At 38.0% G+C, this 288,358-nt stretch overlaps 5 protein-coding genes and 1 pseudogene across 5 annotated transcripts; 4 read left to right on the forward strand and 2 right to left on the reverse strand.

Moving 5' to 3' along the window:
- Positions 1–14,464: 14,464 nt before the first annotated feature.
- Positions 14,465–35,357, forward strand: LOC139732814 (uncharacterized). The gene is made up of 4 exons (XM_071643655.1): positions 14,465–14,629; positions 30,356–30,823; positions 32,825–32,987; positions 35,050–35,357. The coding sequence occupies exons 1-4, from the start codon at positions 14,465–14,467 to the stop codon at positions 35,355–35,357; spliced, it is 1,104 nt and encodes a 367-aa protein (XP_071499756.1).
- Positions 35,358–45,565: 10,208 nt separating this feature from the next.
- On the forward strand, positions 45,566–104,917 carry LOC139732815 (uncharacterized; annotated as a pseudogene).
- Positions 104,918–113,546: 8,629 nt separating this feature from the next.
- On the reverse strand, positions 113,547–132,702 carry LOC139732810 (tumor susceptibility gene 101 protein-like). The gene is made up of 12 exons (XM_071643652.1): positions 132,596–132,702; positions 129,603–129,704; positions 126,386–126,470; positions 124,951–125,016; positions 123,199–123,362; positions 121,977–122,133; positions 120,913–121,173; positions 119,857–119,978; positions 118,929–119,021; positions 117,689–117,822; positions 116,364–116,466; positions 113,547–114,532 (listed from the first exon to the last, which is right to left on the reverse strand). The coding sequence occupies exons 2-12, from the start codon at positions 129,651–129,653 to the stop codon at positions 114,437–114,439; spliced, it is 1,332 nt and encodes a 443-aa protein (XP_071499753.1). The 5' UTR covers positions 129,654–129,704; positions 132,596–132,702; the 3' UTR covers positions 113,547–114,436.
- A 250-nt stretch (positions 132,703–132,952) lies between these two features.
- Positions 132,953–152,864, forward strand: LOC139732819 (ras-related protein Rab-21-like). Its single transcript, XM_071643660.1, has 7 exons — positions 132,953–133,229; positions 142,303–142,362; positions 143,441–143,548; positions 144,859–144,922; positions 145,939–145,993; positions 147,715–147,803; positions 149,499–152,864. The coding sequence occupies exons 1-7, from the start codon at positions 133,095–133,097 to the stop codon at positions 149,624–149,626; spliced, it is 639 nt and encodes a 212-aa protein (XP_071499761.1). The 5' UTR covers positions 132,953–133,094; the 3' UTR covers positions 149,627–152,864.
- Positions 152,865–159,064: 6,200 nt separating this feature from the next.
- On the forward strand, positions 159,065–174,502 carry LOC139732811 (TBC1 domain family member 15-like). The gene is made up of 15 exons (XM_071643653.1): positions 159,065–159,168; positions 161,466–161,561; positions 162,275–162,419; positions 162,719–162,956; positions 164,523–164,634; positions 164,888–165,082; positions 165,804–165,932; positions 167,237–167,340; positions 167,881–167,975; positions 168,961–169,077; positions 170,119–170,225; positions 171,200–171,299; positions 172,164–172,261; positions 172,860–172,976; positions 174,284–174,502. Exons 1-15 carry the CDS (start codon positions 159,133–159,135, stop codon positions 174,500–174,502), a joined length of 1,908 nt encoding a protein of 635 aa, XP_071499754.1. The 5' UTR covers positions 159,065–159,132.
- Positions 174,503–186,970: 12,468 nt separating this feature from the next.
- On the reverse strand, positions 186,971–210,434 carry LOC139732816 (thymidine phosphorylase-like). The gene is made up of 7 exons (XM_071643657.1): positions 210,005–210,434; positions 198,035–198,246; positions 196,546–196,774; positions 194,666–194,784; positions 193,291–193,453; positions 187,718–187,966; positions 186,971–186,996 (listed from the first exon to the last, which is right to left on the reverse strand). Exons 1-7 carry the CDS (start codon positions 210,321–210,323, stop codon positions 186,971–186,973), a joined length of 1,317 nt encoding a protein of 438 aa, XP_071499758.1. The 5' UTR covers positions 210,324–210,434.
- Positions 210,435–288,358: the final 77,924 nt, after the last annotated feature.

Genomic DNA, 288,358 nt, shown 5'->3' on the forward strand with positions numbered 1-288,358 from the left:
AGAGAACTGTATTAACCATATGATATTTGTTATTTATTATATAATGTCAGTAGCGGGTTTGAAAAGTACTATTGAATTCTCATACTTGATAATTTGTTTTCATATGTGTTTGTAGATATGGCAAAATAATTGAACAACTTAATGACAGGTATAGATTGAAATGGTGAATCAAAGAGTTTCCAAAAGTACTAGATATTACAGCCTTTTTCTGCGTTTTCCCTGTGGAATATGCTGGATATTGTTTGAGTGTGCGTAAACCTGAACACTTAAAAGAGACTGTATGTAATCAGAATGTATTCATAATTATATATTCAGAATTGAACAGGAATGAATCGTCACACGAATGTAGGATGATGTGTAAAAAAAGAAGAAAAACAAGCACAAAATTGTACTATTATTTTATTTGTGCTTGAGGACAAGGTGGAAAACGACCCTGAATTATCGGCCCATTTCATTGCAGTGGGCCATAACTCATAACTTGTAAGCTGTAATAATTGATACGACATTGCAAAGACCTCAAAGTTGTTAGGCAGCGGTGAAACAATGTTAAACTATGACATGAACATGATTTTTTTTTGCACCAGGATGGTTTCTGTTGCCATGGCAATAGCAACTAATGTCAGTTTATATGATTCTCATTAGTCTGCGTGGGGCCCTGGATATTTAGACGATGTACTTCATCCAAGTCTTTGCCTGTGATGTACAGAGTTGAAAGAAGCTGTTATAGATAAAAGTTGTCTTGTTTATTGAAACTGTTTTCAGTTTCACTGAATGTTTGTTGCAGGAGGGAGGCATTGAAAAAAGGAAAAAAAAAAAACCCAAAGCAAAAATATGTAATTACATGACACTTGTGCCACTATACACCCAAAATTTTCTGTGTTTTGCTGAAACTGAGTGAGCTGAGTAAATCAAAGGTTGGAGGTGTTCATGTGTGAGCAGAGGCACCCTCTTGTTCCAGAATATTACTAAGGCACATTGATATCTTCATGAATTCATTCATGTAAAGAGGGACCAATTTTTCTTCGTAGAGGATGTCAATGTTGTGTCTGTAGCAAAACACACATGCTTTTTTTTTTTTTTCGCCTTGTCCACAGAAATGTCTTCTAGGTGTAGTACTTCTGTAAAGAGTAGTGAAAAGACAGTGGAATATTTTTCTTTCTTTGGGTTTATCGTATCAAGCCACACTGAGGCACACGTAAAGTGAGCATTTATGCATGGCTCTGTGAAATTAGTACAAGGTTGATGCTGTTACCCACTGCTTCGAGACGTGTAAGTGGTATTGTTCTTCAAGACAGGTGGCTGTAAAAAAAATGCCGGGAGTACATGGTGTTGGCTTGACTGTGATACCAGACAAAGCAGCATGGAGGGATAGCATTGTCTGGAAAACGGTAGTAAGAGCAGGGTCTGGTAATCTTATCATATGTCTCGCTTGAGTCATTTTAGCGTTAATATTCCATGCATGGCAGCCAGTGGTATATAGGGTGCTCTTTCGACATGTGGCCGAAACGTTGTCAAGAGCAACTATCGCATAAACTTTTGCCAGGGTAGAGACTGGTGGTCTATGGCCCCTTTAGAAACATGTGATATGTGTCTTGATGTCAGACTGTCTAGGGATTGTGCTGAAGAAGAAAAAAAAATGAAAAAGCAAAAATCTTCCATGTAACCAAGTATTTCTTTCAGACCACATTTATTGTTGAGTTCAATGTTGTTGTTCTGTGGCTCCCATCTTGATTTGTACCCGTGAATAGCATGAATTTCTTTTTTCGTCCTGAGGACGGAATATCTCCAGACATGTGTCCGGTCATCCTGATTGTCATAAGCCATTTTGTTTGTGTGGGTGTATTTTATTCACGCGTTCTTTTGGTGTAGCAGGTACAGGGTCATTCGTGGATGTTTGTTTGTTTGATTGTCTGTTAAGTCTCTATGATTTCAGCATGGTTATGACACAGTTGGGTACCTGCGATAATTGTTACGTTGTCATCAGATGTGCTTATATTTTTTTTTTTTTCTTTTTGAGCGAACATAAGACATAGTATAATACCAAGATCACAGGACCATTTTGCTTCAATCCACTTCTTCTTTTTCACCATTTATTCATGAAATCTCACAAAATGAGATAATTAAATATAGATGCAGCACCAGAAATGGGTCTTTGTCCCACCGTCAACTTTTCCCCCAATATACATGTGTGCAAACTGTCTGAGATATGGTGTACAAATTTTCTAATTTTTCTGGTTTTTCAATCTCCACTTTCATTTCTACACAGACACATGGAGACACACAACTTTACTATGTACATGTATATTTATGCATATGTATTCGGAAGAACTGTACATAATCACCGTAAAATGGACAAATTGACATTGCAAGGCAGTCCAGTGACGTTAATCTTGGTTTAAAGTAGTTATATCCAGACACCAAATGAAACCCACACAGGAATACAAACGTACGCATATCCAAAACTGTTGAAAGTCTTGGGTTGAAATATCGAGCACCATCGAGATAAGAGATGTTACACCAAATCATATACTCTGGAAGTGAACAACAAAGATTAATTTATCAAGTTTGATGAACTTGATATCGAAGAGTCCTTGCATCGAGCTTGCCACAAACCAAGAAGTTTGTTATAAAAATAAACACTCTGCAGTTGGTACTCCATCATTTTGCACAGAATACTGACAGCCTGCCTTACTGCATTTTGGATGGGAATAATTTATGTTTTCAAATAGAATTGCTGGTATTCAGTTTTTCTTTGTGTGTGTGTGTTTTGCTTTTCATTTTCTTACGGCTAGAGATACTGTTCTGGGACTATAATTGCTCACTACTTGTCAATATTAATCTTGTCAAGTTTGTCTTTACATAACAAGGTATAGTGATCTCTGAAAAACACAAAAATCATTTAAAGCCATTGTTTCATCACTTGGAAGTATTTCGTTTTGTTTGTTTTTCATGAATTATCATGGGGTATGCATATTGTGGAGGGAAATGTAAGATATTGTACATTTTGAACACAAAGCTATTATGATATGACATGTACAGAACTTTAATAGTGTCAGTGCACAACAGGATTGTAGATTTTGATGATATCCAGAACAATATAACATCTTTTGTTCCTTCATTAGAAGATCTATATTGATGCAAAAAGTGTAGACAACTAATCCGTTTCAAAGCTCTCTCTATCCTTTTCAAAATTAACTATTACCTAGTATCCAGTGTGTGTTGGGCAGTATGACACCACTATTAATTTGCCCATTTCTGTTTTTGTTTTGATAATTTTCGAGTATGGATCAATGTCGTTACCTTTGATGGGGTACCTAAGTTGTAAGAAACATACATCGTATTGTACTACATACATTTTTGCAATCTTGGGTATGTTAAAAGGGCAGACATGTATCACATTTTAAATGTATATGGATCAGTGTGATTGGCTTCCCATTGTTTTGTTAAATAATTTGCTCTTGTTGGTGTTTTTTGTGTGTATGTGTGTATTTGTGTGTATGCATGTTCTGTGCCAATATGCATCCTCATTGCTCTGCGTATACCTACCTGATTGTTTGTCTACATCAAGCATGCCATGCCATTGCAATGCACATACTCATATGTGTATTTGAGCCGCGTCTGTATATAGTTTCTATTCACAGGCTTCTTGTATAATTATGTTACAAGTGTCTTTTTTTTTCAGTGTTAGATGTGTAGTGTGTGCGTGTTTGTGTGTATACCTACATTTGTACTGTCAGGCTTTCTGTGAAACTGTTATGGGGCGCACAGGGGATGGAGGGGTTGCTGGGTGAATCGATTCGTTACCATTGCAACCTTTCAGGAGGATTAGCTACAACTGTATATGGTAGAAATAGTGCAAGTATTACTTTTCTCACCTGAGGATTTACCAGTAGGTGTAATTTGAAGAGGTTCATGAGAATTCTCCCTAGATTTTGTATGATAAACAAGAAAATGGTCGTGAAATTGATGAACTTCAGCTGAAATCAGTAGCTCGTCCAACGAGCCCTCATTAGAGGAGAGTATGTATAAACGTGGTTTATAGGTAGGTTCTTGTTTGTCCATTTGAGCCGAGACTTTATCCAAGAGTGAAATGCATTAGTTTGACTACTCGCAAGTAAGAATTTCTATTGTACAGCATTGATATTTCTTGGCATTTCAAATGCTCGGGGTCAAAAGTTTGCATCATCGAAGTTTTTGTCACACCATTTCATGGAAGTTTCCACTTATGGGTAATTTCTTTTGTCGTCGTTCTTTAGATACACAGATTCAGGCTTTAAGCGAACATTTTGGTTAAAAACCAAAGATTTATACTTAGAATACATGTATGGAGAATACCGGTATACAGAATTGTATCGTACAACATTATTCAGTACAACTGCTTTCATTTGTCGGTATGATCAACAATCAAGAAAGCTTTCGTCAAGAGTTCGTTATAAGATATTCCTTCTTATACAGGTAATCACCTGTACATTTTCTCATCCCCTTCAGTCTAGTTAGATCGGAACTGGCACGAATGTCGGAACGATGATTTTTCGTGTCCACGAGATGACAGGCAGCCATCTGTGAATAAATACTGAATGATGGAAGATGACTTTAGAGGTTGATCATAAGCCTCCAAACTGGACTTAAATTTTGTGTGAAAGAGCCAATAGCGTGGGGAGACATGGGGCCCCTATTGGATTGATCTTCATTTGATGCCCACAAGGGTAGGTTCGAACGCCACGATTAGCGCCCATCAGTGAATTTGTGCATGGAAGCATACGTGTGTGCTTATTGGTGACGGTCGACTCCAGTCTCGATTCTGGCGCTGTGTGTGCACTTTCAATACACAGATATCAGTCATAAAGATGTACACAATTTATCCCATGATTCTTGAATACTGTATATCCGAGCTGGGCCAGCTTTCCCACCCCACACCAGGGGGGCATTTCATGAAGGAACTTGTTGGATAAAATGTCCGACAAGTCATTTATATCCGACAAGTTTTGAGATATCAGCCAATCAGACTAAAGAATTTCTCAAAACTTGTCGGATATAAATGACTTGTCAGATATTTTATCCGACAAGTTCCTTCATGAAATGCCCCCCCTGTCTTTGATACTAAACTATGATCAACCTGGAAGGGCAATTGTTTGATTCTGTGTACTTCTTGCATTAACACAACAGCGTTTCTTTGATTTGATCCAAGATTGAAATGGTTTCTTCAATCTGGGAGTCTCATTTTGTTTTGGGTTTTTTTTTTTCATTGTCTAAATACAGATACACTCTCAGTCCATTTCCTTTGTTCAGTGTTTGTGCATATTCCTCGCCAAACCAGTTTGTGATGAAGATGACGAGAATGATGCAAGCTTTTGGTACTTAATGATGGAGATGTCATGCATGTCTTGCATTGTTCATTTACAAGGTCAAGGTGGTTATCCCCCATAGCGCAGAATGTTCACCTCAACTCATATCTGAGACTTTTTTTTATTGTACATAATATATCTATATATATGTGGTGTTTACTTTCTATTACTCAGCCTGAGTTTAAGTTATTGCCTATGTGTTACTTAAATGTTGCCAGAATGTTTCATTGTTGCTTTTTAGGTTCTGTGCTTTGTTTTCTGTTGATCACTGTAGTATTCCTTCAGCATTGATTTATTTCACTGTAGGCCCTCACTATAGAAGGTGCGTTTGTATGTTATGTGTTTGAGCGGTACTAAATGTTCGGCCAAAAATTGGCTCACATGCACCGGATATTCATACAATTTGCAATTCTGACTCCAAAAATTGGCGGGAGATACCAAAAAATCAAACTGAGTGTGTGTCTCAATTGTATCACAAATTCATGTGGAATAGCTTTAATGCGAGGAGCAACTTCAAATTCCATGCCCTTTCTTCGCCTCCCCCCCCCCCCCCCCCCCACCAAAAAATGAAAAAAATGACTACAAACAAACAAAACCATCTCTTTATGATCAAGGCGAGTGCTCAAGCATGATTCTAGCTTCATCATTTGACAGGGTTTTTTCTTCATGTGCAAGGAACTTACCATTGTATCATGTTTGCTAGAAATGTTTGCATGTTTTGATGTCATGTCAGGTGTGTGCATGTCCTTTATACTTATCACAATCCCTTGTATAGTAGCAGTGTCAAGGTATGTCTGTTTGTTTGTTTGTTTGTTTTTACAATACTGCTACTCAATGACAAATTCAGTGTACTTGTCATTTCATCAGAACCCACGCTACAGCAGTTTTCATTTGTGATGTCTAGTCTATACCAAAAAAAAAAGGAGAAATGTGCATACTAGAAGCCCATAAGAGGCAGTATTCAACTTAGTTCTCAGCATTGATTACCTGTGGAGTTAACAAGCCACGTCTATGTTCGTGCAGGTGTACATGAAAATACATAAAGAGGTCAGCCATGTTTCTCAGTTCAGACTTTAAAGTTAGATACATTGTACATGGACCCTTTGTAGATCAGACTACACACACAAAAAAGAAGAAGAAGAGTATATTGTTGGATTTGAAAAGCTTTTGTATCTTTTGAAGACAATGATGTGTTTGATAATGAAAATGGTCTGAAAGACCAGATAATGTTTAAGGAAGAATTCCTTTTGTGAAAAAATTCACCTATATTTTTGTTCTACTTTTTATGAAGGCCTGTATGGTATGCAATTTCATACAAGCCTGACACCCGCATGGATGAGATAACTACAGCTAAAATGTTATAACTTGATGAAGACTATGCGTACCGATACAGATGGAGCTACCATATGCGGGAATGGTGTATCTATTTAACATTTATGTTTAATTGTGGCAATGAGGTGATATTCATATGCAAACCTCATTGGTATACTCATTCCTTTTGTGTCATTTTATTCTATTTTTGTCACGGTACTGGGCTCAGCCAATGGCCGTTTTTCGGCCTGTTGGTGAATACTAAAAATGAAGTACCTCCTTTCATTAAAGATCTCGTAGGGAACAAAGGCTAGGTTTCGTGATATATCTGAAATATGAGGGTTTCTTAACTGAATACGTTGTCACAGTGAGTTGACAGCTTAAAGAGGCATTCCACATGATTTTCATAATATCACATCATGTAGTACATAAATCGACAGCTCCATATATAGATTTATTGTGGTCTTTGAGCAGAGAAACCAATACTCTGAAAAATCTTGAACAAATTACACTGAACAGTGTTGATGACATAGGAGCCTCACATTTTTCAGAAATGTAGTAGTGTGATTCCATTACAATACCGCTGCTTAACAAGTTCACCTGTGTGAAATCTATGCATGCTTTCTTCTTTTGTTCTGCTACCTTGAGCCCCAACTCATGCATTCTTACAGTGAGGCTGCCATGTCATCATCCTTGTTCATTGCGATTTGTTATACATTTTGAAAACATTCTTATTCCTTACCGCAATCACTATAAATTCTGGAACTCTGTACTCATTCTAACTAATTTATAGTTGTTCAAATGTGAAAGTCTGAAAATCATCCGGATGTTTCCTTTAAGTGTGTTGACTACTGTATTGTTGAGGAAGTGTATGCAGCGGTCCCATACCTGTGTTTTCAGCGACAGAAGCCAGTTTCAGTTCTGAAGAGATGTCTGTAAATGTCCCATGTTGTATCTGTGTATCCTCTTCTTGTCTCGATCATTTTTTCAAGGCTCTAATTTCTTTTTGAGGCACAAGCTACATTTCCCAAGGTTGAGTGTGATATTTACACAGTGTTATTCCACTGGCCCTTCAGTAATCTTTTTTTTTTTAAGTGCATTAAGTATGAAACAAAAATATATATATGTGTATATGGTAGGTTTACTATCAACCTAATATGAATGATTGTATCATAGTATAATAGCTATTTATATAGTCCTTCAGTGCAAATATGATTTTGTAGTCATACATGCCCCGCAGTGTTGTCGTTAAGTTTGGTAAACATGACAATTAAAAAGTATCAATGCATATTGAATATAGAAAAACATTTGATGGTTGCCTGCTGTTGTCTTCTTTGTGTCTATTTCTTTCTCATTCAAATAGCTTACAAAGAGTTAGTAGGTCAGAATACATGAATGTATATATGTTACAGTATATATGAATATATACTTATATATATTTTATATATATATATATATATATATATATATATATATATATTCATATGTTCTATATAATCTTATATTCCTCTAGATCACAGCTTTCAGGAGAAACACAACTATATAATACTATGTTCTAGAGTCTCCTTAATGTATTCATTATAACCATATGTGTCCCTTAGGTGGCGTCCATAGAAATATGATGTATTGATATATAATACATATTGTTCTTAAATCAAATGATCAGATGGGTTGACATCCTTTTGTAATATCTTGGTCACACTTATGTGTTGAACCGATGCGTTTCTTTTCTATATGAAAATCAAAGAAAGGGTGGACACCACGATCTGGGTGACTACATTAGGGATAGAGTGAAGAAAAAAAATAAAAGGGGGAGAGAATTTCTAAACAGTCCAAACATCTGACCATGCATGTTACATTGGAGAGGCGGAATGGCACCCCTTGGCAGTACCATTTGTATCATTCACACTTAATGAAAGAAATGTAGTAAACATGGGGCACATTTCTGTTTTCAACGGTGTTATTCCTATTAATATGGGTTTTCCCCGACCAATTTTGTAAATGTGTCCTCCATTTTCATTTTATGTGCATTCAAATTCGTATGTCTAAAGCTGTGGTCTGACTTTGGCCAAACAATTATTTCATAATTATTTAGAACTTTCAGATTCGTTTTTAGGCAACCAAATCAATGAACACATAGTTCAAAGTCGGATGTAAGCATTCGATTTCGTGTTTAGGCATGAATTTCCAAATGTGTGCATTCCAAATTAGTGCAATGGGCTGGGGAAACACTTCAAAGCATTTTCAATTTCGGTTTGTTGGGGGGTTTTTTCCAATCGATTTTTCCAAACTGAGCCTTCAATTTCGTAATACGCATACATGTAAGCAAGAATGATTTTGTCCATTAAATCATTGAAATATAAACTTTTACATTATTATGTTTAACTTCTTATCTAAACATCTTTCTTTAGTTCAACGTTTTCTGTGAACACCGATATGAATCCTTCTTTACTTCATGATCATCACATTGTTTTTTTTTATTGTGATCTTTAATTTACATCTTTAGACCCTATCTTAATAATGGGTTCACCATATTGTGTTCATGATTTTCATCATAATATTTGTGATTTTCATTTTACATATTTATTTTCATCATCATGTGTTATCCACATAGAGATTCAATTCCAAATATTGTACCAGTATATAACCTATACGTTTTAAGTGGGCACCTTATAGATATGATTTGAATGCTCCCACACTGTTTTGTGAACTAGCTTGCCTATATTCTACTTGGAATATTGGAAATAAACTGGCGACAGGTGGAGACGAAGTTGAATAACCATTGCCGAAAATTAACGTCCGTTCAATGAAGTAGAATGCGCAAATGTGAAATCGGTCGCCACATTAATTAATTTGAACGGCTAAAACCAATTTTTAATTATATTTGGATGAATGAACGTATGTATTTGACGAAAATGAATGCTCCTAATTTGAAACTTAATGACAAAAAAATGAAATTATCCCGGGAAACCTACCATTTTACGAATTGTTAATGTAAATCTTGCCATTTAGACAGTTTGAAGAATCAGTCTGTTTGCGGCAGACGTAAGATTAAAAATAATGATAATCACTTGCAAAGGAATTCGAAATTAGATACCAAAATAATGTGTCGGAAATAAGTCTCTGCAATACTGCAATCACCAACACTCTTCACATGACCTTTTGAACCATAAAGTGCAGTTCTATTGCATGACCTCACAAAGTGCGCAGTATGTATTCAATATGTGAAGAGTTTAAGCTAAAAAGACATATCTATATTCATTAATTTGATATATTTGAAATTCAGTTTGGTGACAAAATAGAATATGATTGACGTCTTCCAAAATCTTTCTTGAAATCTAACGTGTGAAGTAGCCTACTCTGTATTGCTGAAAAAGATTTTATTTTTCTCTATTTGGTGATGACCTTAAAACAAATTGAAAATGATGTTTTTCTCATTGAATTCAAACTCAGTATATGCAACAAATAGCATACTGCTAAAATCTTTTCCGAAACCATCACAAGTATCTCAAATAACTAAACAAAACAAAACAAAACAAAACCACGGCAAATAAGAACTCCTATCTTTATTATTTTACGCGAGTTTGCCCTTTTCTGGATGGTGGTACTTAAATTCCTCTCTTCAGTTCATTGTTCTTCTGAATCAAATCGTCAACTTTTCATGCTGACCGTGATCCAGGGTTGAACTGCTTCCATCCCTTTTTATCACCCAGGTTCCCCTTTCGTAATCGGAAAACTGAGTCCCAACTATCTATTCTGTTCTTCCGTTCTTGTTGCAGTGGCGGATCCAGAGGGGACACACCGGGCGCGCCCCCCTCTTTATTTGTTGTTAAAACCAAAGAAATAAAAAGGAAAAAAGAGAGATGAAACCCGGAAGTAGCACCAGAAATATTGTTTGCGCCCCCCCTTTTTTTTTTACGGAATTCCTGGATCCGCCCCTGTTGTTGAATACGGTGTTTACCACTCCAGTTAATATGGGCAAGAAAACGAGTAAGGGCGGAGTGTATGTATGACTCTGCAGTGAGGTGTATTCAAATTTTGACTCACTACCCGCAACACCGCGTTGTTATTTGATGTCGAACATGTGTAATAACTTATCTCCATTGTTTAGTGATTATTAGGAACATAATACAAAGAGAAAAAAAACATGAGAAATTCTAATTCAATAGTACACCAGTTTATTCAATTAACCTCCTTTTTATGAGAAAAACAGAACGGAACCGAGCAGTAAATACTAATAAGTGCCAGCAAAGAACCGGAAAAACAAAATAGTGGTATCTTGAACCTGTGTAGTGACCTTCTTCTTCTTCTTCTTCTTCTTCTTCTTCATCATCATCATCATCTTCTTCTTCTTCTTCTTCTTGGCTTCTTCTTCTTCTTCTTCTTCTTCTTCTAAATTCTTCTTCTTCTTCTCCTTCTTTTCCTTCTTCTTCTTTCCTTTTTCTTTTTCTTCTTCTCCCCTGTTTTTCCTTCTTCTTTGGATCAAGTGATTCAATTCTGTTGAGCAATTATTCTCAACTTTTGTTCTCATTTTTTTTTCTCAGTGTTGGTGTGTGTTTGTTCTTTTTTTTTCATTTTTACAATTGAAAAAAAAATGTTTATTAAAGCTGTCGTTTGAAGATTGTAGAGAGCATACACCTAATGTTACAATAATTAAACAACACTCAAGGAGAGTGTGGAAATCAACGCTACCCACACCGCATTACAGTGATCCGCCTTGTAGGACGTTGAATTTGCATCTTTCGATGGTGCTGCGTATTACTATACTTGTATGTGCTTAAACCTAATTATCATCTCAAATGTTTTAATGTGCAAAACAAACAAACAAACAGACAAGCAGACGAACAAATTTCTCCTCTTCCGTCTTCTTCAAACTGGGGAAAAATGAAACAGGGAGATCGATGCACGGCCATGTCCGGAGAGATAGTGGGGCGGGGGGGGGGGGGGAAGGAATAATATTGAGTATGTGCCGAATCATTCTATTTGTGCGTGTATGTGTGCGCGTGTGTGTGTAAATGTGTTTGAGTTCACCTTGAGAACTTTTAGACAATATCAGAGGCTGTCGCCAAAGTTAGCTGAAACGCTACTTCTCTGCCAAACAACATAGAGCGGCTGCGTGTTTCCCAACGTACAGCAAACTCTACTCTTAACTCAACCCGCATGAAAAAAAAGAAGAAATAGAATAACCACAGCAACTGACGGGTAAACACTTGGAATGCTTCCCAGTTATTTTGAAAGTTCTGAATACAACACACACTAAAAGCAGAGCCCTCTCTAATTCCATGTATACACGCAACTGAAAATGAATACTCACAAACGGCTGCTAAAATTTACGTTTAAGTATTATACCACTCCAATACTAGATATTGCTTCATCGTGGAGTGTTCATAAGAATCAATCCCCACGGGAAATGTGCAAGGTTTTAAACAAAATAACGATAACCAAAAAAAAAAAGAAAAAAAAAGAGAGATATCATAACGGTGTGGAGAAGGTGGTGCACAATTACTAGTATGACATCGAATGCATACAGAAACGATTAATTCTATCTGTACATTTATATAATTATGATTGTTAGTCATAAATTCGCTTCTTGACCGAAGAGTTAGGCCTATTATATCTCCTTCCGTGATCTTACATTCAAAGTGTTGCATATGCATCGACCAACATTACATAAGGCTTGCCACTATTTTTTTTTTCTCTGTTGCCCGTTCGGGCCACTAAAATCTTTAAAACTAAAAAAAAAAAAAAAAAAAATAACTGCTCAAAAAGCAAATTTATAGTGATAAAATAAATAAAAGGAAACATTTTTAAATCCATTTTGTGTTTTGAGTGCCCGATCAGGCCACTAAAAAATATAGCATTTTCGGAAATCTCGGTGGTCCGCGACATCGATTTTTAGTGGCCCCTGGCCACCGGGCCACCGCCACCAGCATGATATGCATACACACAAAGATACATAGGGCTTACATGCATACATACATACATACATACATACATGAATTACATATATACATATACATACATTACATAATGATACATGCATATAAGGAACATATCAATATACAGCACCTTATAGCATAGCCATACTGGTGCACTTGTGCGTTTGTGTGTGTGTGTGTGTGTGTGTGTGTGTGTGTGTGTGTTTGCAAATAAGATATATTCTTTTAATCATTCATGAATCCCTTAAACACTACACCACACAATGCTCCCGCTTTTTCTTTCTTTCTTTCTCTCTTTCTTTCTTTTTTTTATCTTTCTTTCTTTCGATTTAAGTAGGATTAATGAGAAGGCAATGCAGGTGATAGTGACATATAGCAACATGTATCTTGCATTATGTGCATGGCGAGCATGTAAAAGTCCCGAAAGCGCGCTTAAAGTACTGGTAGTAGTTTAGCATTGTGTCACTTCTGCGTCGGCAGTGTATGCGTACTCATTTTGTTAGGACACTGATAAACGGTGGTCCGTTGCCAGCGCACAAAAACGCAAATGCTTTGAGAAAAAAAAGGGGGTCGAATGGAAAGTGGGGCGAACATAAACAGAAAGTGAGACAGCAGTTGGAGTTAGATCTCTGTCATGTAAAAACAGCGGATCAGAGGTTTACCAGACGTGATTCTGGCTTCAGCCAATGATGTAGGAAAATGTTGTGCATTGCGCTCTGTTAACAACGCCCCAGCACTTTAATGGTGAGGATGCGGTCATTACATGTTCGACATCGAATTAACAACATAGCGTTGCGGGTAGTGAGTCAAAATTTGAATACTGTTCATTGCCGAGTCAGCTTCTTTCCCATGTACATGTACTAGTTTGTACCCGCTCCACTTTGGATTTGTCTCGCCCAGACCAGCGCACAAGGTGACGGCTATTACAGGTCATCGACGAGATGTTAAGTTGTCCGGGTACTTTTTTTATTATTCCACGTCTTGTTGACATCGGTTCTCCTGGCTTCTATCGGGTCTCTTCTTTGTGCTATCGTTCTTTATTGGACCTCATGTGTGGTGCTTTCTTGTAAACTTCCATCTGGAATTACAGGAAGTTCGTACACACATTTTCAAAGTTTCGTTCTTTTTGACTGACAGATAGAGTTGGAATAACGTCACCAGGGAAACCGGAAGGTCATTTGCCTTGTGTTATCAGAGACAAGGACGCACATTAGCGACAGTTAACACAACTCGGAAAAGCGCGTTCTGTCAATGTGTGATTAGCTGCTTCCCTGCGCGTTTGGTGCTCCTGTTTACGTACATGATAATACCGTGTACCGGTGTACCTATTTATCGTAGCAGACGACAGTCTCAAACAGCTGTGCGTTCCCTGCCAGAAATCTGTACTTCTAGAACCGACAACCGAATAATTCTGCCACTTATCCCATGCCGTTAACCAGGGGGTATCATTATGAATGTCACATCGGAATAGTTAGAGTAACCGTCGTTCAGGTTGCTTCGCAGGTATCCCGACACAAACACGAAAGAAGTGAAGTCTACATCTTTTGGCAGATTACACGGGACCAACAGGTGTGCAACTCCCGCGTCGATGCTTCTTGCCGTGGTATTTCGTACCAGCGGAAAAACACACCTCGTTGGCCTTTAAACATGCGGAGATCATGCCACCATCAAAAGTTAAAAACGTCAACAATGAGACCTTCTGGTGGAATATAATGTTGTAGATTTTAGCATACAACGATTTATAGAGTACTGCACTAGTTTGACAGAAGCTTACTCTCGAAACGGAACGACCGTCAAAACAGATATCGACCCTCTTTGAACGGGCAGTATCGTAAGTGTCGTCGTTAGAGACATCGACTTCCTGAAACAATGTCGACTAAGGGAGCGACAACGGTACAGTTCTCGATGTTGACGAGCCAGCACGACAACAACGAGACGAACGATGAGAAGCAGTATGACGAGCTCAAGACGTCGTCTGACGGATCCTTCGATGTCGTCGAGGAAACAAAAATGCGAGCAGACAGTAATGATACGGTACGTATATACGGATGCCGTTGGTATTAGGGCCTACATCATTCTGTGTTTAGTCCTTGTAGCAAGATGTCGTAGAAGTGGGGAAAAGACAAACAAACAATGATCATGATCACAAACATGATCTTTGCTTGGGATCTGTAGCAGAGCTTGCTGAGCTTATGCGAATATACAACACGAGAAGACAACAATGCAACTGACTTCAAAGTGATTTTATATACTATGACGAGAATAGTGATGATTAACTAGAATTACTAACTAATTTTACTAATAACTAATTTTACTTAGACGTACACTTTATCTCATTGTTTTCACATTAGTGTCAATTCTGCTTCAAGATCCACTGAAGATGACAGCGTAAGTGGTGGTGTGGTGGTGATGGTGGAATTAGGGGAGGGGGTACTCTGCGTCCCGCTCATATTCCACACTAGCATCTTTTGTACAACGACAGGACTGTGTATAGTTAATTTCACACCAAAGCCTCACATAATGATAACTTTGACTCTTGTTATTGTACGTCGTCATACGACTTTCGCATGTTAATACCGCTTCTGATACACGCGCACGCAGGATTAACCCTGATGGGATGAACACCAATCCATACAGTGTCTTATTGATGTCATTTTGTACAATTGCTGGTTGGCCCATATGTATCTTCGTAAGATTACGGGATAGTCCTTTCATTTTGTAGGTTCTTTCTTGTTCGCTGGTATTATCGCTTTGTTTCGGGGTGGAGTCGGGAAGAGGAGAAAACAGACGTGAAAGGAAGTTTTTCATTTTTATATTTCAATTTTTCAATTTTTCAATTTCAATTTATTTTCGTATTTCTCGATGGAAAATACATGGTATATAACAGAATATAATACAGAATGTTCAGCTTGGATATATACATGAAGAAATAGGAATACAAAAGTAATACATAACGGTCGATGTGTCATTTTCAATCAAAGTAAAGGATGCGAAGAGAAATACGATGGAACCTACTAAAAAGCAAAGCTTGTTGAGTGTAGGTCCCAACAAAAACCTAGTGAGGGGAACAGGATGAGGAGAACGGGTACAATAGTCACTGCATGCAGGCTGCTCTGAACTTCAGAGAACAGCATCACGTATACAGTACCCTTTGCATTTACAGGCGGCACACACTTCGGAGCTCCAAAGCATATCAAAAGAAAAATGATTATTCAAATTGAACACAGCCATGCTATCACAGGGTGACTTCGATAAAAAAAAGGGGGGGCAGGGGCAGGAAGTACTATACCAAGTCCGTTATAACACCCTCATACTTAAGTACTTGAGTGAATTTGAATCATGCACTGAATCACTGGGACAGGTAGGCCTACTGGTATAACTGTTATTGTGCAGGCTTTGTTTTTTGTTTTGTTTTGTTTTGTTTTGTTTTGTTTTGTTTTTGTTTTGTTTTGTTTTTTGTTTTGTTTTGTTTTGTTTTGTTTTGTTTTGTTTTGTTTTAACTGAGTGGTCAGGTCTCTATATTTGAGAAAGAGAAGCGGCTCTAAAACTCGGTCTTCATAAAACCCACGCACTATGTGTCATAAGTTTCTCTCACGGGTAAAGATAATGTGAATTTTAAACGTTTATATGAATCAATTCAGTTCATTTCTAAGTAATGATAAACGCAATACTCTTAAATCAAGCAAACATTCTGAACAATTCATTGATGTGCACTGTGACTTAAATATTCTGCCGTAACGTATATGCATAATTATGAACCAATAACGTGACCGTTGTCTCCAACTTCCACAAGAGAAAAAGCGAAATTCCGACATACTCCATGGAAACATTTGTCATTGCTTACGTTTTGGTTGAATCACTTCTACTTTCTTTTATGGTCTGCTCAAATAAACGTTATAAGCACCCTTTCGTCTCGTACATTATTGTGTCATGGATATTTTTGGTGTACCTTTTTTACGCATCGCTCTTCCTTTATGTGATTATCAAAACAAAAGAGTTTCATCTGGCAATAAATATATAGTGCCCCTAATATATTAATAAATGAGCGTTTTTAACAACTTGGACAAAGTCCAGAGCTCATACATTGCCCGTGCATGAATCGTATTTTAGTTCGTTACTCCTGAGGCAAGTAAAATAATCTTTAGTCCCTTATATATTATTAGAAACGTGTTGGCCTATTTTGAAGAAGTTAAATGCCCTATAGAGGCGAATCTGTTTTTTATTCTCCTCATATTCATTAAGTTCCAACACCGTATGCATAGCATAGAGGTAATATCCACTTCTAGCATTATTGTTGACTTAATCAGTAATGTGCCTGTACGAAATCTTATCGGACCTTTATTATGTCTCATGTTTGTTTGTCTACTTGTCCGTTTGTTTTGCCGCTTATCGTTATTCTCAACAGCTGCCCGATATCTATGATTATTTAAGTGACTGATGACATTCCTCTGTGATATTTCTATGGGAACAGCGATCTGCGAGCACCGATACATTGTGTATTAATGATTAATTCAGCCGTATATAGCTTTACGTTAAAAAGATAGGATGATGATGATGATGATGAAGATTAGTTGACAAAAGACTTCCTGTGAATAGTATAGCTATCAAAATGTTCAAGTGCTACTCAATGATTTTGTTCTTTTAACTTTGTGTTACATTCTTTTCTTGCAGAAACATAATCAAATCAAACCAAATATCAAATCAAATCAAATCAGTCGATCATTCAAAGGGGAAATATGTTTTTTGTGACCTTTAGATGATAAAGCTTGCCTTAGTATTGGCATAGGGCCTTAAGTATGCTGTAGCGTGAACGGGCTGTCAAGTTAGTTAAACATACCTCCACTTTACCCCCACATGAGTCATGAGATGAATTTCTTTTTTTAATGAACTTTAATGAAAAAAGAGGAAATATACTTCGTTTTACGTTGTCACAGAATTTTGATAACTTTGCAATAATTCCTTTAACTGGGATCTATTGCAGTTTTCTACATTATCGTCCAAAATATACTTATATGTGAATAGTGTATTTATATGCATGAATTTATGACAGACTTCGTATGATTACGAGGGCACTACACGTTTCTCCTACTTAGTTTAGTGGTTACAACTGATGTCCCTGTTCCCTTCGTGGTAACGTTTATGAATATAAATATATATATATATATATATATATATATATATATATATACATATATATATATATATGCATATATATATATATATATATAATTGTATATATGTATACATATATATATGCATATATATATATACATATATATATATATATATATATATATATATATATATATATATATATATATATACATATATATAGTTTCATTTGTCGCTGTCTACCCAAGTCAACTTGAACATGAATGGAGTGGGCTTTCACTTGCGCATAATGTTTTGCCAACTTATCTGATTGCACGTATGTGTAAAAGGCAACTGACATTGTTGTGATGATTTTATACCTGCATAATGTTGACGGCCAAATGATTTACGACAGGAACATTAATTTACCCAAGTCATATTTACTTCAGTATCGCATCAACCATCATTTATATTTCAACCAATGTGGAGATTAAACGGCGATTTGGCCATGATTTCCCCTTCCCTGGTACACACCTCCAAAGTGATCCTATTCATTTTTTTCCACCTTTTCCATCTAAACCTTTATTTCATACCACGCTGTCCTCATTATTTTTTTTATTATCATTATCATTCTTAGAAAGTGGTTGATGAGCCTTGTCATGCCTGTAATATCCTTGCCCGTGTTTAGTAGGCCTCGGGTATACTGCGGAGGCACCGTAACACTTATGGAGTGATAAACATCTTTTTTTCCTTTTCCGAGTTCAATTTAATTCAATTTATTCAATTCCAAGTCACTTTATGTTGATGCTTTAGATACAACATTCACACTTTGTAACGTGTGTTTCTGATTATTCTCACCATCATTAATTGCGTTAAAAGGTGACCCATCGTTTTGCAGATGTTTTTGCGAATACCAACTGCATTTACCCTTTTGACTATAAGCAAACGTTAAGCTAAAATTGTTACATCGGAGTATTTTTGCTTTTCTTTTGGAACGTTTTAAAGGACCATTGACATCTAAGTAGGTGGATTCTTGTTAAATCCTCATTATCATTATTACAAGTTTAATGTGCCCAAACTATGGGCTTATGATAACCCTGAAGGACATACAAAGTCTTGCTGTATATAAGGGAAAATGCAGAATCAAAAGTAACTTTGATTTCTCCTTGCTGAACCGCGAGAAGTCGTCATCTTTTTCTCTTCGTATAAGAGTATGCTTTTATACAGATTCTTCAGCCAGTTGCCAGGTAGGCCTACAATAAACGCTCTTCTTGGAGGAGCGCTTGAAGAAGGAGGTTACCATACTTACTCAACTTATTATCACATTCATCCTTAAGGGGCTCTAACAAGGAAACAATCGATGACAAACGGGTAATATCTTGAATTAGTGAAAACTCAGTGGACTATAGATGCTGACTTAGTGTTTGTAATTTGCTTTGTTTGACCCTCCTCGAGGCGTTCAGTGCTGTATGGAAAACTAAGTTTGAGCAATTTCCTGTTGTTTGAGTTTCCTATGCAGCTCGGGGAGTCCCCTCTTTTGTGTCCAACCACAAACAGCTGACTACTCGAAAGACTTATCTAACGACACACAGAATTGCGAATGAGTGTTTCCATTCGTGGACTTTGCTTCTAGCAGGGAGGTGTGGTCTCACCTCCCTGCTTCGTATAGAAAGTAAGATGATACATTACTGTATCATAATGATAATGCAATTTAGAATATGTTTCAATATCGTTACTGGTCACTTGCTACAGTAATTATGACGACATTATCATGAAGGCATTATAATCCCATGCATGTAACGAAACTTGAAGAGTACAATGAGCAATTACCGCGAAATGATAAAACAAAATTCCTCGTCTTTTTGATTACACAGATTCTAGAGGTCATTGTTTTGTATCGCTGTATATACGTGAAATTGAATAAGAGAAGAATGTCGGGATGAGAGCCGTAAATTTAAGCTCAAGTGGAAGTTCCTTCAGAACGGGTGCACGTTACGAGACCGACACCCACGAGCCATACAGCCCACGAGTACAGCTCACAAGTCATACAGCCCATGAGTTATACAGCTTACGAGTCATACAGCCCATGAGTAAGCCAACAAGGCCCACGAGACCGACAAACTAAGACCCATGTTGTATCTGTCGAACTCGTGGGCTGTTTATACTTAGTGTCGACCTCATGGGCTTTATTTGCCTAGCGTCGTACTCATGGGCTGTATGATATGCGTAGAATGATGGTTCGACCATTGCTTATAGTACAATATTTTACTTCTATTACCAGCCGTACATTAAAGTAGTAATAACCTGCCCAACATAAAGTAATAACATGGGTATCGCTGTATTTTAATTTAGAAGTAATATGGCTGCAACATTTAGAGTTAATTATGTTTTTACTTAGTGTCGACCTCATGGGCTTTATTTGCCTAGTGTCGAACTCATGGGCTGTATGATATGCGTAGAATGATGGTTCGACCATTGCTTATAGTACAATATTTTACTTCTATTACCAGCCGTACATTAAAGTAGTAATAACCTGCCCAACATAAAGTAATAACACGGGTATCGCAGTATTTTAATTTAGAAGTAATATGGCTGCAACATTTAGAGTTAATTATGTAATAAAGTGCTGCTAATATAGGATTTATCTGTTATGGTTTTATACGTGATGGATAGCAGTAACAAAGCGTCATGCTCTTCATTTGAGTTGAGTTTTTTTAACGGTTTATTAGACCAAGCAAATGCATGGCCGGAATTCAAAACAATGCTGGAATATGGATAACTTATTTCTGACAAAAGAATTGAATTGTCATCTAGCAGTATTTCGCTGATATTTGACAAAATATGATTCGAATGTTACGTCGGTGTGTTGTGCATGCATAATGAGAGGTCGTGATTATTGATAATTCTTTTCATCTGTGCAAGGCAATTAGCTGGCAGGATTTCGATGGATTCGATTCTGTCGCGGTATGCCGTACATCTATGCCTGGTAATCCCCCTGTCGGGTCGTAGACATTCTGTATCACTAGAGGCTCCTAAACTCGAACGCGATGACTGTGGATTAGCAGGATTGAGGACTAATCCACGAAAAGGGGGCTTTATCCCCTACCGACGTCGCGCACCACTCTTAAAGGCCCTGATCTCGATATTTCTTAGTCATATATATATTCTGCGCTCTTTTCTACATTTTCTACAGGGTAGTCTCTTTAATACTTTACAAGAGAGCCATGTACAGTATTACATTTAAAAAAGAAACACCGATTAGCAGTTTATATAACCAGTTTACAATTTGAAGCAACTTTTGAACATTGCAATGTTACATCCATAAAAATACAATACAATACAATATATATACAACACAATGCAAAATACGAATGGGTTAAAACAGTAGTCGAAGTATAAAATTGAATACGATATTAAATATAGATAATATATAACAATGTAAAATTAGATTACATCTTGCATACAAAATACATGTTTATTATAACCAGTAAAATATATCAAATAGATGAAGGATCTATGATTTGTGATCCATCCATTATCCCCTACTTCTTGACCCTGTTTATAAGACAGCTAATGATTGCAACATCCATAATAAGAAATCATCATTGATCAATTATATTCCCTGTATATGGCATTGCTTTGCACTTACATAAATTTGCAGAAATTTCATTAATATTGTTTGTGCAAAATATGGCATAACACAGTATGGTTATTGTGTACAATTTCAACAATTTTCGTGACATGTTATAGTTGATAACAATGATAACAATATACTGTAATAATAATAATAAGAAATATAATAGTATAGTAATGATGCTCTCACTCTCAGCAGGACTCAAACTTGGGACCAGGAGAAAGTAGACACTCACACACACACACACACACACACACACACACACACACACACACACACACACACACACACACACACACACACACACACACACACACACACACACACACATACAAAATATGTCTACAGAACGCAGGCATTGTGGTTCTCATCAATTCTGAATACTCATTTACAAAACAACGAAAAGAGTTACCGCATAAAATACGGGGGGGGGTTCAGACTGAACGACTGTTTTCCCTTAAATGAAACCAAAAAAAATCATGTTGTGAGGCTACTCATGAATGATCATCATTATTGTTTCATTCTATATGTCCGATATTCTCTTTAATAGTATCTATATAGATAGCACATCCCCTATATCCCTTCAGCACCTTCCGTGCGTCCAGCCGCATGATCACACTGATAAGTTCCTGAACAGCTATATGATAATCATCAATGAAAATTCCCGTCATAAACAGAGAATCCCATCAACATTAACAACGAGCAGATTTTGATTTGATTTGATTTGATTCATTCACCGTAAATTCATGCAAAAAGAGTATACAGTAAAATTATGACAGGCAATATACAAACATATAATCAACAGAAAAATATAGTCCTTAAAATGGATATACATTAAAAGGAAAAAGGAAGAAAGAAAGAAAGAAAGAAAAACAAGCAATGAATAATATTATTTACGAAAGGATCGCCCATTCAGCTCTGTCTATACGACGACATGGCTGTTCTTCCATGGGGCCCTAACTTGAAATTGATATTGGGATAAAAAGATTCAAACTGTAAAATTATATCGTTGATAACAGAAAAAGTGTATATTGGCTGAACTACAAAGATAATGAATTTATACTATGGAGGGATTATAAAAAATCTGGAACAAATGACGTTAACGTACTAGAAAATGAGGCAGGACTACAAACAACTTTAAAATTAGGAGGGAGATTATTATATTGCACGACACCCCTATAATAAAATGTCCTTTTACAATATTCTGTCCTAGATAATCGATTTTGGTAATGCTAAGTTAGTTGAATGCGCCTGGTGGAACAGAAGCCACTCTTTAAGTTCCACTGAAGATGATGATTCAAGACCATTGGATGACATTGAGTAAAAAGTAGTTTAACTATGATAATAATAATAATTATATAGAATCCACCCTTCCCCCATTCTCCATCATGGAATTCATCATCGATTTAGAAAAACAGCAGTGATTTCAATAACATCGGAAGAGAAGTGGGAGTGTAATGAATTGCAGCTTTGTCAGTTATATCGATCTGCCAAAAATCTTCACAGAACACTGAAGAAAGGCCAAAATATGTTTGCATAACATTTACTTCCCCCTCCACCGGTTTCTTTTTTTTTAAATAAGAACCCACACATTTTCCCCAATTTCTATTTTGTGCCAATTAATTCTTCTATTCATTCTGTCGCCATTGATGATGTCATCACCATCCTGTCCCATTGAACCTTTCCCCCCTCAGTTCTGGCATCATGATTGAATTATGATAGTCGAGTGTCGTATTGTGTTGATGTCCCGCAAGTCAATTCATTTCAGACCGTGTGCCATGACCGTTTAACTATGATTTTGTTTGTGCCAAAATTCCCATATTATCATCATTGTTTCTGTGCGTGTGCGTGGCTTACAAGTTGGCTAAACCGCAGCCAGCTCGCGTGTCGCAGGGGGTGGGGGATATGTTCTTCGTGCAAAAGGTTGTCGGGAATGCTTAAAGGTGTCATCTCTTTGACAAATCATCTTTATTCACAAAAAAAGGGAGAAAACCCTTCATAAGATAATAACATTCAGAGCAAGACCATTTTCAGCTTCTTAATCTTTTTTTTCACGAGCTGTACAGTTGGAGATACATGCTTGTCGCAAAATATTTTGAAACAGGTCAGCATTGGTTTTCATTATCAAAAAATCTCGGAAATTAAGCTATCCATGGCTTTGTAACAAATAAACATGTGAAAATCAGTGAAAACCACGTGATGTTCTTTATTCCGAAGATTCGTAAATCCGAAATTGAAATAAGGTTCGTTAATCTGATCATTTGTGGCGTTATTCCGCAGGTTTGCTATTCCGAAAGTTCGTTGGTCCGAAAAATGATATCATGGTTCGTTATTCTGAAGGTTTGTTGTAAATCCACAAATTAAATAAGTTTTGTTAATCCGAAAATGGAAAAAAGTACATACTATAATGAACCTTCGGCATTACAAAACTTCAGAATAACAAACTTTTTTTTTCCATTTCCGGATCAATGAACCTCCGGAATATGAATTCAATTCTTCATTCAATTCAGAGTTGATTGTCGTTGATATCATCTTCTCTGGAAGGAGAGTGGTTTTTCATTTTTTTTTTTGGCCTTTGTTTTGTCTTGTTTGTTTACCTCAAGAAATGCCTAGGACATTTGCCTTCCTGGAGTATGTGATAAGTTTGCCTAGGTGGACCTTTAAACGGAACTGTGAGTTTGATGGAAGGAGTGGGGAGGAGGGAAAGGGGAGCGGAGGGAAGGGCGAGGGGTGCAACACAGTTCATTGTCATCGCACTTAATATGATGAGAAACACATTAATTATCATGGTAATAACCAATCAAAAAGACTTAGCACGTAATCAAGCTTTTTAGCAAGAGATCATGTGATTTGAAAACACAAAGGTTAAAGGGGACTTTTATAGGCAGCAATATCTGAAAGACAGAGCTAGGCATCATAGCATAATTACTGTAACACGGTTGTTCTGTCATGCAGCAAAAAAAAAAAAAAAAAAAAAACACAAAAAAAAAACCAAGCAAACAAACAAACAAATGTTACATTTACCGGGAGATTTTCTCATCGACTTTGTGATCGGTTGATTTTGAGGACACGTGTCATACATGTGTGTTCTCTCATTATGTCAGTGATGGCATGCAAGATAAACCGACAGGATTCTGCGATTTCTGTGACCTATCCGATACGCTGATTAAGCCGAGAGTTCGGGTAATATTGTAAGCCATGCCAATTGACACAACATTCATTGCTTTGCCGTTTTCAGAAATTCATATAGCAAAAGTATAACATCGAGTATTTGGTTTCACTCCTCTTGTTAAGGTATTTATTTCGCTTCTAAGTTTCCACTATCTTATTAATGCACTTTCACTTTGAGTACGATAATGCGACAGTAGGCATGATTTATCTGCAATTAATCACAGCGATGGAACGTAATCATCCTGTATGCTATGTAGCTTAATTCTTGCTGGGATGGCACAAACCTTCCCATGATTGATAATCATGTGTGACTATACGTAATGATGTGCACTTCGTTGTATGCCTGCTGCAACTTTGACATGCCGACACCACAGTAAATTTGCAAGGAAAGAAATGATCGCAGATGATTACATTGCTACAGACGTCCACAATATATGTGGAATACCTTCAGTGTTCATTTTGCTGCATTGGAAGGGATAGACTGCTATACCGAACCGAAATCTAACAGGCAAGTGACAGGGCTGACAAAATAGCTACTTCGCATTACCAAATCAATCAATCAACTGACCAATCAGTCAGTCAGTCAGTCAATCAATCAATCAATCAATCAATCAATCAATCAATCAATCAATCAATCAATTAATTAATTAATTAATTAATCAATATAGAAATAAATAGATAATGAATAAATACATTTATAAAATAAATGGTAAAAAATGGCACACTGACAGTCACTTTGACACTCCAACAAACCAACGGCGGACCTCATTCCCATTGGTCGTCATCCAAGTTTTGTTTCCTGTCAGCCAAAATTAATCTGCTGACAGTACAAACTTTTCGGAATCATCTTAATAGGAAGTTACTCTGGTAAGGCTAATCATTTCTAATGAAAGAAGCAAAATCAAATCAACTAAGCAGCGAAGGTTTCGAGAAAAACAAAACTATCCGTACCTTAAAGATACAATGCATTTTCTGCAGTTGCTTCTGTACAACACATGTAGTGGCCTGATAAACAGAGCTACATGACTTTCACTTGACCCTAGTGTCACGTGAACATTATTTTTTCTATGTGTCGAGTTTAAAAACCTAGCCTAGACCATGGAGTAGCTCCATGTGTATATTTAGTAGACCAAACGTGCAAGTACCTAGTTTCGTTCTAATTTGGTCCAGTTCTTGCTGTTTTTACGACGATGGGATCATTTTTTTTACATAAGTTTACATGCAATTTAACAAAATAATGTTCAGCAATATAGGCCTATGTCATCACTCTTTGTTGTGTTTCAACCCCCCCCCCCAAAAAAAAAAGAAAAAGAAGAAGATGCAATGATAACGACACATATATCAATGGAAGGAGTTATTGACTAACAGCAATTTTGATATTCTCTGTACTTGTTAATCGGAGAATTGTGAGTTGATTAATATCATCACCGCAACTAGTTTGTATATGCTTCGCTGATCAATGACTATACTCGAACATAGATTCTAAGTCCCAGTTCGAAGGATTATTTATTTTGATGGACACTGCGATGATCTCGATTGCGTGTAAGGGCGAACCTTTACAAAATACCGTTCATATAATTTCGCATCTTTCATCTGAGATTTGTCCGCGTTCTCTGCCAGACCATATAAATATTTAGCACGCAATATATCCTTTCAGCGAGTACATCCTGGGGTGCTGGATTTAGATTTTACAAGATTTCACAGCAGGTCATGCCATTTTCAACAGTACAGTCACCTGTAACTGCGTGCACAATACCACAATATATACACGAACGAAGTGACCCAGCTGGTTCAAAACTTTGTCAGGAAATTGCAAGGCGACTGCCTACTGGTAAAATGTTTTCATTGGAAAGTACAATTGACCAATGTATAAGTAATAGTTTGTGTTCCTTTACATAGGCCTACATCGTGAGTGAATGTATACGTTGTTGAGAGCAAAACATTACAGAGGTAATACGTGGATTGTAGTCGCAACTTAGAATGTCACGTTGTCTTCAATTATTGCATCCCATCCCTTCTCCAAAAACAAAAATAAATGAATAGATAAATAGATAAATAAAAGACATAATAATAGGCCAAGTAGGCAAAGTATACAGATGACTGCAACAGAGGATTTGTTTCATTTAGAAATATCTTCCGTTAGTCATCTTTCCGTTAGTCATATAGATACAATCATATTCTCCAAACTAATCAAGATAACAAATATCTATGTTAAATTATTGTCATTTTTTTTTTGTCAATCTCTATTTTCGATGGTGGTCTCCTGCATTCAATGATCTCTGTTGTTTACTGAAAAATACTGTATATTTTATTTTATGTTTCTGTGTATCTACATTGCTCAATGTAATCACCTATGTGCATCTATTTGTGTACTGTTATCGATTTATTTCACTGCACTTGCTATTCTTTGTCTTTGTACTTTTTGAAATTTGTATTCAAATTGTATCTGATTGAATGCAGAAATAAAAACAAACAAACAAACAATACGGAATACAGCACGGCTCTGAGAACGGACGGAAAAAAATTGGTAAAATAACTGTTAAGAGGAGATGCTTTTTGTTTTGTTTTGTTTTTGTTTTTGTTTTTGTTTTTGTTTTTGTTTTTGTTTTTGTTTTTTGTTTTTTGTTTTTGTTTCATCGGGGAGGGGATGAATATAGGACCTAGGGTAATCCAGGATCAAAGGAGACACGTAAATACATTATTTATTATCATGAGTAGATGATGTCACGATTTCCAGTAAAGGCTTCAACCACTTTGACAGTCATTATTGCCATATACTGTAGGTTATTTTAAAACAACGCCGATTTGGTCAGAAAGACTTCTTTTTTCTCTCTCTCTCTCTCTCTCTCTCTCTCTCTCTCTCTCTCTGTTTGATTTCAGTGAAAACAGGATATTTAGCGGACAGATGTTTATATTGGCGGGTTGTTTTCAACACATTATTTTCATACTAAACACACACAATAAGTAAACATAAGTGCTAATCAACCAGTGCGAAAAAGAAAAAATACGTGCACTTGTCATAATATCATTGGTAACATGACGCACAAACACTCACACTGGCACAGAACAAAAACACACAGCAAACAGAACGTCACAAGCACACGTAGTGTGCGATCACCCAGTATAAAGAACAGTAAAAGATGAGGGAAAGGAAGCGAATAGAGAGAGAAAAGGAGGGGATAGAATGAATGGAAAGCATGTCCGTATGTTCTCGGTGTAGGGCGAAACAGGAACAATTCCGAGTCAAATAAACTAGTCATGCGGGGTACATAGTTGATAACAATCAAATTCATTTAGATTTATACGAAATGATTTAAAACTGGGAGAACCTTGTATATTCATCAGGGGAATTCCATGATTTAGGGCAACTGTTAATGCTAGCGAGACTAAAATTATTTTCTCCCGTGGGAAGGTTTTAGAAGAATTCCTGAATCTGTTTATGCTGGTGATCCAATTGAGGTTGTAGATGACTTTGTGTACCTTGGAGTTAAATTTAATTATAGTGGTAGTTTAAAAAAGGCAATTTCTAAACAAATCACACAAGCTGAAAAAGTACTTTATAGCATGTTGGTCAAGGCTAAAAAGTTACAGCTCTCTGTGGACACACAGTGCCATCTATTGATCATCTTGTTTTACCTGTTTTACTCTATGGTTGTGAAGTCTGGGGTTATGAGTGCATAGACCAAATTGAAGATTTCCATAGGAAATTCTTAAGAAAAGTTTTGCTTGTGAATAAATGTACTCCTGATTGTATGGTTTATGGTGAAACTGGACATGGAGTAATTTTGAACCATATTAAATGTCGAATGATTGGATTCTGGTTGAGATTAGTTAAGGGAAAAGAAACCAAACACTCATGTACAATTTTCAAATGTCTTCTGCATTTACAAGGAGACATACACTCCCCGTCAAAATCACAATGGTTATTATTTATCGCAAATATTTTTGATTATGCTGGGCTAGGGAATTTGTGGTTAGCACAAGGGGATGGATTTAGTGCTGCATGGATTTCACACACTTCAAAAGTTAGACTTTTTGATAATATGTTTAGTCAAGAGTGAAGAGCAACCAAATGGTCAAATAGAATTTGTACAAATTATAGAATGTTTAAGGATAATGTTTGAGAAGTATTTACAGGTCTTGTGTAAGAAAGATTATATTACATTTAGTAAATTCAGATGTCGATCTAATGGATTACCCATTAATAAGGGCAGGTTTGATGCAAGCCTGACAGATGAATTGCATTGTACTATATGTTCATCTGCAGATATAGGGGATGAATTTCATTATATTTTTGTTTGTCCCTTTTTCCACAAAGGGATTTACCAAGCTTGACGGCCAGTAGACCAAGTGCATTACATGGTTATGGCCAAACTATTCAATTCAGCTAATGCTTGCCATTTGAAAAAACTAGCCAAATTTGTCAGAATAATTATGTTTCAGTTTTCTTCAAAACTAAAGAAGAAAGACAGTAGTTTTGTAGAAAGTAAAGTAGATGTGAATGTGTGTACACGTAGTGGTAGAGTAGTTAAACGTCCTTTACGCCTTGTTTTGCAAACATGTTTATTTATACCTGTTATTTTTACATGTACGTATACATTATCACTTATATTTTTGTATTCATGTATTGTAATATGTTTTTACTCTCATACCCCGAGAGGGGGTCGATAGAGCCAATAAAATCTTACAAATCTTACATTAATACACGTTGATTTAGTGAAGACAGTTCGAGTATATAAAACATAGGGGCAAGTGGTATTCATCGCTGTGTTTGACAATGCTATTTTGGTTTATCATATCATCAAAGGAACGACCCCCGTGTGTAATAAGCTTTTGTTAATGTCATTACCAACCCATGCGGGTGTTACGATATCCTTCACTTCCAGTCTTGGTTGAATGTTCCGCTCTCCAGATCCTGGGGGAACGGGTGCTCATGCCTGACTGGCGCCGATGTGGAACTCATTACCTCAATGTTCGACAATCTGTTCGAAGAACAAAAACTGTTCACCTTCCTGTCAAGACAACCTACATTTAACTGTGTTGTGCTGAATGACAAACACACTATCTTAAAACATTGTAAATATAATGTTCTTGCTATTCTTGTTTCCACCTTTATCATTTTCTTATAAACATGTCATGAAGAACACTGAGCAATGGCTTTTATGTATCTTTATTCGCTGTATCTATTATTATTATTATTATTATTATTATTATTATTATTATTATTATTATTATTACTATAACTATTATTATCATTAGTATTATCATCATCACTGTTATTGTTATCAATATCATTATCACTATAATAATAATTGTTGTTATTGTTGTTGTTGTTGTTGTTATTATTATTATTATTATTATCATCATCATAAGCAGTTTTGATCAGAATATCTGAATGACTGGTGCCTCCCGTTTGAAATAGCTGCCAAGTATCCGAAGGACATTGAGGATGATAGTGGTTGTTTTCTTTTATGAATCAAAAATATGATACTGAAGCGAAGGCACTGCATTGGAGCACTGAAGTATTGTTGTTATTATCATTATTCACTCATGAGAAATTTGTGCATCTCATTTTTCTTTTCATCCTATTCAAATTTGCGGAGATGTAAATGCATTATTATCATTATTATTATTATTATTATTATTATTATTATTATCATCATTATTATTATTATTATTATTATTATTATTATTATTATTATTATTATTATTATTGGAGTTTTTTGTGAATGATATCCTTTCATGATGATATTGGTGTCATACTTTGTCGTGATACACAAATCGATATCACGGCAATTACCACGATTTTGACAGGTGTTTGGACGACACTCAATCAATATCTTTCTTTATTTTTCTTTGTGCAGAAGGAGAAACATACATCAACGTCATCTGTAGGGCTGCAAACAAGTATCACGGACGGACAATGCGTACTGGACGCTCCCTTCGAGATACCGCTCGACACGCCATCGGAACAGGAGTCGTCACTTCGGAAACCTTCATCTCCTTTCGATGCCGATCGGAAACATTCGCATGATGGCTGCAACATTAGCGACTCGTGTATCAACAAAAATCATTCCACGTCGTCCGACAGCAATCGGAAGTGTTCGTTCGTCGACAGCAGCGTCGGGTCTGTCACGTGCCGGATCTGCCTGGAGGGCGACGCCATCGGTGACCCCCTCATCAACCCGTGCCTGTGCACCGGCAGTGCCAGTCACGTGCACATTACCTGTCTGAAGAAGTGGCTGATGACGTCGGGAAGTACTGTCTGCGAACTCTGTCTCTACGAGCTCGATGTCGGATGGAAGGCGACGTCGCTGCTGAAGGCGCTGAAGGTATACGAGATTTCGCATCAAATGTTTTGCTTGCCATGCAATAATCATTAACAGCCAAGTCAAGATCTGATCACGTGATCATCTACTTCTACATTTTAAAGAAAAGTTTTGACAAGTTTTCTTTTTAGTTATTTTAAACTATGTAACCTACGAGGAATTATCAATGCACTTCTCAGCATCATCATCATCGTCATATTCGTATGTCACAGTTAGTCTCATTTGCTTATGGGCCCCATGTCATTAGAGATGTGAGAATAACATCTGGCAACTTCTAATAGCAACAGCCAATCAGGAAGCTGGATTTGCTATCATACAACTTCTTAAAATGGGGCCCTGATGAAGCACAGCTTGCGTATACATTTGTATATACTCAATCTCCAGAGTGCTCACACAGGCTTATTTCTAGTCTCCTATTTGTAGCTGTGGCAGGCAGGGGAACCGTACTCCAAAAGGATCCAGCTTGACAGAATTCTGAAGTCATGCGAGCTACAGATTAATATCATTTTTCTTTAATCGCAATGCGTCTCATCAAGATAGTAGCTTTCGGCTGAAGAGTGAAATGTTTTATAAAATTTGTCTTTTAGAAGGAACTATAACTTTTGGTAATAAGCTTGATAAAAAATATTTAAAAAATGGCAGAATTTTCAAAGCGGGCTTTCACGTCTGTCCATGCAATGCATGCAAAAATCTGTGTTAGATGCCGGCTGCACTCTGTCTCTTTCAATTGAATTGAATTGAATTGAATTGAATTGAATTGAATTGAATTGAATTGAATTGAATTGAATTGAATTGAATTGAATTGAATTGAATTGAATTGAATTGAATTTGATTTGATTTGATTTTATTGGTTCCTGCATTATATCATTGCTCATGCAGATACATAAACATATATCATATACATTAATGGTACCATACATAATAAAATATTATAAATAGGTATACATGAACATTAGTTGCTAACAAAATGAGTTTTTTCATTACCTTTAGAATATACAGCGATACATTTCTTCCTTGCCTGTACAATGTCCAACAGAACAGTGATGCAATGAATAACGCAGAAGGGCTGCAGCTTTGCTTGATTTGCATGCAGCCCTCGTACATGATAATTCAATTCAATTCATTTCAATTCAATTCAATTCAATTCAATTTAATAAAAAAAATATTTCCATATAAAGTAATACAAGATAATATACATAACGCTTACGTTGAGTAAAGAATTTCGAATCACACAAATTCAAATAACACATGATACAATCATATAGCAATCGTTATCTTTGAGCTGAGAAAGCAATTAAAGTCATATTGTTTAACTGTCTATGGAGAAGAGAAGTCCACAAGAAAACCAAAGCTTGTATATTTTGTGAATTACTCTGGAAGATATGGGCATCTCAAGATCAGTCAAGGATCAACTCCATGTATTATATGAAAATCTTGATCGACATCATGACGTGAGACGAAACTGACAGAGAGGAAAGACTCTAACAAGCAAAAGACTTTAGCAAATCTTTTTCACCTCCATGGTCTTTGCGATGCTGATTATGCTTCTTCATGGCTACTTTATTCCCAAACATTTTCATTGGGTACAGCAAACGCAGGAATATCAATAGAACACATAAAAAAGTACATTCTACGTGTACCGAGCATAATATAATATCAAGGTCAACATCATTCCGCCTGGTTTCTGAAGGAGGCAAGTAAAATGCACTTTCGTCATTGTAGAAAAATAAAATGTAGACTTCTCAATTTTACTTTCTTTACAGCTTTCCATTGCTGTGACAACACGAACTTTTGAAGCCTTCTTATCCAGCGATGACGATACATGAATTTCTTGACCAAAACTTCTAAAAATTCGTAACTTTTGAACGGATTGTCCAGTTTTCCTTAAACCGAACTCTTACTAATAATTAGTTTGCATCACTATCTCCATGGTGGATAAATTCCCCTTTAATAATCTCAGACATTTTTCTATAACTTTGCCCTTCATTTGCCGTCACCTCGTAGAACATATCCCGGGCGAGGCTGACGAATAGGAAAATCTGCTGGGCCCTCCTAGTCTCCATCGCAGCCCTCACTCTACCTCTCTTCTGCATATGCATCTTCGTTCTAGACGATGAGAACCTGAGACTACAGATGAGCCGCCCGGCGAGTATGGCCTTGTCTTACGGTGAGAATTAAGGAAGATGCCTATTAAAAGGACACTATTAATACTGTCACTATCGCTTTTACATTGTTTTCGGCTCATAATGAATGGCAGTTAGCCTATACGATCAAAGTTCAAGTTTGATTTGTCATGTCGCGTTGGGGCCTTAGGGTTCTCCGAAGACAGAAACCTTTGAGCATAATCATTAGGAAGTTTAATGAATCGAACAAATAAAGAAATAAATCTATCAATAAAGAAAGACAGAGATATAGATAGGCGAATAAACAAATCAATCAATACATACATACAGTATTTACATGTATTTGAACATACATACATGCATACATACATACATACATACATACATAGGCCTACATACATACAGGCATGTACGTGCATACTATATGATGAGTATATCCCATGCATGGATGAATACATCATATACATGTCAATAATGTGGATTTGGACATAGTCCCTGACACTTAACTTTGTTCTCTTTCGGTGACATTTCACGAACAGCGATCACTCAGCAAGTGTGGCTTACTGTGTGCGGCTGACTATGCACCTGTTATTGAGTCTATGCCAATTGAGTGATCTGCTTCCAAAAGTTTTAATCAAGCCAGCAAACAATATTTTTCAGTTTGTGTTTATGTCAATAAGCCAATTGGTTCATCAGCGGTAATCATGTCGCGATAGAATTTATATCGCTATCGATAGAGTAGATTGTTGATGTTGTTTCTGCTGAGAGAGCCAATCACAATATCATCTGATGTAATGAATGAACACTTATGCGGGCAAAAGTTTACGTAAACGAGTATATCTTAAAGAATGACTTATCAAGGAATTGGTGCAATGATGAATTCGGCCAAGGAATACAAAACCTTTCACAAATAAAAGTACGAGGGAAATTTTGACCACATCTCCCATTATTGTCTTCTGTTTTATTTCATTTTTAAAAATATTTGTTAAAAGTCATAATTCTGCGTCTTTGGTCATAGATTTGGTCATGACGTATTTTAGTTTGCCCTGACTCATCTTCGAACGATGTCGTAAATTAATGACAATTTAAGAGCCCTTAACTGTGCATTAGAGTTGCACTTTTCCCAAAAGTTTCAATGAGCTTTCGCTCACAAAGAGGTGACGCACTTTGGCTGAAAGGACAAATTACCATATCGGTTCATTGGATCTATATGTCACGTCTGTGTAGAAGAAAGTCAACAGTGGCTTTGGCACGTTTAAAGGACAAGCGAGTTGATGCCAAGTATTTACCAATCTCAGCCATCATCCAACGAGGTTGAATGGTGACCTTACACCTTGAAAACAGGTGTCCTATTTTTTATTTCATTCTGTCGTTTTTCTCTATACGCAACCCACAACCTATATTCCGACATCCAGCTCGCTGTTGCTTCTACTGCCACTGCGTCTTGAGAAACTGAAGAAAAAAAAAACACGAAGAAATAGATATAGCGCATATATAAAATACCATTCAAATTCAAAAGTTAATTTCATTTTTTCGACAAAACATGTTTCACTTCCTTTGATAACAGAGAATAAGGTAGACAGAACATTGTGTAATGAAAAGACTGTACAATAATCAAGGACCTTATAGTTATGCATTGTAGTAAAAAAGAAACAGAAGTGGTCGAAATGAAGTACATGTATAACCTTGCTTAAAGTGCGAAAAAAATGGAGAGACCCACTAAAAGACAGAGCTTGTAGAATGTGGGCCCCTCTGGAAAAAAAGAATAAACGGGAAGATTATTTGAAGCATCATCATCACTATAAATGGCAACGTTTGTTTTGTTTCAGAGTCTGTGTGCCTGCACCAGGAATGAAAAGCTGGTGACGTGCTTCAAATTCATAGTAGACGACAGGACAAATTCCATGACGTCGAGATATAAGAAATACAAGTGTACAGGAAAGACAGGTTTAGTTTCTTTCCTCTTACTTAGCTCTGTATAAAACAAACAAACAAACACTAGTTCAGGAACAGACAACAGTTACTGCTGATGATTGGTACGCATCATTTTATTGTTTGTTCGGTCATCTCATTTATTTCCATGTCGTCTTTGCCCGTCTTCCGTAGGAGTGATTCTGATATCGTGCACGGCCTATCTTGCCTTGCTCTTCATGGTCGCCTACCTGACGTGGAAGTGGAACTTCTGCCCGAACACGGCCCGCTGCCACTTCCCCACCGAGATCGAAATCCGCGTCGAAAGCCTTGAGGAGCGCATCAAGCGCGGACGAGCCCGACGAGGCCGTTACTATAGGAACGCGACGCCGATTTTGAGCGGGACGGACGCGGGTGCCGACTACCCCCTTGACACCAGGGTGGCGGATAGGACTACTGAAATGATGGATTCCTATTGGATGACGGGAGGGGCGTATGTGTAATGTGCAGAACACACGTTCAGAGACATCCGTCTTTCTTCCTCCAAGTCTTCCCAGTATCTCTTCCTCATGCCTCATAAATATTTGGACTTCCTTCCAAAGAGCGCAATCCAACACGAGTAATTTTGTCCTCTATCATTATGTATCTTGATTCTCACATGTATAGATTCTCTCCACTCGTACCCGATATCAGTGGCGTTTCGCATATCTGTCTATAAAGTGAACGCAAACTTGATAACGGATTTCATTAGTCACTCGACCAGGGAGATATGCTACCTTGTTACGGCACATTTTGGTAAATTACCAAAATGTGCAAGTTACCAAAATGTGCCGATATTGCACCTATACCTGACGGGATCAACTGTTACCAAAATGTGCAGTTAAAAGTCGATTTGCTTGCACATTTTGGACAATCTGCACATTTTGGTAACTGAACTAAAAACCCATGGGCTTGAGATTTATAATACGGTCAAGGAGTTAAGGTGATATGGTCCTGCAGTAAAGACAGGCAAGACACTTATTTAGCTCACCCGAGCTGAAGGCTCGAGTGAGCTATTGCGATTGCTTTTCGTGCTGGTGTGCTGGGTGACCTGCGTGCCAGGTGCGTGGGGCCGACAACTCAGTGAAGGAATTCCTCTGAAGGAATGGCACCACAGAAGTACCACAGAATGTCATTAATTTGGCCGCATACGGGGACTGCGAAATACCTGCGTGGGAGTTGCCTGCGAGGTGCTGCCTCTAAGGGCCTCCTACTGGCGTTCTGCGTGTACCTCTGCAGGCAATTCCCACGACTCACCCGGAAAAAGTTTTGGTCATGCTGTAAACTTAGCTGCGGGTAAATCGGACTTGCGTGCGCACCTCCGGGCAAATACGGGAGAGATACGCTCTAGGTACTGTCAGGTGCGGACCAACTGCGGAGAGCTCCGGGTAGCAAATTTGCTTCCCCCGCAAGTCAAACTTCCCCAGATACGGTATGACAAGGCCTTGAGCATGTTCAAAGTATGTTCCGAGTGAGTTGCGTGGGTACACGCACAACACCAGTATGAGACCCTTACCGGCAGCACCTTGCAGACAACTCCAAAGCAGGTACTTCTCAGTACCCGTAAGTCGCTCGTAACAGAACGGATCGGTTTCGAAGTTCTCACGCAGGTCAAACGGAATACACGCAAGTAGAAGGTAAGTAGCACGCGTCTGGCAAATAAGACACAAGTGCGAAACTCGTATATTCTTGTCCGCCCGCAGACAATTTTCCTGCGTGCTGAAAAATCCCTAGCAAATCCTTTTTACCCGTAACCATGTTTAGGCCTTGTCACACCTTTCCGGGCAAGCTACGCGGGCTTGTTGCGTGTGAGGATTTTCCAGCATACCGGACAATTTCTGAGGGCGGACAAGGATTTAGGCGAGTTGTGCATGTGTCTTACTTGCTGAATGCGTGCTACTTATGTTCTTCTTGCGGGTATTCTGTGTGACCTGCGTGCCAGGCGCGTGGGGGCTGACAACTCAGAAATTCATCTGAAGGAATGGCAGAAGTTCAACAGAAATGACAGAATGTCATTATCTTGAACGCGCTGGCCGCATACGGGGACTGCGAAGTAGGGCCTACCTGCGTGGGAGTTGCCTGCGAGGTGCTGCTCAAAACTTGGCTGCGGGTAAATCGGGCTTGCGTGCGCAGCTCCGGGCAACTACGGGCGAGATAATTTTCCTGCGTGCTGGAAAAACCTTACTCGCAACAAGCCATCGTAGCTTGCCCGGTGTGACACGGCCTTTAGGCTACCGAACTCATTCGGTGGGGACAAAAACCAACTGCACATACAATTTGTTTTTGTGATGATTGTGGAGGAGCAGAAAGTTACCATAATGTGCCGTCAATGTCCTGCACATTTTGGTAAATTTACCAAAATGTGCCGTAACATACCTTCCCGATTCGACAAAATGCGTCCATCATCACTATACGGCTCACCATGATCCATACTGAACTTACTTTAACTTAATTTTCTTCATACTAGTCTATTTATCGATGCTTCTACTGTCCATTCTCTTTGCAACCAGCTCAGAACCGCAATATCAGAGTATTGGTCGTTTTATCCCCTCCGTAAAGTTCGTACAACTTACAGCGAGCGGAACAGTGGTATACAATACGTCAGTGAACCCCCTCCCCCATCTGTAACCAGATGGTTCACTCACCCCCTCCCACCACAACCCCCTCTATCTCACACACACACACACACACGCATGCACACACATGCACACCCCATACACACATTGCACACACAATTCCCTGATTATGTTATTTAATAATTATCGTGATACAGAATGCTAATCTGAAAATTCTCTCAAGGTATAATGTGTTTGTCATTATTGTTGTGTACACCGTAAAAATCGTACTCATCACTATTGACTGAGTAGAATGATGTCGTACTGCTGTCTTCAGCCTTTAATCTGCAATCAGCGATGTCTTGTCTGTAGTATCAGGTATAAATTTTATGTGCAATAAAACAATTTCGAATCGTTATTTTGTTGTCATCTCTCATAATCAAAACACAACTTGGGATTTTTATCCAACAAAATAATGTGCATGTGGAAAGCTCATTAAAGGTAAGAGTAAATGAACACCCATGGCAGAGTTTAAGAATTGTATGTCTACTCTTATAGTACTATTATTAAGAAGTGACATTCTAATTAACATGATTAACCAGGAGATCCAACCAGAGCACCGACAGAAATTTACACACAACAAAGTGGGCTGCAACATCTATTGGCACATGATACAGTATATTTTAGTATTGAAGGCTAGGGAAAAGAAAAAGAAAGAAGAACATTTTCCCCTGTAACGACAATGCTTGTCCGTTTGCGATGTCATCGTTAGCTGGTTGGGCCACAATTATGTATGTGTCTGTGTGTGTGTTTGTGTGTGTGTGTGTGTGTGTGTGTGTGTGTGTTTGCTGTTGTTGTTGTCGTTGGTGTGTTTAGTTTGACTGATATTATCCTTATTCGTGTTTTTTTATGATATATAGTCAGTTTATCTTTTAGCATTAAATGTATTATGTTTCATATCACTAAGTCGAAATTATGATTTGTTTATTTCAGTCGATAGACGAACAATATATACTTAGTATGCTCTGATCGTACGGTTATTGAATATGCTTCGAATGTTTTGAAGGCGATACTATAATGTTCTGTTTTCGTTTTTTGAATGTTTCTCTCTAATCTTAAGGCAGTAATATTGCACTGTTTTCTGCGGAGAGCTTTATAGCTGATATTGTGTGCTGAAGATTCCCTCAAAACGTAACTAAACTATATTTACCTTAACGACTGGCGTTAATAAAAACCGCATTATTGTTGTACACGTCATGATGGTAATTATAGTGTTTTTCCTGGTGTGAATTAAAAGTGAAACCTATATCTTTTGTGTGTTCTCTTCCTGTGAACGCGCGTTACAAGTTGTTTTCTTATGACTGGACGGCAGGATGGAGCATGGATGAGATGAATTACCCACAATGAAAGACAGAATCCATCATAATAACTATGGAGTAAGTTAGAATGATATAAACGAAAAAGATAGATATAACAGATAGATAGATAGATCATATATAGATAGATAGCATAGAGAGATAATAGGTGGTTAGATGGATATCGATAGATAGATAGATAGATAGATAGGTAAATGGACGGTTATAAATACGCAATACATATATACATACATACATACACATGCATACATAAACACACTAGCTTACACATACACACGTACATACATACATAGGATCCTACATACATACATACATTTGTACATACATACATACATACAGGCCCTACATACATTGATACATTGGTAAATAGATTGATATACACCGTGTAGTCAAAGAGATGGAGAACATTGGGGAGGTTGGGGTGAGAGACACTATGTCAGCTCATAAATGGATGCAAGTGGACTGAACGCGAGATAACGCGGTTAACTAAAACAAAATAGAATCCTGTCCAACTGAGTACCTAGAGAGAGAGAGACAGAGAAAGAAAGAAACAGACAGAGACATGCAGACAGACAGTCAGAAACACAAATAAACGCTGAGAAAGAAACAGACAGAGTCAAAATACTAAGATGTGTATAGGGCCTACACATTAGAGAACTGAGGAAAAGGTGGTTGGTTGGGAGAGAAAAGTCAAGATTGGTGTGACGAGAATGAAAAACATAAATCTTAAAGACGAATATAATAGTATTAATAAACAAGCGAGAACGGATTCCCTTCCCGGGCACACTAGAGAATTCAGAATCTTTTACTCTGTTCATGAGTTCGGTATTATCAGTGCACAGAATTGCACAAGAAAGTAAGTTTTGAATAGAAAAAAAAAAGTAAAGCAAAAAAAAAAAAAGACAAGACAAAACAAAAACAAAAACAAAAACAAAACAACAAAAAACACACACAAAATAGGTTGTCGAACTTTGAGCCGTTTCTTGAAGCGGTTCCATGACATTTGCTCCTGCGACAATTGCGTCCATGAACTTTCTGCAGGCTAAGCCAGTCACAAATTCTACTCACGAACATAACCCTAACCCTAATCATAATCCTCATTAAATAAGCTAAACCTAAAACCCTTTCACAACCCTGTATAGCCTAACCCGAAGTCCGTGAAGAAAGTAAGACAGGAGCAATGTTGTCGCAGGAGCATAAAGATCCTGTTTTATACCTTTGGGAGCAGTGATTTAAAAATGTTCTCAAGATATCATTGATGCATATGTGTAGGTCAGTCAATTGTATCACAAAACATCATACCATATAAAATTTTCGCAATAAAACCTAAAATATAAAGAGATATCACTGCTTTTCTCAATCAACCACAACTGTAGACGGTTAACTCTGGAAACATTTTTATTATAACTATTGTTCACATTTTGTATATTTAACAATACTTAACATCGATTATACTGATTCAAATTTTACATTGGTTGTTTCTATCTCTAACTCACATTTTAGAACTATTTTGTAGCAGAAATGCTGGGTTTTTGTTTCATCTGCAAATGGTTATTAATCATGCCTAGATGTCGTGTCACCCCTTGTAGCACATCCCTCCCCTCCCCCTTTGAGTATAATTAATAATGTTTACAATCTAAACGTAACGTGATATCGAAACTACTAGGGGTTCATAATTCGACACTACATGTTTAAAGGGGTAACACACCAACTAATGAATTCATACGGCAGCAAGAGTGGGGATGTTTTCGCATATAGATGTGATCCAGTGGTGAAACAATAAACACCGCACCTCCCTTTCGCTGTGGACAATAGAACTAAAGCCCTTTTTACACTTGTGTTTCTTAACCCCGGACTTTCTCTGACCCAGGACTATCGTTAGTCCCGTACCAATTTTTTCAGCTTTTTACACTCGCCAATTAGTCCCGTAGTAAGCTCTTGTCCGGGGCTAAGGAGAAAATTGACCTTTTTAAAGCCCTTTTTACACTTGTGTTTCTTAACCCCGGACTTTCTCTGACCCAGGACTATCGTTAGTCCCGTACCAATTTTTTCAGCTTTTTACATTCGCCAATTAGTCCCGTATTATCTCTTGTCCGGGGCTAAGGAGAAAACTGACCATTTTACACTCGTGTTTCTTAGCCCCGGACTTTCCAAACCACATGAATATTCATGATTACGCTGTGTACTGTACACGTACACGCACGCACCGGCAGCACTTGATTACCTCGTTTCTGATTGGTCAGTGAGCCCCCCCCCCCCCCCCCCCCCCCCTTAGCCTCACCGTTGGTACGGGACTAAGCAAAAATTTACAATTGTAAAAAGCCCTTACGTATAAGGGGCATTTCTAGATTTTGTAGGACAAAGATAACATATTTTTGTTGTTTGGAGGATATTTTTGTTGTTGAAAATGGCATATCTGGTATGTAATCTTTTAAAAGCAGAGTGTGCCATTGATACATGTACGTTTGTTCCGACTGTAAATATATCATGAGAAAAAAAAAAGCAGTGCATATTTTTTTTTCTCGATTCAGATCAGTTTATTTCACTCCTTTTGAGAGCAACAACAAAACCGACAAGGTTAACTGACTCTCAGATCAACATATCAATCATGTTATTGTATTATTAATATCATTACGAAATATAAACAGACGAGATAATCACATTGATTCAATAAATTCAGTGTTACAGTAATAAAATTACACAGTGCACGTAAGTCGCCAGTTACCGTCAGGCGCCTGCAAAAGAAATGACACGCCCTCATCCGTTGTCTTTCTGAATATGATTTCATGAGGAACCACTTTTCTTTTTTTTTTACTTTTGATTTTGATCACGAAAAGATTATAAAGACGCAAGTGGTATATCTTTTCAAAGACAAATGCCTGACACCAGGGCCCCGTTTCATAAAAGATGTTAGGATATCAACTCTTGCTGGAATGGCAATTTCCCATAACAACAGCCAATCCGTAAGCTGGATTCTTGCCGTTGCTATGGAATTGTCAGCAAGAGTTGCCATCATATCAAGTTTTTGTGAAAATACTAATGAAATCCAGTAGCGACAAAGAGGGCGGTGTTGCGACCGTGTCATCAGAGCCTTCAAGGCTCTGCGTGTCATGGCACCATGTACTGAGTCAGACCGATGAGTTGAGTGGATGACATAGGACGGGGTGGTGTGACCAAGAGATTTAATTAAGTTGCTAATAGTGTTTAATGGAGAATGCACTCCTAGAGGAATCTTTATTTGCTAAAGAGTTAAAACAAAACTTAAACAAGACTATTCAAAATGGTTTGATTACATTATTTTTGTGTGAGTGCGTGCGAGTATAATGTATACATCGATAGATATAGTTGTTGTGTATAAAGACATAATTATGTCATAATAATGATAATGATAATAATAAAAAATGATAATAATAATAATGATAATAATAATAATAATAATAACAATTATTATTATTATTATTATTATTATTATTATTGTTATTATTGTTGTTATCGTTATTATCATTATTATAACAATAATGTATGTACACGAGAGAGAAAGAAGGAGAGGAAGAGAGATACAGGGCTATGTCTTGTGCTGTTTTTGTGTTAGTTTTAATGTTCAATTAGTCACAAAAATTACTAGTAGTCTATTCACATTACTCTCTAAAAAAATCGAGTGAAAATATTCACTCTTAAAGGAGTGAATACAAAAAAGAGTAAATTTAGAGTGAAATTGGAGTGAATTTTGAGTGAAAATGTTCATTTTCACTCATTTTGGAGTGACCTCAGGGATCACTCGAAGATTTTGGAGTGATCCCTGAGGTCACTCTAAAACGAGTGAAAATAAACATTTTCACTCCAAATTCACTCCAGTTTCACTCTAAATTCACTCTTTTTTGTATTTACTCCTTTAAGAGTGAATATTTTCACTCGATTTTTTTAGAGAGTACATTAATACACTTTCAATCATATTTTATACCTGTAAGAATAAATATTAATTGGCATATGTTATTTTCCTTTATATTTTCTTTGCACTAAATAATTATACCACTGCGTTGCAATGCGGCCTTCTTATACGAGACATTTTGCAATCTTTGTATAATAGAAATCTTTGCAAAAAAAAAATAAAAGCTGTGCTTTTCATATATATATATATATATATGTATATATATACGCCGTTTTCACTTTAAAAAAAGAAAGAAAAGAAACTAAGCCCTGACATGGTGAAGTAGCTGTCTGATAGCTTCGTAACTCCAACCAACAATCTCTTATTGCCTCAAACCCGTCGCAGCCACTGATCAGAGTGGTCGCTATCCGAAAATGCATTGCGCCATCTATTGTTGCAGGTGTACGCAATCGGCCACTCGACAGCTGCAAGCGTGTGCCGAGGAAGTAAAGTGCATTCATTATTGTTGTTTCGTTAATTGTATTTGTCTGTTTTGTTCGTGGACCCCCCCCCCTTTCTTCAAGCGAGCATGCCGTGACATGATGCAAGCGGAGCAATTTGTTTGTTACTCTAAAACTATACGGGACTGTAGGCCTACATTTTTTATTATAACACAATGATAAAGTATTACCTATATATAACACAACGATTAAGTATTACCTATACATTTCGAAATGAAGGCCTTTGTTATAAAAGTTTTAATGATTCATGGATGTCATTTTCGTTGGAACCACTACACATTTAAGATTTACTGAAAATCAATGCGTCAATATAATCTTACGGTGCCCAAACATGAATGAAACCCGTGTAGACAAGGATCGAAACACATATCCCACAAAAATCCAAACAAAAAACAATAACAAACAAACAAACAAACAAACAAACAAACAAACAAACAAACAAACAAACAAACAAACAAACAAACAAACAAAAAACAAACAAACAAAACAATTAAAATGTTCATATCTAAACAATAAAAACAAGAAAACAAAACCAATACAAAAAATAATAAAGAATGTGAAAAGGAAGACAGAAAAGTGAGATATGAAGGAACCAATACCTGTGATATAAAAACATCTGCGTTTGAATATAATTAGTAAAAAAGTGAAATCGTCATCATTCACTTTCTCTTTTTTATAGTCGATGTGTTGGGGTCTGAAAGCCCTTTCCAGCATCCTCTGATGTTCCTCTATAGAGACGAGGTATATATAGGAAAGCAGAGATGTCTGTTCAAATTAACATAGTAACAATGATTTAGATATAATAGAACAAAAAGACAGAAAAAGAGGGGCAAGAAAAGCGGGAGGGAGAGAGAGATTGAGGGTGAGGGAGAGGGGTGAGCGCTGAAACCATTTTTTTTTCCCTTTCTTTCGATGCTGTGGATTGAATGTAGGCCGGATGCTGTGAGTTTAACCCTGGAAATTTAAAGGGGATGGTATAGTTTGGGCTCAGACGAGGGTTCAGGTTTTTAACTTTTAATAAGAAACCACTTAGGGCCTATATGAAATATCAAAGAGCATACAATTCAAAGATGAAGTGTATTTGATGATTTTTTTTTCATCAGATACGTTTTTAAAAACGTATCTGTTCAAAAAGTAACATATAGTGATTATAGATGATGATTTATGCAGCATTTTATTGTTTCTGTAATTACACTTTCCTGTTTATCTCTTTGTTTCCCACTCTAAAGCGCATAGAGACCTTGTCAAATGTATTACGCACTGTATAAGAACGGTTTTGACTCCTCTTAGAATATGTTGTATTTATATTTATGATGATAAATATAATTAGAAATAATTAATGAATAGGCCCTACAAGAATGTTAATTATAAGAAAGATCCCTTGTCATAGCAATGATGCAATACCGACATGCATGTCATGAAAAAGGATGAATTTAGAATGATGCTAGGTGGATATTAAACGCGATTCGCAGTACTGCCTGGCTTTTATGATAGTTGGGTATACCGTATATTATGTTTGTGTTTGTGTTTGTCGGGTGAGGGTGGGGAGTCAGCCGTAACCATCCTTTCTATTACCCCATGAACACCTGCTTTGTGTTTGTTCATGACATGACGTAATATATCTGTGCTCGAGTAACCATCCAACCGTAACCTAAATACGATGTAATGCAAAAGAGTTATTTCACTATAGGACTATTGTGTTGTTTCATATCATACAATGTATATAGTAATTATGTTACATGTACTGTATATTGCAATATGGCCAAATAAATAATGATAATAATAATAACGGCTGCAGGTATTTAGGCCTATACGAGGTCAATAGGACCTATTCATTAGTCGGGATGGTAATGTAGTTGCATGGTAATTAGTAAACGATACAATAATCCCCAAAATTTTCAAAACAGCATTCATTTTGAGAAATAACCTATGCCTGTCATTACAACGTATTTCCGAATCTATAAAGATAGCACGTGGGTCAATGGGTGGTCTGTGTTCACGAAAAATCAAGACGTCTGGGAAACAGCCTAAGCCACAATATCGGCGAACGAAACCCGCAAAAAGCTTGACTGTCTGTCGTCTGAATGCTCACGGAGCTCTGTGCATAGGTCATCCTACGTAGAGTGCTGGGAATCTTGCGTAGAGCTCGCTGTGTTGCATGCATGCAGGAACCGGATCCGCGAGCATGTTTGAACATGTCCAACCGGTACTGCAGAGAGGCCGAGAAAAGTACCATGTGAGTGAATGAACATCAGAAACAAGTGCATTCATGCCCGCTTCAAATTAGAATGCCGGACTGAAATCAAAAGATAAGGTAAATGGAAGAGTTTAGTCATATTGTTGTCGATCAGTGAGGTGGTAAGGTTAGTCGTAAGCTGCTCTCGAGGCGGATTTTCGGGGTCTTTTTTGTTTGGAGCAGATAGCAGCTCGCAGGGGAGACACATTTATTGTATCGGGGAACTTCGGCGAGGGGAGCTGCCGAGGGAACGCTGTGCCCGTTGTTCTTCGGGCGTGCACTGTAGCAGATGGATAAACCCGTTTCACTTTCAGAATTTTGATGGCGAATGTTGAATACACAATGGGTCAAATGCTGGTGGAACATGTGATGGTAATGTAAACATTTAATTGTTCTACTAGTAAGGCCTACTTCTATTTTTATTTTTATTTTTTAAAGAACTCGATTAGGGATTTAATTCCTCTAACTAAGACGGTCTAACGTTAATAACCTTGGGCTTTATTTTCACACTCAATAAAATATGACTTGGCTTATTAGCGAGATGAAAAAACAAATTCAAATGCCATGCTAATGACACTAAAAATAAAACACAAAGACCCATGAATATTGTGTGAAAGTCCTAAGAAAGTGGAAGTAAATTTTTTGAATGTGCATAGGCCCTACACACACTTGTTACAGGGAAGTCAACTTCAGTCTGACACTGTACTGAACTGGTAACGTAATAGTATTAGTTACTTGTACTGTCTGTGGTAGTGACAGGATAAATTACTTAATGTTAATCTTATTACTAGATAGTGACTAATGTTACCTATTTAACTGTTAACTATTACCGTACTAGATACGTATCTTGCCCTCATATCGAGTTCTATAATTGTAATTGGCTATGTTGGACCTGGTAGTTCAGGTAAAAGTAAAAAAACTACCTTTTAGTTTAATTGCCGTTAAAAACAAAAACAAGAACAACGAAAGAAGTGAAAGTCGACTCATTCTTGTCATTCACTGGAATCGCACTAAGAACTGTGTGACTCCTGTGGCATATCTCACCAGGGAAGTGGAAGAGAGCCACCTCCCTGGTCTCACTGTGTCTTCCCCTTCCCCTCTCTTGTTTTATTGTTTTCATCATTCATTGTTTTGTGTCACAGTATAAACACTAGCAATACACCATCATGGCATTTGCTTCCGGCAAGGCTCCACTCTACTGGGCAGCATATGTTATGATCCCCAATGATCCAAGTTTTCAAGGTGCAGTTTTGGACTGTAATCAATGAAACAAATAAGGCCAACAATAAATGCCTCCTCTACACCGCCACCGTGCACTGAGCTGCATGGGCTGCAATTGCATGGAGAACGTTCATCTCTATACTTGTATGGGTTTAGACTCTAGACGTATTAGTTCTGTATTTTACCTTGATTTACCTTGAGGCTTGATGTTGGGCATATTATGCAGAACTTACTTGCCCCTCTGCATCCTCTTCTTGCTGCAAATATCTTTTGCACTACTATTCGCTTGTGTAGGGCAAGACTTCGCATGTGTAGGGCAAGAGCATCATGGGAATTTGGTATCTGGATCATAACGGTTGAATTCATGTTTCCATACCTTCTCTAAATTTAATTTGAAGGAGTTTATACTGTTGCTATTGGTGGCTTAAAGTGGTAGGCTGTTCCAGAGGTTGACTACACGTTGAGAAATTCCTTTGTCGTATTCTCTGTCATCTACAACACCCTTACCTTACCTTGATGCAGTAATCCCGAAGCTACAATGTATACTATATGCCCATCTGAAAATATGTTATCATATAAAAATCCCTTGAACAGATGAAATGAGATGACTGTGGAACATTGTCTCATTTTTGTTTGTTTCATTTTTATTTATCTTTTATTTATTTGTGTGTGTGTGGGGGGGGGGGGGGACTGGTATCTCCAAGCATTATAGAGGCATTGATCGACAGCTACAATGTAGAGATTTAGCTGTTTATATTTTACATTGTACATGTGGGTCTGTGTGTATTCATGGATGTTACAGTACACACTATGACCTGAAATGCCCGTTTCCCTGAGTATGGTCATTTCAATGATTAGATGGTAGCAAGATGGCAGTGCACACTCTATTCAAGTGTCTTGGATCTACATTACAAAATTCTTGTATTTGATGTTTTATATCCTAGTTGCACTGGAATCAAACCAAAGTTGGAGAACAAACTGCATGTACAATTGTATCTGCTGTCAACTTTAAAAAAAAAATTTCAATATTCTAATAGGTCCATTTTGCAGGACTTTGTTGTACACCAAGTCCCAGACAAAGTGCTGATGTACATTCTTCTCGTAATATTTGCAGGTCCTAGTGATTTCTTGGGGTGCAGATTTTGAGAAGTTTTTGTTGTTAGCACAATGTTGGCGAAGAGGTTAAGAGTTAGAAGAATTTGCTTGAATGATGTGTTGAGTGGACATTATGTTATCACAAGAAGCAATTTATCTTTGATTCCCCCCTTGATATATATATTTTTTTCATCGTTCAGATGCCAAAGTCCAGAAAGCGCAAAAGGAAACAGTCTTCTAGCAGCACACAGCAACCGAACAGGAGACGACGTCAGTCATCGAGTTCACAAAGCTCGTCTGAACGCCACGGTCTGGGCGTGCATCGGACGGTCATCGCAGTCTCTCGCAAGGTCACCCCACAGCTGGGGAGTAGTGCGGAGGAGATGGCGAGTGTGCTCGGAAGCGAGCTGAGACCAGAGCATAAACTGCCCAAGAAAGAGATCTGGGTAAGTTGTGCTCTACGATAGCTAAGCATTGACAAAAAAAAAGGTACTTTCCAATTATTATATAAGTCAATTTAGCTTTTTCTTGTCGGTATTTACAGGTCCGGTAAATTTTCCATAAATTTTGCAAGTCAACCTCCCTTAGAGACTATCTATTTATTTCAAGATATCATTCATCTACTTATTTTGTTGTTATCTTAAACTATAGCTCTGAGAAGAGCACTCAAGTATTTAAGTTGAGCTAGAATTTGTTTTTCCTGCTGTTGAGGTTTAGACTGTTTGACCATCTGTTGGAACATTACTTTTGCCAAATTATCTTGTATAAATGTAGCATTTGCATTTTGTTCATTGTCAGCAATAAACCCATTAGGCCTACATTTATCCTGCATGTTGGTCTCATAGCCTTTTATCTTATCAATTTAATACAATATTTACAGTAATTTCTCTTTGATACAGATGATAGTTTAATATCCAAGAGATCCTCCTTGAGCACGGAAGGTGTTATGAGAAGTTGCAGTCGCATGTGTTTGTGTATATGTGTGCCTACCTAAATATGCTTGACTGGGACTGTGTAGCTGAATGCCGTCAACAAGCTGCCCATATTCTTGTACATTCTGAGTTCGCAAGAAAATAGGTGGTCATAATTCATCTCAGAAAGAATGTGTATGTGGAGGCCCTACATTACCCAGTATGTTTGTACTAAGTGATGTGAGTGCTGTTATGATGACTCTCTTACATTTTCCCTGATCACAGGCAAGTTGACATCAAAAAGAGATTTTCCCTTTTCCCTAATCAGCCTTTCAACAAGCAGTTTGGATGTTTCAAATGCATCAGTAAAGTTTTTGGACTTTTGCATTTCTAGTTGACTGTTTAACACCATTCAATAAATTAAATGTTGGGGCTCATTGAAATTTCCTGTAATATGGAGAGAGGTAGAGTAGGTGATTTGAATTGCTTTCCACCTACCTTTTTATTGGGGAACAACATTTTATGTTTGTTGTGCGATAGCAAAGTTGTGAAGTCCAGTAAATGTAAGGTAGAGCATATCTCTTTCAAGTCCAGTCCTTCAAATTCAGAAGAGTGACAAAGGTCCATTTGATCTCCTGAAGCTATTATACTATGGTTGCTTTAGGGACAGCTTTTATTTTACTGCATTTACAAGTACAGTACGTGAGGGACCCTGGTGCGAGTAAACTGCGAATGTACACACAGTGGAAAGCTTGGCCAAAAGCCAATCACCCTGCATTGTTAATCATTGGACAAAGTGTTCGTTTTGGCGGGAAAAGAAGTCATTGTGTTTGAACTTGTAAAAAAATGTCAAGCGCGGGAACTGAACGAGATATGACTGTGGGTGCACATGGGGGCTGCTAAGTGCTGTAACTTGAACTCATCAAATGCTTGACATTGTCAGGTTGTCCAAAAGTCTCCTATCAGCTGTTGTTTGTTTAAATAGGTTTACACAGTGATACCAGTAGAGGTTTTGATACTCTGCTGATGTGAGCAGCGTATCATTCAATGTGGCATAAACTTCTGTTTGCCGTGGGGTATAATTGCTATAAATGTAACAATAAATTGATGTCCTACCAATTGGGTCAACATGTATGCTCAAACTGCCCTGGATAGCACTTGTTAGCAGTATTCTTATCCTGACACAGGATGAATGCGTATTATCACTACTGTGGTAGATACTGAACATGCCACTTTGTTCAAATTTGTAATCAACATTTGTCCCTGGGTGCTTTTAGTTCTGTTTGCTGTAACAAAGGAGAACTTTGACATACATCTGTACTGCTAGTTTGAGTTTCATCCCTTTTGCAGGAGTTGGAGTGGACTGGGTCCAAAGGGGGGGGGGGGGCGGTGGGAGATGAGGAGGATGGGATAGAATTAATGAATTCCAGTCTCCAATGTAAAGGGGGGAAAAATCCCCAAGAAGTAGAATGGTGCCTGCAGCTGGTTGACTGCTCATGCATGCACTCGCTGCGCTATTTCTGCATTCATGAACCAACATGTGCATAGATGAAGCTGGAATTGACAATAATAGGATAATGTAATGGGGCATAGTGTGCTAGACATTGGTGGGGAAAAAAAAAAGTCAACTACTGTTTGCTGTCTAGCTGATCAGCATGCTGGCATAATCTTGAGTTACAAGCAAGTTCGTACATGATCAAGCATGTTCCCTTGATTCTCCATGAAAATTTGTGACATTTCTGGCATCCTTCCAGCTCAGATTGTTTACCACATTGTTTGTGGCATCGCTCAGCTCATTTCAATTAAAGCCACAAATGTGACATTTTGAATTCTAATAACTTGTCTGTAGTATTGAACTGTGCGCTGAACTGTGTGACAAGTACAACTGGAGGATAAAATATAAAATATTCTTCATATACTGGATGCTTTTTTTATGTTACAACTAGTTCCTGAACAACCAGTTTTTATGGTTCCTGATCTTGGGCAAGATTTTTCCAATTTGCTATTCAGGGAATAATATTCCTGGTATCACATCTCAATTTGCTGTCCATTTTGACACCACTGCTACACAAACTAACTTATGTGTAGCACTTTTCTTCCATAGAAGTGTACAGGATACCATTTGAAATTATTGTTCATCTGCTGAAATTGCTAATCAAATTTGAATTTGAAAATTACACCCTGCTATTAAATGATGTGGCGTCACTGTCACTGTCAATAGTTGCATACGAACGAGAGAGCATATTAAAAATTCCTTTTATTAACTTATAACACACAATCCTGATGTTGCTTTTGTGTGTTACTCATAACCCTGTTTAGAGTCCTCTGGAACATGGCACAACCTTAACCCGTTGAGGACGAGTCCCGAGTATACTCGGGCAGGTGTCTATGGGAAACGTGTGTTGTAGCAAAATCAAACCGTCCTCAATGGGTTAAGAGGTTGTGCCATGTTCATGCCAGACGATGAGGCTCTAAATGGTCATGGCATAAAGCATCGAGCATGAGTCTGGAGTGAGTCCGGTGTGAGTCTGGCGTGAATGTCGTGCTCGACAGCCTAGCACGAGTCTAGCGCAACCTCTAAGAGGTTGTGCCATCTTCACACCAGATGAGGGGACTCTTTAAAACAGTCTCAGCATGAATACAGCATGAACACGGCATGAACATGGCATGAACACGGCACACACTTCCCGTGACCTGCACTGTTTGTGGGAGAGTGCTATTCATGATGTACGTAGGCCTACCCGGTACGAGAAACTGCCACCTCTATGGAGGAGAGACGCCAGCCTACTGGTTTCCATAGAAACATATGCCGACTTCGCACTAAATAACCAGTGGAATCTAAATGGGGGTCTCTCTCTCACCCCCCCCCCCCCTACTGAGTTTGTGTTAAAAAAAAATGCTTGTTTTCTTCTGGCATGTCCTCCGGAGGTCCTCCTGATGTCCTCCTCCTAGACAGGGGGACTCAAAACTGGCTATCGGTCACTTCCCTGCAGATAAAGAAATGATGTGAAGTGAATTTTATATGCAGTTCCACAGAGCATTAGAAAAAAAAAATCTGGCTAGGATAAATTTCAGACATGTATATTCATATGAAGTATTAGACTGTACCTTGCATTTAATTAACTTTTGCAATTCATGTTGGAAAGTATGTCCCTCAGATTCCAAATGAATGAAGGGGGTGCACTTTTGCAGCAGGGTACCTACAAAGCTGTACAATTTGTGTGTTCACTTGCTCAGGGCATGCAGAACGATCTCAGTTACCCAGATTTTCTGCCCTGTTGATATGTAAAAATGTTGTGTGATGAGAACTTTTAACTGTACAGTGTACACTGCACTTCTTCTTCTTCTAGCATATGTATGGCACAATGTGCCTGGTTGATACCGTTTGCTGACTATTGCTAGTCACCAGGGGTGAACCACGAGGGGTCGGCATCATTCGTCCGTTTTCTTGTGTGGGTGGATGGGGGACCACTTCACTGGGTTGGCACCCTGCTCTTTGCAATGAATGAATGAAGTGGGATCTTTTACGTGCGTGAGTCGTGGGTAGCTCACACATGGACCTCCTTTTAAGGTCCTGTTTGAGGAACAGAGTGTTTTGCCTCAATTACCACATGAGACGATATGATTAAACACACAACATTGCTCAGTGAGACTCGGAATCGAATCTGGTATCCTTAATTCTGAAGGCAGACGCACTACTGACTGAGCCATAATATCACTGCCCCTGCCTCCAAAGAAGCTGGATTCAGGCGCATGCCAAAACTCTTGGCCTACACTGTACTTGGTATGGTATTACCATGTCTCATGCATTTACAAGACATACCGTGCCATGCTAAATTGTGACTTTGAATGCCGTAAAAGAGTATGTACAAATCTTATTAGAGTTATTGACATTCATAGACATCCTGCTTAGAAAAGGAATTATCTAGGTATATATATTGTTTCATTTCATTGGAAAAGATGATTGAGGCTTTAAGTTTTAGGAATAAGATGAAAGAAGTGATTCTGGCCTCTGAGGCCCATCACAGGCACTGGCAAAGATGATATTTGCCAGGTTTCTTCTGACAAATGAGTCATGTGTAACTTGATATAAGTAAAGTCTGTCTCCTTTTAACATGCCCCCCCCCCAAAAAAAAAAAAAAAAAAGGAGAGAAAAAAACAAACAAGAATATGACAGAAAGACCAAAATCCTATTACCTCTAACTGCAGAGATTAGAGAGCTCAAGTTGGAGACTTTTATTAGCTGAGTGGTGATGTAGCCTCGAGGGTTACCAGGAGGAAGGCATCTTGAGTCACCGATAAGAGCTCTAGTATTTCATTATATGGAGAGGGCGTTAGAGGGCGTCCCAGTTAGCACTCTTCCTAATAGGGATCCCCACTCTGAAAACCTGACTTTAATGATAAAAAGGGCGTTTTTGTTAGAATCACATTAAATGTGTTGGACTGCGTATTTGTACCTGTTCTGACCAAGAAATGGTGATGAGTGATCACTCCAGTCAAGAGATAATAAGATTTGATATTATTTGACATGCAGTGCCTTTAAATTGTACGTTTATAACCATGTGGTGCTTCTTTATACAGCATGAACGTCACGAGAGAATTCACTGTGTATTAGTGCAGCAGTTACAAAAAATAAAAGAAGAAGCTGGCATGCTGCAGTGTTTCACTTTCAACATATCTTGAAACTTTGTTGAAGTGTCAGTAATTAGAAGAAAGACAGGCTTGTCAGAAATAGGAAGGAAATCAACACTTTTATTTCAAAATAAAGTATGCAGAACTTTTGAATTTCTTCACATTTTACAAATTCAGAGGTAATTTCTGCACCTTATTTCTTGCACTATATTCTCCATAAATTCAGTGATCAGATGAAACAAACTGTGTAATGTATAATCATCAATTAACGGTCATTAAAGTTTTGATAGCGAGTATGCAGTGAAAAATTGAACAGCTTGCTTGAAGAAAGCTACATGGGTTGCTGAAAAGACCATCCATAAACAAGAGATGAAATTGTTAAAATTTTGATAGAAATTAGACAAAATTTGTGACTGACGTGATGACAGTACATTTGGAAATTAATTAGGCCTATAATATTCTCACCCTGAGTTTTGATTCCTTAATAAAACTCACACAGAGAGATTTTTGATGAATTCTTGCTCATGGGCCTTCAGGGTTGCGTTGATAATACTAGAGTCAGTCTCTGCACAAATCAATTTTTATATGATTTCTCTTCAGTGATATCCAAACCAATCACATTTTTAGATCATACTGCTCTTGATACAGTTTTATAGAGCTATGTTTGTCTCATTTCTGTGCAGTGTTGCATCACGTCTATCATACAATATGTCAGGATTCGTGTCATGCCAGTGGAGGCCTTTCTCCTTGCAGATGCAATTTCGATACATGGAGTTGAACATTAGGTCATTGATCTCACATGATCTTTCTTCATTGCGATGACCATGCCTCTTGCAAAAGTAGACTATCCTTTTAAATAAAGAAGCACTTGCTCGCATTTGTAATTTGCATATCTGTATGAACACACCCATGGCACGAAGCACTGGCAAGTCTGGAGATGCACACACTGAGATTTAAATTATTTATATTTACTTGAAGTAAAAAAAGAAAAGAAAAGAAACAGAAAAAGAGAAGGGAAAATGAGAAGCATGTACAGACTTGTCACTTGAGTGTATGTCCCTGAGTTTGTGGGCAGTCCTGACTCATTATTTAGTCTGTCTGACTGACTAGTCTCAGCCTCAGACTTTGCTTCAGCTTTCTGTGGCTAACTGTGCTGAATCTTTTCAACAGTTGACAGCTGTTTTCAGACATACAGCGTACCATGGACCTACTAGGTCCGTGAGTGTACTAAGGAGTGTCACACACGGCACATCAATTTGGTTTGGTTCGCTTTGGTTCGAACTTCCAAGCCACGGTGTAAATACTGTAAACATGTAAATTTTCACGCATTTTGCACAACCAGAAACTAGTGTGAAAATATTAAAAGCATGCAAATATTTTTTGCTCGTTAGATGTACCACTATGTAATGTTATGATTCCACAGAATTGACAACATGTGAACTCTGTAGACATGAAAAACAACTCATGCGAAAATATCAATTTTTACAGTATGTTCTTGGTGACAAGAATCACTTGACCTCAGAACACCAGGCATACAATTTTAGCTATAAAATTGCAATGAGAACTGAATGCAGACCTCCCAACCATTCTGAATTTGGAGGAAAAGAATATGAATTTTGACCATTCCCAGCTCATGTTTTGAAAGAAGTTTTGCTATTTTCTTGACAATCTTACTGCACACTCCTATGGGAACTGCTCTTTCTTTCCTACTTTTGAGCCACATTGTCCCTATTTTTCAATCAGAACGGTTGGGAGGTCTGTGAATGGTTCCTCAGATTTACTGTTAAAAACCACAGAACGGTTCATAATGAGTGCTCGAAGGTGTCTAGTGCAGCAAAAGGTTGAACCTCTTTGGACTTTACAATGTGTGTGGCCAGTATTTTGATTTGTTTTAGGATTCAAGTAGTGTTTTACAGTATCTTACAGACCACTCAACCCCAGTGCCTTGCAAATGAGGGAAGTTACACTGTGTATACAAACAAGTCCTAGGATAAGAAATGGTAATTTGTCATCTAGGAAATAATGCCTAAAAGTTGTTTTTAGTAAGTGATTGCATTTAGGCCTACCTGTAGGTGGTTTGAATGAGGATATCAGACACATTGAAGAACTTTGGTGTAAGCTCAAGTCCATTTTCAAATGATACGATGATGCTGTATGGATAATCTCTTGTAGCTCATATTGAGTCATATGAACTGTTGTAAGATTTCACTTTTAGGTCTAGGGGTAGGGCCTACATTGTTGCAGAGGTACCGGGTACTGTATACGCTATATATTTCGCGTGGGTTTTATTTTCGCGAATTTCGCGAGTCGGGAGCTATTCGCGAAATTAACAACACACGAAAATATTACCTTCCAAAATGAATCCCTTGCCTTGATGATACGAACATGTCACGGCTTACCGAACAGACCATACTGGCTAAGCTTGTTTACGCACGTCCACGTCTACTTACAAATACTGTAGAGAGCCAATCGCAAGGGGATCACTCGTCAGAAATCTAGCGCGATGGACTAACCACTTCAAAAATGTTGAATTCTAACTTACTACAGTGTAGTTCGCAGAGTTTGGTAAGTTTTTTTCATGCAGTGTATAACTAGTATCATTCTTATTTGCTAGTAAGTTGAAAATTCACACTTTCTTTGCCACTTCATATTTTCTCTGGTCCCCCAATCGCGAATTTAACCACTCGCGAAAATGTGTGACAGCGGCAATTCGCGAAAATTTATGTACGCGAAAATTATAGCGTATACAGTGTACAATGTAGTTGTCTGGACCAAATTGGCCAGACCAAGTCTTTTCCCAATTAGCAGTACAACCAGGTCTTCTAATACACTTCTTCGATACTCACAGAATTATAGATGTACTGTTCATGTCAGTTTCAGTAGTGGCCTGGTGGTAAACGCCCAAAAGGGGTTGGGTGGGAGTGAGTTAACAATTTTGGATGGGATCAGGGTTCAGGGACAAGGTACAGTATACAAAGTTGTTCAAATTGTGCAGGGCCAGGGGGCCCCATTAGTAGGCCAGGGGCTGGGCTCCAAGGACAGAACCCCAGGAGGCAAATATCTGTGAATTTCAAACCTTTCACGCCTTATTGGGCACAACGAAATCTTGGTATTGGAGCATGATTGACATCCCAATATTTTGTCTGTGTGAATGACACTCATGTCATTATTTCCACCAAGATGTATTCTGATCAGATTTGAGCGGACTCATCAGTTGGGGGATTAGGGGATGCAGAGTTATTCATGAGGTGCATTTGGTCTCCTGTGGGGACCTTCAGGCAGGGCCACATAGGGTCCATGCACTGTCAATATCAGTCATCATCTCTCTATCTGGTACAACACTAACAGGTATCTATCATTAGTGAGTAGACATCTGTATATCCTTGCAGGTAGAGAATTGTGTGTTCGGCCCGTGAGGATTGTAAATGTTTGAGAATTTCTATACCTTTAAATTTCAAAAATTCTTCTTGTTAGAAACACACATATAAGTACAATGTACAAACTGTACCTCAAGAATAAAATTGTAGATTCAGGCAGTGCAATCCAAGCAGGACTGCTACTTTTGTTAAGATATATTATTATTATGTCGATGATCTTCATAGCATACTCTTTGTGTAAATCTAAAGTTATTACAGGACCAGATCTGGTTTTTTTTTTTACATCTAGGTAATTTTGCAACATTTTTGATGTTCATTTTACCCAATTTAAACCCACTTTAGAGAGAGATACCCTGTGTATACAAAGCAAAGCAAGGGTTCTTTAAGCCTCCTCTAGCAGCCTCAAGCTGCTTTTCAGCACAGAAAAAGCAGACATAATTCAGAAAAAGAGATCTGATCAAATAAGGTTATGAAATTACCTACAGGGGGTGATTTCAGAGTCTCCTACAAGAGCCTTGGTGTAGGCCTAGATACTTCAGGGTTCTATAAAGCAGCTTTGTTTTGCCGACCTGGATGTCATTATACTGAAAGTCATTGCCAGCTGTGGTGACCAACCACCGGTGATAAACTCAGCACAAATTGTACACTTTCACCGTGCTCAATCACATTTGTGGTTATGTAAGAAATTCAAAATCCCTCGCTTTGTATAGGAGGGGAACTCAGTTACCATGGGAATGAAACCAGTGGGGCTTGCTTGGGCGAAACCAGCTCGAGCGGTTTAAACAGTCAAGAGACCACTTTTTTGAGCAGGCTTTTGAACCTCCTTGAAGAGGCTCTGAAACTCACCCGCAGTATAAACGGGATAAGAGAGCATCAGTGACTTTTATGGAATCTTGTTTAATGAAAGGACTTCATCACCTCAATTCTTTCCCAAAGCACACTTGACTATAAAAAGTCAATGGATTTTTTTTTTTTTTAAATAATGTTGGTGCCTTCTCAGGAGATGTCATGCTTATTGCTGAGGCAGAATCCCTGTGTACCTTTGTAGGATACATATACAATTAGCCATGTGTATCTCTGGATTTTCGGCAGATGTGATGATACTAGAGAGAGTCTTGGAGGGAGAATAGCAGATTGTATGTTCCGTTTGAAGGATTCCTGACCAAAATCCACAGCAGCCCCGTATATGCTCTTTTTTTTTTTTTTTCAAATCCTGGTTCGCACTCTGATGGCTTCAAAACCAATATCTGTGAAAATAATATACTCCCATCTTTCTGCTTCCAGATGCATCCAGTGGAATGTCAAAATATCAGATGCTTTATAGTAATAAAAAAAAAGCCATCTTGTGAAATATTGAAAAAAATGTGGCTTATGTGTGTGAGTAGACTTGACATGAGTCATGTTTGTTATTACATTTGCCCTTTTCTAGTAGAAAGTCGGGTCTTCTGAGAGCTGCTTGTATACTTGTACACCACCAATCAGAACCCTCTCTCTCTCAGTTTAAATTGAGAATATACAGTGTAAAAAACTTTTCACAGAGAGAAAAAAAATGGTAATGTGCAAAGGATACAACTAGCAGTTGCACATAATACACTTGTTGACTCACCAGTAAGGTACATTGTATCTGAGTAGTTAGCAAAAATTAGGTAGGCTTGATTTCTTCCATGGAAAGTTTTTTTTTCTTTTTTTTTTCTCTTTCGTTTTTATGACAACAAAAGCAATGTCCATATGGACAGTGACTTTTGATGTGACATTTAAAAAAAGAATGAAGAGGAAGGCTATTCCTTCTAATGATTGTTTGTGACATGATCACAATTGAACTGTCATTTGACATTAAAAATATTGCAGTGCATACTGACTTAGTTTACAGAGTTTATAGCCTGTTAGACAGCCAATAAAGATCAAAAGCAAAATGAAAGGTACCTGCAAGGCCACATTGAATGCATAGTGTGTGCTGAGCAGTTGCTGTTTATACAATGAAGTATTTCTATGCGATCAATTGTTGGAGTTTCTCCAGTCCTCAGTTCCTCCCCCCTGAATTTTTCTGTACATTTCATAGAGCTTTATAGGTCAGAAATGATGATGAAATGTGAATATGCTTTAGTGTTGTACATCCTGCCTTTATAAAAAATGTGAAAAACAATGAATTGCTTGAATACCACATAAACATCATACATGTATGCCCAGATCTCAGTCCACTGAGGCTGTGTAAACAGCCAGTGGCAGCCAGTTTCCTATAGAATTCCTCAGCATTTTTCCCCATGTTCGAATGAGTAGAAAATCCTCTGGAGGATAATGTTGTATGATTGATGATGCAGTTGCCAAGGCAACCACTGGATCCTGATTTTATTGATCAGTCACAGTTTTACTGTCCCCTCTTGATAAATTGGATTTGACTCTGTCCTGTTCACCCAGCTGTTGTGAAAAGGCATTTATTGGTATGAATCTTTGCCAACTGGCTTATTGTTGTTGGTTTGATTTAAAATTGAACTTCACATGAAAGTGTTTAGACGATGCTTGAATCGATGAAGAAAGTGTAATGAAAGTAAAAAAGAAAACAAAACTTGCAGAAGTTAAATGATTTCTCTGTTTTAAATGTGCCTCCATTTTCAGTAGTAGAGAAACACATCTAACTTGAGACTTTTTGAATGCAAAGCTACTTGAACCACTTGCCAGTAGTTGTGAATTGTATTTTTAGAAGCGAGACAGAAAAATGACAGGCAGCTTTGTAGAACAAACAACAACAACAACAACAAAATGAATAGACATTGACAAACATTTCAAGATGAAATGACCACCTTGTTTCATATCATCATATCAGCAACTTCCTTTGGTGTCTGTAACGATTTCATTTTAAACATTTGTATACTGTACTTTCTTTCTGCATTGTGGCCAGTGATTAGCAGCTTTTTGCTCCTCTTATCTTTGCTGTTACATTTGCTTCTTGGATGCTCTTACTGTGGCGAGGTAACCAGACTAGTAGGTGGTTCCATGACCACAGTGAGATGGCTGTTATGTGGGCTAATTCTGGCATGGTGAATGACAGAACTGGCAACTGGGGTCTTTTCTGGAAGTCATGTAAGGACATGTATGCATGGATATTTGTTTACTCTACTGGGTTGTCAACAAAGTAGGCATGATAGGACATCTTTTGACAGAAAAGGAGGAAAAAAACAAACACCCCACCAACCTTATCAGCCTTGATCTGGCTTCTTGACTGTAGTGGCTACATTGTCTGTTCTTCTGTTGAACATCAAAATAAATCCACATGTAATTTGATATGTTTATAATGTACCAAAATGGGTAATAGAATTTTGATAAGCTATTTACACAGAACAGCAGTACAAACAAACTTCCATGTGCAATTCAAGAGTGAATACCCAGACCTAGTGATCAAATAGCATGAGGAGAGGGATAGAAAAACAAAGCAGACATGCTACTGCAGCAGAGCGGTCTGTCGTGACCTTTCAGATAGCTAGGAATTTTTGATCACCTTTTGGTAACCCAACAGGCAAAGAGAAAGTCTCCAAGTTTGAGACTACACACTATGTGGGGGCGTGGCAAAGTGATATTTGCTTGGTAGCCTCTCTCATCTCAGAACAGGATTAAATGTAATGATGCACTTTAGCGTGCACCAGAAATCCTTGTTGGACTTTTGCCATTCTACATCTCTGCCATGTCAGAGAATGGACCAGAAACAGATTCACATCTCGGGTGAAATGAAATTGCCTTTGAATCCCGTAATGTCAGTCGAAATATCAAACAACATCCGGCATACTTTATTGTCAATATTGAACTTTTGTATTTTTAGCTCTTATTTTCTTTGTCACATGCATTTTGAATTGGTCTGTTTTTTACGGACGGAAAAGAGTAAAATGGAAGAATAAGACTCTTTAATATGTTGAAGAGAGCACATGACAGTTGTCATGGTTACAGGCACAGTGATTCAGAACCATTTCATGCATGGCTGTCAGCGTGAAAATGACAAAGTGCCTACGAAGGATTTGTGCTCTTTTAGGTGCAGTTCCAGGGAGATGTGATGCATGTATATGTTCAAGAGAAGTGGGAATGTGATAACATGACACATCAGAGATGGCTAGATATCCTGTCAAAAAATCCGTAGGAATCCCAACAGGGAAAACCAGTGTATTAATTTTGCTTGTCTAGACATGCACCCGTCGGCCTCCTCATTGCCTCTGAGCAATGATAATGAGCTACATGAAGTTGCTGTTAGTCTACACATACACAGACAGCCTTTTTTTTTCTCAATATGCTGAAGGTACAATGTTCTGGGACCTTAGCCATTATTTACTGTTAGAATTAAAAAGAAGATGCAAGGAGAATTTGTATCCCATAATTCCTGCTGGATTTCCTCCCCCCCCCCCCCCCCCCCCCCCCCCCAGCCAGCATAGCTTCTTGCAAGTAGCTATTTAAGCCAATGTTTCTTGTATGGTATAGCAAAGTGTTATTTTTTTCTACCTCTTCTCTGATCAGACTGTGAAACCAGTTTGAGTTGGACATGTAAGATCTCTGTGACTCGTTAGGCTCGCGGTGAACTCCTGTATTGAGTGTGAATTAAGAGCTGTAGTCATGTGACGTGTCTTCCATCTGGGTCAGGTGACCTTCCACAGCCAACAAGCACAGACTTGTCACTATCCCTCATCAATTGTGACTGATAATACTGATTGGCAGCATATGTTTCTCTCGCAAGCATGTGTGCATAAAGGGTATGGATTATCGACTGTATCGGGTTGTGTCTTCTTCCGTCTACCAGAGATCACTTGTGTGACAGTTTTTTTTTTCCTTTTTTGTTGTTGATAGGTGTAAGAATTTCATGTAGTTGTAGTGGGTGGAGTACCCCATCTGCAAACCAGCTGATAATTCTAAAGATATGACATATTTAAGATACACTAACTCAGAAACATATCTTTTAAAATATATATAATAAACTGTAAAACAGAGATACATGTCCTCTCTTTGACCACCGAATTCATATTCATGCGGTAATATAATGTGCTGATTGAAGGAAGAAAGTTTGAAAACAATCATTGTTGGTAATCTTTGTTTGATATTCAGCTTTATTTTGAGTGGCAATGATCTAAATAGGCATATAATATGTATAATTTGCAATTCAATGTTTTGATACCAATGAAAAAAAAAGTGTGACTGCATGGTGTGAGGGGGCTGCCACTTACAATGTGTATATTGACCAACAAATTCACTCAACATTACTTTATCTAATTTCGTATTCAAATAGCCTGGCTATAACTTTAAAATGCTTGCCAAGTGCAGCATTAACTCAGATGAAAAAGCTGAAAATAGCAAGTACTATATGACCTGTTGTTTATAACTGAGAAATACAGCAAAATCTGCACTACGCTTAGCCACAATCTAAAACGCAATGCCATCCATACAGATTTGAACTAATGTGTGAAAATCCTTTTGCAGTGTTGACTTTTGTTATCCCAAGCATCTTGGTATTGTTTCCACCCAATAGCCCCCATAGGGTGGTTTGTCAACTGGGAGTGTGTCATTGTGCCATTTATTGACAGGCTTTGGACAAGAATGGGCAAGTCTGGAAAATCTTCAAACGACTTCTCCAAGGCCCCAGCCTTGATTATCGTTTGATGTCAGTTGATAAAGGGCTATAAGATAAAGAAGAAAACTACTTATGCTGCACAAAAATCAATTTCCCCCCTTTGAAGCCTTTGTACAAAGCGAACAGTAAATAGCACCATATTTTAAAGAAGCATTAAAACCAATCTTTAGATATTAGTCTCTGTTTCAGACTTTCACATCTGGATTTTGCTTCTACAACATTAGAAAAGTTGTTTTTTTTTTTCTTTTCGTTTACGTTGGTTTAATAGCTTAGGAGACCTGCTGATACAATCCCATGCACAGAGTATTTTTTTTTTCATAGATGTAGATGCAATATAATATTATGATATAAATATGGAGTTTGGGAACATATCTTTATCAAGTATGTTTTCTTCAAACATGAAATTTCTGTGACAGAAAGATTGCAGATATGGTAAAATGTGAAAGATTGTATTTTTGTTTTCATTCAGTGAAAAGATAAAAGTACTTGTATCTATTCTCTGTCTACATATGAAGACAAAGATAATTGAAATGCTTACTGAAAATGATAAGAATCTAATTGGCACAGAGTGATCTATTTTAGAACACAGCCAAGGAATTCATAAATAACCTGCTTTTAGAAACACTGTTTATGATGGTCAGTATAGAAGGTTCATACAATTGAAAAAAAAAATGACAAAATTGATAAAGGGCCCAGGCCATTTTTTTGTTTTGTTTTTTGTAACAAATGTTCCTTAAAGGTGATGTTTTGGTCAGTTACTTTCCCCCCTAATATTCATTATTTTTTTAATGCCCGGTTATTGCTTTGTAACAAAAATTTATTTGATGCATAGAAGTTTCTCTCTCTTTAATCTAGCGTAAAAAAAAGAAAAGAAAAGGTAGTAAAGATGATTTGTGTGCAGGTCAACAGAGAACTTGTGAGGTGGTTACATTATCATCTTAATTTATACATACAGCTGTATGTATGGTAAATTATTTGATCCCACTTTCAGGAAAAGATTTGAAAGCTTGAACAATTTATAAGTTTATTACCGCCATCAAGGATGGTATGTGTTTTTTTTTTCAGCATTGGTTTGTTTTGTGTGTTTGTCTGTCTGTCTGTCTGTTTGCAGATCAAAAAGTTATGAGTATGAATGGATTTGGGAGGAAATTTTTAGGAAAAGTTGATGACAGTAGGAACTGGGGGGGGGGGTGTTTAATAATAATAATAACTTACGAACGACTGGCGATCAGTTCTTGTGCTGAATTATTGAATTTTGATAAGTATAGCACATCAGAACTAATCACCAGTCGCTCGTAAGTCGTTCGTAACTTTACGAACAGGAAAACAGGGCCCTGATGATTAAATTTTCACAGTGATCTGGATCACCATATGGATCCAGGGATTTTTTTTTTTAGTTTTTAAATTTTATCTATTTTTTTGAAGGAGTCTTTATCATTGGTAGGGGCCCATCATTAATGCTAGTTTGTGCAATCCTCAGAACTGTTGGCCAGAAAAGCACAGTGGAAGCAACCACGGCTGGTCGGCAGTGAGGGTACACACTTGTATGTTTGATGGTCAAGGAATCTAATAATGCAGATGATATGAATGTAGTTCTGCCCATATAATGGGAAATCACAATATGGGTGGAAACGAGCTGCTCACCAGAGGTCTGTGCTCTTGGAGCGCTTTTCTAGTCTTTGATATGTAACTGCTACCAATCTCTTTGTTTGATTTTGATATCTGTTAGAGCCAACTTGAACACAGGACAAAATATCACTTTAATCTGATGAGAAATGAGGGTTTGTCACACTTCAACAAATAAACTTGTCTGGTATTCATGTTTCTGAAACACATTCCTGATCCTGATAGTCTCCCCAAATCCTGACTGATATTACAACTGCAAACAGCACAACAGCTGTGTTACCAACTCCTTGTCGATCAAACACACAACTCTCTATAAAGCTTTGAAAGAAATATCTGCAATGAATATCTGCAATGGAAAGAACTTGTTTATGTGCATGTTCCATGGTCAAAGTGAATACATTTTTTTTTGAATTTTTTCCCCCATCATGAATGTTCAAGAGGTCAAACCATTCAGATTACGCTACCAACATGCTCCCTAAATTCAAAACTCAGTTGAAAAAACAACCTCCACTACTATGATTGGTCAAATGTGATATGACAAATGTGTATACGAGGAAAGTTGCTAAATTTGCTAATGGAATTATTATATATAAATAAACAGGTAAATAGATCACTAAATGAATAAATAGATTATATTCAGATAGATACATTGATATAGATGGAGAGCGATGTATTGTTTGTGTGTGTATGTGTGTCTACAAATTAATTATTTGCCATTGTGAATGGAATCAATGTTCCTTGGGTGTTACACGTTTATTTTGTACACTATATTTGAGGTATAAAGCCAGAGGGTACCTTGAGACTGTAATAAGCAAAGTCTAAGATATTGCTACTTTTGAGCTATGACTCTTCAAAAATAATTATGGTGCAATGACTCCATCATCAAACTTCCAGTGCCAGAGGATTTTGTTACATTTTGAAATTGACTGGGCAAGTCTTGGCAAGTTAGAATAGGTCATGAAATAAATATAAATTATCATGCATGTATTTTGATACATGTATCCAGGTCTTGTGTTTTTCTTGTTTTTGCTATGAATCATTATCCGTGTGTTGTTAACGTGGTCTTGGTGTACATCTACGTAATGTAGAAATATATTAAAGAGATAAAGAGATCGATAGATAGAGAGAGAGAGCAGGAGAAATATTGAGCACATGTTTTAAGGTTTGAACGTTTACAATGGCTGTGGGCAACCAAAGGTGGTGAGTTGATGATAACAAAAAAGAAAGGTCCATTTTATATGTTATTTCAACCAACTGTTTGGGAAACAAAGAATTTTAATCTTAAGGTTTGGGGTTATTTCTGAATTTTGTATGATGTATGGATATTCTGCAGTATACAATTGTATGTAAAAGATTCTGAGTGCATAATTGTGATACTGATATTACAAAGAATGATGCATTAATCTTTGGTTATCTGTGATATCTAGACAGCTTTCCAATAGCATTTATCACTTTTGCCTCAGGAGGGCAAAGTGTGTGGGCCCTGTAAAATGACACTCAAAAATAGAAAAGGCTTTCGCTTTGTATATTTTGGTGTGGAGAACTCGTGCCTGGAAACGAGGTTGGCTGTGTATGGATATCAATTTGTTTCCTCTTGGTACGGAGAGCAAAGTTATGCAGGACATGTTACTGCTTGCCTAACGCATGGCTCAATTGTTGTTAGTCTAGCGTGACTGTTTTCACGCTACACAATGGAAAGGCCCCGCCCCCTTTGTGCTTTAATACTCCATGCTTTTCTTTTCTCTGACATTTGGCATGTGTTGTCCTGTACTCTAACTCTTTACCTTTGGCCACAGGTTTGGACCAATCGATAGATGGTGCTTGCGGTCAAAGTACTTTGTCGGTGGCAATTGGGCCAATTGCAGCACTAAAATTGCAGTCTTGTGTTGTGACAGTGCCAGTCAAACATGGTTGCCAAGTCAACCTTTGCTGTTTGGACTACATGATGCCTCTGTCTCAGCTACTAATAAAAGAAGCGTGAAATAAAGTTAAAGCCTCTCAATGTTTGAATGAATTTTCAAGAATTGTAGTCATTGTCAGCTCATTTTTCGTAAGGTCTTGAATCAAAGACTAGCTTGTGTTCCATAAAATGAAAGAAGCCAGTCAGCGCTGCATACACTGCTGTATGTACCGTCTTGAAAATTCTGTAAATGAATTAAATCATTAATAGCAGTACTACCTGTATCTTCACACTAAGACAGGGGAGGGGTTCTGTAGCCTTTAAAGCATTGTATTCAAAGAATAAACTGCTAAGCGTAGAAGCTTGTGTGTACATTATATATATGTTACATACATTATATGAAAATTGCTCAAGTCAAGAAAAATTTAGCTAACATTAATGTGTCAGTTGACAAATTAAGAAACAAAATAAAAGGATTTTTTTCAATATCAGTATATCATGAGTCGGATATATTATGATCATATGACTGTCACTTTTGAGTTTGAGTTTTCTCCACATAATACCGGTAAGTACCGATTAGTCAGGTACCCTTATGGTTGCAGTTCGTTATTTCAAAGGCTCATTATTCTGAAGGTTTGTTAATCCGAAAATGGAAGTATTAAAGGTTTGTTGTTCAGAAGGTTCATTCCGAAGTGTGCACGGACTTAACATTTTCGGATCATTGTGAATGAACCTTACCTCATTTTTGGATTAACAAACCTTCAGAATAATTCCACAAATGTTTGGATTAACAAACCCCTTTTCAATTTGGGATTGACTAACCTCTAGGTATTGGGGAATTCATGTGTCTCAGAATGACATACTTTGGGTATAACGAGCATCACCCACCCCTATTAATAGACCAATTCACTAGCGTATTAAAATTGTATGCATGCCATTTGATCAAAGATCGGTTCCAACAACCAGAAAGCTTGCCTGAGGCTTACCCAAGCTTGCCTTACATAGTGACAGCTAGTTTATGCAAACTGGATTCCAAATATATAAATATATTCATCAGAAACAAATAAGGGGAATAGCCTGTCACTACTTGTATGTCCCCGTGAAATGAACATCCATTATATATTTGAATGCTTATTATAAGAATCGTGAAGCCGTCTGTTGGGTAAGATTGGTAAAAACATCTCCCACGAAAGTGATTGAATTTTTCACCTAGAGCTGATTACTTAGGTACTGTGGTTAATTGGGAAAGTCAGCTCTCACTGACCTGCAATGTTATAGGAAATTACTGTAGATCCAGAGCTTAGATTGCCCCGTCGTCTGGATGTAGAGTACCCTTCTTGCAATGCCCATTGAATTTGATTAGCTTTTACCAAAGCATTGCAAAGTTCTGTACTTTGAGTTTAATAATATAGATGTCTGGTAGGCACTTATTTTGCTGACAACTGTCTTTGGTCTCTGCTTGATTGTGTGAAACCCCACCTGTCAAATGTGTGACAGTCTAAGAGAATTTTTTTCATTATTATTCAAAGAGAATTTTAGAATAAGTGTTAATTCGCGCTGTCTATTATTACCATGCAGAGCAAGGAGTTATCATGTCATAATCCAGCAAGTTAACAACTTGAGTCTACTGTCAGCATCTGATGTAAAGCTGTTGAGTCGGCGTAGGAGGCATTTGTACATGAATTGCATTTTGGGCCTGAAGTTTCCTCCAAGATGGAAAAAAAGTTGGTGCTTTGATACAAAATCATGAAAGGATGGCATTTTTGGCCAAAGTGTAACCGCAAGTTCTATGCTTGTGAAATGTACTGACCTTTTCCAAGTTGGCTTTGGAAAGGTTCCCTTAAATTGACATATGATGAGATGTTGGTGTCCATACATTGAAATGGTCAGAATCTTTTTATCTTCTGATTTGAGTCAAATGTCACACCAGTCCCTTCCTTTTATTCTTTGCTTTCAGTCATAAATTTCTGATAATATTCTTTATTGCCTACTTTTCCTTATAGTCAGTGAGGGTGTGTCATATAAATTGATGAAGAATCAGAGGCAATAGGCATTGATGTATCATTCTTTATGTGACTGCTCTGTCTTGGCTGTGAGACAAAGTTTTCACACTGGCTGTAGGCAAAGTTGACTAATTCACAATGTTTTAAAGGGATCGTATAGTTTTGGTTGAGACCTAATTTCAGGTTTCTAACAATTTTTTGTTTTGTTTTGTGGGATAATGAGAAACCTCTTAAGAAATATGAAAGAGAATGTAATTCCATTTTATTTGATGAAAATTGGTTTTGAAATGGCTGAGATATCCAAAACAGAGCGATTCTAATAAAGTGTGGGACCCTCCTTTTATTACAATCGCTTTGTTTTACTTTGTTTTTGGATGTTTCAGTCATTCCAAACCCGATTTTCATCAAATAAACTTTGGATTCCTCTTAAAATGGTATGCTCTGTACTATTTCATAAGTTTTTTTCTTGGTATCTCACAAAAAGTTAAAAGCCCAATTCTCATCTCCACCAATACTGTACCATCCCTTTAATAGAGCAGTGCAAAAGTACATTTCCATACGAGTGATGTTTGATTCCTGTAGTTGGAAAGAGAAATGTCCAGGCTCCTCTTTGAAATATGTCATAAGTTCTGCCTTTTTATTGTTGCATGTGGACTCAAATAAAGTTAAAACTTGATTGTAGCACATGCAGAGGAACTATTTCTTGGAGATGGCTAAAATTGTTCAAGAAATCACCTTCAAAACTAATGACCAAAGGCCTAAGATGAGTTCTTATCAATGCCATGAATAAGTGTCCCACGCCTGTATTAAATTGACCCGTTGAGGACAAACTGATTTTGCTATTTAACACACATTTCCCACAGACACCTGCCTGAGTTTACTCAGGATGAGTATTCAGCAGTGTTTATAATTAAATGATTTAGTTTAATGTAGTTGATATTATATAATATTCATTTGTTTATCTGTTTGTTATTTATTTGTTTATCTGTTTGTTATTTATTTATTGACTTATTCATAGTGTATTAATTTATTCGTTCTAAAAATACACTGCAGCATGTGCTGTGGAGAACGTTTTATATTTCATATTTAATCCTGCCATATAGTGTTTGATGAACATTTTATTTTCTTTTTATGTGATCTCTATGTACCTGTATGTTTTGACATTACTAGAGAATGTAGTAAGTTTTTAAGACTCTCTCAACTGTTTTTTTTTTCTCTAGAACTCTGCTAAGTTTGTGATACATCAGAAGAATCAGTGGCAGTTTGAATTGATAATGATATCATCTTGATATTTAAATGCATATATCTTTATTAATTTGTTTATTGGTTTTGTTATAATCTACATTTTCATTCATTCTCAAAAATTGCATGACTTGGAATGGTTAAGGAATACAGAAGCTAGTTAATGTGTGTTACTTGTGCAGTGTACAAATAAATGGAATTTCTGCATGAAGCTCATGTGAATAACATAAAATTCATTAATGTGCTGGTACAGAGCATATGTTTCATGTCTAATCCTCTCATTGTGTGTGATAAATATATAGTTTTTCTGACATTTATATGTTTTGATGGTATCAGACAACCTAGTTAGATTGTAAGACTGCAAGTCTATCTACTCTTCTTGTTTTGTCTCCAGCAACCTGCTAAGTTTGTGATGCATGTAGGCCCTGCTTCCTCCACACACACTTGAAGAGGTCGTAGCTAGGACCCCTTGACCGTAGGAAAGGTCCATGTGTAGGAAGGTCTATCATACGGGCTAGCTGTGCTTGTAACGGAGAGGTTACACTTACAGTAGGTCTAGCACACCACCATAGCTACAGTAGGAATGGTGAAGGGTGAGGGTTCACGCCCCAGTGTGCAGTAAGTCCTCCAACAACAGGCTGTATCCTCGCTCACTCCTCGTCCAGGTATGCCTCCAGCACTGCATGTCGACATTAATTCCTGTACTAACTTCTTAAAGAGCTCCATCTGTGGAACGCCAACAGCAAAAATATCATGTTGTAGCCACCCACCATTACTTCAGTGCCAGACCCATCGAGACTAAACATTGCCGTCATACAAATTTTACATACATGTATCTGATATCATTCCACTTCCTCAATATTGCTTGGAGGACAGCAATTTTAGAAATAGATTGTTGTAATTATGGTACATGTATTTCTTGGTTTTCAAATAAAACAATATTATACACAAAAGTTGTCTATTGCAAGGAGACACATGAAAAATCATCTTTTTAAAATCATTGTCTTCCTAAAGGCAAAGACATTGTGCAGTAACAGTGCAGAAACAAAGCAAAATCACTTTATTGTAAAAGGGATGAGATAGATACACATGTATATGCACACATAGAAACATCTGACAGTATGAATATTCAATCAACAGAGTAGTGACCACCCAATATGGTGATCTTTGATCTACATTATATTTTCCCTCAGTTTATTAAAAGGTTATGATGTCTCTTGTGTACAAATTAGTTTGCTTTGTTCTTGCAGTATGTAATCAATGTCTTTTCCTGAAGAGACAATAATTCTTGCCATGTCTTTGCTGAAGATCTCAAATTATCTTCCCTGGAAAAAATGAATCTGGTTTCTATCTTTTTTTCTTTCTTTTTTGTATATACTGGTCAAGAAATGGAATTTATTCTTTTTTTAGCTGATTTAAAAAAAATAGATAAATCCCAAAAGGAATGCTAGGTACAAAATTGTAAGTTTGCTGGTTTTGAAGTCCCTTCATATAGAAATAGTCTTGGTGAAATGTTGTACCTCATCACTTTCTCTTTATTGACTTTTAATGCTCAATTCATACATTTATAAGTGGTTTGCTGTGTTAGTGTCTGTGGCTGTAGTCAAGGAAATTTCTATTTATAGCAATGCTCCCTTTATAGTAATGTTTCCTTTATATTGCAATTTTCGAATATTGTCAGAGCTGCAGCAGGGTCGAAACTAAAGCTGTTTTTCCTGCCTAATAGTTTAGTCATGTGTCAATATGAACCTAACGTGCCATATTTGGCATGACAATCAAGCAATATGGGAAAAAAATCCCTCTCAACTGACTTGAATACAAACATAGTTAGAGGTCAAGTGTTGATACTACGGATGGAGCTTTCGATACTGTTCAACTCCAGCATATCAGATCATAGCTCTTAGATACTCCCATATATACTAACATTTGCATGTATCCCATTGTATCATGTATCATCCGATGTTGTATATGGCCTCGAAGCTAATTTCAGATTTAATACATGTAGTTATAATAAAGGTAAGAATAAAAAAACAAACAAACAGCAGAAGTGTCAGGAAAATGAAAAGCAAAGTGTACACAATTGTATCAAGTCTGAACAACAGCTTTTTAGCTTATGACAAAATTACGATAAATACTGATATAGTCAGGTATGTTAGCTTTTTTTTTCATTATTTCTACTGCAGATCCCTGATGGGTAATCCCAATTCCTATTTTTTGTCTCAGGTTACTCATTTCGTGTTAAAATCCAACCCTAATAGCATGTGCACCATTTTGTAAAACTTTCTGTTGTTACATCATTAACAATCAGATTTTTTTTTTTCTATTCCTGTGCTGCTAATGTCCTGTGAATGAAAGTTTTCACAGAGTCATTATTCTCCATGGAATATTTTGTATTTTAGTTTGGCATGCACTCCGATAGACTTTACTGATTATCATAGTTTTGCATGATTTATTTTGTTCTTGTAGTCAATTTTATAGAGCTACCTTGGTTCAGGTGCATTCCATCATATGTTTTGGAATAGACTAAACATCAAGTGAAAACTGCAATCCTTGCTGTTTAGTCAGTGCAGTTCTTAACTTTTACGGCTGTTTTGCCTATCTTCAAGATTGTATTCATTGTAAGAATTATTGTGAAATTAGGTGTCAATGGTTCATTTCCTGGGAAAGAACACAGAAGAATTAGTTTGAATATATCATATACATTGTATGTAAAATTTCAGATTGTAAGATATTAGGTAATTTCACACTCTCATCACTTTGTTTATAATATTTTTTTTCTTGAGCGATAATTTTTGTTGTTGTTGATAAGATAGGGTTGTAGAATTATGATTCTGAATGCCTGTTAAGGAGTTATTAGGAAATCTGAATAAATGTTACATACATTTACATGCAATTATTCAAAGTTTAACTGGTAGTTCTAGATTTACAATACCCTATCTCTGTCTGCATAATTGTATTTCATCATTGTAAAAATATGGCAGAGGTCATTGATCAATGAAGAGAGTATAGCTAAACAGAACCAGTGAGATGCCTGCAAAGCATCAATGTAATGGATCATGTTCGTTCGTCACCTGACAGAACAATAGGTAACATTCAATTGTACAATAGATTGATGAAGGAACAAATTTCAATAGAGCATTGGTCATGGAAGTACTTTTTCAGTTCTTTTTTGTAATGCAGAAATATTGTTGCAACTTTATTCGTGATTATCATTTTATTTGCTTTTGTTTTTATCAACATGTGTATGTATTATGTACAAATTCATTTATAGATTTCATGCTTTTTTTTTTGTACCAAACAGAGCAAAAATTTCAAGTGTAGAATTTTCTAGTACTTCTTCTACCAATCTGGTAGTGCTCACAAGTCAACAGGAAATGAAATGAAGTCAACACACTATGTTGGCATTATATGATATACATATCATTATGATGGGATATTATATTATGTCGAGCACCAGTCATGCGTATTCCCTGAATATCTCAGAGAAATTTGAAACCTCTGATGCTTGCATGTCAGAAGGACAGATTAATGTGGTCCTGACTTTAAATGAGTGATGATACCTGTGTTTGTGTTGTTGTTTATTACATACGCTGTACATGGTATCTTTGAAAGATCAAAGCTTACTTTCTTTCTCTTTCTCTCTCTGTTTCTTTCTTTTTTGTGCATTCTTTTTAATACACCCTGTGGATCTATAGATTTTCTTTATATGTATTTGATATTATAATACCAATGCTACAGTAATCTTTCATTCTGTTGAACATACATTCCCGACCCTTCCCCCCCCCCAAAAAAAAGTGCACAATTAGTTACTCATCTTCTTGTATCACCAAAATATATCATACTCTATACTGTAACAAATACATGTTGTGACTTCAAAAAACAAAACAAAACAAAAACAAAACCATTAAATACTAGTTGACTGTGCAGATGTGTAGGCAGGTCACAATGATAAAAAAAAATTCCTCAAAAGTAAGAAAAAAGAAAATTATTCCAAGTGAACAGTGCTCCCCAAGCAGCAGGCAGGTGAAAATCGAGGAGAAATCAGACAATAAGACAAGGCTGTTTGAGTGTCAGAATCATTCAATATCTGTCCTTTAGGCTGTTAAAACCTGCCCTTCTGATCACATGTCTTTGTTGACATCTATTTTTGAAATAGTCTTTATTTGCCTATTACATTTCAAGCATACGGAATTCCTTTTGTATCCACTTTACCGGAAGATGATGGCTTTTCTGTCAAGTGATGTACTATTAAAGCACATTAGCTCTTCAACATGCAATGAACAGATTTTAAGTGGAAAAGGTCTCTCTTAAGAAATTATCAAGCTGTTGACATTCAAAACCAAAATGAGAGAGAAGTGAAATGTAGTTACGACCCAGGTGAGTAACATCACAGCCATATATCTGCCAAGCTTGATTGGTGTATCCAAAGGGCACCATTGTTCATTGACTGGCACCTATTCAGCTAAGGTATACTCCTCCTGATACTTTTCCAATTGTGATAAAGTTTTAAAATTGATGTGTTTCCATCATTATTCTCTGCTTTGATTCAAGATGACCTTTCCATTATGGTGAATTTCATTGATTCTTCCAGGAAATGTGATTTTTCCTTGAGTTCATTGTCTGATCAGTCAAAGTAGGTCCGTATGTCTGTTGAGTTTATTCTTTCATGGTATGTTTATTAAGTCTTTGTATGAATTATCCATCAATCAAATCTGTGATTATTCTTCTTCCCATAATGTTTTTCACTCTAGGTACGACCAAAGCCCAAGTTTCTTGACCTACTCCTGTCTGTTGGAGCAAGAGGGAATACCTTTACTGCCAAAGAAGTAAGTAGAAAAGGTGGTAGAGAATGAGTGAAGTAAATAAAAAAGAATAGAAAAGGAATTAGAAACAGCAGTGCTTTTTTTTCTTTTTCCTCTTGTGAAACATGGACAAATCTCTCAGATTGATCTTTTCTGAAGTCTTTTACCTTGGTCTGCTGATTTTTGCCTATATCTCTAAGGCATATTTCTAAGACTGCATCAATCTGTGAATCCACTCTTGCTCTGTTTCCATGGTGACAATTGCAGTGGCCTGGGTAAGTTTATTGCTCGTGCTCATACACGCCAGACATGAAAAGATGAAACGCACAATGCCAGTGTATCCCCCCCCCTCCTTTTTAGCTTATAGCACACGAGAATCTCTGCTTGGAATTCTGGGTAGTGGTAGGTGTACAATAGAAACCGGAGAAAGATACCTCAAAATTGCTTCCATTTAGACTTCAAAAGCATTTGTCACCATGCTCTCTGCTTGCATACAGCAAAGAGTTACTAATATTTATGAATACATAGCTTCAGCACTCGAGCCAGGAATTGGTCATGAAAGGGATTGACAACTACTGATAGATAAACTTCATGGTATATTGCCCTCAGATGTACTCTGCAGGGTATTCATCTATCCATCGGTGGCCTTCCTTTCCCATAATCTATCTCTCTCCTACAAAGCAATCTATTCTTTCTCCCGGCACTTCATTTCTTCTCCTGCCCAGCCTCACAGTACCGTTTTCTCCCATCTTCCATTTACACCTTCCGTAAATTGCCTTAATATGCTTTTATTATACCACCTCCTCCCCCCCCCCCCCAAATTCCACTGATATGTATTTTTGTAAAAACCCCGCTATAACACCCTCCTGTATTTTGAACTCTCTTGCGGTTTCACTCCCAAAGAAACACAAATGCATGTTATGGAAATTTATGCATGCATGTTGTCATTTCCCACAGTGAGTCTCATCCCGTCTGCAACATCCCATTTGTCATATATCGGTTGTGTCATCTATCTTGCCTTCATTTACACACCCCTGCACCCCACCCCAATCCAACCCCCCCAAACAGCCATGATGTTTCCTGTTCTTTTGTCATCCTTGGCCCACCTCTATGTCCTCAGATTGTGATGCTGATAGTGTCATCTTGTGCGGTATCAATCTTAACGGGCTCACTCCTTCTTTGCCTTCTGCACTCCATTCAGTGCTCTCTCATCGCCCTCCTCCTCCTCCTGCCGTCCCTGTCGACACCTGCACACAAGTACCTCCCTTCCAAGTACCTATCTCCCCCCTCCCCACCATTGTCTCTTTGTCTTCCTGTACCAACCTCCAGGCGACATGCCAAAGTATGAGCATATTTACCTCCAGCCATGTCCCTCTTTTATGTCTCTCACTTCCCGTTTAATAAGTCATCTAGGCATTACCCATGTTTTAACCCCCATCCTTCCGCAACCAGCCACCCTCCTCCCCCCTTACACACACAGCCCCAGCTCCTTTGTCCGAGCGTTCTCTCTCCCTTTGTTTCTCCTTCTCATCTTGTCTCCCTCTCTCCCTTTCTCTCTCTCTCCCTTTTGCAATCAAGGCAAATTAGTCAGTGTGATGGAGTTGCCATTGTTGAGATTCCAGGTAAGATGATGATTCAGGATTCTCAACCAGGATATGGAGACCAGGATGCGTTTTTTTTTTTCTCTCCCAGGCACGCGCTGCACGAGCACATTTTGTTTTGACTGACATGATGCGGAGTACTACTCCCCATCCTGGAGTTTGCCCGACGCAAGACGTGCAGTTATTACCATCTAGACGCTTTCTGCGAAAGATTCTCGAATCAGAAACGAGACAGAATGCAAAGTCATAAATCATAGAAAAAAACTCTAATAAGATTACCCGGTGACAGTGATAGTGATGATAACCCCACCCCCCCCAAAAAAAAAAAAAACAAAACAAAACAAAACAAAACAAAACACACACACAAAAAAAAAACTAGCATTGATGTTTACAAATTCCTTCCATTTGTGATACATTGTAGAAGTAGTTTGTAAGATGTTCTATTCAGCAGATAAAGAAAGAGAAGTTATTTTGAGTGAAAGCAAAGAATCAGAAACTATTTATAGCCCAGTTAAAACATCAGAAATTTGGACAAATTTTGGCACAATGACAACAGGATTGTCACCAAGCCAATTAGCACAGGGTCCCACGGGCATTTCAAATCAGTTCTAATGACCTCACTCTCTATCAAGTCTCATTGTTTATATATAATGTCACCAGTATCTCATTTCTTAGGAGATTCTTTTTCTCTCTCTCTCTCTCTTTCTCTCTGTCACCCATGGTGAGATATGTGGAGGGCATATTTTCTCGCATATTTTCCAAGACCAGTGAGTCAGTGGGTCACCTGAACTTTTCTGCTTTCTCTCAGATTTTCATAAACAGCCTCTTGCAGGTGTGTACATTGCTCTCACTCAAAGCAGTCTTTTCTTTGCAATAAAGTGTAGTAATGTTGTGTAACTTGATGAATAAAGATGTAGATAAAAACACAGAAATGACAAAGATATGGAGGAGGAATATTGCAGATGTAGATTAGAACATCATATTGTCGCATCATCTTCATTGTTCGACTTTTGACGAGTATATGTTTGAAGTTCCTATCTCTTTCTCCTTCTTGGCTGTTGCATGAAACACCAGGTCCTGTCATATCTTATCAAGTACATCAGTTCCCGACAGCTTTATGACCCCCTGGACCCCAAGAAGGTGTTTTGCAAGTCGGACCCGCTTGGTGATGTCTTCAATGTCCCCTACTTCACCATCAAGGATGCCAAGTGAGTGCTTCGAATAGCTGCTGATTGCAGTTCTGATATCCAGGTTTAACTTCACCCCCCCCCCCCCCCCCAAAAAAAAAAAAAACCAACAACAACAACAACAACAACAACAACAACAACTACAAACAAACAAACAAACAAAACAAGCTAGCAAGCAAACAAACAAAACAAGCTAGCAAGCAAACAAACAAACAAACAGCGACACAAACATAAAGGAGACAAAATAAACAAACCTCAAACCAACATCAAGAGAAAAGAAATCAGAGCCACACATATATGTATTTCATAAAAGTGGCATTGTTTCTGTTTCTCTGGCATTGACAACATGTCCAAGATAACCCCCTCCATGTTTTGGTTTGATTCGTTTACTTTAATAGCAATTTATCTTTTGTAGTCGTGTAGTTGTTGCATTTTGAAAATTAGTGTAGGGTGAACTGCTGTGGGCTCATTGGGGTTATGGATGCGTATTAAACATTTCATATTCCGGTAATTTCATATTTTCAAACTTTGTAGAAGTCAGATGCAACTTGTACAAACTAAACTATAGATGTGTTTGATTGCAAAGGTTCAGTTAAAATTTGATGGCATGCATCCAAAACAGAGTCGTTATCAAGTGCAGGCAGACATTAAAGGTGGTAGCACATATATGCAAAACATCGCGAGCAGTCTTGAAAAGAAGTGAACGTTATGTTGTTTCAGATAATTGCTCAAGTGATGAACATGATCACAACAATCTCTTCATTGTCACAAGAGGACGTTTCTTGACATAATGCGGCAGGCCCTCTCATTGCATGGCAAAATGGGAAACATGTCAAGCATGTGAAACGGAAGGAAAATAGAAAAAGTCTGTAGAGATTATCTCCTTGGTATATTGAGTGCAGGTGAGGTCAAGCTGAAAATTGACACCTGACATGCTGACAGTATCAGATCCCATCTTGTGACAAAATGTGGCGGATATTGGTTTGGGCGGGCAGGCGAGAGGTGTCCGCAGCACTGCACCTTTGAGACAGGCACGCGATGACCTCTCTCTGGCACCGAACATGAACCCCAGGGGTTTGCAAATATAGAAATGGCCCAAGACACATTGGCTATTGGCAAGGAAACCAACAATATTTTGGGAAAGTTTGCGCAATCGAGAGCTGTGGCCAGGTGTCGAGTTTTGCTTACTTTGGAACGTGGGCAGGGCAGTGACTATCACTGGCCACTCACATTTCGCTGCAGTCGACTCAAAGAGTTGTCTCCACAAAAATTTTGCTTGCCAGTTAAAGTTCTGTAGAAAATGGAAAGGATGTGAGATCATAAATTTCTTGTGCTTTTTTGTATTTATGAGGGGGAGGGATGGAAATGTGACCTTTGAATCCCAGAAAGAACAAAACAACAACAACAGAACCAAGCAACAAAGTTTCAAGACCAAAATACATTTGTTTACCATGAGCACTGACACTGTTTTTCACAGTGCTCTCTTACAAGAATTTGGTTTTGATTTCATTTGTAAACAAGAGATGTGCTTCAAAAAAAGGGCTTGTGGATGATTGATCTTCATGCAATTTTTAGAAGAGCTGTATTTGTGATGTTATTTTTAGGTTTCAGTGTTATCAGTGCAGCATAGTATTTGTTTTCTTGCTTGGCCAAATCACGTTTTATGGTGTTTGGGTGATACTATGCTCAAATTAAAACAAACACTATTCAATCATTGTATCAAATACCTACATTGCAATGCTGCTTGATGAACCTTGTTTGTGACATCATCACCTGTGAAAGGGGAAGTATAACAACATGAATATATCAGGCAGCCTCTGTCGCAAATGCTGTCTGTTGCAAAAAAAGAGGAAAAAGAAGAAGAAAAAGAAAGCATCTGAATTGGTAAAGATTATCAAAGGGAAATTAGATTACTACCTAGGTATCCTATCCTTGTTATTTGAGTGGCATAGGGCTACACGTATTGTACTTTATAATTTTTTATGCAAAAGACTAATTGTCTGCAAATTGTATAACTTTCATGTTTTATGCTTTTAAAAAGGTCCTCACCAAAAAATGATACTCCACACAACAGATGAATACATCTCATCTTATGAGTCATTTTCACCTATTCATTGTTTTGTTACGACTGATAAACTACAACTGATAAACTGAAATGACTTATTTTTCCCCCGCATTGCTTCTTTGTTGTGGCGTGCTCCTGTGCCTCCGCGGACAGGCGGCTATTGTTTGAGAACATGACGGTGCTGCACAAACCACCCGAGGTGGCCAGCATACAGCGAAGCCACACCCTGCCCGAGCCCATCAAGGACTGCTACATCACCTTCCGCAACAACAGGGAGGCAAGCCAACCACCAACTATGTCATATTTTAAATTTTATCATCCATAAATCACCTTCTCTGGACTGTTAACAAGAAATGGAGGGAGGGGGACAGCTAGTATATTGTGGGATAGACCATTTCTTTCTGACACCATTTTTGAAGTATGTACAAAAGAAATATACTTTTCATTAGATGGCCATACAGAAAGATTTGTTAACATTTTATACACATGAGTTTTTGACAACAAGGTGTGATGAACCCCCCCCCCAAAAAAAAAAAATGATAATAAAAAGACTACTCTATTGTTTTCTATGGTGTAGACAAAGGCATTAAGGTCATTACTGAAAAGAAGAAGAAGATATTTGGTTTTGAGTTACATTGTTACCTGCAATAGATATAATTACTTTGAGGCAGTATGAATTTATCAGAAATAAAACTGATGCTAATTTGAGACACATTATCTTTGCTGCAGTGCTCTTCATTTCACAATTATGATGATGTAATTATTGTTAGCAATGAAGTTCTTTGCTTGCACATGGCAAAAGTGTGTGTATGTGTGTGTGTTTTTTAAAGCCATGATTGAATTATGTTTTCCTGTTGTTTTCCTGTGTCCCGTTTAGCACACACAGGAATGTGCCCCGCCCACCTCATTCTCCCTGTCCCAGCCCTACATCCTCCCACCACCCAGAAACACCGGCTGCCTCACCGCCTCCGTCAACGTCACAGGCTCCCTCCTCAGTGGCAAGGTTCTCATGTCGACCGGCGCGGACGAGCCAGACTGTGTGAGCAAGTCGGCTGCAGACTTCAAGCCGGTTGGAATCACGTTGGATACATTAGTGGAGACCAGGGAAGGTATGGATCTAGTCTTTGTTGGGTTGGCTTGTTCCTTTGATTATCTTTTTGTTTATGTTCCCACACACATAGAACACATTTGGAAAGTTGAGAAATATGTGAACATTGACTTCATCGGTTTTTACACATTTGTCTTTAGACACCTTATTGATAGTTCTTTATTTTTTATCTGATCAAGAACGTAAGAAGCACACTCATGGAGGTTACGTACAAGACAAGTCCAACAATTTTTTTTTTTTTGGGGGGGGGGGGGGTCAGTTCTGTTTTTCTATGCGTGTTCCATTGATTACAAATCTCATCTCTGAATATGGTGAAGGATAACGCACAGGACCTTCACCATTGTAAATGAATGTCTCTTTCTCTCATTGCGAGTGTGGTTTCACTACTCTGATGCCTGCCAAGGTCTAAATCAGCAAAGTGCGTTCCTTTGCATCAATAAAAAGAGCGAAACTGCCACTGAACATGCCTGCCATAAAATGGTACCATAAAGATGGGGTGGGGGGGGGGGGATGAGAGGCTGTGAGAGTAAAACATACACAGTTTCACAGGTACCAAATATGGAGTAATGGCTAAAGGCTTGATAGATACGTTTGATTGTGACATTACATTGTTGCAGCTTGTGCAGAGCTGCAAACTCTCCATAATTCCACAGGAGACTCTGTGGAAACTTATTTCTTAATGTCCTGACAAAAGAATTATAAACCTTTGCAGCATGAAATTTTTGTGAATTTGAGCCTATGGCCTTTCGCATGTTGCCGACCATGACAAATTATGATTTTACTATACGTACTGATAATACAGTGATGTTTTCAACACATTATGCTGGGCGACATAAAACATATGCAACTGAATGCACATCACTAGACACGCTAGCACAGCAGTGGTACAAATGTACAAGTTGTCTATACTTATACGGTGTACAACATTGTTCTACCATTCAGTGCGTTGTGGAGACAAAAACTTCTGCATGCATTTTACTTTTATAAATCTTGGCTCCTCGTGAAATTAGCTGAAAGTTTCATGCACATGAAAATTTCTTATTTACAATACCTTCTCCCCCACCCTGCTTGATATTTTTGCATATTGCAATTTGAGATGCATGTAATGTAAAAGTATCTCCCACATTGCTCTTTGGATCTCCCTAATTTTGAATAGTAAATGTAGCAATATTTCCACTTGTTGCCGGGGTAAGGCATAGCTACAGTTTCTGTCAAAGCAAGCAGTGGTGCTGAGGTACCAAAATCCATCCCGAAAAAACCGATGTTCGTGTAAGAGTATGATCCAATAACAGTGCATAACATATAAGTATATATTTAAGTAATTTCTTATATAGTCGATATCTAGTCATGAACTACTCAGAGCGCTCGCTGCTCTCTCCAGCATAATGTTAAAGAAAATATAGGAAATGGATAAAGTACAAAAATAAAACAATACATTACAGAGCAACGCACTACAATACAATATAGTACATTAGCAGTAACTAAGAAGAAAAGAAGAAAAATATTATATTAAAAAAAAACCTGATTATATGATTGAGGAAAAAGATATGCCTCAACATGTCTGTGAAAAGTATCTAGGCTGTGCATGTTGCGAACATTATAAGCTATAGAAATGCATTTTTGATATCTAGGGGTAAATTCTTTTGATGATGATTCAGAACGCACAAAGACATGTGACTCTGTACATAGGCCTCATGAATCATTTTGCTGGCTGCAATGTCTTTTTAATGACCAGACCAATGTAAACACCATTAATCTCAAATAATTGAGATTGATTGGACGGGAAGAGAAAAAAAAAGGACTTTCGCCAGCACAATATTTGGAACACACATGAGTTTGGTCTGCTTTCACAGCAGTGGAGGGATCTACGTGTGTAAATGGCACGAAGACTTTTAAGATTGTTTGACCAGGGCGAGGTTGAATAGACTTGCAGTACCAAAAACAAGTAACATTCCCACTAGTGATGTTGTATCCAAGTATTACACATTGGATTGGCTAGCGCTGCTGTGACGTCTCCAGAGAAGAAGTTTCTTCATTGCTGTTATGGCAGTAAGATGCTACATGTTTGTGCATGCCCACATTGGCACCAGCTCTGTACTACTGTGCTCGAGTTGACCAGCTGAAATGTGCCCCAGAAGTTTTGCATTGAAGTTTGCTACTGATACAGTAGTCGGTGACAAGTACGGACTTGCTTCTGATCCTTATGACTCTTTGAACTTCACGAAGTAGAAATGTACTTGTGAGATAACTTCCTTGCTTTTAAAACCATTACGGAAGAATGGCCTCATATGTATGGTTTGGTTGTTGGATTCTTCAATGAAAGTCAAACAGTTGATTTAGATAATTTGAAGAGAAGAATGTAAATTACTCCTTCATTTGCAATCTTGTTTGGACCTGTACTCTGTGACATCAAAACGTAGTCATTACAACTCGAGGGAATCCTTACATTAGCAAGATTTTCCACAAAGTTGCCAACTTGATATGGCAAAACAGTGATTGAAGTTGCTCATCAGTGATTCATGTCGAGAATGAGTCTGAAACCAAATCACAACTTTGTGCATCTTCAGGAGGTGTGGATGAGCAGACGCTGGCATCTCGGTGACTCCGCCCGCATCCAGGCCGTGCTCGGAGGACAACGCCCCCAGCTTGGCTCCCTGTCGGAGAGCAATCAGAGCACCGCCCTCGCGGGCAGCGCTGGGCGAGTGCGGAGGAGGAAGAAGTACCCCAAGCGGAGGCTGAACAATAGGCTTAATGGTGAGTTTGTCATGGGCTTGTCATATAAACGTTGAAAAGTACCAACAGTGGAGAAATGCAGTGCCTTACAGACAGGTTTGTTTATGACAACTGTAGATCATTCATATAGTATATTTTAACAGGATATTTTTTTTTTTAGGGGGGGGAGGGGGAGGTCATGTTATTTCATGGGTGATATGTGCTTTGCTGATGTTTTAACTACTCCCTAAATATAAAGAACAAAGATGACTGATCTCCTTTTCAGACTTATGTCAAGATTCAAGAAAATTTGTGATAATAAATGCAGTACATGTAACTTGGACCTATTGCAAGTGTCTGGATGAAAGAGGCCCTATATAAAGGAACAGAGGAGATTTTACAAGGCTGCTGTCGAGATAGTACTGAATCCGGGTCTAGCAAGTTGAAAGACAGGCAACCAACAAAGATTACATTGTGTGGTGCTGTAGGAAAATTAGTGTAAATTGATCTTCAGATGAGCATAATTTTGTTTGGGCAACAAAACATATCTTAAAAATGTAAAATGTTCGTGAAAGAAAAAAAAATTGAAAAAAAAACACAAAACAAAAAACACCAAACCCTTGCAACCTAAGACTCTCCTTTTGCATGCTGTGGTGGCTTCAGTTTGGGAGGTAAGACAACTTGGATTTGGATAGGACATCACTTAACTGATTATCTGACTGTCACCAAAAAATTTTTCTGCCAAATGTTTATGTAGAAGCCCTTGTCACCCCAGTGATGATAACAATGATTTTTATCATGGGTCTTTGCAGTCATGAAATACATGAGCTGCAAGTTAAGTGCTCCTTATCCAAACATTTGTTTGCAGTGGTGTAAACCCCTTGTGTGCCACATTATTCTGAGACCACAGAACGTGAGCCCTTTCGAAAAAAGATTCTGTGTCAAATCCATGTACATCTTTATAAAAATGTTTATGCTATGTAGTAATAATGCAGTTCAGCAAAAGTTTGAGAGAAAATTGCAAGCTTTGCTGTGATGTGACTTTTAGGATAAAGCTGTGACTAGTTTTCTTACAAATGGCCAGTCTTCAAGACAAAGCCCACGAACAGGCTGCAAAATTATATTCTAGGTTGTGATTTCATGTACTTTCTTAAATAGGTCTGAGAGGCATGACTTTTTGAAGACACAATTTCTACAGAAAATCTGAATTTACTTGAAAAATCCGCATGAACCCTGCTTTTTAGTCACCATGCCCTGCAAGCTATGTGAGGAGTGGAATTGTGCGTGACGCTTTCATCGTACTTTGGATGTTTGTGAATTATTGATTGGTTTGTGCGTGATGGTGCATTTGAGCAAAATAGCGAAGTTGGCAAGCCGTTAAGTGAGTATGCAAAGATGGCACACAAAGTTTTAAAGCTCTCATCTATTTATGAACATTTTGGATGTGTCCTAGAAGACTAAAGTCCTTTTAGCTTTAAAAGACATTTCAAAAAGTAAAGATATCACATCTGTAATTATGTTGCAATGTATTGTCATTTTGTAAAATTTTATGAACATATAGACATTGAACTGTGCAGGAACTGTGCAGGAGTGGGAAGATACCTTGTAGTAATTGTAGAATTTACAAAAGAAATATAGAGCTATCCATGTAAGGTGATTTATATGCTGAAGTGCATAAAGCATGAACTATACTAGTAATCCACATCTATGTCAGAATTTTAGATTTGTGATTACAGATAACCAATAAGAGTTGTGTATTGCAGTCACACCTGGGGGGCTAAAATTATTTGATACATTACAGGAATCAGTATAAAAAACATTTTTATTATAACAGAAGGTGTAGACCCCCCCCAAAAAAAAAAACCAAAAAAAAAAAAACCAAAACAAAAACAAAACAAAACAAAACAAAACAAAACAAGAAACAACAACAAAAAACAGCTACACACAGGGACTTTTGCAGCCAGAAAAAACAACAACAACAACCATAGGAAGCATCAATATGTTAATTATGTACATCAGTGTTCATTTTGTAAGAGGTTGTAGGTATCCTCATGTAAAAAGTTTATACTTGTAATGGCTCATGAGGGAACAGACACATATAAGGGGAGGGATATGCATGCACACAGTTTAGCATCTCATTTCTACTTTCTTTTCCTGCTTCCTCTGCATGTAATATGTTTGTTTTTGTTTTTATTTCATTTTCTTTTTTTTCTTTTTTTTTTTTGGGGGGGGGGTTGTCTCTGAATATTTCCCCCATGGTTATAGTGACATCATTTGGGTTAAGTGCGCACCCAGAGGGTCGATCTTGAGATGGTGGAATGTAATGTGATGTAGGCAGAATGAAGACATTCAATCTGGGGGATGTAGAAGTGCCAGAAACAGGCTTCTGTGGACATTATGGAATGTGTTGGTCATATCAAGTATTGGTGTCGGACTATTCCACACAGTGCCTTTTGCTAATCTTGCATGATGAAAAAGGCACATGAGTCACTCTGAGTTCACTTAAAGTGAGAATTCATTCAATATCCGATTAGGAAATAATGGAGTGCATAGGTGAGTACAAGTACTGTTGCTTGTTTGCCTGCAATAGCATGAAATTGATGGGTTTGTTTATTTGTGTCTTTCCTGTATGGTTCATGTTTTGAAGCCAACCCCCCCCCCCCCCCCCAAGTTTTTAATTTCTAGTTTCAGGAGACCACAAATATGTTGTTGTTGTTACTCTGGAAGGTAGCTCTGAAATGCATATTCGACGTAGGTGACAAATGGCGGACACTGCTTCATAACCTGGTAGCTGTGTGTTGTGAAGGTTGGCCTGACTCGGACATATGGGGAATCCCGGTAACAAATTGTTTACAGCTTTATACATAGCCTACACGCAACCGAAGAATCTTGACTGTTGTCGACTAGCGAATGTTTTGATGCATGCATTTGCTAACGGGTAATTTTGTTCCTCTGCAGGCCTGCGCAGATTGTGGTTTTCAAATGTACAGTGGTGGCCAGCAAATAGATATAGACTCAATCAGGCCAACTTTTCTATTGCACAATCTCTCCACTCTGCCAGGTCTTTAAAACAGTGTCATTACTCTACTCAGCACGTTTTGTTTGTATTTTCCATCGTTTCCCGCCATGACTTTCTGTTCTCAAACTCTCAGATTCGTTACAACCGACGATAAGCACACAAGGTGTTTTTTTTTCTCTTTTTTGTTCAAAAAGCAAACAGGATTTCATGCAGCCATGTTTGTCATCTAAAGTTGCAACATCATAAGTGTTTTGTTTTTCACAGAGTGATCTGAACATATATCATAAAGGCTGACTATTTAGAGCCGTGTGTTGAACTTTAATGTAATATTGTATCTACAGGGATACATATTAATCGCTCAGCATCTCCTAAACCAATGTGTACTGTGCAAACATCCTGAAGTACTCAAAGTAAGTGATAAGGGGAAGATAGTTTATGAGACAATATTAAGCCAGCTTCAGAATAAACAACTCAAGTGTAGACCCAAAATACCTAGGTGTGTACAGTAAGACCTGTGCAATTGCAAATTGGGAAGAATGTATTGCGGAGAAATGGCGGAGACTGGATAGAAAAGCATGTCATTCACAAATCATTAGCTGTGTCTTACAATTGCATTTTTTTTGTGTTTTGTTTTTTCATGTTAAGAAGAAGCAAAAAACAACAACAAACAAACAAACAAGCAAACAAACAAATCTAGACTTCACTCCAAACTACAAAGGGAAAAAGTTCATATTATCAGTAATATCATTCTTGTTGTTGTTGATTGATACATCATAGACTTAAAGGGAAGGTAAACCCAAAGAACAATGTGGATTGAGTAAAAGCAGCAACATTAGTAGAACACATCAGTGAAAGTTTGAGGAAAATCGGACAATCGATGCAAAAGTTATGAATTTTTAAAGTTTTGGAGTTGGAACCGCTGGGTGAGGAGACTACTAGAGGATATGACGTATGAGTGGACAACAATACAAAGAAAATATAAAGGAAATTCAACAAAAATTCACTTTTCTAGAATCATGAAAGAGCAATGGACCAACCGCTAATAATTGCTACCTTACATATGTCAATATCAAGTTGATGGAATTTGTAATTTCATGAAAAATGGATTTTTGCAGAATTTTCTTGTATTGTTGTCCACTCATACGTCATAACCTCTAGTAGTCTCCTCACCCAGCGCTTCCAACATCAAAACTTAAAATTCATAACTTTTGCATCGATTGTCCGATTTTCTTCAAACTTTCACTGATGTGTTCTACTTATGTTGCTGCTTCACTCAATCCACATTGCTCTTGGGGTTTATCTTCCCTTTAACAACCAAAGCATTTTAATGGGGAAAAAAAATGAAAAATGGGATAACACTAGATGCTTCATTGTGATGGTTTGTGAAAAAGGTCAGCCAGCATACATGTAGCTGCCAATAAAGACTTTTTTTTTTACATTTACGATTTTATTGATTCAGTTACCAAGATTTTCTTTTCAATGACAGGCAAGTAGAAGATGTCCACAGCGCTCAGAGGATTTGTGATAGGAAATTGAAGCAATTCTCGATCCTTTTCTGACTACGAAACCTGTAAAAGTTAGTGTTTCCTTTTTTTTTTTTTTTTTGGGGGGGGGGGGGGTAAAAGTGTTACAAACAAGTAAGGGCACAATGCGTCATTTCCGATAATATGGGTTTTCCCTTTTCAAAAGAGACCTTTGCCCTGTCCACATGAGCTGCAAAGTTTTGAATGTGATATGAAACCCCCCCCCCCCCCCACTTCACCTTCATGGCTCATTTGATGTACATGTATGATAAGAAGGCAAATTATCCGTGGCTGAAGGCAGCTGCTTTTCTTACCCTGTATCTGAGCATTTTGTGAGACATGGAAAAGATGTTGCAAGTGTTCATCCATTGTCAGGCATGGACAGACTTGATACTGCCTGGTTTTAGGCTTTTGTAGGATTTGTGAGCAGTTCCTTATCGCTCCGGACACATAAAAGATTTATAACATGAATGATAAAATGAGAGCCTCAAATAAGTTGAAATTCTCTGTTGCACCACCCCACCCTCAACCTCCAGTATGGTTTTAAACCCATTAGAGGAAATTTATTATTGCATGTGAGGCATTAGCTGTTCTAGAGACACCTTGTATTCCCAGGTACCTGCAACCTTCAAAAATTTCTTCATGTGAGTAAAGAAAGATTTATTTAAAAAGAAAAAAAAAGGAGTCGTCTTTGATCAGACTTCAGTCTGCAAAGTGCATGAACAGTAGTATATGTACCATTTGTTCACAACGGGCAAAAGCTTTGGCATTATTTGCACAACTGTTGCCTTCAAGAAACATACCTGTCATGCCCATGTTGAATTGACCCATTTTTGTGAGGGGTGTAGTAAACCATTCCCATGGTCTGGTCTGCACCTTCCGAAAAGAAAACACACTCCAAGAAGATGTGTTCCATTTCAGGCACTGTATCAACAAGTTACAATCTGGGTTATATCTCAACTGTCCGCAACATTATGTAGTAAGACTCACTCGGAGCAACACAGACCTTCTGCATTATTTCTCAACTGATTTTGCATTCAGTATCAAACTGACGTGAAGCGTCAAACCCCAAAGGAAACTTGTTTTGAAAAGAGATGATGATACCTTGATCACCAGGCCAGGTAAAATAGTTGGCTGGCATGGTCACACAACTGCTTTTGGGTAGCACTGATCTTCTTTTAATCTTTTCACTAATATTGATTGTTCGACTTTGAAGAAATTGATTGCTCTAGCCTTCCTTCATGTCCTGTAAAGTGTGTTTGTATAGTGTGTATGATTAAGTGAAAGGTAAACTCTGCTTACCTGTTTAAATTTGATTGAAGATTATACGTAAGGATGGACAACTCTTTGATTAGAAATGGAAATCTACAAAATAAACCAGACAGACTCAAAGTCATTGATAGTTCTGACGTTGGTGGTTTCTAAATATCAGTGAAGATGCCTCCATAAAAAATGTCATGTATGGTTATAAAAAATGTCATGTATGGTTATAAAAGAAAAGCAGGTGAATTTTTATCTATTTGTAAACCTATCTTTATTTTTGAAAGCAGCATTGATCCTAGAGGTACAAGGAAGCAGTTTTTTTTTTCTGTGAAAGGTCAAAGGTTTGCTATTTTAACCTCTGCTGTAAATAAACCCTGGAAAATCCTTTTTTTTTTTAAGATCAATCTCAAGCTTTGACCCTTTGAAGTTTGTTCATTCAACCTCAGATAGATTCTCTATAAGCTTGTCTCATCTCGGCCAGGTACCATGGTATGTAGGATGATTAAATGTTAGTTGTGGCCTGCTGCATGTAGTGTCAAAGACAAGACAATGACAACAAATATGTGCAGACTCATCCGGCAAGAGTCTTATATGATCGTCAATGTGACATGTTGGCATGACAAAGCTACGTGACAAAACTAAGCCTTAGAGCGTCTCTCAGCAGCTGGTGATTTTATTTCATTTTTTTTTTTTTTGGGGGGGGGGGGAGATGGAGGGAGGAATGTGGTATATAAAAAAAAAGCTTGCAAAATGTAGACAGAAATGGCCCCTTATTCATACACTTTATTACTGGCAGGTATTTCACGTTCTATGACAACAGCTGTGCAACAATCAATCAGCGGTGAATAATTGAGTTGTCGCTGTGGTAACTGCAACTGTCAGTGATTGTCGTTACCATGGTAACTGCAGCTGTTGCAACTGTTGCAGCCATTAATGATTTTTGTTGCCATCGTAAGCGCAATGCCCGCACCTTACCGTAAAATGTGTTGCTGTGGTATAATCCCGGCAGTAGAATTTGCTGGAGTCTGTCGTTGACATGGTATCTACAAATTGTGCAACTTTCAGCAATTGTTGTTGCATAACTTGTTGCAATTATTGCAGTAAGCAGAGATTGCTTTATGCAGTGGTGAATGGGAGTTATTATGACTTGTCATTTTCACAGCTCTCTGTAGAAGAGTGCCCAGGGCAGTTGTTTTTGAAGTTGATGGAATTATTATTTCAAACAAGAGGTGAACATCATCGAGTCTTTGTCACTCTCCTCCTATCTCAAATGCATTATCACCGGAAATAATCACTATAAAGTTGGCCAATATTCGTGTTTGTTTTTCACATCTACACTCCACACATATACAATTACTCTTGTTTGCCACCATTACATGTGTACCGGTACTGTAATGAGCCGAGGATACGTTGTCAAATATTTACACACAATATCTCTCATGCCCTGTTTATGAGATTAAAGGTACAAACTTGATTCACTTTACAGCACAAATATTGCCAAGATGAATTCGACTTAGTCAAACATGTCAGTACGTGCCCTTTTGTTTCCTATCAGTGGAGGAAGGAAGAAAAACATCCTAAATCGGTTCGAGTACGCTTGACCTGGGAGACTTTGCCTCCACCACACTTCCGATTGCCTCGTGTTTTTGTCAAATGTGACCCGTGGTGTGAAGAAACTCACGTGAACATGAGCAGCAATGTGGCGGGAAAATGATGTGCAGCACTATATTGATCATTAGCTTGCCACTAGCCTCATCTCCAGAGCCTTACAAGTAAAATAAAATGTACTTTAGATGGTGCATTATTTGTCTGTAGTTGGTGGTTACTTTGCCTCTTTACCAGACCCGTACAGCTGATTTAGATATTCTAAAGATAGTGGATGATTTGCCTGATTTTGTTGGATTCTCTTAATGTTTAGTGACCCCTCTTATATCCTTGTCTGAAGAAAATATCTGTATGATGAATTTAGCATAGATTGCTCTTGGTGTCATTAAGAATTGCGTGGAAAATTTAATCATTGTCTCTGGAATCTAGTGACAGCACCTTAATTTGGATCCTCTTTGTCATCATACCTAAAAGGGATAGATACTTATGTATTGGTATTTATTTATTTTATTATTATTATAGTTTTTTTTTTTTGCATGAAGCTTTTGATACTGTATATTGCGGGATCCTAACGCACTATGGTAGAAAAAGACCATAAATTCATTTCCGACAGGTCTTTTTGTGTCCAGCACAAGGATTTGTACCAGCTGTGCAGTGTATTCATTGGTCATCAGTCACCAATCTATTTCTGGGTATACATGGATGCCATGTATACCCAGAAATGGTAGTGACCCAGAAAAGGTAATGACCTTTGGAATGTGTGTGTGTTTGTACATGCTAGTGATGTGTGTAAGAGTGTGTGTGTGTGTGTGTGTGTGTGTGTGTGTGTGTGTATGTGTGTGTGTGTGTGTATGGGTGGGTGGCACGACATTTACAACTGCAACAATCACTCTGGTCTTATTTTCTCTAAGGACTTAGGGTTAAGGTGTGTGATAGGATTTTAGGTTCAGTTTGATGTGAGGATTAGGGTTAGGGTTAGGGTTTTGTATGGGGTAGAGTTTATGTTTGGCTTTAATAGTGTGCAGACATTTCATGAGAGCAATTATCGCAGGGGCAAATGTCATGCAACCGTGTGTGTGTTCATGTTTGTGTCTGTGAGATTTTATACAACATCTTTGCTAACAGTCTACTTCTACTTTTTACCTGTATTGAAATAACTACATTGCATATCTTTTGGGTGTATTCTCTTCCAAAGCAAGAGTAGCTTTATGTTCACTTTGCTCCTAGCCAGAACACTCCCTCCTCTGGTCTAGCTCTGCATATACATGTATGGCACTCCCCGTTGCCTAAAAGAGGCTATTACCACTTACACATATTGCGATTGCATCGGGGCCAATAAACTTCTATTTTGAGTCACTGATATGATCAGATATAACCTGTGTATATCAAACAGAGGTTATCCGGGCAACCTTTAAGCTTTGTGTGAAGTTTGCCGAGTCTTGTCCGACCTAGCGATAGCTTTTGTTTTTAAAACATTATCCAGCTTAAAGTACAAGTGAAAGAAGTAGATTAAATATTAATAGGTGTTTGCCAAGTGTTTGCACACAATCGTCTGTAATACTGTCTTCAGTTATTCGTTGAAAATGCAGACTGCACCACTTCTATCAGTATCTTCCTTATGTGTGTCCTGTTTATAGCAAGGTTATCATTGTCCAACATCCTGGTGATTAAGATTACATACATAGTAAAATGCATGAATTCGTGAAAGAGAAGTTCACAGAAATAGATGGGGCTCGAATAGCCGTTGGCATGATCTCCAGAATCCAGCAAATCTTTATTGGCAGCTTCAGCTCTGCATATGAGGAGAGGATCTGGATGCGACAGCATTTCACAAGACTTTGCTGCTTATCCTCCGAGATGATTGGAAACATTATTGGATCATGGGGAAGTTAGAATTGTTGATGTTGCCGAACTGTAGCTGCATTAAAATCCTACCCACGCCATGTCACTTAATCTGCTGACCTCCAGAGTACGGTCGATGCTGAGTGAGAATACTGTATGAGCTGAAATTTTCGCAGTGGTTTTATTTCGCGAATTTCGCGAATTTCCTTTGAAGCGCGAAAATAACAACACGCGAAAATAATAACGCGTGAATAAGTAAGTTCATTTAGACCCTCGCAGCTGCGAAATTAACAACACGCGAAAATGTCCTCCAAGTAGCAATTCGCGAAAATATCTGTATGGGAAAATTTCAGCTCGTACAGTATACTTTTGTGCTAGACTTTGAAGGAAAGGATATTTTGATGGTTTGATGTTGTTTGTATTATAAAGAGACTTGAAATCCAAATATAGTGAATTGAGGGAATGCAGCAATTTTAGTTGAACACATCAGAGGAGTTTGAGAAAAATTGGACAATTTGTTCAAAAGCTATGAATTTTTAAAGTTTTGGTGGGCAATCACAGGATGATAAGACTGCAACACTTTGCAATGTCATATGGACATTGATATAGAGAAAATATAAAGAAAGTTCAACATATTGTCACTTATCTCCCATTATGAAAGAGCACTTTGCTTACCTTTTTCAGAAAGCGGGGTGGGGGGGGGGAATAGTATGTCAGAAACAAGTCAAAGGGATGTTTTTCATAAGAAAATTAAATATTGTTGAACTCTCTTTGTATTCTTTTTATCATTTTGAATATGTGATGTCACGAACTGAAAAAAAAAGAAAGAAACTGAAGAAAATACTATTCATAATGTAGACAGCAAAGGATATCTGATAGGAAGTCCAGGTGCCTTTTAAATGATGCTAGGCAGCTGTCTGGACTTGTCTCCAAGGGAAGTCTTCACGCCTACGCGTAGGAAGTGCACACTTGTCGTACAGTTATGATTTGTATGTATGGTTCAAAAGACTTGGAGTGAGAGTGCTCTGCCCCAATGCTCAGGGAATCAGAACATGTTTCAAAGTCTGAGAAGAAGAAACCCGTTTGTTTCAGAATGACAAAATCTCCCTGTTGTATTATGTGAAATTCTAGTGCTAGTTGGGATCATGGAACTACACATATCTATATTATGCTCCTTAGAAAACAGAAAGGCCGTATTCATGATGTTATTTTCTTTACTTGCATTGGCAAGGGGATCAGTGTATGTATGTATGTATGTGCGTGTGTGTTTTTGTGTGCTTGTGTGATCGTGTGTTAATGTGTCTGGAATATTTATGACACATTTAAGGGAAATTACAACAGAATTGCAGGAACTTGCACACTTCCTTTTTTTCCACGCTATGAGGAGATGTTCTTGTCTGAAATGTTTACAGTCGGTATTTCGATACTGTAATTGACACACATGATTGTGTGGGAATGAAAATGGGAAGGCCACTATAACGCGTTTAGGGAAAAAACCAGTTGTGTCATGAAGACTATGTTCATTGCTATGTACATAATGAGGATTATTGTTATTTTTAGACGTTTAGCCATCCAGCTATTACAGAGTAAGCAGAGGGTATATAATGGGAAATATGTTTAAGTACAATCTATATGAGCAGTTAGTCAGTTCATGAACACACATTCAACTTGTAAGCAATTCACAGAAGACAAGAAAATCATGATTCTAATATTCTCTCATTTGAGAATTAGACTTTCTTTCCTTTACAGAGACAGTGTGAATTCAAACATTTCATGAACCATGTACTCTGATCTTCACAGGTGTAAAATACCATTTCCATTTGCCAAGGCAAAGTGGTAACAGCTTCACTCACCCCCCCACCCCCCCCCCCCCACCCCCCACTTGCAGTTGGGTTGACATGACGTTTTGAGAGGTTTTTTATGTAGATTTCCTTTCTGGTGGAAGTCACTGTTGTTGTTTTCAAATCGTATGTTTCTGTTCAATTTTGGTGTTTTCATTGTTTTTTTTTTTTAGCAATTAAAAAGCAGAAAAGTCACTTCACTTTTCATGTTCCATTTGGAATTGGGATACTGTGGACATGCCTCCACCAAGTCCATGCATTTATCATGCAAAAGTGATGCAAAGTACTCATTACATCCTTCAGAGATATATTGTCATGAAACTATCCCCGACCAGTTTCAAGTGAAAGATCTCTGAGATGGAGATGGAAATATAACCCTCTGTGTTCTCCACTGGAATCTTTTAAACATTGCAGGCAGGAAGTCAAGGTCGAGGTCGGAATCATCCAGCCTGACCCTGACCTCACATGTGAGCCGAAGGTCATCCCAGCGATCCTCGAAAAGATCGTCGAGGTCAGCGCAGAGGTCCAGCAAGTCCAGGGGAAGTTACCACGGCGATGTGGATGGTGGGCGGAGTCAGAAGGATCGCCCCTGGTACTGCATACTGTACAAGGCAGAAGAGGAAATCAAATCGCAGAGTAGCGACGTATGGAGTGTTCAGGTAAGCCCTGTTGCCCCTTTCCCCTTTTGTCTCTTGCATAATTACAATTTGTATGTGAATCCATTGTAGATTATGTGAGACTGTATCATATGATTTATTACCGCTAAACATAGATAAAGTTTCAAATCTCAAAGCCAAGAAAATTGCACAATATTAATTTTGCTGAATGTATGAAATTGTGTGTTTACCTTGCTTTAAAAAAAAATCGAAGTTTTCACATCATCTGCCTTCTGTCTATTAAAAGTCTCAGAATGTACAGTAAGTTTTGAATGCTTCAGATTATTTGAAACATGTGGCTATGGCATTTGGAATTGACCTTTTGTACTGGAATGCACAATATCCTGCATGATTGACAGTATCCTGACTTCATAGCTGATTTCCTCCTTACTTTTTCTGATGACTGGCTTTCTTATCATTTTTATCCGAAGGTTTTAGGAAATAAAACGGGGAAAAATATGTGTATGGATAGCTTTGACTTTGATTCTAGAAAATTGAATAACACCTTGGTCATGAAATCAATGATCAGAGATTTTACCAGGTTTTTTGTGGTGACATATCACATGAATACACTCACACATACACACACACACACAACACACACACACACACACACGTGCACACACACACGTGCACACATACACACGTGCACACACACACACACAACACACACACACACCACACACACACACACACACATACACATACACTCACAATCCCGGAGTGAAACAATTTACTTTGTGCACTTAACTTCATACAAAATTGTCAAAAAAAAGAAGAAATAATGATGTTGCATCCAGACCTACACCTACTGTACATGTATCTATATTGCTTTTTTTATTATTTTATGTTGTTATTTCAGGATCCTGTGTGGCTACAGACCCATCTCATATTGCATATCAATACCATATGAGTGACTCTCGGCATTCTAGTATGGCACATGATTTTTGAATACAAAATGAAGAAAGGAAATCATTACAGTGTATGAAAAGTCTAATAAAGCAGAATATCACAGTCATGATGCTTACAAAGTGATGAATTCACATGACAATTTAGTATTATGAAACAGAAATTTGTTGCAAAATTTTCAATGGAATACTTTTCCCAGTGTGCGTCACAAGATGCTTCCTGTAAAAATGATCCAGTTCCGTATTACTCAACAACTCATTAAGAATAACACACTTGTAATAGGGACTTACCACAGACGTAAGCTATTACAAACGCTAAGTGTGAAATGGTTGGCAGTGTTAAACTGTTATGCATTTAGCATGGAAGGAGACTGATAGGTAAATGAAACACAAAAATATGTTTATTTTTCAATGTTCTGTGCATGAAAATAAAAGCATCTGCATGTGCTTTAGTGCACTCTTCAATCTACAAACAGTGAACAGTAGATGCATGTTGCCCTGTTTTGCCACACTGCAACAGCTGGTCCAGGCAATTGTGTCTGATTATTTTATTTTCTTTTGAATGCCTTGTTTTGAGCAAGATTTGGGGTTAATTGATAACATGACCATGACATGAGTATCAGTGCATTTAGTAGACTCTGAATTCATCGTGCACAGCCGATTGTGAAGGCTGAATTACGAAAACATTTTTGCTTTGTGATCAGCAGTCTTTAGTAGGGGCTGGAGAGTAAAAAAAAAAATATATTAAAAAAAAACGGCAAAAGGAGACTAAATTTGAGATATCTAAAGGTCCTGTTTACTATTGGGAACACTTATTTAAAAAATGTTAAAGATATCACATTTGATGCATATGTGTAGGTCAGTTGTATCACAAAACATCCTACCATATAAGAATTTTGCAATGAAACCTAAAATATAAGAAGATATCACTATTTTTCTCAATAAACCATAACTGTAGACGGTTTAGTCTGGAAACATTTTTATTATAACCATTGTTCACGTTTTGTATATTTAACAATACTTCACACTGATTATACTGATTCAAATTTTACATTGGTTGTTTCTATCCCTTACTCATATTTTAAAACTATTCATGAAACACTAATGCATTTCATGAGCTAATGGTAGATTATGCCTTTAAGAAGCAGATGGCAGCAAGATGGCTGAACTGCTTTCCCCCATTTCAGTCTCTGTAAGAATCTCTCTTCTGGTCTCTCCACCCCCTTGTATTTATGTATTTATTTGTTGGTTGTTGTTTTTTTTTGCCACAGGAAAGAGAGACTGCGGTGGTGACGGATACGTCTGATGACCTCTGGTTCATGGAGGACGACAGGTTCTCGATTGAGTACGAAGTCGCGTCTGATTCCAGCGAGTCCCTGAGTTCTGGTTCCGACACCTCCGTCACGGATGCCGAGGTGATCTTCATTTCCCCCGTTTGCCTCCCAACCAATGATGTCTCCCAATGAACCAGTATAGGTTTCCTTGTGGCCTAACAAAATCTAAATGTTCCCGGAATTTGGTGTTGCTGACATGGCTTGCTGAATGTATGTGCAAATCATGTAAAGGTTAAACAACTAGATGTACAATGCAGATGGTATGGTATTTACATTTAAATGACGAAGACAGGTTAAGGCTGTGTCTCAGATATCATTCCGGTTAAAAACAGCAATATTAAAACAGAACTGAGCTTTCTCACATGGGTATTCTTGGTAGGGGATTTCCTCCTATGTCACACGTAGAGTGGTTTGCCATTGGTAGCTGAGTTATTGCGTGAAGACTTTTAGCAGTGGGAACTTATCCAGACTGTGAGACCTGACACCCCTCTCGGAGTGGGTGGGTCTATTATTAACCGCTGTCAGAAAAAAAGAAAACAACCAAAAGTCAAAACAAACCAGACCAAAGCAAACCTGACAGTTAATTTCTAAATTAAGGCCTCGGCTATCGTGTGTCTTTTAGGCCAAACCAATCAAAGATGTGACAAGAATTATGAAAACAGTACACGATTGCACCATCTCCCATCTAATTTTTTTTTTTGACAGTCTGTGTTTGTGGTCAGTCATGGATGGCTCTCAACCGGCTAATTTCCTGCAAAATAAAATTACCTTACACGACGTCGCCCATATTTGGGTTCCCATCATCCCGTGACTTGCATTTGATTCATGAGTCACAGACAGAAATCTTGCAATGTTTGACGGCGGGTATTGCAGGGTCACACTACACTAGCATTCATCCTTGTGGCACAGAGGTGAATGGAAGGACCTCCATCAAGGGCCTTAGCATTCATTCCAAACATTCAGCCAGCGTGATATCCAGTCCAATAGATTTCACTTGATGAATTTGTCTCTTGAGGTGTGGAGGGGAGTGCAAAGGGAGCGATATATTTGCATTTGCTGGTTAAGCATTCGGTCATTGTAACGAAGAGTCAACTGTGTCCTTGCAGATATTCGTCGAGGTTGGCAGCTCCAGCGATTCCAGGTTTGCTGATGAAGACACGACAGATTCAGAAATTCCAGAAGAGGTAGGCAAAGGAGTCATTACGTCGTCATTCAAATTTCCTCTTTCTGTGATTTTAGTCACGCTCATGTCATTTCATACAGCTTTTATGATTTACGGCGCTTCGCCACACTAACCTATCCTAGATTTAACATTGATTTTCGTTACTGTGAAACGAGGAATGTGCGCGTACATTTTAATTTCGCAAATTTCGCAAGAGCCAAGATTCGTGAAATAAAAATGCACGCAAATGTTCTTGTCTACACTATATGCATTGAATGTTACAGGCATCTTGCGAAAATGTCATGCCGCGAAAAATACCGTTGGCTCCAATTCGTGAAAATTTCATGACGCGAAAATATCGTGTTTTACAGTACCCTATAGCAATGTTAAATCTAGGATGGGTAAGTATAACGAAGTGCCGTAAATAGGTTACTCACTACTGAGTATTATGATCTTTGTGTGTGTGTTTTGTTTGTTTGTTTGTTTTTGGGGGAGGGGTAGGAGATGAAAGGAAGCTGGTGAGCAGAGCTGTTTGTCAAAAATTTGTATGATATGTGGAAGACTCATGATTCAAAAAATCAGCAACAGTTTCAAGATAAAGAGGACAAATGGAGAGTCCATATTGTTGTACGAATGCCTGTGGCTATCCATAGTGATATCTAAAATTGCAGGGAACTACACAGCATCTAGCACCCTGATGTAGTATCATCTCATCAGATTTACTGTCTTTATTCCAAGTCGTGTTACTCTCTTCAAGAACTAGTTCAGGTAATAAGTTCTCTGATGAGTTTTATTGCCTGGACTCGTTAATAATCTGAGGTGCTGGTGTTGCAAGACGTACAGGTTCAACATTGTTGGCTATATTCTAGCACATGCACACATACACACTAATACAAAATTAGTACATGTATGTGTATGCATACATACATACATACATACATACATACATACATACATACATACATACATAATATGTATATTGACATACTTACACACACATACAATTAAAACATACAAATACACAACTACCCACACATGCGCCCACACAAAATACTCACATAAAGCTCTTGTTTGTTGTAGATCGTTTCGTCGAGTACCACAAGCAATTATTATTACTGAAACTCCAGGTGGTTGTTGGTTCAAGTTGCAAAATGTCTGCTCAAGTGAACACAATGGCATATTAATTTGATTGGATGGAGGTATTGCCAGTGAGAGCCGTAGAAAGGAACAAAGCCAGACAAGAGTCATGTGACTTGCTGCCTCCCCCACAGAGATTAAATCTATTGTTAGGCAGGAGTTCCTTTTTTTTTCTCTCCCTCACAGGGTGTGTGTGTGTCTTTAAGTTTGAACACAGCGTTGCAACTGAGAGCATTAGTATTGGATATATGTAAATCAATAGTGAATATTATGAAGAAAGATAGGGGCGTACAAATATAGTTTGCGCTTGATTTATCACAATTAGTGTCAGTTAGGAAATCCATTGTTGTTATTTCTTCCTTTATGATACGTGATGCCATTGTGTGTGTGTGTTTTCGCTGTCTGATGTAGGACAAGTGGCGCTGCTCCGAGTGCGATCAAATCAACAACCCGGTCCACGGTTACTGCTCCCACTGCTGGGCCCGGAGAACGGGATGGCTCGCTGACGAGGACCGCAAGAACCCCTCGGAGCGACTCGGCGACAAGCACACCCTCCGCAGAGCTCTGTCCGCCCCCGGTGAGTGGACTGTTATTTTTAAAACTAGAAAGGAGTTGTGCATATTATCTTTCTTCCAAATAAAGTGACTTTTGCAATTTACTCTCTCTCTTATCATCCCCTTGTCAATGGTAGGCACTTAGGTATGGTTCCTGTGTTCAGCGTCCATTTGTTAAGTAAACTACTGTATCTGCACGCGAGTCACCCATCTCTGACAGGTTAAAGGAAACCCAAACCCAAAGAGAAATATGAGTCCATTGCATTGTTGTTTTGCTGGAGTCATAATGGGTCATTATGATTTGTGAGCAAATCCCAGTCAGGAACACTTTCTAACTTTGTCAAAAGATGAGGAGATTTCAGTTTGTGTTTAGTTATTTTGGGGAGAATTTCATCAAGTTCTGTCTCAACAGGGAAACGTGATTTAGAGCAGTGTCATTTTGGATGCTGTGGTAAATATGATTCTATTTTTGATGGCCAACTGCATGGGTGCCACAAACGTTGTGCTATCTTTATGTGAAGACATTATTGTACTTTTGCTGATAGTATTGACTTCCACAAGTAATTGGGTTTTCAAGCGTGATCCCCATTGGTCATATTTTGGTCTTCATAAAAGCAGTGCAGTAATGATTTTAGAATGATATTTGCGTTAAAGCCACAACAATGGCACAAGCTGGCAAGTCCCTCTTTAGAGATAATCCTCATCCCCCCCCCCCCCCCCCCAATGCTGTTGTTCATGAGATATTGCTTGTTTTGATGCTGCAGCTGGCTGCCACCAGAACAGCCTTGTTCAGGCCTCCAGTACCACAAGAGTTGTGACACCGACGGGACTCTACCCCGTAACCACTGACGAGGCTGGAACAGGCCACATGTCCACCCGGCAACGCAATGTCCGTGCGTATGGCCAGCTGCCGTACTTGCCACCGGCAGGGAGTGGTGGCCAGGACTTTGCAGACGGTAAGAGCCGTGCCAGCGAGGAAGACCGATGTGAAACCATTCCAGGAAGCAGCAAGCATGTCTTGGGTCAGACCACCATGTCCTCCCCTACTCCCATCAGGACCTTGCAGGGGATCCGCTGCGAGGGAGCTAGGCTCTCTGCTGTCGCTGAATCCACAGAGGATGTTGCACCAGGAGGTTCGGAGAAGGCCGGAGTTGATGAGTGTGGACTCCTCGCAAGGAGCAGTGCCGGGAGTGGGAGTGAAGACTTTGGAGTTGGTAGCGATGGATGCCAGCCAGTAGCGGGCGCGGCTGACACGGTCTCTCGCCACTCGACTGATAGCATCAGTGTGGAGGAAGGTTTTGAATCGGCGGAAAGCCTCGGTAGGAAGCGAAAAGCGCTCTCTGTCAGCCGGGAGGATTCTGGTGTCTGCATGAAGCGGCACATGTCAGGGCGCTCTGAGGGCGAAGAGGCCCCTCGCTCATCGAACGATGCGGGGCTATGGTGCTCCAGTGAGATCAGCCCATCACCTGTCATTGATGCCAGTTCCTGTGTGGCGAGAGAGAGAGTGGGCAAGCAAGAATCCCGGCAGGAGACCTCAGGTGGAGGGAGCCGTCCAGATCCCAGCCATCAGCCCACCAATGCTCAGATGATGCCAGCGAGTGAAGGCCCCACCCAAGTGCACGAACAGCTGTGTCGCTTCTGCCTCGTGCGCCCCAAGACAGCCAGTATCATCCATGGCCGCACCGGACACCAGGTCTGCTGCTACAAGTGCGCCAAGAAGCTGCGCAAGCGTGGGAAGCCGTGTCCGGTCTGTCGACGCCCGATCCAGCACATCATCAAGAACTTCTTCGCCTGATCTTGCGATGGTAATTTCAGCATCATTGAGAATTTGTTCCAAAGCAGTAAATTAACAAGTTACGTTCTCGCAGTTAACCCTTGGAGATGGTTCGATAGCGTTATGACACATATTTTCCACAAATCCCCAGCATGCTCTTGTCTTGTATCAATATAAGTTACCCCGCTGAAAACTATGCTATGCTTGTGTAAAGCCGACTTGTTACAGGGCTTCGTCATCTTTGAGTTACAAATGTCTTATTTATAAACAGAGCTAATGACCTAATTTAATGATAGTGTTGATTGCAATGAATGCTGTATTTGTATTGTCCTTGTGGTTTTCCTCTGTAATAGAATTTCAAGGCCTGGGCTTTGTGCTTTGCAAGTCTTCGAGTTCATGAAATGGCATACTTTTTATACATAATTAATTATTCAGGGGTTTGATCCCTTGAATTCACATTAATGAAAAAAAAAAGATATCGTGAAAAAGGTCATGACATTATATATAGAGCAATTGGGATACTTACTAGTTTCAACCTTCAAGATCTTTTTTTTTTCTCAAAATGTCATATGAAAGTAAGTTCTATTTCATGATAAGAGGCAAAGTCGAGTTCACAGTCATTCATCTTGCAGGAGAAAATTGTAACATTACATGTCCTTTTAAAGGGGATGTTTCAATAAGCTAATTTGATTATCTGTACTTTTTTTTTCTTCGAATGATTTGTCTTGTTTTGAGGCTCTGTGACGTGCAGGGCAAATTAGGGCGAGTGCCTTGTAGGGCAATTTGATGATAACACTCTCTTCCCGTTGAAGTGGGAGGATATGCAGTAGTATGTAACCAAAGATATGTTTTTAGATCTATGGTTGATTAAAAAAAGGCAAAAACAAAAAACAACTTACAGGCAAAAAAAAAGAGAAAAATATGAAGAGATGACTAATGTGTAGATACGAGAGAGTTATGAAATAGAATATTTAAAGTATATATTTAGACCAGTGAATTGTAAAGAAATTGAGTTCTTGCCATATTTTGTGAATGATATCACTAATATTGTAATATGTACAGTACATGCTCTTTACCATGAAATGTGGTATGCAGTGAAGAGTAGATGAGGTGTGTTGAAGAAAGTATGCCTCAAATAGACAAGAGCTGGTGAATTTTTAGTCCATCGTTTGAAAGAAATGCCCCAGAGTTTGTCTGGGTCAACAGTATCCTGTACAATTATTTCAAGAGTGATAAAAGCAGTTTTCACATCAAATGCAAAAAAAGAAAAAGAATAGTAATGGGTGATAAATCATAGTGAGCAAAAGATAGTTTATGCAGAATTTTGATTTCTGTGAAGATTCTACTAGGGAAAATATGAAAAAGGGGTTAGGGTTGCTGGTGCTAGGTTCAGGATTCTGCAGAGATAAGCAGAGATAGGGTGTCATCGTAATCTAATATGGTGTTAGCCCCGAATGCTAAAACTTCAAATCAATTCATTCACATTCTTGTGCCAAAACCTGTGACTTCATATCATCCACCCTTTCCAAAGCATGTCAGGCAGTTAGAAACAGTCACCCTGCCATTTGCTGGGTTGTATATTTTCTTCTGCTTCCATGTTCACCGTGGCTCTTAGATCCTTGTCATAAGATTTGTGAACAGAGAGAGAGAAAAAAAAAAGCCATTTCACAGTCCATACTTCTCGGACACTTAACCTGTAACACACAGACTGCACGGGCCATTCCTGCTCTTGTTCATACTCAGTTGATCATATCATCAATTAAGAACCAGAATAGCATGAACTTGACATGAACTTATGAGACTTTGTACAGTGTTGGTGCCCTGTAGCTCTCAATCAGCAATACATATTTAGAGATGGGATTCCACTGATAAAACTGTATCATATCTTTGCGTACAATAAACCGACAAGAACGGCACTGGTGCTTTGGTGGAGATGGGACCAAACTTTGCACAAAAAGACACAAAACAGTTCATATGTAAGATTATCAACAGAGAAGTATATTGTGTCAGATGTAGGGTTTTCTGTGTGTCATACATCTCGTAGATGTTTTGTTACCCAGCCGTTTCACGCACGTCATAGTCAATCATAAACAGACATGTATTCTTTAATAAATCAGCATGTAAAAAAATATCAATATATATATAGAGAGGTCAGTGGCAACTCAGTGAGCGCAGCTGAATGTCCACATCCCGAGATACATCGCGAGAAATGGTTTTCAAAGGATCTCCTTCAGTTCTGAAGATAAATCCACATTGTGTTGATATTTGTTTATTCAAAAGTTAAATATCAAACCTGATTACGTGTGTCTGAGTGCATATTTATAAGATTTTTTTTTTTAGCAAGAACGAGAATTGAATTATTTAACTTTTGTGGTTCACGTGTGTGTGTTACCATGGGTTTCTGTAACCAAACATTTATTTACAGATGATAAGTGTGTGGCTGTGTATTTTTTTTGTGTATCTGTGTGGTGTTCTATTGCGTCACATGTTCCCAGAATTATATTTAACAGTGTGTGAGTTTTTAATGCACAATACAGTAGAATAGTCAATTATTGTTGAGTTACAGGTAAATGTATACAGTTTTCAAGCCCAAAATGGAGCTAATTTATTTCAATAATAAGTTGGGTTTGCTGTCAAAATTTCATTTAAACCCATTAGAATTGTACTCTTTGCAGAATGTGAACAATTAAATCAAAATTGAATTTTAATAAGATGTGGGATGAGTTTGTTCCGACATGTTCATCTGAGCTTTCAGTCTTGATTGAGATTACGGTATGGATGTAGTCTCCAATAATAGTCTGTTTTTAAACCACTTTCTTGTCTGTTAGATCTGATGCTATTAACAGATGTACTTCATTCAGTTCTATATAGCCAAAGCTTGGTTTATATTCTTCAGTATAATTTATAATAATTATTGAAGTAATGTCAAGGTTAGACACAGGCCTTAATCCTGATTTTGAGTTGAAGACAAGAAAGAAAAAGATGTGATCTCTTGTGCATTTTGTGTGTAAGATGTCATGAAATTTTAATTTTTTTGAAATTATTGTAATGTGAATAATGCCAAGAGGTAGGGGTTATGGTGTGTGAACTGTATTTCCTCACGACAAAATGTGTCGTACAGTTTGACGTCACTCTGTTCCAATCAAGATTTTGACGTACATGTGTGTTGGCTAGTAGGTGCGACGGTGGGATTTGGAACAGATATCAGTTGTTGTGTTCATATCGAGTCGCATCGTAGCAGATATGTGGTGAGGTGACATTGTGCAAGATATAGTAGGCGAGAGTGCAGTATAAATTGCAATGTTACTGGCTTTGCTGACTTAAGCTTTCAAGTTTAAACTGACAGAGAGAAATGCTTCTAGTTGGGTTCAAATGTGAGAAATCAATTCCTTACATCACAACAGGGTGTTGAATAGATAGCAAGTGGTTATTTTGTAAATGGAGGTGTTGATAGTGTGTACATTCGATGGATCCGTGATAGCTGAAGTATCTGTGATTTGAACTGTAGACTGCATGACAGTGATTGAGTGGTTGTGTTTTGTGGTAGGGTACTGATGTGCTAAGACTTGCGTCGTATAGCATACACATGATTAGAGAGGCGAGAAGAATCGCTTTCAAAAAATTAAACCCAAAAAAAGACAAAAAGAAAGGATGGAAACGTGAATGTGTTCGTGTTTGTACACCGGGGTTCCCACGTATTTCTGTGTGTATTTGACTTTGCCTGTATAGCTCTGAAGATGTATGACCATCATTGTCAAATTGATTTTGCTGCCTGTTGTGTAATATTTTGAAAATACATATGATTTACATTATAAAGTTTAATCTTAAAGAGATCTATTTATGGTATGTCGTCATAAAATGCATTTCTTACAATTTTTTTTTTCACAGTCATGCTTAGTAGCATGTTTTTGATAACACTGACCAACATTTACTAACCATACCATAGAAAATGATATCAAAGGGAATAGTATCGTAGAGAATGATACATTTTTTGCTCTTTTATGCAAATTTTCAGGACTCTGGGGCCCGTTGCATAAAAGTTACAATTATGGTAACTTTGCCATCCAATGGTAACTTCCATGGGAATTCCTGATTTTGATTGGCTGTTGAGTATTGCTACCATGGTAGTTACCATTGGATGGCAAAGTTACCATAATAGTAACTGTTATGCAACGGGCCCCAGGGTCTGATCTTAAGTGATTCCGTGAACATGGCAGTCATGGAAAAATGTTAAAGTCTTGAAACAAACATTGCATTCCATTCTTGATCTCAATAATACAGTTGCACCTTTTGTAGCTTTGAAGAAACACACACACACACACACACACACAAAACCCGAACAAACAAAAGAAGCATTGTAGTACAATTGCAACTGACATAATTATATTAATACCAAGTTATATTTGAAAGATGTGCATACAATTATTTGCATTTCTCAGTGACAAAACTTCATTTATTACAAATGACAGGACACGAACACTTCAAAAGCATGAGATTTGAAAGTTGCAGATGACATTAAGCCTGCCAAGTGGGTGAAGCTTTCATCTTTTTTTTTTCCACCAAAAAGTCTTCTTCAAGGGACATGGTTGTATATCCAGTAGGCCTATTTAGTATTCTAAATTTGTGATAAATTGCTTAATCGCTTTAAAATGACGGACAGATGTTCAGTTGTCATGAAAATTCTATCAAACATGCATACCAAGGGTCTGAAAAGTATCTGTCTTCTGTATATTCATGCAATTATCATTTCTTTTTTTGTTCCTTTTGTCCTGAATTTTGCACATCTGGTATTATTAAAATTATGTTTATGTATATAGATGAAGAAAAGAAAGTTGATACTGTTTGAAAAGAAATATAGCAGAGGATGTGCACTCCACATTCTGCAAAGAAGCAAAAGCAGCATGTACCATATTTTCTGCATTCACAGACAGAAATTCCATCCTTATTGTCATTAAAATTCTTCAACAAGCCATTGTGGACAATACCTAAGGATACTCTACGGGGCAATGCATATTCTGGCTAAACTACAGAAACATACAGAGAAGATTCGACTTCCAGTTCAGAATATTGATATCCTTAGTACACAGAGTACGTACAATGTATTTGAGACCTGGTTTAGCAGTACATGTATGCTAATTCTGTTGGAACCAATTGTGATAGCTTGAACTTATTGTAATCCTTTCAGTATATTTGTGACGACTGTTTTTTTTTTTACGTGTGAGCTAATGTGTATTAAGATAGCTTGCCATTGCATGAAACATTGTACAGGGAGATCAATATATTATATAACTTCGCAAGAGAGAGACAAAGTAATATATTCACTATATACCTTCTTGATTCATACGATGTCCTGTTTTAAAAAATTTTTTTCTCTTTTCAAGGAGTAGTTTTCAAACTTTAACTTGTCTTTGATGCACTCTTGCTTTGAGTATATGCATATATTCTTTGGCACTCTCAAGTAGCTTCATGCTCCTACTAATATTAAAAACATCAGTTACCACCAGAAGAAAGTTGTTCAGGGAACACTGGCCACATAGCCCTTTTTGTTTTGGATACTCAAATTGACAATTTATTTCACATGAACCATTTATCAACGTTTAAGTGATAATAATGACACAGACAATAGTTGGTGGTATTGTTATATTGGTTTACAGGGGAATGTGTCCAAATTTAATTATGCCCATTAACCTTCTCCTGATAGTCTTTGCAGTGATGTGTGCACAACTTGTTTGTGAAATTACCTGTTTATATTATTTTTCATAAAGCTATACATCAAAACAACTCGATGAATGGAGTATATACAATGTATGTATAGAAGAGGAATTTATATTTTGTCATCATGAAAATTTGTTGACTCCCAGAACATGGAACATTATACTCTCTTTTTTTTTTTCCACGTCATCATATTTCTGATTTTCAAGACCTTGGAGGAAAAAAGGGCTGTTCTGGGTCCATACCCAATGTTGTCAGTAACTTATATCATAAACCAGTTGATGTTTTAAGGAGTATCTTTAACCCGTTGAGGATGGGCTGATTTTGCTACAACAGGCATTTCCCATAGACACCTGCCCGAGTATACTCGGGACTCGTCCTCACTGGGTTATACAGTTACTGCTGCTACATGTACTTGGTTATTTCAACCTCAGATGAAATTTGTGTCAAATGCTCTCTCCCCCCATGAAGAAAACCATGGTTATGTTTCCATGTGTCACATTAAATAGATAAACCCCCCACACAAGAGTTGATATTTTGTCCAGTCATAACCTCTTTAATGACTGTATGAGCCTGATATAAACTCTTGAGGTTTGAGATGATATTGTGTTTGTCCGTTTGTTAACAGCTTTCCTATGCCTTGTGCAGTTGCAATCCTAAACAGTTAGAAAACATGTTAAACTGGGTAGCAGAAAGTGCTACATAATGTTGACATAAAGTCCTTAATGTTGGGAGCACATTCTCCATGAACTGTATCAAGTACGACTGTAAAGTGGTAGTCTTTGTTTGCAGTCTGCATTTAGCGCTTGTCAAAGTGTGATGTGGCTGTCGGTGTGTTCAGTAGATTTGCAGACTGCTGCAGTCTCTCTGTCACAGTCTGTCTTAAGGAGCAAAAAGTTTTGTTTTAGCCACTAGCAGCTGTTTTGTAAACACACACACACACACACAATTGCCTTAAAGAAGCACTCTGCAAGAAATGTGTGTAAGTTGTGAAAAGCAGTGAAATTTAGGAAGGCTCGCTGATCAGTCAGATCAACGTACAGTGTACCTAATGAAGGTGAAAAGGTACATTGTAGACTTTGATCAGTTTCTGCATCAAGGGGACAGTGTAAGAAATACATCAGTATGAAAATCTGTCAATGTTTTGAACGATATACACAAAATGTGATTAGTATTACATATTAGTGCTCGTGTCAGCTTAGATTTCTTACCATGAATACTTAAAATGACATTTTTTTTTCTCGGTAGCAAATTATTCCTTGGGGCAAGTTTTCTCATCATTCAGATGTATGCCCAATCTTGTGCATCACATCCCCAATTCACATGCCGACTTGGATGACTCCCATTGGTAGAAAAACTTGGTAAAGAGGACAGTGTTAGTGACTTTTTTTTTCTCTTCTATTTTGCATGATCCAAGGAGCGCATGTTCTTCCACTTTCCCCTCGGCACATAGAAATCAAAGCTACACATCCGCATGTGAGCAAACCGTAAATTGAAAAATCTGAGAAACAGGTGAAACAGTCGATTGTGTAGTTCATACAGTTGTCCCTTTTTTGGGGTAGATGATGCATTGTGGGTTATGTATTCAGTGGCTAGTTCAGCTTCACAGATCACTGCAACCTGTACTGTACTTGTCATGTAATTCCACTTTGGCTTATTTTGGGTCAAAGGATGTCATATTGACCGAGTACTTCATGCTAATGTGTCGTTACGATTCTGGTGATAAAGGGAGGCCTGCATTTAGAGATCATGGGAGAACCTCGTAACGAGGACCTAAAAAACATGAAGATTATTTTGTTATATCAGGTTTCTCACTATATTAGGGTGCAACAACAAAGATCTGCAAAATCATCTTGTAAGAGGGTTGTCAAATCCAACCTCTTTATAATGAGGTTCTACTGTGTATGTGTAGAAGTATTGGGCAATACAAATGGATGAAATAAGATAGTGTATGGAAATTATCTTTGAACTGACGGATCTGACCCATCACTCACATCTTAGATGACTCTGATTGAATGAGTATGATGATTTTCTCCGTGTAAATTCAATGTTTCCCAGAAACAAATGGAAAGACAAAAAATGCTGAATTGTTTTTACTGCAAGCTGCACACAGTCATCAAGACCCACTCTCTATGTGCGCACACACACACACACACGAGAGTTAGTACAGTGATGTAGTCTCCCCAGTAGAGGTGGGCATTATTTGTTTTATGAATTCATAGTCACGGCAACTCTTTTAAGTGAATGCTCACCAGTTCACACTTCCATTGAAGAAGGATTCAGGCAATGCTTTGCCAGCTTGAACTGGTCACATTTATCCATGTGCAGATGTATTTCAGAAAAAATTTCTCTAGTTTTATTCATAGAAAATGTAACCTTCTGAAGCTGTTGTAAAGGCAGAAAAGAAATGCGCTTGCAGCTCTTTTTGACTTTGTACAGCCATTCACGCTTGGCTTGAAAAGCGCATGTTACAATGCAATGTGCCTGTTGTTTTCCAATTGCATTGCATATTCGACTGCTGTGTTTTGAAAGGGATTCATTTTGATTCGTAAAGGGTTTAATTCATGAACCATTTTTTTTTTCCTTGCATTGTCTTTCTGTGCTTTTGGAAGGTTGGAGCATGTCAATTTCATGTTTGCATGTGTCAGATCAGAAAACATCAAGAGCATGGGGTGAATAAAGATGGATATATCTATTTATTTGACAAAAAAGGGTTTACCTGAAGTATGCAGATTTCTTTTTCTGTCCAAATAAAGTGTGAAAGGTGAATGCATAGAGTACAGTATGAATTTGAATAGTTGTTGGTGTGTTGTGCGACCTAGCTGAATGTGTGCGTGTGCTTGTTCTCTAGACTTTTATCAAAGAAATGCTTTTATTTATAGAAAGTGTGAAGTAAAGGCTATCCTTGCAAGAAAAGCTTTTTGTTGTGTTTTCAGTGAATTCTGTTATTTGAACAAAAAGGTGAAGACTAACACCATACTGACCACACTACATGACAAATTATGTTTTACAATCTGTAGATCACTCACACAGTAATTTCACATAAGAAGAACAGAGTTGAATTTGCTTTAATACAAAGGTTATATTGTTTATCACGTACATATTGTACATGAAGTCTTTGATATTACAGATTTCATAATACACATATTACACCAGTTTTTTCACTTCTCCAACTGGTAGACTGCCATTTCTAATGGTCTACTCCCAGTTAGTCTCTACTGCATTCCTCAGCATGTTTTGACATGACAAGGATTTTAGAGGTTCTAAGAATCAGGGGGGTTAGGCTCAGAATTTGGTTCAGAATTTGGTTGAAGGGTTTAGGGTTTTGGTATTAATTACCATGCCATGCCAGGCATGGTTTACACTGTATCATACTAATCGTGAGTATACCAAAGGATACTAGGCCAAACAGCAATCAATCTTGCCGAAAATGCACACACACATACTGTAAAAGCGGAAATGTTCGCATTGTTGAAATTTCTGCGCATTTCGCGCAACCAGAAACTAGCGCGAAAATACTGTAAATGCATGCAAATATTTCTGCTTGCCATATGCTCCTGTACTTGATATCTTAATTCCGTGGAATTAAATACACGCGGAACTCCTTACCCGGCCAAGCGTGAAAAATTAGTTGCACGAAAATATCCACCTTTACAGTACACAAAAAAATGCAACAGGGATACACAGAGTATCATCACCTCACCTACTATTCCCACAGTACCCTTTGGGGGAGGGGCTCTTGACAACGAAAAAGCAACAAAACAAAATGCCTCTACGTATGAACTGCTTTTGACGACTGCCAGCTCATGAATCTCATAACAAAACAAAATATTCTGTCAACGCCCATTTGTCTGTCTTATTACTCTCCAATCTGAATCACAGAGCTCGGGTCATACAACTTTCTAAAGCACTGGGCTAAGATTTAGACAGCAGCCACCAGAATTAAGAGAAAAGGAATGCAGATTGAGGAGTGGTCGAAGAAGCGCTGGTCTAAAACTTTTGAGACCCAACCCTGGAAGCTGCTTGCATGACGTGCTATAGCAGCAATAAATTAAAAGTCAGGTAAATCAACCACTTACATGTACTTGGAATTCGGTAAGTGTAGAGTTCAGTCCACTCTAGAGAGTACTTCCTATAATATAAACCTTTCATCGATTTGCATTCTGATTCACCTTATATCTGAGTAATTTGTACAGCTTTCACTTTGCATCATTGAGAATTTCTGGTTAATATGAAAACAAGCAAAATAAGTCTGGTGTGCTTGGTGTTCTGCTCTCCTAATGAAACGACATTTTTGTGCAGCTCAGAATGAGTATCTGTCTATTTCATCACTAAAGGTACCATTTCTCCAGTTAAATCAATCGCTGTACCTGTTTTCACAATTTATGAGTTTCATTCCCATTACGCTCAGTGATGAATATGAAACTGATGCAAAAGTGGGCGACATATACATACATACATACATACATATAGGGGATTACTGTACACATGGTATATTTTGCGGTGTGTTTTTTTTCAGAGAATATTTTGTAGTGTTTTCATTTCCAACGCTTTTACAAGTGGACTGATGCTCGCAAAATTGAATTACTCTCGAAAGATATTGCCTCCCATAAAACAAAAGCGCTGTAGATTGCTATCCTGAGAAGATATATATCACATGTATTTCTCATTCCATCACACTGGTGCTCAAATGCAAATTCAGTCACACGCAAAACTGTCTTACAAGTCCCACTCTGCGAAATATTATACTCTCAAAATATATGACATAAACAGTACGTGCTACATTGTAGATACAAATTCATGTCATGCTGGCATGCATACACACAGCCCTAACACAGTCTTGCTGCCCATTAGCCCGTTGAGGACGAGTCCCGAGTATACTCGGGCAGGTGTCTATGGGAAATGCATGTTGTAGCAAAATCAAACCGTCCCCGACGGCTTGAACACAAATCATCCTGTACATTGGGTAGCACCCAGAACAGACTCGGTGCAGAAAAGTCACTAGGAGGCAATACGCTCAGAAAGCATTAGCTGCACTTGTTGCCGATGAATGACACCACTGCATTGCCCATTTCACGCCGACGTTCATCATGATCACAGTTGACAGTAGTAATGACGAATTGTAGATTGCCTACACATGGTCTGTGGGACCTTGCCATAGACTGACACAGTTTACACTGCTGGTACAATGTAGATCCTGGTCCTATTTCATAAAAGATGTTACACAGTAGGATAGCAATTTTTTGCCAGAATGACAACTTTTTATAGCAACAGCCAATCAGGCAGCTGGATTCCTGTCATTTTAATTACCATGACATGTGCCATTTCAGCAAGAGTTGCTATCACAGCAACTTTTTATGAAATAGGACTCTGGTCTTGCACATTTCTTTGAACAACGTATAATTACAACAACGAAGGATGTCCTCCACACTTGATGACTGGTACTGTGTTTCATGACAGCATGCCAAGTTCATTACCTTGATGAGCAGTTTCCACCATCAATGAAAATAATATTACCTTATTTAACATGCAGAAGTAATGCTTCAATCTCAAATTTCAGATATATCTTCCAGAAATTGCATTTGTATACAGGGAAACCCTGATGTAACCACGTAATCCGAACAGCCAATTTTACCTTGTTATAACCAGTACCTCGTTCTAAACGTACTAACAAAGAGACAAGCTTCATACAGTAATAGAAAACTCTGATTGACGAATTCCCCTTGTTAAAAGCGGTCTCCCATTGTAGGTGAGCTCATCATAACAGGCTTTTTTTTCAATGTACTAATGCTGCAAACGTAAGAAATTCCTGACCAGCTAACATCTTCAAAGCTACAGCACTCAACAAGCAAAGAAATCTGATGTGCTCACAATTATACCGCATATACCTTGCATGTACAAGGCAATCCTATATCAGAAGCCATGTGAGAGCTTTAAAGGGTGTGTACAGTTCTGGCCGAGGTGAGGATTTAGCTTTTAACGTTTTACGAGATATTCAGAAACCACTCTATGAGATGTCAAAGAGCATGCAGTTCTAAGGGGTATCAAAAGTTTATTCAATGAAAATCGATTTTGAAATGGCCGAGATATCCAAAAACAAGGTGAATCAAAGAGATCCTGATAAAGTTGTGGCATGTCGCCTTTTATTATTAGCACTTTTTGGGATATCTCAGCCATTTGAAAACCAATTTTCATCAAATAAATGCTGAATCCTTCTTAAAATTACATGCTCTTTCATATTTCATAATAGGCTTTTCATTATCTCACTTAGGAATGTTCAAAACATGAATCCCCACCTCAACCAGTACTGTACAGTCCCTTCAAGTCGGGCAAAACAAGTATGTATTGCTAAACATAAAACTACTGACAGTTTCATAAGAGTATGCAAAATGCAAGAAAAGGGAAATACGTACTTACTGTATTTCTACAGACAGTGAGTCATCAGCATAGTCCTACATTTTTTGAAAGGTTACCTTCATAGCAGAAGAAGAAAAATTTTCAAGTCAGAACATGATTGAAGTTAATACGGGTATAGGTTTCTTGAAGTATTTTTTCTCGCCCAATTTCCATAATCTCAAGACTGCAGTTCAGTGGACGAATTAAATAAACTACAAATGATCTACTTACATGAAGCTTTTCTCAGACAGTAGCCCTCTTTTATGTTTCAAATGTCATTCTCCGTTCGCTGATTTCTTTTATTCATTCGCCTTTCAGTTTGTTCAGGACAGCACTCATCAAAACATAATGTGTCAAAGTTTGGCTCAAATATTAACACATTATGCATTGAGTTACCAAAACATCTTTTAGATTGTCTCACCGTTTCCTCACTACGTTTGATAGAATGAAAAATATATCATGTTATTCAGAACAAAAGTTGTGTATAACTTTGAATGTTACATCATTTACAAGGATTGCATTCCTCTTTAAGCACTATTAAAGTACAATTTGCAAGTGCTTCTATGCTTTGTAGGCAGAAGTACACCAATGTTTACACTACAATGTTCTACACTGAAATAATTCCTCAGGAATGAATGATCTCCTTGAATTACCTAAATTTCGCATGTAGTCGTAGCCTATTTTCTTTTTCTGTATGAAACTGCTGACAAGACAATCACACGCATTGATTTCAGAGCCATCAAATCATAATAGCCATGCATTCATCAGACTAGTTACTGTAAACCAATGAATATCTTTGTCACCTCGTAAACTACTTAATGTTTGTCCAGTCTGCCAAAAGCTAGAACAAACAAATAAAAGGTGGTTGCCAAGTTAATGAAATACAATAACATAACTCTGTGAGCTTAAAAGATACATTGTTATGGCGACGTTCTACTGCCTGTAATCTGTTTTGTTCGTTTGCACTATCCTTATAATGGTCATTTGTGTTTTAATCTTCAGCTGCCTTAACAATGACCTTGTATGACAAGCATTTACAATACGTCTTCTTTTCATTACTCAAAGTTTCTGTATCAGTATTCGGCCTTCTTCTACCCACTGCCTGACTCGGGGTCTCCGGAGGGTGGTAGAGTCGGACTTCCTGCTATCACGTTTGTCCACGTCGGGCGCACGTCTCTTCTCATAACGGCGTGATCTCTCGCAGACCCGCCGTCTGTCGCACCTTCTGGATGTGCGCTCGCAGGAGAAATTGTTTCCGTGACAGCTCTCGGACATTCTGTTCACATCATAGAGAGAGAAATATCAAGATGATTTTTTTTTTTTTTTTTTAAAGGAGTAAAGATTCATAGTTCAGATTTTGGCGCAGGACAAAAAAAAACAAACAAAACAAACAAAAAAAAACAATCACAAATTATTGCACTGTGTGCAATGAATCTTAGTATATTCTAGTAGACATTCAGCCAGGTATAAATCCTATGTCCCAAGTAATCACGCTTAACCTTTTTATAACCACCACATTAAAATGCTTTTCACAGTATACATAAACTTGTTGCTCATGGAAGTGACGATTACACGGCTGATTACTGATTGTAAACCAAACTCCCTGATAAACATCTATCTCTTTGATGACTGTCATTGAATTTCCGCTGGTAACATGCGAAGAGAATAGACCATTTTGATGCTATCTTGCATTCCTCAGAACCAAGTATCATCATTTTTATCAAGTGATCTGCATGTTTTTGAATTAAGACTAAGCAAGAACCATGTTGATATAAAGTTAGTGGAGCTTATTTCTATTCATGATTCATGACCAATTCTATCAATGTGTGTAGTACACAGAAAGAGTGGTACATGTTGAACTACATGTAGTTCCTTAGTTTCAATTGGTCAGATTACGCGATGGTCTCATATTACTCATCTGTATGCCATTATGACCATCATAATCCTCATAATAAAATATTATCATAATAACCATCATCGTCATCATCATCACTATTTGTAGCGTCATCGTCCCTGCTATCATCGTGATCGGCAGTATGATCATCACCACCATTGCAGTCATCATCACAATATCATCCTTATATCATAATTACACTCACCATCAGCATCATCATCACTATCATAACATCCAATCATGACGACCATCGTCATATCAACATTATCATCATCATCATCATCATCATAATCACGTCATATCAGCATCCTTCACCATCACCATCATCATATTAGCACTATCGTTATCATAATCTCCTCATATCACTATCAACACATCATCATTATTACTATAATCATAACATGCTCAAATCATCATCACCATCATCATATTAGCATTATTACCTCCGCCAAGGGAGGTTATGTTTTCATTACCAATGGTTTGTTGGTTTGTCCGTGTGCGAAATCACTCAAAAAGTAGTGAACGGATTTGAATGAAACTTGCAGGAAAGGTTTAGAATGATACAAGTAACAGATGATTAAATTTTGGTAGTGATCCGAGAATTTTTGGGGAATTTATGAAGGATTTTTGATATTTTGGCAGGAAGGGTCAATGAACTTGGGAGTTCAGGATGCGCATATTTGAGGTTTGCATGTGCGCACTAAAGTGCATGCTCTAGTTTCTGACAAGGTAAGGCGCGCCTCGCAGCTGAGGGTTAATGACGTAACAAAAGGTTTCTATATTGGGAAATCGGGCGACTTTCAGCACACAATGCTATAAGTACGTATGGGTGCAAATCACTGATATCTCTATGGAAGAACATGATCAGTGGTGGAAATGAGCTGCATGCTTGGCGGAGGTCTGTGCTCTCAGAGTGCTTTTCTAGTTATCACTGTAATTATAACTTCCATAACATCACCATCATCATACCAGCATTATGATCATCATTATCACCATTAGCATAGCCTCCTCTTATCACCATCACCATCATCACTATCAACAACCAATACTATCGCTATCATATCAGTATCACGATTATCATAATCAAAAACCTCCTCATCATACCACCATCATTATATCGGCATGATCATCATCCCAATTATCATCATAATCCTATCTTCCTCATATCACCATCATCAACCGTCATTATCAGTATTAGTGTGTGGTATCCAACCTTTGTGAAGTCATCTATGCTGATAACATCTTTCTTCAACCCTTCCATCAGATAGTAGTATGTGTCTTCAATTGTCATCTCCTCGGCAAACAGGTTGAGTAATCTGGAAGAGTAGCGGACAATAACATTACGTACTGGAGCATAGGTACGGTGACTTTAGATAAGAGGCATTCTGTAATAAACAATGCTGAATAATGAAGAGTGCACACTGAAGATGACATACATGGGTTGTATAACCCCTACAAGTCTTTTTGTTTTTAGAAGACAGTTTATCTGTATGTTACCACATACTACTGTATACGCCGAATATTTCGCGAGGTTTTTATTTTCAAGAAATTCGCGAGACAGGTGCTATTCGCGAAATTAAAGACACGCGAAAATATTGACTCTGATCCCAATGTGAACGTAACATTCGCGTGTACACTTCTCCGTTCAGTACAGGACTCCCCGATCGCGAATTTAACCTCTCGCGAAATCGTCGGGAGTTCCTGATTCGCGAAAATTTAGGCTCGCGACATATATGGCGTATACAGTAATTGGCACAAAGTATGAAGATGACAAACTGCAAATCATTTTTGAGAAAAGCTGGTATTGGCAGAACTGCAGTCCTCTTGGCAAATATCTTTACTGTGAGCTGTTTTCAGTCAAATTTACACAACAAAAGCAACAACTTGTAGCTACAATTTGAGCACAGCTAGACTAGCACTGTACTGGCACAGTCTGGACACCTTGACTGTCTGTGAGTCATGACACATGGGAGTGAATTGAGACCTACAAAGTGCACAGCAAAACAAATTAATTCATTCATTCTTTTATTAAAGGAGACCTCCGCATGATTTTCAGATTTTTACATTTGAGCAACAATAAATTAGTTATACTTAGTACAGAGTTTCAGAATTTATAGTGATTAGGATAAGGAATAATAGTGCTTTCAAAATTTATAACAAATTGTAATGAACAAGGATGATGACATGGCAGCCTCACCATAAGAACGTACGACTTGGGGCTCAAGGAAGCAGAACAAAAGAAGAAGGCATGCATATAGATTCTACACAGGTGAACTTAGCAAGCGGTATTGCAATGGAATTACACTGCTACATTTCTGAAATATGTGAGGCTTCTATGTCATCAACACTGTTCAGTGTAATTTGTTTTAGATCTTTTAGAGTATTGGTTTCTCTGCTCAAGGACGACAATAAATTCCACAAATCTATCCATGGAGCTCTCGATTTATGTACTACATGATGTGAAATTATGACAATCGTGTCGAATGCCCCTTTAATTCAAAAGATACCTGATGACACTTTTAATAAGGACGGACTTACTGCTTGTAGAGAGGTGCTGTAGGCATCACAGAATCGTCTATGTTGAGTTCGTCCCGGCCTTCCATTTTGGACAGTGACACTCTAATCTCCTCATTCTTCTGCTTCAGAAGCTGGATATTCTGCTGCACAGTCGTCTGTATGCCGAGTAAGAGTGGGAGAGAAAGAGAGAGAAAAATATGACGGAACTTTGATATGCACCATGTCTTTAAAATGGGGATGGTAACACACTAGAACTGCTTGTAATGTTAGTCTTTCAATAGGGATGGCTCAACACACTCAAACTGCTGGCTAGTCTGTAACACGAGGATGGCTCAATACACTAAAACTGCTGGTCAGTGTTTAAAATGGGGTTTGGTTCAACACCACAGGACTGATAGTCTCATTACTATGCTGTATCAAAAGATAAGAAGAAACCAAAAAAAACCCCAAAAAACCCAGCTTTTATAATGAAAACGTCAATATGATTCAAAAGTTGTCAGTGTCCTGCTTGAAGTATGACTGCTTATAACCCAGCTTTTATGATTAAAATGGGGATGGCTCAATACACTAGAACCGCTCGTCGGTCTTTAGAATGGGTATCAAATGGCTCAATACATTAGGACTGCTACTTTTATTACATCATCAGAGATTTGGGAACACATAGTGGTCAAACAGTAAGTGAGATTGCTATTATTACGAGATTCAGAAAGAGAAGAAAAGATATACACAGTATGGCTATGATCAATGGGAAAAATAATATTGCTTTCTGTTCTCCAGTTTAACATAATGGCCTGTATTCAAAAAGGCAGTTTATATCTAGTCCATGGTTTATGCAAATTTCTTCTGCGTAAGTGCATGTGACAGATCGTGTACGTCAACAGACATCCAATAATAACTTGTTAATACTTGCGTGTGTAAGGTATGCCAATTTCATGCTGATTTTAGTCCATGGACTAAAATTCAGACCATAGTTTTGACTTGGGCCACCTTTGTGAATACGGGCTAATGTGCCTGAATTGATAGTGTTTACCAACAGTAATCTCTCATCCAGAGAACACTAAACAATGCCTCATATCTCACATTCCTTTCAAACCCTTCGCATTCTCAAGACCGCTCTACTCGCTTAGATCTCAGCTCTTTACAAAGGCTAACTGACAAAGAGTTCAACTCAGGGGCAGCGATGCATACCAGCTCGTTTCCCAGAGCCAATAAAAAGAATTAAAGAAAAAAATAAAAAAAGGAGAGAAGGGAAGGAACTCACAGTTTCAGTTTCGAGCAAGTTGATCATTTCCTCCAGCTGTCTTTGCCCAGATTGAAGTTTGTCTTTGGTGGCCGAGAGGGAATCCATTTCAGCCTGCAGAGAGAGACAAAAAGCCAGAGAAGAAAAAAACAAAAACAATACATGAATCCTTTAATCCTCACAGTGCCACATGCATGTACTACTTGCGCGTGGTTTACGTGCCAAGGTGATGCATGCTCATGTCTGTGAAGTACCACTTGAGTGTGTGCTTGTAATCATCGCACAATTGTCTCACACCCATCTCACTTGGTGGATTACACTGCATGCATGGCAGAGCTGGATCATGTATCATGAACACATCTCTTATCTTTTCCATTGTCTTGTTTTTTCTTTTGTCATAATTGTAGATCTAGAATTGGATGAATCTTTGATGCTACTGTTCAAACAGAATGTTAACTTTTGCTTTTAAGTATACCTGGCACAGCTAGATATTAAAATTGGACACTCATCTTGCAACATTCCAGGCATGCCATATGTATTGTCCAGTGACCATGAACTTGATTCTCCACCAGAAACCAAATTCAACTGATGTTGTAAAAAGATAACGAAAGATCTGCATCCTCATTCAAAACATAAAAATAATAAATATGTAAACATCCTAAAGGCAATAGCTATTCAAGATGATAATCAACATGAACACATGCATAATGAGTTCATTTTCATTATCATTATCATCTTACCATCTTACATCATCACTGTAAGCCTTCACAAAAGTTTTGCTCACTTGACCAAGTTGTCAAGCTGCACACATCAACTTGGTCCATTTCAGACTGTCACTCTGCTAAATCTCTGACATCATGAATGGTAAACATACCAACAATTAGTTCTTACTATTAAACGGTATTGTCACCAAAATGTGAAGTTAAATCAGCTACAAAAATCTACTCGCCTGGAATTTGTCAAAGTTTTCCTTCAGCTTACGCTTCAGCTTGTCCTCCACAGCCGTCTGAAGCGAGGCCTTGATCGTGTCGTCAGACAAGCTGCCCTGGCTGTTGACTGCTGGACGCGATGCTGTAGCAGCACAAAACAAAGGATTCAAAATTGAGTTCAACGGGCCATAACAGTGGTAGTCTTGCAACTGACTGACAAACTGCCCTTCATCGACGTAAGCACACACCATTTTTTCAGTGCTTTGAGTGATAATAGTAGCTATGATAAAAATCACGGGCACATACACAGAGTTCGATTGCAAATCGGGGTGAGCACCATTTTCAAACATTTTAAAGTACAATGAAGGTCCATTATCAGATAGAGTAAAATACTGCATTTTATGAGTGATATCTCATTTTGTGCATAATATGAAATAATCTTGAAGTTATGATTACAAATATCCCATATTTACAAGTCTCATTACTTTGATTGCTTTTTAGCAGCTTTATTTGCAAATATATCAAATTTACATGAATGGAGAAACATGTAACTCGTTTTGCAATTAAACTCAACATATACTCAGATGGGATAATCTTATGATTCTTGAGACTAGTATTTCATATCAATACTCATATTTGGATATACAATTGTGCATATCCTCCAAGAAAAGAAAAGGAAAAACACATAAAAATCCCACCAAAAATATGGTTCCTGGGGAAGGATCACAGAAAGTCCATAAAAGTGTATGAGGAGCTTTTTCACAAGCAAACTGAAGTCTGTAAGAAGTGTGTGAAGGCTAATCCCACAACACCACTAAACTAAATATGATTGATGGTTAGTCAGTTGAGCTTGAGTCAAATTCTTTGCTTTATCATACTCATTGAATAAAAAAAAAATGTGTTGATTCTCCATTATTTTCCCTGGCTGGTCTGTATCAAACGGTTGCTCTATCCCCATTAATGATACATAGGTATACACACACAGAATACATTCTTGCAAGTTTTGATATCACATGATCTAGCAAGGCAATGATGCTGAGTGGGGGGGGGAACCCGCTTCTACCCTTGACACTGACCTGCTGTGGTGGCCGACGTGACCGATGGGTTGTAGGACGGCTGGGTGCTTGCAGGTTGCTGTGAGGGTTGGGCTGCCTGGTTTCCCCCTGGGTATCCTCCGGGGTACGGGTAGCCGGATGTCGCTGGGTAACTCCCTGTGTAGCCGCCAGACGGGGGTGTCTGATAGGAGCTGGTAGGAGCAGGGTACTGGGCCTGGTTGTAACTGGAGTGAGGCGAGGAGCCAGATGGTGGTGTCGGCATAGGCATCGGCATGTAGGAAGCTGGAACAAGGGTATGAAAGTTTAATAAGTAGTCTTTTTTACAATTAACAGTGACTGACTACAATGCTGAGTAATATCATAACCAAAAAACATAAAAACAAACAAAAAACAAACAAACAGAACAACACACGGCTCTAAAGAGGCTACTTTGTTAAACGAGAACTTCCTTTTTCTTTTATATGCATTTTGGAGATATTTTGAGGGTACGTTGAGAGCTATGACTGTTACACTTTCACTGTCAGCTTGTCATAGACTTTAAGTCAAATACTGAACTGACATTTGGCCAGAAGCTTTGTTGCACTCGGGGAGAAAGTGACTGAAGTTTCAGGTGACCAATGCCATACCGTATATGCAGTACATTTCGCATGTGGTACATGTGGTACAATTTGGCATTTTCAAGAACGTCGTAACTCTCCCCATCTGACACAAGATTTGAGGAAGGAAGCAGTCAATGTCCAACAAAATTTTAAAAAATCACAGGAGAGAAGAAATGGCAGCAGCACAACAGCGCCATTTCTCCTCTCCTGCACAATATCAATAACTTGTGAAAACATTGCCTGCTGTAACGCAAATGTGTTGCATATGTATAATGTCCAAGGCGGTACATCATTTCCTCTTTTTTCTACACAGCAATAATACCTCTTTCTCATCCACAATGAATCGATTATGATAACATCAAATCTATATCACATGATGCCGAAACACCATGATAATACTGACAACACAGGTGTATGGCAAGCATGTTACTGCACTAACTAAGAGCGCCTACATGAATGGATGAATAGATTTCTCATACGACTCACTCTGATGGGGTTGGGGGTAGCCAGAGTGCTGTGGCATGTTGCTAGGGGGATATGATGGCCTCGGAGGGGGCTGACCGGATGACTTGGCGTACACAGGAGAGCTCTCCCCAAATACCACCGTCATCACCTGGACCAAGCCTATCAGGTCGGAGTTGTTCTGATGTAAATGAAAGAGCGGAAAAAGCAAACGAGCAAATAAAACAAAATACAAACATCCAGTGAGGCTTAACTTTTATTTTCATCTTTTATAGAGAGATTTTTTTATTTCCCCTATGCAATCATGTTTTATGTGAAATCAAATGTTACGGCAACATTTACGCAATAGCATGTGTTACCTGCCACCATATATCTGCATAAGTCAGAATAAGATGCATGTATGATACTATGTGTCCTCCTCTGAACACACAATTTGCTTGGAAGTATAAAAATACTTGATAAAGTGTGAGACAACAGCCAGCATGAAGGATTAACAAGAACGATCAAATGTTTTGCATACTTTAAACTGGGACTCATTTGTACGTTATTACCTACGCATGCAGTCTGGTTGAACTGAACTGACATGAATTATGACTTGTTTTACACCGATGCCAGGGAAGCAATGAATGCTTGTAACCAAGCAACCACACGACCGCTAGCTTCAAAGATCCCTGGGAAGGACTTGGTAATGAGGATGAAGTGCCTTGCCTAAGGGAGCAACCACAGCTGCCAGGAGACTTGAACCAGAGATCTCTGGATTGCCGAGTTTGTAGCTCAATATACTGAGCAACAAAAGCTTCTACGGGTTCACTCTGTTAGTACCACTGTCATGCTAGTTGTATTCAATGTAAATGGCACTTCAGACGGAAATAGGTTGATGGATGAACATTGATTGCCCCTTAATGTACCCATTGAATTTTGGAAACTTACGATAAAAGACAATAGTTTACCTTGGCAAATGAATTTTCTTTTTTTTTTTTAATACCAGGCAAAAAGAAGGTGTAGGTGAGATGCTGCAAAATTTACCGGAACAATAGAATCAGTCATGCATACTTAAACATCTTCACGAGAGGCATAGACCATGAGACTATGCAAATTGAAGGAAAACAGCCATACATTCCTTGATAGCACTCCTTTGTTTTTAAACATGAATGTTGCATTTTATGGTTCAACTACTAGATACTCTACAAGCAACCAACCATCCTCTCCAAATGCGTTCACAAGCAGAGATGGCTCTCATACTTACCGGCTTCCAGTCGTGAAGATAAGGTAGGTAGACCCTACCATTGGCATCCACGTGTTTAGAAGGCTTTATCAGCATGTTGTGGGTGGGGCGCACAAAGCACAAGGGTGGGTTGTGAGGGTGTGATTCCAAGATCCATATGCAGACCGGGATATTGTATGTATTGCCTGTGTCACAACGAAAGAGGAAGGCTTTTTACTAATACAGGCAACTCCTGTTATAACCAAGTCCACAGACTGGCAGTTTTCTGTTGTTATATCAAAATTTTGTTATAGCTGAACAGTAAAGTATATATCCATAAAAATATACAATAACAATAACATTTTGGGAGCTGAATTCTTACTTCATTGTAACAGAAATTTGTTATAACCATGTTCATTATAACCAGAGTGGTCTATACATATTTACAAGGAAAGAACTACAACAAATAGCACAACAAAATGCCCTTAAGAGCGTGGGGTATGACCATTCAGAAACATATCAGCTAATACTTGAACTGTCTGATTGAAAGTCAGAACACCAGTCGATGGTGGACTAGGTGCTTGGTATCAAAGTAGGCAAGTGCAACTGCATGATAGAGGGGAAAACAGCAAATTCTCTGGGGTTACCCAATTTCAATGGGCTTTCTTTACTTTTAAGAAATTCCAACAAATGATGCACCTAAAAACAAAATGAACAGTTACACTAACATTTTAGAGACACACCGACATGTGAAAGAGACTTTTGCTGCAGGACGATGGTCAGTCACTAAAATGACGTGAATCGACTCATACCTGGCTTGAGCTGACTGTCTAATAACACTTTCAACTGGAAGAGCCAGCTTTAAAAATAGACAAATATATGAAGACATCTTCTTGTTACACAAATAGATATAAATGAACTTCAGGACTTGCACCACATGTTCCCCCTATACTTTCAAAACCGACTAACTGTCAAATTCTAAAACATATTCCGATCAATTGAATGCTAGTCAGCAAAGTTTTTCTCCTCTTCCACCACAGGCCTTAACCCTAAAAGGGCCGGGCTGTTTTTGGCTATGCTCAGACCGAATTCCGCCCCCAGAGATCTCGGCCATCGGTGGTGCAATCGCGATGAAATTTTGCATGCGTGAAACCCACGTCATAATCTACAAGATTGGGTCATAAGATTTTCTGAAACAATCAGTTTCTAATTTTAATTAATTAATTACGCAAATTAAGTCCAAGGTCATATTTCAGCCTAATTAAAAGCATTGAGAGTCTAATGTTGATCTGTAAATCTGTTTCAGCATATTCAATCATTGTACATCACAAAAACTTCCAAAACTCATTTCAATTCTTATGTATTTTATTGTTTTCAGAATTTATGTATTTCTTTGTTTTTCAACTTTTGTTTTTTCTTTGTTTTTTCATTGGAAATTGTCACTAACCACTTTTCTACCATAATTTGCACAAAATTAATCAATGAAAGTGATTAATTGTACAAATAATCAGGTTTTTATGACTTTCATGACAGAGCACTGTTTTCCATAGGAAATGTACACAAAATCACAAAATTGTGCCCGTTTTTGGGCGACATTCAGTTACAAAAATGGGCGTGGCTTTGCAAAAGTATGCGCGGACGTTGCAAATCTGGTCTCAAAAGTTGCGCAAGACTTGAGCAAGCAAAGTCAAGAAGCCTCGCGATGAGGCCTTCTTGCATTACAGAATTATAGCGCGAAACGTCAAGGGGGGGGTCGGATTCCCCCCCCGGCCCTTTTAGGGTCAAAAGAAGTACCTTTGTAAAGGACTGGGATGGTTCCATCGACGCACAGCAGTTCTTTCCTTGAACCATCATTGAACACTGCAGAGAAAACAAAGAAATAAACACAGGAAAATCTTGTGTTTGTGTGTGACTCTTTTTTTTTTCTTACAACAATCTGTACAACACTTTATACAATAGTTACAGCAGTCAAAGGCATAAGATCAGGCCAATCATATTGATTTTTTTTTTCCAAAAAATGATACCGGTAATTCTCAATGAGTGCAAAGCATTTTAATGGTTACATGGTATAACCTCATCATGTCTTTAATATTGAGCTGAATTTCACCGATCAGTTACAATCAGTAAATAATTCTACTGAAAATAGCTTTTGTTTTGAGGAAGATTACCTCCAGAAATGGAAATATGCAGAATATAAATCTCAATGAAATACAGAAGTTTTATTGGGGCAGTGACTTCATTCGGCATGATTCCATATATCATCAAGAGTCAAGAGGTAACTTCAATGATGCTGTCATGACAAACAGGCGACTCCAGTTATAACAAAGTCCTCAGGACCGGCAGTGTTCTTTTGTTATTATCTGAACAGTAAAGAATATGAAGATATTCAAGGAATTTTTACTTCTTTGTATTTAGAATTCTGTGATAACTGTGTTCACTATAATGGGAGTGCACTGTATAATAAGGAAACTAGAGAAGCACTCTGAGAGCGCAGACCTCCGCCAAGCATGCAGCTCATTTCCATCACTGATTTTGTTCTTCCATAGAGATATCAATGATTTCCACCCATACATACTTATACTATAGCATGCTGAAAGTGTTTATAATAGTGTGCTGAAAGTCTCCCGATTTCCCAATATAGAAGCCTTTGTTACGTCATAAACCCTCAGCTGCACAGCGCTCCTCACCCTAGCAGAAACTAGAGCACGCACTTTAGTGCGCGCATGCAAACCTCAAATATGCGCATCCTGAACTCCCAAGTTCATTGACCCTACCTGCCAAAATATCAAAAATCCTTCATAAATTCCCCAAAAATTCTCGGATCACTACCAAAAGTTAATTGTTTGTTACTTGTGTCATTCTCAACCTTTCCTGCAAGTTTCATTCCAATCCGTTATCTACTTTTGAGTTATTTTGCGCACAGACAAACGAACGAACGAACGAATGAACGAACGAACGAACAAACAAACCAATGGTAACGAAAACATAACCTCCTCCCTTGGCGGAGGTAATAAATGCCAAGGCTATTCTCAAATATCTCAGATAGCTGACTCGGGTTCTTGCATGTCAAGAAGGTAGCCTATCAACCCGTTGAGGACAAGTCCTGAGAATACTAGGGCAGGTGTCTATGGGAAATGAGTGTTAAAGCAAAATCAGTCCATCCTCAATGGGTTTATAAATGGGGCATGTCTGATGGGATAACAAGAATTGAAACCAAAGAGTCACTAACCATGAGCGTCCATCTTTGGTCGCAAGTCTTTGAATGCTGACAAGACATTGAGGATGTCTCTCTGCGTCTGGTCTCTGTTGGAATACTGTAGAACAAGGACAAACAAAAAAGTCATAATGAAACTAGCATGATGGAGGATGATTGCAATGAATCAACTGTCATGATGATGAATGAACTGCTGTAATGATATGACAGAGCCAAGAGGCATGTAATCATCTCAACCCCCTGTACAGTAAAGAGCAGCTTGGTGGAAGCATAACATATCGTCGCTGGGGCGACAAGACCTCGTATCTACAACAAGAGACCCGCGGGTCTAGCGCTCACCTGAGTATCGCAAGTTCACCTTTCACGCAGTCACTAATCTAAATTATTCACAGCTCTACTAAAATTTGACCAGGCATTCTGAAGTAGAAGATGAAAATGTACAATAAGGGCCCAAATTTTTAAAGATTCCTTAATTTGGGGAATTGGGGGCCCCCTGGGGCCCTCTGGGTGGGGCATGGTGCCCATTTTGATAAATTGAGATCCTGACCCCCTAAGGATGCTACCTGCCAAGTTTGACGAAAATCTATCATGAGGTTTTCAGGAAGAAGATGACAATGTACGATTCAGGCCCCCATTTGGACCTTCCTAACCAACCCCCCCCCCCCCCCCCCCACTCCTGCCCCCAAGAGGGGCACCCCTGGATCTCCTATGAACAAACTCGAAACTACAGTCATTAATGTACTCACTCATAGTATTATCTTAGCTGTATAACTTCTGATTCTAGAGAAAATTTTTAACGATTCCTTCATTTGGGGGGTTTGGGCCCCCCTGGGGGCCCCCTGGGTGGGACATGGTGCCCATTTTAACAAATTGAGATCCTAACCCCTTAGGGATGCTACCTGCCAAGTTTGGTGAAAATGGGTCATGGGGTTCTAAAAAAGAAGATAAAAATGTACAATTTAGGCCCCATTAGGACCCCTCCTCACCTCCCTCCCCTGGGTCCCAAGGGGGGCACCCCTGATTCTGCCATGAACAAACTTGAAACTGCAGTCCTCAATGTACTAACTCATAGTATTAACTTAGCTCCATCACTTCTGGTTCTAGAGAAGAAGATTTTTAAAGATTCCTTAATTTTGGGGGATTTGGGCCCCCTGGGGGTCCCCTGGGGGCCCCCTGGGTGGGGCATGGTGCCCATTTTAACAAATTGAGTTCCTAACCCCCTACATTTGTAGGGATGCTACCTGCCAAGTTTGGTGAATATGGGTCATGGGGTTCTCAAGAAGAAGATGAAAATGTACAATTTAGGCCCCATTAGAACCCCTCCCCACCCCCCTCCCCTGGGTCCCAAGGGGGGCATCCCTGATTCTGCCATGAACAAACTTGAAACTACAGTCATCAATGAACTAACTCATAGTATTAACTTAGCTCTATCACTTCTGGTTCTAGAGAAGAAGATTTTTAAAGATTCCTTAATTTTGGGGGGTTTGGGCCCCCCTGGGGGCCCCCTGGGTGGGTCATGGTGCCCATTTTAACAAATTGAGTTCCTAACCCCCTAGGGATGCTACCTGCCAAGTTTGATGAAAATCGGTCTTGGGGTTTTCAAGAAGAAGATGAAAATGTAAAAAGTTTACGCACGACGCACGACGGACGACGCACGACGGACGACGGACGACGGACGACGCACGACGGACGACGCACGACGCACGACGCACGACGGACGCCGGACGAAGGGCGATCGCAATAGCTCACTTGAGCCTTTGGCTCAGGTGAGCTAAAAAGTCAAATGTTCAGGAGAGCTAAAAAACATGGCGGCCAAAGCACTATAGCGAATGGGATAGCCTTTCCTTTGACATGCTGTGGTGGCTTCATTTTTGGAATAAGACAGTTCGGATTTGGCCTGGACATCACTTAACCCATTATTTGACCATTAATCAAAAAACTCATTTTCACCAAAATTTCAGATACAAGGTCTTGTCATCCCAGCGACGATATAGTATAGACATTTGAAGACTTGTGAGCATATAGTAGATGTCATATTAGATCTTTTGAAAAAATGTCTTGACAGTTGAAACTGACCTGACACTAAAATTTAGATGACTTATGATAAAAATAAATGTTAAATATGTTTGATGGAACAACTTTTCCACATGAGAAATACCAATGCAAATCTGACAAACTATTTATTCTCGTTTGTTTATTCAGAGTACACTTTTACTTAAACATTTAGTCTGCAACACAATAACTTTGATTCACATCGTGACACACACAAGAGAGAAACATTAGGGCTTTTTACACTAGCAAATTTTTGCTTAGTACCGTACGGTGGGGCTAAGGGGGGCCTTAGCCCCACCGTTGGTACTGGACTTTCCTTAGCCCACTTTCTGTTTACACTAGTTTTTGCCAAAGTGGGCCAGCCCCACCGATAATCCCATACTATCTGATCCTGCAAAAAAGCAGGGTTAGCACTGCTATTGCGGTGCCAAGCAAGCGAGTGTAAACAGAACGAAGAAATAATCCAGGGCTATTCAAGCGACGGAGACGAAGCCTGAACCACACAAAATACTTGACTAATTATACGAGTGTAAAATTACATAAAAGGTCAGTTTTCTCTTTAGCCCAGGACAAGATCTTAGTACGGGATTTATTGGCAAGTGTAAAAAGCTGAAAAAATTGGTACGGGATTAACGATAGTCCTGGTTCAGAGAAAGTATGGGGTTAAGAAACACAAGTGTAAAAGGGGCTTTATGGGATAAAGCATGCTAGTAAAACACTATCCTACGGATAGATTTTTTTTTTTTTTCACTACCAATGGTTACAAAAATACATTAAAAAAAACATACAAAGATATGCTCACTCTCCCATGAATTAAGCACAGGGCACACAAGAAGATACATACAAAATCAGCATAAAATTTTATCACTGTGGAAGATTCACTTTCTTCGCTATCAATTGTATATGAAAATATATAAAAACAAAAGAAAAAAATTCCTACGATCCCATTATTGAAGTACAGGTACTTCTCTTGGTTTTCAAATATGCATAATTAATCCATGGCCTGTGAGAACTGGGTGGATCTAATGCAAAGGCTAGATGGAAATCTTGTTGAGAAAAGGTTAAAGTCATGTATTTCAAAAATTTAAAGAAATAAAAAACAATAGAACAACATGAAACAAGCCTAACAGCTTTACTCCCTTGTACTGAAGTACAGTAGTACACAATATTATGCACTTACCTTTCCCAGATTCTGCTTGAGATAAGCTTCAAATGGTCCAGTAGACCCCATTGCCACTGATGAGATGTGAAATCAGGGGAAGAATTCTGCACCATACAGTATCTGAAACAGCGAAAAAAAAATTCTCTTGTCATGGGTAAACTTGCAGTAATTTGGATCTTACCTGAATGTCGCTTACATGTATATGAATTGTTACCATCATCATTCAGAGTATCACAAAACTTCAAATCTAAATGAAGATACAATTTGTACACCAATTCCATGTATTCAGTAGATCTGAACTATTTAATTCTGTAGCCAAACTTTTTTTAGGCACTTTGCAAGTTGTGGGTCCTACACATGAATATGAAGGTACATTGTATACACTCTATGAATATGATTAGATTTTACAAATCATCTTTCTTTCCCAAATTGTTTGTGTATTCCTAACCCAGCATGTTTCACATCTATAGAATATTTGTATAGAATGATGTGAGAATATGTTACATGTTGCAAAGGTACACACAAAGAGGTTACACACTCACTGCCTACAATGTATCCTGAGAGGGAGGACAATATCATTGTCTGTGATCACAAGGAGAATTTAGCAATTGCCAATGGCGGACCTCGTTCACCCTCTGCACGAGGGTCATAAATATGCACTCTTTGTTTGGCTACTACGAAATCCCACTCACATACAGGAAAAATGCTGAAGATTCCAATAGAACCAAAAGTTCACTGATCGATATCGAAAATTTGTAGCTATCGTCCTCAAACGCGAATGATGCGTAGCTGTGCGCCAAGGAAGGGCCCGCAACTCGTCATCCGCGCATGCAGCTCCCATAGACAAAGCATGTAAAAAAGAAGTTGTCAATTTCTCAGGTTTTATTGCGTCAGCCGTGAACTGTTTGAAATGTTCAAGACAGGCATTTTACCGTAAAATACGAAATTTGAGCCTCATTTGCTGATTTTTTCTTTATCATTCACTCAGTGATTTGTGGGATGAATTGTGACTCTGGTGCAAGGACTAGGTGCAAAAGACATCAATTATTTCATTGCGGAAATCGTGTCCGGTAATACAATGCGCAAAAAGACAACTTTTTTTAGAGGGGTATGTTTGAAGCATATTTTCTAAAAACTGGAGCGAACAATTGACATAAGTTAGCTGAATTCGTAATTTCCAGGAGTCTGTGAATAAGTGTCCAGTGTGTTATTTTTAGCCAAAATTTCATCCTCTGAGTACAGAATTCAAAGCCACGAAAAAAAAAAAAGCGTCCGGTGATACGATCTACCCTCTTTGTCTTACTACTCCCAAGGTTTATCTTTTGTCTATTTTTCTATCAAATGATGGTGTCACTACTTTACATGCAAAACATGCACGCAAAACATGCACGCACAACAAAAAACAACCTTTGAAAACAATACACTCTCACTAAGTCTCAGGAATCACGACGTACGCAGCCTGCACAATCTGGAAACGAAAGTAAGCTGTCTAATTACAAAATGTGATAAATCTTTCAAGTAATCGGGAGCTAAAAATCAGAAACACAACGTATCGATTTTGTACATGTACAATTTATGGGAAGTTGGAGGAAGTTAGTAGAGAAATGCAGTTCCTACAGTGCACACAACCACAAGCAAACAGGCAGAGTTAGACAGACACACACAAATGCATTTCTCAACTGACTTCTTTTATAAGTTGCCACAATCATTATAAATTTATATCAATTTCTAGCTATCGTGGCGCGGCAAGTCCCTTAATTAAACAAAAGATACATCCCGTGATGATATTGATAGATTCTAGTTCTACTAATTTAATGATGGAATGCTATTGCTAACTTCACACTTTATATGAACTTTAAGTTCAGTTTCAGATTGCGCAGACACTCAGACAGCCTTGCGATCAGTTGTTGTTGTTGTTGTTTTGGTTTTAATGACGTGTATCACTCAAGATTGAGTATTTACGCAAAGAGTGAGTTTCTCAGCTCCAAGTGACAACATTGAAAGTTGTCGCGTAATGCATATAAATGCAGATACTGTCGCTTCCTACAGATTGGTTTTGGTTTAAATTTACACGAGTGATTTAGCGCCATGTTATGTGACAAACATCCTGAATGTGACAAAACAAAAAGGAGGAATTTTTTCTGTAAATTTCAATAACATGAATAATTTGACATGGATTTAAAAGGGTTGATAAAACTGGAACGAGAAACCAGTGCAGTGGCATCCTACAATTTTGAATTGATCTGAACTTTTAAAGGGACTGTACAGTACTGGTTGAGGTAGGGATTCATGTTTTCAACATTCCTAAGTGAGATAATGAAAAGCCTCTTATGAAATATGAAAGAGCATGTAATTCTAAGAAGGATTCAACGTTTATTTGATGAAAATTGGTTTTCAAATGGCTGAGATATCCAAAAAAGTGCTAATAATAAAAGGCAACATGCCACAACTTTATTAGGATCTCTTTGTTTCACCTTGTTTTTGGATATCTGAGCCATTTCAAAACTGATTTTCATTGAATAAACTTTTGATACCCCTTAGAACTGCATGCTCTTTGACATCTCATGTGTCATGGAGTGGTTTCTGAATATCTCGCAAAATGTTAAAAGCTAAAATCTACACCTCGACCAGAACTGTACACACCCTTTAAGATCGACTTTACATATGTACGTGTAATAGTCTACAGTAACTTCTTTGTGAAAGAATATAATCCACAATATGCCACATTTAGACATCCAGTATTCTTGTCTAGTCATTAATTGCCAGTAACGTTACAGTGCAAGCTTAGTGCATTACAACAACAAATGACACGGACGGGATCACACTGCACTGGAAGTGGAAAACCTATCATGCTCAGAGCAGTGCCCGTGGCGTGGTGAGTAAATGATATGAATGATCTTCTGCGAATCAAGTTATTATCAAAGGAAAAACAATGAACTACAATGTTTTTGTTTCGATTTACAAGACACGATTTGTTTTTTCTTTTCAGAAGAGAATAAGGTGTAACTTACTACGCAGCTCCTCGTTCCGTCAGCTGAAGAATTCTCTATTAATTTCAGCAATAATAAAGATTCTCAAGTCGGTCACTTGTAATTTGCACAGTATGTCTATGTAGCAATTTCACAGCTTTTAGCTAAAGGAGATCGAGAGTGAATGATGTCACCTATCGAATATGGTTTTAGCAAGCAATAATTTTCTTTCAGAAGACATTTTACCTCTTCTAGAATTAATAAAAATATTTTTAAAAGAATTTAAAGTTTATTTCATATATTTTGCTGGAAGTAATGATATTATTAAGTGTAAGTCATGGGTGGAAATGCACTCTTAACTTGACGGTGACGTCATCATAATTATGATGGAGGCGTAAGGGTAACATGACTCATTTGTGCGGACAAGGATAGAGTTTCTCAGTGGTAAACATTCATTTTGAAGCCTGCGAGAATCTTGCTGAAGTGGTGAATTCACTGAAATTTACCTCAATATTAAACACTATTAGTTGAATGAGGTAAAATGGCCGCCAGCAGCTCCGGAGGAGGAAAGAACTTCAAGGTGGTTTTGCTTGGTGAAGGATGTGTCGGAAAGACATCGCTCGTATTGCGCTATGTAGAAAACAAATTCAACGACAAGCATATTACGACGTTACAGGTTTGTATCATGCACGGCGCAGTCACGGCAGTGGAATTCCCCATGCCCATGATTTCATTATAAATTTAATGTGCAAGAAATTATGTCTATGTTATTACTGGCAGCTTTATGATTTTACAGCGGAGCTAACCTAGCATATGTTCATGATGAGGGATCTGTTGATTTGTGTGCTGATCATGATGACACGATGCGATCATTCTGCTCTGGCCTCTAGAGGCTCTGACCCTCTGACCCTGTCGTGCAGATCGTGCTGCTGATGCTGAATGAAGCTGAAGTGAAGGCAGAAATAATTAACGTTCCCCCGTTAGGACGTAGGTGTAGGGTTCTGTAACTTTTTCATTGATTGACATTTATTACTTACTTACTTTACTTTACTTTAATCCATCGATGCTAGTAGGTCCGGGCCTGTTCATCGATCGATTGGTAGTCATTTGAATCAATCTTTCAATTACGAGTGGTTCTATGGCAAGGTGTGTGTGTGGAGAGGGAGGATTCAGGACATCTGTTAGTATCCTTCAGGGTCATAAACAGATGGCAATTCTTTCCAGTAGTTGTCTAGAGTAAAATATCCCGTTTGCGGCAGTTTAAGCATTGTTAAGAGTTTTTCCAACTTGTAAACAAAGCAGGCAAATTATTTTCAACCATTTCATATATCATAGACAAGATTATTCATTAACGCAATTGTTTTCGTGAAAGAAATTTACCATTGACCAACGCAGTTTTCATGATTTACCAGGGCAAAACCCGGCACAATTTTCGCCGATAAGGGCGATATGCGACGTAGTATTTCTGCTTGCGGCACGATGTACAATCCCTATGCAATACGCGCGTGCTCCGCGATCTTTAGCTGAACGCCTTCACATGTCTCGCGAACATTGCGTAAGCGCCAATTCCCATTGCGAAAGCACGTGAAAATAGCGTGCGCACATGCATTGGCCGCAAACAAGATCGCAATTCTGGCGGTGTTGTTGATGTCTTTCTCGTGTTTTTCTCATTTTTTTTCGATGGTAACATCCACTTTCCGAAAAAAATGGCGGCCAACATCGGCTCGCGAAAATTCTATTTTACGTGAGGATATGTTTTCAAAATCCATGAACATCGAGAAAACGACAAAAAATCAAGTTTCTTGGACCACTGTTTCTTAACTGTTATGTTAAGAAGTACCGAAAATTTCATTTTGGATGCGATATGTTGTCATTTAGGTGAGAAAATTTCACTTTCGTCAGAGATCGTGCCCATTTTATCGGTTGGTTTTTGTTGATTGCTAGTGTGTTAGTATACAGTATGTGTAGTGTGCATGTAACAGTGCAATGCTGTGTTTAGCTGTATATTACTGTGTATGTTGTACCTGCCGCGAATGGCTGCACGGCCGCTTACTGACGCAGTTACTCTAGTCTGTTTTTGAAGGAGTTCACAGATGGGGCACTGACTACATCTTCTGGTAGCTTATTCCATGATTCCACCACTCTATTTGAGAAGAAGAACTTTCTAACATCAAGGTGAGCGAATGTCTTCTTCAGCTTCAGAGTGTGACCACGTGTTCTGTCTTCATTATTGAGATGTAGCAGGTCAGTGTCAGTGTTATATAAGCCATGGACATATTTGTAGACATCAATCATATCACCTCTCCTTCTGCGATGGATAAGCGTTGGTAATTTGAGGCGTCTTAACCGGCTTTTGTAGGGTATGTCCTTCAAGCTTGGTACCATCTTTGTGGCCCTACGCTGGACATTTTCAAGTCTCCTCTGTTCACCAATCCTGTACGGTGACCATGCTGCTTGTCCATACTCTAAGACGGGCCTCACAAGTCCTCTGTACAGAAGTTTGAAGGTGTCCTCATCAATGTTTGTGAAAGCTCTTCGTATTACCCCTAGTAGTTTGTTGGACTTGGACACAGCCTGGGAGATGTGATCTTTGTGACCAACTTAACCCATATCGATATCGGGCCATCTACGACGGGATATTCCGTAGTTCGTCCAAATGCCGCAGCAGGGGCCAATATCAGTCCGGGAAACCCGCTCATGAGGACCGCTCCCGCGTATGAGGACTGCCCCGCCTCATGAGGACCCCGGGGTTCCTCATACTGACCCCGGGGGGAAGTCCTCACGAGGACCCCTATTCACTTCTTTTTCATCTCACATCTGACGTATAATTTGTCGCAACTTTGCACGGTGATTTTTTGTTACGCACACATGTCCACTATCCATGATGAAAAGAAGAAAAAATCCTGCCTGTTTTTTTCTTTAAATCGAGTTTTAATCAACCGATGAAGAGCGCCCATCAAACACGGGTGCCGGCGTGTTCGCACAATGCCAGACTGCTGCACCTAGCGGCCTGATTCGTCTAAATATTTTCGGTGCTTTTTTCTGCGGCTCGCACATCTCCGCGCGCGAATCAGCCTCGTGAAGCTGAAGTCTGACATCTTTTCACACAAATTCGGAACGAGAAAAATGAAATCAGTACTAACCTGATCTTGTACATATAAATTATTCCAAATTACTATTCCACACTGATAGAGTAGGTGGGTACTCCAGTTTGTTAGCAAACTAATCACTTTGTAGGTATGACGAGTTCACTTCCTTCGTCAATTCCGCGCCGTCCGCTAATTTTTGTCAGTTTTGGCGCTTTCCTGGAATCATCCCGCGGTGCGACGGAGTACGTCACATCACATCATGCATCCAGCTGGCAGCGCGCAAGCTGAGAGATTTTCAGAGTGAACTTGCGCGCTGTCTGTATGTGCTAATGGGGATGCGTGATGTGATGTGACGTCTCGTCGCGGGATTCCAGAAAAAGCGCCCAAAGTTTAGCGGACGGCGGAATTGACGAAGGAAGTGAACCCATCATACCTACAAAGTCATTAGTTTGCTAATAAACTGGACTACTCACCTACCTTATCAGTGTGGAATAGTAATTTGGAATATATGCACAAGATCAGGTTAGTACTGATTTCATTTATCTTGTTCCGAATTTGTGTAAAAAGTTGTCAGACTTCAGCTTCACGAGGCTGATTCGCGCGCGGAGATGTGCGAGCCGCTGAAAAAAGCACCAAAAATATTTAGACGGATCAGGCCGCTAGGTGCGGCAGTCTGGCATTGTGCGAACACGCCGGCGCCCGTGTTTGATGGGCGCTCTTCATCGGTTGATTAAAACTCGATTTTTAAAGAAAAAAACAGACAGGATTTTTTCTTCTTTTCATCATGGATAGTGGACATGTGTGTGTAACAAAAAATCACCGTGCAAAGTTGCGACAATTTATACGTCAGATGTGAGATGAAAAAGAAGTGAATAGGGGTCCTCGTGAGGACTTCCCCCCGTGGTCAGTATGAGGAACCCTGGGGTCCTCATGAGGCGGGGGCAGTCCTCATACGCGGGAGCGGTCCTCATGAGCGGGTTTCCCGGACTGATAGGTTTATCCCGTAGCCGTAGTGAATGAAATGACATAAATTAGTCTAAACAATTGTATGAACGACGTCATTGACATTCACTTCTGCTGAGTACTACAGTATGACTGCACTATGCATTGAATGGCAGCATGTTATATACCATAATAATAAAGAGATTTCTTTCTTCTTTCTGGTCCCCTTCTTTCTTTGTCTATGTTTTTTTCATTGCTTGCTAATAATGAATGGAGAGTTATCTGTTTGTCGGAGTGTGTGCGCGAACAGTGCTGGGTCAGTTGGGTGTTTATTTACACTGGTGCGTTGGCCCAATATGGGTTAAGTGTCAACGCAGTGCAATGCAACTAAAATCAATTTAATACCATTAAGTCGCCACTACCTAAATTCGCCAGACATTCACATCACATGTAACACATGCTGCGATCTGAGATCAGCTGGGCTGGGGCGACGGATTTTCATTGCTCTCAAAAAGACATTCCTAAATAGACTCCTAATTCACCTTTTTCCTCCATGAAAACACAAATAATTGTAATCCAAATGTATTTTACCATATGTAACAGGTGACAAGACCATTTTTAATGCGAGAATGTTTTTGATTTTGAATGGATTTCAGGTGGCAGTTTAAAGTTTTTCAACGTGACGATGCACAATGCATCCTACATGAAAGTGTGTGTATAACACTAACACTGCAGTAAACACATGCGCTAATAATACATGGTGCGCTATGGCCATGGGTCTACAGCCACACACGTGTGGTTGTGGCCGACATGGCTCTGTGTACGAGTCCCTGATATCAGCCACACGTACACATATGTGGGCATGGTGAGCAATGCAATGTACAATTAAATGTAACAAGTTAGACCTCTAGATCTAGAGCCTAATTGTAGTACACTGCTATGATGAAAATGACCTATTTTTTAGTACATTTTATACAACTTTATTTCCTCTTCTTGTATTTTCTTCTCTCTCTTTTTTTGGTCTTGTCAAAAATCTTCATCCCACATCTGTTTCAACTGCCAGTTTTCTTGAAGATAGTCTTAACAAACGGTGGCCAGCAGCCATCTGGCCATCCGTGCTTGCACAGCAGTTGTATGTAGCAGTGCACCACAGGCACAGCGGCTTGATGATGATTGCACCCTGTACGCGGTACATACTCGTACACAGTACAAGCATGCGGCGCATGCACGCTCTTTGATAGTTGCGATATGCTCATGTTCGTGTTCACATGTTGTGTGTTGAATGTGCATTTTGTAGGCAGGGCCACGGGTGGCGGCACTGCTAGTGAGCATCAAGACTACAGTGTATCATTGCAATTGATCCTAATCAATCATAAGCCCCCCAATCAATTGTAACTTTGCTATTGATTTTAAATCTATCTTTAATATAAAATGATCACAATGAGAATGGAGTAAAAATGAACATTGTAGCAGGGTTCTCGCCAGGAATTTCTTCACGCTTGTCGGCAGTTATACGCGCTGTTCTGGGGGTGGGTACGGAAGGGGGGTTCCGCCTCCCGCGCAAAGCGCGGAAGCCTTCGTTAATGCTCAATACAACAACGATAAATCGCCGCTAAAATGCCACTAAATGCGACATTTTCACGGAGATGTAATGAACGTTGTGAGGGGCATTTTCTCACATAAACAATGCAGAAACTCCATACCTTTTGTTGGCGGCAGTTCCTAAATAATAAATGAAAGAGAAGTACAATTGTAGGTGCCGATGGTGAAGGTGCCGATGGTGAAGGTTCCGATTTCTTTTAGGCCTTTCCTGTTTCACTGTTGCAATAATTACCGTAGCCGTCTCTGCATCGCAACAACGCGCGCCGTGTACTAACTATACCCGTAGTGTTTTTGCTTTCTCGCCGTCTGCTCGACCACGTGGTAGGCCTACTGCATGCAGATGCGCGAGAAGTGATCGAGAACTTTCGGGACATCGTTGCACTTTCCTTTCTGGGTATACTGCGGTAGTTTGGCCGTGACATCAAAGAGATATCATACAAAAATGTAATGATGGTGATTATTCCGAAGGTTTGTTAAATCATAAAATGAAACGATTCATTACTGAGTACTTCGAAGGTGTGTAATTGAAAACAACAACACCAAAGGTCGGTACTGATGAATGTTCAAAATAAACAAAACTGATTTTGTTAAAACATTTTTAACACATTAACAAACATTTTTTCTTTATTATTTTCCGATCAACGAACCTTCAGAAAGGAATCTATCATCTATCATCGTTATTGTTTCGGAATAACAAACCTTAATGGTGAGTAAGAAAACACCGTTTTGGGGCTGTTGTTGCATTCCGAAATTATACTGGCAGAACGTTCGAAATAACACAACTGATTTCGTTTGGATATAAACGAATATTTCTCCTTTATCACTTTTCGAATAACGATCATTCAGAAAGAATAATGGTAAAATAATAGTTCTCGATCGCTTCTCGCGCATCTGCATGCCATAGGCCTACCACGTGGTCGAGCAGACGGTGAGAAAGCAAAAACACTACGGGTATAGTTAATACACGGCGCACGTTGTTGCGATGCAGAGACTGCTAATTATTGCAAAAGTGAAACAGGAAAGGCCTAAAAGAAATCGGAACCTTCACCATCGGCACCTACTTCTCTTTCATTTATTATTTAGGAACTGCCGCCAGCAAAAGGTATGGAGTTTCTGCATTGTTTATGTGAGAAAATGCCCCTCACAACGTTCATTACATCTCCGTGAAAATGTCGCATTTAGTGGCCTTTTAGCGGCGATTTATCGTTGTGTATTGAGCATTAACGAAGGCTTCCGCGCTTCGCGCGGGAGGGGGAACCGTACCCACCCCCAGAACAGCGCGTATAACTGCCGACAAGCGTGAAGAAATTCCTGGCGAGAACCCTGCACACAGGTACATGTGTGGCTGTATACACTACCATTCCGTAGAACAAGCTGCCCATAATTCGACAATATCGCCAACTAAAATTTGACTGCTGGCTACTTGTAGAAACCTATGCTTTTGAATGTGGTCAAATTTAGGCATGGGTGGTTTTTTGATTATTAATATATGTCCCGCCCCCTCCCATCTCCCACTTATTTTCCCATGCCAAACTACACAGGTCTACCCCACTCTAGTTTAGCTCTGCGTGCCTTTCCCTGCACTTGCCAAATGTGTGTGTGCATATTGTATACATGTGCATGCATGCGTACATCTGTGCATAAGATACACAGTAACTGGAGATGAGACTTGCAGCAGGGCGATGGTAATGTGACTATTGTACATGGACAAGCATTGCATAGTGTCGGTGGTAATGATTGGATCAAAGATCCAGAAGCTCTTCCAAATTGCCACTCCTTTTTCCCAGCTCCCTGATTTGAAGCATTGTAGCACTTGTGGCAGCCTGCATTGTAGATGTAGACATTCCACAGCTACAAAATTCCATCTAAAACTTTGAAGGAAAGATGAACAAAAATATATGGGCAGAATTTGTGTACATCTCACATCACTTGTGTGTGTGACATTTTAAACAGTGACAGACAGCAGGTGATAGCTGTAGAATGTCATGATCAAGAGTTCCCATCAGCAGTGTGATTCGAATGTCTGTTTTTACTGTGTTTTTATTGCCTAGATGTTAAATTGTTGAAGAACCTCTTGTGCAGAAGAGTGTTCGTGACTTGCGTGAATTAAGATGATATTGTCAACAATGAGCTTTGGATTGATTATTCTGTGTTTCATTTCTTAATGATGTATTGTGATTACGTATTCCTTTTGATGAGGCTTCTCAAAATTACTTGGTATAACATTTCTGTTCAAGAAAGTGAATAACACACAAATGTATTTAAAGGACAAGTCCACCTTCATATTAATGTGGATTGAGTGAATGCAACAATATTAGTAGAACACATCAGTGAAAGTTTGGGGAAAATCCGACAATCCGTTCAGAAGTTATGAATTTTTAAAGTATCTGCGCAATCACTGCTGAATAAGAAGACTACTACAGTGTATGATGTCACATGCGTACAACAGTACACTGTATAAGGAAAATAAAAAGAGAATTCCACAAAACTTTACTTTTTAAATAAAGTGCACATTTCTTTGACTCGTTACTGACGTATGTTAAGGGAAATATTATTCCCCTTGCCTTCTGAAAGAGAGAAGTGAAGTGTTCTTTTGTTATGCGAGAAAAGTGAAATCATGTTGAATTTTCTTTAAACTTTCTTTATATCGTTGTACTCGTGACATCACAAGCTATAGTAGTCTTCTCATCCAGCAGTGACTGAGCAGAAACTTCAAAAATTCATAACTTTTGAACGGATTGTCCGATTTTCCCCAAACTCTCACTGATGTGCTCTACTGATATTGCTGCATTTACGGTGTACTCAACCCACATGTCTATGAAGGTGAACTTGTCCTTTAATAGAATGAGTACACATGACACAAATGATAATTGTATCGCCCAGTGTTTATCAGTGTAGAAACATAATGCAGTGTTTTGCATATTTCTACAATGTACATTCGATACAAGTGTTTTTTTTCTTCAGATTAGCTTTCACACTGGACTATCCAAAAGATTGTGCTAATGATAGTACTTGCATATCTTTAGAAATCAGTTGTGTATAATGTTTTATCAAGGTTTACAATTTACATTTGGCAAATTGATTCCCATCAATGCAGTGGTGAGCACAGTATATATTCAGAGCACTCTATAAAGAAATCAGTAAATACTCTGTAGCCCTGAGAAGATTATCAAATGTTTGCATTGGTTTGGATTGGACACTTGTAATTCAAAAAAGGTGTGGCCCTGTGTGGCATCCAGTGCATACAAGTGACAGACCATAGATGGGTAGTGGGCATGTGGTAGAAGATATATGCCCACTATTTTCATTTCCTCTCGGAGTTTGATCACATGTTAAAGATAAAACTTTATTACTCTGGATCATGTTCAGTGTGTTAACATAAATTTGTGTAATTTCTTTGTCAAGTTAATACCAAAAAGCAGTTTCTCAGATGAAATTATTGCTGAGTAATTCAGAGCTACAGGTGTACCAGCACATGTCAAATATTCCAGGATGAAGTCTATTCTGCAAGTTACTTAGAAATGAATTCAGGTGTTTGAATTATTGTTGTATTTGTAGTTCAGTAATGTCAATTTGTGCTGTTTATAATGTCCTCAAACTATATCAAACATGAATGGATTCCCCTCCCCCCCCCCCCCCCCCCCCTTGGTCTGCAAGTGCATTTTTCCCCCCTGACGTTGTCTACATAAATAGAACATCACCTTAAGTATTTCTCAACATATTGTTTCACGAGTTATTTGTAAACATCTTGTTTTAAAGCCCCCAGTTTTTAATCTCTCTCTTGTCAAAAGATGTAAAGGGTTTCAAAGAGTGTCCTCTTTGAGATCCTGACATTCTGTCCAATCAGATATAAGTGAGAATACTTTCATTTTCACCTGACATCATCGTGGAATTACAATTGCAGTCATGCAGGACAGTTTGGGGGGAAAATGTCTACCGGTACTCCAGAGGTGTTACACACTTTATACTATTCTATACTGTATGACAACATCTTGCCCACAGTGATTTAGACAAAATGGCATTGCCATATTGTACACAATAAGTGTGCTGCTGATGATGTCTATGAGAGAATCAATGATTTATGTTACTCTGTTGTTTGTCTTATTAACTTTACAGGCATCATTTCTCAACAAGAAGCTGAATATCGGTGGTAAAAGAGTAAACCTCGACATATGGGTAAGTTTTGTGAATGTTAACCGTTACATGTAAATACATGTGTATGTAGTGTACTAGAGCATGTTATTTATACACTGTAATATTATAGGTTACAAGGAAGTGCATGTACGATATTGCACAAACATTTGATCATATAATAGGATGAACTGTCAGGGGAAAAAAATGTATAAAAATATTACTGCGTGAGAACTAGTTTTGGCGCTTTGCCCTATTTTTTTTCTTTATATTACGAAATTAGTGTTGAGTTACTCCATTAATTCTGACTTGAGTTTAATTAAAACTTTTTTATGAGACTGCAGTCCACTTACATCAAAAGCTGGGGAATATTACGTTTTACTTGTCCTTGTGACCCTCAAGATGGGATTATTATTGACAAGAACGTTGTACATCACTCATCGTAAAGACTAGTTAACTCATACACAGTACTATGATGTTTTCCCCAATAGTGTAACAAAATAACAAGCCAACAATAGCACAACGGCATTTACTTCTTTTGTTGCTTCTTGCAAGCCATGCTTTAACATTCAATAGAATCCTCAAAATCATTCATGTAACAGTAATCATTTTATGTGTTATTTCCATATAAAGAATTAAAAAAAGGGGGGAGTATTGATTTTGCCTATTGAGGCAAATGATGTAGTTGTTGGATTCGTTGCCAATAACTGAAGTGGGTTATAGAGGACAAGAGTAGATGTGAAATGTGTAAAGCTTCACAGTAACAGAGCTTATTAAGACATGCAGTGCTGAAATTTTACCTAGTCCATTTTCTTTTTGTACATGCAGAGAATATACATTGTATACAATGTATTCATTATAGATTTGTAGTAAAACAATGCTGTATATGAAGGTTGTCGCAACAGTGCCAACATACATTGACAATTACTTAAATAAAAATTTAAAGATATAAGTATAAATCATATTCATGTACAATTGTAGTCTGTTTGCTTTAGAATAAATTTAACCCCCCCCCCCCCCCCCCCATGGAAAATAAGGAAAAAGAAAAGTACAAACAATATTTTCAGTATTTTGTTAGAAAAGAGATATTTTGAACCAACTGTTTCTCATGTTTGATTGGCAGGACACAGCCGGACAGGAAAGGTTCCATGCATTAGGACCAATCTACTACAGAGACAGCAACGGGGCAATACTTGTGTATGATATCACAGATGAGGATTCCTTCACAAAGGTTGGTGTCAAGAAACTTGCTGTAGCTTTTGACTGAATTTTCCTCAGCTGAATAGAGTTTAACTCGTGAATTTGTCTGAATATGTTTGAAAGTACACAAGCAAGTATACTGATGTATGTGTTATGCCTACTTTAGTACTGAGTGTTATCACAATATTTATACTCTTTTTTTCTTTTTTTCGTGAGTATGCTTGAGATGTTGTGTATCAATATTTCTAATTGAGTTTAAAATGATTTGATTTTGACTTAAAACGTTGAAAGCTGTACAATCAATCACTTGTTATGGCAGAGCTTATTGTGATGTAATTTTGGATTTGCAATGGTCAATATGGAATAGCATTTGTTTGCTCTCTGCTTTGCTATCAAATTGCAAAGTTCTTGTTTTAGGGGGCCAGATACCTTTCTCATTTTACCCTCAAATTAAGAGATGATTATTCTTATCTTAAACAGTGTATGTGGATACATAACCACAAATGTATGTGTATACACAAGAAAGGCTTTGTTTGGTATGTACATGTACATACAATGAGGTACATGTATATAAACACTCCTAATTAATGAACTGTAAAGTGACACTGCCCATGTTAAAGTTTGGGGAAAAGGCATATGGTAGAGAGTGAGAGAGATGTGAGCTGCCAACTCCCAGGATTTTGGCATCCTAAGTCATGTAATCTGTGATTTCCTGGGGATTATTCCATGAAACATGTTCTGCTTTGCTTGCTTGCAGGAGTATGCCCTGTTTTGCAGAAATGACATGCAAGAGAGATAGAGAGAGAGAGGACATTTCACATGCCTTGCAGTTATATGCTAAATTGCAAGTTTTGTAAAGTATGTAATCATGAGAGGAATTGGCGGATGGGATGACATCAGTTTAGACCAGATAAATGAAAACCAGCTACAATAGTGCATGTACATTACCTCATCTGCTCGCTTTTGTTCTGTTGTGGTGGTTTTGAAGTGAAAACTACATGTACATGATAAAAAAAATATATAGTCAGCAAATTGATTAGTTACTTTTATAATACACAAGGGATGCATTTTGTAAATGTGTCTTCTGTGTTCCCACAGGAATGTTCTTCCTAGTGAGTACATCTCAGAATTTCTGTGCATGGGAGAATATTACAAATAGTCTGCTATCATGTTTATCCGGTCACTGGCTTGTATTTGGCTAACCCATATGATGAAAAGAATAGCACTCTTTCAATGAAATAACTCCTAATCACTCAGTAAATCCTTCAGTGTTAATGATTGAGTGACGGGTGTACATGCAGTTAAGATCTCCCTTTTTTCTTCTTCTTTTTTCCCTCTCAGGTGAAGAACTGGGTGAGAGAACTGAAAAAGATGCTGGGAAATGACATAGCACTGTGTATAGCAGGTATGAGTAATTCTGACCTTGTAAATACATCTGTACCAGAATCTGTCATTACTAATGTGTGTGTGTGTGTGTGTGTGTGTGTGTGTGTGTGTGTGTGTGTGTGTGTGTGTGTGTGTGTGTGTGTGTGTGTGTGTGTGTGTGTGTGTGTGTGTGTGTGTTGCGCTTTGATCTGTGGGCAACCATGTGCTCTCCATACTATGGGGGAAGTAGTGCATTTTGAGATACGACAAATGAACCTGCAAATGTGTCACTGTTGTGTGAAGACTCATGGCCATGTAAATGTCAGTGCAAGAATTAAAACAGCTACAAATTGTATAAGCCATGGTTTGCTGTATGAGTGCAGTATCTTTATCCTTGTTAAGAAAGATGACAGACTGCCATGCATGACTGCATTCTTTTCGTCACAATTCACAAACACAAGAGAATTTCCTGTACCCTATTTGCCATTAGCATCTATTATTATTTCAAGATGTTCTCTTGTGGCGAGACTTTACTTTAGCAGTAAGAAATCACATTTGGACTTGTCCAGTTAGGTAGCAGATTGTGTGGGATATCATAGAGGGCAAGTGTGGCGTGCACGAACAATTTAGAGCTCTGATTAGTTTGTTGGAACTTAGAGTGATTATATACAAATTTTGTAGGGGAAAAAAGGCCAACAACAAATTCGTGACAATTTAAGAAAAATCCAACAAGATGGCACATGATGTGGCATTTTGCGTGCTGCTTAAAGTAGCGACATCGTTCATGTGACTGACATACTGTAAAACCAAAATTATTCGTAGCTTGAAACTTTTGTGAATTGAAACTAATGGCCTTATTTTGTGGCATAAAACTTAAAACTTTGCTGGTCTGGTCACCATTTTGACGCTGAAAGAGTCCTGTTCTCAATATTTGTCTGATTTCACTAAAAAAAAATCTTAGCTGTTCTCTTTCTGAATATCTTATAGAGTAAAGTGAATTTTCTTTCAAGTGGCATTGCTTCACTTATGCCATTTTTGTCTTTTCCCGCAATATAGGTAACAAGATTGACCTGGAGAAGCAGAGAAATGTATCAGTAGCAGATGCAGAGGCGTAAGTAACAAGGCTAGTTTTTATTATGTTGTCATTTGGTATAGCTACTGGTACAATTCTCGGTATCGCCAGTACCTAGGTGCCATGTGCACAGCAGTGCTTTAGATGCATAATGGGATAGCCCAGGGGACAAACTTGCCCCGGTTTTGGCTTCATATGCACTTAGGTCACATTCCGTCTTTATCCAGGGGTATTTTTTATTGAAGATTTCTTTGTTTTCCATCATGTGACCAGCACATTGAAGCCTCGCAGTAGCGAGCCATGGTTCCGATGACCTCAAATCAGTAGAATTTAGAAAGTTTGAACCCTTTTTTTAATTTTTAGTTGCATTCTAACCGAAGAAAAAAGCAGCAACTAAAGAAAAGCAGACAAAAATTGCATTGAATTGCATGGGAACTAAGACGTGCACAAGACAAACGGAGGTGACAATGGCTCCAAGGAATCCCAGTGTGCATCTGTGATGGGACTTTTTTAGTGTGCGCAGTACCGATGATTGTAAGCTCCTCTTTTCTGTATGTAATGTTAAAGAAGAGAGCTTGTGCAGTCATTAAAGTCATGTACTGGATATATGCTAAATATTTTGTGGGGTTTTTATATTTGCAAAGTTTGGGAGTCGGATGCTATTCGTTAATTTAGCAACACATGAAAATATGAACTCTGATCCTAGCATGAATGCGACATGCATGCATACTTTTCTCCATTCATTATTATACTCCATGATCGCAACTTTAACCACTTGCGAAATTGTCGGGAAGTCCCAATTCACAAACAATCGGACTCACTGAATATATAGCATATGCACAAATGGATCCCTGCATTTAAAAGGTTAACTTCTTGAAGACTAGTCCCGAGTATACTCAGGCAGGGGTCTATGGGAAATGCATGTTGCAGCAAAGAGCCAGCCCGTCCTTAACGGGTTGAGATTGAGTTACCAGCCCAACTTTGTTACAGAGGATCTTTTAACATTTTGTGTGATACAGAAACTGTTCTCGTCTCATATTCTCAGCATTCAGACAAAGGCAAGGGGAATTGATAGATGCTTATTGTGTAACTCTTCACTGTGGGTAAAGAGGACTTGCATTCACACATGATGCCAACTATTATAATGGCAGTGTGTTTACTACCCTACCAAGTAAGAGGAAATGCCTCGGAACAATATGCATTTTAAATGTATATTCTCATTCAATAAGTGGGTTTTCTCATAACACACAAGTGTGAAGTTTGTAAGTTTGGTCACTTGATTAATACAGTGATTTAATAGGGCATTGGATACCATGTAAATAAGGCCTTTTTTCTGTCTTCAAAGAAATTTTGTATAAAAATCATTCTGTGATCTTGCAGTAACTGACTGTATCTTCTTTTCTTTTGTGCACTACTACATGTTCGTATCTTGTTTTATCTCTGCAGAGGGAAGTAGTTTCAGCAACAGCAATTTGAAAACAAAGTAAAACTGAAACATATTGACATGTTTCCTGGTATTTGAGGGTTGCTGCCATATTGACTACACACATACACACACACACATACACACACACACACACACACACACACACACACACACTCTGTTTGTAATTTTTTTATAAATTCTGGTATTGAAGTATTATATTACCTTTGTCCCAAATGTGCTCCCGTATTAGGTTATATTGAAAAGATTCTCAATTACTTTTCATGAGCTCTGAAATTCATAATCATTTCTCTCTTTCCTATTTTTTTGTTTTCAGATATGCAGCATCAGTAGGGGCAAAGCATTTTCACACATCAGCAAAACTCAACAAAGGAATTGAGGAGATGTTCCTAGATCTTAGCAAAAGTAAGTGATCCATGAGAGTCTTGATATCAGCATTGACCGCCTGCTTTATATTGCAGTGACTGCCTGCTTTGTATTGCAGTGACCATTACCATTATGGAAGGGCATACATGTACATTATCAGCCATGCATGATTGGGATGATGTTCAGTGTGAAAGCCATCATGAATTTCATATCGGTGTAATATATAGAGGTTAAATGTTTGTCAGTGGACGTTCTTTAAAAATGCATCAAACTTGTAAGCTTCTTACAACTCTCCCAGATTGATGTTTTACATGTGGCTAATTTTCTGAAGTGTAAAGTGGAGCTACTTTATCTATATGCCAGCCAACTTTGATGATAGTACATCAGCTTTTTTGTTTTTTGACAAAAACTTGATAATTGAATAATATTGATGAAATATGGACTGGCCTTGAGGGGGATACAACATTTATTGCCCAAACTAGAAATGTATTGCCCGGGTCGAAGATGAAGGCAATACAATTCTAGTGAGGGCAATAAATGTCCTATCCCCCGAAAGTAGACAGTCCATCCATTACCCATTTCAGGCATCTTCGAGCATAACTTAAATCAATACAATGTAAACTTCCTGATTTATGGTAACAAAATCCACTCGGCGCCAGGTCGAACCCTACACCACTGTGCACAAGTCAGGTACTCGGCGTGCTCACACAGTCACAGTGATCGTCCCCCTTTTTTTGTGCTAACGTATGGGAATTTGCCCTCTGTCACGAAACTCAGGTATAGGATCTTTGGTCAGCAAGTAACAGCCAGCACACACAGTCAGACACACGTCTCCATACGGTGCAGCGATTGTCTTCTAAATTTATGAGTTTGCCCTTCATTGCGAAACCTCTCCGCGAGAAACTCTCACAACATTAATTTTTTCATCACTGGGAACTCAAATGCCCGGATGCTAGCGGTTTTCGAAATTTTCTCTTGGTGATTGACCGGAGTGTTTACGTGTAAAGTTAATGGCCAAACCCGGAAGAGGGAAAATACCCACTAATATTGCCCGCTGTCCTTGATGACCAACCAAAATAACGACTACAATTGCCCGGCAAAACTACCTCATATGGGTAATAATTGTCAATATAGTAGAGTTGACTCTGGTAATGAAGAACATCAACTGAAAGAATGTATTTTTACCCTAAACTTCAAAGTTTCAGTGAATTCTGTGGTCTTTCAAACCCTGCTCTAAGGAACTGAGTGCACTGGTCCCAAGGTTCTTGTTGTTAGGGCTCACTGTAATTCTGAAGGTGTAAGAAGCTGTAAGTCTCCGAGTGCATTTGAATGATGCCTTTTTGACCCCATGCAAGGGGCAGGATGTAAACCAGATGAAGTGCACCATCACACACACACACAGACACACACACAAAGATACACAAACATGCATGCACACACAGAAATCAACCTGAAAACAGGCGAATGATGTCCACTCCATATGATGTGCCTAGGGTGATTAGCAATAATCAGTGAATACTAAATGAGTATAAATAGTATCTACTTTGCAGACACATCGTTAACGAATGAATGAATGAATGAATGAATGAATGAATGGATGGATGGATGGATGGATGGATGAATGGATGGATGGATGGATAATGGATGGATGGATGGATGGATGGACCTGCAGTATGTATGTATTTATACATAGTTATTGATTCCCGATTTTCCTCTTTCCCTCTCTCCCATCAGGAATGCTAGAAGTCACATCATTCGACGATGGACTCGGCGGCCCCAGCAGAGGGGGTGGTTCAAAACACAAAAGCGTGACCATAGTGGAGGACTCGGAAGCGGAGCAGAAGAGCGGAGGGTGCTGTTAATGCACAGGGCAGCGGGATGCGAGCAGCGCAAGTTTGCGGCAGCTTCGAAATCCGTAAAGAAAAAAAACTCATCTACGTACTCTGTATGAGAGGGGTCGATCCACAAAGTGTTAATGGTGTGTATCCTCCCTCATCCTGTGCTGTGTTAAAGATGGCCTAGGTGTTTGGAGGGTATGATCTGGAAGACAAGTTCCACCCTGCGGAGTGGGTTGTTGACGTTGTTGTATGTGTGCTACCATTGTAGCTGGCTGTGTTTCGGTAGGCCGATTATCAGAGACGTGGATCCCTAAGTAGGGAGATTATCAAGCACCATTAAAAAAAAACAAAAAAATAAAAACTGTAAGACATGGTTATGACCCATTGGTGCATGCTCGATAGAATCCCTCTGAAACAATCTGGCCACATTTCGATAGTCCAACTACTTTGGTAGAGCATAGATGTTTATATTATTATGTCAAAGGGATTGAATTATAATGAGAGTCACTAGTCATATGAAATTTCAAATCAATATTCACATTCTGTTTCTTCCTGTGTGTGTAAGCAATTTGTCTCACCGTACTTGTCTCTGTCACATGAAGCAGTTGTCTGTGTGTACCGGTCTTTAAATCTATGTCAGTCTGCTGCAAAAGTTGTAGGTTTTGCCCTAAAATGTGTTGCTTATGGCTCATTGCTGTCTTTTGTTTTCAATTTACTGCCACAAAATGCTTTTATTTTGGTCATCTGTTCCTTCGTCGTACCCTATCCTCTGCATATCTCGGGTAAAAAGGAAGATGAAAAATCATCATGTTGATCATCCAGACTTTGCCAAAAGCTTTCATCAATAAGAATGAATAAGAGTGAGTAACCTTTGCTGTATGCCTTTTTTTTTTTTTAAATCTCCTTCTTATTGCAATGTTGCATCCCAGGTGGAGATTCTGACAATCCAGCAAGGCACATTGATCACGAATTTCTCCTTCAATGTCGGAATAGTAGGGAATACCATATCTTAACTCTGCTTGCCTCACCAATCTCAAACATTGGTGATTGCTATCGTAATGTTGGCCTGCTCCATATCTTGTGTATTATAGCAGTTTCAAAGGCTTTCTCTTCAGATTTTCTGGAAGTCATACAACTCTTGCACCGGACTATTTTGTTACGTTTTTTAGACTCCAGAAACTACTACACATTGTAAATCAATGTGGTACGCACCATCATGTGCAATGCTGTCAGGGACTCTGTAAGTGGTGATGGAATAATTTTAATATTTAGTGTTTACATATAGCTGCTGTCTCCACAAGTCTTGAAATAGACACTGTTGGTTGTTGAGGGAGATTGAGGGACAGTGTATCCCATCGTTCAGATGGTCGTTTTTCTTCAGGCTTATTCTCTGCTGAAGCGTTTTGCCTCCAAATTGAAATTCAAACCTGTTTTCGTTACAAGTGGACAAGGGCAGAGCAGTGTGTTCTCTTTTGAGCTTTCCCTGTACTGGCTGCTTCACACTCCTGAGAATCAGAAACTAATTTAATAGATATATTTGTGCTAAGGTAACATACAAATCCACAGTAGAAAAGGCAGTTTAGGATCCGATGTGCATGCACTCTATCACAGCATTTGAATGAATGCCCCTATCATTTCAGAAGTAGATTTGATATTTGTTGTGGCATTTGAAAACATTCACAGAGAACAAATGTTTCATCTTCCCGTGCATAAAAGGAGGCTTACAGAATGTGTATTCGTATGCTAGCTTTTGCATGTGCCATGTGTATGTGTGTCAGATTAACTTCTGTTCCGTGTATGTACCCTCAACAATTGTCGTATTCTAATTCAAACAGGAAATTTTGACATTGTGAGTTAAACGTTTCATGATCTCTGCAGATTGAACAGGCAGTTGGGGCAATCAGTCATCAGTCATTGATGTTTTATCAGATAATGTAGAATGTCTTACAGATGCACAGCCATGAAATCCTGTGATTTCACTCTTTTTGTGGAATTGTTTTTGTTAGAAATTTTTTGAATTAGATAGCCAGTGATGAGCGAAAAGCAGGAGGAATTACATTGAAGAGAAATACTCAGAACAATTGCATGAGAAAAATGCTACAGATTGTTGCTTTTTTCCAATTTTAAGAATCGGAGTGCTGTGTGAAAACCAAATATTCTAGGGTGAGATAGATGGGTAAACAGTAACAGAAATGGATCAAGATATCTATCCTCTGGCATTCAGTCATAGTAATCTATTTCAGTGATAATTCTATGTTATTAGACCTAGGGCCTGTTTTACGAAGAGTTTTAATTGATTTTATAGTTGATTTCTATCATAAGTCTATGGCAGTCTGTGTGGTATTAAAGGACGTTTATAATCGATTATATCTTTTGATAAAACGGGGCCCTGTAAAAGAATAAGAATGGATTGCTGCATTATTGCATGGAAAGCAGAACTCTGTGCACCATCTTTTGTTTGCTCTCAGTTTGTGTTCTTTGTTGTTTGCTCAGTTCATATCACCTCAACATTATTTGTACACACAGTCACAAATGTCAGCCCTCCCCAAAAAAGGATTTCAGTATCAAAAGGTCCCCCTTTCTCTCTCCCACTCTCTTTCTCTCATTCTCTTTCTCTCTTTTCTCTTAAAGCTAACACATTCTTGTTATCATATTTTAATGTTTATGTGGTATTGATAAAAAAGTTACTAATGATGTATTGGATTCTGTGTCCTGATTCTGTCTAACTCTCATTGTATGTCTGTCTAGGTCCGAAATATTTCTGTTCCGTGGATGGCAGTGAAGGAGTCAGTTCTATTTGACACTTCAGAGTAGAAGTTTGTATATGTCCACAAGAGAAGAGAAGTTATTTCTTATTTTGATAGCCTACTGCATGTCAAAATGTAGTTTCTTAAATAATGCTCTATAAAGATTGTGATTATGAATCCAATGTACGATATAAATATAAGATTTATGTGTGACATTATTTATGATGTTTTGTATGCATTACATTCATCTCCAGATATATCGCTCTTGCACTAATGCAGGGAAAGAATATATGTTTCAACCTTACATTTCTATTATTTTTTTTTTCTGTGTACAGTTGATCATCTTTATGATTGACATTATGTCGTAGATAGCGCTACAGCTGCATATTGTATAGCAAGGACTGATGCATGGGGCTCGTACAGCTACGTTTAGTATAAAGGCCGTGCGATTTTGTTTCTGTACAGGTTACCGTCTCTTCACCACCCTCCATGTGCAAATGTGTCAAGAAATTGTATAAGCCGCATCCTTTCAGTGCTCTAGAGAGAAAAAAAAAAATTAGAGGAAACTGCAGAATCCTAAGTCTTATTATTTTGACCTGCAAGTGAGCAATGGGTGCCAGCAATGTGTTGATTGTATCTGTCTGCACTAGACCTATGAATGTAGGCCACAGGGAGGTCACTCTCAGACAAATGTGCTACCCACATGCATCCAAACAACTCAAAAGTGAACCCTGAATGGCATATTACAGCACATCTAGTTTACACCCCTGAACGGCACTGCATCCATAAAACATATCTTAAATGGTGTCACCAGAGATGTCAAGCACACATTTAGTTATTATACACCTAGTAAAATGCCCTAAATGCCATTTTGAATAGATTCTTCTTACACTGGTTTGAAAATAAAAAACAGAATGATACTTTATTGAAATACATTGAGGAATTCAGTCTGATAAACAGATGTCAATCCACAACACTACAATGTACATGTAGTAGTGAATGTTGAAAATCTATTTGGGGAAATAGGACCCCTAAATAGTGATCAAAAGGGTAAAACACCCTTTTTTAGGGAAAGTGTGGATGACGCCGTGTCTAATATCAGACCATTTTTGACGCATTTGGTGGACACGGGTGCGTAGCTTGTCCGATGGAGAGCGACCTCCCTTTACTCTTCGCCATGAACTCTAGTGCTTAGTGTTGAGTGTGTAGTGCATAAAATTGCTGCAACAAATTCATATTATTTTTAGCAGATTAAGTTTCAGATGTGTTTGAAGATAAAGCAGAGTACACATATTTGAGTGCTAGCATTAAACCAAAAAAAAGTTACAAGATTCACAACTGGTTCAATCTGTTAGCACCAAGAGGAAATCTTTTATGACCCAGCAAAGAATTGTAGTGTAGACTAAATCATGGTTAATCAAATGAATAAGTGATTTTTTTTTTTAAATTATGTGATCATATATATGTCTGCATAGAAATACATTAAGTGTTCTTGAACACAGCCATAATAGAGGGTAGATTTACATGAGCAGTTGATGGAAACTACTTCTCTCAAACTTGGGAGAGTGATGTGAATCCGTAGGGCTAAAAGCTAGATGCAAATGGGAAGATGAGAGGAGAACGGCATGCTGAAATACACACACTGACATTTCTTTCAAGCTTGTCAGGTTTGTAGGGCTACCCATTGTGTGAATGGGCTTTGTAGATAAGAGGTTGTTAATATTCTTTTGTTGAGTAGTAACTCGTGATCAGCTAGGGACATGCATCTCATAGCATGAGTGGACAATGATGCAAGTTTCTTATGATGTCATCGTGGGCTGCTACGTGTAGAGGTAATCAGCAGTACATGAGTTTTAGAGAGAAACTACTATGTGGGTATCTCCAGGGGGTCCTGATATTGGAAGCATGCACCCTTCTCATGATAAACAGACTGCGCATTATTTTGATATACTTTGTCACCGCTATGTGTATATGCTCATTAAGGCATGCCTTCAAATGATGGGGAACCATTGAGCAGTATCAGTTGCAGTGATTTGCATCATGATTTGTATCAAACTTTATCAGTAAGTTGACATCTTGATGGTTTGTAACCCCCTTGACAACATGGGCACAATGAGATGAAATTGTCATGTTACAAACCTGATGAAAAGTTGCCCTGGTTCCTATACATGACTTACGTTGAAATTGCTTTTATATCCCTCACAAAGAGATTGCTGTACTGAGATTGGCTAAGAATGGCACGCATGTCTAAAGAGTATACCGGGATATCTCACCATTGACTAAAAGTGGAAACATGTTTTAACACCTGACTCGGTAATAGGAAGTATCATGTAAAGTGCCATCAAGCAATACCTATTTATTTTCTTGATATGAATAGCATCTGGTTCCTTAATCACTTGATTTTGTTTAGAACAAGGTAATCAATGCAGATGACTGTATGCACCCTTGTACTCAAATTCCACAGCCAGTACACGCATTATGTACACTGTAGTTTTTTTTCATTGCTGGGCCCCCTCAAAATGTAGCGCTGGACAGTCAGCGACAAATCTTATGTTCACAACTGTGCCATGGCATACACAGGTGAATATTATAAAAGAAGCTGCAAGTGCCCACTTCAAAGAAATGAAGTGGAACCCAAAATCTAGGCAGCATCAGATTACATCTGCCCTGATCGAAATCGACAGATGGCAAATCACAAGAGAATACAATAGAATTTGATATTGTTTGTTTGTGCTTTTCCAGTTGATCGCCATGGCGAGTGTGTCATGGGCATGTTCATAAAAATGTGGCTACAGATAGTCTTTGGTTGAGCACAAGCATGTGTGAATGCAATCTCATAAGCTATGTGTTCTTCTCCAAAGTGTCCATTCAAGCATTACCCGTCGAGTTTAGTGCATAAGAGTAGGTTGATATCTAACTTACTGAGACACCTGCTGGTACTAAACAAAAGTGATGTGAGGAGTACCATGTACAGGCCCAGGAGTTCTACTTCATCTCCATTGTACCATTGCAAGAGCTAACCCTGGTGTGACAAAGTTATTAAATACACTATTACAGTAGGATTTGAGTCTTGACAGCAATTCTTCAAGGAGGTCTAATTCTTATGTTTTTAAAGAAATTTGACTTGGCAAACTCCTAAAACAACATCTTAATACAGTTGTATTTATACATTTCTGTATGAAATTTATTTCAAGGAAAAATTAACAGCAGAGAAAGAAAATAATTTGACAGTATTATTCACTTTTCTGACTGCACTAAATTGTGTGCCCCATTTTTGCCTGGGTATTCATGTCACAAGGCTTAGACCGACATCCAGGTTTTGTGGAGTCCTACATCCCTGCTAACAATTAGGGTTGAGGAAACATTCTTTTAGCTGAGATTGGGAAGAAGAGCAGGCTTGTAAAATATTGTATGTGAATGATAATGGAATTGTTGAGTTTCTGTCATACGAGGCACATCTTTCTGAAGAATGGAACCCTCTAGTCCATTCCGTGCTAAATGTGTGCATATCTTGTCCTCTATATCAAGGGTATTTTCATCCAAGGGAGGATTGTACAGAAGTTTTGTACTCTACGTAATATCAGCATATTTTATGATTAAGATTGTAAGAGGTGCATTGCCCATTCCATTTGCAACCCCCATATAGCTCTTGTGTTGTAGGTGAGAATGAAATAGAAGATGTGAGATGTTTTTTTTCTTCTCTTTCATTTTGGTCAGATTTCTGTGTTGTGAGAATCATCAGAAAATTTCCCTTTTGAGAGAATTTTGCCTTTAACAGTGAACACTGGTACTCTGTATGCAGAGCAAGAGTTACTGACAAGTATGTGGAAGTACAAATATTTACTGGAAATAAATTAAGATTACATGATTATACACAGTATGTGTGACTTGAATTTTCCATGTGACTTTTTTATGTCATTGAAGTGTCATTGAAGTGATTGTGTGATGGCATTTAGACTTTTTGAAAAAGTGTATTTGCCTCGAAGACTGATTTTATGTGAAATTGACAAGAAAAGAACAACAGGAATGAGAAAATAATGAGAATGTGTACAATTGGTAGAAAAAGAATGAAGGCAACTCAGAAAGTCATCTAGAACAGCATCCATACAGCACCTCAGAAACAGTGGGGGTGTTTCATAAAGCTGTTTGTAAAGTTACGAACAACTTACGAGTGACTGGTGATCAGTTCTTGTGCTAAATTATGGAAATTCTGATAAGTATAGCACTTCAGAACTGATCACCAGTCGCTCGTAAGTTGTTCGTAACTTTACGAACAGCTTTATGAAACAGGGCCCAGTGGTCCCACAACTGTCCTTACCCACTCTGTTCCTTGGATCTCATTTGTTGATTATGTGCACTTAACATGTGAACAATTAATGTCTTTGTACCTCCAAAGCCACATAGACTCTAAGGTCAAATCCAGATGAGACAAAAGTTAGTCTTTGAAGAAGGAATAAAGATTTTATAAGCACAGTGAAAGAAAAAGTGATTTTCCCCCAAAATTGAATAAAAATCTAGAAATTTATGAAGTTCTCAAGTTTTGCTGATTTTCACAGTGCACTTTGTGAAAAGTCAGTATGAATATGCAAATGAGTGAGTTGATGAAATCATTTTGCAACTTGCCAAACAGTTTGTACACAAGATCTTGATGAAAAAAAAATCAAATATTAATATATTTGACTGGTTATTGTTTTTAAAGTTATTCAGCCAAGAATAACATGCTTTACACCTTTATAGCAGAAGGATTAAATATCAATGTTTTTTTTTTTTTTGTACATGACCAATAAAAACTTGTGAGGTGATGACATCATAAGCTTACTTATTTGCATTTTCATATCTACAGTTCAAGAAATATTTGTATAATTCAGCCAAATGTAACCAGTTTCTAACTTGGAGTCTAAAGGGACCTGAGCTTTTGATCCTAGCAGAATTTTCATCAGAGGCAAAATAACAAACGGGCAGGGAAAGCAATCACATAATAAGGACTTCACGCAACAAAAACAGTCAGGGACAGGCTAGGGACACAAAACAAAGAAAACAAAAGGAGAGGGTAGGAGGTCATGGGCAAGGAGCCCAACAGGTAAAGGGAGGGGGATTAGAGCAGGAGGGTGGACAGATAAAAGGCAGAGGAGGGTCAGTAATGATCAACCAGTGAAGGAAAGGGATGAATAGGGGGGCAACATCAAACAAGATAAGGAACAACAGAGGAATAAAGAAAGGAAAAGAATGAAATACATGTAGCAACAACAGGGGGAAGCAGGGGGTGGGGCTGAGCAAACAAGGAGCCCTAATAAAGTGTACCAAGAGGAGGCAACAAAGTTAAAGTGAGAGTCAACCAACAAATGCAAATAATCAAACATATCAAGGTATATATACACAGTAATGATAGTAATAATAATAACAAAAAAAAGTTAGTTCCAAACTTAACTAATTTTCATCCAATTTTGATCAAATACTTAGTGTTGTGCTCATGAAATTTTATTCTTTCTTTTTAGACTAACTTTAAACTGGTCTGGAATTTCCCTTTAAGTTTGTTCATGCTGGCAATATAATTGCCACATGACCTATTTTAGACTTCTGTTCGGAGGTGTCTTAACAGAGCCGCCACTTCACTCGACGGATTCTGCATGAGGATCCCCGAAAGATTATGAGTATTTTTATGTCCTGACAAGAGATCAAAATAAAAAAGAAAAGTGTGCATTATTTAGGAATCATTTCTGCCCGTGGAAATACATGTTTCACACAAGTACAGTGTACCTCAATTCCCTATTGCTCTTTGGAACTTTTTACCAACTTTTCAGGTTATGTTCAGGTTATGTGGTAGGTTGACATTTATTAGTATCAAGATTTGTTTTTAACCATACCTCATAAAATATCCACTTTTGCAGTAGTAGTAGCTGCAGTGTAGCATGCAGCAAAGCACTTGAGAATGCTCATTTATTTTCATTTAAATCTTCACTATAAGATTAATACATGAAAACTGATTATGTAGAGCCTACATATATTAGTTATTTTTCCAAACACTTAGATTTTTTTTTCTTTCCGAAATTGCTCATTTTTTGGGGGTACTTTTCATGTAGGTCCTACAGTCATAATTATGATATTCTCTTTTCCAGTTCATGAGGAAAAGTTATTCTCTTATATCAAATATACGCCTATGCAGACACTGCAACTTTTTGTATCACTAATTTGAGTGAAATATGACCTAGTGGAGCCAATATGAGCTAGTATACGTGTATCACCTGCTTAGATTCATAATGCATCTTTAATTGAATGTCACGTGAGTGAAGACAACCGTGATTAGTGATAGGTCCCTACAGATGCTCACTCCAGATATTTGTTTGTTTGTTTGTTTGTTTGTTGTGTTTTCATCTTGATACCACAAGCTGTATAGCTTTGTGACATAATATATGTTTTCTGAAACTATCATTAGGCCTACTGCTACTAAGTGCTAGTATTTCTTTTTCTGCTTACCGTACCCTAACGTGTTTATTAATTGTTGTTGTTTTGTCATTATGAATCAAGTACTCGCACAGATGATTCATTTTTGTTTTGTTTTCGTTTTTATCAAGTAGTGTCATAAATATCAAGATAGAATGTGTGAGTTCTGAGAAAAGGGTTTGTTTTGGGGCTGATCACCCCATCCAGATTGTGTAAATACGAGTATTCATGATCAGCTGATGTGGCGCACATCACAGCCTTATCAGAGGCATGACGTCATCGTTCAACTTGTGTTGAAACGTCATTATATTTACACTACGAGATCCAAGGAATTACGAAGATATGGCAATTCCGGCAAATACTGACATTGTGTCTGAGGTAAGTTCCTGACTTGACACGCGATACAAGTTTTTTACGAGAGATGAGACGTTTACGAAGAAACAAAGTGCTGGAGGTAATGATTAGTGTTGGAAATGTACGAATGAGTGGTAGAGTGGGTTCGAACAAGTTACTGGTAGTCCCGTACCTTTATATTCATGTTATATCTGTCAATAGCTTCACACCACATTCATAATTCATCATCATGACTTAGATTCTAGACATTTCTTATTCGTGACGACCGTTAGTGAACTCTCAGAATTTTCCAAGTAGACTAAATCATCGCCATGCATTCCATTGCTAGGTGACCTAAGGTCAACTGAGATGCATGTCTAAATGTGTGAGTTCCCACACCCATGGGTCCACAGCCACAGGTTCCATTTGTTTGTATTTTATTTTTATTCCATCTCTAGCAACAGAGCTCAGAGGTTCTAGACTTCGTTCTAGATAACAATTTACCACATTAATTTTACTAGTCTAGAATCTATAGATTCTACAATTTACAAGTCCCTACGAGGACTAGAACTGAAGTGTTCCGTCTTGTATTCTAATATTATGTGACATAAGTTTACAGTATCTTGCAATTTTCATATAACAGGGAGTTAAAAATCGGTACACAAATGAATAAAAATGGTAAGTTGAATAGAATTGGAAGTTGGTTCTGAATTCAGTTCCTAAAGTGCACACAAAGCAAAGTTCACAAACACATACTGCATAGAGTCTACAGACACTCTCAGAACTGTGCATACAGACAGAGCAGAGGCACACCACATGGACACACATGATATGCACATTTCTCAACCAACTTCTTTCAACTTGCCATTTTTTACTAGAACCGGTACATGCACATTGATTATTTGCTCCGGGACCAATATGCCTTCACGTCAAAAATACGTCGCATGATATTAGATGGCTACATTAAACTTCAGTTTCAGATTGTGCAGGCAGAGGTATGTGGTGATTGTTCTTGGAGTGAGTTGTTTTGAGTGGCAGCATGGAAGTTGAGGTCAATATCAATGCTTCCCGACAACCTATTTAGTTCAAATTTATGTGAGTGATCAGGGAGTGTTTCACAAAGCTGTTCTTAAAGTTAAGAAGGGCTTAAGAACGACTGATGATCAGTTCTTATGTGATATACTTATCAAAATCTCAATAATTCAGCTCAAGAACTGATCACCAGTTGTTCTTAAGTCCTTCTCAACTTTAAGAACAGCTTTGTGAAACACCCCCAGGAATATAAAGCTATTTAGTATTTCCTGTGATTTTGGAGCCATTTGGTTTGGTAGAAATTGAGTTATCAACGTGGATACAAAAGTACATTAGTGCCGACCAAGGACCATATTGACATGCCATCTCTGCCAGAGAAGACGTGATGCTTCTTCACTCTTGCACAGTGACACTCATAATTACCAAACCAGAAATCCCCATGTGTACAGGGAACTAGCTGTGTTTACATATAATTATAAGTTACTTAGTTTTTACACTGTGTTTCATGTTTGATTTCAAAGTCACCAGATGCATTGATGACTGACTGTATTGTAAAGATAGTTGTGATATCTTTAAAATAATGATAATGATTTCTACAATAACCAAACCAGAAATTCTCGTTAGAATACAGGGAACCAGCTGTGTTTAGTCATAGATTATTTCGTTTATATAGTATGTTTCTGCTGGACTTCAAAGTCACCAATTCATTGATGACTGACTGTATATTTTAATATGTGCAGCAAAAGTTGTGCAGCCTTATCTGTTTCTCACCAGATGGAAGAAAGACAATTTCCTTCGCATGAAATTAATCTATTGTTATATCGATTATGATCAATGCAGAGTTTATACATTGTACCGTGCTGCATTGGCATGTTCATGAAAGTTGCACACATGTAACACATGATCATGAGATAGCTGTATTCTGTGGTTTGAGTGTAGATGACGGGATGCTTGAAAAAAGGCTCTCGAGTATCATGATGCTGTTGACTAATCAATGCTAATTTCCATTCCTGCAGCAGCAGTGACAGCAAACACTGCACTGCTGTGTAAGTTCGATTATGAACCTTTTGTGAATCTGTCAGCATGAAACAACTCTGGTGTGTCTGATAGTTCATGTTTTTACACAAAAAGCAAGAGCTTAAAATGTAGTTATAAATCTCATAGGCACAGCTTTGTCGTTTTGAATCGGTAATCCATTATTGATCTATAATTCCAGTGCTGCTACATGTACAGTAATTCTTGGCTAGGGTTGTTGATTTGTATCATACCTTTTATTCATATCTCAATATTTGTATGCTTTGCATTATCAGGTGGTGTTCCAGCAGAAAGGGGTCTTCATTCACACCACTCATGGAGATTCCGATGATGATGTGCTACTGGAAGGAAGAGTACAACTCGTTAAAAAGGTTCGTCATTCTTCATACATGTCTTTATGATGAATTTTCGGCAGTCATCTCTCATACGAGAGATGGGTAGATGCAATCTTTCAAAAATCGTTATCCTTGTCATCAGCATTAATTATTGTAATAACCATCCTCATCATCCTCATCATCATCATCATCATCATCATCATCATCATCATCAGTCATCAGCATTAATTATTGTAATAACCATCCTCATCATCATCATCATCATCATCATCATCATCATCATCATCATAATCATCATCATCATCATCATCATCATCATCATCATCCCCAGCATCATCATCATCATCCCCATATGATTTTGGTATCATTGGCATTTTGGAAGTGAAAGAGTGATATCAATGTGTAGAACTGTGGGACGCTAAAAAGTTAAGTGGCAATTTGTATACTCTTGTTAAAATGTTATCGCGCAAGTTCACTACTTGAATTGACTGTCCTGCATTTTATTAAAAGCCACTTCCTGAGAAGCCTTTGTTGGACTAAAACAATGTACTTATGCAGCTCTGATTGATATAATTTGTAGAACGACTCAAAAGCCCTGCACTTTGCATGAAGGTACATCATGTAATTGTTCACTGGGTGATCACTATGATCTGCATGGAGAATGGTGATAGGGCGTGTGTGCCGCATGGATTTTGCCTCTTGTCCGGCAATCCATCTTGTTTTCTTGACCATCCAAACTAAATTTTCAGGATGGCAACAATATGCTCTTACAGAAACGGGGGGAGTATGTGGAGTGGATTCCCATTCAAGAGGGCAGCTTCAACCTTCCGCAACCAGACCAGGACTGGACAATGGTCAACACGGTCAGCTACCAGCGGGACGCTCGAGCAGCGGGTATGCAGAACTTAAGTCTTTACTCTAAACACAGAAATTAGATTATTTTTACAGTTAAACATGAAAGGAGTATCAGTTATGATGTATGGAAATTCTTTTCTGTTCACTGGCTTTGAATTGAATTCATAGTTTCTGAGAATGTCAAATGTACTAAAATATCCTTTTCACCATATTTTTCTATTTCTCTGAAACTTTACCTGACCATTGGCTTATGAGTTAGTATAATCTTCTTTTTTTTTCTTGGTGTTCAAATGATTTGTTTATTGATTGGCTCGTCTTGTTTGTTTGTTTTTTGAAAGATGAGAACGTGGTGGTGAATCCCCCTACATCTGGAGCCATGGCTCCTCGGAAGAGCAAGTACGCCATGAGCTTCTCCCTGTCGGACGTCAAGACCATCCGGCGGTCCAAGCAGAACCTCGGCTGGTCCTACCTCGTCTTCACCCTCAAGGACAACGTAGCCATGCCCCCGCTCCACTTTCATGACGGCGGCAGCTCAGCCCTAGTCCATACCATAGAGAAATATGTCATGCTGACAAAGTGAGTGCCAACTGTCTTTCTCTGCCGTAAGCAACTGCCTGAAAGCTAAAGATCTGGTAGTGTGAGGATTCATGGCTGGCTGATTCATTCGCTGCCCACGTGGATACATTCGAAACCACTGAAAATAGCACTGGTCGGCAAATACGTGCATTGTTGCATACAGCACCATACCCTCGTCGGTGATATATGGCAAACTATCTAGTCGAAATTCTTTCGCTGTGTGTGTACTTATACAGAGATCAGTGATGAAGCCATACACAATTTGTTACGGGGAATCTCGAATACATCCATGCTGGGCCAGCCTTCCCACTTCATGGTATCCCCACTTTGCCGGGTCTTTATGAGAAAGAATCTGGAAGAGTGATTTTTTTATTCAAGTGTGTCAATTGTAGGGGAGTTCCGAGATAAATAAAAATGTGTGTGAGACTTTTGAGGAAAGGAAGGTATTTTCATGTGTGTGTATGCATATATGTTTTTAATTATCAGTCTATGTACAATATATTCCCTAGAACTTGTGATTGAAAAAAAGTCTCTGGTGTATTACATGGTACATGGCATAGATATGCTACTTGAAGTGCATCTATGCGTTGATTGGAACTTGGGTGAATCCCTCAGGGTTGAAGGTCAAAGGTTACTGAACTTTGGCTAAAAAAAAATATCACTTTCAGTCAACTTCAGCGAGGGTTCTCCAGTGGTAATTTTATGGCATGCCTGAAGGCTTCAACTTTGAGCCAAATACTGCAAAACACGATATTTTTGTGGTGTGAAATTTTCGCAAATTGGAGCCGACGGCCTTTTTTGCAGCATGAAATATTCACGAGTTGCCTCTAACACTCAATGCATAGTGTAGACAAGGACTTTCGCGTGCATTTTAATTTTGCGAATCTTGGCTCTCGCGAAATTCACGAAATTGAAATGCTTGCTAACATTCCTTGTTTTACAGTATCTGCTTGAAATGACTGGAGTGAAAGACCAAAGGTCAAAGTTTGCATTACTGTTGATAAAAATTTTAAACAATGAACATGAAATTGGGCCCATCATTTTCAAGAAAAGGAAGATTGTCACATGTATGTATGTTTAAAAAAAAGAAAGAAAACAGTGCATCTGTGTAAGTTTGATTGACCATTATTGGAAGAGATGTATTTACATGTACAGTAGAAATGCAGAACAATTGCTGATGGATATCATGAGAAATTTGATGGTATCTTTCCAATCAGTGGGTGCAGGAAATGATCCTCCTATCAGTCGTTTTGTTTCTGTAGCTGAAAATGAGGAAATGAGAGTATTGTTACATGATGGATTGTGTTAGCCTTAAATGCTTAACGCAGTACAGTACACATACACGCATGCACACATGTATTTTTAGTTACCCCCTGCTTGTTCACAAAATACAGGAAACAAAACAAGCAGGAGGCAATGATTGTATCTTTTAGTGTAACCATTGGTAAATTTTCAGTGAAATTATAGACCCCTAATTCATATGTCAGAAATTGTGGTCTACCCAACACTAAGTTGTGCTTGTAATGAAGGTCTGCAATGAGGTTAGTTTCATTTCTTATGTTCCAGATCCCCCAATGACACAAGACTCTACATCGTGACACCAAATGACACGGCCGCCCTCTCACGCTCATTCAATGAACTGCAAATCCTTGGGGAGACATCATCACACTATGTTTCCGTAAGTCTCCATTGGGGGGAGAAAAAGTTTTTGTAGTTGCTGTACATTCCATCAAATTAGTCTGCTTTGCTTTATATAGTTCAAGAGAGTCACTCATGAAATTTAGTTTGTTTCTTGTGACCACTGCTTTCTTTTGTTCATTGAATAGGAATGATATGTTTGTGCTTTTGCTTTGTTCCTAGACAGGCATGAAATTAATCAGCTTTCATCAGAAATTACACCAGTCCATATTTGATTATTTTCTGGTATCCAGAAATTTGTGAAAGATCCGGTATCCATGACGATGGGTGGCTTCTCCAAGGTGACCAACTTCCTGAAGGATGCCCTCCTGATGCCAACGAACACCATGCGGCCGGCAGACGAGTACGGGGACCTAATGCCGGACCTGGAGGGGCTGAGCGTCAACCTCCAGGCGGAGCAGGGCTACGAACTCATCTCGCAATCCCAGGTAAGGGTGTCGGTGAATGGAATCCTGGTGTGAGGAGGGAGTTGGGTTGGCTGCAAGCATAATCATAGATTTGTTTGCTATGATTGTGACCAGAGAATTATCGTTGTGTGAAGCTGATAAATTGTTGTGTACATAGCCAGAGATTCTGAATTGTCAATACAGCCAGCTGAAATTTATTAACATTGTGAGTGGGCAGTGAATTGAATCCCCACCCCCCCCCCCCACCCCTCACTTCCAGATGACTGTGATAATACGTTTCATCGTACACATCAATATTAATATTCAAATTCAGTACCATGTCATTGTCCCATATACGGCAGTGCTTGTAAATGCTCATTCCGATGATAGACTTCCTGAAAGAAGAATGTCTGTGGTAACTGAAATGACACAAGTTAGACCAGCACATCTTCCCGAGGTTGCGCATAAAAGTCATATTCCACAGGCATGCATACGAACTGTTACTGGATATCTCAAAACAAATCATGGCATTTCTCAGACTTGGTGTTCCCATTACAAAAAAAAAAAAAAGCATGGTACTTCATCGATGCCATATTTCCTTTAGACTCGAAAATTATTGTGAGAAAGAAATAGGTTGTCAAAACTGTTTGTCACTATAATTGTTCAAAAATGTTTGACACTATCATGTGCATGTCCACTTGCTGTTGTACGTGTATGTTCTGTATGCTGTGATATGTCTTCAATGCTGTTATCTTCTCATCAGATTCGGCTGTGCTCGAGGCCAGAGGTGGAGCGCCAGAAACCTGTCGACCTGCTGGAGTGGAACAGCTTCATTGACAAAGAGGGCAGGATTACAAACGTCAAGAGTGTCATGCAGAGGATATTTGGAGGGGTGAGGAGAGTCGTTAGTTCCAGCTTTTCGTCGAGCCCACCGGAGGTGTGGGGAGACTAAGGGATCGCCTGTGGCGTCTGTCCGTCAGTCGTCCGTCTGTCCTTCGTCTGTCCGTAACGCTACAAAAACTTCAATAACTCTTTACTCTGGGCTTCAATTGCAATCAAACTTCGAGGGAAGAGGGGTCATACAAAGTTTCACATTTTACCATATATGAAGGTCACCTCAAGGTCAAATCTCACAGGCAGGGGTCAATGAACTTTAGGGCCCAATGTTAAGTTTTTATGGCGCATTTTTATTATGAGTCATAACTTTTGATCCATAACTCCATTTGTGACCAAACTTGGATGGTATATGTCCCTTGGGGGAATGGATGGTCACCACTCGGTCAAAGGTCACAGGCGGGGTCAACAAACTTTTAGAGCCCAATGTTAAGTTTTTATGGCGCGTTCTATTATGGGTCATAACTTTTGATCCATAACTCCATTTGTGACCAAACTTGGATGGTAGATCTCCCTTGGGGAGTGGATGGTCACCACAAGGTCAAAGGTCACAAGCAAGGGTCAACGAACTTTTAGAGCCCAATGTTAAGTTTTTATGGCGCGTTTCTATTATGGGTCATAACTTTTGATCCATAGGTCCGTTTGTTACCAAATTTGGATGGTAGATGTCCCTTGGGGAGTGGATGATCACCACGAGGTCAAAGGTCACATGCAGGGGTCAACAAATTCTTAGAGCCCAATGTTAAGTTTTTATGGCACGTTTCTATTACGGGTTATAGCTTTTGATCCATAACTCTATTTGTGACTGAACTTGGATGGTAGATGTCCCTTGGGGAGTGGATGGTCACCACAAGGTCAAAGGTCACAGGCAGGGGTCAACAAACTTTAAGGGCTCAATGTTAAGTTTTTATGGCACGTTCCTTTTTTGCCATAAATTTTTACTCTTTTGTATCTCTTTTTATCTGTGATACCTCTTTTTTTTATCAGTTGATATCCTATTCGTGTGCAATTTCTTATACACAAATGGGCGAGACACATTATGGCACTTGCCTTGTTTAGAAAAAGTCCACACATTGTTTATAATGCAATGCAATGAGAGGTGTGAACTATTCCAGCTTTGCAAGCTGTCATGTAAACGCGATACTGGCCAGAGTCACATTTACACATTAGATGCGGTGATGATGTGTCCACCTCATAAATTCTTCCACATCATATATCAAATTTTATGGCTAGAGCTGGGACATGTCATGATGATTATATGAGTGACCCTGTGCATCTCATTTCTCTGTTTCATATTCCCAGGGTCTTGTCCCGTCATTGCGAAAGGAAGCATGGAAGTTCCTGCTGAGGTATTACCCTTGGAACTCCACGTCAAAGGAGAGGCAGAGCCTTCGGAGGAAGAAAGAGTGAGTCAGCATGTTCAGCTAGGGTCGCCTTTTTAATGTGATAGGGTGGTTTGGATGCCCAAATGATCTGTTTTTCCATTTAACCCCAAGAAATATTGACTAAAAAAGGTCTGCAGATGACAGAAATTCAATCACTTTAAGTTCCTTAATTCATTCAAATAGATTTAGGTAAACGTGGTCACGTACCAGTCTCAATTTAGATAGATAATAGTGGAGTGCAGAGCAGTAGGTCCTCATCTGAAAGTATCAATTATTTCAGTCTGTGCTGTTTGAGAAAGGAGACAGACATGGCCCTTGCAGTCTCTCCCAAATACTCATGTAGAGTGACAGCTGCAGGACTGAAGATAATTTTAGGGTAAGATTAATTGCAGGGATCCCAAAGTTATAATTGATCCTTTCTTTCGTAGAAAGTGTAATAGTCATTGCTATTTTGAACTGCCAAAAATCCCTCAATGCAATAATCCATACCTTCATGGAGTGGTTTTGTGTGACATGTAAAACAATCTTTCTTTCTCTCTTTTTTCTTTGTCGTGTTTGCAGGGACGAGTATTTCTGCATGAAGGCACAATGGAAGACAGTAACGGAGGCCCAGGAGAAGAGGTTTGCCATGCTCAGAGACAGAAAGAGCATCATAGGTGAGTCACCATGGCAACAACCACATTTTTCTCAGCAGGAATGTGATTATTTTTATTCAAAACCGTTTCCCTGTGTGCAAATGTAGTACAAAAAAAAAAAAGGGAACTGTTGAATTTGACTCCATTTCATCTGATTCGTTATAATTTCAATCAAATTAGTCTGAACCGATGTTATTCTACAGCTCTTCTTATTGTCCTGGATAATTTGATTTCAAAAAGCTTCACAACAGTATGCACATATAAATTTTTACAGGTAGTGGGACGATGTGACATTGCAGTTGGAACATGCTCACAATTGCTTAATAAATTTGCGTGGAAAAAACAGAATTTGACATGATCATCAATCATCTTGTGATGATGTGACTCTGAAAATGCCATGCATAGAAACCGAAAGAAATTAATTTTGCGGTATTGAAATGTCCTGTTCTCAACCTTTATCAATATTGCCCAAATACCACTTCAAATAAAGAAGCAATGCATGTTTTGTTTTTGTTTTGTTTTTGTTTTGTTTTTGTTGGAAAGTTTGTAGAGAAAGAAATGATATAGGCTCCTGGATCATATTTTTGTTTAATGATTTCAATTGGACACTGCTGTGAAAATGAAAATAGCTCTCCCTACACAGCTCACACTCATTTGACCTACTAAATCAGGGCTGTAGTCATATGAGAGGTATTTGACTGATTAATAAGTATATCATGGCGCATGCCAGTGTTTTCTGAAAATACTCCACCTGTACATCACCAAAGAGTGGGGTCATTCAAGATTTGTTCTTTTAACCCGTTGAGGACGGGCTGATTTTGATTCAACATGCATTTCCCATTGATCCCTGCCCGAGTATACTCGGGACTCGTCCTCAACGGGTTAAGCATGTGTAGTAGCATTATCTTTAATACCCTTAATACTGTGGTTGAGGATTCGTGATATTTCTAGTGGGAACGAGAACCTATGGTTATATAACAAAACATTTGTGCATTGCTCATTACAGAGAAAGACGTGCTACGTACTGACAGGATTCATCCATACTTTGAGGGGGAATCCAACTCACACCTGGACACCCTGTACTCCATCCTCATGACCTACTGCATGTACAACTTTGACCTGGGTGAGTTTGTAGGGTGATCATGTGATTAGTTTATCATCACATGACACCTAATTGTCTATTACCGATAAGGGTAATACAGTTTCCATACACAGCTGCAGATGAAAGTCTTCGCACAGTAATGTGGGGGTTGGACTGTTCCATTTGTCACAGTAGGTGGTGGTAGTGGTCATTGAAGGAAGTTGAAATAATGAGAGAACAGTCTGATGAGAAATTTGCTTTGAAATCACATGACTTGTTTCATTGTCTTCATCGTCTGTCGTGTATTTTGCTGTGTAATCCACATGTTTGTGGTGCTTAGATTGGGTCATTCCATTGAAGTGCAGAGAACTGATGTTCTCAAAATGAATTAATTTGGTGCATCCACAATCAGCTGCAATAACTGACACATAAGCATGTGGTGAACACCATCATTTCATGTTATTCAGAAAATACCAGCTTCTCAGTCTTTCAGTGTCATAAAGTTTAGCCCATTTTTAATACTTCATGACACTTGACACATTAGTTTGTAATAGCTAGCTATGTGGTGAAACATTTTTATTGAATCTTAAATCACAAGAAAGACATTGTGCAGATGAAACACAAAGTATTTGTGTGTGTGTTGGCCAATAACTACTGTATATGCTATGTGTAAAATGTGTAAAATTTCGGGAATGCAGGCTTACAAAGACAATCGGTTGCAAGTGGTTGAACTCTCAATTCAGAACTACTGGATTGGAAGAAGAAACAAGTACTATCCCTTTTCAAGAGAAAGATTAGCAATATCCCACCGTTGAGATAATACTGAGGTACAAATTTGTGTTGGCTGTTAATTTGGGGAATGTCAGTGGACTTGTGAAATTGGCAAAACAAGAACACAGCAAAATATATAGAATATTGTTCGTGTTTACTAGACCTGTTACACAAACAAAATGTCAAGAGCATGTACCCCCATGGAAGGCTTTAGTCTGGCTTGTGTAATGTATCTGCCTGTAGAGCTTGAGCAGTTTCTCTTTCGAGAAAACATTATCGTCTTGACTCTCATCTTGTCTTTGGCCACTCCAGGCTACGTCCAAGGGATGAGTGACCTGCTATCACCGATCCTCATCGTCATGGAGGACGAGGTGGAGGCCTTCTGGTGTCTTTGTGGCCTTCTAGATGACCTCGAAATTGTGAGTTTGATAGCCAGACTTTCGCAGATGTGACCACCCAGCGCAAAGCCCACAAAAAGTTGCAGACTAGGATTCTTTGTAACTGACCAAAACATGTCATTGTGGTCGACCAACTCAAATTTGTTACGTTTGTCTTACCTGGGAGAGTAACCTTTTTTCTACCCACTGTCAAAATTTGGTGGCTTATACATATTGTAACAGACCTGAAATCAAGATATTAGCAGTTTTTCTGGACTATATTTTTGGACAGGTGCTGCTTTTACTTGGAAATATTACATGTTTTCATTGATTGACTGTATTAAAATCTCTTTCTTTATCTTTCTTTGAATCTGCACCTCCTAACTCGCTCTTGTTTCAACCAATTTTTTAATGGGTTAAGATGGTCCAATTTTAACAAGTTATATATCATTTTAAAGCTTAGAGCGTACTCTGTACAATTATGTAGAAAAGTGAAAATCATATTGGCCTATTTTTTTGTAGGTTTTGAGCTGAGTGGTAACAAATGTCAGTTGCCATAAAATGAAATCCAAACTGGCTCAGTAGCATAGAAATTGTGAGCTTGATAACAGAAAGCCACATTGATGATTATCAGTTTTTGTGCATGGCAATACCATGTCTATTGATGCTAGTTTTTGCCCAGTGTACTAGAACTTACCAAAATTTATGGAGTATTGGTTGTGTGCGACAAGATTATGTCATGCACTTCAACATACCCTGTTTGATTACATAACCACCATGATTGTGTTATGATGTAACTATGTTAACTGCTACAGATAGAAAGAGTTTATGCATAATTTTCAAATGTCATGTGCTTTTTGTTTCCAATTTTTCTTTTATTCATACTCAATTTGTTCTCTTATTCATGCAATTGTGAATGAAAGACAAGTTCAGCAACTTCACAAAACAAACAAAAACATTTTCTTTGAATTTTATTGTTTTACCGTCTCCACTTAATTATTTGTCTTGATGTGCAGTGCATGAACTTTGACATGGAGCAAGAGTGCATGAAGAAGCAGCTGATTCAGCTCAACACACTCCTTCAGGTCATTGAACCCAAGTTCTACAGCTACCTGCGTGAGTATTGCATCATGGTCCCAAGCCTTTTTTTTTAAAAACCAATTTTCACTTTTATGACAGCTGAAACAACTGCAATGACTATGATGGTGGAAAAAAAAAAGCAACACAACTGCACCTTAACTTCAACAGGGGTAATATTAATGAACACAACTGCAGCTGTAACATGTACCAGAACTATTTTACAATATTTGCTTTTGGTGTTTCTTTTTGGGATAAAGCTATTTTGCACAATGTAATTTACATTTGCTTTTTTTTTTTTAATTTGCTGTATGTGGAATGGCCTCTATCTGGAACACCTCAATTATGTAGAGTTTCTTATGGGGAAATATTTCTAAGTATTTTTTTACCAGAGGTTGTGGTCAATGCAAAGTTAGTCTTGTGTGTAAGTAGGTCAAAACATTGGGGAGATTGTTTTCTAGAAAGCTCAAGAGAGCATCTCCTTGGGGACAGTGAAGTATTTTGACTTTGTTGTTTCATCGCCATGTCATGCAGTAGCCATTTCTGTCATGAATAATCATTGCAGAGATCTGTAGAAAAGGCTGTCATCGAAAGAAAAAGTTGAAAGAAAAAGATGAAGAATCAGTTGACTCGCTCCAACCTAAGATGATGTGCAGCGAAAAGTGATACCATTTTGCTATTTTTTAATCACACGTCATAGTTTCCTTTAAATACTTTGCTCATTTCGCATTGATGGGAAATATTCAGTCAATGGGTGTATATCATTCTGGTTTGTTTTAAATCACACGTCCAAGTTTCCTTGCTTTGCTCATTTTGCATCGATAGGAAATATCCGGTAATGGCTGTATATTGTTATCATATTGTCTTTCTCTCTCCCTCCCGTTTTCATTCTGGGCGAGGCAGAATCGAAGGAGAGCAGCAACCTGTACTTCTGCTTCCGCTGGATGCTGATCCACTTTAAGAGGGAGTTTTCCATGGATGACATCATGAGACTGTGGGAGGTGAGCGCACTCTTCTGTTTATTCAGTGCATCCTGTTTTATAAGATATGTGGCATTAGCGGAATATTTTATTTATCATATTTTGATCATTCAATGAATTTTCCCCCCACCTATCTGTGAAGTGCTGTGATAAAAAAAAAGAAAAAAAAAATTGCATTGGGATGGTTTACACATAAGTTTTTATCTTTCAGCTATTATATCATTATTTAGGTTATTATTATGATGATAATCATGATGATAATCATCATTATCATCATCGTCATCATCATAATCACTATTATTGTTATGATTGTGTAGCAGACAGTATATTCCTTTGTTGTTAACCTTAATCGTATAAAACAGAAACAACAATACCAAACAGTCATCTGCTTGTTTCAAGCAGATATGAAATTTGAGCTCAACTTTGACATATATACTGATCTAATATCAAGTATTTTTTCCAGACAAGATTTACCAGGTAATTTATATGAATATCATTGAAGGTGACATTTTGTAAAATATAGCTTTTCCCACTTCTGGTGTCTACTATGTTCACATGATAATGAAGGAGGAGATTAAGTTTGTCATGTGAAAGTTATGCCCGTATTTCCATCCCCCAGGTCATGTGGACCCAGCTGCCCTGCAAGAACTTCCACCTCCTACTCTGCGTGGCCATCTTGAATGGTGAGAAGGATGTGATGGAGAGGGAAGACTACGACTTCAATGACATCCTCAAGGTGAGTGCTTGGCTCGGCCACAGATGGCAGTACAGTGGTCTCCACTTAATCAGGTAGTGTCTGGCAGAGCATTTCTTGCCCAATTATTAGGATGGAGTATCCGATTAACCAGAGAGCATGTTAATTCATTCACAACACAGATACCGCACACTAATCACACGCCTCTCTGCATCAGACACACAGCACGGTGTGTCACTTGCGGCCACAGATCACAAAAGTCAGACAACAGCCTTAGTTACTGGTAGTGTTTGCAGCGTAATTTTTGCAAACAATCTGCTTGCAGCCCCAGAGTCCTCATCAAGCAACATGCATGATTCCAAACATCTGTCATTTGAAGCTAGATTCCTATATGCATATGCAGCCAAATGCTGCGACAAATTCTGCTGCATCCCCGTTTGTTTCATGGCGACCACAAGTTTCTTTTCAATTAACGGCCTAAAGAAAGGTTAGAGTCTCAATGGAGTTTAATAGTTTATCCTTCGTTTTTCTCAAGAGCTAGCCATGGCTTATGGGCACATTTATAGTGATTAGTGTGTCACTGAGTGTGTGTGGTGCTGGTGCAAGGATTTGTAAATGGCATGCATAAATGCGTGTATCTGTACCAGTGATACGTCGAATTTGTCGTACACTGCACAATTAACATGTTTACATTTGAACCTAAGCCTTATATTGACTTTCAGCACCTCACAGAGTCTTCATGATTTGTATAGATACACACATTTGAAAGGCTTTCTACAGGAAACTATGGAAATAGATCAGGTTAATCTTGAAAATTCCCACTTAGCCTACCCAATTATCCGGTAAATGTAGAATGCATTGGAAACTGTTTTTTAGCTTGTAAGTCAATAAAGAGGGCTATTGATTAAGTGGTACCCGATTAAGTGGGGAGTACTGTATTACAACATGAAACTCGTTAATAGTATATCAAGTATGTTACACATCACTTGTGTCTAGACATGATATAAAAATCCAGAGCATTGATTAGACTGGCTTAACATGATTTGTTTGATGGCGTGATTGTGCTGGTTGTAGAATAGCTCTTATAGGGTCCTAATCTTTCATTGTTGGAAAGAACTGGGGTTGAGGGAGCCTTTAATGATATCATTTCATACATACATACATACAGGTGAATAGCCTCTGGGTATTGAAATCTATGTTGTTCCATATTTATGTTTCTTATTATGTTGCCCTATGCCAGAGGAATACTTCATTTCATATAGGTATGTAATATGACAAGTTCATTGTTTGGTGTTCATGAAGAATATATTGATTTTTAAAACCTGTCTTGCTCTTCTGTCAATATCCAGCACATCAATGAGCTTGCGCTCAAGATCGACGTCGACGACATCCTGAAGAAGGCGGAGGGCATCTACCTTCAGCTCTCGCAGTGTGACGACCTCCCCTCGTCGATACGCGAGATCATCGGCCTGGCGGACAGGGGAAGGGGCGCCGGCGACGAGGCCACCTCGGAGTGTTCGGACAGCAGCATCGAGGTGCTGGGAGATGGAGACCCGAGTCCGCAGTAATCCCCAAGTCTCTGTGATTCTACAGGAGGTCATTTCCTGAAGAAATAAACTTATATCTTCAGGCCCCGAGGATAGAATTCAAAAGCTCGATTTGGGGCTTGCGCAGTGCTGCGCTGCCAAGTCTCTGTGATTCTACAGGAGGTCATTTCCTGGAGAAATAAAGTTATATCTTCAAGCCCCGACGAAAGAATTCAAAAGCTTGATTTGGGGCTTGCTGTTGCATATTGAGGTGCGTGTACTCCACAATCGTGCATCTCCCCAATAGCTTTAATATTGGAAGCTGCCTAAGTTTGATGCGTGAATGTCGGCAGCCTTGTAAGCCTTGTGAGCCTTGTGAGCGGGATGAATGGAAGAAGCTTGGGGCCTGCCTGCTTCACAGTGACTCTGACTATCTTGCCTCCTTCTGCCCAGGCAGACATTGACAGGACTAGATCGGCGATTTGAACTATTGCTTTGTCACTGCGGAGTCTTCAACTCTATTTCATTTCTCCCACGATTCCTGCTCCCTTAGATTGAAAATATGTATATGCACATTATCATAATTATACCTTACCCAAGACAACCATCATGAGAAAGCATATGCGTCCCCCCCCCCCCCCCCCCCCCCCACACACACACACCTCTTTTTATGTTTTTGCATGTAGTTGTTGGCTGAACAATACATTAGAAATGATGATTCTGCATATTCAAAACAAACAGAAAAAAAAAATGTCTGAAGGTGCTTGAAACTCAAATCCGGATGGTTCAAGTGAGTGATTCTTCATTTGAATACTTCCTATCAAAGTAACAAATATGTGTAACTGTGTATCCGTATTCTGATAGTCCACAAGTCTTAATGGCTATTGAATGCTGTGGATTAAATATATGTCACTAAACATTACATGCCTGGGCAAATACCGCAATGTGTGAACAATAGCTTGGATGTAAGTTCAAATGTAGAATTGATATGATCACTTGGCGTGGGTCAAAAGTGATGCCACATACTCCAGATTGCACCAGATATCTTGTAGAATGCTGGAAGTGTCGTGACAAACGCTCATCTGAGTTTATTAGTACATTCCATTAATTAGCTCATGATATTGATGGATTACTGTAGACATTAACAGTTTTATCAGGCTAAAACAATTTGCAGTTCTACTACATTCTGTCTTTGAGGGCAAAAGTGACAACTCTCGTGTGACTTGTGTGTTTACTATTGAAAGTCAATTGTACTGCCAGTGCAGCTGTTTACTATCAAAAGCCAATTGTACAGCTAGTGCTCACATGAAATTCACTCTTTGTAGGAATGTTAACTCAAGTTTGTGATAATCTACAGTATGAAGTGTAGTGTAGACTGCGATGTTCGCCTGGTAAATTAATAGCTCTTGTCTTACTGCTAGAGAGAGAGGCATTCACTAGCTCACAAAGCTGTGCTCAATCTTTCTACCATATCCCTTTTCTGTAAATTTTGACATGTGTGAGCAGATGGTTTGATTTTTCTCTCTTTTCACTCAAGTAAGTAAGTATCCAGTACTTGAAATGGGTGGAATGCAGCAGCTCTGAGAAGTGGAGGAGTGTTTGTGTCACGAGGCTGTGTAGTTCCATTAAGATTTTACGACTGTCCTGTCTATCATGGTGTTTTTGCTTTGTTGGTAAGATTGTGTCACCTTTTGTGACATGCATAATTTATTACAATCAGAAGTGCTTCTGAAACACTGGTGCTGTTGAATGTACCAGCAAATTGCATACCTGGAAGAAAAGGAGGGATGTATACAAATTGAATGGCAGGTCTGCAATGTGATCAACTCATGTTAATGACTGACGTGTATACACAGAGCCATGCGTAATTTATGTGTGTGTACATTTATCATGCAACAAAGTAACCATGCCCGTTATAAAGCTTCCAGTAGAAACGACTGCAGTACCTGTGAAATCTTCATCTAAATCAGATATTTGAACATATTGGCACTTTGCCAAAAAGTACATGTAAATGCTCATCCAATACAAGTTGTCTTGTTATTCATAGGCACGGAAAAGTGCAAGTGCACGCTTCAAATCCGTCTGGACCAGAAATTGTTAAATTTTAACTCTTACCAGCTGTTCCATATGAGTGATATATGTCTAGTTGGCGAGTGTATGCAAATGTGTCAAACATATTTACACTGATTGTGCATGAGATTGGTAATAAAGGCAGGAATAGAAACCGGGGATAGCATAGTTTCTAGGGTTGGTTCCCGAATAGAAATGTCAAGGTCTGATTTGAGATCTACTACACAAAATGCGTGGGAAGCACTCTTGGTAAAAGACCCCTAAAAAGATTAGAATAACGAGAAAGGTGAAGAAAAGAAATGGGAAAAAGAAGAAACCAAAAGGGACATATATAACATTAACAGGCAAAATGGATGAATGATAGAATTAGGGAAGAAAAATCAAAGAGACAAAAATCACAACAACAAAAAACAAACCTTCTACTGTATAACAGGTTTATTTGACTTGCATAGTGTTGTGTGTAGAAAGCTAGGAGGTATGATAACATGAGATTTGTACTTATGTAACATCGGCTTCCACGTGAAAGAAAAAAAATTGATTCTTGGCTTAAATTTTACGTAGGGGACTTGTGGTAGGGGATATTCATATACAATACTGTAGGTCATGTCTATTGAAACATGGCACATTGTAGTGTAAGTTTGAATGACTAGGCAAATGCATTTCATTATATTCTTTGTTTCTGTAATGGGGAAGATGTGTGGAATACTACTTTTCTTGTGGAAAATACACAGAGCTTACTCTTAGCGGACAAGTTTGACAATGTGCTAGACTTTATAAATTCAACTTTGTTGTGCTCATACTAATAGGGCGATCTTTGATTTTAAAAAAAAAGAAAAAATAATGTTAGTTTTTCAGCCCTTACATATTTAAAGACAAGGGTACATTGTGCAATAGCCATGGATTTATGATGCAAAGTTTTGGTCATGTGAGAGTTGAACAAATTGCACATTGTACTTAGCTCGACTTCTTCGGTAAGTGTCTTGCAGGGGAGTGATTCATAGGAGAATATCTGTGGCCTGTGTGTTCAGATATTGGACAAATGTTATACGTATGTGGTTCAAGCGTTTTATATGATAATTGCCCCTCTTATTCAAAATGGGGGGGGGGGCGGTAGGTTTGGGGATTTGTAATTTGAAATGGTCCACTTCAACATGAGATGAAAAATCAAATCACTTTACATCACAGAGCAAAACGTCATATCTTAATGGAAGTATTAATCCCAAGTATTTCTTATCCCCTCCTCTCCCTCCCCCTTAACAGAAAGAAAGGGAAAAAAAGCAGCAGTATGCACAAAATTCTCAAGAAATACTTTAATATTTCACTGCTAGATTCGTGGGATACTTCAGGTACAATTTGCCTTGTATGTGCTGTGCCGGCTATGGATGAACATCTGGTGTAACATGTAACCAAATGAGCCCTCCGGCGTTAAGCTTCATCAAGTGAGCCCTCACAGCCAGTGTAGTGTGCATCTGGCCCTGTCTATTTCTATGGAACCATGGATCATTGTGTTGCAACTTTAGCAGCAATGGTCTGTCTTTTTGTGACATGAATTTTGACGATGTGCCTGGCAGCAGATTTTGTGGACTTTGTGCAACTTGGCATGTTTTTGACCAATGCTGTTCCATAAATGAATTTTAGTCCTACATCTGCCAGATGTCTATGATATGATACTATTAAATGGAGTACATACAATAAATCTGCGTTTGAAAATGAGCCATACTAGTTCTTGATGACAGACAAATTAGGCATCAGTACTGCTGCTTTGCATGTCTTAGAGTAGCAAACCTAAATTAATGTCTACTGATTCTGCACTTCAACATTTCTGAGCCAGTTTTCTGTCGGCAGTTACGAAGCTTTTGTAGTAGTGGAGAAGACTTTGCAATCCATGGCCTGCTGAATGTTGCAATGCAACCTAAAAGATTTCACCTTAGCTTTCATTGTAACCATCAATTAGAAATGTGAGTTTTTCTTGCTTTTTGTAGTCTCTGGTTTCCTCTCAAGAACAAAATCCTAACAGCATTTTTATTTTGTAGTTTGATGGTGTTGATTGAAATTATCTTTTTAGCTCACCTGAGCCAAAGGCTCAAGTGAGCTATTGCGATCGCCCTTCGTCCGGCGTGCGTCGTGCGTCGTCCGTCGTCCGTCGTCCGTCGTCCGTTGTCCGTCGTGCGTCGTCCGTCGTGCGTCGTGCGTAAACTTTTTACATTTTCATCTTCTTCTTGAAAACCCCAAGACCGATTTTCATCAAACTTGGCAGGTAGCATCCCTAGGGGGTTAGGAACTCAATTTGTTAAAATGGGCACCATGCCCCACCCAGGGGGCCCCCAGGGGGGCCCAAACCCCCCAAAATTAAGGAATCTGTAAAAATCTTCTTCTCTAGAACCAGATGTGATAGAGCTAAGTTAATACTATGAGTTAGTACATTGATGACTATAGTTTCAAGTTTGTTCATGGCAGGATCAGGGGTGCCCCCCTTGGGACCCAGGGGAGGGGGGTGGGAAAGGGTTCTAATGGGGCCTAAATTGTACATTTTCATCTTCTTCTTGAGAACCCCATGACCCATTTTCACCAAACTTGGCAGGTAGCATCCCTAGGGGGTTAGGAACTCAATTTGTTAAAATGGGCACCATGCCCCACCCAGGGGGCCCCCAGGGGGCCCAAACCCCCCAAAATTAAGGAATCTGTAAAAATCTTCTTCTCTAGAACCAGAAGTGATAGAGCTAAGTTAATACTATGAGTTAGTACATTGATGACTATAGTTTCAAGTTTGTTCATGGCAGAATCAGGGGTGCCCCCCTTGGGACCCAGGGGAGGGGGGTGGGGAAGGGTTCTAATGGGGCCTAAATTGTACATTTTCATCTTCTTCTTGAGAACCCCATGACCCATTTTCACCAAACTTGGCAGGTAGCATCCCTAGGGGGTTAGGAACTCAATTTGTTAAAATGGGCACCATGCCCCACCCAGGGGGCCCCCAGGGGGCCCCCAGGGGGCCCAAACCCCCCCAAAATTAAGGAATCCGCAAAAATCTTCTTCTCTAGAACCAGAAGTGATAGAGCTAAGTTAATACTATGAGTTAGTACATTGATGACTGTAGTTTCAAGTTTGTTCATGGCAGAATCAGGGGTGCCCCCCTTGGGACCCAGGGGAGGGGGTGAGGAGGGGTCCTTATGGGGCCTAAATTGTACATTTTTATCTTCTTCTTGAGAACCCCATGACCCATTTTCACCAAACTTGGCAGGTAGCATCCCTAGGGGGTTAGGATCTCAATTTGTTAAAATGGGCACCATGCCCCACCCAGGTCCCAAACCCCCCAAATGAAGGAATCTTTATAAATCTTCTCTAGAATCAGAAGTTATAGAGCTGAGATAATACTATGAGTGAGTGCATTAATGACTGTAGTTTCAAGTTTGTTCATAGGAGATCCAGGGGTGCCCCTCTTGGGTAGGGAGGGTCCAAATGGGGGCCTGAATTGTACATTTTCATCTTCCTCCTGAAAACCTCATGATGGATTTTTGTCAAACTTGGCAGGTAGCATCCCTAGGGGGTCAGGATCTCAATTTATCAAAATGGGCACCATGCCCCACCCAGAGGGCCCCGGGGGCCCCAATCCCCCCCAAATTAAGGAATCTTAAAAAAATTGGGCCCTTATTGTACATTTTCATCTTCTACTTGAGAATGCCTGGTCAAATTTTGGTAGAGCTGTGAATAAGATTAGTGACTGCGTGAAAGGTGAACTTGCGATACTCAGGTGAGCGCTAGACCCGCGGGTCTCTTGTTTTTTTTATGGGTCTCGTTGAGTTAGAGCAATGGTTTGCTCGTAGCATGTACATGTAGATGATCATATCTTTATACCAGGTACATTTTTTCAATCAGTTCTCTGAAATGTTAAAACTATTTTTGTATTTTTTTTCCATTGCCAATGTCTATCCTTTATATTAAAGCAACATCATACGTCATCAATGTCTAGCCTTTATAAGCAACATCGTTAGCCGTTGTACAAATGTAATATATACTTTAGAAAGCAGCAACATATCTGTGCAACAGAGAAATAAATATGTACTATATATGCCGCACATACCTGCTTATGCCGTGTGTAATCGAAAACCCCTGATGTGTCATGAATGCATAGAATGACTGTTTAGATTGATACAGATGTATGTGGGTATGTTGCCATTCAGTGTAATATCATTTTGTTTGCTCTAGATCTCCAGCAAAGGTGTTAAAACGTTTTGCTGTATATTCCAGGCCAGAAAAAAACTCAAAGCTATCAAAATCCTAGTCTATAACCCCTAATCTCCAAGTCACCAAGATGCTGATGTTTATAAACCCCTCCCCCAACTTCTTTACCACAGTTGTAAGTCTATAATCTTAGTCTTAAAACCCTGGACCCACTGTTACAATATATACTCTACACCAAACAGTATTTAACGTAATGACAATGACGACAACCTCAATCACAGTTTAGGACAGTTGTACGTGTGAATGAGAGAGAAACTTATTACACATGGATTGAGGGAATGGAGTAATAATGGTAGAACACATCAGTGAAAGTTTGAGAAAAATTGGACAATCCATTCAAAATTTATGAATTTTTAGAATTTCTTTTATTAAAAAAAAACACAACTTTGGTGCATCCATCCCTGGATGAGAAGAAAAATACAGTTTGTGACAGCACATATGAAAAACTGCATAAAGAAAATACAGTGAAAATGCAGCAAAATTTAATTCTTTAAATAAAATGTACAAATTCCCTTGGCTTGTTGCTGGCATATGGTAATATTACTCCCCCTGCTTTCTGAAAGAGGTAAAGTCAAGTGCTCTTCCATAATGTTAGAAATTAAAGTAAAAATATGTTGAATTTTCTTTATATCTTTTCTTCATATCATTCTTCATGTGTTGCATCACAAACTGTAGTGGTCTTCTCATCCAGCGATTGTGGCACCAAAACTTCTTTTCATTTCTTTCCTTTCATTGTTTCTCTCTCTCTCTCTCTCTCTCTCCCTCTCTCTTGATTCTTATGTCAATGATTGTCACAAAATATTGTCATTGCATAGTGTGTTTTCATTACCTTTATTGCTATTTCAATAAATCAACTAAAAAAAAAAAGGACTGCAGGAACAAAGAAACAAACAAATGCACAGATATTAGGCGAGTGGTTGATAAGTGGCAAAAATTGCAGGCTTGTGCATGATTAAAGAAACTTGAGCTTGCCAGAACCTAGTGCCAGTGTTTGTTCTCGCATAGCTTGCGGGTTGAATTGATATACTGAATATCCAATTCTGTAATTGCAGATTTGTCCTGGATATATACAGGTATATGTTATATATTCAACCTCTGCTTCTGCATACACATGAATGAACAAATCACACAAATTAAATCTACATCGATGTAGATGGGAAACAACAACTTGTGAGTCTCGTACAGGTTTGCTTTCTTCAAAGATTTTAATTTCATGCCCTGACAAAATTACTATAAACGATTTGTTGTGGATACCGGTTTTGGTTCAACAGTTGAAACACAACACGTAAAATCTACATTGACGTCTACAGACAAAACGAAACTAAAAAGAAGAAAAGAAAAAAAAATTACATGAGATGCCAAGGATTCTGGAAGACATTCTGTCAATATCAATACAAACATAATACTCTGTTTCATCCTCTTATTTACAAAAGACAATCTGCACATAGTGCAGGAAGAATAATATATATATGTAAAAAATAATAATTTCATCACAGCATGTGTTTAAAAATAAGATATTGGATATCACTGCACTGGGCAAAACACATGCATGTATTTTCAGAAGAGCGATGATTACCTAGAAAAGAAAAAATTGTCATGATTTTCAAAAAATTATTAATCGAATGGAATGGCTCATATATACCACCAAGCTACAATTACATGCCTAGGGCATAATTATTTCAGATGACTGCAAGATGTCAATAATGAATATCCAACTTTACATCAATATCCATATGATGTATGGTCAAAAGAAATTGATAAAGCAACATAGGCCTATACCTCTTGGATTTAAGACTTTGATCATGCACAGCAAATTGCTGTATACGCTGCCATTTTCATATATAGATATTTTCGTGAATGAAGTCACAGACATTTTCGCGAGGTGTTGTTTTCACGAATTGACACAACGGCCTTCACAAGCGCGCTATTACCTTAGCGTATGGTGACATTTTTGCATGCTATTAAATTTGCGGTCCACCTGTGCTTCGCAAAATTTGTGAAAATTAAACTCTCACGAAAATAACACCTTATACAGTAATCCAAGCTCAATGGAAGGCCAATCTTCTTAGAAGGGGAATCACGATTGCTATTGATACAGTAGGTGACATCGCCACCACGTATAAACTGCCTTCATAATGGACCCAAATATCCCACTTCTACCCAGTCATGTTGGAAATCACAAACGGCCCTTTAATCTAATTTTAGCATGAGATAAACATCCCTCTATCTACCATATCCATGATGGTTTAGATAAAAATATTGCTCACTTGATATGCATTGCTTTGTCCACATGGTCCACATACTACATAAACACACACACATATACACTTATTATGATATCAATTTACTGTGCTGGTACACCTGCAAAGTCTAGCTACTCAAAGCTTTATAAAAATCCATTTACCAAGAACTTTACAACATTACAAGGTTGCAAAACCTTCTTTGACCATAAACAACCATAACACGAAGTATCCACATTCTAACATAACTTCTACAAAGTCTGCTGTTTTGCTATACTAGTCAGTCATTCTTTGCCAAACATTAGGTCCTATCCATGTGCAATGAGCTCTCTTCAATTTGCACATTCCACCTTAATGATGCAGCAGTAGAAGAGAAACCAACAAATTTGCAAAAAAAAACAAAAAAAACAGCCAACAAAAGGAATGAGATCAACTGTCACTTTGTTCTTGACATTAAATTTTTAACTAGTATATTAAAGCTGATAAAATTTGAACCTACTTTTAATAAAAGTAACCATTCCCCCTCAAAAAAAAAAAAAAAAAAAAACTAAACAGAAAGACATCACCAACCCTCCCTTCGTGCATTTTCAATAAGCATGTATTTGAATGTGTTTTGGGCAAACAAAAATTTGTAGAATTTGAGGGTGTGACCCATCAGGGTCGTTTGCAAGATAGTCATGATTTTTTCCATGTCCCTTCATTGCCCCGATTGATTGATTAGATAAACTGATCAGTCCAGATATCATTAGGACTTGAAATGGACAGTAACATGGTCCTATCCTTCTAGTAACATGCACAAGGTGGTCAGCAGAAATTAATAGAAAACTGACTGTATACCACTAACAAAAACATGCACTACACAGAGTTTTCAGAAGGTATAAGCAAAGTTTTTAGCACAGAGCACTCTGATAGACATCAAACGCTGAATAGCACTATACGATGTACATGTATAAGGCACATTGCTCGCACTTAAGCATGGAAGAAAAGTTTGCAGCATCACGCGTGTATATCTGTACAATTGATATCTCTTTGGTGGCAGATGGTATATGAATGAAGGCACAGACTACTTGTGTCATAATCGGACAGTGCTTTGCTGCACACACCTGGCATGAGAAGCCTGAAAGAAACGATTAAATCTCTCGGCAGTCAACCGCTATAAAGATGGTGAAGGCTTACTACAGAACCACAGACACAAGTTTACATATTCAAACCATGGCAAAGACTTCGCATTGGCAATATGTTGTCCTTTCAACAACACACTTTCTGCATAGTTCCCCTACAGCTTGTTTGAATTGCTGAATAAGATGACCACACTGACCCTTCAAAATACTCATGAGGTGAGGTCAGATTGGCAAAAGATTGAGAAGTTTACAATATCGAAGTCTTCAAGATATTTTACCGTCCAGTCACACTGGCAAAAAAAAAGTTCAGCGGGGGTGGCATATAGGGGGAAATATCCCTTGTTGGAGTGGGAAGTTTTGTGAGAAGTTTCGTGAGAAGTTTTGTGAGAAGAGAAGTTCTGTGGGAAGTTTGCGGTCACGCTGGAAAAACTTCGAGATCTTAAAGATCACAATCTTAAATTTCTTGATCTTTTGCAAGTCTGACCGCACCTATGGAATGCTGTATAAGATGATTCACTGACATTCAAATGGCAGCAACTTTCTTTGTTGCTTGCCCACATTTGCTGAACTTATGATTGATCAGTTGCTTTGCATTCACAATTTCTGTGTTAAAAATGTTGTGGGCCTCCATTTTATTAGAGGAACATTTCCCCTTGTTTATCAAACTATACGAAGGTAGCTGAGGTCCTGCATACAAGATTAAAGGCATGACTTTTATTTTTCTCATATGCTTATTTTAAAACTACCTCTTAGCAACTTCCACTACCACACACATAAATTGTCTGAGCAGCACATACAAAAAAAAAAATATATATATAAATCTTCTAAATTTGCAAGAATAACAGAAAGTGTTGGATTATCTGGGTAAAAGTAATATATTGCACATTCTCCTTTCCTGCCACATGCAAAGGAAGGTAATCAAAGGGTGAATGAGTTACATCTCTGAGGCTAGTACTAGTCCTCAAAGCTTGTAAAGTTTGAGAGGGTTTGATATGGAATATATACCAGTCATTAATGGCACCTAAACCTGTAACCCAAGTGCTCGGATGCTTTGAATGGCTTACTGAGGAGTGTGGGGCCATTCATAGTGTCACACTCTAAGTACAGGTTTTGTCACGTATGACAAAGTTGCAAAAACTTTGTCAAACAATAACTCCAATGCAGCTCTTGGTCCTGAAAGGACAAATATCTATATCATTGCAGTATCTATTTTCCTATTATAATTCTATCATGAGCCTTCACTTTCATAACTAATACAATTGTACCCGTGATGCAATATGACCCGTGAGTTAGATTGAAGCTTTTAGATCTGCATCCTGTTGTTGTAATAATAATAATAATTCACAACATTTATACAGCGCGTTATTACATAAAATGTCTCTAAGCGCTTTTCCAATTTTTTTTTTAGATTGTGGCAACAGTCTGTTTCTGGTATAACAGAGCTGAGAGCAAATAAAATGAACTCAACTGTATGCAGCAAAGTTTTTATGTCAATATTTTGTGATGTAAAACTAACCTCATACTATTGCTGCAGCTTTGCCGTTACTAAATTCTTTTATAGGATTGAGCTAAGGCAATATCACAGATAGTTGGTTACTATTTTTATTGCTTTCTACTTTAATAGATTGTAAAGTAGTTTCTCTCAGATGTGTAGGGTGAATGTACTGTGTATAAGCAGCACACAGTAAAGATGTTACTTCTACACAACATTTACGATTCTACTTTTTGCCAACAGTCTCCGCTGCTTTGACAACCTCGATCACGATGTCTTTTTGCTCTGGTTCCTCCTGAGAAATTGACACGGCATCCTGCAGTCTTTTTCTCATGTCTGCTGACAGAGTATCTTTCTTGTAGTAGACTTTCATCAATGGCTCATCTGTAAATGAATGAATGAGATGGGTATATGTTAGAGGAAAATACATCTACATCTGATATTGTGGAATAAAGGCCTGAAATTATGAAAAGTTGGATCAGGAAGGGGTGGGACAGGTAACATGGGTTGGTTTATTTCGAGTGGGGGAGGGGGAGCATTCCAACTTATGACCAAGAAACAATCAAACACACAATTATTCAATTGTTTCTTTGTTGTAAGTATACAGTGTTTGGTCTAAAATAAATTTGTGAATAATAGGCAACATACCACAATGATTTTCAGTCATGAACGCAACATGCCTAATTCCATTCATCCAAGTCTCAGAAATGCATCTTCACAAACAGTGCCTATTTTGTCTTTTTGATTTCCAAGATGCTTCAAACACACAAATAGCAATACAGTGGAACCTCGTTATTAACAAGATCAGACAGTTTGATACCCGATTTAACAAGGTAATTTTGCAGGTCAGTTTCATATGTTCCTCTGTTTTGTTATCCCTGAATATAATGAGATAACTGATAAAACAAGGAATTTCAGTGGCCCCAAGTAGCTCTTCATAATAAGATTCCCCTGTATCTGTGACTGTTCGTTAGTTTGTATGTTTTTCTGTTTTTTTACATTTCTTCAATCTGTTCCATTTGGAGATCTCCTGATAACAGGATGGGGTGTAGGAAAGCATAAAATGTGAAAGCATGCTTACCTTGCTTGACCTTTGACCCCACATGTGCCAGGATCCTGACCCCTGCTGAGTGGTTGATGACATCTGTTTCAACCTTCCGCCCCGCCCCCAAGGAAAGACAAATGTCAGCTACTGCGAAGGCATCAATGTCAGCCACGAAACCTGTTGGGTATAAAGGATTGAGCCTCAATTCCCTTCATTCTGATCATTATTCCATTTTTGTCTAAGTTCATCAAATCAAGGAGTGATGGTCATGGCATTCACAGCATCTTCTTTTCTAAAACAGAGCTATGTCACAATAACACCATATGCACCTAAGGATACAGAAAACATGAAATGCTGCTAACAGCAGAAAAGAAATCCTCAGCAAATGATTTCATTGCATTGTAGCGTCTATGCTTTGGAAGTTCTTGTTTGCCACACATAATCCAACCTTACTTTTGAGAACTTTTGAGGGTCGAACATTTAATTTACAGACTTGTCTTTGAAACTGTGTTTGCATAGGGCTAGGGTTGTGCATTTGGGTCACTCTTTAGGTGAGAGCAGATTTCATAATCCCTCTGGCAAACTTACAAATCATACTATATTGCAAATGTTTTTAAACAAAAAAGGATCAAGGACAAAACCTTGGGTTAGTGTAAGAAAATTACGTCTGGGAAAGGAAAATCTCATGATCTCTCCTACCTAATCATCTCCACTGTGGATGTTTTTGAGCCATGTATGTCACATTTTGTTATTCGAGCTTTGACCAGGTGAGATATGCAAATCTCATGTGAAGTACTTCATATAGGATTGATTAAACACTTGAAAGGCATATCTGATTTGTGATATATGAGATTTGACTATTCTAAGTGAAGTATTGATGACAGCTTCATCAGCTTGTTTTTGCTTTGTTTTGTCAAGAGGGTCTTTCGCTGGCAAATGACTTTTTAACTGTAAAGAATGGTTTTACCTGCACTAGCTTTTACAGGGTGACACTTTTATCAAAACCAAATCGCAATGGACCTCGCCTCTTTAGGAAAACTTGTGCCTCACCTGATTTGGGGGAACCAATTTCCTCTTTTTCTAGTTCCTTATACGGAGTGTCATCTTTGCTGACTGGTAGAGGAGCCCAGATTTCATCGATATCATCCATCTTCAGTTTGCAAAGTTTATCAGCCAAATCTTTCTTGACACCCTGTTCTACGATCATCTCCTTGAACTTCTCCAAGGCGGACCCATCTTGGAGGACTTTCTTCATTTCCTGTCTTCCCTCCTCTGGTGTTCCCTTGAGCAGGTAAGCACCTAATGAAACACCAAATACATTCAAAAGCGACATCTGTCAATTAATTAAGATACCACTTGCATAATTCTTTGAATGTGTGGCAAGTTACTACCTAGTACATAAACATACAGTTTGACATTTTATCAATTACCTGTACTTGCCGACAGAAAACAACAAGCACACAATCTTGTGCATAACTAAACTTATTTACAGAGTTTGCAACACTGCACATATGGATCAGCTCTGAGCTGTCGTACTTGCATCTGATTTCATATAATCATATAAAACACAAATGCAAAAGTGTCATTCATCATACCAAAAACTAGAAAGCATTGATGAAACTGTGACATATGCATTTGACATAAACTGCATTACAAAATCATATGATATTTTCATTTATTTCATACATTGTCATATTTCTCAGATAAAGAAACATCAAGTAAAAAATACACTACAAATGATCTATAAGAGGATGATCTTTGGCTACCTAAGGAAGCTTACTTTATATTCTTAATATTCTGCAAACTTGTATGTTTCTTTTATTATACAATGTGATGTAATTTATGCATTCAATTTCTGTAAAATATTTACTTGTCTCTGCTGGAAATGGAAAAATATGAATGAATGAAGGAAGGAAGGAAGGAAGGAAGGAAGGAAGGAACGAACGAACGAATGAAACAAATATTATCATGGGGCTGACAAAAAATAAGCAAGCTTGTCAAATTGCAGGTCAACACTGGTGGCATAACATTACACAGATAGGATATATAAGTTATTATTCCCCATGCATTTTAAGCATTTTTCACATAGTCACAAAATGTTCTTATCTTCTTTGCCAATTACATATATTTGGTAGTACATTCTAATGTTGATATATCTGCTGGAGAAGGGAAAAATATAATGAATGGATGAATAAATCAATTCAACCCCCCCCCCCACCCCACCCCCCACCCCCAATACAGAAGAAGAGAACATAGCACTGGAACGTGAAAATAAGCAGGAAAAGTGATGATAACCTCAGTTGCATGAAAGTAGTCATATTTCTCATATCCCATACATTTACCGAAGTATATGAGCAATGGATAGATACATGAGATCATGTGTTTGCAATTTAAGCCACTGATAACAACTAGAATCAAGTTATGTATATGTCATATTTTGTGAGTGTGATATTTTATGACTTGGGACTTCCAAAATCAATTTGTGAATGTTTGTATATTACAAAATTGCAATTAAGGATCATATTGACAGAATGAGAAAGAATAATTATTTTCAAGAGGAAAAGTTAGCAATTTCCCATTTGAAGATAATATGCAATGATCTTATGTTATATGCTATGCAATACTTTTGCAAGTTGCTCATTACATATGGATATCAGATGACATGTGAAATTTGCAAAAATAAAAAAAAACCTGTGAAATATAAAGCATACAGTACTTAGAAATGATGAATTTTTCCAAAAAGTTCAAAATTTTTTGACTTTGTTTCTTGCAAATGTTCAAGATGAAGGTTTCCCCAGAACTGTCTTGGTATTATATGCTGAATGCAATATGTACTACCTCAAAGCATAAGCAACATGACAAAAACAGTTGATAATCAATCACTTCCCATCATGTGAGCAGAAGGAGGAAGTATGTAAGATGAAGACATTGGGTGAGGTTCTCATCAGCACAAAAAAAGGCATGTTTTGTACGTTATTTTTTCTGATAAGATGGTAGATAAATTTAATTCACTCGCTTATGTCTCAATCCATCTCTGCAAGTTGCATTCCATCCTGTGCCACGTAGGCTCATGTTGCTTCACATCCGCCCAAATTCCCCAGGAGCAGACATGCTGTGCGCAATCCATGTATTGTTACAGGATCAATGCTATTCCTCTCAGCATGAATATATGTTTTAAAAAGAAGTTGGAGAGAGGCCAGACTCCTACAGAGTTGCACATGTGACTATGCAGTCACTTTCACAGACACTTCCCAGGGAGCAGGTTTATGTATCTTTGTCTTTTTGTCATACTGAAAAAGAGCATTGCACAATCGAAAGCAGATATCCGACGGAATTTGCACAATCAAGTGCACCTCGCCCTCTTCTGGTGGTTCTATACTTGCTGCTTCTTTTTTGTTGTTTATACAAAAATTAAATAAAGATGCTGAATAGTGAAAGGCGGCATCTCATTGCAACACCACCGTGATGACCTTCACATAAGATTATTGTTTTCTACCACAATTCTATATCAGCTATTGTCTTCCATCGTGCAAAACATTATTAGTACTATCTTTATTATTCAGCTGGCACTTCAACATAACATACATTCCTAAAGATGTATGTTGCCTCAACATTCCTCTAACCTCCCTCCAACTGAAAAGGATTCAAAATGTCAAAATTTTCATTTTTCCAGCAATGTCATGTCAGGTTTAAAAACTAGATCCCCCCCCAAAAAAAAAAATAAATAAATAAAACAAATAAAAAATAAATAAAATAAATAAATAAAAAATAAATGTGCATTTGACACCATTCATTATACTGTTTTAATACGGCAAAAGCTTGTTGGGAGTACACAAAAAAAAATTGTGGAAATTTGTCAAATTGTGAAATTTTCCAGCGTACAATGTTGCAACAAACAATATAGGCCTACTTATTTCTACAGATCTTACCCAATTGCAATGCACCTGCCTGAAACCATCCATCATAACGAGATTGTACCTTGTCTTAAAACATAGCAGTCTTGTGTATTGTATGTGTATTGCATAGCTTTACAGGCATCTTATGCCTTCACACAGCGCAATATGTTTGTCACGTTCAACTGTACAAACATCTGTGTCAGACTATCGTGCCCTGGCTGGGTTTTCCCCCCCAACCATTCTACATATGTAGTGACCCTAAAACAGCCACTTTAAGACTGCATGTTCTCATATCTCCATTTTACATCCCTCACACTCCTAGGGAGAGAAGTTAGTTTTCTGTTTATTCCTAAAATTATGCATTTAACATCCATCACACAGAGCATTCAGTTTCAGCCACATCACACAGGCATATTTTTTTTTTTTCAGAGGTGTTTTAATACAGGCATTATCAACAAATTGGTCTGCCCTTGCAAAGTGTGTTTCAATGCAAGGACCACAGCTGCCAGTTCAGTGGTTTCACTTCCTCAAATAAGAAGATCGAAGAAGACTTCCTTGAAGTGAAATAACCACAAGGCCTTAAAGGCCTAGATGCATAAACAGCATTGGAGTATGAAATAGAGTTTTAGAGAGCAAATTTCCACATGCACCTCTAGGTCTACAATTAATTACTTGATTGTCTCCCCCCCCCCCCAAAAAAAAAAAAAAAAAAAAAAAAAGAAGAAGAAGAAGAAGAAGTCTATATAAGATTGTAAGTGGCAATTGTTAACATGATAAGGACTTGCACATATGTTATGATTTCTTTCAGACAGCCTGTGCAAAGAGAAAAAGAGCAAGCCATACAAATTTCCAATGTGCACTGTTACAAATGCATCTATCCTTTTTCAAATATTTGCAGGCAAGGAATAGTTTGTTTTAGGGCAGTTCCTCATGAACAATTATTGAAAAGCAAATTTGTATAGTGGAAATGGGGAAGTAAGTAAAGAAATTCAGAAATGGATCAATTTCATGTTTAGTTGATATACATTGAAGGACAATGGCATTTTCATTACATGTGAATAGTCTACAAGCCTGCTTCTTAGGGCATAGATGGACACATTTTCAGTTTGTTTTGGTATGGCATCTTTCTCAAAGCATTGTCATTCAAGTACTATCACCCCATGGACTATAGCTCCTGGGCAGCTTCCCAGTTTCGAACATATCATTAACTTGTGAGTGTATTTGTGCGGGTCAGGGGCAGATCCAGGAATTCTGTGAAGGGGAGGCATCTTTACAACATTAAAAGGGGGCACACCGCCCCCATTTTTTCTTTTTATTTCTTTTGTTTTAACAAAAAATAAAGATTTTTTCTTTTTATTTCTTTTGTTTTAACAAAAAATAAAGAGGGGGTGCAGACCCGGTGTCCCCCCCCCCCTTCCCCGGATCTGCCACTGTGTGTGTGTGTGTGTGGGGGGGGGGGGGGGGGCGGAATCCTTCTTTATGTGACTGCCTTCTAACTGAGCCCTATTTCAATTATCTGTGCTACGTCATTTTTATAATCTGATAAACCATACATCACTCACAGCTGTAATTCTTCATTGCTCATCAGTGTCTGCTGAGCATTTCAGTTTTTGTTGTTGTTTTTTTAAAATTCAAAACTGTTTGCCAATCTATTGGAGCAATAGGTTGATACCTATAAATTTGTTCCCTCAGAATCTGTAACTCAAAGTTCCATAGAGATGGTCTAAGTGTATGAACATTTTGGGTAGCAACGGACTGTTTCTGCACATAACATATAGGTGAGTCACAAGAATAGTTCTGCTTATCGTATCTTTGAGATTGCTGGATTGTTCAAGGACAGACACTTCTTTCCTTCATATGGGCAAGGACTGTGGATGGGGGCGACAGAAGGAGGGAAGGATGTGGTCACTTCAGGAAGTAATTTGGCCGATACTCTTTTAGCGATGGACAAGTGTCCTTCCTCATGTCCATCGGACTAAACTACTACTTGCACAAGTTCATGCCTGATAAAAACACTGAATTAAATGCAACACACACTAGCTGGAAAACATGACACCTTTGATAAATGCAGCAAAACCGAAACATTGAGTGAACAAGAATAAGTACCTAGGAAACTCTAAAAATAAAACATAAACAAAACTGCAAGTGTAACTATCTTATTTCACTTCTCTCACCAGCCTGATCAGAGAACAAAACAGAACAAAACAAAACAAAAGCAACAAAAAATGAACAGACAAATATTCAACAAGCAAAACAAAATTGCCACCATCATCCTTAGCACTATATCAGCAACAAAATAGAAACTTGTAGATTACTATATTATATAGATATTTGACTGAAGAATGGATAGAGACAAAGAAATTTGACTGGCTATGACCTGGGCCCTGTTTCATAAAGCCGTTCATAAAGTTACACATGATATTACAGATGACTGGAATATGAAGTGCCAATATATGTGCCCATTTTTTTCTTACATTTTAACAAAGAAAGACTGTATGCTAATATTTCATCGACATTGGGGCAAAAAAAACTTTCAACTAAAGATGTGTGTTAACATGTAAGAATGATCATTATCATCTGCAAATTTCAACTTTAGCTACAAAATTAACAATGATTAGGAAATCCACTTGGCTTGCCATATCTAAGTTGTTAATAAAGTTGTGCGTAACATTACGACCAGCTTTATGAAACAGGGCCCAGGGTCCTGTTTCTGTGCATCAGACTCACCGAGCTCCACAACCAGATCATGGAGGTCTGTAGGGCCCTTGCCTTTCAAGCACTGTATGGATTCAGCCAACTCCAAGGTATTCCCAATGCAGCAGCCAATGGGGTCATCCATCCGCGTCAAGACAGCTGTAGTCTCAGTGCCAAGGCCACAACTTGTATTAACCTCAAGAAGAAAACAAGAAAATGAGGGAAAAAGAAAAAAAGAAAACAAGGATGAAAATCAAAAGACAGATTATAATTCAGGTGAGTGCCTACTGATGGAATAGCCAGACAGAAGCCTTACTTATAATGCTACACCATTTTATTCAGCAATTTGCCTAGAAGAGCTCATTAACATGTGCAAACAGGCGAAACAGGGCAATCAGAGTGCAACCAAGCTGACACAAGTTTTTGCATGAAGGGTAGCATACACAGTGACAATCTAAAATTGTTTGCTTTTAATGGTATAGGTACTTACTTGGGGTAAATTGAAATCTGAGTTCTAATCTAATGCATCCTTAATAACGCAGATGATAATTCACTGGGGGATAACACTCACTCTCCTGGCACATAACACTGGGATCTCTGCTGGGAATCAAGAAACCAAATATTTTTTTTTTTAAAGAGCATTAAACACAGGGTCTATGCCATTCAAATGCAACGTGCAAATACATGTACTCTATTCGTGCAGCTGTTTTCCACGATGTGATGAAATATGATCGAGATTTTCTCACACTGACATTCTTGAAGAGATCTGTCCCTCAGTCTCTCAATTATCTATTCTCCTCTCCTTTTTTATATAATCATTGTCTTTTATCTTTTCATTCCATTCTCTCTTCTGTTCTAAAATTTTCCTTCATGCACCCTTTTTCTCTTTAATCAATCAGAGCATCAGAGCTAGGTCCCAAAATATTTGTCCAGTACATGGAATCCTTTTTTTGCATTATGTCTACTATTTCTTCTGCATGTAGCAATGTCAGTTTGTCATTTTGTTGTTGTTGTTATTGTTGTTGTTGTTGTCACTGCTGTTGTTGTTGTTGTTGGTGGTGTTGTTGAAGCACAACTTGGGCATGAAAATGTATTCACTTTACCATGAAGAAACAAGACATTGAAAGGTTAATACACCCTAGCACTTCCCCTTGTGTACAATCAGAGGTCTTATCTCTTTCGTACCTTCCTCTGATGGTGACTCGACATTTGCTCCTGCTATGATTCTTCCAGTCTTATTTTCTCCAAGGACTACGGGTTAGGGTTAGGGAATTGTGACAGGGTTTAAGGTTTAGTTTGATGTGGATTATAGGGTTAGGGTTATGTTTGTGGGTAGGTTTAATGTTTGGCTTAGCTTGCAGATATTTCACGGGAGCAAATGTCATGGAACCATATCTGACACACTCACCAATGACTGGGCAAGCTTGCGACCCATATCTTCTGTCGTGCAGAATGCGGCCTTGCCGACCTTCACATCTAGGACAAGTCTTTTCACTTTCTCGGCAGACTTCTTTGATATGATTGAACCTTTTAATAGTAGAGAAGGACAAATTGACAATGGCACTAACTTTACAATTCCATGAGAAAAGTAACAAAGAAAACCATGATTCTTAATTTGAAAATAATAGTTGGACAAATTTATGATAAAAAATGGAATGCTGTGTGTACCTTTGTATTAACAACTTGCCATGTTTTTGCTTTGTTTTGCTTTGTTTTTTTTTTAGACATGCGATGGCCAGCAAACCCATTCGAGGATACCAATATGTGCCTCAGTACAGTCTAACACAAAGGCCATGGTGACACAATAGGGACTGATAAGATTAGGTAATCTCTTTTCATTGCCATAGTAGTTTCCAGGTAGAAAAGTGGATCGTATCGACAGATGCTTTTTTTTTTTTGTGGCTCTGAATTCCATACTGAGAGGATGAAACCAATTGACATCAATTATGGACAAAGTCCTGAAAATTACAAATTTTATAAAATTATGAAAATTATCCACTCCCATTTTTTGAAAATAGACTTCAAGTGTACTCCTCTACAAAAAGATATCTCTCGGCGTGGTGTAAAGTTGCATTATAATTCTGGACACCATTTTCACAATGGAATATAATCAACGTCTTTGACATCTTGTCCTTGCACCAGAGTAATAATTCATACCCACGATTCACTGTACACATTCGTATCAAGAGGATTGAAGAGAGAAAATCAGCAAATGAGGCTCAAATTTCATATTGTATGGTAAAAGGTCTAACATGAAAATTTTGAACAATCTTGTGATATCAAAATCAACATCTTCTTTTAAATATAAGATGAAATGTGAATTTCTTAGCATTTTCACATTTTTGATATCAAAATCAACATCTTCTTTTAAATTATAAGGTGAAATGTGAATTTCCTAGCATTTTCACATTTTTATGTCACATTTTTTTTTTGCAATTTTGGCCCATACAAACCTCTGTGAAGCTAGTCTACAATGTCTCCCACATATTGAATGTCATTAGTATGCAGAGATGTGTGCATCTGGAAATACCATGCTGTCCAGTAATACTATAGTACCTGTACATGAGTTTTAACAATGAAGCTGGAAGAGGAAGTATATGTTCAAATTCAACTATGACTCCAATAAAACAAGCCATTACAGGAACTTAATCTGCAAAGAGACTAGTTTAACTGAGCTCTGATCTCATTATACAAATAAATATATATATATCGAAGCACATGCTATCAAGAGAGCTACTAAAAATTATCAAACACAGAACTGTTATCAAATTTTGTATTATGATGCAAAAGTCTAATATTGTATTTGCTGCCATTCAAACATAGCGTCCCCATCCCCCCCCCCCCCCCATCCCCCGGAAAAAAAGAAAATGCAAACAAAGCACTTTATATCTCCTTAACTGTGCATACCTAATCAATGATCAGAGTGTGCTGCATCCCGGCCGTTAGACCAACTGATCTCTGCGGCATTAGTGCTTGCACCAAGTGCAGGGAGTGGCACATCATATGGTGGAACCGATAAACTTCAACATTTTTGCTTTCTTTTAATCACATGCAGTCTACCTGCGTTGCATTGCAAAGCAAATTCTGGTAGTTGACGATATTTTAGTGTGCCCATAGGCCTACATGATTCTCCAGGTTTTGAATAGCATTGTAAAGTGAACATTAACTGTTGGAAACTGTCCAATTCAGAGGTGTATGAACAGCTAATAGGCCACCCTAGGGTCAACCTCTGATTACGAAGTCAAACAGTTAGCTTGTTTGAGGATTAGATTAACCAAGCTGACTCACCCGTGATGAGAGGTACACTGTCAACGGTACCTGTCACATCTCTGGTGGCATAGAGCTTCTTGTCAGCAGGTACCAGGTTCTTTGTCTGGCCTGAGATACAGCAGCCGACATTTTCAACGATTTCTCTCATCTTCTCGACGCTGAGTTGAACTTGGAACCCCTTCATGGACTCCAGCTTGTCCAGAGTCCCACCGGTGTGGCCTAGCCCTCTCCCAGAGATCATGGGAACCTATACCAAGTCAAGAGTAGGGACACATTGGGGAGCAACAGTCAGTAGGGGCATCTGTGACTGCGTTTATCTAACTTGAGAGAGAGAATCACGTTTCAAAACATGTTTGGAACGGTATTTGAAAACGTGGTTTGAAACGCGATTCTTGGTGAGCCGCGTTTATCTAACCATTCTACAATCGCAATTCGAGTGGTGTCACTGCGCAGCTGCTTTGCGCCGTTTGACCTGGGAAGTAAAGGTCAACTGCATACCGTACCACCAAACATGCCTCCTCAGTCACACACAAATGATGGGTAGAGAGCACAACCGGAAACAGCTGGGATTTGACCTTGAGATATAAACGCGTTTCAAAACGGCATTGCGTTTATCTACTCACAGAACGGCGATTGTGGTCTCAAACGTGTTTCAAAACGCCCTTTGAAAGGCATTTCAAAACGGTGTTTCTAAACGCGTTTGAAAACATGGTTGCGTTTATCTAACCCCTGAAAATGCCTCAAACGCGTTTAGGATCGTGATTCTGCCTCAGAAAATTTACGCAGCCTGTATTGCAAAAACAACAGCAACAACAACAACAATAGAACAGAATAGGAAAAAAACAACACTTTCTTGATGTACTGTATCAACAATGATAGGAAACCAAAAACCTTTTGGCATTTTGGTTGGTAGTGCAAATAAGCCAAACAAAAAAGAAAAAAGAAAACAATAGATGAATGAATAAAAACACTGGTAAATTAAGCTTATCTTTTTTGTAAGTAGTTCTGATGTAGCACTTGCCATGTGCTAGCTGTCTTTGAGTCTAGGCAGGAGGGCCAGAGCATTCTCCAGCAAAGACCATATTAAATCTTTGTAGAATGCATAGTGATAGGCTAATGTCATATCAATTGCAAATTCCTGCAAGTTTAGCTATACATATATATATATATATATATATATATATATATATATATATATATATATATATACATATATATATATATATATATATATATATACACACACACATATATGATGAGACATGATTGCATTCTACCAGTCTGGAGACAGACCCTTCTGCGCCTTCTTCCAACCACACTATCTAAAAAATAGTATCTGATATTAAAGAACAGTGTCACGTGAGATAAGATATATGAAATTGCTATTATCAGCACACTTCTGTAGAGCTATGCATATTTTCTGATCAACACAAAAATGAACTAAATAACATATGTCAGTTTCTCTAAGTGGAGTGACTTGAAACCCTGAAATTTGTGTGACACTGACCTTCAATCCGCAAGCGGCCAGTGCAGGGGCAAGGATGAGGCTGACCTTATCCCCTACCCCTCCTGTCGAGTGTTTGTCCACCAGACTGTCTCGGAACTCCTGCGATTCATCTGACCAGTCCATCACCTCACCGCTGTCCAACATACATTGCGTCAGCTGCGTGATCTCTCTAGTTTCCATGCCCTTCAGGCGGACAGCCATCAGCCAGGCACCTGAAAAAAGGGGGGTATCAGAGACCATTACTTGTGCAAATTTTGAGTTCCTTTTCCTCTGAAATGTGCAGCTATGCTTCATTTATTGCACTTCTTTAATTCCTTTTAAGGCATTGTTGAACTATGGAAACTTCTATTTCCAAGATTTCACTCCAGTTCAATGTCTACAATAGTAGTAAAAAAGAAATTAAATGTATTGTCATAACCTTGACAGCAACTTTGGGAACTTAAACTTCTGAATACTGAACTGAAATGTTCAGAAATTTCATATCAAAGATTTCATCTTGGTAGCACTACTTCACAGTCTTATTCTCCACCATTTCATTCATCACACCATATGTTTTCCACTCCAGCTTAAAAACACATACCTTTTCTTTTTCTGTACAAACTATAAAGACACTGCCAATGAGGAGAATCAATAGCTGATGAAACAGAGCTTGAAATTATAACAAGATTGTATAACAAAGTTTACATTCCTTAGGTTACCTTTTTTTCAGAGTCAGATTTATATTTGAAGAATGCAATCAATTATCCACATTTATCAGGCGAGTCATTTGTGAATTTTTTCGAGGACACACTGTATGACAGTGCAAATACTTGATTAGAATTCAGGGCAAGGTTGTGAGAAAGTTTAAATTCCTTCTGTTTTGTTTCTACGTTCAATTTACATAATATCAAGAAAAACAAACAAACAGTATGATCAGTTAGTCCAATTTGCTGCAAGAAGAGAAATTTTGATTAAAACAAAGATGACAGCAAACTTAAACATGTGACATGTATGTAACATATTATATATTTGTATATTATATGTAAACATATGTGTGTGTATATGTATATAATAAATATACATAGAATGGAATATGTGTGCTCTAACAATAAGAAGCATGTCATAGCAATTGAATCTTTTACTCCTCCATTTTTGAGTGGCCAGAACAGAAAAAATAAAAAAGAAATTGTTTTTTTCCTATCTGCAGCACAACGCATATTAACTGGTCTCAAATTATTTGCACAGAACTGATAGCACTGACCTCCCTTTGGAATTTTTCCTTTGAGTGCGTGGCCTTCTCTTTAGCAAATCAAACACATTTGCATCAGTTGTTCACTGGACAAACATATTGACCGAATCCTCTCATTGATGCAAAACAATGGATGCAGCCTGGTGTGAACAATGCAGTAAAATGTAAATTTTTGCAGCTCAAATTGCAAATTTGCTCACAGACCATAATCTGGAATAGAAGAACCTGGCATGCTCACAAAGCATTCATATGGGATTTTCTTTGGTCTTTAGTCTAAACTCTTCAAAATACTTTTGCTGTAAAATCCTGCCTGCTGAACTACAACATAAAATTGAACAAAGGAGTTCCCTGATATACACCTACAAAAGTCAAACTGTGTTGAATATAATCATTTCTTCAATCAAATAAAAGGAATACATCTGATATGCAACTGCTAAGTCAAACCTTGCTGAATATACTTATTTTTTCAATCAACTAAAAGGAATATAATTATCTGATATACTAAACATAGTCAAACCTCGCTAACTATTGTCCAATCAATATCCCTGAAAACTCCTTTTCCTACAAGTTTTAATTACCACTTCTGACCATTAAAGTGCAATTTCTAAATAAAAGGAAATCACTCAACTAATCAATTAATGTTAATAAGTGAATAAAAATGTTAATGTCTTATGGCTGTGTCCCAAGAAGCATTTTCATATCATTGTGCAGATGTCACAAATCAGAGCATGATACATGAAAAATTACATTCATTCAGGAATCTAAACATTGAATGAAATGTCCCATGGAGTTATCAGTTTTAACCCATTGAGGAGGAGTCCCAAGTAGCATATACTCGGGCAAGTGTCTACGGAAAATGCATTTTGTAGCAAAATCAGCCCATCCTCAATGGGTTAAGATTACATGCACCTGTGCCTCTCTTTCATTATGACATGATACCTTGAAATGCTGCTACCTGATTTTGATACACACATGCAGTCAATGGTCATGCAGTGTTATTTGAAACACACACCACTGTCAAAAAAAAAAAAAATCTCCAGTGACATTACATAACGAGAACTTAGAAGCACACATATTGTATACAATCATTAGTGCTGGGATATACCACACCTTTTTTTTTTATGTATAGTTGATCTTGCTGTGAATTCTTTTATGTACACAAACTTGTAGGCTATTGAAAAAAACACTCACAATATTTCTGTTGACATTGAGTACTTTTTGCCCCCCCCCCCTCTATTTTGACAAAGTACAAATCAAACACTGCACGCTGAATCAATCCACATCAGTCTTTTTCCACCTATAGAGTTCCTTTTCAGTATTTGGAATTTGTTCATTGATGTGTATACAATGCAAATATTACCTTTAATCTTTCTTGCTCACGCATAAATGTACACTTATCATGAGAGATTGTGAGCACAAAAGAAAATATCACGAATATGGTCGATGCAAACAACAACAAAAATGAGAGTATTTTTATAACACTTTGTACAGAACATGGCAGAACTGAACAGGCATTGTACACCACATGATTTTGCAAATATTATGTTGCCATCACAGCAGAGTTTGAATAACCCTAATCAGGATAGATTTTGAGCATAAACGAAAATATTAAAGGAAATGGTCTGTGCAAACAACCAAAAAAAAAAATGACAACAATTTGATACTAGTCTGTACAGGACATGACAGAACACGAACAGACATTGTACACCCCATGATTTGCAAATAAAATGTTGCTATCACAGCAGAGTTTGAATAAAAGTTATGGATTGGAAGAAAGTAGGAGAAGTTTTAACCCGTTGAGGACGAGTCCCGAGTATACTCGGGCAGGTGTCTATGGGAAATGTGTGTTGTAGCAAAATCAAACCGTCCTCAACGGGTTAAGAGCATTACAATTAATTAGTGTTCTTGTTGTTGTACATTTCTATGGGCAAAGGATATACTATTTTTAAGAACTACAAAATACTTGCAGAGTGGGGGCAATCAGATAAATGCTGAAAATACATAAATGTCTGGCAATTTGTGGCCTTTGCCTCTTGGGTAAAATAAATTTCCTGACAGTATTGGCCTAAAGCTAATCATTTTGATTGAATACCGATCATCATTATGTAAATCTGTGAGATCACTCACTTGACTAAATGGTCTAGGTTTCACATGAGACAGAAAGTATCTTTGGTACGCTGCTATAAATTCTCAGATTGCACTTTAGAGTGTCCCTTTTATAATATATCTAATATGTTCATATTACAAGGGGCCTATATCCATAAATACAGGGTTTTAGTTTTCATTCAATGGAGCTATTCTTTCATATAGTATTTCTTTCCATCTATAAATAAATCATAGGCATACTTGAACATCCTTCACAATGTGCAACTATTGTTTGATGGTTGTGTATCGCTCACATGCAATTAATTGCCTTTTGAAATTTGATGATATATATATATATATATATATATTGTTAAACCCCTGGCCATCAAAATGTGCATATCTGCCTTCATGTGCCTTAATGAATTAACCTGCACTGATCAGTGTCTACTTTGATCATTATATGGTATTGAAAGCAACACAGCTGTTCATTTACTGTGACTAATTCCAGACTACAGCATGTAACTGTTGAGGTCACAGGTGCCTGCTGCTGAGTAACCTTGCCATTTCCTCCCTCATTTCACACACATTTTATAATTTTGTTGCCAGCAGTATTATGGTGTATACATGTATACAATGCACTGCTGTACATAAAGTGCTTACTACAACAGATATTTCCTACTTTGCTTTTGTTTTGAAACTACTGTATTCATACATTTCCCTCTTTAGAAATGGCAACATTTAGCTTTTTTAACAGTCAGTGTGTGTGTGTGTGTGTTTCATACCCATAATTTTCCAATAGATTGCTGTGTATTTTGCTCATTATTTGATCTAGAGGTCGTTTTTTTTCCACAAGGAACTTAATTTCATATAAATACTGTACAGTAATACAGCTCAGTATATTATATTGTATTAAATGCAGAGATGTGAAGGCCAGAGAGCAGCGAGGTGTGCACTCTCTACTTGTGAAATCTGACTGAAACCATGGGGAAGGTGTAGAAAGGACGTCTCCCCATCCCCCACCTCCCCCCCCCCCCCCCCCCCATACACACACACTCACAGGAAGGATCTTTCATTGGCATCATTTTTGTGCTTACTCTGAGAAAAAGAGCAAATAAAATGGAGATGACATAGGTATGGAATTCCCCACACTGAATTGAACCTAGCCTGTGATATTATTGTTGGACTGAGTTACAGGATTGTCATGAACAGGAATTTGAGGTTAACTTGATCTTATAGTGGGGTGGCTTAGTGAAATTATCGTGACACGGCGGACAAAAGCATGATTTTTTCACCAAAGGTACTTCATGATGTACCTTCTCAAAAAATAGGGTGCTCCAAGAAAATTGATGCTGGGAAGGAGGTCAGAGGTCAAAGGTCAATGACCTTTATTTGTGAAATAGGTTTTTTGGCTATTTCTCAGGTCAGGAATATCCAATCTGGATAAAACTTGGCAGGAAGAATATTGAGAACAAGTAAAATATTTTGATTGAATTTGGAGTGAATTTTCCAAAGGTCAAAGGTCAAAGGTCAATGAACTTTTTCTAAAAATCACGTTTTTGTTTATTTCTCCAGGTAGGAAGATTCAATTTTCACAAAATTTGATATGAACGTTGTATAGAAGGTACCAAGAGTATAAACCAGGGGTCAAATATAATTGTTGATTTGTACGTTGCCATGGCAACCCAAAACTAGGGCTTTTGATTGAAGTTAGTTACAGGAGGCTATTTTCCAGTTTGGAAGAGATTCTATTTGAATAGGTACAACTGATCGACGGGATGTATAGAGGTTTGAAATACTTTTCATTAGTGTTAAGTGGTATGTTGCTATGGCAACTACATATATAGATTTTGGCTAAACTTAAAGGAGACTTCAGAACTTATGAATTTGAAGAGATTTCCATCAGGGTTGGTATAATTGATCAACAAAAAAGTCGCCAGACAAAGATTTGTCACCTTTATAGCATGTGGGTTGAGTGAATGCACCAACAATAGTAGAACACATCAGTGAGAGTTTGAGGAAAATTGGACAATCCGTTCTAAAGTTATGAATTTTTGAAGTTTCTGCTCATGCAGTCGAGGCTGGATGAGAAGACTACTATACCTTGTAATGTCACATGTGTACAACGATATAAAGAATGAATAAAGAAAATTCAACATAAATTATTTTCGCTTACAAAAGGATACTCGACTTCTCTTTCAGAAGGCAGGGGGAATTATATTACCCTTGACATACGTCAGTAGCAAGTCAAAGAAACTATGTGAACTTTATTCAAAAAGTATGGTTTTGTGAAATTCTCATTTTATTTTCCTTAGAATGTGCGCATGTGACATCATACACTGTGGTAGTCTTTTCATCAAGCCGCGACTGTGCAGATACCTTAAAAAATCATAACTTTTGAACGGATTGTACGATTTTTTCCAAGCTTTCTGTGATGTGTCCTACTAATATTGTTGTATTCACTGAATCCACGTGTGCATGAAGGTGGACTTGTCCTTTAAGGACAGATTCCGAAAGAGCAGACTGCAAGCTTTAAAATGATGTATAAAACAATTCAAAGGGATTCCCCTAACCTATCTAAATAATAATACCGGTACTGGAAAGAAAGCACACACTCTGGATAAGTATGAACTGAGAAAAGAGGCTGCATTGTCTATTTTAGCGTTTGATCTTTACCAAGCTGTCTCATGTCATTATGTTCATCTTTTCTTCCCCCCTCCAATTTTCATTTGAATTTGTCATTATTAATTTTTGATGATAAGAACGATGCCACAAGGCATTGTTTCTTAAAAATGCTTCAACTGCTCCTTCAGGTCCAAAATCTACATCCAATATATATAATTTTCCTGATCTCCTCAACATTTTCCAAAAATAAAGCATACATCTTTTATGCATTGAGTCCTCCTTTTTGTGGATAATTAAAGGTAAAAACCCAAAATTAGTGCTTGAAAATTGTTCTTAGGTGTGAGTTACGGATAGAAAGAACCTCTGTAAAAAAAAAAATGAATCTGTATAATCAATGTTAAGTATTGTTAATAACACAAAATGTGAACAATATTTCTATGATAACATGTTTCCAGACTAAACCGTCTGCATTTATGCTTTAATGAGAAAAATACTGATATCTCTTTATATGTTTGCTTTGATTGCAAAAACTGTATATGGTAGGATGTCTTGTGATACAACAGGGGGGCATTTCATGAAGCAGTTTGGTCAGATATTTTTCTGACAAACTGTTACAAACTACAGAAATCCTTGCATCTGATTGGCAGAGAGCAAATTTGTCCGACAACTTATCGGACAAAATGCTTCATGAAATGCCCCCAGACCTACACATATTATGCATAAAATGTGATATCCTGAACATTTTTTTCAAGTCACTCTCCCAGATGTGTATATATAGGACCTTTAAGTTTTTCTTGTGTTTGTTCCTGGCAGATTACTAGTACACAAATGCTCCAATCCATGATGACCTAACGGAAATTAAGGAAATTAAAATGAATATACTGAAAACCAAAACTACAGATACTAATAACTTACTTCATTCTTCTCTCCCCACCCCACCCCTTCTTTTTAGTTTCTTGATATACTAGTAGATCTAGCTGACTTTGATAATTGTCATTATGTAACATCATCTTCAATTGACAAGGCGATAAAACTTAACAATCATATTTTCATTATGCTGCTGGACTAATGGGGTTAGTTGAACTATATTGTTTTTAATGTACTATACTTTTTCCTCCTATCAATCACATGTATTTTGGGTGGAATGTATTTTGACATAAAGCATCATAGAATCAACCGCCTTTGGGGTCGGGAATTTTGTCATATTATATTGTGATTTAGATTCTGCTCTATGCCGATTTTGTTTTACTTCTATCAACTTTTTAAACTTCCCCATAGACTTTGTTCACCAGCCAACTACATCCCACCCTCTTTGGATAATGTGAACCAATCAAACATTGCTTTTACTTTTTAATAACATGTCTATACATAGCTATTAGACCAAAAATATTCAAACCGTTTTAAGTCTTTATGAGTGAAATTACAAATATCAATATATTTTTAAAAAAATTCAAATTGTCTAAATTCAACTTCATCTATGAAAACAGACTTTTAACCTTTTTAAACATTTGAATAACCCCCATAAGAAATAAGAAACATATAGAGAGGGGAAGTGCGGACTATAAAAATTGCTTACGGGAACCAGGTAATCCCTGCGCTAAACCTATGGAATTCACACAATCTTGGAGGAAACGGGTTAAATTTGTAAGGAAATATGTAGGGCAATACCCAAAACCTTAAGTTCTCAATGGAATATGCAGCTCTTCTACTGGTAAACTAGTAGTTCTGGGAGAAAAAATGAGCTGTGACATAGTCCTACACCTGGCTCAGTCATTGCCCAAGATTTAAAGTATCTGAGCCAGAGTCACATGTCACTCTTTGCCATTTCTCTACAGGAGGTAGAGAGTACTAAAAAAAATCCTTTACCAGAAATTATATCAAATTATTTAATGAAAAGGTGCTTAAGAAAACTGGACTATTCCAACACACCTCCCTCAGGTCTGCAACACAGACTAACCACCTGTTACCATAGGAAAACCAGTAAAAATGGTGTATTACTGTAAACATGCACATAATATGTCGTATTATGGGTCTGAATTTTAAGACTAGCAACCATGTACATTGCATTGCATTGTACAGAAACCTGGCGAATGCCCCGTGTATAGTCTTTGAATTCAGACATTATTGTTATGTACAAATTAAGGGCATTTTCTCATTTTTTCTGTTAGCGGATTTCTTGGAGCACCCCCTAATTTTGATCCTCATATATACACAAATGTCTGAGGAAAAAATGACACTTTTGTCCGGCGTGTCACGATTATCAGTATATTTGTCACTAAGCCACCCCACTATTAAGGTAATTTCTTTGACTGGATACCAAGCATATCTACAAGAATACAAGTGTGACATATTTCGTATTCGATCTAAATGAGCACAGATAAGTTCAATATCCACAGAGGCTTGATTCACCTGCAGAAATGTACATTTAAGTATTGAATACTTAGGAACAAGTTCTTTTTGCAGAGAGTCTGTGCATCATTCTGTAGTGCACAAATTATCCTCAGATACACCACAAGTTCCATCATCTGTTGGTAATCAATAGTACATGACTGAATTTGACCTAGTATTCGGGCAGCAGGATGTATTCTACCAAGCTAATACTAACCAGGTAAATAATAGGTCTTTATCAGCCTATATCTAAAACCTGCAAGAATTGAGTATATCATTAGCTGTTCTAAAGGGCAAAGAAGATATTAACTTTTTAAAAAGAAGAAGAAGAAGAAGAAGATGTGATTAAACAGTCTGCAAAGTGACAGGATCAAACAATTAAACAATGATATATATATATATATATATATATATATATATCTTCAGCTGATGACAAAGATCTCACTATTTTAGCTCAAGTGTGTGCAATTATGAACTCAGTCTGCATCATACCAAACTTATGAACAGGTGGCCTTTCTGGAATTGTTGAATGTATGCTAGTATTTTGGCAAAAATGAGACATAACCAATGTGGAATAGCCAATATTTTAAGTTTAAGTTCTTTCAAAATCAATGTGAAGAATCAAAAATTGTTTACTGGTTCCAAAAGAAGGGGAATATTGAACTTTATTTTACTGTTAGAATCGGGCAAATTGTTCAGTGCGGCTCATACTATCCATTAATTCTGGTCTTGTATTTTGTCATCTGCCTTTTTATCTTCACATCACATAATTAGTTTCTCTCACTTCCGATCCCTCTCCTCTACCACCCCCCCCCCCCCTCTATTTTTGTCTTCTTTTTCTGCTGTATGCAAGAGAGTGAATTAGCTAGTGTAGAGTATTTGTTTAGGGTTAGTTATATTGGTTTTCCTATGTGTTAGCTTGTTTCAGAATTTGGCTTAGGGTATCTATAATGGTATATCAATCACAGGATTTGTTGTTGTATTACTTTTTGGGAAAATACACCCTACAAGCATTGCTTTTTAGCATTCTTCCACATTTCCAGCATTTCTGTATAGTTTCAAAATTTTGCAAACTTATAAATTTTGTCTATTGTACATTGTAGAGTAATGTAATTCATGCATTTAACTTCTGTAAGAATATCTTGTTTCTGTTGGAAATGGAAAAATATAATCATTGAATGACTGAATGAATGTTGGATAGAGTTAAATGTGTCTGTTTATAGCACCATGGTATGGAGCTTTGTCTGCATGATGGGTTTGGTATACTTACTCCTGGCTTGCTTTTTTTCAGAACCAATCAAATCAATCATGATATAAAAATTTCCTTTTAAATTTGCTTACTTCAGCTGATTTTTCAAATCGAAACACAATTCCAAATTCCACGCAGAGCACAATGAGCAAAGATAAAACAGCGATATAAGGCTCTCGTGGTGGTACAGGCATCTATAGTTTATCACAAAAAGGTTTGCATGGCATACTTCCAAGTTATGTGTACTGACTCCTTAGAGACATCAGAACACAATGGATTCCCATGATGCAGTGCGAGAAGACCAAGTCCTGCTTTGTAGACAATGGGCTGTAAAATATCATGTTATTTGAAAGAATGACTCCCTTTTGCATGGTAGACATAATGTATTAAGAATACAGGACCTTAATTCTTATCACCCTGTACAAACACTCCACAGACTGCATGATCTATTATGCCGCTGATGTCTGCATATTCGTTCCCATCGGACTCTGTACCCTTTACCCTTCTAAACTCTACATCTGATGTACAAATACAGTCAACCTTGCTATAGTTGACCAGACAAAAGTTGAATGATTGCCTAAGTCAAAGGTATTTTCAAGTCTTCTTCTCTTTAATTTATTGATTTCAATCCACCAAGATGGAATCTAATTTTCTCCAAGTCAAAGCTATTTCTTCAGTCCAAATAGACTTGACTTATACATGGGTGCCTGCCCCTTTATTTTTTTATTTTTAAAAAGATAATAACAAGATGAATAAAAAAGAAAAAAGTGTGAAAGAGGGCGCGGATGCCCACTTTCATTTTAAAAAACCCCCCAAAACCAATGATTATTTGTTTTTTCCTCAAATGCCTAGCTGATGCATTTGTCTCATGTAAGTGCATGTCTCCTTAAATATTAGATACATACAATCTAATTAAAATTCCTTCTGTCATCATATTTCAATTTCCATTGTAACTTGCAGCACAGCTATTGAGTTCCCCGTATCAAAATAATCTTCACTTAATAATGCCAAAGTATCAGATTTTGCTGGAAATATACAATTCTACCAGAAAACTGTGAAGATCCCGTTGAATTGTACAGAGCTACATTTTTCCTTCTTGTGAGTGAAGTATAAACGCATGAATAGATCTCAAAGAAACAGTGAGCAATCATAATGATGCCCCGCTTTATGTTCACACGAATAGACAGTATGGCAAGTTTCAGGATAATCTTAGAATTCCTTCATAGTTGGTCACACAAGAGTTTTTCATCCCCTGATAGTTCTGTACACAGTATGGCTTGGTCCAGGGAATTTCCATAATAGACCCATGCTACAAAGCTCTAGAATTTCTCATAACGTGGTAGGATTTTCTTTCACGTCAGTGGGTTGGGAATGGCAGACTTTGATGCATGAATAAGTTGACGATCTGATTTCAAAACAGAAACTATGCTGGTGATATCTTAATTACTTCTGTGATGCAAGGTCTCAAATGTTCACACTAATAATAAATAGACCATGCTAGAAAATCTGTCAGTAAACCCTACAAACATGCTCTTACATGTTTCCAACAAATCTGGTCATGTTACAGTTCTATATCACTAGCAAGTGGTAAATATGTAACAGTTGTGCAAGGTATGTTATGATGAAACATCTGTTTGATTAATAAATGTTTGCAGTATATACACTGTAAATCTCCAGTAGGCCTATAAATATCACCAGGTTAACAGCAACAGTGACCCCGCCACGTCATTAGTGAATGTACCTCCATGGTTACAGTCCTGTGTGGTTATCACCAGGTATGTGATTCCAATATGAATACCACCTCATTATCTGCATACAATAACTACACACTCCTCATATCTTATTTCATTGTTGTTATCATTTGATGGAAGGGGGGGGGGGGTCCTGTAGATTCACTGGCTAAAACACAGCAAGTATGGGATCATTTTACAGTCTTTGACAACTAGAACCTAGAAGCAGAATGATGCATAGTAATGCAGATACCAGTATAAAACTTGTCTAGATTTACATCATTATAGAAGTCAAAGAAGATATATAAAACTATCATATGCAGAACTATTGAAAGAAAATATGCAGACTGCAAGAGTATAATCTTTGTAGTTCCACTACAAAAACTGCTCATTGGAGAGAGAGAGAGAGAGAGAAAGAAAGAAAGAGGTAAAACGACTGATTAAAAAAAAATTAAGCATACAATGTAATGTCCCGTCTCTTAAACACCCCCAACACCTGGAGTACTGCGCGCAGCAAAAACAGCCATCATACTGTCTGTTATTATGTTGTACCTTAATTGCAACAACAACAAAAATGCAATCGAAAGAACGATGATAGAACGACTGCAACGATCATTCATTTCTAGTTGATAATCAGAAAACAATCTCGTCAAGCTGGCAGGTCTTACCGATCTGAGCCTCTTGAATACCTCCATTCACCAAACTCTGGATAAACCACGTAATTTCGTCATCAGTCCACTCTTCTCCGTTAATCTTCTTCTTTACGACATCGGTGAATTTGAAGCCGAACTTGACCTGATTGCTGTTCTCATCGTCTGCTGGCATAGCGATAGTCGTAGTCGGCGATATGTTTTGTGGACGCTGTCGTTTACCGGTATTTTGCTGTGATGGTTCAGTCTCTGTGTGCCGCTTTCTCTCAGCTCTGTCCTTTGAAGGAGTAGACTGCGTTGTTCTTCTCGATCTGCCTTTATGTTCACGACCCATCATCACTTTCCTGGAAAAGAAAGTGAAGTTAAACAATTGTTGTCTTTGTAGCAGACAGCCAACGCGCTCTTTTGATGTGCACTCGCGTGCTGCGTAATCCCAAAGTGCCAGCGACTTGAAAGGACAAGTTCACCTTCATAAACATAAGGATTGAGAAAATGCAACAATATTAGTAGAACACATCAGTGAAAGTTTGAGGAAAATTGGACAATCGATGCAAAAGTTATGATTTTTTTTAAATTTTTGTGTTGGAACTGCTGGATGAGGAGACTACTACAGCTTGTGAGTCATATGCGTACAACAGTATAAAGAAAATGTAAAAGAAAATTCAACATATTTTCACTTTTTTCGCATAATAAAAGAGCACTTGACTTGCCTCTTTCTAAAGGCAGGGGGAATAATATTACCCATAACATTTGTCGGTAACGAGTCAGGGGAATGTGTACTTTTTTCAAAAGATGGAATTTTGTGAAATTCTCTTTATATTTCCATTATATTGTTGTACGCATGTGACATCTAAGTTATTCATACACTGCAGTAGTCTTCTCATCCAGCGGGTACTGCACAAAAACTTCAAAAATTCATAACTTTTGAACGGATTGTCTGATTTTCCTCAAACTTTCAATGATGTGTTCTACTAATATTGCTACATTCTCTCAATCCTTATGTTTATGAAGGTGAACTTGTCCTTGAACGTCTGCGCTCTGTAGGCGATAGTTGAAAAGTGTATACACGATACTAGTAAGCGTGTGTGGTACTGGTCAAGACCGCAACGCGATAAGCCCTTTAACACGAAAGAGACTCTCTTTGTACAACTCATCATATTAGTTATACGATGTACCAGCAATCTCTCAGTGACTTATCGATTCTGTCCGTGACTATAGGCGGTATAGTTACGTCCACAATACAAGATTTCTCTGTTTTCACCACAGTTTGGCTAATTGGTGCAGCTATAGTCATTGAGATCGACGAATACCTGTCCATAACTACACGCGTCGTGCCTCGGGGATTTCCAAGTTCACGGGGAGGGGTGGGGGGGGGGGGGGGAGGAGAGAGAGAGAGAGTGATTGAGGCATACACTCTCGTTTTTATTTAAAGAGAATTGAACATTGTAATTATTCATTTTCCTGGCATATTTCGCTTGACATACCTATAATTTAAAAGGCATGTGCACCAGCAGGGATAATTGAATTATTAAGGATGCCTTAGCATATAATGGGTCCTTATACGTCTGTAACAAGTCGAATGAATGGGTTCACAGCAAATTTTGTGAAATTCTAATATTTCTGACCCTTGTGACATCAAACTAAACGATCTGTAAATTCACACAGTGTGTCAATGAGGATGTCGGGGCTCGAGCAATTATCATTCTTTCCATAAATGAAACTGTCAAAACTTTATGATTTTGTTTGATCATTATTTTGTTCATTTTTGTTTCATGAAATCAATTGAAGAATATTGAACATTGTAGAGCCAAGACGGAAGACTTTATTTTTAAGTTCTGCACGCTGTTCGTCTACTAGAAATTTTTGTAATGGCTGAACACCACTTAACATTCGGATAAAGTTTTGCAAACGGAGACTCGAACCACTGGATGACAAGTGAGTCAACAAGTGCGCAGCATCTCTTTGTCATTACCGATTACACAGACCACGCGTGATCTATTTATTACGTAATCGTTGTCTTCGCAACCGATCAATTACGGAGATAAAGGAAGGGTTCCGAGAAACAATGCCAACTCATACAACAGGACAGAATAGGAAGAGATTCTACAGGATTATCTTTTTTTTATGAACTCGCCTGACAGCCTCATTTAAATCTAACTGTAAACGAAACCTTGCTCGCCGTTAACTTGCGGCAGAAGGCCACGCGAGGGGGCCCTGTGAGATCATTTCTGTCGATCAAGCGTGAATAATGCGTACTGGTATATTATAGGCCCTACTGAGTTATCAATAGACCTGCAAAGTTGTTAGGTAGTTTTTCAGTGATGTTTCTATAGGGCCTACTACATAATTACTAATTCATGACAGGCTTTTGCAACCATTATACAAAACCCAAAATAGATACGTAAGGGGAGTTTATTGTGGCAGACCGTACTGGATGTCTTTATTAATTGATTGAACTTATTTTTCTGTAGTCGGTGTATACACATCCACCACACCTTGACTTAAAGAATTACGTAATGCAGATGCAGATTGACTTGTGCTGATTAGTGATACCCTATTAAGCATCACTTATGTGGCAGACTGAATATCTGGATATAAGTGACATATATTTTATGATAATGCTTCCACTATTTTTCTTCAGATTACTTGGATACGCCGACAAAAGAAACTCTTCCAAACCTAAATCATGCCAGTGATATCATCTGTCAGTCATGAAGTAGTCCCACTGATTATCATTAACAAAAGACATCGGAATATGATTCTCCCCCGATCATAACTTGCATATTTCCATGTCACATACTAATGATTAAACAAAGACATTGCGGGGGAACATGTAATAAGTTATACTCAATCTATGAGGAAAGGTACATGACAATATATCTTGTTAATTTATTATTATAACGTTCAACAATGATTGACAGAAAATGTCACTAGCAAGAAACTTGGTGTGGAAGCTGTTTGTTTGTTTGTTGCAGGCATATCCAAATAATCTGAGTAGAAATGACAGATTTTTTTATTGAATAAATGGCATTTATATTTACATGATATTTTGACCACATAAATGATCATTATAGGGTATTATTAATCAATTACAGTCCCTATTTGATACAAATATGTCAATTCTCTCTATTACATACAATCCCCCCCATACGCACACACACATACACATAACTCAGAGAGAAAAAAAAGTGCACTCACCCCTTTATTCTTGGCCTGTGGCCCAAATGGCTTCAACGGGACAGCGAGTTGCAGTAAATAAATATAAATGTGTGATGGCGCTCTTCAAATCACTACCTAAAGCAACGTGCCTGAAGCCTGCTGAGGGGATATTTGGAAAGACGAACTATGGTTACATAATTTTCGATCATCTCGATATTCTTTTTTACTTTTCGATATTCGTGACGCGGTGGAACTTCCACAGCAGCAACAACTTCGAAATCTTACGGTTCATGTGCGGAAATAAAGCGGATTATTAGCATAACATATGCATCATTTCGTATTTCATATCTATATAGGGCCTAACAGGGTGTTATATTATTTGTGATCATAATGTCAATACAAAACGATTTCATGAAAATGCTATAATACATGTCCACATTTTTTTTTCATTATAAACTAGTTCAAAATGACAAAAGGAGATGCCAACTAATGGACAAATTATATAACATTTTCAGAGTTCTGCTACACTGATTGGAGAGATTTTTATTAAGCATTCTTCCTCTTATCATATAATTTTATCATAACATCCAATCTTATCTATCATTGATTATTCCTTATATTGATACAAACTTGATCATAATTGTTTTAGTCAGGATCAAATTCGCCATCGTTCTAAAAATATTGTCAAAAGCCTAAACATAGGTAGTTACCAGAAATACCATCGAAGATTTTCTAAACACTAAGGACCATTAATTACAACAAACATTCACCGTTTCAGAATTCCATTTAGAAATTTGTTCACGCTGAAGATCGGATGTGCGTATAGCTTTCACAGCATTAACGAACCAGCTAACGAAGATTATATTGTGTGTGTCTTCGAAATTTAAGCATATATTGAAACAGGTTGTTCCTCTAAAATAGGATATCCACTCAACAGGCTTTAGGCAATAATTTAAAGTACTATCAACTTCTTGTATGTTATTTGAGGCCTCCTCTTTGTGAAATGCTCAGCGCATTCCTATAGGTCGTCGTTGGAAACCCTTTTTTATTGTTGCTAATGTTTACTAGCATAATTAGGCCTATTATCAAGATAATTGAATTGTATTGATATCATACATATTGTCATCTTTGTATAAACGTATCTATTATACGTCCATCCATCTCTCTTCTTCATAAAATAATGAGCAACAAACACTGTAATCCATTCACGGCATTATCAATATCAATAATCATAATGAGTTCACAACTCTACAACTCCAGGTGTGTGACTGCAACTCACTCATCCACTTCCCTACATAATGGTTGTCATGGCAACTATCCGTTAGACAAGATTGGAATGTGCTTTAATGACCGCACTGACCATGCCCTCTCTGACCCCATTAACGCCCACCAGCGCCCAGACTATGGGTCAAGCAATGTACATAGCAATGTATAATATCAGGCGGACATTGTGTCTGTTTGCACACAGACACAAAGGGCATGCACTTACTACAGAAAGTCCATGCGGTTACTGTACTTTGCAGTTGAACTTTCCATGCTATATAGGTACAATACCTAAATACAAAAATGTCTCCACATAAGAGGAGTTCATTAATGAAACACAAAACAGATACTGTATACAATGTGAAGTCTCAATTAATAACTTGTCACTAACATGTAGGAGCAGAAGGCAGTTATGACCCCAAAACGATAATTTTCCATCATTCGAATGACATTAAAGACCAAAGAGTATCGTTTTGGCGTCATAACTGTCTTCTGCCCTTAAACTCCAAGATTATCCTGAGAGAATTATACCATGAAATATATTGTAATGATGAAAGAGAATTATGGAGTAAACTTACCAATATCGTTGCTTGAAACCCCCGATGAATTGAAAAGACTGTACGTCACACTTCAAATGTCCTTTCACTTTGGATGCTGGTCTGCTTCTAACCCCATCTGTGCCACGTATGATGCTCAGGTATAGCTAGTGGTCAGACCATGGATGAGTCCTCTGACAGACTTGGGGGTGGGGTGGCATGGGGAAACAGAGCTTGCCTCACCTAAGTTTAGGTCAGGCAAATTTATGTGATTGTTCTGCAAACCTGATTGGAAACATTAAAAAAAATATATAATTCTTTGATATTTTATACTGGTACATGCAGTGGCGAATCCATAGGGGGCGCATCCGGCGCACGCCCCCTTTATTTTCCGTTAAAAACAAAAGAAATACAAAGAAAAAAAACTGAAATGAAACCAGGAAGTGGCTCCAGAAATATTAGTTGCGCCCCCCCCCCCTTTTACAGAATTCCTGGATCCGCCCCTGTACATGTATCATAACATCACCTCATCATCATCGATTATTTTCCATATCATTAGGTTTGTGCACACTGATTTGTTTTAGTTTGGTCTCATAGTCGCCAATGTTCTCAAAACAATTACCAAAGACTTGGGTAGTCATTAGAAAAAAAAAAATCGATTTTTATCGTATTACTTATACTTCCTTGTATGTCAACAATAACTGCACCACATGTGTGCAACACAAAAATAGTAAAAATAAAAGAATAGCTGTAGAAATATTCCTGGACCCTGAATTTCAAAATCTCTTTTACGATCTACAAACAGAGCAATTAAACTTAATAGAGATAAACTCGCATCACTAAATTGACTGGAAACATTATTGTTTTTTTAATTACCTCTGCCAAGATTATTATTTTTGCCGACGTTGGTTTGTTGCTTGTCTGTTTGCACAATATTAAACTGAGGGGAAATTCATGAACGGATATACATTAAATTTTTAAGGTGATAATTGATCATGACACAAGGAACAGCATGGAGCTTGATTTTGATAGTAGTCTATAGAAAAAGGATTTAAAAAAAAATCTTTATCATTGTCTATGTCCAGAACAAACGATAAACGGCGCGCTTACTTTTGCGACCGACAGAGCCATTGTGACGTGGGCCAAAGTACCGGCAGAGGCAGGTCGGCCGCGGTGAGGGTAACGAAATCTGATGTAATATACCTGTAATAAAAGTTATGTCTGACTATAATGATCATGGCTTGGAAATCACAGCAATGGTGGAAATGAACTCGGTGGAGGACTGATCTCTCCGAGTGTTTTTCTCGTTCAAAGCGAATTCAAATATATAGTGTAAACTTATATTGGTTGCATCAAAGTTTTGACGTCTTGCAATAACCTATCAATTACCTTTTAAGGCAGAAAGGACTGTAGCTGCTCAGTTCAAACGTGTCTATCTTGATAGTTTATTTCTTTTCTACAAGCTAATGGGAGAGCTCGGAGTTGAAGACACTGTTTCATCGACTGATCGGTCCAAGAGTCATCCCTCGATGTCGACACCCACGAGTAATAGGCCTACTGACTACCCACCACGAGCTATAGACATTGAAAAGAAAAGGTCCATGAGCCATGCACCCACGAGTCATACCAACCATGAGCTAGACATCAAGTAAAGCAGGACCACAAGCGAAACACAAAGTAAAACAAGCACATTTAGGCAAATAAGGCCCGTGAGCTCGACACAAGAAAAGACAGAGCCACGAGCTCAACATTATATCACGGGGCGTAATAACGTACATACGACAGTATAACATTGGCGAGCTCGTGACCTGTTTTGCCTGATATCGATCTTGGGAGCCTTATTTCCTTTGTGTCTAGCAACAGCTCATGTACAGTATATACTGAGTGGTTCATGCAATGTGCCTATTTTAGTTGGTGTCAAGCTCGTAGGCTGTATGACTCGTGAGCTGTCTGTCATAGCTCGTTGGCTATATGACTCGTGGGCAGTATGACTCGAGAGCAGTGTGACTCGTGGGCTGTATGACCCGTGGGCTATAATTACTCGTTGGTGTAGAGCTCGTGACGTGCAGCCGGCTGAATTGTCGTTGCATAGGCCCAGCCGACCAGTATTTATTTAGGCAAAAACACTCAGAACCTTTGGATTTCATAACTTTTTCACGACATATCCGCTTTCATCGAGATTTTGCAACATTGAAGTCAACATGTTGATCATTTCGCGCAATGCCGCCACCAAGTGGCAGCAGATCAATTTGTTTCAACTCATGCAAAGAGTAAAATCACATAAAAACAAAATCTGCTGTAAGAGGAATTCTGTGTGTTAGTAATACTAAGTGTGTGTGAGTGAGTGAGTGTGTGTGTGTGTGTGTGTGTGTGTGTGTGAGTGTGTGTGTGTGTGTGCTTGTTTGTTTGTTTGTTCATTTTCCATCTGAGAGATGGCTGGATAGCCCATATTCAGCTACGCTATAAAAGCTGGTCTTCCATGAGGTCCAGTTGGATGTGAGGTGTGTGTGTGTGTGTGTGTGTGTGTGTGTGTGTGTGTGTGTGTGTGTGTGTGTGTGTGTGTGTGTGTGTGCATGACAGCTGCTATCGTTGATTATGATAATGTATGGAACATTATGATAATGCATGGAACTCGCAGACATCTTTATGAACCCGATCAATATTCGGCTAAAACGTCCTATGGAATTACATGGCAGATTTAAAAAAAAAGGAAAAATGCAATCGGTACAGTGGACAAGCAAAGATTATGAACTCCCCTGTGATCGCCCTGCTTTTTTCTTTCCTTTCCTTGCTTCATCTTTCAAATATTTTTTTTTCTCATTGCGCATGTCTTTATGACTCCCACTGCCCTTCAGTTGGTTTTGTTAGTCTTCCTAGCAAGCCTATTCATTAAGGTTTATAATCTCAGTCGCAGTGACCTTATTTGATACTAGAGGTGAACCCGTCATGACAAAAAAAGAAAAAAGACTCAACTCCTCGAATGAAAGGATACAGTCAGCATTGTTCTCGCTGACGAGTGCTGTGGAGCTTTAGTCACCCCTTTGCCATGCAAATAAACCACATACTGTCTCTTCTATTAACGCCAAGCCCTCTCGAGGACTACGCCCTGCCAAAGTTACTGAACTGTGCACAGCACTTGTTGACGAGCCATCCACGCACCTCTGACATACACCGCCACATAATAACACCATTTTTACCGTGAATATCTCCGCCATTTTGTTCGTTGAACTGAGCCCACTCTATTCCTGTCCAAATTTTGCGTCTCTTTTGAAGACATTTCGTCAGTTTTAACGTCCAGTTGTTCCTTTCAGTACTTTCTGTCAAGGTAAGTACGAAAGTAAATATATGTCAGTTGCTTCATATTTAAGTGTTTTTTCTGTGGTGACGCCACTTTGCTTGAGAAGTTTGTAACTAGATCTAAACTTTACAGCCGCGTAGCAAGGCTCTTTGGCTTGCAATATCAATGGCACCTACAATGTAACTCTTTGTCGAATCGAAGTCGTGAACTCTTTGTGTGTGTGTGTGTGTGTGTGTGTGTGTTTATACAATAAAGAAGCGAACAAGTTTTGAACAAAAATGCTGTCGTAACACTATTCGTGATTGTCATGTTTATCGGAAGCTTTCAAAATTTGTTAGTATGATATCATCATGTAAATACTCTAGTTTCTAGCTATACAATTAGATCTAGTTCTAGTCTATATAGTCTAGTTGCATTAAACATTTCGTATATAAATTATTCCTTACTTCATGCATCTATCAGTCAAATAGGTGTCTTTGGATATGCTTTCTTTTGTACTTTATCTCGAGGATAAATTTTCTTTTATAACATTCTTAAATTTAGGTGTTCTTGGTTACACGAATAACCCCATGACGACTCCGTTTTCCCAACATGGCATGCTCAATATCCAATGACAGGGAGTTTATGTACAGTATATTACAGTATATACTTCGGTAGAATGTATGAGTTGCTTCTAGACCTAAAAGACGGGGTAGTCATTAACTTCACTATATTTTATAGAGTCAGGGAGGAGTTGTGGATCAGTGACAGTGAATAGTCTAGACAGTTCGGGAATGTAAGTTCTATGTACGCTTTTATTTGCAAAAGTTGCTCTTAACAACCAAAAGACTTGCCCTATATACCTAGCAGCAACTGTGTGGATTCCTGCCTAAGGAACTTAATTGGAGGGGAAATGTATGAAATTAATGGTTGTTACTAGTTAGTATAGATGACTCCGACTTCAGAGCACTGTAACTGATGGCGGCCACAATTGGATTTTTTGAAGGGGGGGGGGGGCTTTCAAATAAGGACAAAAGCACTATAGGTTATGCGATGAGCCAGGTGCAAGGCTATCTCAGCGCATAAATCAACTCTTGTTATACAGTATATAGGCACAACTTGAAGCCCTCAGTTATAAAACAGTACATTCACAGAATACTCAGTAGGTTGTTTGAAAAAGAACACCCATTAATTATGGTAGCCTATGACATCACAGAGAAGGTCTATTGTTCTCCGTTGCTCTCCATTGTTGCCGTTGAGTCTTTATACAGGTGGGACCCAGGTGCTTTTACAAAAGAGCGCATTCTTTTATTTTTATTTTTATTTTTGTAATCAAGGACTAGCGCTCTCATATAGCAGAAACCTCCTCTGCTGCAGTTTGCGCTCTCTTTCAATTTGCTGGCAACAATGAATGTGTGCTTTGAATCGGAACAGGAAATTGATTAATGTAGGGTACAATAGTACTTTTTTTTTTAAATGTAAAAACACGTGCAAATGTATACGTCATGGAAAACTACAATTTTTTTTTAGAGGACATAATACAGTAAAATAATTACAACGGGGCCCTCCGCAATGATATCTTTAAAAATAGTGAATCAATCTAAATACAAATTCAGGGTATGAAACTATAACTCATTGCCCACATCTTACAGAAAACCCCACTCGATTTGCTTCACTGGTCAAAGAGAAATACGGAATTTTGTAGAGGATGTCGGGAATCTCTTCTGTCCAAGTTATGTCTATCATTCACACACAAGAGTATTGAATTGCTAAAATTGGAAGAATCAGACTCATGACATGCTTTACAACAATCCACATTTCTCCGTGACCGCTTAACCAGATCGAATTAGGATTTCAGCAAAATAGAGCTGAAACGTTATATTTTAAGACCCTGAGGTAGCACTTAGACAGGTTGATCATATTGGGTGTTCTGAATTCGAAAATCTGATTGTAGTTTATAAATCAAATATATAAAAAGATAAATTAAAAATATAATCAGATTTTCCCTTTGATAACGCGCAATATAATTGAATTTTTAAAGGTTGCTTCAGGGTCTTAAAATATAACATTTTAGCTCTATTTTACAGAAATCCCCATTCGATTTGGTTAAGCGGTCGCAGAGAAATGTGGATTGTTGTAAAGCATGTCATGAATCGGATTCTTCCGAGTCTAGCACTTCGATGATCTTCTGTGTTAATAATAGACATAACTTGGACAGAAGAGATTCCCGACATCCTCTACAAAATTCTGTATTTCTCTTTGGCCACTGAAGCAAATCGAGTGGGATTTTCTGTAAGATGTGGGCAATGAGTTAAAGGTTCATACCCTGAATTTGTATTAAGATTGATTCACTATTTGTAAAGATATCATTGCGGAGGGCCCCGTTGTAATTATTTTTGGGACATACTGTATATAATTTTCATTTCATTTTGATTTCATACGAGATTGATAGCTTGTAATCTATAATGAAATACGAAAGTTATTTTATCCTTCAAAATTTTGTATTGAAGACAGACTGGCGTGGAGCATGGACAAAAGTGTAGAAGAATGGTGACATGCTTCGTATTATAGAATAAGACTGTTGTGAACCATCTCTTGAACCTCCGAAGTTGAACCGTCCTCCAGACCGATTCTGTCATGGATGTTTCTTTTCTTTCAGACCAGTGAATCATTAAAGGAGACCTCCGGATGATTTTCAGATTTTTACATTTGAACAACTATAAATTAGTTATACTGAGGACAGACTTTCAGAATTTGTGATAATTGGGATGAAGAACAAGAATAATATTGTCAAAATTTAAAACATATTGCAATGAACAAGGATGATGACATGGCAGAGTCACCATAAGAATGCATGAGTTGGGGCTCAAGGAAGCAGAACAAAAGAAGAAGGCATGCATAGATTATACCACTGGTGAACTCACAAGCAAGCGGTATTGTAATGAAATTACACTGTTACATTTCTGAAATATGTGAACCTCCTATGTCATCATCCTTGTTCAGTGTAATTTGTTTAAGATTTTTCAAAGTATTGTTTCTCTGCTCAAGAACCACAATGAATTCCACAAACCAATACATGGAGTTATCGATTTATGTACTACATGATGTGAAATTATGAAAAATCGTCTGGAATGTCCCTTTAATTCATCCGTTCCCTCCATTAAATTTGTGTATTTGTTAATTGTTATACAGGGAGACAAGGTTTGTGGTTATCAATAATAACTTTTGTAAAACAAAGCATTCATTATAGAATACGCATTCATTACCACAGCGATCTGTGGCTGGTACATCAATATAATGACATCAATCTGTTCTCTTCTGTTTATTTTCCTTTTTATTAGTGTTAAGATGGGTCTTCGTGTTGGGTTCCTCGTCGTCCTCCTCGCACTTGTTGGAGCCGCCAACGCAGCTTCGTTGAAAGGTAATTCATTCATGGTGAATGTTGAGGTATTTTAGTGTACACGCAACGATGCTTTCATACAGCAACACGCAATTAAGGTGCTTTAAAAATCCCTCACATGCTCTATCGAACACGACAAACAACTTGTCGAAATTGTGCTTAAAGGGATAATACAGTATTGGTGGAGATGGAATTGGGCTTTTAACTTTTTGCGAGATACCATCAGAAAACACTTACGAAATAGTACAGAGCATACCATTTTAAGAGGAATTCAAAGTTTATTTGATGAAAATCGGGTTTGGAACGACTGAAACATCCAAAAACAAACTAAAACAAAGCAATCGTAATAAAGTGTGGGTCCCACACTTTACTAGAATCGCTCTATTTTGGATATCTCAGCCATTTCAAAACCAATTTTCATCAAATAAGTGTTGAATTCCTCATGGAATTACATGCTCTTTCATATTTCATAAGAGGTTTCTCATTATCTCACCAAAAAATGTTAGTAACCTGAAATTAGGTCTCAACCAAAACTATATGATCCCTTGAAGAGCACTACTGAACCAGTTAGATGTTGGTATGGAAAGAAAGGGTAAGATTTCATAAGCACAACATTTTAAATTTGATATTTGGATACAAATGAGGGAAGTTATGAGACTGTGAAGCTTATCTGACTTTTGCAAAATAGTTCTTAACAGTCGATACAAATCTGCGAATGAGTAAGCAGATGATGTCTTCACCTTTCATTATTTTCCATGGATTGTGTGCAAAAAAAAAATGACAATAAGCCATGATCTTTCTTTTTTTTCTCAGTTGGTTAGGCACTTCACTCGTTTTCAAAGCGGCATAATGCATAAGCTTGCCCAACGTAACAGAATTCATGTTCAAACAAAGAATGAACTTGCGTTTAGATCTGGTGATCAGAATACTCCACCGGTTGGCAATTTAGCAGCAGGCATCCATTTCATTGTTTTGTATTGAACGCAATACTAGTACAGGCTGTAACAGCCTATTTCCTTTTATATATATTAAATACCATTCTTGCTGTCAGGTGGATGTGCTGGTAAGCACCATTTAGATGAGGATCACATGAATAATCATCGCATCACAGATGTTTATCTCACTGAATTTACAAACCAAAATGCCTGTTCATGCGCAAAGTGGAATTACGAACTTATTTCACCGATGAATAATATGTAAAACATGCTATTCCTGGCTGAATAACTTCAAGGTGATTAGTCAGATATAACACGCTTTTAGGCTGGGCGCAGTTACCAACGAACAAGAATAAGAAAAACTGGAAATGTCACGATTTTGTGTGTACAAACTTTATGGCAAGTATAAGACTTGTGAGGCGATGAAATCATCGACTCACTCATTTAGCTTATTCATACTGACTATTCATGAACTGCTTTTTGTAAAAAATGTACGAAAATGTTTAATTCTATAGATTTCATAATTGTAATCCCATTTAGGTCAAAATTGATTTTCGTTGTTGTGATCGTTCAAATTGTGCTCTTTTTGTTTAGACTACTCCGTAAAATGTATAAATTTTTACAACTGGTCCACAGTAATACCAAAAGAATTCAAACATTATTATGTTTTTGCAACAAAGTTTGTTCATAACAACTTGCACGACTAGAAAGTTTGCCCGACATAGAAACAACCTGTGCAAGTGATAGCATAATCAAAGTATGTATAAATGCATTGCTTGCGTTGAGTTGTATCGAAAAACTCATTAGGACCTGCGCGGAAAAAGCAGATGCAGTCCAGGTCATTTTCATCTATCTATCTATCTATCTATCTATAATCTATCTATATATCTGTATATCTATCTGTCTATCGATGTATATCTATCTGTCTATCGATCTATCTATCTATCTATCTGTATATCTATCTATCTGTCTATCTATCTATCTATCGATCTATCTATCTCTATCTCTATCTCTCTATCTCTTCGTCCATTCATCCATCCATCCATTTATCAATCTATGTAACTATGCATTATAATTATGTATACACTATGTTAGTAAGTATATGTATACGTATATGCATGTTTGTATCTATATCCATCTATCTATCAATTTATTCATTCATTTTCCATATCCCTTCTCTGACGTCATCGTCGGTTTTATATACACCGTTATATTCACCTCCTCGTGATATCTCTCCTCCGTTGCCATTTTATCGCAGATGGAATCTACACCTGGTCCGATGTTGCCGCTGCCGTGGCCGGCTGCGTGGCTATCGTCGTAGCCATGGTCGGGATGGCCAAGTGCATGCACGAGTTCAGCTGTCGGAACTACTTCGACGAGCCCGAGGCGCAGCGGTCGTTGGAGCTGGGCGAGACCACCAAGTTCTAGGAGACTGACAATGAGCTCGGCTCTTTTGGGGGAGGAATTCAGTCATCGATGTGTCATCGTCGCCAGCGCACACTCACAATGCCTAGGAGATCAAGAGGAAAGAGGGACAAGCGAATTTATCGATATTCATGTTGCTGATGGAATGGAATGGGATGGGGTAAAGATAGGGATTAGGGGAGGGGAGAGGAGGGATGAGATGGAGTGGGGATGGGGTGGGGTGGATAATCGACGAGGAACAGTAAGTTATTTCAGCAGAACCTTTTGCTAGGTATTTCAAATTCTCAATATACTTATCAGGTTTAGCGGGATGTCACGTAAATTGAAAATAAAGATCAAATAAATGATATCGTAAGTAAATGAAAGAAGTAAAAAATGAATACACAGTACTTTTAGCAAATCTAAATTCTTGCGTCTTGTGTACTTATCAGATACATGTGTATGATTATGACGGATCAACGAGTTTACAAGAAGAAATTACAGCTGTAAATATGATATAGACCTGCATCAAGCATAATTGAATTTAAAGATTTCCTCTGTTATCTTATTTCAAATCCAGCCTTTCTTATTGCATCTGGTAACCTTTCATTCAAATTTGAAACAGAGACATCGTGCATGACTAGGTGTCAATTTGGAAAAACGATAAATGAACAAAAGAATCACATGATAAATAAGGGGATAGACACTTATGTAACCAAATGCAATTTGCAGCCATTTTTATAGTTACAACCTATATCTTTCATATTTTTACTACAAAAAATAAATATGTGAGGTTTGACATCAACATACTATATGTAAGAAAGAATTTGAAGAAAATGTGTACAGTGTGTTTATATTGATGTAGATAGAGGTATACATTAACTCCGCCTGCCTGTCTTTACCTCTGTCGTGTCTCTACCTATATCTGGAAGACTTTGTTGCCAATTTTAAGATTTTTATACTCTTTGTATACTGTTTATGGGAAACAAATAGATTGTACAAACCTGGCGTTGTTGTTATTTGTTTATCAAGCATATTAATCAGACATGGAAGCCCCTCATAAAATTCTTTATTAGTGGAGAATAAGGACAAAGAGGACAAGTGATATTCAGCCTATTACATCATTATACAATGCCCTAACATAGATTTTCCTACTCGATTGATCTTGTCGTCTGCTCATCAGAAGACGGCCATAGCTGCAAGAGTATCATTGCACTGTTTTGTTTTGTTGTTTTTTTTTTGTATGAGAGCGCGCAGACGCCGTCGAACAGGTATCAACGGTTCAAAGAAACGTCACTGATAATTGCGCATTAGTCCTATCTGTAGGCTGCCCAGCAAACTCGCATGATTTTAAGCTACTACAGCACGCCGTCGTGTTACATACGTTAGGGCCCTTACTTGGACTGTGTTCATGCAGTACAAAACACTCTATTATTCAGCCTGGATCACCCTCGTTGAATAAATCCTGTTCCATCGCCTTCTGGACCGTTCATTCATGAACTACGATCAATACTGATAATGGCCAATCTAAAATCATATATCTTGTATTTATCGTCTGCTAACACTATAGTGTCCGTGATTTGTAAAAGTAACTCTGGTGTGTCGCCTAAGGTATATTTCTATTTAAAAAAACAAAAAATAGACATAATGATATAGAATTATCTTTCGTCTGCCATCGATGTACTCAATATTTTGTAATCATTTCATGTATTTTGATATATAGATGTTTTGTTTTTGTTGTATTTTTTTCTGGCTAACCTTTATGGAGTTTATTCTTGTGTCTCATGAATGGAAAATCATTTTTTTTTTCGTGCCATCTTCTGTGGTTGATAAATTGATCTTGTCTCCAGGAATTTATGTAAAGTAAGCAATGCGAATAAACGTATTATTTTGTGTATAGATAATGCATGGCATTCATATGGGGAGTCTTTTCAGAATGTTTGTCAACTGAATTTGAATGTGTGGGTTGCTTTTATTGATTGAGTTTGCGTATTTCTACTTGCGTGTCCGTATTGTATTGTTATGACAAAAAAAAAAATATCATAATTGGACTGAGTAATACAATTACCAGTCAAAATGTGACGGTGCTTTTGTATCCAAAGATACATGTTGTGAATTCTCCCGGGCACTTCCAATTAGATGTTTTCACATCAGCCCGTTGTTTCAAAATAGCGCGCTATTTTCTGACTTGGGGAAGTTAACCCAATCACGAAATAGCGCGCTATTTGATAATAGGCGTTTTCACATCAGCTCGATAAAAATTCAAGCTCGAGATATTTTTGGCGATTGCGAATTAGCGCGCGATTTAATTTCTTATTCACATCAGCCCGAAGAGAATTAGCCCGAATTTTTTTCGAACTAATTCGACAGCCGAGTATGTGCAAACAGCATGAGTAATGTGTGTGCCCTCTTAAAATCTCCTCCTGATTTGTGTGCAGTTTGCCTCGATCGATCGGGTCACACACGCTAGGCATGATGGGAAGCATCGCGCTAATTTCTCGAGTCGTTTTCACATTATCAAATAGCGCGCTACTATCCCGCTATTTCAGAAATTTCCGAGTTGGACGCGAGAAATTTCTCGATCAGAGCGATACATTTAGCGCGCTAATTTGTGTTCACATCATCAAATAGCGCGCTATTTCGTGATCGCGTTAATTTCCCAAGTCAGAAAATAGCGCGCTATTTCGAAACATTGGGCTGATGTGAAAACGCCTATTTATTTCTTAATGTCCCAAGTCAGAAAAATAGCGCGCTATTTCGAAACATCGGGCTGATGTGAAAACGCCTAATGTGAATACAAATTAGCCCGCTAACTGATCGAGAAAATTTCTCCAGTCCAATTCAGAAAATTTCCGAAATAGCAGGATAATTAATGCGAACTAGCGCGCTATTTGATAATGTTCGGGCTGATGTGAATAGGAAATGAAATAGCGCGCTAATTTGCGATCGCGAAAAATATCTCGAGCTTAGATTTGTATCGGGCTGATGTGAAAACGCCTATTGCATCATGACTTGTTACTCTCACTAGGCGTTTTCACATCAGCCCGATGTTTCGCAATTGCGCGCTATTTTCTGACTTGGGAAATTAAAGAATATCTCGAGCTTGGATTTTTATCGGGCTGATGTGAAAACGCCTACTGAAAGATATGTCTTCATGATGGTAATTACCTTTCGCTGTCCCTTCTTATGAAACATGAGCGGTACATAAAGGTACAGACACAGGGATGTTTGAATAAAAACTGCACACACACACACACACACACACACACAGATCATGAACTAAAAATAAAAACTACACAACTAAACATGTCTGTGTACTAATCTTACAGATAACTACAAATGTATTTAATTACAGAACTATAATTGAAGATGATACCATTTTAGTTATTTTTCAAGTAATCGAAAAACCGGTTCGTCCGGAGGGTAACAATTCAAACAGTTTCACAACACGTAGCTCAGATTTACACTTTTGCTCATGTTTTTGGACGGAATTGATTTCTGTTTCATATACTTTATCACAAAAGTGAAATCTAATTTTATTAAATAATGAATAAAATTAGAAAAATGAGAGCCGATATTGATATGTTAAGGTTCAAAATAAATCTGTAATCTGTAATAAATCGGTAACGAACTCCGATTATCAAAGGCACAATAATGCACTTGTGGGAATAGTGTTACAGGATGGATTATACAGCAGCTGGAAAATGAATGAATGTTAGTTAACATGGCATCTTATGAAAAAACAAAACAAAAACAGAATTCACAGATAATCATGATAAGTGACAAATATCACACCACTAACATGTCTGGGACCCCGTTTACAGCGCAGAGCAGGGCCGAGCCGCGGCCTAGCCCGGCCTCGATTGCGGTGCTCGGCCCGGGCTTTTAATTCAAACCCTTCAATATTTTGTCGTAGTAGCGCTCTGCTTGTTAGCAAACGCTGTTATTGGGAGGACGTCGGTCGCAATGCGGTATAGTCTGGTTTCCAGGCCCTTTGCCAACTGGACTCCGCGGCTACGAAGTTACCGCCTTGCCGAGGGCGAAGGACTCTGCAAGACAAAACCACCTTAAACTATATTAGTTTTCAACGTTGAGGGCGTTAATATCCTGAATAGCGAAGTAGTACGGGCAGAGAGTCTGGAAGCCAGCCTAAAATTGGTACCGCATGCATTTGCTTTATTTTTTATTTCTTTTAATTTTTGAATAAAGTTCCGAAATGCTAATAATACGCCACTGATGGACAATGACGGTACTGGCCTTACTACTAGTCTCACTTTGAGCACAATATTGGGTCCCACATCTACATACGATGTTAGAACCTGTCAAAATTAACTTCAACTTCACCTGGTAATAAGGTGACATTTACCCGCGATACTGTCCGTGACAGGAACACTGCGTACTATATGTATATAAGTACTATTTTTATGTAAACAGTTATTTTGGGGGGTTATCGTCCTAAAAAAACACTCTAAATTCTATTGAAGAAGGTACATTTGTCATTTATTTTGTGTCATCAAATTAACCAAGTTGTATTAAATATAATATTACGTCAAATCATGATACAAATGTCTTGGCTCAACCATAAAAAACAATCAATATTTGCAAGCATTTGTTAGAACAACTATAGTATTATATCTTAGATCGATTTAAAAAATGAACGCTTCGGTTTACATCGATCAGGTGAATTTCCGTCAATCTCCAAAATTTTTTAGATAGTGTGTTAATATCATTCAGTGTGGTTCTCAGTGGGGAAATAATGCATAGGCCTACCAATACATTTTGATAAATGTTAGTCACACACGCACACAGAGCTAAAAATAAATAGATATAAATAAACCACACCATTGCCCTCATATGTAGCCACCGAGAACTGAGAATAAGCAAACACTTCTCTCCAAAACAAAACAAAGACGAAGACAGGATAGAAGCTACAGCAAGGGCAATGGGTGGTATTGCAGTCATTGCTGGTGCGAAATTTTGTCTTCTCCTTGAACTTTGCCCATGCTAGAACGTAGAATCGGCGAATGCAGAAAGAGAAGAGACTGTTTGAACGAAATGGAACTGTCGATTCAAAACCAAGATTTTTCTAACGTCCATACTATTTGCTGCGTGAGGGCGATGTTTAATTCAAACCCTTCAATATTTTGTCGTAGTAGCGCTCTGCTTGTAAGCAAATGCTATTATTGGGAGGGCGTCGGTCGCGATGTGGTATACTAGTAGTCTGGTTTCCAGGCCCTTTGCCAACTGGACTCCGCGGCTAAGAAGTTACCGCCTTGCCGAGGGCGAAGGCCTCTGCAAGACAAAACCACCTTAAACTATATTAGTTTTCAACGTTGAGGGCGTTAATATCCTGAATAGCGAAGTAGTACGGGCAGAGAGTCTGGAGGCCAGACTTATCTTGGTACCGCATTTGCTTTATTTTTATTTCTTTTAATTTTTGAACTAAGTTCTGAAATTATAATGACAATATGCCGCTGATGAACAATGACTGAACTGGCCTTACAGATAGTCTACATTTGATCACAATATTAGGTCCCACACCTTCATACGATGTTAGAACCTGTCAAAATATATTTCAACTTCACCTGAAAGTAAGGTGATTTTTAGGCGCTATACTACCCTCAGTACAGTCGATGTGTATTATATATATGTAAGTACTATTTTTATGTAAACAGTTATTTTTAGAGGTTATCGTCCTCAAAAAGCACTCTAAATTCTATTAAAGAAGGTACGTCGGTCATTTATTTTGTGTTATCAAATAAATAAAATTCATCAAATATAATATTGAATCAAATAATGATACAAATGTCTTGGTTCAACCACAAAAAAAAACAAGCAATATTTGCAAGCATTTGTTAGAGCAACTATATTATATCTTAGATCGATTAACAAAATGAACGCTTCGGTTTATATCGATCAGGAGAATTTCCCTCAATCTCCAAAATTTTTGAGATTCAGTGGGGAAATAATGCATAGGCCTACCAACACATTTCGATGTTAGTCACGCACGCACACAGAGCAAAAAATAGATAGATAAAAATAAACCACGCACTTGCCCTCATATTATGTAGCCACCGAGAACTGTGAATAAGCAAACACTCCTCTCCAAACCAAAACAAAGACGAAGACATGATAGAAGCTACAGCAAGGGCAATGGGTGGTATTGCAGTCATTGCTGGTGCGAAATTTTGTCTTCTCCTTGAACTTTGCCCATGCTAGAACGTAGAATCGGCGAATGCAGAAAGAGAAGAGACATGGACGAAATGGAACTATCGATTAAAAAACCAAGATTTTTCTAACATCGAACTATTTGCTGCCCTGCAGCATCATCATTCTCGAGGTCGAACCACAGAACTCTGCACACTGTGTAGAGTTCTGCCATGACCTTAGCATAGACGTGGAAAACCCTGGGAAAATGAATCGATGGAAATGCGTGCAGTGTACGAATCTATTCTGGTGTGATAACCTAGAGCGTAATAACAGTCAAAAATACACTCTTAGGATGATTCAAAAGAAGCATCGTCGGAGGTAAAAACAGGGGCCGCGGAATCGGGGAGGGGAGGCTGCAGCCCGCCCCAGTGGCGTATCTAGGGAAAACGGCGCCCGGGGCAAGCGCGAAAATTGCGCCCCTAATTTCTGAAAAAGTGTTCAACCCCAACCTCATCCCGGTAGGGACTTTTAAAAAAAAAAGTCTACATGATATGCTTTTTCAAGCACTTAAAAGGGGTCTTTTGAGGGTGATTTAAATGTAATAAATTTAGATAAATTTTAGCGAGCGAGCGCAGCGAGCGAGCCGAAAATTTTTTGTATATTTCCGCGTCATCATCACGTTTTGTTCTTATCTTTTTTTGTGTGATAAATTTTGGCGAGCGAGCCGAAAATCTTTGTATTTCAGCTTACAAAACATGGAATTCTTGTCATTTTTTGCTTATTAAATCTTACAATTCTAATCAAGAAAATTAATGGTGACGGCCTTAATTTAGGCAGTATGGTAGGTGTTCAACCCACCGACCGGGTCCATAACGACCGTCCGCGCATTATAATGGCATTGCGCGTACAGAAAGAAAATGTACGCATGGGACTACGCGCAACGGTGTTCGAAAACAACTAAGTATTCCCTCTAAATTACCGAAATTTAGCAAAATCGAATAAGGTTTATCGTGTAACTACATATAACTAGGCCGGCTTCATCAAACAGTCCTTCAAAAGTAATATCGAAGGATTCAGAATATATTCAAATATTATTGGTGGAAAAATGACGGCTAGAAAAAAACAGCGGCCTGTCGAAAAAAACGCATTTAAGTGCCCTTTATACGTATTGTCAGGGTGGTCGGCTGAAATGAGCAGGGCAACTGAGTGCGGAAAAAATGACACCCCACGCGTTCGAAGCCGCCATCTAGAGCGCGTACTTCGGATCGCATTTTCAGTGCGCGCTTGTGAATCCGGAGTATTTTCTCCACACGTGAGTAAAATTTCAGGCAAATTGTGAGCTTTTTCACGTTTCTATTGATAGAAAAACGTTAGGTGTCCGGTATTATGAACACCCAACCATACGTCTCGCGAGCTGATTACTGCATGCGATGCGCGCATACAAATACGTACACGTACGCGCTATAAGATACTGCAGTGCAGTAGCCAGATAGATATACTGCAAGTTGCTGTTGTTTATCAAGCGTAGTGGTCTCAGGTTATGTGCGCAATACGCTTGAGGACCGCGCGCTGTCCATTTGTTTTGTATAGATAGCGCGCACTTAACTTTCCTATAAGCGTCTTTGGTACACCGCGCAGCTGGCTGTGTAATACAGTATCATGACGTCATATCCACGTAATACGGGATATATTAAGTGGTTGATTGACCAACGCGATTACAGAATTCACGATCACTAAAAGATAAAAGTATTACAAGATCAACATTGAGTATGGATTACGTTGAATCCTGCGGGAAGTATCTCTAAAAGAGAATGTGTGGCAATATTTTGATCAAATGAAGATAGATAATCCCAGGAAAGAACTGATTCATTAAAGGTCCAGTTTCCCTTTGGGAGCAGTGTAATGTTCCAAATATCACATTTGATGTATATGTGTAGGTCAGTTGTATCACAAAACATCCTACCATATCAAAGTTTCGTCATTAAGCCTAAAATATAAGGAGATACCTGTGTTTTTCTCAATAAACCGTAACTGTAGACGGTATTATACAAATGATGCACAGGATAGAGTGTGTTAGTGACGGTGCGGCGCGCTCGAGAGTATTGACAATGGTGCGACATGCACGAGGCGCAGCCGAGTGCATGTTTGCAACCGTTGTCAATACTCGATACCGAGAGTGAGCTGCATCTCCACTAACGCCACGAAATAATCCTGTGCATCATTTGTTTTATAAAATGGGTCGAAAATTCGAATACTAACAGCATTTTCAGCGTTTTTCACGTACCTTTGTAGGTCAAGACGTCCGAAGATGTTCGTCCCAAACATTTACGCACGTCGCACTCGAAATCCCGCACATACAGTATAAGTATGATGGGGGGTTGGGTTTCCGGACACTTAAGTTCCCGCATGAAAACTTACTTATTTTACATAGAATATGCACCCTTTACCTTAAAGACTTGATATAGACTCCTCATATAGGCCTACTAGACAACATACTCTGAAAACGGCGTGAGAATTAACCTGCTAAATCGTTGAATTTGCCCTTCAAAGTGACTCCATGTATGCGCCCGGTCCCACAACGCTTGGTCTACTGTACTGTACGTAAGAGTATACGTACGCCACATATTATGTTATGCACAAGGGAAGAAAGGCGGCCGGCCGTCAGCCCGAACTAGAAGTTGTTTACAGGAGTGACAGCGCGTATGCATGCAATTCAAAGGAGCCGCCGCGCGCACAGACGATCGGCAAAAGGATTTAACACGCAGTGCGATGGGACTAGAATAACCAAAGCACACGTGACTCATTTCAGCGCTTCCTATTGGCTACATTCTTGAACCCATTTTATAAAATCTTTTATTATTACTATTGTTCACATTTTGTGCATAATAACACTCAACATCGATTATAAGGATTTAAATTTTTGCAGTGGTTGTTTTTATCCCTAACTCATATTTTAGAACTATTTTAAAGCACTAATGCTGGGTTTTTGTTTCATTTGCAAATTGTGAATTATGCCTTTAAGCATAGAATTTTATATCAACTTTGGTTATCAGAGATGTGGCGTTAATTGAAAAGTCTTAAAGGGATGGTACAGTATTGGTGGAGATGAGAACTGGGCTTTTAATTTTTTGCGAGATACCAAGAAATCACTTATTGAATAGTACAGAGCATACCATTTTGAGGGGAATCCAACGTATAGTAAGGATGATGAAAATCGGATTTGGAATGCCTGAAACATCCAAAAACAGAGTGAAACAAAGTGACCGTAAAAAAAAAAAAAAAAAAAATGTGGGTCTCACACTTTATCATAATCGCTCTGTTTTGGATATCTCACCCATTTCAAAACCAATTTTCATCAAATAAACATTGAATTCCTAATGGAATTACATGCTCTTTCATATTTCATAAGAGGTTTCTCATTATCTCACCAAAAAATGTTGGAAACCTGAAGTTAGGTCTCAACCCAAACTATTGTAGTATACGATTTCTTTAACCCTAACTTACCTGGGCTATTTAGCAAGCTTTAATTCCTGGGGGGGGGGGGCATTATGGCCCTCCCCCTTCAGATCTCGGCCATTGATCGCACGATCGCCGCAAAATTTTGCATGAACATAAAGCCGGATGTAATCTACAAGACTGTTAAGTTAAATTTTCAATTTGCATTATCTATTACCCAGGTAAGTTAGGGATAATGAGGCATACGACAGATGAAAACTGTCTGTTTCTCAGAATCACTCAGACCCGGTACCCATAAGAAAGGGGGATCCTTTTAATACAAAATACAAGTATTGTAATTACAGGCCCAGCTCAATGTTTAATCTAGGTAAATAACAATACCGGCGAAAAAAACAGTTACCATTAGAAATACATGTATAATTTAACAATTCTGATTCTGAGGATGGCGATCGCTTGCTATGTGAAGGTATTACCCGGGTACGGCTACCCACACATTCTACATCTGATGTTTGGACCATTCAATATTAATTCCGTAGTAAATAGATGAGATCAGCACGTATGCTAAAACGTGTGAGCTATAATTTTAAATATTCTTTTTGTGTAAACAGTTATTTGTTTGGGTTATCGTCTTTAAAAGAAGACTTAAATTCGATTGAAGAAAGTTACACTTAAGTTAATAAAGCTGCATTGAATATAACATTACGTAAATTTATGATTAAATACCCATAAGAAAGGGGGATCCATTTAAGACAGAATACAAGTAGATAAGGCGCAGCTCGATGTTTCATCTAGGTAGTTACAACACCGGCGAATGTTCTGATTCACGTTGAAATATAATTCATTGTTACTAATTGCGAAGACTGCGGTCGCTTGCTATGTGAAGGTATTACGATCCAGTATCATGTCTATCTTTGCTTTAATAGAGTCCCACACATTCTACATCTGATGTTGGGACCGCTCAAAATTATATATCAAGTCTTTTCGTTACGTTAAATTAGTTGTTAAGACGTGTGGAATTTAATCATAAATATTCTTTTTGTGTAAATAGTTATTTGTTTTGGTTATCTTCTTTAAAGAAGATTTTAAATTCTCTTTTGTCATTTATTTTGGCGTAATTAAATTAATAAAGCTGCATTAAATATAACATTACGTAAATTCATGATTCAAATGTCTTGGTCCAACCATCAAAAACAATCAATATTCGCAAGCATTTTGTTAGCACACAAATTCTCTATAATTATCTTAGATCGATTAAAAAAATGACTGTTTCGGTTTATATCGATCAGGTGAATTTCCGTCAAGCTGCAAATTTCCTGCGATAGTGTGTTAATATTATAGTAGTCAGTGGGTGAAATAATGCATAGGCCTATCAACACATTTCGATGAATGTTAGCCACCGTCAATAACACACACACACGCACAGAACAAAAAAAAAAAACAAAAAAAACAAGAAATAGATATGAATAAACCACACCATTGCGCTCCTATTGCCACCGAGGGCTGGAAATAAGTGAACACTTCTCTCAAAACAAAACAAAGACAAAGACATAAAAGACATAAAAGACATAATTCTGTCTTCTCCTTGAACTTTGCCCATGCTAGAACGTAGAATTGGCGAATGCAGAAAGAGAAGACAGTTTGAACGAAATGGAACTATCGATTAAAAAAAAAAAAAAAGTTTCTCCATTATCTCACCAAAAATGTCGGAAACCTGAAATTAGGTCTCAACCCAAACTATTGTTGTATACAATTTTTTTTCAATGAAGCATACGACAGATGAAAACTGTTTCTCAAAATCACTCAGGCCCGGTACTCATAAGAAGGGGGATCCTTTTAATACAATATACAAATAATTACAGGCCCAGCTCAATGTTTGATCTTGATAAAATACAGCATAATCAATGATACAAAATTTGAAATGTTCTTTTTTCACTATCTGCTCGTGTTACGACCGTCTACTTTTAAATGTTTTAAGTTTAGAACTATCATCTATCTTTGCTTGTTCTGGGTCCCACACATTCAACTGATGGCAGAACCTGTCAAAATTTACTTCGATATGAAGTTGCATTGTTTCTGGCTTCATCATGAAAACGTGTGGAAACTACTTACAAACATTCTTTTTTTGTAAACAGTTATTTTTTTGGTTATCGTCTTTAAAGAAGATTCTAATTTCTATTGAAGAAACTTACACTTGTCGTTTATTTCTGTGTAGTCAAATTATTCAAGCTGTATTTAATATTATATTACGTAAATTCATGATACAAATGTCTTGGTCCAACCATCAATAACAATCAATATTTGCAAACATTTTGTTAGCGCGCAATAATTCTCTATTATTTTAGATCGATTAAAAAATGACTGATTCGGTTTATATCGATCAGGAGAATTTCCGTCAAGCTGCAAAATTCCTGCGATAGTGTGTTAATATTATTCATTAATATTATTATCATACTACATACAAGCTACAGCAAGGGCAATGGGTGCAATTGCAGTCAAAGCTGGTGTAACATTTTGTCTCCTCCTTGAACGTTGCCCATGCTAGAACGTACTAGTATTAGAATTGGCGAATGCAGAAAGAGAAGAGATGGATGTTGTACTCTTTGCGATGAATAAATGAAGTGGGATCTTTTACGTGCATGAGTTGTGACTGTCTCACACATGTCCAGTCCGAGGGACATGTGCCTGTATATTCCCTATTTGTTAAGCGCGAGTTCAAAATTGTCAATAAAAGAGGTGGACCTCTACTGCAAAACAAATAATCATCATAAATCCCAATACAGTATTTTCAAAGCCAAATGAGAAACACATGCATACACGGCCCCAAACTAAGTAAATTCAGGACTTTTAAATTGAATGCAGTTATTTCGAACATGGTTGCCTATTCACGAATTTGAATAACCGACGAGATTCTGTCGCCAGCTTGACATGAATTTGAATGCTCATTGATGAAATGCGTTCTCCTCGGCTTAAATTTGAATGCTCCGATAGTGAATTTGAATGTTTCGATAGTGAATTTATATGTTCCGATAGCGAATTTGAATGCTCCGACAGTGAATTTGAATGCTCGGATAGTGAATTCGAATGACCGGATTTTGAATTTGATTGCTGATTCAGTGCTGCGAGCGTGGAATGCGTGAAATCGAATGCTCGGAATAGGAACTTGAATGACAAAAGTATGAAATTGACCGGGAAAACCTATCAATATAGCAGCTGGAAAATAATTACTGATTATTAGTTAACATGGCATCTTATGAAAATAAAAAGCAAATTAGAATTCACATATAATCATGATAAGTGAAAAAAATCACACCACTCACATGTTTAAGCATCGAAAGCATCTCTATACATAATGCAAAATGACAATGGAAGAGACTATTTAAGAGAATTAGAGAGAGATGGGGGAGGGAGAGAATTTGTGTTGATGGGGGGGGGGGGGGGGTAGACAGTACAAATCGGCAAGATACACTGTATTTCATTTCCAGATGGGTACTGGTATAGGTTTGTTTGTTTGTTTGTTTTTGTTTTGTTTTTAGCATTAAAGAGTGTTAACAATTCTGGTCGAGGCGAGGATTTAGCTTTTAACGTTTTGCGAAATATTCAGAAACCACTCTGTGAGATGTCAAAGAGCATACAATTCTAAGGGGTATCAAAAGTTTATTTGATAAAATCGCTTTTGAAATGGCTGAAATATCCGAAAACAAGGTGAATCAAAGAGACCCTACTAAAAAGCGTGGCCTGTCGTCTTTTATTATTATTGTATTATCACTATTGTATTATTATATTATCACTTTTTTGGATATCTCGGCCATTTGAAAATCCGTAATTTTCATTAAATAAACGTTGAACCCTTCTTTAAACGACATGCTCTTTCATATTTCACAAGAGATTTCTCATTATCTCACTTAGGAATGTTCAAAACATGAATCACCATCTCAACCAGTACTGTACAGTCCCTTTAACCCTAATCAACCCCCCCCCCCCTCGACATTTTTCGCGACTACTCTGCCGCGCGAAATGACTGCGCCGTTCGCTGACTTTTTACTTTCAAGTCTCGCACATCTTTTGACACGCGAAAATCACGCATACCGTTACGACACTGCATAACATTTTATACATGCCTGTCAGACCGAAAATGGCTCAGAAACGTAATTTTGTGTATAAAGTCTATGCAAATGGAGTTTTCTCTTCGTATTCATAAAGATATGATTATTTTCACTTTCACAGGCTGAAACTAATTAATTTTAGCATAATTATGCTTGAAATAGGTTCTGTCATAAATTTTGCATTAAAAAAATGATAAAACAAAAGGTCGAAAAAACGAGGAAATACATAAGAAATTCATAAAACAATAAAATACATAAGAAATTGATTTTGATATCACATTTTTTTTCAGTTACATTGTTAGGAATGCTATAAAGAATGTTTTCAACAAAAATTAGGGTTCTACGAGCTTTAATTTCTGATTTAGAGCAAAATGTATGATTTTATGCATATATCAGCATAATTAATTATTGTGACAAAAATTTCCATTTCTTTTTGTATAGCTTGGTAGATTACACCACAGGTAATGCACGTGCCAAATTTCATGGCGATTGCGCGATCGACGGCCGAAATCTCAAGGGGGGGGGGGGGTTGAATCAACCCCTCCCCGGCCACAGAACACCCAAAAAAGCCCGGCCTGGTTAGGGTTAAGAGCCCTCCCCGGCCCTCGCAATCACGAATTTGCTTTGTTCATGATCGAATAATTTGTATTGCGTGTATGAAGGAGTCAATATTCAAAGTTTATTCAGAACATTAAGTATAGATTATGTTCAGTCCGGCAGGGAAGTATCTCAAAAAGGTAGTGTGAAAATATTTTTAATGAAATAAATATCCCCATAGGAAATGATGGATTTAAAGCGTAGAATTTCATATCAAATTTTGGTTATCAGAGATGCATCGTTAATTGAAAAGTCTTTATGAGGCATATGAAAAATATGAAAATGTCTGTTTCTCAAAATCCCTCTGACCCATAAGAAAGGGGGAGGGGTCCTTACACCACAGGCCAAGCTCATTTTTTGACGTAGATTAATATGATACCGGCGATAAGTATTTTGAATATAAGTTTGTTAAGATAATGATAACAGGCCTGTGATGAACGGTACAGACCAAAGAGTATAGAAGCTATAGCGCTAAGAGGCCTTACTCTCGCAATTTCGCGTAGTACTTATGTTCATGGGCGAAATACTGTAGTATACGGACGCCATTGACCGATATAGGGCGTATATTATGTGATCATAATCAGTCCCGTATCACTGCGCCCTCGCATTTCTGTCTCCCTTTCATTTTTCCCTTTTTAGGGGGCATACAGGGGAAGAGATGTACAGAAGTATCATTCCTGTCTAATCCTGAAATGCATTTGAAGAAATGCCATTTTATTTTTCTAATATGCACTCACACAAATTTTGAGCTAAAGTAGCCCAAATTATGTTTCGGGAGGGAGAGAGAAAGAAATGACGCCGTTTGTCAGCTCGAACCAAGAGGAGGTTGTAAACCTCTTTGCCTCGAACACGAACTTTGAGGGACTACAGATTGAAAAGTAATGACATTACTTTATTTTTTTTTTACGTATGGAAAATGTACTTCTTGTGATATTGTGCGGTCTGAAACACAATTCTCCCGATGTATGTCTCCTTAAAATGAAGAAAATGTAAGGAAGGCACAGTTCGCTCCATAGGCTCACGTGTTAAAAGATTCGCGTTATTATAACTAATATGGCCGTCATTGGGCTCCATGGCGTATACGGGTATGTTTGCGCAAGGAGGTACCAGGCAAAGCTTTGCCTAGTACCTCCTTGGTTTGCGCTAACAGACTAAGCGCCAAACGTATTCAGTATTTATCTGATCTTCCTCGCCAAGTACGTTACAGCAAGGAGGGTACCTCCTTGGTTACAGCGGGTGAAATATCTATGATGTATCACCCGTCCAAAATTTAAATTTCCAATGGGTATAAAAATAATTTCCAATCGAAACACACGTGACTTTGTTCTTAAATATAAATACATTTTTTCTAATAATGGTTATTTTTTAGTTTGAATTCTTTCGTAGAAATGCCACTAGTTATTCATTTTTGTGATCCAATTTATGAAGTCGTATTTAATATGTTTTACACAAAATTATATTACAAATTTCTTGGTCCAACCTAAAAAAAAACAATATTTCCATATATTTGTTAGCACAACTGTTTATATATTTTAGATCGATTCGAAAAATGACCGCTTCGGTTTATATCGATCAGGTGAATATCCGTCAATCTACAAAATTCCTGCGATAGAGTGTTAATATCATTCAGTAAGGAAATAATGCATATAGGCCTACCAACACATTTCGATGAATGTTAGCCACCGCCAATAGTAACACACACGCACACAGAACAAAAAACAAATACAGTAGATATGAACAAACCACACCATTGCGCTCCTATAGATAGCCACCGAGAACTGAGAATAAGTGAACACTTCTCTCAAAACAAAATAAAGACAAAGACATAAAAGAAGCTGCAGCAACTGCAATGGGTGCTATTGCAGTCAATGATGTCGGGACATTAAGTTGTCTTCTCTTTGAACTTTGTCCTTGCTAGAATTGGCGAATGCAGAAAGAGAAGAGACAGTTTGAACGAAATGGGACTATCGATAAAAAAAAACACACACACAATTCTTTTAAACGTCCATACCAGAGCGGGTTGCTATCTATCATAGAGATATATACTAAGAACATGATCAACCCGCTCGCTCTGGTCCATACTATTTGCTGCCCTCTGCAGTTGAAAACCCTACAACATAATCATTCTCGCGGTCGGACCACCGAACTCCGCACACTCTGTATAGTAAGGGAGGTGATAGTGCAGGTCATATTTCTTATTTGACTTTTAAATATCATGAATGTGTTTTTGATGATATTTGCCCCATCATGCCTGCTATATGTACTAAGATCTAGTACCACAAGAGCATAATAAGAAAACAAATTATAGCAAGGCAGAGTTGGGGGGGGGGGGGGGGTAGAGGAGAGAAGTGGGGGGGGGGGGGGGAGGGGGGAGGGGTAGGGAGAAGAAGAGATCTGACACAATACAAGATCAACATAAACCAGCAGAGCTTGTATGGGATGCATACTTCCCATAGACTTGCATGCATTGCGTGCATTCTCTACAGTGGAGGTCATATTTCTTATTTGACTTTTTAACATCATAAATGTGTGTTTGATTGATATTTGAAGAGTTTGTTCGCAAAAACCGATAAGTCCATATTTGCCAAATGGAGATATTTGCGATTAAAGGTCAAGAAAAATAAAGAGAATAATAAGAAAATTGTTGCTTCTTTTGACCATAACTTCAAAAATGTACCTTTTTTATGTAGTGACTTATACATCATTTAAAAGGTATTATTTTGTACTTTATGACAGAGACCGTACTTCAAAATCTTCAAAAATTGACTTATCGGTTTTTGCAAACAAACTCTTTATTTGTCCCTATATCATATGAGAAATTACACATTCAAGGGTTCTAAAGCCTCTCAAAGGGACACTTTTGAAAATCATGCCCTTTGTTTTGTTTTTTTTTTTATAAATCTTGCAGTGTTGATCAGTAACTGTTCTTCGTTAGATGAATACATAGATGAGAGCAGTTATCTATGGGAGTGTCATCATCAACTTATTGCCTACAAAGTACTTGAAAAGACTTTGTTTTGTCAAACAGACTAACTTAACCTAAAGGGGAATACTGAAGATAATAAGTCAAAGAGTGGGACACATAGAACAATTTGTCGCTTACATCTTTTAAAATGTCCTCTTCGAAGTGGAGTTAGAGGATATTGAAGATTTACACCTGTCACCCCCTGAAATCTAGGTCACAGTGTAAATTTCGAGGCTTTGCCGATGACGTCATGAGGTGAAGGGAATCGCACAAGGTCTCGAGCGCCGCAGGCCCCCTCGCGCATAATGCAGGCATTGTATTATACAAGTTGTTGTAGATAGTATTTGCATATAAAGGTTTGAAAGTTTGTTTTTCGATAATGATATCGTACGTTAAGGCCAGTGATGATCAGGATGATTTCTTGGTGGAATTTGAATGTGGAAGCGATGATGAACTGAGTGATACAGTATACACTAGTGATGATAGCGATGATATGATGACCCTGGTGAAGTTAGAGAGATAGATGCTGATGACGAACCGCACGGCGGGGCGCAGGAGGGAGACGCGGCGGGCGAGCTAGTGGGGAAGGCCCAGGGCTGTCCGGTTGAAGCGGACGGACTTAGTGGAGATTGGCAGTACGAGCCCTTGCCACACGACAGGCCAGGGAACAATGTTGGTGACGCAGGACCAATGCCAGATAGACTTCAAAATAGACTTCAAAATCTAGGTCGGTAAGAGTTGTTTTTATTCTGAATTGAAAATGAACCGAGCTTAGTGCTGACTTGAACTCGTACTTCAGAGCAGCAGTAGGCCTAACTGCGAACACAGCCCATGCAGTCGCTGTAAGTAGCGCAGCGTCTGGTCGGGCTACGTGTTATCACTAATCTTATCACATCACACTCACTCCGTACTCCCGTTCACAGCTCATCAACAGTCTATCTAGCTAGACCCTCACAAATTCAGTGCACGATCCATTCATTACTTCACCGAGTCAATCAAAGTTTCATCACTATCGATGAAAATCGCAGTGCTCTGCATCGTTTATTTTATCACCAGATAGGCCTGCTTCGGCCGGCCTAACTAATGTGGCCGTCACTGGGTTTTATGTGGGGATCCATGCCATTCACACAAGGGTATCTATTGCCCTATCAAACTTCTACACTCATCAAGACTCTACTTATCACTATTTGTTGTCTTACAAACTATCTTTCTTCGAAGTTGGTCCCACACCTGCACCTGCATACGATGTGAACCTGTCAAAATTTTGTGTAACGTATTCTTAAATAGCTAATTTCACTAGTCATAATCTTGTCTACAATACTATATATGCATAAATGCTTTTTTGTGTAAACAGTTACTTTTGAAGGATTATCGTCTTATACAAAAACATTCTAAATTTTGAGAAAGTCACGTTTGTCACAATTTTTTACGTAATTAAATTAATTAAGTTTTATTAAAAATAATGTTAAACAAATTCATAATACAAATGTCTTGGTTCAACCATAAAAACAATCATTATTTGCAAGCATTTCTTAGCACAATACTGCATTATATCTTAGATCGATTATAGAAATGAACGATTCGGTTTATGTTAAAGATCAAAGTGATTACTGTATTACGATCTTTGTTTATATCGATCAGGTGAATTTTCGTCAAGCTGCAAATTCCTGCGATAGTGTGTTGATAACATTCAGGGGGAAATAATGTACTATAGTATACCAACACATTTCGATAAATGTTAGTCAATTCCAATGGTAACACACACGCACACAGAACAAAAAAAAAAGAAATAGATATGAACAAACCACACCATTGCCCTCCTGCATAGCCACCGAGGACTGAGAATAAGTGACCTCTTATCTCAAATCAACACAAAGACAGAGACACAAAAGAAGCTACAGCAAGGGCAATAGGTGCTATTGCACCACAGTCAATGCTGATTTGAAATTTTGTCTTCTGCTTGAACTTTGCCCATGGTAGAACGTGGAATCGTTTGAACAGTTTGAACGAAATGTAACTATCGATTCAAAAACCAAATTTTTTTTTGCTGCCCTCTGCAGTTGAAAACCCTACAGCATAATCATACTCGCGACCACAGACGTAGAAAACGAACTGCTCGCCTGCTATGCCCACATAAATCGGTTGAAATGATTGCAGTGTACGAATCTCTTCTCGTGATACCCTAGAGCATAATAATGGTACAAAAATATATAATACTCTTGGGGTGATTCAAACAACGCCTCGCCATTGTTAAAAAGATCTTCGGCTCTGCAATTCTTTTCAGTAATTAATTTTATACATTAAAATTCTTGCAGCTGTTATGAATGTTAAGATGAACCATGTCTCTGAAAGCTTCGTGGAGCATAATTTGTTGTCCGAGGGTGTATGTATTTCTCTCATGAAAAATGTAGATTATTTCGTAAAAACCAATACACCGATCACAAATTTATTTTTACCCCATACAGCCGCTAAATACCAGGATGTCCGATCACATTCCTATTCCTATATGTCCTATGTTATATTCTTTATCATAAAGTGATATTTGATTTCATTTGATAAATAAACAAGGAAAATAGTAACCGACATTAATATGTTAGAGCTCAAAATAAGTCTTCAGGTTGCTCAGCAAGGTATAAACCCCCCGATTATCAGAGACAAATGCTCCTGTGGAAATTATTTCATTTCTGTTATAGGATGGATTATTATCGCAGCTGCAAAATGATTACTGATTATTAGTTAACATGGCATCTTATGAAAATAAAAAGCAAATTAGAACTCAGAGATGATCATGAAAAGTCACGAAAATCACACCTCTAAGCATCGAAAGCATCTACATAGTGCCAAATGACAATGGAAGAGACCATTTAAGAGAATCATAGAGAGATTGGAAGGGACAGAACGTGTGTGTGTGTGTGTGGAGGGGGGGGGGTAGACAACAAATCGACAAGAGACACTGTATTCCATTTCCAAATGGATAGAGGGAGGTTTGTTTGTTGTTTGTTTGTTTCTTTTGTTTTGTTTTGTTTTTCAGCATGAAGAGCTCTCCACTGGCAGGCATCCAGAAGATCAAAAAAACGGTGTTTAAAGGGACTGTACAGTACTGGTTGACGAGTATTTAGGTTTATAACATTCCTAAGTGAGACAATGAGAAGCCTCTTATGATGAAAGAGCATGTAATTTTAAGAAGGATTCAATGTTTATTTGATGAAAATTAGTTTTTAAATGGCTGAGATATCCAAAAAAAAATGATGATGATAATAAAAGGCGTCAGGGCACGACTTTTATTAGGATCTCTTTGTTTCACCTTGTTTTGGGATATCTCAACCATTTCAAAACTGATTTTCATCAAATAAACTTTTGATTCCCCTTGGAATTGCATGCTCTTTGACATCTCATAGAGTGGTTTCTGAATATCTCGCAAAATCCTCACCTCAACCAGGACTGTACAGTCCCTTTAACATTTTTTGCTTTGTTTTTGTTTTGTTTTGTGTTTTTTGTTTTGTTTTTAGAAATCCGTCTGCACTCTTGGGCTTCTATCAGACTATAATTCGATAATTCGCTTTAATCATGCTTGAATAAAATATTAATACGTGTATACATGAGTAATGTTATTCGTTGCTATACACGCAGCAAAGCCCAAGGAATGAGCTGATTTCAACGCCGCAGTCAGCCAGAGACAGAGCGGGTTGATAGATATCAACCCGCATTGGCCAGAGATAAAGCGCCACCTATATTCACCGCTGAGTCTCGTCCCCACTTCCGGATGATTTTAACAGTTTTTGCATTTGCACGTGAAAATTGCCCCTATTAGATGCAGGATTTCAGAATTTACAGTGATTGGGATGAGGAATAAGAATATCTAAAAAATCATAACGGATTACAATGAAGAAGAATGATGTACATAGCATGCTTAAGGAAGCAGAGCAAAGAAAAAAAAAACACACGAAAGCATGCATAAATTCTACATAGGTAAATTTCTGAAGTAAAATTGTGTTGAATATTGATTTTTATAAAATGAGTTCAAGAAAGTTGTAGCCAATAGGAAGCACTGAAATGAGTCACGTGTGCTTTGGTTATTCTAGTCCCATCGCACTGCGTGTTAAATCCACCGTGGTTAAATCCTATTGCCGATCGTCTGTGCGCGCGGCGGCTCCTTTGAATTGCATGCATACATACAGTACGCGCTGTCAATCCTGTAAACAACTTCTAGTTCGGGCTGCCGGCCGGCCTTTTCTTCCCTTGTGCATAACATGCGTGGCGTACGCATACTCTTATATACGTACACTTTGTACAGGGACAGTAGACCAAGCGTTGTTGGACCGGACGCGTACATGGAGTCAATTTGAAGGGCAAATCTAGCGATTCAGCAGGTTAATTCTTACGCCGTTTTCAGAGTATGTTGTCTAGTAGGCCTGTTTGAGGAGTCTATATCAAGTCTTTAAGGTAAAGGGTGCGTATTCTATGTAAAATAAGTAAGTTTTCATGCGGGAACTTAAGTGTCCGGAAACCCAACCTCCATCATACTTTGTATGAGCGGGATTTCCGAGTGCGACGTGCGTAAATGTTTGGGACGAAAATCTTCGGACGTCTTGACCCACAATTAATGTTCGTGAAAAACGCTGAAAAATGCTGTTAGTTTTCGAATTTTCGACCCATTTTATAAAACAAATGATGCACAGGATTATTTCGTGGCGTTAGTGGAGGCGTATAGCTCACTCTCGCCTGTGCATCATTTGTATAACATTGTTGCATTGCTGGAACAATGCGAGTCTCTACCTTCCTTGGTCAGTGTATAGGTCTAAAAGCATTATGTTTATTTTTTTCAGCGTATTGGTTTATCTGCGCAAGGGCCACAATGACTTCCACAATGCTACAAATGACATTATCGAACGATGTATAACATGTGACTCATCCTATTTCAAATAACACTTAATGGAATTGATTAAGACAAAAACGATTCTCGAAAGTGCATGTGTTAATGATAAGGAAATTTCTGATTCTGAGGAACAAAATTTATAGTGATTTTTACACAGAAAATGTTGATTACATATTTCATAATATTTGTATTTATTTTTCAAGATCAACATGTAAGTATGGATTATGTTCAGTCTTGTTGGGAAGTATCTAAAAAAAGAGAGTGGAGAGCGTGAAAATATTTTTGATCAAATGATGATAGATATCCCCAGGAAATGCTTCATTAAGCGTCGAATTTTATATCAAATTTTGGCCATCAGAGATGTGGCGTTAATTGAAAAGTCTAAATGAGGCATGCGACAGATGAAAATTCATTGTCTTCTTCTTAAAATCATTCTGATCCCCAAGAAAGGGGGAAATCCTTTTAAGACAGATTACAGGCCTATCGCATTTTCTAACGTGGATTATAAGATATCGGTGCAAAAATCTTATACCAATTCTGCATACAATTAGGTAAAGTTGATAATGTCAGCCGTCGTGGAACTAATATCAAAGAGCGTACAACCTTAAGAGGGTCTACTCGCGCGATTCTACACGTAAACAGGTGTAGTACGCCATGAGAGCCCAACGGCGGCCATTTTAGTAAGCAAACCGCTGGATTATCGCGAGCGTCTAATACGTGACCTATAGGAGTGAATTCTGCCTCCCTTTCATTTTCTCCCTTTTAAGCGAGCAAACAGCGGTATAGCTTTCTTTAAGACCTCAAATTTCCATTTAGAAACAGCATTTATGCCTAAAGATGAAAAAAAAATGAAGAAATGTCCATTATTTTCGAATCTATAGTCCTTCAAAGTTCGAGCTACTGAAACGCTTTTCTCTCCATCTCTCCCTCTTTTTTGCCCCTGCCCTTTTGGCCTTATCATCACATGGTTTGATTTTAATTCTGAAAATGCATAGGCTCCATCCCCAAACCCTTCGGTCCACCTCTTACACAATGAAGACGGGCATATTACTGTATGTCGATCTTGAAAGAGGTCGCGAATAATAACGAATTTAGCCACATTTTATCTACATTTTCTCTCCTTTTTTAACATTAACATTGCAAATATTCCGCCAAAATGTGCATCAAATCATATCAATTCAGAGAATACAAAAGCTCTCTCGTGGGGGAGGGAGACATGCTCTAAGCCTCCCCCTCCGGGTCCCAATGTCAACTTCCAACACACATGGCAGAGTGCATACCATGAAGACAGACAACGTATAGATCAAGAGTTGACAGATACCATGATTCAGCCAATATGTCCCAGAATCTCTTTCATTCAAAACATTTAGATATCATTCCACCAAAATGGGCACCGACCAAATATTGCTGAATTCTTCTTGAGAAAAGCAGAGAGACGATCTCAATATAATACGGCCAAGAAAGGCGATTAATGCCCGTTCAAAGCTCCTCCCCCCCCCCCCCCCCCCCCCCCCACACACACACACGGGTGCTGTTCGTTATTCCAAAGGTTCGTTATTCCGAAGGTTCGTTATTCCCGAAGGTTCGTTGATGATCCGAAACACAGAAAACATTTGTGCCGTTATTCCGAAGGTTCGTTAATCCGAGAATGAAATAGGGTTCGCTATTCCGAAGGCTCGTTTATCCGAAAATGATAGGGTTCATTATTCCGAAGGTTCGTTTATCCGAAAATGAAATATGGCTCGTTATTCCGAAGGTTCGTTGATCCGAAATGAAATAGGGTCCATAACGAACCTTCAGAATAACGAGCTTTGTTTCATTTTCGGATTGACGAACCTTCGGACTATAAAAGAACCTTATAACGAACCTTCGGAATAACGAACTGCAACCTCCCCCCCACACACATCACTATACATGTCCACTTTACCCAGGAATATTTTCCCATTATGGCAAGAATAATCGACATTAGTTACAATAACAAGAGACGTTGTTTTTAGGCATCCGTAATGTGAAAATGTTTAAGGTGATGGGGACAAAGATCACAATTCTGATAAATAAGATAGTTTATATACTAAGAAGAAGAGTGTCATGGTTGATAAGAATAGATTTTTATTAATTTTATAATGTCATTTACCCTAGGACAGCACATGATTCAGCCAAAAGGGCTGGTCCTCATGTCCGTGCATCATAACAATAAATAATAATAATAATAATAATAATAATAATAATAATAATAATAATAATAATAATAATAATAATGATAATACCATGCACTGCATTCGTTTGGTCCATGTTATTTCTGATCTAATTCAAATTAAGATTCAGATTTTATTTTTACTTTTCAACAAAATGTACGAAGAAATATGTGAAATTTGACATGCGTGTTGCTGAAAACACAGCGACCCAGTCATTATCATGCAGGGATACATTATGTTCATGTCTATAATTATGATCATTCAAAAAAAGAAAAGAAAAAAAGAGACGTATAATTCACAAATTATAAAAGTGCAACACAGCGAAAAATACCAAGATATCTACACTACCCCATCCACGGTACCCCCCCCCCCCAACAATAAAGAAAGAAAGAAAGAATACCCTCAAAAGAAGAAATAGAATAGTATTCTGCAGCTTTTCTGGAAACAACTGTATAGAAAAGAAAATTGCATTGACAGCATACAATGATTTCTATTGGTTGTTCGAAGGAAAATCAAGGCATATTAAGCCTACATCGTTGACCAAGAGAAGAGTTGAGAGGGAGGAAGAGAGAGGGAGAGAGGGCTCTGAGCACCCTCATATCACGCATATCATACATCATGGTTTGGGTATACTCCCTATCATTATTTATCTCAAATTTTGAGGGACTACAAGATTGGATATTAAAGAACATTTCTTCATTTATATTTCGTTCTTAGGCAGAAATGATACTTATGAATGCTGTAATGAGGTCCGAAGTTCTTCTTTTACCCTGTATGCCTCCCTAAAAGAGAGCAAATGAAAGGGAGGCAGATACCTCTCCATTGAGGGTAACATGAAAATCCGACCGCTGTCGATCGCTTTACTTCCTAAAATGGCGCTCGCACCTGCCTGTGAGCGTACGCAAGATGTATAGAATAGACTCTCTTAGGGCTGTTTGCTAACCAACCATGCCAAATATCATAACTATGAACTAATCTTCTTTGCATATAACGACAATGGAGTCCAGCATCTACGAGTGATGTGAGACCCATACAAAATTTGATGTATTGTAAGTACGTAACTGTTTGTGAAAGGACAATGTGACGTGTGAAATGTCATATAAATATATATACTGTTTTTAAATATAGTTACTTTTTATTTTAGATTCTTTCTGAAAAAGTTACACTTGTCATTCATTTTTGTAATCAAATTAATTAAATTGTATTAAAAATATTTTACATAAAGTCACAATACACATTTTTTAGTCCAACCATCAAAAACAATCAATATTTGCATACATTTGTTAGCACAACTGAATTACATTTTAGATCGATGAAAAAATGAACGCTTCGGTTTATATCGATCAGGTGAATTTTTGTCAATCTGCAAAATTCCTGCGATAGTGTGTTAATCAGTGAGGAAATGATGCATAGGCCTACCAACACATTTCGATAAATGTTAGCCACCGCCAATAGTAACACACACGCACACAGAACAAACAAACGAACAAATAGATATGATGAATAAACCACACCATTGCCCTCCTATATATAGCCACCGAGAACTGAGAATAAGTGAACACTTCTCTCAAAACAAAACAAAGACAAAGACATAAAAGAAGCTACAGCAAGGGCAATGGGTGCTATTGCAGTCAACGCTGGTGTGACATTTTGTCTTCTCCTTGAACTTTGCCCATGCTAGAACGTATTTGGCGAATGCAGAAAGAGAAGAGACAGTTTGAAAGAAATGGAACTATCGATTCAAAAACCAAGATTTTCTTAAACGTCCATTGCTGCCCTCTGCAGTTGAAAAACCTACAGCATCATCATTCTCGCGGTCGGACCACCGAAGTCTGCACACTCTGCTGTGTAGAGTTCTGTGGGTCGGACCTTAGCATAGACGTGGAAAAGGAACTGCTCGCCTGCGATGTTCACATGAATCTTTGGAAATGCGTGCAGTGTACGAATCTATTCTGGTGATACCCTAGAGCATAATAATAGTCAAAAATATATCATACACCTAGGATGATTCAAACGACGCCTCGTCGTAGATAAAAAGATCTTCGGCTCTCCCCATTCTTTCCAGTAATTGTTCATTACATTTCTTGCGGTTATTAGAATTGTTAAGATGGACCATAACTCTAACAGCTTCGTGGTATATTTGTTGTCCCATGGTGCATGATTTTAATCGTGACAAAAACGTAGATTATTTCGTGTAAACCAATACACCGATCGAAAATTTATTTTTACTCCAGCCGCCGCTAAATACCAGGATGCCCGTTCATATTCCTATTCCTATATATCCTACAGTCCTACATTATTCTTTATCATAGAGTGACATTTTTCATTTGATAGATAAACAAGCAAAATAATAGCCGACATAAATTCAAATGTTAGAGCTCAAAATAAATCTTCAGATTGCTCAGCAAGACGGCGGTAACGAACCCCGATTATCAAAGACACAACTGCTCCTGTGTGGAAATTATTTCATTTCTGTTATGGGATGAATTATTATAGCAGCTGGAAAATAATTACTGATCATTAGTTAACATGGCATCTTATGAAAATCAAAAGCAAATTAGAACTCACAGATGATCATGATAAATAACGAAAATCACACCTCTAAGCATCGAAAGCATCTACATAGTGCAAAATGACAATGGAAGAGACTATTTAAGAGAATTATAGAGAGATGGGAAGGGAGAGAATGGGGGGGGGGGTGGACAGTACAAATCGACAAGAGACACTGTATCATTTCCAAATGGATAGAGGGAGGTTTGTTGTTTGTTCGTTTTCTTTTCTTTTCTTTTCTTTTCTTTTGTTTTTCAGCATGAAGAGCTCTCCATTGGCGGGCATCCAGAAGATCAAAAAGACGGTGTTTAAAGGGACTGTACAGTACTGGTTGACGTGAGTATTCAGGTTTATAACATTCCTAAGTGAGTCAATGAGAAACCTCTCATGAAATAGGAAAGAGCATGTAATTTTAAGAAGGATTCAATGTTTATTTGACGAAAATTAGTTTTTAAATGGCTGAGATATCAAAAAAATTGATGATAATGATAAAAGGCAACAGGCCACGCCTTTTATTAGGATCTCTTTGTTTCACCTTGTTTTTGGATATCTCAGCCATTTCAAAATTGATTTTCATCAAATAAACTTTTGATTCCCCTTGGAATTACATGCTCTTTGACATCTCATAGAGTGGTTTCTGAATATCTCGCAAAATCCTCACCTCAACCAGGACTGCACAGTCCCTTTAACATTTTTTGTTTTGTTCTGGGTTTTTTATTTTTTTTTTTTTTGGGGGGGGGGGGTGTTTTTGTTTTGTTTTGTTTTTAGAAATCCGTCTGCACTCTTGGGCTTCTATCAGACTATAATTCGATAATTCGCTTTAATCATGCTTGAATAAAATGTTAATGCGTGCATGCAGGTGTAATGTTATTCGTTGTTATACATGCAGCAAAGCCCAACGAATGAGCTGATTTCAACACCGCAGTCAGCCAGAGATATAGAGCGCCACCTATTGTCACCGCTGAGTCTCGTCCCCACTTCCGGATGATTGTAACAGTTTTTGCATTTGAACGTGAAAATTGCCCCTATTAGATGCAGGATTTCAGAATTTACAGTGATTGGGATGAAGAAAACGAATATCTAAAAATCATAACAGATTACTATGAAGAAGAATGATGTACATAGCATGCTAAAGGAAGCAGAGCAAAGAAAGAAAAAACACGAAAGCATGCATAAATTCTACATAGGTAAATTTCTGAAGTAAAATTGTGTTGAATATTGATTGACATTGTTGCATTGCTGGAACAATGCGAGTCTCTACCTTCCTTGGTCAGTGTAGGTCTATAAGCATTATGTTTATTTTTTTCAGCGTATTGGTTTATCTGCGCAAGGGCCACAATGACTTCCACAATGCTACAAATTACATTATCGAACAATGTATAACATAATGTGACTCATCCTATTTCAAATAACACTTAATGGAATTGATTAAGACAAAAACGATTCTCAAAAGTGCATGTGTTAATGATAAGGAAATTTCTGATTCTGAGGAACAAAATTTATAGTGATTTTTTACACAGAAAATTTTGATTACATATTTCATAATATTTATATTTATTTTTCAAGATTAACATGTAAGTATGGATTATGTTCAATCTTGTTGGGAAGTATCTAAAAAAAGAGAGTGGAGAGCGTGAAAATATTTTTGATCAAATGATGATAGATATCCCCAGGAAATGCTTCATTAAGCGTCGAATTTTATATCAAATTTTGGTCATCAGAGATGTGGCGTTAATTGAAAAGTCTAAATGAGGCATGCGACAGATAAAAATTCATTGTCTTCTTCTTAAAATCATTCTGATCCACAAGAAAGGGGAAATCCTTTTAAGACAGATTTATACAGGCCTATCGCATTTTCTAACGTGGATTATAAGATATTGGTGCAAAAATCTTAAACCAATTCTGCATACAATTAGGTAAAGTTAATAATGACAGCCGTATGATCTTTGGGAGGGGTGGGGGGGGGGGGGGCGTGTCCCCTGGATTTTTTTTCTGAGGATCACCCCCCCCCCCCCCCCGTTGTTTCAAACTTAGCATTCTTAGTTTTCTTCTTTTAGCACTCTTTATAGACCTTGTCGCGATGATCTGCAATGGTAACATGTTGAAGATTATAAAAATTTGATCGAAAATATTCCACCAAAGGTGCAAGTGCATCACATAGTTTGATTTTAATTCTGAAAATGCATAGGCTCCCTCCCCAGACCCTTCGGTCCATCTCTTACACAATGAAGACGGGCATATTACTGTATGTCGATCTTAAAAGAGGTCGCGAATAATAACGAATTTAGCCACATTTTATCTACATTTTCTCTCTTTTTTAACATTAAAATTGCAAATATTCCGCCAAAATGTGCATCAAATCATATCAATTCTGAGAATACAAAAGCTCTCTCGTGGGGGAGGGAGACATGCTCTAAGCCTACCCCCTCCGGGTCCCAATGTCAACTTCCAACACACATGACAGAGTGCATACCATGAAGACAGACAACGTATAAATCAAGAGTTGACAGATACCATGATTCAGCCAATATGTCCCAGAATCTTTCATTAAAAACATTTTAAATATCATTCCACCAAAATGGGCACCGGCCAAAGATTAATGAATTCTTCTTGAGAAAAGCCGAGAGACGATCTCAATGTATTACGGCCAAGAAAGGCGATTAATGTCCGTTCAAAGCTCCTCCCCCCCCCCCCCCCCCCAACACACACACACACGGGTGCTGTTCGTTATTCCAAAGGTTCGTTATTCCGAAGGTTCGCTATTCCCGAAGGTTCGTTGATCCGAAACACAGAAAACATTAGTGCCATTATTCCGAAGGTTCGTTAATCCGAGAATGAAATAGGGTTCGCTATTCCGAAGGCTCGTTTATCCGAAAATGATAGGGTTCATTATTCCGAAGGTTCGTTTGTCCGGAATTGAAATATGGCTCGTTATTCCGAAGGTTCGTTGATCCGAAATGAAATAGGGTCCATAACGAACCTTCAGAATAACGAGCTTTGTTTCACTTCCGGATTAACGAACCTACTAGTATATGGAATAACGAAACCTAATTTCATTTTCGGATTAACGAACCTTCGGACTAAAGAACCTTCTAAATAACGAACCTTCGGAATAACGAACTGTAACCTCCCCCCCCCCCCCCCACACACACACACATCACTATACTTTAATACATGACCACTTTACCCAGGAATATTTTCCTATTAGGGCAAGAATAATCGACATAAGTTACAATAACAAGAGACGTTGTTTTTAGGCATCAGTAATGTGAAAATGTTTAAGGTGATGGCGACAAAGATCACAATTCTAGTAAATGAGATAGTTTATACTAAGAAGATGAGTGTCATGGTTGATAAGAATAAATTTTTATTAATTTCATAGTGTCATTTACCCTAGGACAGCACATGATTCAGCCAAAAAGGCTGGTCCTCATGTCCGTGCATCATAACAATAAATAATAATAATAATAATAATAATAATAATAATAATACCATGCACCGCATTCGTTTGGTCCATGTTATTTCTGATCCAATTCAAATTTAGATTCAGATTTTATTTTCACTTTTCAACAAAATGTACGAAGAAATATGTGAAATTTGACATGCGTGTCGCTGAAAACACAGCGACCCGGTCATATCATGCAGGGATACATTATGTTCATGTCTATAATTATTCGATCATTCAAAAAAAAAAGGAAAGAAAGAGACATATAATTCACAAATTATAAAAGTGCAACACAGCGAAAAATACCAAGATATCTACACTACCCCATCCACGGTACCCCCCTCCCCCCAACAATAAATGAATAAAGAAAGATAACCCTCAAAAGAAGAAATAAAATAGTGTTCTGCAGCTTTTCTGGAAACAACTGTATAGAAAGGAAAATTGCATTGACAGCATACAATGATTTCTATTGGTTGTTCTAGGGAAAATCAAGGAATATTAAGCCTACATCGTTGACCAAGAGAAGAGTTGAGAGGGAGGAAGAGAGAGGGAGAGAGGGCTCGGAGCACCCTCATATCACGCATATCATACATCATGGTTTGGGTATACTCCCTATCATTATTTATCTCAAATTTTGAGGGACTACAAGATTGGATATTAAAGAACATTTCTTCATTTATATTTCGTTCTTAGGCAGGAATGATACTTATAAATGCCGTAATGAGGTCCGAAGTTCTTCTTTTACCCTGTATGCCTCCCTAAAAGGGAGAAAATGAAAGGGAGGCAGGTACCTCTCCATTGAGGGTAACATAAAAATCCGCCCGCTATCGATCGCTTTACTTCCTAAAATGGCGCTCGCACCTGCCTGTGAGCGTACGCAAGATCTATAGGGCTCACACCCGTAAATACAATGGAATGTCCCAGACCCCTTCACAAATTCGTACCAAAGATACCAAAATAAATGAAGAAAAAAATTAATTAAAAATCAATGATGTAGTTTGGCAAAAAACTGAATAGCTGCAGATATTGAGTATGAATTCCTCTACAAATTGCATTTTGGTTAGAAGATAAAAGCTGTTCTGGTGGAATATGAGGGGACTATATTTCACTGGGTACGTGTACAGAAAATGGGTGATATTTTGAGTGACAAGAACTCGTAGTCTGGCTTTTCGGACCCCTGGACAGAATTTGAACTGAATTATCCACCCTGAGAATTTGATGGATGAAAGGGTACATCTAACTTATTCAGGTTAGTGAAGCTGAAACACCTCATTCTCCCAGCTATTTTACAGAATTTTTTGAAATTTCATTTTTAACACACATCCCTATGGGGAAATATTTATGGGTGTGAGCCCTATAGCGGATGTATGCAATGCACACAAGTCTATGGGAAGTATTCATCCCATACAAACTCTGCTGGTTTATGTTGATCTATTGTGTCAGATCTCTTCCTCCCTCCCCCTTCCCCTTCCTACCCCCCCTCCCCACCTCTCTCCTCTACCCCCCCCCCCCCCCCAACTCTGTTTGGCTACAATTTGTTTTCTTATTATGTTGTTGTGGTATATACTACAGGAGATAGATCTTTGTACATAGCAGTCATCAGTATCACACAACTTTGAATGACTGTGTTATTTTAATGTATTTCTTTGTTTGGCTCCCACTGAAACAGGTCATAATTCATAAAGTTAGTCTGTTTGACAAAACAAAGTCTTTTCAAGTATTTTGTAGGCAATAATGTGATGATGACACCCCCATAATCAAAGATTACTGCCTGCATCTAGGTATTCATCTTATGAAGAACTGATCAACACTACATTTTTATTTTTTTTTAAAAGACCTCAAAGGGTGTGAGTTTCAAAAGTGTCCCTTTGAGAAGCTTTATAACCCTTGAATGTGTAATTTCCCATATGATGTAGGTGCAAATATCATCAAAAACACATTTATGATGTTTAAAAGTCAAATGAGAAATATGACCTTCACTATAGGGCTCACACCCGTAAATACAATGGAATGTCCCAGACCCCTTCACAAATTCGTACCAAAGATGCCAAAATAAATGAAGAAAAAAATTAATTAAAAATCAATGATGTAGTTTGGCAAAAAACTGAATAGCTGTAGATATTGAGTATGAATTCCTCTACAAATTGCATTTTGGTTAGAAGATGAAAGCTTTTCTGGTGGAATTTGAGGGGACTATATTTCATTGGGTACGTGTACAGAAAATGGGTGATTTTTTTGAGTGACAAGAACTCGTAGTCTGGCTTTTCGGACCCCTGGACAGAATTTGAACTGAATTATCCACCCTGAGAATTTGATGGATGAAAGGGTACATCTAACTTATCCAGGTTAGTGAAGCTGAAACACCTCATTTCTCCCAGCTATTTTACTATAGGGCTCACACCCATAAATATTTCCCCATAGGGATGTGTGTTAAAAATCAAATTTTAAAAAATTCTGTAAAATAGCTGGAAGAAATGAGGTGTTTCGACTTCACTAACCTGGATAAGTGACCCTTTCATCCATCAAATTCTCAGGGTGGATAATTCAGTCCAAATTCTGTCCAGGGGTCCGCAAAGCCAGACTACGAGTTCTTGTCACTCAAAAAAATCACCTATTTTCCGTACACGTACCCAATGAAATATAGTCCCCTCAAATTCCATCATAAAAGCTTTCATCTTCCAACCAAAATGCAGTTTGTAGAGGAATTCATACTCAATATCTACAGCTATTCAGTTTTTTGCCAAACTATACATCATTGATTTTTAATAAATTTTTTCCTTCATTTATTTTGTTATCTTTGGTACGAATTTGTGAAGGGGTCTGGGACATTCCATTGTATTTACGGGTGTGAGCCCTATAGTGGAGGTCATATTTCTCATTTGACTTTTTAACATCATAAATGTGTTTTTGATGATATTTGCCCCTACACCATATGGGAAATTACACATTCAAGGGTTATAAAGCTTCTCAAAGGGACACTTTTGAAACTCACACCCTTTGAGGTTTTTTTTTTTAAAAAAATCTTGCAGTGTTGATCAGTTCTTCATAAGATGAATACATACATGCAGGCAGTAATCCTTGATTATGGGGGTGTCATCATCACCTTATTGCCTACAAAGTACTTTAAAAGACTTTGTTTTGTCAAACAGACTAACTTTATGAATTTTGACCTGTTTTAGTGGTAGCCAAAACAAAGAAATACATTAAAATAACACAGTCATTCAAAGTTGTGTGATACTGATGACTGCTATATACAAAGATCTGGTACCACAACAACATAATAAGAAAACAAATTGTAGCCAAGCAGAGTTGGGGGGGGGGGTAGAGGAGGGGGTGGGGGGTAGGAAAGAGAAGAGGGGGAGAGAGGAAGAGATCTGACACAATAGATCAACATAAACCAGCAGAGCTTGTATGGGATGAATACGTTCCATAGACTTGTGTGCATTGCATGCATCCTCTATAGGGCTCACACCAATGAATATTTCCCCATAGGGATGTGTGTTAAAAATCAAATTTCAAAAAAATTCTGTAAAATAGCTGGGAGAAATGAAGTGTTTCAGCTTCACTAACCTGGATAAGTTAGATATACCCTTTCATCCATCAAATTCTCAGGGTGGATAATTCAGTCCAAATTCTGTCCAGGGGTCCGCAAAGCCAGACTACGAGTTCTTGTCACTCAAAAAATCACCTATTTTCCGTACACGTACCCAATGAAATATAGTCCCCTCAAATTCCATCATAAAAGCTTTCATCTTCCAACCAAACTGCAATTTGTAGAGGAATTCGTACTCAATATCTACAGCTATTCAGTTTTTTGCCAAACTACATCATTGATTTTTAATTAATTTTTTTCTTCATTTATTTTGGCATCTTTGGTACGAATTTGTGAAGGGGTCTGGGACATTCCATTGTATTTACGGGTGTGAGCCCTATAGAGGAGACTCTATTAGGGCTCTTTGCTCACTAACCATGCCAAATATCGTAACTATGAACTAATCTTCTTTGCATATAACGATAATGGAGTCCATCATCTACGAGTGATGTGAGACCCATACAAAATTTGATGTATTGCATACGAAACGTTGAAATGGCTGCGGGACGTGTGAAATATTTTATATATATTATACTGTTTTTGAATACAGTTACTTTTTATTTTAAATTCTTTCTGAAAAAGTTACACTAGTTATTCATTTTTGTAATCAAAGTAATTAAATTGTATTAAACATTTTTTACATAAAGTCATAATACAGTTTTCTTGGTCCAACCATCAAAAACAATCAATATTTGCATACATTTGTTTGCACAATTGAATTACACTTTAGATCGATTAAAAAATGAACGATTAAATCGATTAAAAAAAATGAACATAAATTATTTTTGGGGTAAGTGATTCAGTTAATAGAATTTATTATGTAATGAAAGAAAAAAATTGTTAAGAGATTGAGGAATTAATAATGTAAAACTAGAAAAGAAGAGATGTTTATATATGGATTGTGTATATTGATTGTGAAAAAAATGTACCAGAGTGTATCAAAACATGTTAAATCAATGTTAAGTTTTGATATCAGTTTTGCATCCATTGATGAAAAGGACTATAAAATTGGTCCGGAGATTTCTGTATCAATTTATTTGTATATTATGTTTCCATTGATGAAGAATAAAATATTCTTTAAAACAAAAAGAACATAAGATGATGTCACAATGAGAACAGACAGGTGTTTTTTTTTTTCTCGCTCTCTCTTTGTTTGTGTGTGAGGGTTGTTAGTTTGTCAGCCATTATGGTGCAATGTACATTATCAATTTTAGCGCGAAGGAATTGATGAAGGCCTTAGGGAGCTTCTACATTTTTTTTTTTTTGTTTTAAAGAATATTTTATTCTTCATCAATGGAAACATAATGTACAAATAAATTGATACAAAAATCTCCGGACCAATTTTATAGTCCTTTTCATCAGTGAATGCAAAACTGATACCAATTTTATAGTCCTTTTCATCAGTGAATGCAAGACTGATACCAAAACTTTACATCGGTTTAACATGTTTTGATACACTCTGGTATATTTTTTCACAATCCATATACACAATCCATATATAAACATCTCTTCTTTTCTAGTTTTACATTACTAATTCCTCAATCTCTTAACAATTTTTTCTTTCATTACATAATAAATTCTATTAACTGAATCACTTACCCAAAAAATAACTTCTTTTCAGCTTTCATTCAATCCAACCTAAAATATCAATATCCATTGATTGAAGTTTTTTGTTAAAAAAACAAAACAAAACAACCCCCCTCGCAACCCCCCCCCCCCCACTCAATACCCCGTCCATTCTCCCTATTACTACCAGACCCCATCCCCCCTCCCCCTTCCAAAACCCCCATCACAACAAAACCTCAAAAGCAACTGAAACCTGTGTGTCCTGACTTACATTATAACACTTAATACGAGTGCGTGGAAAAGGCATTTCCTGGTGGATGTGCGGAAGATCCATCAATTTTTTGTTTCAAACAATATTTTATTTCGATTTCATCATCCATCATTGATTACAATTCAATATTTAATTGTGTTGCTTGCAGCGTGACATTTCAAACGTATATCAAAATATTACAAAATAATTCTTAGGACTGTCATTGTGTAAATTTCCGATTGTTCTACTACTAGTATACAATACACAGTAACTGTTTCACAAATATAATCATCTCCGCATTAATTATAAAATCAATTGTTAATGCCTAATGGGTCAGCAAAACCAAAATGTATGTACAATACACATTACAAAATATACCCATTGACTGCGTCCGTATACTCGTCACAGCAGTGATTATGAGATAATGAAATCAATATTGTTAAGGGGTCAAACACAAGGTCTGCATACCTATGCATCAGGTGTCAACAAAAAGCCTACATACCTATGTACACACAATCCAATATACAAACATTTTACAAATCGTCATGATCAATGTCTGTACATAATTCATACCTATAAACATTACCCCTTCATCGCTCACCCGTATAACCTCAACAACACTTCCCCCTCTAAATAGGCATACTCCAGGTATACCTCACTCCAGCACAGATACACACACATATTTGCACGCACACACACACACACACACACACACGCCCACAAACATCGAACCTGTTCACCAAACACTCAACAACAAAAAGCACAAAAAAGGTATCAAATAGTAGTGCAGTAAGTATCCCGTGCCATTAAATGATTCCATTTCCTGCTGTGCAGGGCCAGCGTACCTCGTTTCATTGCTAATTTCCTTTCTTCTTCTCTACTTTCTAACATTCTTTCTCTAATTTCTCTTATCAAAGGGGGCCTGCTCTTTTCCTTCGAAAATACAAATATCATCCATTTTATCAATAATATCAAATGGTTTATGAGTTGTCCTTTTGCAATATCCTGCGTTTTAATACCAACATGAACAGATTGCCAATCTAACTTTTGCATCTGGGGTAAAACAAAAACTTCACTACACAATTTCCAAATCTGATTGACTTTCCTACAATGAAAAAACAAATGTTCATAAGTCTCAACCTCAGAATAACAAAATGTACATTGATTATCTCCTACAAAACCAAAAGAAAATAACTTAGCTTTTGTATATATTAAACCATACAACATTTTATATTGAAATTCACGCAGTTTACAATCAAGAGTAGACTTCCGAGGCCTCAGAAAAATCAATCTAATATCTATTTCTTCAAAATTATATAAACCAACTAAATTATTATATGCTGATGATGTTTCAATTCCATCCCTCATCAATGCTTTATAAATACGTTTTGATGTTATATCCTGTATATGATATATTTTATTCCGCAAATATAATTCAATTTTCAGTTGAGTATCCTCCATATTCATTTCTCGCTTTAATGTACCTTTCCATGATGACGGTAAAGCTAAAAATATTTCAAACATTTTTCCAATCATTTCTTCACTAAATCCTAATCTTAAAAACTCCCTTCTCCCTTTAAAGTCCCCATTTACATCTACCAAATGATGAACTTTATATACATTCCTAAGAAATAACTCTTTATCAAATATTGTATGTCCATCAATCAAAATAAATTTATTATTAAAAATTACCTCATTCCTTTTTGAATCCTCTTTCAGAATCAAACTTCTACTTCCCATCCAAACCTGCAACATATCATTATAAAATTCTGGTAAAATTAGCCTCAACAACCCTAAAATTGCCTTACTATAAAAAATCAAAATACCTCCCACCGATTTAGTGAAAAACTTAAAACATAACTTCCACTTCATACTATGATCCCCAGAAATCAAACGCTTAATCCACATAATTCTTTGTGCTTTAACAAACACTCGAAAATTAATGAACTTTAATCCTCCCCTATCATAATCTAAATACAAAAATATTCCTTGCAAATGAAGATCGAATATTCAATGCAAATGAAGATCGATGTTTTATTTGAATATGAACGAAATGTAACTATCGATTTAAAAAAAAAAACAAGACTTTTTTGCTGCCCTCTGCAGTTGAAAACCCTACAGCATTATCATACTCGCGACCACAGACGTAGAAAACGAACTGCTCGCCTGCTATGCCCACATAAATCGGTTGAAATGATTGCAGTGTACGAATCTCTTCTCGTGATACCCAAGAGCATAATAATGGTACAAAAATATATCATACTCTTGGGGTGATTCAAACAACGCCTCGCCTTTGTTAAAAAGATCTTCGGCTCTGCAATTCTTTTCAGTAATTAATTTATTTTGTACATTAAAATTCTTGCAGCTGTTATGAATGTTAAGATGAACCATGTCTCTGAAAGCTTCGTGGAGCATAATTTGTTGTCCGAGGGTGTATGTATTTCTCTCATGAAAAACGTAGATTATTTCGTAAAAACCAATACACCGATCACAAATTTATTTTTACCCCATACAGCCGCTAAATACCAGGATGTCCGATCACATTCCTATTCCTATATGTCCTATGTTATATTCTTTATCATAAAGTGATATTTGATTTCATTTGATAAATAAACAAGGAAAATAGTAACCGACATTAATATGTTAGAGCTCAAAATAAGTCTTCAGATTGCTCAGCAAGGTATAAAACCCCCGATTATCAGAGACAGATGCTCCTGTGGAAATTATTTCATTTCTGTTATAGGATGGATTATTATCGCAGCTGCAAAATGATTACTGATTATTAGTTAACGTGGCATCTTATGAAAATAAAAAGCAAATTAGAACTCACAGATGATCATGATAAGTCACGAAAATCACACCTCTAAGCATCGAAAGCATCTACATAGTGCAAAATAACAATGGAAGAGACCATTTAAGAGAATTATAGAGAGATTGGAAGGGAGAGAGTGGGGGGGGGGGGGGGTAGACAACAAATCGACAAGAGACACTGTATTTCATTTCCAAATGGATAGAGGGAGGTTTGTTTGTTGTTTGTTTGTTTCTTTTGTTTTGTTTTGTTTTGTTTTGTTTTGTTTTTCAGCATGAAGAGCTCTCCACTGGCAGGCATCCAGAAGATCAAAAAGACAAGTGTTTAAAGGGACTGTTCTAGGTTTATAACATTCCTAAGTGAGACAATGAGAAACCTCTTATGAAATATGAAAGAGCATGTAATTTTAAGAAGGATTCAATGTTTATTTGATGAAAATTTGTTTTTAAATGGCTGAGATATCCCAAAATTTGATAATGATAAAAGGCGTCAGGGCACGACTTTTATTAGGATCTCTATGTTTCACCTTGTTTTGGGATATCTCAGCCATCTCAAAGCTGATTTTCATCAAATAAACTTTTGAGTCCCCTTAGAATTGCATGCTCTTTGACATCTCATAGAGTGGTTTCTGAATTATCTCGCAAAATCCTCACCTCAACCAGGACTGCACAGTTCCTTTAACATTTTTTGTTTTGGTTTGTTTTGGTTTTCTTTGTGTGTGTTTTTTTTTTGTTTTGTTTTTAGAAATCCGTCTGCATTCTTGGGCTTCTATCAGACTATAATTCGATAATTCGCTTTAATCATGCTTGAATAAAATGTTAATGCGTGTACGCAGGTGTAATGTTATTCGTTGTTATACACGCAGCAAAGCCCAAGGAATGAGCTGATTTCAACACCGCAGTCAGCCAGAGATAGAGCGCCACCTATAGTCACTGCTGAGTCTCGTTCCCACTTCCGGATGATTTTAACAGTTTTTGCATTTGAACGTGAAAATTGCCTCTATTAGATGCAGGATTTCAGAATTTACAGTGATTGGGATGAGGAATAAGAATATCTAAAAATCATAACGGATTACAATGAAGAAGAATGATGTACATAGCATGCTAAAGGAAGCAGAGCAAAGAAAAAAAAAAACCACGAAAGCATGCATAAATTCTACATATTATAGGTAAATTTCTGAAGTAAAATTGTGTTGAATATTGATTTACATTGTTGCATTGCTGGAACAATGCGAGTCTCTACCTTCCTTGGTCATGCAGTGTATAGGTCTATAAGCATTATGTTTATTTTTTCAGCGTATTGGGTTATCTGCGCAAGGGCCACAATGACTTCCACAATGCTACAAATGACATTATCGAACAATGTATAACATAATGTGACTCATCCTATTTCAAATAACACTTAATGGAATTGATTAAGACAAAAACGATTCTCGAAAGTGCATGTGTTAATGATAAGGAAATTTCTGGTTTCTGAAATCATTCTGATCCATATGAAAGGGGAAATCCTTTTAATACAGATTACAGGCCTATCGCATTTTCTAACGTGGATTAAAGGATATCGGTGCAAAAATCTTATACCAATTCTGCATACAATTAGGTAAAGTTAATAATGACAGCCGTATGATTTAATGGAACTAATACCATCAAAGAGCGTACAACCTTAAGAGGGTCTACTCCCGCGATTCTACACGTAAACAGGTGTAGTACGCCACGATAGCCCAACGGCGGCCATTTTAGTAAGCAAACCGCTGGATTATCGCGAGCGTCTAATACGTGACCTATAGGAGTGAATTCTGCCTCCCTTTCATTTTCTCCCTTTTAAGCGAGCAAACAGCGGTATAGCTTTCTTTAAGACCTCAAATTTCCATTTAGAAACATCATTTATGCCTAAAGATGAAAAAAAAATGAAGAAATGTCCATTATTTTCGAATCTATAGTCCCTCAAAGTTCGAGCTACTGAAACGCTTTTCTCTCCATCTCTCCCTCTCTTTTGCCCCTGCCCTTTTGGCCTTATAAAACCAAAGGTGCAAGTGCATCACATGGTTTGATTTTAATTCTGAAAATACATAGGCTCCCTCCCCAGACCCTTCGGTCCACCTCTTACACAATGAAGACGGGCATATTACTGTATGTCGATCTTGAAAGAGGTCGCGAATAATAACGAATTTAGCCACATTTTCTCTACATTTTCTCTCTTTTTTTTAACATTAACATTGCAAATATTCCGCCAAAATGTGCATCAAAACATATCGATTCTGAGAATACAAAAGCTCTCTCGTGGGGGAGGGAGACATGCTCTAAGCCTCCCCCCCCCCCCTCCGGGTCCCAATGTCAACTTCCAATACACATGACAGAGTGCATACCATGAAGACAGACAACGTATAGATCAAGAGTTGACAGATACCATGATTCAGCCAATATGTCCCAGAATCTCTTTCATTCAAAACATTTTAGATATCATTCCACCAAAATGGGCACCGGCCAAAGATTGCTGAATTTTTCTTGAGAAAAGCCGAGAGACGTTCTCAATGTATTACGGCCAAGAAAGGCGATTGTTGTCCGTTCAAAGCCCCCCCCCCCCCCCCCCCCCCCCAACACACACACACGGGTGCTGTTCGTTATTCCAAGGTTCGTTATTCCGAAGGTTCGTTATTCCCGAAGGTTCGTTGATGATCCGAAACACAGAAAACATTTGTGCCGTTATTCCGAAGGTTCGTTAATCCGAGAATGAAATAGGGTTCGCTATTCCGAAGGCTCGTTTATCCGAAAATGATAGGGTTCATTATTCCGAAGGTTTGTTTATCCCAAAATGAAATATGGCTCGTTATTCCAAAGGTTCGTTGATCCGAAATGAAATAGGGTCCATAACGAACCTTCAGAATAACGAGCTTTGTTTCATTTTCGGATTGACGAACCTTCGGACTATAAAAGAACCTTCTAAATAACGAACCTTCGGAATAACGAACTGTAACCTTCCCCCCCACCCCCCCCCACACACATCACTATACTTTAATACATGTCCACTTTACCCAGGAATATTTTCCCATTAGGGCAAGAATAATCGACATTAGTTACAATAACAAGAGACGTTGTTTTTAGGCATCCGTAATGTGAAAATGTTTAAGGTGATGGGGACAAAGATCACAATTCTGATAAATAAGATTATACTAAGAAGAATTCGAGTGTCATGGTTGATAAGAATAGATTTTTTATTAATTTCATAATGTCATTTACTAGTACCCTAGGACAGCACATGATTCAGCCAAAAGGGCTGGTCCTCATGTCCGTGCATCATAACAATAAATAAATAATAATAATAATAATAATAATAATAATAATAATAATAATAATAATAATAATAATAATAATAATAATAATTATAATTATAATACCATGCACCGCATTCGTTTGGTCCATATTATTTCTGATCCAATTCAAATTTAGATTCAGATTTTATTTTCACTTTTCAACAAAATGTACGAAGAAATATGTGAAATTTGACATGTGTGTCGCTGAAAACACAGCGACCCGGTTATATCATGCAGGGACAATTATTATGTTCATGTCTATAATAAATATGATCATTAAAAAAAAAAGAAAAAGAAAAAAAGAGACGTATAATTCACAAATTATAAAAGTGCAACACAGCGAAAAATACCAAGATGTCTTCACTACCCCATCCACGGTACCCCCCCCCCCTCAACAATAAATGAATGAAGAAAAATAACCCTCAAAAGAAGAAATAAAATAGTGTTCTGCAGCTTTTCTGGAAACAACTGTATAGAAAAGAAAATGCCATTGACAGCATACAATGATTTCTATCGGTTGTTCGAGGGAAAATCAAGGCATATTAAGCCTACATCGTTGACCAAGAGAAGAGTTGAGAGGGAGGAAGAGAGAGGGAGAGAGAGAGGGGGGGGGGGGGGGAGGGAGAGAGGGCTCTGAAGTTGTGAGCACCCTCACGCATAATCAAATGATACATCACGGTTTGGGTATACTCCCTATCATTAGCTCAAATTTTGAGGGACCACAAGATTGGATACTAAAGAACATTTCTTCATTTATATTTCATTCTTAGGCAGAAATGATACTTATGAATGCCGTAATGAGGTCCGAAGTTCTTCTTTTACCCTGTATGCCTCCCTAAAAGGGAGAAAATGAAAGGGAGGCAGGTACCTCTCCATTGAGGGTAATATAAAAATCCGCCCGCTATCGATCGCTTTACTTCCTAAAATGGCGATCGCACCTGCCTGTGAGCGTACGCAAGATCACGAGAGAAGTCCCTCTAAAATGGTCTTTGCTAACCAACCTTGCCATATATCGTAATCATGAACTCACTTTCCTTACATAGTACGATAAATGAGTCCGACATCTACGAGAGATGTGTGACCCATACAAAATTTCACGTAACTAACTGGTAAAGTACGTGCGTAAATGTTTGGTGACGAACAGAGTACATAGTTTGAAATCTCTTATATATATGTATATATACTTTTTTAGATGTAGTTACTTTTTTATTTTAGATTCTTTCTGAGAAAGTTACACTAGTCATTCATTTATGTAATCAAATTAATTAAGTTGTATTAAATTTTTTTTTAAATAAGTCATTATACAAATTTCTTCGTCCAACCATCAAAAACAATCAATATTTGCATACATTTGTTAGCATAACTGAATTACATTTTAGATCGATTAAAAATGAACGCTTCGGTTTATATCGATCAGGTGAATTTCTGTCATTCTGCAAAATTCCTGCGATAGTGTGTTAATCAGTCAGGAAATGATGCATAGGCCTACCAACACATTTCGATAAATGTTAGCCACCGCCAATAACACATACGCACACAGAACAAAAAAAACACAAATACAGTAGATAATTATGAATAAACCACACCATTGCCCTCCTATATATAGCCACCGAGAACTGAGAATAAATGAACACTTCTCTCAAAACAAAACAAAGACAAAGACATACAGTAAAAGAAGCTACAGCAAGGGCAATGGGTGCTATTGCAGTCAACGCTGGTGTAACATTTTGTCTTCTCCTTGAACGTTACCCATGCTAGAACGTACGAATATTAGAATTGGCGAATGCAGAAAGAGAAGAGACAGTTTGAACGAAATGGACTATCGATTCAAAAACCAAGATTTTCTTAAACCTCCATTGCTGTCCTCTGCAGTTGAAAAACCTACAGCATCATCATTCTCGAGGTCGGACCACCGAAGTCTGCACACTCTGCTGTGTAGAGTTCTGTGGGTCGGACCTTAGCATAGACGTGGAAAAGGAACTGCTCGCCTGCGATGTTCAGATGAATCGGTGGAAATGCGTGCAGTGTACGAATCTATTCTGGTGATACCCTAGAGCATAATAATAGTCAAAAATATATCACACTCCTAGGATGATTCAAACGACGCCTCGTCGGAGATAAAAAGATCTTCGGCTCTCCCCATTCTTTTCATTAATTGTTCATTTTTACATTTCTTGCGGTTATTAGAATTGTTAAGATGAACCATAACTCTAATAGCTTCGTGGCGTATTTGTTGTCCCATGGTGCATGATTTTAATTGTGACAAAAACGTAGATTATTTCGTATAAAGCAATACACCGATCGAAAATTTATTTTTACTCCAACCGCCGCTAAATACCAGGATGTCCGTTCATATTCCTATTCCTATGTGTCCTACATATTCTTTATCATAGAGTGACATTTTTTTCATTTGATAGATAAACAAGCAAAATAATAGCCGACATAAATTCTAATGTTAGAGCTCAAAATAAATCTTCAGATTGCTCAGCAAGACGGCGGTAACGAACCCCGATTATCAAAGACACAAATGCTCCTGTGGAAATGATTTCATTTCTGTTATAGGATGGATTATTATAGCAGCTGCAAAATAATTACTGATTATTAGTTAACATGGCATCCTTTGAAAATTAAAGCAAATTAGAATTCACAGATGATCATGATAAATAACGAAAATCACACCTCTAAGCATCGAAAGCATCTACATAGTGCAAAATGACAATGGAAGAGACTATTTAAGAGAATTATAGAGAGATGGGAAGGGAGAGAATGGGGGGGGGGTAGACAGTACAAATCGACAAGAGACACTGTATTTCATTTCCAAATGGATAGAGGGAGGTTTGTTGTTTGTTTGTTTGTTTTGTTTTGTTTTGTTTTGTTTTTCAGCATGAAGAGCTCTCCACTGGTAGGCATCCAGAAGATCAAAAAGACGGTGTTTAAAGGGACTGTACAGTACTGGTTGACGTGAGTATTCAGGTTTATAACATTCCTAAGTGATATAATGAGAAACCTCTTATGAAATATGAAAGAGCATGTAATTTCAAGAAGGATTCAATGTTTATTTGATGAAAATTTGTTTTTAAATGGCTGAGATATAAAAAAAAAATGATAATAATAACTTGAAAGGCGACAGGCCACGCCTTTTATTAGGATCTCTTTGTTTCACCTTGTTTTTGGATATCTTAGCCATTTCAAAACTGATTTTCATCAAAATAAACTTTTGATCCCCCTTAGAATTGCATGCTCTTTGGCATCTCATAGAGTGGTTTCTGAATATCTCGCAAAATCCTCACCTGAACCAGAACTGTACAGTCCCTTTAACATTTCGTGTGTGTGTGTGTGTGTGTTTTGTTTTTGTTTTTAGAAGTCCGTCATGCACTCTTGGGCTTCTATCAAACTATAACTCGATAATTCGCTTTAATCATGCTTGAATAAAATGTTAATACGTGTATGCAGGAGTAATGCTCTTCGTTATTCGTACACATGAATAGACACTCGCTTCTTAATGCATGTCTGTCAGTATAGGTTGTGTGGCACCTTAACACAGATTAAAGGGATTGTATAGTTTTGGTTGAGACCTAATTTCAGGTTTGACCTAATTTCAGGTTTCTAACATTTTTTGGTGAGATAATGAGAAACCTCTTATGAAATATGAAAGAGCATGTAATTCCACGAGGAATTCAACGTTTATTTGATGAAAATTGGTTTTGAAATGGCTGAGATGTCCAAAACAGAGCGATTCTAGTAAGTGTGGGACGCACACTTTTTTACGATCGCTTTGTTTTACTTTGTTTTTGGATGTTTCAGTCATGCCAAACCCAATTTTTGTCAAATAAACTTTGAATTCCTCGTAAAATGGTATTCTCTGTACTATTTCATAGGTATTTTCTTGTTATCTCGCAAAAAGTTAAAAGCCTAATTTTCATCTCCACCAATACTGTACCGTTCCTTTAATGGCCTATAGCTTTGGTAAGCATGGATCATAATAAAGATTTCGATGTGGTGGTGGGTGTAAACGTTTGCGTAATAACGGCTATTATTCTCTATTATTCTCTATTATTCTCTATTAGATGGTGGATGTAAACGTTTGCGTAATAACGACTATTATTCTACAAAGTACATATTGGGTATGCCGTAGTACAAAGATGTGCTTGTCTATCGTTGCCTGAGAATTATTGGGTCAACATTAAATCACAATGTATGACCCTTGCAAAATATGGACTAAACCTTTTTGGTTATCGAATATCTTGTTATAACACGTACGTAGGGATGTGTGGTATTAATATATATAAATATGCTGTTTCTAAACAAGGTTATTTTTTATTATTTTTTAAAGAAAGATTCCATTTTTTTTGGAGGAAAGTCACAGCAGTCATTTGTGTTTGCAATCAAATTAATTACAATTCATTTGATATAATTTCATATGAAATCATGAGACAAACGTCTTGGTACAACCATAAAAAACAATCAAATGTCCGCAAGTATTTATTCGCACAACTACATTCTTAGATCGATTCCAAATTAAAGTCCTCGAGTTATATCGATCAGGTAAATTTCCGTCAAGCTGTAAAATTCCTGAGATAGTTAATATCATTCAGTGGGAAAATAATAATGTATAGCAACACATTCATACACACACACACACGCACGCACACACACACACACACGCACACACACACACACACACACAGAAGAAAAAAAAGTAAGATATATAAATAAACCACACCATTGCGCTCGTCTATAGCTGCAGAGAACTGAGAATAAGTGAACACTTCTCTCAAAACAAAACAAAGACGAAGACATAAAAGAAGCTACAACTAGAGCAATGGGTGCGAATGCACAAAGAGAGGTGACAGTTTGAAGCCAAATGTAACTATCGATTCAATAACGAAGATTTTTTTTTTTTTTTTTTTTATTACGTCGACGCTATTTGCTGCTATCTGCAGTAAAAAACCCTACAGAATTATTATTCCCGCGGTCGGACCATAGACGCAGAAAGCAAAAAAATAATCGAACAAAAAAAAAAAAAAAAGAAAGCGAACTGTCGACTGCAAAATGTCCACATAAATTGGGGGAAATGCGTGCAGTGTACGAATCTACTCTGGTGATGATGCCCGAGAGCATAATAATAGTACAAAAATGTATCATACCCTTGAGGCGATACGAACAACGGCGATTTATTATTACTCTTTTAATTCCCTTGTTTTCTTTTTCTCTCAGTCCCTAGAACATACGAACGCACCCAAAACGTGTCTTGATGGGGTTCAGTCCTAACATATCACGTGTTGAACGAGACACTCTATACACAATTTAATAATCTCATCTATCTTTCCCATGCAAGTCAGCGTACTTCAAATTTCCTCACGTCGTGCAAGAAGAGAAAGAATCGATCGATGATCGATAATAATATATCGATTCATTAGCAGCTCGGGGCGACAGATCGGGAAGAAGGTGCAGATAATGTCAATCGATACATCGATTGTCCCGTTGACATTTTCGACATCAATATTGATCTTTGGCCTACTTTTCGAGAATAACATTAGACATCGCGAAACAATATGACAGGATTGTGGAATTCAATTTCATTTCACTTCGTTTAATTCTGTGTTTTATTTTGTTTTTAGCATTTCGAAACTTGATGAAAATACTATACATGGCAATGACCGTAATGACGATTGTTGGTATAATACTTGTACAAAAGTAACATACACAGAGTCACATAGATACAAAAAAGTACATACAACAATTACAATACGCTGTTGATCTATACTACATAGTAGCACGAGATTGATCCATAAGATGAGGAATGAAGTCCATAATAATGAGATGGCTCAGTCGCTATCGCGTCTGCCTCCATACAGATCCAAAGGACCCCGGTTCGATTCCCAAGTCAAGTACTGATGCGCAATGTGTGTACAATATTATACCGTCTCCTCTAGTAAGAGGCAAAACATTCTGTTCCTCAGATAGGACATAAAATGGAGATCCTGTGAGTGAGAGAGAGTTACATTTTACTCATGAACGTGTAAAAGACATATCCATTTCATTCATTCATCTCAAAAGAGTAGGTAGGGTGATAACCAGATGAAAATGGTCCACCTATCTCTACCCATAACAGTAAAACGGGTGAATGTTCGACCCCTCGTGGTTCACCCCAGGTGACTAGCAATATAGTTAGCAAACGGTATCAACTAGGCACATTGTGCTATTGGAGAGAAATATAATGCTATTTTCTCTTGAAATGACCCGCCTGAGAGTCAAAAAGTAAGACGTCAACAACACTGGTAAAGACCAGTAAGGAAGAAGTAGAAAGACATTGCTATGACATTTTATAGTCGATTTGTGTATTTCAAATTTATTTGCTTGGCAAGTATAAAAGACCTGCAGTGGGGCCTAAGAATAATGTATAGTATGAACTTAATCTAAATGAAGTAAGCAAATCCAAATCAAATAATATATGGAGTAGACCCAATCGGAACCAATGACAACATGACCATCGATTGCAGAATCCAATCCAATTTTCAGGTTTGGTTTTGCGGCAAGTAACTTATGCTCTTTTCGTGAAAAAGAAGAAGAAACATACAAACATTTATTTTACACTTGTGAGCGTGTGAAATTAATCTGAGAATTATGTGAAAAAATGATAGAGGATGTTGATTTTAAAAATTGTACTTGGGAAGAAATTTTGTTTGGGAGGAAGGAGGGTAATAGGGGAAAACACCAGTTGTTAAATCATTTTTTAATTTTGGTTAAATATTTGATTTTTAAAAGTAGAGAATATGGAAAGCCGCCTACATGTAATGAAATTAAAAATAATATTTTAGACGATAGATTTGAGGAAAAGAAATTAGCATCAATGAGGGGAACTTTAACCATTCATTTTAGTAAATTGGAAATTTTGAAAGTAAGTATGGAAGGACCCGGAGACAGATGTCCTCGGGGAAGGGGTAGTTGGGAGGGGAGGAAGGGGGGGGGGGGGGGGGGGAGGGGGTGATAAAAGGGAATATCGATTCCATTTGGGTGTACATATTGATTTTATTTGGGTGTATAGATTTTTGTTATGAATGCACTATCATGCTGAAAGTACAGCTCCATTTGATTTTAATGAAAGTAAGTAAGTAGTGTATGTTGTTGTTTTGTTTTTGTTCTGTTTTTTTCCCGATGCAATGTACATTCTTTACGAATGTACTGTTTCTGCTGAAAGTACAGCTTGGCTTGATTTCATTATAATTGTGTTTTGATGAAGTGTGGATTTTGTAATACATGTGATTTGATCTGTTATGAAATTGTATTGAATATGGAATCAATAAAAGATTATGGAAAAAAATAGGTATGTGTATAGATTGATGACGTGTTAAGTATTCTTTTCTTTTTTATGAATGTATTGTCATGCTGAAAGTACAGCTCGATTTGATTCTAACGAAAGTTAGTAAGCAGTGTATATTGTTGTTGTTTTTTTCCGGTGCATTGTATATTCTTTACGAATGTACTGTTTCTGCTGAAAGTACAGCTTGGCTTGATTTCATTACAATTGTGTTATGCTGAATCGTGGATTTTCTGTAATACATGTGATTTGATTTGTTATGAAATTGTTTTGAATATGGAATCAATAACAGATTATGGAAAAACAAAAAGATGCCAAAAAAATGACAGATTTCCTCTTATTTAAAGTCCGAGGAATCAAAGCATGCTGATGACGTAACACATGGCATTCAATGGTGGCATGATTACATCCAAGATAACGTGAAACTTTAAGAATAGCTATCATGTGTGTGGGTAATGTGCGTACGAGTGTGTTGTCCTTGTCATATTTTCTCGGTACACGTGGTTCAGTGAACAGTGTCCGGGCATTAACATTGATGTTTTATATATTTTTTCCCGACCTGTGTATCCCAATATATACTCAATATAACTACATATATATCTCGAATAATATATTATTTACTCATTATTATCTAGCGATCCACGTCCCACAAGCTTTGCTTTTTAGTGGATCACTATTTTCCATAATCGAATCTATTTTCCGCACGTCCACGAAGTATATATGTATTGTTCCTCCTAATTATTGTATATATATATATATATATAAACATGTGTTGTTATATACATGTAATTTATCTCGGATATTACATGAATCTTTTGCAAATGTTTGAACAATATCATTTCATGACATGTATACTTTGTACTATGTTTTGATTTTTGCTGGTTGGAAATTTGTACTATGTTTTTTTGATTTTCGTTGAATGGAAATAAACTATGATTGAATTGAATTGAATTGAATACTAAAAGAAAGATCGAGATGATGCAGTCTGGGGCATCTTGGAGTCACCATTGGAATGTCAAGCTAGACAACTTATCCGAAGTGAAATACATTGCTATAATGAAAATGCACCCAGAAAAAATATCATGCCCCTCAACAATACCAAAGCCGCAAACTAATCTAACAACTAATTTTCATAAGGCCGATAATGAAGAAAAAAAGGAAAAAAGATAAACGGAAAGAAGGTTATGACTACATCTTTAACAATGTACCTTTAACCAGTGCCTTTGGGTACGGCGTAGTCGCTCATTTTAACTGTCCACATATGATTGTGTCAGATTTCTCAACATTATTTTTTTTTCTTCTCAGTTTCTTTCTTCGTGACTGCCCACGCAAGATACTTTAATCATGCAAGTTAGACGATAAACGGTATGCATAACACATTTTCGAAGTCCCTGAAATTAACCACATTCCATGAAATTTCATCATATATGCTTTCATTTTGTAAGAATTCTGCCTTATTCCAATGGCATTTCTCCCGGTCTTTGCTTTGATCATCGTCTGTTCATAACAGCTCAATTTTCGCTGGAATCAAGGTACCAAGATAAGCAGCGATTATGTTAATCCAATCTGCATTTAAACTACTGCAAAATGCGTAACATGATGAACATGAATAACAGAACAAAATCCTGTACATCGTCTGCTTATGTGGCAGACTATCTTTAGAACGTTTAGAATTATTATGCGTGTGTTTCGCCAGGGGCAAGCGGTTCACGTCGGCCTTGGTCTAATTAGTGCGCCACCATGCGGGTGAGATGACACATTGCGTGTTCATAGAATGATGATTGCTTTGACGTATTCTGCCAGGCTTCCTTGACTCATTGGTTTCGGCAGCCAGCTGGGTATCGAGCTAGCTATAGCTTGAGGGGTGCTGCTGATATCATAATCATGTGGGGGTGATGCCGCAACACATGGACCAAGACAGACAATGGGATTGTCAGATGCAAAGTCACGTTGCCGTTCTGTGGGGAGCTGCCGCCCTTTTTTAAAGGGAAAAGTTAGCCCTCTCCATCCCCCCTCCACTGCCCTTGATATCTGGTTCTCGTTGCAGTGAGTATATCTTCTTCATCTTTTTGTTTTTCCAGCGAGAAATGATTTAACCCTATGATATGGACGACGGGTAACACAACCACCTACAATGGCAATGAAATTGTCCGACATGATCCTGAGTGGGTCAAAAACAGTAAAAAGTTGCTCACTCTTCTCACCCCCTTCAGTCTTATTTTATCCTATATAATCTCTCTGCGTATTTCTGACTTAAAAGTGACAATTTCGAGGTTTCTGTGGATCACCATGTCCTGTAATTATGACTTGCCATTAGTTTTCATTTCCTAACAACATTTTCTGACTTCACCGAAACTTCTACTGATCTGTTGCGTTGATTTCGCACCGTCACACTTTTTCTGTGGTTGTTTTGTTGTGTGCTTGTCCGTTTATTTTGTTGTTGTTGTTCTTAGGAAGTCCTTTTTTATTTGTTATGATGTTAAATGTTTAGGTTGTTGTTGTTATTGTTGCTCTTTCCTTTTACGTTTGAATGTTATGTCACGATGATGTAGGAGACCAGACCCTCGATGCCGTGTAACTCCCGTCCCGTGCTGCCCGTCCAGGTCATGACCCGCCGTTGGCAGGAATTCGATATTCATCTTCGATTCAACTCACGTGACCACGCAAGCTGAAATTCTATTTGAAATTAATCATAAACTGATAGATTTTCCCGGGCAGAATTCGTTTTCTCCCCCCCCCCCCCCTCCGCAACAAAACTTTCCTATGTAAGGGCAAGTCATCACTTATTTGAATAGTTCAGATTAAGAATGTATGCAAATTTATGCTCATTAGGGGGTAATTTTTCGTTAAAAACCTGTTCACGTCAAACGCAGTTTCCTGGTGTTATGTCTGGCAAGCTTTATAGTGGTGAGAAGGCAAAAAATACACACACACACAAACAAACAAAAACAAATAAACAAACAAACACTCTGTTTTGCTGGCATGCAGAAGCTGCTTTAAAGGGATGGAACATTTTCGGTTGAGATGGGGCTTCTAATTTTTTTAAATAATTGTAAGAGGAATTCAACGTTTATTTGATGAAAATTGGGTTTGAAATGGCTGAGATATCCAAAACAAAGCAATCCTAATTAAAGGTGGGACCTATCTTTTATTAGGATTGCTTTGTGTTACTTTTTTTTAATATTTCGGTCACTTCAAAACCGATTTTCATCAAATAAAGTTTGAATTCCTTTATAGAATTGTATCCCTTTCAACATTTCATGAGGTGGTTTCTAAGCATCTCGCAAAAAGTTAAAAGCTAAATTCTCACGTCAACCAATACTATACATCCCTTTAAGCTGTAAGCGAATGAACAGATTGAACTGACTTGAATTGATTGAGATGTTAGAAAACAAGAGGATAGTGTCATTTGTTTTTGTTTTTTTCAAATCTCAAATCTACAGACTAAACTTCAGTCCAACAAACCCGTGAAACAGACCAACGGATAATAGCGGCAGAATCTGGTTTCAACTTATGCATGCTATTTTATTATGTAAAAAATTTATTCGAAATTATTCCTATAAGACGGAGTAAATCGGACAGGCGTTCAGTAATGGTTATGATGGTTTCAGTTCAAAAAAGTCAAGTTTTATATAAGATGTATATGAATATGTATATATATATATATATATATATATACATATATACATATATAATATACCAGTATATATATATATATATATATATATATATATATATATATATATATATATATACATATATATATATATACCAGTATATATATATATATATATATATATATATATATATATATATATACATATATATATATACATATTTTAAGAAGACCGAGACCTGACAATATAATGTGTTAAGATTTTTGGAAATGGAAGCGGATCGGAATTGACAAATTCTGGATGTAAATGCAGTATTATGTGTGCTATCGACATGATTTTGTTTCATGAGGGCGCTCTCGAATTGACTTTTGTCGCGATCATTCCCTTTGAGGTACGCAGTAAAATACAGAGAGACGTTGGAATCGCTTGTCCATCAGTGAGGAGGTTTATACAGCCGCAAGCTTAAGTTTCCATCTCCCTACATAAACCTAAGAGTGATGGTTGAATTCGACAGAACCGTCAAAGCTTCATGCTTGGATTTGTGGTGATTTCTATGAAATCAAAGTCATGTGATTGGTACTTTACATTAATAATTTTATGCCTACATCCGCAGCTGTTGATACAGTAGTCTGATAAAAGTCTCTCATGAGACGTTCTACTCTACCAAATTAAGATAAAGATGAAAATGAAGGGGGACGATATCAATCTATCGCTCACGTGGGGATTAGAGCCATTTTCATTTTTGGATACTTCCAGCTTTTTAATCATCACCTTACACACACCAGTGTATTGTGAAAAGCATGAACGCTACTATTAATAGTGCACGCAGTTTCTCCCGAGACGCACCGCACCGAAGGGTCGAACGACTGGGTATTTTGTGATGCCACCGCGCGCGGCAAAGTGAAGTGCTTTTGCAGACAATCCGTGCAACCACAAACTCCTCAGAGCGTCGTCCCCTGCCTCGCAGAACGCACGCTCCAGCCACCCAATCATTGCCGAGTCTCTCGTGTTGAAATACAACATGCCTGGGAAAATAATATAAACCTCTGCCGCTGGAGTATAAGTTCTCGATGCCTGCTGTGCTGTGGATGGAATAAGATCGATAAAAGAGGAGAGGAAAGTAACGGAGGGAAATTACAGTAAAGGCGAGAAGGAAAAGTGACTGGAGTGGGAAAGACGCTCTACGTGCGGGGAAGGTAGGATGAGTTGTTCTTTTATACCCCATTTTAATTTCGTGCTTGCAGCCCCGTAACTAATGCAACACTTCGCTAATGACGCTTAATCTTCTTGTCAGACCCTGAGCCAGCAAGTGGTAGTGTCGAAAAGTGCATGCAATTCAGGTGTCGTCTGCTCTTAGAGAGCTGGACGAGAAAAGGGAAAGCTTTTGGACGATTTTAAGTGCAGTGCACGTATATCAAAGTACCTCTTGTCTGGAAATTCAGCAGTAGAGGGTATACGATAAAAAGGGAGAGAGGTAGAAAAGTGGAAAAGGAGAGAGAGCAAGACGGAAAGAAGGGAAGATAGCTCGAGAGTGGTGTGGGCTTATTATTAGATTTGTGGCGTCCGGTGGGCTTCTTAGGAGACCTCAACGTCCGATCTCGACAAGAGTGTCTGATCCGGCGCTTGGAATTGACAGGAGTCGTTGGAAGGATTAGCTTTGGGTGACGAGTGTGACCCTCCAGAGTGCACTGAAGTGTTGATGCTGGATCCTCCAAGTATATCCTACGACCGACTTTCCTTCTAACCTGCCTGACGAGAGGGGATAGGGGCAGTGGCGGTAACCTGAAGTCTCCTCCACAATCCCAAGCATGCCTGACTGCTTCAGTGAAAGGTTAGCCTTTTATCGGCATGCTTCTTGATTTTCAATTGAAAGGCATACGTCGTTTTTCTTCCCTTACGTAAATTGAGGCAACTTTCGCCCGTCGCAAGAGTTGCTTTGAATAATGATACACAACGCGACTGGAAAGGACGATAGTTTATTCAACGTAACATGAAACAAATTCGGCATGGGCTGTTAGGGGAGGTGGAGATAGCTAAAACACCGTTTTCCGAAAACTGGTATCACTCATAGTATTGTATGTCATGCTATTTTATTGATGTTAATCTAACTTAGGATAGTATTTAGGTAGCAAGCTAACTATGCGCTGAACATATCATACATCATGAAATGGGTACAGCGAAAATGTATGCTTTATTACTACATTGTGGATTTCTCACGACATAAAATAATTCAATGGTGAAAAATGTGTATCCAGATGAAATGCAACACCCATTTAAAAGCACTGTCAAAGCAGTGAGATTTCAGGAAAATTTTCATGACACTTATTTCTTTCATTGCCTTACTGAAGATAATGATTACGAGGTATAAGATTCAGCCGCAAGGGCTTGTATATTGTGGGGGTTTTTAGCAGCATAAGCTCTTTGCCTCATTTCACTGCAACGGTAAACTGTTAAATATGCCCGGATAGCTTGTGTTAAAAGTACTATCGGGAGTGAGAGGAGGGGCATATTTTAGTGTCGTGTGTGTACTCAGAAGTATGCAGACGACACTATGCAGCGGTTACATCATTAGGTATGCAAGCATTTTAATCCTCTCTGTGTTTTTATAGAGAGCCACATTCCAGGCATAGGATAGGTCCGTCTCTTTTACAACCGGAACTGCTACCCGTAAGTTGCTCTCATTCACAACTGCATAGAACCGACTATAAAAGCTCCTAGCACACGCTGAATGAAGTTTGATATGCGTGGTACACCTCAGTCAAACTAACGAACATTTTCGGCGATTATATATTCCCCCTGTCCCAAAGAGAAAAGCGCCGTCCCCGACGGTGGGGAATTAGCGCAGTGATCTGCATCGTGATCAAAGATATAGGATTTGAAGACCTGAAATGCCCTTTCTCCTTGCTTACCGAAACGCTTTTACTTTTCTTTTTTCTTTCTTTTACTGAGAAACTTTCGAAGGACACACCGCGACGTGGGGAACGGAATCTTTTCGTCGGCATTTGAGCGTGAAGAGGTTCCAGTAAACCAAGTGATGGCTGCCTTGAGCTCAAAGTTGTTCTAGAGAATTGAAGCAAATACTAATACTAAAGGGGGAGGACAAATCATTATAATATTTTGATTCATGCCAAACAGCAGTGATTTCAGATTTGGAAGACAGCGGATATCTATTATGTTTGAGTCACGTATAAATCATCGCACGTGAGAATGGGGACTGTCTTTCCTCGCATTCTCGCTATGCGGAAGATGTAGTCAAAGACCGTTATTCACTGAGATTTATGACCACTTTGTTCGACTGCATGAATATAAGGAACAAAACCACCACCACTAGAGCATTCGAAATTCAAATTCTTGAAATAAGTGTACATTCAAGTTTACAAGGAATAGTAATTTATCTGAGCTCCTAATGATCCCAACCTTCTATAAAATATTAAGTGATTTCCTTTTTCTATCTAAATTCAGTGGAGAAACCATGCCATTTTGTCAGTGGACATTAAACCTCGCGGTATTTGACTTTTAATCTTACTTTTACTTTCATGTGAAAATAATGTCGAAAACCCGAACTTTACAGCTCTTTCGAGGTCCTCAAGTTTCGATCCACCCATCCATTCCCCCTTAGGTATACCTGGTGTCGTCTTCCCTTCATTATATCGCTTTCCATCTTTCCAGGCACCCGCCGCTTACTTCCCCCTGCCTTAAGGCTTGGAGATCCTGTCAGAAAGCTGCGATTATTGGCACTGGAAAGCGCTCCCAATCAAACCAAATTTTGCTTCCATGGGATGGGCTATCGTGTTACTGGTGACATTAGTCAAAGATGAAAAACTATAAGCGGGTATTTGTCATTGGGGAAATTAGGGTACTTTTTAAAGATTTCCGGATTGATTTCTCTTTAAATGGTTTAAGGCGTCTGATAACTAAGCAGTCGCATGATGACAAATACGAGAGATTGTGTTACGTCTTCAGTTTCAAAGCGACAGTGATGTTAACGGTGATAGTCTATAAACGAGTTTTCATTTTACAGTCAGGTTGTTAGGTAATATTCTTCTCAACTCCCACTTCCTTCCAAATGAATCACGAACAAAATTTACCTAAATGAGAGAGAAAGAGAGAGTGAGAGAGAAAGAGAGAGAGAGAGAGAGAGAGAGAGATACAAACAGAATTAGACTGTTGTAGAAGGTGATAGATGGAGTTGTTTTGAATGAGATTGATGAAATCAAGGCGAAAATCAGCAAGAGGAATAATCAAAGGAAAGAAGACCTTTATGTCAAGTTGGGTGTTAGTTGGTAATCCAGCAGGGACACTGAATACCTCATCATTGTTGTCATGACAACCTTGCCGCCTTCATCTGTAATGCAAAGAGATGAAAGTGTGGTCGTATAAAAGTATAATGAAAATGATTTTTCTTGAAGTCCCATATCTCTTGTGAAAGTAGTGTTATACTAACTATCATGAAAGTATTGCAATGAATTAAAGGAAAAGACAATCATTTGTCATGGAGAACAAAATCAATGTCTTTAAAAAATGCAACTATTATTGACATTTCAACGCATGAATTAGGAGTTAGTGGAACGACGTCATTATCACGTCACTAAAAGTATCATTTCCATGTGCCCTTTGAAAGGCACATTATTGGACTTGCCAATGTCTGATAAAAAGAATGGTCATATCTTGATGTTTGCCGGTTTTCACTTAAATGCTCACAATCTGCTGTTTTCGTTTCAGTACGTCAAGAAAATCAAATTTTTCCCTTTTCTTCGTGTGGTATTTTAGAGAAGTGCGAAACATCATCTATGACGTCGATGTCGTCCAAGGTGTGTTCTCAGTGGCTGATTCGGGAGAGAAATTTTAAATTTGGAAGAAATTACATCAAAACCGGATATGAGATTAGAGAGTCGTGGTATTGGCGGTTTCACACGCTTTCATCGACTGGTGATACCACAACGGGTAGTGAGATAGGGTAATGATATCATCAAGTCACATGGTACAACATGGCGTGATGAAAGAAATACAAATAAAAATTGTAAGGTTTCCATTTTTGGGGGGTCGAGGACACATTTGCCCTCAAGAAGGCGTGCTTGCTGAAGGCTAATTGATGCCCAGGGCCCTGTGTCATAAAGCTGTTAGTAAAGTTACGCACGATTTTACGAACGACTGGAGTATGAAGTGCAATATGTGTGTCCATATTTTTCCTTTTATACGTTACGTGTGTTAACATGTAAAGATAATAATTATCATCATTCTGCAAGTTCAATTTTCGCTATAGAAATTAATAATAATTAGGAAACGCTTTGGCTTGCCAAATTTAAGTTGTTTGTAAAGTCGTGCGTAACTTAATGAACAGCTTTATGAAACAGGGCCCAGCCCGTATTTCCATCAGACTCGCAGAACATGGTGCTCTCCGGTGATGTGTTATCGTAATGCCAAGCCGGAATAATATACTAGTAACCTGACCTCTTTCGCTTTGTTATACAGCCTTCTGCATTTCAGTCCCACCAATACGTCGTGCCAAAATTCAGTAAGATCACCATTATTTTATTCCTCTATCCTAAAATGCCTAAGTATGTCTAAACGAACATATATTATTATCTTACCATGCTGTTATCAGTCTATTGCATGCGTCATTTCACGTTTTAACGTTTGAATATACCTTAAAGGGGATGGCTAGTAACTGATCAGTGGGAATCAGTGGGAATGCTGAGGGATGATTGTTCCAATCCTTGTGGGATTCATTTAAGAGTACATTATATATCTATTCTTGTGTGAAAATTATTTGCTTCAGAATGGTCTCATATTCAAGTAATGTGCAGTTTAATGTTTCCAGGTAAGCGTCCCTGGTCAGTGACGGGGCATTAATCTGCGCATTACTTGAATACATGTATGAGACCGTTCTAAAGCAAATAATTTTCACACAATAGTAGGTATATAATGTACTTTGTACTCTTAAATGAATCCCAAAAGGATTGGAACAATCATCCCTCAGCATTCCCACTGATTCCCACTGATCGGTTACTAGCTATCCCCTTTAATGTCTTGGTGTTTTCGAAAAATAAATGAAAACTAGAAATGTCGCTTTGGCGACTGGTATGCCTCCGCCATAATGCATGATTTTCCCAATAGGTCTAGATAGTACATGTGGACAATGTGTGATTACATTTTCACAAATTGGCAAAATATTGAAATGACAAGTTTGTCACAAATGTGTTGAATGTTCATCTTCCTTGACCTAGGTTTAATTGGATGAATAGGAGAGCATGTATCTAGGGATTTAAGGACTTTAACTCGACTTTGACCCATTCATACATTTAGGCATTGAGTAATTTTCAAGGTACAGGTGTGGAGAAAAAGTGCAATTTCTGAATTGAATAGTAAATTGTTACCATTTTCATCTGTTCCTTGACCCTAAAATTCATAAGATAATCACTTTCAGGTAGAACATGCATAATATGTACTATGTTTCAAGATAACTTGAGCCACTTCCGAGATATGGAGGAAAAAGTAAGTTCAGCACTTTCACTTGATCTTTGACCTTTTGACCTTTGAGGCAAAAAAAGAAGAAAAAAAAAACTTTCCAGAAAATTTCTATGAGGTTACACATGTATGCATACACCAAGTGTAAAAAAAAAAATAACCCTGCTGGCATTGCATGATAGGAGGGAAATAGTAAAATTTTGAAGTGTTGCACTTGACCTTTGACCCCTGACCTTTGACCCCATGAACCCTACATTCTCTAGATAATCACTTCCAGTCAGTATATGTATATACTATGTTCCATGAAGATACCTTGAACAATTTTCCAAGGTATAGAGAAAAAAAAAGAAGTTTTAATATTTTTACTTGACCTTTTCACCTTTGACCTTTGACCTCATGACCCAAACTTTCACCAGAGAATCTTAATTGGGTAATACATGTATACACTAAGTTTCAAGAAAATATCTTCAGGCATTCAATAGATATGGTGGAAATAGTGAAATTTTATGTATTTGACCCTGACCTTTTGACCTTTGACCTTTGACCTCATGACCCAAACTTTCACCAGAGAATCTTAATTGGGTAATACATGTATACACTAAGTTTCAAGAAAATATCTTCAGGCATTCAATAGATATGGTGGAAATAGTGAAATTTTATGTATTTGACCTTGACCTTTTGACCTTTGACCTTGAGCATGTGCACCCAAAAGTTGATAGGCACAACTTCACCCCCTAATACACATACATGCCAAGTTTCATTAGGATACCTCAACAGGTTTTGATAGTTACCTTGTCCACAAAATTCATTACGGACGGACGGAAGGACGGACGGAAGGACGGACGGAAGGACGGACGGACGGACGGACGGAAGGACGGACGGACGGACGGACAACCCGAAAACATAATGCCTCCGGCACCACTTCGTGGCGGAGGCATAATGACGGTATTTCCCTTGTTATAATCATGTTCAACGCAGAAAACTCTCAATAAATTTGAATTTGAAGCGCGTCCACAATGATTTGAAAACAAAATGAAATGAAATATATAACAGCTTGGGGAGATAGCACGGAGGAAATGGAGACAGGAAGATATGACGCAGTATATGCTCTCCCACGACACTTACTGTTGCTAATATGACGTGACGCCTAGCGATTGTGACGTATTGATTATGCATGTAACTCTTTCTGGCGACACCTATCGACACCAACTCTGAAAGTCATCCTTTGCAGAAACGGCTGATGGTGTGAATTTTACCGTATCACTGAAATTCAGGAGAGATATATCTACGTATTAAAGAGAAATAGAAAAAAGGGGTGGTGGAGTGGATGGCGGTATCAATTTGTGGAATGACTGCAGTGTTTCAAAGGAGATATATTCTGGTTACACAGTTACGGGTAGAAGTATGAATAGACAGTGAGATAAAGAGAGGCAAAGAGGGAGAAATAGAAAAAGGATATAGATAGATAGATAGATACTAGTAGATAGATAGATAGATAGATAGATAGAGACTGAGAGAGAGAATAGATATATAGAAGTATAGACATATAAGACAGAGATTCAAACCAAAACGTGGACACTATACCACAGCATGATAATCAGTTTGTCTGCGTGCCTATCTCTCTCCCTCTCTTTCTATCTCTACCCCTTTTCTCTCTCCCCCTCTCTCACTCTCCCTCCTGTGTCTCGTTCTTCTTCCCGTCCTCATTATTTCCCCTCTCACGTTTTCTCACCTGCCTTGCCTAAATTGCGTCTGAATGTGGCCGTACATTCTTAACCAAACATAATCGTGATGCGAGGGAAATTTACGACACCAGACGGAGAAATACGGGTGCAATCTTTCGAATGGCGTATTTACATGAAGAAAGTGACAAAAATAACTCGCTATTTATTTTTACTGCTGTTTACATTTCTTGCTCTCACACGGTCGTATGCGTAAATAAAATGTTTTCTCGCAGATTTATGACACACATCAATCAATAGCTTCATGCACAGCCCTGTCACCTTGACAGCCTCCATAAAAAAATGTCATCATCATCATCATCCTCAAGAACAGCAGGATCTCTGATATCTTCTAACCATGCTCTAACCTCCACAAGATTGCTCCAACGCATGGATGTGCAATGATTTAGCCTGGTTTCCAGCCTGCAACATGTTTTATAAACCCCATGAGCTCCGCTAGAATCACTAAAATATGTTAAAGGAGGCTTCCTGATGATCTTGCAAATGGTACGAGGATAGTGTGAATTCAATATCAATAGTGTTAGCTGAACGGGCACAGGTGGGAGAAAGTGGATCACAGACTAGTACTGACTAGAGGCGAGAATTTTGTTAATATAGGTTTTCCCGGCCAATTTCGCACTTTTGTCAGTCCATTTGATAAAAGGTTCATTCAATTTAGCGAAAATCCTCGTCACTGCACATTCTGTCATTCAAAATTGCAATTTGGTCGTTCAATTTAGCATTTCGATCAATGAAATTTGCACATGTGCCATTCGAATTCGTAAAACGAGCATTCAAATTGGCACGTGCTCTTCAGTCATTCAAATTCGCCAACACTGGCCGAAAGGGGTATTTCAGTCATTCAATTTCGCGAATGGGCAGTCAAATTCCTAACATGTTAATTCAAATTAACGTCATATTATTTTTTTTTTAAAAGGTGATAAAGTTTAAACGCGTATTTCTATGTGACTTTTTGTTTTATCCACGGACTGTTAAGCGGTAAAAGTATCATATTTTTTACCATATATAACTCGAGTTAGTTATTCTGTAGCGCCCCTTTTCTTTCATACATGTCATTTTAGGCCTACATGTACCAATACTACAGATTTACTTCATCTTTTTACAGTCATGACAGCACAAGTTAGATACAGACGTATTTCTCAAGAAGACAGAAAAAGAATTAAAGAAACATTTGATGATCATGACCTTGACTTCCTAGAACTGACCGACACACTCGGAATAAAACACTCAACGGCCAGATAAGTTGTGGCCACATGATGCACTATATCTTCGGACTGGAAGAATCACTAAGCACATTGAAGGAAAAAAAAAACTGTTGCCAAAATCTCTCAAATAAGTACGAAAATATGAAATGTAATGACGCCTGCAAAACAATAACTATGTTGACAAAAAGAAAATTAAGAAAGAACCAAAGCATAAACATGCGTGCTAAATTGACTGCAAAAGATGTTAAATTGGATGCCCAAAAATGAATTTGAATGAACGAGTGCGGCATGTCCGTGATCACGTGACTATATCATTCTAAATTGAATGAACGAATAACGAAATGGTGCTTGTTTTACGAATTTCAATTGAAAAAGTATAAATTAGAATGAGGCTAAAGGTAATTTGAATGCTCCAAAATGAATTTGAATGGAGAGATCATAAAATTGAACTACCGAACATGTCATCTACGCTAAATTTTGCTAAATTGAATGCAGCAATTAGGAATTGGACTGACAAAAGTGCGAAATTGGCCGGGAAAACCTATATTATGAGACATTTTCACGATAATGGGCTAGTGGAGCGAATTTGACCGAAGCCTCGTAAGATGTATGGGTTGCATCATTGAACAACAATATAGCATCGACAACGGAAGCAGACACATTAATTCTAGTTACTTGTCATCATGAATATTCAGAAGATTTTCCATATGGAATCACAGTAATATAATTCACAAGAAAACAAGTTACTTCTTCCTGACCTGTATGTCATAGTCACTGTCATTGATATTAATATAATTCTCATCATTGTAATCATTATTTTCTCATTTCTACTATTATTATCATTACCATTATTATTTTTCTATTATCATTATCATTATTTCTGTCATGATAATTGTCATCACCATCATGATCATCTTTATCATCATCATTATTATCATCATTATCAATATTACTGCCATCCCCCTTATCATCATCGTCTATATTTTTTTTTTTGCTCCTATAGACTAATAAGTATAGATTCCAGCTTGAAGTACTTTATATGACACGCATGACCAGTATTGGTCTTCGTTCTTCTCTGCTGTCTATACAGCCAGCATGCGGGAGCACATTATTTCGTTACCTCTGCCTGACCCAAAGAGTTCGCGAGCTGCCTTGCGATGATTTACAGTGTTATAAAGCGATAGTGAAAGGTTTGTTGATACCCATCAGGAGAACATGCGAAGAGTAAGGACGGACGCTATAGCTCCAATATTCTCAGCCTCCATCCCAGTCCCGTGTATATAGCTCATGCATTCTGATTCTTGAGCCTTGTCTCGCATCACCAAATATCGAATATCGTCTGTGAATTTTTGCACCGACGATTGAGCGGAAAGGTAGGAATCATAGCTCAAGGCATGAAAACGTGAAGGGAACCGGAGCCGCGGTGGCGCGAAAACGAGGAATGATCAATTTCGCTTCTAGGACGTTATGACGTTTTTCTCGTCTGCGGTGACGGAATCTTTGCGAAGTTTGGGACAACGTACGTACTGCAATATTGGAATATATGATTTGCCTTGTATCCTTTCTCTCTCTCTACCCCCTCCATCTCTCCCTCTGCCCCCCCCCTGTCTCTCTCCCACTTACGCACTCTCTGTGTGTAAGTTCCTTCCCTCCAGTAGCCATGGAAACGACAATATCCCACGTAAGATCCTCCTCTCTGTTGAGATGAGGAGAAAACGCAGAGGTGCGACGAAAGAACAAACCAAGTCTATATTATTGACGGTTATCACACAACACGCAAGAAGTCAAAACATCACGACCTTAAATGTATTTCCACATATCTTTTAACTCAACAATTGGGCGCTTAGTTGGCGATGACTCTGAACACTGCTTGCCGGTTTACACCGTTCTGTTTTGAGTCCCCTTCTTCTCCTTATTACCTGTCGCATTTGATTATCTACCTTTAGTTCTTCCCCTCTAATCTGGACAAGATTCTCCTTTAGGCTGGAATCATCCGCTCATTAGCAAGGGGTGATCTTCCCCACCACAACGGGTATATAAATATATTGAGAAATGCTTAACGTGCCGGGATGATGACGGCGACCTTTACAAGGCGGCATGCAATATACCGTCATCACATGCACAGGCAGGTCACTGCAGAGCGAGCAAGACAAGTCTTCCCAGAATGCATTAGTTCCCCTT

This window comes from Diadema antillarum, unplaced genomic scaffold, assembly GCF_040938485.1.
Source record: "Diadema antillarum isolate AM-2024a unplaced genomic scaffold, OU_Dant_1.0 seq00000451_RagTag, whole genome shotgun sequence".
Lineage (NCBI taxonomy): Eukaryota > Metazoa > Echinodermata > Echinoidea > Diadematoida > Diadematidae > Diadema > Diadema antillarum.

Excerpts from the sequence above, each read along its gene's own strand:
- LOC139732814 (XM_071643655.1), top strand. The coding sequence starts at position 14,465 with ATGTCGACTAAGGGAGCGACAACGGTACAGTTCTCGATGTTGACGAGC. Across the intron at positions 14,630-30,355 it reads GAGCAGACAGTAATGATACG|AAGGAGAAACATACATCAAC; the intron begins GTACGTATATAC and ends TTCTTTGTGCAG. Across the intron at positions 32,988-35,049 it reads GAGTATGGCCTTGTCTTACG|GAGTGATTCTGATATCGTGC; the intron begins GTGAGAATTAAG and ends CGTCTTCCGTAG.
- LOC139732810 (XM_071643652.1), bottom strand. The coding sequence starts at position 129,653 with ATGGGGTCTACTGGACCATTTGAAGCTTATCTCAAGCAGAATCTGGGA. Across the intron at positions 117,823-118,928 it reads ACTTGCTCGAAACTGAAACT|ACGACTGTGCAGCAGAATAT; the intron begins GTGAGTTCCTTC and ends CTCGGCATACAG. Across the intron at positions 116,467-117,688 it reads ACAGCACCTCTCTACAAGCA|ATTACTCAACCTGTTTGCCG; the intron begins GTAAGTCCGTCC and ends CTACTCTTCCAG.
- LOC139732819 (XM_071643660.1), top strand. The coding sequence starts at position 133,095 with ATGGCCGCCAGCAGCTCCGGAGGAGGAAAGAACTTCAAGGTGGTTTTG. Across the intron at positions 133,230-142,302 it reads AGCATATTACGACGTTACAG|GCATCATTTCTCAACAAGAA; the intron begins GTTTGTATCATG and ends TTAACTTTACAG. Across the intron at positions 142,363-143,440 it reads GAGTAAACCTCGACATATGG|GACACAGCCGGACAGGAAAG; the intron begins GTAAGTTTTGTG and ends TTTGATTGGCAG.
- LOC139732811 (XM_071643653.1), top strand. The coding sequence starts at position 159,133 with ATGGCAATTCCGGCAAATACTGACATTGTGTCTGAG. Across the intron at positions 161,562-162,274 it reads GAGTACAACTCGTTAAAAAG|GATGGCAACAATATGCTCTT; the intron begins GTTCGTCATTCT and ends CTAAATTTTCAG. Across the intron at positions 165,083-165,803 it reads AACTCATCTCGCAATCCCAG|ATTCGGCTGTGCTCGAGGCC; the intron begins GTAAGGGTGTCG and ends TCTTCTCATCAG.
- LOC139732816 (XM_071643657.1), bottom strand. The coding sequence starts at position 210,323 with ATGATGGGTCGTGAACATAAAGGCAGATCGAGAAGAACAACGCAGTCT. Across the intron at positions 198,247-210,004 it reads TATTCAAGAGGCTCAGATCG|GTGCCTGGCTGATGGCTGTC; the intron begins GTAAGACCTGCC and ends CCCTTTTTTCAG. Across the intron at positions 193,454-194,665 it reads GCAAGCTTGCCCAGTCATTG|GTTAATACAAGTTGTGGCCT; the intron begins GTGAGTGTGTCA and ends TTTCTTCTTGAG.